Source organism: Ovis aries, chromosome 11 (genome assembly GCF_016772045.2).
Source record: "Ovis aries strain OAR_USU_Benz2616 breed Rambouillet chromosome 11, ARS-UI_Ramb_v3.0, whole genome shotgun sequence".
Lineage (NCBI taxonomy): Eukaryota > Metazoa > Chordata > Mammalia > Artiodactyla > Bovidae > Ovis > Ovis aries.
In genome coordinates, this window is record NC_056064.1 from 8,955,292 (window position 1) to 9,166,020 (window position 210,729).

The 210,729-nt window shown below is 47.5% G+C and overlaps 5 protein-coding genes and 1 long non-coding RNA gene across 36 annotated transcripts; 1 reads left to right on the plus strand and 5 right to left on the minus strand.

The window, feature by feature from the left end:
• Positions 1 to 9,896: 9,896 nt before the first annotated feature.
• TSPOAP1 (TSPO associated protein 1) lies at positions 9,897 to 39,991 on the minus strand. Of its 12 annotated transcripts, XM_042255285.2 has the most exons (33): positions 35,236 to 39,991; positions 34,345 to 34,452; positions 33,930 to 34,058; positions 33,172 to 33,351; positions 32,448 to 32,633; positions 31,239 to 31,316; positions 31,070 to 31,153; positions 30,729 to 30,818; positions 30,430 to 30,552; positions 30,093 to 30,197; positions 28,183 to 28,233; positions 27,841 to 27,861; positions 26,866 to 27,070; positions 26,124 to 26,299; positions 24,808 to 24,923; positions 24,454 to 24,563; positions 20,306 to 21,136; positions 19,986 to 20,137; positions 19,301 to 19,678; positions 18,969 to 19,202; positions 18,695 to 18,697; positions 18,452 to 18,637; positions 16,996 to 17,862; positions 16,240 to 16,339; positions 16,001 to 16,155; positions 15,225 to 15,393; positions 14,779 to 14,850; positions 14,232 to 14,264; positions 13,978 to 14,081; positions 13,822 to 13,893; positions 13,501 to 13,611; positions 12,825 to 12,886; positions 10,895 to 11,010 (listed from the first exon to the last, which is right to left on the minus strand). In XM_042255285.2, the coding sequence occupies exons 1-32, from the start codon at positions 35,563 to 35,565 to the stop codon at positions 12,857 to 12,859; spliced, it is 5,589 nt and encodes a 1,862-aa protein (XP_042111219.1). In that variant the 5' UTR covers positions 35,566 to 39,991; the 3' UTR covers positions 10,895 to 11,010; positions 12,825 to 12,856. The 12 variants fall into 12 exon arrangements, with proteins under 12 accessions (XP_042111214.1, XP_042111208.1, XP_042111211.1 ...); XM_042255280.2 differs by lacking the exons at positions 12,825 to 12,886; positions 14,232 to 14,264; positions 18,695 to 18,697 and having other exon boundaries at positions 9,897 to 11,010; positions 16,996 to 17,874; positions 18,488 to 18,637; XM_042255279.2 differs by lacking the exons at positions 14,232 to 14,264; positions 18,695 to 18,697 and having other exon boundaries at positions 16,996 to 17,874; positions 18,488 to 18,637; positions 19,986 to 21,136.
• Positions 21,092 to 21,796, plus strand: LOC132657322 (uncharacterized). Its single transcript, XR_009595310.1, has 2 exons — positions 21,092 to 21,206; positions 21,355 to 21,796. It is a non-coding gene; the product is annotated as an uncharacterized LOC132657322 (long non-coding RNA).
• Positions 39,992 to 52,952: 12,961 nt separating the features above from the next.
• SUPT4H1 (SPT4 homolog, DSIF elongation factor subunit) lies at positions 52,953 to 58,517 on the minus strand. 2 transcript variants are annotated; one of them, XM_027975360.2, is made up of 5 exons: positions 58,420 to 58,517; positions 57,893 to 57,999; positions 54,724 to 54,779; positions 54,391 to 54,444; positions 52,953 to 53,964 (listed from the first exon to the last, which is right to left on the minus strand). In XM_027975360.2, exons 1-5 carry the CDS (start codon positions 58,486 to 58,488, stop codon positions 53,897 to 53,899), a joined length of 354 nt encoding a protein of 117 aa, XP_027831161.1. In that variant the 5' UTR covers positions 58,489 to 58,517; the 3' UTR covers positions 52,953 to 53,896. The 2 variants fall into 2 exon arrangements, with proteins under 2 accessions (XP_027831161.1, XP_060251102.1); XM_060395119.1 differs by having other exon boundaries at positions 52,953 to 54,444.
• RNF43 (ring finger protein 43) lies at positions 52,953 to 129,257 on the minus strand. 8 transcript variants are annotated; one of them, XM_042255287.2, is made up of 12 exons: positions 128,698 to 129,257; positions 127,009 to 127,657; positions 105,761 to 105,847; positions 77,216 to 77,338; positions 70,673 to 70,747; positions 70,430 to 70,561; positions 69,735 to 69,839; positions 67,080 to 67,241; positions 66,222 to 66,324; positions 64,043 to 65,398; positions 58,792 to 61,421; positions 52,953 to 58,534 (listed from the first exon to the last, which is right to left on the minus strand). In XM_042255287.2, the coding sequence occupies exons 2-11, from the start codon at positions 127,258 to 127,260 to the stop codon at positions 61,378 to 61,380; spliced, it is 2,439 nt and encodes an 812-aa protein (XP_042111221.1). In that variant the 5' UTR covers positions 127,261 to 127,657; positions 128,698 to 129,257; the 3' UTR covers positions 52,953 to 58,534; positions 58,792 to 61,377. The 8 variants fall into 8 exon arrangements, with proteins under 8 accessions (XP_042111221.1, XP_042111222.1, XP_060251099.1 ...); XM_042255288.2 differs by having other exon boundaries at positions 127,009 to 127,441; positions 127,537 to 129,257; XM_060395116.1 differs by lacking the exon at positions 105,761 to 105,847 and having other exon boundaries at positions 127,009 to 127,441; positions 127,537 to 129,257.
• Positions 129,258 to 132,436: 3,179 nt separating this feature from the next.
• HSF5 (heat shock transcription factor 5) lies at positions 132,437 to 183,563 on the minus strand. The gene is made up of 6 exons (XM_004013175.4): positions 182,939 to 183,563; positions 176,040 to 176,414; positions 167,082 to 167,179; positions 163,825 to 164,346; positions 161,805 to 161,982; positions 132,437 to 134,703 (listed from the first exon to the last, which is right to left on the minus strand). Exons 1-6 carry the CDS (start codon positions 183,561 to 183,563, stop codon positions 134,633 to 134,635), a joined length of 1,869 nt encoding a protein of 622 aa, XP_004013224.3. The 3' UTR covers positions 132,437 to 134,632.
• Positions 183,564 to 184,528: 965 nt separating this feature from the next.
• Positions 184,529 to 210,516, minus strand: MTMR4 (myotubularin related protein 4). 12 transcript variants are annotated; one of them, XM_060395111.1, is made up of 20 exons: positions 210,468 to 210,516; positions 209,275 to 209,313; positions 205,513 to 205,602; positions 205,047 to 205,163; positions 204,456 to 204,538; positions 199,672 to 199,832; positions 199,483 to 199,579; positions 199,167 to 199,280; positions 198,152 to 198,348; positions 197,781 to 197,912; positions 197,173 to 197,284; positions 196,483 to 196,678; positions 196,063 to 196,248; positions 195,815 to 195,985; positions 195,511 to 195,665; positions 189,490 to 190,268; positions 188,867 to 189,369; positions 187,288 to 187,398; positions 187,006 to 187,094; positions 184,529 to 186,782 (listed from the first exon to the last, which is right to left on the minus strand). In XM_060395111.1, the coding sequence occupies exons 2-20, from the start codon at positions 209,275 to 209,277 to the stop codon at positions 186,605 to 186,607; spliced, it is 3,474 nt and encodes a 1,157-aa protein (XP_060251094.1). In that variant the 5' UTR covers positions 209,278 to 209,313; positions 210,468 to 210,516; the 3' UTR covers positions 184,529 to 186,604. The 12 variants fall into 12 exon arrangements, with proteins under 12 accessions (XP_060251094.1, XP_060251095.1, XP_060251097.1 ...); XM_060395112.1 differs by having other exon boundaries at positions 209,927 to 210,516; XM_060395114.1 differs by lacking the exon at positions 210,468 to 210,516 and adding an exon at positions 209,737 to 209,886.
• Between the last annotated feature and the right edge of the window lie 213 nt (positions 210,517 to 210,729).

The window sequence follows — 210,729 nt, forward strand, 5'->3', positions numbered from 1 at the left end:
TTACAGTGCGTGTGTGGCTGGAGTGAAGGAGGTTATGGAAGCTGGGGAGGGGGTAAGGACAGCAACCCCTCAAACACCCGAATTGCACCCAGTCCAAAGTCTTTGCTTTCTCTCTCCTTCAAGTTTTAAAAATTATATAGAAGTATGCTGAGCACTGAAGAATTGATGCTTTTGAACTGTGGTGTTGGAGAAGACTCTTGAGAGTCCCTTGGACTGCAAGGAGATCCAGCCAGTCCATTCTGAAGGAGATCAGCCCTGGGATTTCTTTGGAAGGAGTGATGCTAAAGGGGCCACCTCATGCGAAGAGTTGACTCATTGGAAAAGACTTTGATGCTGGGAGGGATTGGGGGCAGGAGGAGAAGGGGACGACCGAGGATGAGATGGCTGGATGGCATCACTGACTCGATGGATGTGAGTCTGACTGATCTCCAGGAGTTGGTGATAGACAGGGAGGCCTGGCATGCTGCGATTCATGGGGTCGCAAAGAGTCGGACACGACTGAGCAACTGAACTGAACTGACTGATGCAAGTAATTCATACCTGGATATGTTTTGAATAAAATTAAAATGTTGCAGGTCAGTTTCTGGATTAGATTATTGCATCATTTTCGATTATAGTCCCTTCCCCCCACTCTTGAGACATAAACACTGTTGTCATTTCTATGTTTGTCCTTCCAAATCTTTTTACCTTACATTCATTTATGCGGGTAGATCTGTGGGAAATATTCTTGTTTGTTTATTTTTCCATAAATGATATCACATTATACATACTGCCCAGCAGCATGCTTCTCTCACTCAACAATACCTCTTGCAGATCTGTAATCGTGTGTTACTTACAAAACTGTCTCACTTTAGACCTGAGAGACACAGGTTTGACCCCTGATTTAGGAAGATCCCCTGGAGTAGGAAATGGCAACCTGCCCCAGTATTCTTGCCTGGAAAATCCCATGCACAGAGGAGCCTGCCAGGCTACGGTCCATGGGGTTGCAGAATCAGATATTCCTGAGCGACTGAGCATGCACACACGGTATTCTTTAGATGATATACCACCACTAGGCAACTCTTCATTGTTGGAGGCTGACACTTTCTCATTTTTCACTATTAAGGAGAGTGTGGCAAGAGCCTCTTTGTGTGCACACATGAATTCTCCAGAGTAAAGACAGAAGTAGGGCATAGGTTTTATCATTTTAAACGTTTAATAGATATTTCCAAAAAAGTAAAATTCTTGTAGGCGAAGATTAGAATCACATTATTGGTTCAGGTTTTACTTCTTTGATTAACAGTTAGTTTCTGCATCATTTTAGTCATACTCAGTTCTGTAAATTTCCTGTTTTGTTTTCTCCATTTTCCTACTGATTATCACTTTTTTATTGAAGTGCAAAGTTATTATATGTTCTGGATAAACAGTAATCTGTCACCTGTCATGTGTGTGGCTAATATTTTTTTACAGTCTTGTCACTTTTCATTAATTTTTTGTAGGGTCTCAATTTTGAGGTGGTCTGATTTATCAATCTTTTCGTCTACGGATTTTTCTTTTCAGACTTCAGAGGATCTACCCTTTTTCAAAAATCATAAATTTATATATCCTCCTGTATATTTTTCTGAAAGCTTTGTCATTGTTGTTCAGTCTCTAAGTTGTGTCTGACTCTTCGTGACCCCGTGGACTGCAGCACTCCAGGCTTCCCTGTCCTTCACTATCTCCTGGAGTTTGCTCAAACTCATGTCCATTAAGTCGGTGATGCTATCCAATCATCGCATCCTCTGTCGCCCTCTTCTCCTCCTGCCCTCAATCTTTCCCAGCATCAGAGTCTTTTCCAATGAGTCAGTTTTCACATCAGGTGATGAAAATATTGGAGCTTGGATTGCTAAATCATCTGGAATTTTTGTGAGTGAATAGTGTAAGGGAGAGAGCTACCTTCATTTCTTTCCAAATGGAAAGCCACTTGTCCCAATGCCTTTAACTGAATAATCTGTTATTTCTCCACTGAACTGAGATGCTACGTTTATCATTTACCATAAATGTGTGTGTTTCTAATTATTCTGTTCTATTGCTCTACTAGTCTATTTATCTGTTTCTATGTCAATACCTAATCATTGCAGTTGCCATAACTTTCTAATATGTTTTGATTTCTTATAAGATAAATTCTCCTTTCTTACTCTTTTTCAAAAGAATCCTCAACATTCTTAACATTGTGGTCTCTTGTGAATTTTTGAGTGTCTAGTTCCATGAGAAAGACAATAGAATTTTATTAACATTGTATTCAATTTATGCATAAATTTGGTGACAGTTGGCATCTTATGATAGTAAATCTTTCCATCCATGCACATTCATCCATTTAACATGTATTTACTTAGCATGTCTGTGCCAGCCCTGTTCTTGGCGCTGGGGATATAGCAATTAACAAATTGCTTGCTCTCTTGGAGTGTACATTCTTGAGAAATATAGCATACCATTCTATTTAAGTCTAATTTTATGGTCTTCATTGAAGTGTTATTGTTTTACCCTCTTGTTAGGTTTATTCCTAAATGCTTTCTTTTTGAAAAATGTATATAAATTCGGTCATTGAGTTTCTGCACAGAACCTATAAAATCTATAATAATAAATATTCTCTTTCCCTTAAAAGCTTTCAGTGTAAGTATTTTTAAAGAAAAGAATTTAGCATACTTCTTTTGGTTTTCTTTAGACGGTAGACTCATAGAGTTGAAAAGCATTGAACATTTTTAACCCTCTAGTCTAGAAAGGTTGTACTTCCTACTTAACAAGATTAAAAATTTTTAAAGAGTGAGCATTCAGACTTTTGTTAGTTTCAAATAATGACTTTCAAATTTGTTTGGGATAGTATGGTAAAAGTAAAGACGGGTTAAGTTACATGACTACGTAAATATTTAATGGTTATTCAGTTAATTCCTTTTATGCTTGTGATTTTTGGTGGGAGGGGGGGAGGGCAGAGGGCTGGGATGGGTGGTAAGCTTCCATGAGACAAAGTTCTACAAAATGACACTAAAAATAAGAAGCACAAAATTCAAAGTAAAATAATTCAACAGCATCTTTATCAAAAATTTAAAAGGATGGATAAAGCCAGTGCCAGATAATGTGTGGAAAAATAAGCGTAGATTGGCTCTGTGCCATGGGATGGCCGTTTGGCACTATCAGTCAAAATCTAAAATGCACACTTGCTCTGACTCAACATTTCTACTTTGCTTTTCAGATGCATTCTTAGGAAAACAGAAAGATACCTGCACAAGAGTGTTCATTTCAGCCTCATTTGCAGCAACCAAGAAGACTATAAACAAGCCGAATGGCCTCAACAAATTTTTGCCGTAGTGTGGCACGTCTACATAATAGTGTTTTATGCAGCCTTTAAGCCTAACAAGGGAGGTCTACATGTAGCAATAAAGCTACGTTGGGACTTCCCTGGTGGTCCTGTGGTTGAGAATCCAGCTTACAGTTCAGAGGATGGGGGGTTGATCCCTGGTCCGGAAACTAAGGTCCCACTTGCCTCGAAGCAACTAAGCACCTGCTGTAACTACTGAAGACCTTGAGGTCTGGAGCCCACAGCACAACTAGAGACCCTGCGCACTGCAACGAAAGATCCAGTTTGCTGCTGCTAAGACGCAACACAGTCAAATAAATAATTTTTTTTTAAAGATAGTTTAAAAAAGAAAGAGATGTTGCTGAAAGGAAAGAACTAATTATAAAACATTGGTTGACTCGGTAAGTCATGTCCGACTCTTGCAACCCCATGGACTGTAGCCCACCAGGCTCTTCTGTCCATGGGATTCTCCAGGCAAGAATACTGGAGTGGGTTGCCATTTCCTCCTCCAGGGGATCTTCCCAAACCAGAAATCAAACCTGGGTCTCCTGCATTGTAGGCAGGTTCTTTACCAACTGAGCTACAAGGGAAGGCCTGTAAAACATTATATATAGCATAATGCAATTTATACAAAGCACACACACTCACATGCCATGTATAAGCACACACATATTTTAAATATGTGTAGAACATTCTAGAAGCAGACACAGAAGCCTATTAGCAGTGGTTACCTTTGGGAAATTAAACTGAAAAGGCTGAGGCAGTGGAGGCTTTACTTTAAAGTCAATACCCCCCTGGGAGTTTTACCAGGAAAAATATAATTTTACCACGAAAGATTAATAATCTCTCCCTCCTCCTCAACCTCCCGTCAAAGTAGCAAACTTTGATTTGTTGTACATAATCTGTGGTTTTGGATTACTTTTACTTTGATTTCTTAAAGTCAAATGTTATCAAACATTGAAATGATAACCTTAGCTCACATGGCATTTAGGATTAAAGGCCTCCCGTGTGGGAGACTTCAGTATCATAAATGATAATTTAAGTATAGCATTCAAGTCCAAATTTCCTTCTCTTCAATGCCTGGAAGATTTGTTATTATTGTTCAGTCAGTATGCTGTGCCCAGCTCTTTGCAATCCCATGGACTGCAGTACACCAATACTTGGAAGATATTGCTCTATTATCTTTATGTATCTAATATTCAGTCAAGTTCTCTGTCACAAGTAGACTTTCAGCTCCTGAAATTCTGCTAACCCTGATTTCAGACAAAGCAGAATTAACGTGGGTTACAGGATCTATCAGCCAAACTTGACCGTGGAGATATCATGGAAGTGAGACATGGAAATGAAATCGTTGTAGAGCAAGAAAATAACAAGAGCTGTGGGAAACCCCCCAAGAAGGCAGTGGCACCCCACTCCAGTACTCTTGCCTGGAGAATCCCAGGGATGGGGGAGCCTGGTGGACTGCAGTCCATGGGGTCGCTAAGAGTCGGACACGACTGAGGGTCTTCACTTTCACTTTTCACTTTCCTGCACTGGAAAAGGAAATGGCAACCCACTCCAGTGTTCTTGCCTGGAGAATCCCAGGGACGGGGGAGCCTGGTGGGCTGCCGTCTGTGGGGTCGCAGAGTCGGACACAACTGAAGCAACACAGCAGCAGCAGCAGCAGCAGCAGGGGGAAACCCCCAGGGACTCAGAAGGATCCTGGAACCTGGTGGGGAAGGCACAGAGTAGATCAGGCCAGGACCAGGCATCTCCAGCAGGGGATGGGGCTAAGGAGAACTTTCTAGTTACGCCCTCCTCTCTGTAGGGACTGCAGGCAGGAAAAAGCCTCTTGCGATCAACAGAAGTGTGTGAGAGAGGGCGTTACACAGAGGTGCTGGATCCTGGTCACATTCAGAAACAAGAGGTCCTTTCCTCTGCCCTGAGGACCAGAGTTCCATGACCCAAGGGGAGGGTCTTACCTTAACAGAGAATGGAGACTCCCTAATGGGTAAGGACCCGTGGCTGAGGGCAGGTAGGAAACGAATGGATGAGCCCAGATGTTAACCCCAGAATCTCTTTTGCACGTTAGTCTCCTACCATCGCCACTTCTCTGTACCCAGTACACACTCCTCAATTCAGCTTAAGGGGCGCAGCCTACAGAGTAGGCTTTCGTCCTCCTCCCAGCTCATAACCGTGTAGAATTTATCCCAGGAAAAGTACAGTTGGTTTAACACTCCAAAATCAATCAGATTCACCACAACTGAGAAAACTGGGGCGATCTCTCATTCAATGCCAAAAGAGCATCTGACAAAATCCAACATCCATTAGTGACTGTTCGAAAACAAAACTTCTCTGCAGCTGTGAGACAAGAGAACTGTCCTACACACTGCTGGGGAGTGGGAGGGAGGGCCAATGTAAGCTGGTGCCGCCACGATAGAAAACGGTATGGAGGTTCCTTGAGAAACTAAGATAAATAGGGAATTCCCTGGCCATCCAGCAGTTAGGACTCGGTGATTTCACTGTCTGGCCTGGTTCAGTCCCTGGTCGGGGAACTGAGTCCAGGAAGCTGCGTGGCCTGGCCAAAAGAAACCTAACATACAGTTGCCATATGATCTAGTAACACCTAGGCACATATCCAGAGAAAACTGTAATTCAAAAAGATGCATGCGGGACTTCCCTGGGGGTCCAGTGTTTAAGAATCTGCCTGCCAGTGGGGTTCAGTCCCTGGCCCAGGAAGATTCCACAGTCATGGATCAACTAAGTCCATGCACCACAATTACTGAAGCCCACACTCTCTAGCGCCTGTGCTCCACAGCAAGAGACGCCACGGCAATGAGAAGCCTGTGCTCTAAATTGAAGAGTAACCCCTTGCTCGCCACAGCTAGAGAAAGCCCATGTGCAGCAACAAAGACCCAGCGCGACCAAAAATAAATAAATAATTCTAAAAAAAGAAAAGTAGAATAATAACAAATTGGAAAAAATAAAATAAAAACTTTTTAAAAAGATATGTGCGCCCCAATGTTCATAGCAGCACTTATTACCATAGTGAAGACAAAGAGACAACCTAAATGTCCATAGGCAAGCGAATGGATAAAGAGATGATATGTATACACAATGGAATATTGTTCAGCCATTAAAAAAAAGAATGAAATAATGCCATTTGCAGCAACCTGGGTAGACCTAGAGATTATTATGCTAAGCTTGAAGGAAGTCAGAGACAGACGAATATATGATATCACTCGCACGTAGAATGTAAAATGTGATACAAATGAGTTTATTTGCAAAACAAACAGACTCACAGACATAGAAAACAAACTCATGGTTACTAGAGGGGAAATCTGAGGAGGGAAAAATTAGGGGTTTGGGATTAGCAAATGCAAGCTACTATATATAAACTAGATAAACAACAAGCTCTTACCGTATAGTACAGGGAACTGTATTCAATATCTTCTAACAACCCATTATGGAAAAGAACTTGAAAAAGAATATATATTTAAAAATAAAAATAAGACTGATTCTCCTAATTTTTAATTAATTAACTTTTTGAAGTATAGTTGATTTACAATGCTGTGTTAGTTTCTGGTGTACAGCAAAGTGATTCGGTTATATATCTTTTTTTCAGATTCTCTGCCCTTATAGGTTATTACAAAATATTGGGTGTAGTTTCCTTTGCTATACAGCAGGTCATTATTGGTTATCTATTTCATATGTAATAGTATGTATATGTTAATCCCAAACTCCTACTTTATGCCTCCCCTTGGGCTTCCCTCGTGTCTCAGTTCGTAAAGAAACTGCCTGCAATGCAGGAGACCCAGGTTCGATCCCTGGGTCGGGAAGATCCCCTGAAGAAGGAAATGACTACTCACTCTAGTATTCTTGCCCAGAGAATCCCATGGACAGAGGAGCCTCACAGGCTAAAGTCCATGGGGTCTCAAGCGTCAGACACAACTTAGTAACTAAACCACCACCACCGACCTCCCCTTTGGTGACCATAAATTATTTTTCTGTTTGAGTCTATTTCTATTTTGTAGGTAAGTTCATTTGTATCATTTTTTAAATTCCATATATAAGTGATTTAATATGTATTTGCCTTTTCCTGGCTGGCTTATTTCACTTAATATGATAATCTCTAAGTCCTATTGCAGCAATCTATGTTGCTGCGAATGGTATTATTTCATTCTTTTCTATGGCTGAATAATATTCCATTGTGTGTGTGTGTGTGTGTGTGTGTGTGTGTGTGTGTGTGTGTGCACGCGCGCCACATTTTCTTTATACTTTCCTCTGTCGACAGGCATTTAGGATGCTTCTATGTCTTGGATATTGTAAATAGTGCTAAAATGAACATTGGGGTGCATGTATCTTTTTGAATTATGGTTTTCTTTGGATCTATGCCCCAGGAGTGGGATTGCAGAATTATACAGTAACTCTATTTTAGTTTTTTAAATTAATTTGTTTATGTATGTTTATGGATGCACATTGTTGCACTGGGGCTTTCTCTGTTTATGGCGAGTGGGTCTACCCTTTGTTGCGGTGTGTGGCATCTCACTTCAGTGGCTTTCCTCGTGGTGGGGCCTGAGCTCTGCAGCATGCAGGCTTCAGGAGCTGTGGTGCATAGGCTTATTTACTCCATGTCGTGTGGAATCTTCCAGGGCCAAGGATCGAATCCGCGTCCCCTGCACAGGCAGGCGGAGTCTTAACCACTGGACCACCAGGGTAGTCCCATTTTTAGTTTTTTAAGGAACCTCCTCCGTACTGTTCTCCATAGTGACTGCACCAATTTACACTCCCACCAACAATGCAGGAGGGTTCCTTTTTCTCCATACCCTCTCCAGGATATGATCATTTGTAGATTTTTTGATGATGGCCATTCTGATGGGTGTGGAGGGATACTTCATTGCAGTTGTGATTTAATGTAGATTCTCTTTAAAATAAAACAAAACAAAAAAACACTTCTCTGCAAATGAGGGATAGAAGAGAACTTCCTCAAACCAGACAAAGGGCATCTACCAAAAAACCCTATCGCTAACATCATAATGGTAACAGACTGAAGGCTTTCTCTGTAAGACCAGAAACAAAGCAAGTGTGTCCTTTTCCTGTATTTCTATTAAGCGTTGGACTGGAAGTTCTATCAGTGCAGTGAGGCAAGCAAAAGAAATTAAATGCATCAAAATTTGAAAGGGAGACGTGAAACTGTCTTTGTTTACATACCGTATGATCACATGTGTAGAGGATTCAAAGGAATCTATAAAACAATTGCTAGAACCAATAAGTGGGTTTAGTAAGGTTGCAGCATGCAAGCCCAAAACACAAAAACCACTTGTGTTTCTGTTTTCTAACAACAAAGCATCAGAAACTGGAATTTAAAGTAATAGTACCATTTATAATTGTATCAAAAGTATCAAATAATCAAGGATAAATCTGATAAAGATGTACACAATCTATACTGAAAACTACAAAACATGGCTAAGAGACATTAACAGAGAGATAGGCTTTGCTCATAGGTTCATATAATTCAAATGTCAGTTCTTCCCAAATTGATCTGTGTGTTGTTTTGTCTCCTTGCCTTAGTAGTTGAGAGTCCCTGTAAAACATCTGGGTGGGTGGTGTTGCTGACTTGGAGGGTTTCAGTGAGAGAGGGAGGTGGGAACCCTGTGCTCACATTGGTGGCGTCTTCCCTGGGCAATGACGCTTCTGCTTCCTGCCAGGGTTCTGCCAGCCATTTACCATCTGGTCTCTGGTCCAAGCTGCCACTCCCACTGTTTGCATTAAAGGCAGCCATCCTCACCGTTGCCCCTTGGCCCATGGAGAGGAGAACGTGTGGCCGTCGGCCTGGAGGCTCCCCACGTGGAATCCCAACTAATCATGCCAGCACGGCCCCTGTGGTCCTTCCGCTGTTGGCGCCTCCGTAGGTGCAGAGCCGTACAGAAGTCTCCTGAGCTCTGCTTTGAAGTTTCTAAATGTGGTTTCTCATCTGTTTTCTTTTTTCCTTGTAAGATTGAGTGATTGATTTAGCTGTACCCAGTCTTAGTTGTGGCATTCGGGATCTTGTTCTCTGACCAGGGATCAAAGCCAGGCCCCCTGCTTTGGGAGCTTGGAGTCTTGGCCACTGGACAACCAGGGAAGCCTTCCCATCTATTTTCTGTCTTTTCTGAAATCCTGCTGTTTCTCATCTAGTGGGAGTCCCCCTTCTTCAAATGGAGCTATGTATGCTGTTCGTTTGGGTGTTTGGCTGGTTTTTATTACCTCTATTATTCCTATGAATTTGGTCCAGGGGAACCAAGATTGTGGCATGTATTCAGTTCAGTCCACCACCTTGAAACTGGCGCGTTCTCTCCTCCTGTCTCCGCACCCCCTTCCCAGGTCTCTTTCTTCCTCCAGGATCCTGACCCAACTGTCAACACCTGACCTGGTGATCAGGAAGTCAGAAAGCCCCCAAACCTTCTTGAGAAAACAGTTCCAGAGCTGCTTGATCTTCTTGGTGTTCATTAGTTTTACCCCTGGTCACCCTCAGATGTTAACTTCTGGATTCTAAAGTGGAGTCCAAAGCCCACCATTAGCCACCCCTCAGGGGTCCTTCATCCCAGGTAGAGCCCAGCATGGGTTTTGTGAAAATAGACTTTATTATAATAAAATGTCTTTTTAAACAAATGCCCCCACCATTCCACACCCCTGGAGACCAAGGTGGGGGTGGGAGTTCAAACAATCTCCCACCACAGCAACGGAAACATGCAGAGACACTCACCCAGCCAGGGTGTGAGGCAAAGGGTGCTAAGGGGAGGAGGGGGACAAACCCCCACCCCACTCTGAACAGGGAATGTATGAAAATAGTTGCATAAATCTGTCCTCCCCACCAGCCCCCAGACTCCAACAGGGGCCAGAGGAAAACGATGCAAAAGAGAGGTTGAATCCGATGAGCAAAATAAGGCAACCCAACTCCTGCTCTCTGCCCACAGGCCCCGGGTCTTGGGTCTCAGGTCTTGCAGGGGGGTGTGGAGGGGCGCTGTGGGGCAGTGTCAGGCCCGCTTTGGCTTGGCCTTTCTCCATCCCGGGCCTGTGCGGTGGAAGCGAGGGGGAGGAAGCTGGGCTGAGGCACTGAGTATGTACATCTATATACACAGCTCCGCCCCCCGGGGTGGGGGGCTCGGCAGAATCCAGTGCAAACTTTCCTTCAGGGAGGGAAGACTTGAAGAGGACGGCCAGCGCCGTCGGAGGGAACAGGATCTCCCCGAGCCAGGCGTGTGGAGGCTGAGAGGGGACAAGCATAGCGCAGCGGACAGCAGGCGCAGATGGGTGAACCAGGAGTGACAAGTCCATGTCCCCGGCCAGCTCCAGGACCAGGTGCTCAGCCCCTGGACTCGCTCCTGTGCCGGGGCTCAGGGTCCCCGCCTGTAAGAAGACGATGCCCATCCGGAGGACCAGCCGCTCCTCTAGCTCTGACCTTCACTGGGTCTGAGTCCTGTCCCAGCGCCACGGCACTCACTCGGGAGAACCAGAGTCCAGGGTCTTCCCCGCGCAGCTGGGGCCTCAGTCAGGCCACATCACTCCTTCCCCGAGCCCAGTTTCCTGAGGAGCTGCTTCCCCTTGGAGAGGAGAACCCACACCTTCCTGCTTGGGCCCTGTGGCAACCCCGGTTCAACCTTGGGGAAGCAGTGAGGGCCAGGAGCACAGGGCCAGCCTGGGGACACTGGGGGCCCCTGGGTTGAGCTGACCCAGTCCTAGAAAGTAAGAGAAAAGCGGCAAAGTCAAGGCCTGACCCCCACCCCACCCTGCCTCCTTTACCCCACGACCTCAGGAGCCCGCAGCCCCCAGGTCATCACAGAAGCACAGGCGTGAACCAGAACCCACGTCCGGCCGCTGCCCCATGCAGAGCACCAAGAGGGCACGATGATGGGGGGGCATGGAGCTGGCGATCAGAAGGGATAGATGAGGAGACTCAGTTCTGCTTCGGTTCTCTTGGACAGGGGCGAGCCCCTCCCCTCCTCTGGGTCTCTCCGCAGGATGCTGGGCTGATGGAGTTCAAGAGCCCTTGGACTTGACCCTTGGGATGGGTCATCCCCTCCTAGCCAAAGGGAGAGCAAGGACGGGGATGCTGGAAGGAGCCAGACACTCCAGGGAAGGTGGCTCCTGCACCACCGCACAGACGAGCAGGCCACACGGTGTCCGAGGGCCTTCACGGAGGGGAGGAGTGCCCACTCCACGGGGAGACTCTTCCTTGGATGGCCCCAGAGAGGGCTGCAGGGAGGCAGCGCCAGAGGCACTCATACTCACCACAAGCTCTCTCCAGAGAGAGCTACTCCCCGCCCGCCCCTCCCTGCCCTTAGCATGCCTCCTCTGCAGAATCTCCTTGTTCTATGAGCCGCCATGAGTGGCTCCCTCTGCCACACACCCACCCAGACTGTGCTGTAAGTGGCCTAAAAGCAGGGACTGGACAAAGAAGAGAGCCACGAGGAAGCCTCCCCCGACCCGCTGAATTACCACGCCCCCTCTGTGGCCTCCTGTGCCTGGTACAGCCCCGTCAGGTCCTGCCAGCCTGCATGTTCTCCACCCCCACCCCCTACTCCCTTCCTCAAACCCCCACTTCCACCAGGGCCTGGCAGTCTACTGGCAGAACCAATCACAGAGCCCAGGCGCCGGGTGCCCAGCCTGGGGCCCACCTCCACCTAAGGCCCTGGTGATCTGGCAGGGCTGCCTGCAAAGAGGTCTGCTGGCACCCAGAGGGGGCTTCCCAGGTGGCGCAAGTGGTAAAGAACCCACCTGCCAACACAGGAGATATAAGAGACATGGGCTCAACCCCTGGAGTCGGGAAGATCCCCTGGAGGAGGGTAGCACCCAAAGGTCAAAGAATCTCTTTCCAGCTAGCCAGGGCTGATGGCTGGCCGGGGTTGGGAGGAGATCGGAGGCCCTTACCACTCCCACCCAGGGCTCCCGGGAGGGAGGGCTTGCTGGGGAGACACACGGAGGGGCCCCAGAAATGAATGGTTTGAGGTTATCCATGGACTCCGACTGTTTAAACCTCCCCTTTTACACCCGCCCCACCTGCAAGAAGATGGAAAGTTGGACATAAAATCATGCCTCTGATGCCCCAAGAGGTCATGATTCAGAGGACAAGGGTGGGGAGATGGAGCCTATTATTACTGGTGGCGTTAGTATCATTCTTCTGTCACCAATAATAATCACAATATTATAATACCATAGTCATATAGTATCATAATACACTGATGAGCCACAATGTGGATGTCACACAACATTCTATGAGCCGCATGTGCTATAGAATATGAAGAGTCAGCTAACGTGGGCAGTACATCCTAGGATGACATGTGCTCCTAAGGCAGCTGGCACTGCCCTGAATAAGGAAAGGGGAGGGGCGATCTGAGTTCCAAAGTGGGCTCACGGCAAGGGCTCCCTCCCCTGTTCCTGGAAGAAGATGGACAAGCCCGTGGGGCTCCTGTGTCTGAGACAAGGAGCACTATCTGATCGTGTGAGATGAGGAACAGGGTGACATGGACCCAGGGGGTCAGTCCCCACTTACATGTCGCTCTCTCTACATATATCTATCTCCATCTAGCACTGGACTCTTCTCCTCCTCGTTCTCTGAAGAACAGGGAACAAAGAGAGGAGATGGGTTACTGGCAGACCGCGAGCTCTCCAACCAGTCTCTGGCACCCGGGCCATTAGGTCCTGCTTGCGCAGCCCCTGACTCTGGAACTGGCGCAGATGGAGGCCCAGGGCTTTCTGGTCGGGGCCCGGCCCCCTCACCCTCTTCGTGCCCTGGGAGCCTGTAAGTATACTCCACCCACCCAGGAACTGGGACCTTGCTGGGCGTCTGGCTTTAAAAAGCGCCTGGGAGCAGGGGAGCTGCAGCAGGGGATCAGGGAGGGTCCCTGTGATGGGGGCTGTGATGGCGAGAGGGGTGAGAGGCTCGCGGGTCCTTTTCCAGGGGGCCCTCCCCTGCACTGGCTGGGGCTGTGGACAGCCGGGTCAGATGAGATGGGCATCAAGGTCTAGGCTTCACCCCACCATGCAGAGGGGCACATGCTGGAGGGGGGGGAGGCGGGGGGAGCCACCCTGGCTGGGTTCCCTCTGGCCATGGGCACAACCCCCTCCTGGGCACTGTGGGCACCTGGACCGCTGCACGCAGCTGCACCCCTCCCACAACGCAGCAAAGAGACCCAACTGCTAAGCCTGGAGCCCAGGTCTTCACTGACCTGGCCCTCGGATGGCGCTGCCCCAGGCTCCCTGTCTGAGCCGCCTGCCTCAGGCCCAGGGCCCTCCAGGAAGTTGGATGGAACCAGGCCCCGCTGTCCATTCAGCTCCCCCTGGGGAGGAGAGGCAGGTGAGACAAGACCAGCAGGGGCCCCAACAGCACCCCCTGAACCCTGAAGCTCTGGGGGGACAGCCTGGGGTCGATGTCCCCATCGTGGGAGGCAACTAGCCTGTCTCTCTGGGTTTCCATCAGGAACCTGGCTCCCCCCAACCATGGCTCCAGGAGAGCCCCCTTGGGCACACCCCCACCCCCACGTCCTCACATAGTAGAAACCGTCATCGTCCATGGCCCCGAAAACAGTGATGACGTCCCCTGCCCGAAAGGGCAGCTCTGCCTATGGAGAGACCATGAGGCGGGAGTCAGGCCGGGGCAGGCCCAGTCAACCACCTGGCCTTGGCTGGGCTCTGAAGGGGCTCACCTCCACATCCATGTTGGGAGAGCTCTCCCGGGGGTTGTAGTCAAACGCGGCCACCATGGAATGGGGAGCTTTCAGGCTAGCAGAGGAGGCCAGTTGGGGGGGCTCTGGAGGGGGAGAAGAAGATGACTCGGGGCTCTTTCTAGGCACTCCCACACCTCTCCTGTCCTCGGTGCTGGAGACCTGCCGACTGGAGTCACCGCCTCCGCACCAGCTGTGGCTCCAGGGGAGGCTGGAGGTGCAAGGAAGCCCCTCACCTGCACGGGGCTGGGCGGGCCCTTCCCACTCAGCTGCCGAGAGAAGGGGCCTGTGAGCCCTGCTCCTCCGTCCCTCCCCTCTGGGGGCAGGGGAAGCCGGGGGGGGGCGGGTGCGGGGCAAGCAGGATGCTCAGCCTCACACAGGGAGAGATGCAGGAGAAGGACCATCAGCCCGAAAGCAGACCCGCCCTGCGGTCTTCACAGTGAACTAAGGGCCAGACAGGGTCAGTGACTTGCTCCAGGTTGCACAGAATGTATAGCCAGGTGCTTTCTGGAACGGGGCTTTCCAGGCGGCACTAGGGGTTAAGAGCCCGCTTGCCAATGCAGGAGACAGAAGAGACAAGGACGCTTTCTAGGACAGAGGTTCCGGCAAACCACTTCCCATCCCCATTAGAATGAAGTTCCCCAGGGGACGCATGGCTGTGGGTGAAGGTGGGGCCCACCTGTTCAAGACAGACCTTGTATGTGTTTCCCGAGAGCCAGGCAGTGCCCCCGGCCCTCCCTCCTCATCCTCAGGGGCCCTGGAGAAGAAAAGGATCACACCCACCTTTCTTGGAGCGGCGGGGCTTGGGAGGAGGCCCGGCAGTACGGGCTGTGGAGTAGACAAACAGGCCGTTCCCTGCTCCAGACAGGCAAGCAGACGTCAGAGGGAAACCGAGGTGAGGGAGCGAGGCGGACAGTGACTCTGGTCTCCTCTCAGGGCTGTGCTGGGGTTCCTGTGCTCAAGCCTCTAAGGCCACTCTTCCCTTCCCATCCCGACCTCCAGGATCCAAAATACACGGCCAGTCCCCCTGCAGCGGCCTCCATTCCACACGGCAAGCTCACTACTGCAGCCACGTGGGCCCAAGTCTCTGAGGGCCCCAGCGACTCTGCCAGTCTCTGGATCAACCAGATATCCTGGCCGCTCCCGACGTCCAAATTACTTGGGGCTGGGGGGTGTTGAGTCAGCACTGGGGTGGGGGGCGGTGGGCGAGGGGCAGGAGCAGGTCATACCTGAGCCCTCGGCGAGAGCCTCTGGGGACAGATGGCCCTGCTGGAGCAGCTGCTGTGTCCCCGCAGGGCTGTCCATGGCCACCTCAGCCACCATGTTGCAGGGAATGTAGCCCCACCGGCCCCCACCCTCACCCCGGTAGAAGCCATCTGCGTCCTTGTCTCCAAACACCTGGAAGCAGAAGAGACCAGCTGTGTCAGCAGGCCAGGTCCGCGTGCTCCCTGCACCCCGATCCCAAGCACCCCCCACTCAGGACTGCAGAAAAATGCTCTACCTTTCATGGGACTGGAAATAGGGGTAAATAGCCAAGAAGAAGGATCAGAGGGATGACAGAAAACAGCTCTATCCGTATGATCATCACTCACTATCTGCACGTCCATTCCCCCAGTCCACCCCAGACTGGATCTCCCTGACCTCAGAGTTTTAGCCCAAAGCCTTCAGGAACTCCTTGCAGGCTCAGAAGAGATCGTCATGCTAACAGTAGCAGTATCACATTGTGCCACGTGCCAGGCAGTTTCAGCACTCTGCGGGTACTGAACCCTCTAATCCTCAAACAAGCCTGTGAGGCAGACACTCACATGATCCTCACTTTACCCATGAGGCCCGAAGGAAAGAAACTACTCTGGGTTTCACAGCTCAAAGTGGCACTGTCGCAGCCCCACTCCACATCACCTGGTTCTAGAAGCTGCGTTCCCACCCCGGGGGGGGGGGGCTACGATCCCTCCGCGACAAGGCAGGAAAGGAGGGAGGAAGCAGGGCCAGACAGCGAGTCAGTCACCTTCAGGATCTGGCCTTCCCGGAACGGGAGCTCCTCTTCCCCAGCATCAGGGTTGGGGGACATTGACACGGGGTCATAGTCAAACAGAGCCACAAAGACCCTGACAGGGAGGTCCCGGAGGGCCAGGGATGCTTCTGGAGGGCTCCTCGGGGGAGCTGCGCGGGAGAAACGGCAATCAATTCCGGCCAAGGAGGCGGGAGAGGCCCCCTTGGCCTGGCCCAGCCCCCGCAGAGGCTCACCCAGCTCTGTGGAGCCTGGCCTAGGGGCCCAGCCCCTTCTCCGCTTGGAGCCGCTCTGCCCTGGGCTGTCCAGCCCTCTGGGCTCCCCAGACTCTGCTGACTGCAAAGAGAGGGCAACAGACATCAGGAGTGATGCACCACCCCTCTGATGGGCGCCTCATTAGGGGCAGGACCCCAGGAGCGCTCCCCCCAGCTCTGCCCCGTCGGCGGAAGCGGCACAGCAGAGCAGGGACACACATTCCTCTCCTGGAGCCGTGGCCCAAGCTCACTGGAGCCATCGGACACCCCCACGGAGGGAGGAAGGGCAGGAGGGGAGGCCCCGGCTCCGGCCACCTTAGCAGATGAGTGCAGTAGAGGGACTAAGGTTTAGATCTGAGAGCTGGCCGAGGCGCGTGTGAGAGGAGGGCCTCTTCTCGGTGTCAGGGTTGGGCGATGCTGGACATCGCAGGCTGGGTCCTGAAGCTGTCACTAGCTAAGCAGAGGAAAGGGTCACCTGCCCCAAAGGCAGGGGGCCTGCTGGCAGCAATGGGCGACTTATGGCCACAGAGCATCCGCGCGTCCCAGTTCCAATCGATTGGCAGAAGCAGCAAAGCAGTGGAATGTGGGTGGGAGGAGGCAGGTGAGGGAGCCCCGAGGCCCCACCCCACCTCTGCTGATGGAGGCGGCAGCGTGGAATGGGAGCGGCCGGTGGGCAGCAAGCAGGGCCACCGGGCGGCGGTAGGCAGGGGGCTGCCCGGGCAGGGAGAGGGCACGGACCCGGGGGGGCGGCTCCTTGGCTCTGCCGGTCGCACTGCGGCCTCTCCGCTCCGGCTCCCCCTTCTCCCAGGCCGGGGAGTACGGGTAGGAGTGGGGGCCTGAACCGGCCTTCGGAGGTGCCCTGGGCCTTCCCACGGGGGCTGCACCCCAGGCCTCCCCATCTCCGAGGCAGCCGGAGCTGGTGATGCTCATGTCCCCGCCGCCTGTCTCTTGCTCATCCTCAGAGTCATATTCGATGCTGATTTCCAAGCACTTGGGGGAGAGGCAGCTGGCCAGGCCCGGTTCCGGTTCCGGGGCCCGGCCCCGGGGGCACTTCCTCGAGGGGGCGGGCCGCGCCCTCCCGCCGGCGTCCGGCGGAGCCCTGGCGCCCTCGGCCGCAGCGGGGCCGCCCCTCTCGCGCGCAGGGCCCGGTGCTCGGCCGGGGGCTTGGGACCCGCCGCCGTTGCTGAGAAGCCGACTGCAGTGTTCCCGGGGATCCGGGGACCGCCTGCGGCCAGGGGGCTTTTCGGGGGAGCCACTTCCTTTTCTCCAGCTGCCGCCACTGACCAGTCCCAGCGGGTCCTCCAGGCGGTCCCCAGCCCTGCAGGGCTGGGGGGACGAAGCGCAGAGGCCGGGGCCGCGGGGCCGCGCGCCGTCGCAGCCCAGCCCCGGAGGCAGGGGTGCAGGCGGGCCGGGGTCTCTGGACGCGGAGCCTGCCCCTGGCCCCTTCTCCTCCTGCGCGGCCTCTCCGGCCTCCTCCTCCTCCTCCTCCTCCTCCTCGGGGATGCTAAACAGCTTCTTGCTGCGAAAGTGCTGGAGAGGCGGCTCCAGGATCTGTTCCAATATCTCCTCGTCGCTGTCGGTCTCACAGAAGGGGTCAGGCTGGGGCTGGGGCTGGGACTGGGGATCAGGGGGTGGGGCGGGCGCAGGGAAGAGAGGTCCGTGGGGAAAGGACAGAGCTGTGACCTTTGCCCTCAAAGGAGGGCAGGGGTTTCAGGTAACCCAAAGCTTCCCACCCCGCACCACGCAACCCCGGTCGCCTCCCTCCAAGAAGGAAGACCAGAGAGAGAGTCTGGCCCAGAGCCACACAGCGTGTCCAGGGCAGGGCCACAGGGAGCACTAAGGAGCCCGCCCAAGAATGGGGTGCGCAGAGGGGCTGAGTGTCGGGAACAGGCCAGGCCTAGATGGTGTGGGGCCTCCCAGCCCCTCCTCGGAAGCTCCCAGCTCCCACGAGGCTCTCAGAGGGCGCTGCATGAAGCAGGCTTGAGTGGGAGAAGTTACAGAACGGGGCGCCTCGGTCCCCCCCTTCCTTTTCAGGAGGGTCGAGGCTGGGCCTGAGCTACTTCCTAGCTGCCATGCAGCAGAGGGCCCAGGCCGCACACCAAGAATGCTGCTGGCACGGGGGAGCAGCCACTGACTCTGGGGGCGGAGGCCGCAGGAACCTGAGGGGCCCCCCAGCCCCTCCTCACCCCAATACCTTGGCCCCCTGCCCCCCAATGCTGTGGCCAGCCACCTGCTTCGGGAAGGAGCAGGTCCTGACACCCAGCTCTTCTTCCTCCTCCTCCTCCTCCTCCTCCTCTTCTTGAATGTCTGACAGATCCGAGTTGCGGCCCTGGTCCACAAGGGAGTTCCCCGGATGGACCCCCAGCTCGGCTGCATCCTCCTGCAAGAGGCCAGACGTGGGAGGACAGCGGGGAGGTGAGCAAGGGCACGTGGGGACCTTCTGACAGGGTCAGCCCCAGCCAGGATGAATGGGGGGTCCCCCTGCAGAAGGAGAGAGGGGCATGCCCCCAAATTGGAGCACAGGCACCACGCGGGGCGGGGAAAGAAACCTGGAAGACAAAGCGGCAAGCACAAATAGCCAGACACACAGCGCAGAGCAGAGCGAGAGTGGGGCAGAGAGCAGGCAGAGCGGGCAACCAGCTCTGGGCTGGCAGAGGCGGGGAGGAGGCCCTCAACTCCTCGTGGTGGCCCAGGGTGCCCCAGCCCCATACCTCAGCCCTGGGCCTCAGCCCGGACCCTGCGTCTCCTCCACGGCAGGCCTGGACACAGGGCAGCCTCTGGGCCAACGTTCCTTGGGTGGTGCCGGGTGCCAGGTGGGCCTCTCCTGTGGTCTGCTCAGCGTCCTCCTTGGCCATGGAGGAGGTGGCAGGGCCAGGAACACAGTCTCCCAAGGCGGGCTCGGTGGCCTTCATGTCCCCAGGGGCACCCAGCACAGCCGCCCCAGCCTGCTCCGGGAACGGCAGGCACTGAGGAAGGGGCCCCCACCCCGAGCCCAGACCCTCCTCCCAGCCTCTGCCAGCAACCCTCCTCCCCAGCCAGGTACCTGCGAGACAGGCGCTGGGGGCTCCTCTGAGGATCCTCCTGCCGTCTCTCTAGGAGGGCTGGCTGTGGGGGCGCCTGGGGCCTCTTGAGGCCCATGGGGGTCGGGGCACCGGAGAGGAGAGCTGGGATCCCCCAGCCCCGGGGAGGCTGGAGCAAGGGGCGGTCTGACCTCTGGGCCCGGTCGTGGGCAGGCGCAGGGGACCCTAGCCGGCCAGGAGGCCTCAGCCAGGGCGGGGGCAATAGGAGCTGGGAGGGAGTCCGCCGACTCGCCGTGGGGCGACATGGTGCGCACGGCCACTGCACAGCACGCCTGCAGCAGCTGCAGCTGCGCCAGCTCCACCAGCACGCTGCCCGCCGTGGGCGAGGCCACCTCCATGATCTGCAGGGGGGCACAGCACGGGAAAGGGGGGCTGCAGTGATGCCCCCACTGGCTCCTGGTGCTGTGCTGGGAACCGCACCCTCGGGGGCCTGGTCTCTTCTGAGCCTCCTGGCCACGGTGCCTCAGGGCTAGAGTCCTAGTCTGTGGGCGACCAAAGCCCGTGCTCTTAACCAGTCTGCTACTCAGTGCCCAGATGCCTGGGGCGGGCAGCTCCATGCCAGGCCGGGGAGATGAGGCCTCTCAGCACGGAGAGGGCCGAGACCCATGCCCCGCTCCCAGGATACAGGTGGGTACCCCCAGGCCATACCTTCTGCCCATCAGCATAAACAGCGTAGCCTGTGACCCGGACGCCGTTGGAGGTGCCGGCTGCATCTATCGTCACTGGGAGCCAGCTGATGATCAGGATCCCAGGGGAAGGCCCCGGCTCGACCTGCACATCCAGGGGTGCGTCAGGTGGGCCTAGGGGAAGGGGCACAAGACCCAGGATTGGAGCACTCCCGCCAGAGAGGACAGCCCACTCTGCCACTTCCCTAAAGATGCAAGTAGCAGCCAGTGTCCCCCTGGGGCCACCCTCCCGGGCCTGACCTCCCCGGGGCTTACACATACCAGGCGCCCACGCCCGCCTACCTGCTGGCAGTGTGGTGAACTGCAGGGTGGCAGCCCGCGGCTCTGGCCTCTCCCCGCCTGGTTCCCAGGACCCTCGAGGGGGAAGCTGAGCCTCCACTCGGGCCTGATAGAGGGTACCAGGCCGCAGGTGGCAGAAGGTGGCCCAGTAGGTGCTGGGGCGGGCAGGGGGGCATTCTTCCCCGTTGAGGTAGACAGCATGGGCCAAGCTGCTGTTGCTGGGCACCCAGGCGATCTCAGCAGACGTGGCGGTCAGCCGATGGACCCGCAGCTGGCTAGGAGCCACGCCAGCCTGGGCCCCCAGCAGCAAGCAGCAGCGCAGCGGGTCGGAGCCACCCCGGCTGGTCAAGGCCTGCACAGAGACCCACAGGGGGCCCGCCTGCAGGTCCAAGTTCTCCAGCACAGCTGTGGGGGGCGCCCTGGACCCCAGGGCCTGCCGCAGCTCCCCATTCACACAGACGTGGTAGCCACTTAGCTCCACACGCTCAGGAGGTGGCTCCCAGGCCAGCACCACACTGTGGGCCAGCTGCTTCAGGACGGCCAGGCGGCGGGGGTAAGGCACGGCAGGGGGCTCCCCCAGGCCCTCGGGTGGGGGGCTCGGGCTGGGTGCCTCCCCAGCCGCCTCGTCCTCTGGTCGGGGCTGGCTGCGTCCCCCGCTGCTCTGGCCCCCACTACTGCTGCCGCCTCCGCCGCTGCTCAGAAAACTGAGCTCGGGGCCTGAGCTGTGGGACAAGTCAGCCAGCTCCGGAGGCAGGGAGGCCAGCAAGTCGTCGTCGGACACGCGCTCAACAAAATTGGAAGGGACCAGGCCCCGCCGGCCATCCATGAGCTCCCCTGGGGAGGGGAAGACAAGAGAGGAGGCGGAGAAAAACACAGCCCGATCAATGCATTGTAGCAAGGCTTGGTGAGTGATCCGAAGCATGTGATTCACCTGTTGGCGCTTTTAAAAGAGCAGTCAAGATGTGGACTGGGAAATTATTGTTAATTTTCACTGGTGTGATAACAGTACTGTAGTTCTATAGGACAGGCGTCTTTTAAATTTTAATGTGCAGATGAATCACCTGGAGGTTTGTTAAAATACAGACTGTAACTCAGCTGGGTCTGAGCAGGGCTGAGATTCTGCACTTCGAACAAGCTCCCAGATGATGCTGCAGGATGAAGGATGTCCAGGTTTACAGAGCTACACACGGAAGTATGTCTAGGTAAGGTATCATGTGTCTGACTTCCCTGGTGGTACAGTGGTTAAGAATCTGCCTGCCAATGCAGGGATCATGGGTCCGATCCCTGGGCCAGAAAGATTCCACATGCCTCGGAACAACCAAGCCCGTGCGCCACAGCTGCTGACACCCAAATGCCTAGAGCCCATGCTCTGCAACAAGACAAGCGCTACCCTCTCGCCTCAACTAGAGAAAGCCCATGCGCTGCAACGGAGACCCAGTGCAGCCCAAATTAATCCAGTCATTTAAAAATAAATAAAATATCATCTGTCAACAACTTGCTTTTCAATCCTATTTTTAACCCACATGGGAAAAAGGCAATTACGACAAAATATTAATAATTGTTGAATCCAGGTGGTGAGTACCTAGGTGTTCATATTATGATTTAACTTTTCTGTCTGTTTGAAAACTGTCATATTACATGGGTCTGAGGAGTGAAGTCAAGGGCACCCCTCAACCTTCCTGTGTGGAAAGCAGACATCCTCAAAGGGAGAGGGAGGTCCCGTCTGGCTAGAAGAAAGGCAGGAATCTTTAGAGACAAAAGACATACATGCCAGAGGAAAGAGCCCCCTGTGGGTTCTAGAAGGCACTGAGATCCACAGCAGGCCTGCGTCTAGGAGCATGACCGGCAGTCAGTTCTTCTTTTAACATTTATCTGTCTGCGTTGGTCTTAGTTACGGCAGGCAGGGTATTCGTGTCACACAGACTCCCTGGCTATAGTGTGCAGTCTTAGTTGATCCCAAGCATGTGGGATCTTTAGTTCCCCAACCAGGGATCAAACCCGCTCCGCTGCACTGCAAGGCAGATTCTTAACCACTGGACCACCAGGGAGGTGCCTGTCAGTCAGTTCTGACAGCGCTTGCAGGAAATGGACCAGCTCCCCTGAACACTTGGTAACAGAACATTATAAAACATTTCTTACTGTTTGTTTGTGGGATGTCAAAGATCAAAGAACCTGGACAAACGGCCTATCATATCACAGCTAATTTGGGAAAAAGAAAAAGAGTCCCAGGGCACAGAGGAGCTGGCGGCTGTTGGGCCTTCTTGGGAAGAAAGGGGAACAAGGGCCAGGTTTAGGGCCGGGGTGAGTGTACGCGGTCCTGAGCGGCAGGAGGACGTGGAAGCTTCCCCAACATCATCTGTCTCTACTTAGGCTAGGAGCTGGGGCGGGGGGTGGGGAGTGAGAAAAGGAAGAGAAACAAGAGACTTTCAGTAAGTTAGGTAACAGAGTGTAAGTAGTGGGTTGAAAGGTGGCCTTCCCAAAATATGTCCACATCCTAAACCCTGAACCCTGTAAATACAGCAAAAGTGTCTTCGCAGACACAATTTTAAGGAGCTTGAGATAAAAGACCGTCCTGGATTATCTGGGTGGGCCCTAAACCCAGTGACAAGTGTCCTTATAAGAGGACATACAGGGAGAGGCGCTGAGATGCAGGGACCAGAGTTATGCGGCCACAAGCAGGGAACAACTGGACGCCCCAGAAACCACACGGGACAAGGAGCAGAATCTCCTCTAGGGCCTCCAGCGGCACGGTGGCCCTGCCAACACCTTGCTTTCAGGCTTCTGGCCTCCAGCACTGTGAAAGGACACACTTCTGTTGCTTTAAGCCACCACCAAACTTTTTACAGCAGCATTAAGAAATTCATCCAGGCACTAACACTGTGGGATGTGATGCTAACGGGAGGAACCATCACACTAAGCAGATCCGCAGCCCTGCAAGGCTGGTGCAGGAGCCGGGGCCACAGTCAGGCTCATGGTCTGGAAGCCCCTGTCGCTGAGAGCAGCGCAGCTGTGGAATCAGATACAGATGAAGCCACCAAAGTAAGATGAGGAATAGAGTGTCTGACTCCCCACTTGCCTGCATGCCTTTCCAGCTATCCTAGATTGCATAGTTCAAATTCTAGTAACTTGTGGTTAGTTAATATTTATGTTCTTGCTGGTGGTGATGGTGGTGGTTTAGTGGCTAAGTCGTGTTCGACTCTTATGACCCCATGGACTGTTTTCTGCCATGCCCCTCTGTCCATGGGATTGGACAGAGTTGGTGTTTAGATTTTTTTTTTTCTCATTAAAAAAGCCATTTTTCTGGGAGCTATTTAATCCTTCTCTCCATCGTCCATCCCTAGCGAGAGTTGAGTTGTTTTCCATCATTCCCAGCACCCGCTTAGATAACAGGCTTGGGGCCCCAGGAAGAGAGACTGAGCGGGCCCCACAGACCCAAAGCTTCCGGTGATACAGACCCAGACCAGAGCACTTTGCTGAATCCCCACACACCACTGCAACTCTTGCCTGCCCTGTCCACCCCTCATCCTGGTCTCCACACCACACTGTCCTCCATGCTGTGAAAGGTCACAGCCTGGCGCCTAGCCAGGGCACCCCGAAAAGTCTGCCATGCCCTGCCCGATTGCCCACTCAGTAATACCGTGTCTGCCTCGGTGACCTGATCACCCCACAGGCACCACAGAACTGCCCTGGGCACTGTAGAACCGCCCTGGAGCGCAGCCCTGCCTGGGCCCTGGAAACTGCCGACCACTTGCTGACACCCTCTCCTGGGCCCTGGACCCCAACCCCTCCTCCCCACACTCACTGGGTTCAGCATCAGATCTATACACCACGTGCCCAACCTCGAGGTCACTAGTGCTCAGTGCTGCCGTGCCCTGTCTGCCAGCAGAAAAGCGAATTTAGCTGAAATTCCCTGTGATGCTCTGTCCGCCCTCTGGACTGTGCTGGGCCCTGTCCTGTCCTGCACGGGGAAGACGTGGAGTCAGACCAGCTGCCCACAGAGCCCTTTCCCCACAGGCCACCGGGTCTCTCTATGCCTTTCTGCCGAGTCTGAGGAGTGACGGTGGGCTCAGAGGGTGCAGATGGGTAGAGGGCTTTGGGAAGAGGAGCTTGAAAGCAGACACAAGGATGGGACAGTCCCCGCTACCTCCTACCTTCAAAGAAGCCATCCTCATCCATGCTGCCATAGATGTAGACGTACTCGCCGGCGGTCAGCGGCAGCTCAGCCTCTGGGTTCTCGTTGGGGCCCTCGAAGGGGTTGTAGCTGCGGGGAGGCCCAGAGGAGGAGGGGGACGGTGACCACCATCCTGTCTCCTCCCCACCGCCCATCGCTTGGCCTTGGGGACACTTTGTCGTCCACCGTTAACCACAGGGAGCGCCCACTGCACCCACCCCAGCCCAAGGAGGCGAAGATGACTTCTGCCGTGACCCCCGCCACACCCCCTCCGTCCCGTTCCCCTCATGCACCCCAAATGCCAGAGGGCCGGGGTGCAGGGGTCAGGGCCCACCTGTAGCGAGCTAGGAAGACCTGGACCCTGGCTCCGCCCCGGTCGCCCTCTGCCACTGCCGGGAGCAGCGAGACGTTGTCCGCCTCCAGCTCCTCCACCTCACTGGCCGTGTCCACCTGGGGGCAAACAGAAAAGGGCCAGTCCTCTCCAGGACCCAGGGGCCGACCGCAAACCCGGCAGGGGAGGCCCCGCTGTCCTGAGACGAGAAACAGAGCAGATGCTGGACGAGGCCAGCGGCAGTGAGCTCTGCTGACACTTTCTAAACCAGAACGTCAGCCCTCGGGCACTGGTGGAGCCCAGAGGCCTTGGGTCAAGGGAGAGGGGTCAATGGTGACCCCTCCCCGAGCCCCAGCCTCTGGTGCACCAGCTCAGTAAATGAGACCACCATGCCCAGCAGAGAGGGGGCAGCCACTCTGGCGGTGGGGGACAAGGGGGCGCCCAATGACAGTCTGTGTCTTTAAGGTTAAAAAACTGCAATAAAGCGCTCTAGCTGGAAGCAAAGGGGCAGAAGGGGCTGAGAAGTCCCTGGGACAGAGGTACTGCCAGGGTAAGCGGGGGCACCCAAAGCCAGCACCTCCACTCGTGCCCACAAGGGGACAGTAGAGGCCGCAGCTGGGCTCTACCACTTCCTGCACCAGAGGCTGCAGGGCGGCTCCAGACGCCCCCATTCCCCCCCCCCCCCCCCGTGCACTTTCTCAGGTTTGGGAGGGAGAGAGAGAGACGGCTGCGGTTGTGAGTGATACCAAAGAACTTGGCAGTAATACCAGCTGCCATATGCTAAGCATCTACTGCGCGCCCCACACGGTGGGAGGTTCCGTCCTTGTTGTTTTCACATCATCCTCCCCACAACCTCACCGGGCAGGCTTGTTAGTTCAAAACTCAGATGACAGCGAAACCCAAGCCCAGAGAGGGTCAGTGACCTGCCTGAGACACAGCGAGGACCTCAATCCCAGAACCCGTGCCCCTTCTCACAGTGCCACCAGCTTCTGCCACAGACACGCTCACCACCAACCTCGTTGTGTGGGTCCTGGCCCCAAAGGGTCTCCCTTCCTGCAGCCCAAGACTCTAAGACCTCGCTGGGCCCCAGAGGGGCAGGCTGGGCAGCCCCTGAGTAGGGACGGCAGGCAGGACCAGCAGGCAGGGCAGGCCCCATCGGAGCTCCCCGCCTGCCGGGAGGAATCCACGGGCCTCTCTCCTCCAGGGCCTTGCCTGAGCCCCCACACAGGCCATCAGCCCCCCAGCTCCTGGGCCACACCTTCCCTCCACCTGCCCCCGCCAAGGCAGAGCTAGAGCCCAGGCCCCTCCCCAGCACTGACCTCGGGGGTCGGGCAGGACTTGGGGCTGTTGTGGATGGACTCAGAGCGAGAGGAGTTGGACAGAGACTCTGCCCTCTTGGCCGGCGTCCTTCGGGAGACCCCAGCAAGGGTGGCGGAGGCAGGCTCGGAAGACTTCGGGGTGCAGCGCCCCGGGGAGGCTGGTGGGAGGTCGAGGTCTACAGGAAAGATGACACGTGGTCTTGGGGGTTGGTGTCCCGAGGAGTGACCAGTGACCACGCGTCCTCTTGGAGCTAGCGATCAGGCCCTCCGTGGCCAAGTTCCCTTACAAGAAGGGAAATCCTGGGGGAGCTTACTGAGTGGAGGTGGAGGTGACTTACACGTATTATTTCACAGCTTCCTCAGAGCAACTCAATGAGGTGTAGTGGACGCCCCTGTCTCAGAGCCTAGGACACACAGCCCACAGAGCTTTAGCAGCATCACTCCCTGAGTGAGTGGAGCCGGGACCACCCGATCTGACCGATGCCCAGCTGGCTCTTCGCCAGCCTGACTCCTGGTGCCCACCTCCCAGCCAGGACCACAAAGGAGGGGGAGGAGCAGCTACCTGAGATTCTCTAATGGGCTCAGCTGTTTCCCTCTGCCCTACCCTCCACCAGGAGCCTGGGTCAAGCTAGAACGGGCTCTAACTTGCTGTGTGACTTTGGGTGAGCTGCTAGCCTTCTCTGACCCTGAACTCCGCTCAGGACAGAAGCACCAGGCTGACGGCGCTGGGGGTCTACCTCACCTTTGGGGCTGGACCCGCGGCAGGGCTGCGGGGTGGAGCAGCAGCAGGGGGGTGGCGGGCGGTCCCCCGGGGCACTGCAGCCCAGGGCGGAGGTGAGCAGGTCCAGGGGGCCAGGGTGCAGGCGGAAGGCCTGGAGCTCCCGCGCCAGCAGGCTGAAGCGCTCGGTCTGGCTGCGGCACTGCTCCTCCAGCTCCCGGACCCGGACCTGGGCCGAGATGCAAGATGAGCTGCCGGGCCGTGGAGCTGCCGGGGCCAACCCGTGCCGTCTCCACACAGCCCCGCTTCAGATCACACCCGTCCAGGCCCCGGGGCTGGGCACAAACCCTCAGCCTGGCCGCCCGGCTGCCCCGCTGCCCCGCTGCCCCAACATAGCGTGGCTGAGGGTCGAGACCGGGCACCGTGGGACACCGTCACTTCCAACCCCGCCTCCAGCTGAGCTTTGTGCCCCAGACGGTGGCATTTTCTGGGCCAAAAGGGGTTGCCCCACCCCATCACCATCATGGTATCACTTCAGGGGTTCTCTCTGCTCCGTGGCTTGTCACCCTCCCACAGCCAGTGACCCACATCCCTGCCCTCAGAGATGTCCCCAAAGACCCCAGAGCTCGAGACATCGTTAGGACAGGAGTGAGCCAACTCCCAGGAGTTTTTCTCAAGGATCAGGAGAGTCCCCATCAAGGAGGTCATGGGTCAGACTGGCTGGCTTTGGAACCTCCTCCTGGTCTCAGGGGCTGGGTTTCAGAGATGGGCAGGGCCTATATGTGCCAGGCACAGTGGCAGGTCTGGGGCCGGGGCAGTGAGAATCCCAGCCCATCTATGGAGTCTCAGCCTGTGACCAGTCACACCCCTGTCATTGGACAGGAGGGCTGGAACCGCTTGAGCCTGGGGGAGGAGACTCAGCTCAGCCAGCCTGGAGAGGTGTTGGGGAGAGCCCCCCGCCCCCACTCCCCAGGGAGGTGGGGGATCAGGAGGCTGTACCTGCATGGAATCCAGGGTAGACTGTGGCAGGAAAGGAAAGCCCAGAGGAGAGGTTAGAACTCTTACCCAGGGGGCATTACCCACAGAGGGAGAGAGGGGCCCAAGTGGACACGTCTCAGTGAGCTCTCTGGACCGACTAAGCAAGTGCTAACTGGAAAGATATTTCAGGGCCAAAGGTGGAGGGGATCGCCCCAGCCCCTAGAGCATTTAGGAGCCCTTCCTGCAAGCCCACACCCCCACCCACACACTCACCCACACCCTGGCAACCCCCTGCAACACTCTCTGAACCGCCCCAGCCTTCCCCCTAGCTGGAAGCACGGCGGCCACCTCCAGGGACCCTACCTCCAGCAGCTGCACAGCGCCTTCATGCTCCCTCTGGGCTTCTGCCTGGGCCTACAAGTGAAAGTGAAAGTGAAGTTGCTCAGTCGTGTCCGACTCTTTGCGACCCCATGGACTGCAGCCTACCAGGCTTCTCCATCCATGGGATTCTCCATCCATGGGATTCTCCATCCATGGGATTCTCCAGGCAAGAATACTGGAGTGGGTTGCCTTTTCCTTCTCCAAGGGATCCTCCCGACCCAGGGATCGAACCCAGGTCTCCCACATTGCAGGCAGACGCTTTAACCTCTGAGCCGTCAGGGAAGCCCTGGGCCTACAGGTGGGAGGAGGCAAATGCTGGAGGAGAGGGGTGAGGACTGGGGTGGGATCGAAGGAGGTGGGCAGGCAGGACAAAGGAGGAGAGAGAAGGAAGGGGGCTGGGAAGGGGCTATGGGTGCCTCCCTCCGGTTCCCACTCTGAACCGCACCTCAAGTCCGAAGGCGAAGGGGCCGAGAAGAGGGGCCTGGGACTGCTTCCTGCTTCCCAGACCCTCCCCCTTGGGGTTTTTTCTCCTTCTGTCTCTCTTGATGCTCTCTGCCTGCTCGTCTTTTGCCCCTTCTGAGTGTCAGGGCCCCACAGGGCACAGTGCTGGGCCCGCGGTCACTCTCTCTCTAGACTCCCATCTAGTCACAGGACCAGATGCACTGAAGACTCCGAAACCTGTCTCCAAGACCAACTTCCCCAGGACCCAAGACTCACAAGCCCAGCTGTCTATGGGGCTCTCCACTCGAGTGGTTAACACACAGCCCAAACTTGGCCAAAACGGAACTCAGAACTCAGGATGCCCGACCTCGCAAACCTGCTGCCCGTCATCCCTCACTCCTGGCAGGTGAAAGGCCCAACCATCCATGTAGTCAGCACTTGAGTGAAGGCACAGGGCACTCGATCGGAAGCCCGCAGTGAGTCCTGTCAATTCTCTGTCCACAATGTACTTCGGATCTGCCCACTTGTTCCCCACCGTGGATTATACTCTCACCCAGGCAGACATCATCTCCCACCTGGACCCCTGTGTCCACCCAACACCCGAATGCCTTGCTTCTTCGCCCACGCCCCTGTCCGTCATCTGGAGTGCTGCCGAAGTGACCCTCTAAATGACGAATCAGACCATGCCAATCCCCTGCTTGGGACCTTTGAACGGCTTCAAACGACTCAGAAAGCAGAATACCCAAACTTCTCCCCTGACTTTGAAGGTCTGATGCGATCTGGCTCTTGCCTACTCCTGCCGTTCCGTCCATCCCACCACATGCTAGCCACACTGGTCTGTACCCCTCAAGCTTCTCCCCACCACAGGGCATCGGCATGAGTATACCCCCTTCCCAGAGTGCTCATCAGCTGGCTGCTTCTGACCCTTGAGGTACAAGAGGCCTCCCTTGCCAAGCTCCCTGAAGAGGCCCCTCACCCCATCCCCGCCACCCTGTGTTGCATCACCCCAGTAACTTTCCCCACTGTACTTGTCAATGCCTGCGATCAGTTCACGCATGAACCTGTCTAAGTTCTGCTCGGTCAGGGACATGGCCTTTGCCCCTCACAGTCCCTCCAGGGCCTGGCACAGTGCCTGGCACATAGTGTGTTAGTTAGATAGTGTTAGTTGCCAGTCGAGTCGGACTCTTTGTGATTCCACTGACTGTAGCCCCCTAGGCTCTTCTGCCCATGGGATTCTCCAGGCAAGGATACTGGAGAGGGTTGCCATGCCCTCCTCCAGGGGATCTTCCCCACCCAGGGATGGAATCTGGGTCTCTGCATTGCAGGTGGATTCTTGACCGTCTGAGTCACCAGGGGTTCTCTGTAAATACCCACACAGGATGAGGGTCCAGAAGCTACAGCTGGGGTCTGGCAGCCCCCCGCCCTTCTGCCGCCCCCGACGCCGCCCCCACCTGCTGCAGCCTCCGGACCTCCTCCCGCTTCTCCTGCAGGCTGAGCCGAGCCTGCTCATGTTCCACCTCCAGCTGCTGCCGCCGCTGGGCCACCTCCCGCATGTGCTGAAACGCAAGAGCCTGCGTCAAGGCCCGAGCCCTGCTCTACTGTCTCTACGGAAGATCTAAGATGAGGGCGCCTCAGACACCATGTGTTCCAGACACTCTGTTAAAAAGGAAACTGCGGCTAGAGAAGGAAAGGGCCATGGGCGCCAGGACTCAGCCTACACCCCCGCGTCCCACGCAGGGCACATGCTTCGCCAGCCCTCTTTCTCCCCGTGCCGCCCGGTGTCCTCACCTTCAGCACCTGCTCCAGGCTCTCCAGCTTGCTCTGCAGACCTTGGCTCTTGAGAAGGGCCGAGTCCCTCTCCTGTGTCACCCCCAGGAGCTGGCCCCTCAGTTCTGCATTCTCCCACTCCACCTGGACAGGGTGGGGGGGAAGGGGGGTGCAGGGAGTTGAAAGCATGAGCCTTGCCCCCCAGCACCGCCACCCCCAGGGGCCACAAGGTGTTCCGTGCTCTCCCCAGCTAGGGAGCTGGCAGAGGCAGCGCCTTGCCTGGGGATGGGACCCTGGCAGGACCTGGGCAGAGCCGCTACCTGCTCCTTCTCTGTGGCTCTCCCACTGAGCCGAGAGTTCTCCTCCACGAGGCGGGCATTCTCGTTCTGGGCTGCCCTGAGCTGCAGTTCCTGCGAGACCAGAGGGGAGCTCCAGGGAGGCTCCCAGCACCCACCTCCTCCTCTCCCAACACAGGCACACGTGGGACCCTGCCGGCCCCCTCCTGGGACCTGCATCAGCCGGGAAAGGGAAGCCCTGCCAAGCAGGAAGGAAAGCATGCTTTCGGGGCAGGAGAGAAGGAACTGGCGTTCTGGGGGGGTCCTCCACCTGGTGGGCCTGATGGACCCAAGGAGCTGGCCTTCCACGGCCCCACAGAGCTCACCAGCTCCTCACATCGCCTCTGCTTTTTCCGGGCTTCCTGCTCTAGGCTCTCACATTTCTTCCTCTTCTTGCTGAGCTCCGATTCCTGCGGGATCAGAAAGGAGCTCCTCACACAGGATGGCAGATCCACCTGTAAAGGGTCTCCTCCAGGGCCTTAACCCGGGTCTTACCAGTTGCTGCACCCGCTGCTGTTTCTCTGGCTCCCCTAGGACCACAGCTGGGTTTCCCACATCCTCCTGAGGTGTGGCCTGAAAATGGCCAGAGGCAGTGGGCTGGCACCTGAGGGCAAGGCCTCAGGGCAGCCTGCCCCCGGCCCAGCCTGTCCAAGGGGGGTTCCCACCCCACCTCACAGTCAGCAAAGAGATCCCTGCTCAGGAAGGACAAGGGGTACTGTCTGCCCCCTCCCCGCCATCTCCAGTTGATCCTGAGTGTTTTGAGATCCAGAGACCCATGATTGCCCTGGGAGATGGGTCCTCTATCCAGGCCAAAGCTTTCCCTTTTTAGCTTGCAGCCCTGCTCTGCACTCAATAACTGTCCTGGGTGTCCTTCAGTGACTGGCAGGGAACCAGGAGGCTGCCTGGGCCCCCAGGGAGGTGATGTCCCCAGACCTAGGGGTTATGGATGCATAGCCTTGGCCTAGAGCCTACAGACCTGTTCAGACCCTCCTCCCAGCTTCCCCAAACCCACCCTACGAACACACCGCGGTTATCCATCCGTGCAAACTCTGGAGGACAGGTCTTGATGAGTGATGCTACCTCCCTGGACCAGACAGAGGGGCCAAATCCCTTCTCCCTACCCTCTTCCTGGAAGGAGGGGGACCCAGGTGCCGCCCAGGACAGAGGATGGAGAGGAGCCAGACCTCTAAGTTACGGAGGTCCGGAGCGGGGTCCCCAGCTCTTGGGCCGGGGGACTCCTAAGCCCGACGCCCGGTGAGGGTCGCCCGTACCTGGAGCCGGGGAGGACACCTCGCCGCCCCCGGGGAGCCGGGCCGGGTCTGACGGACCGGGCAGGCGCTGAAGGGGGCGTCCCCGCGCTGCGGCTGCGGCAGGAGGCAGCGGCGCGGGCTGGGCCCCGGGCGGCTGCCAGGGCAACCGGGGATTTGCGGCCGGGCCGTACCACTGGCGGCGCGGCAGGGGCGGCAGGGCGGGCCGCCGGCCTCAGGCCTGCGGGGGGGGGAGGGGGGGGCCAGCCCCCGGGGACGCGCTCGGCGCAGGTACGAGCCCTGAGAGGCCGGGCCGAGGACCGGGCCCGGGCCACGCGCGCGCGGCCGCCGCCTCGTCGGGGCTCCGAGCGCGGTGCACGGGGATGGGGGCGATCCCGGAGCCGCTCCCACCCCATTCTCCGCACACCTACACACCTGCCCTGGCGTCGGCGCTCACCTCTCCCGGGGCCCCCGGGGCGGGCGCCCCTGCTCTGGCCGAGACAGAGGGGCCCGGGGGCCGGGGCGGCGAGGGCGGCTCCCGCTGGTTGCGCAGGGCGATCTGCCTCTGCAGCCGCAGCACCTCCCGCTGGGACTCGCGCAGCAGCCGGTCGAAGTCCCGCACGTGGAGCCACTGGGGGCCCTCCTGGAGTCGGGGGACCGGGAGCCGAGTCGAGCCTAACCCCGACCCGACCTGCGCCGTCCCCAGCTGAGCCCGCCCTCCGCCGGACTGCAGGGGCCCTCGGCGCGGGCAGGTGCGCACCTTTCCCATGCATCTATGCCCGGTCGCAGATGCATGCCTACACAGCCCCATGCAAACACTCCCGGGAGCTCGTTTACTGGACACTCGCGGTGTCCTCGGCAGTGTGCTCAATGCCTTGCGAACATCTCTGCACCCCAGTGTGAGGTTATGCGTGAGTTCATACAGCCAAGCCCACTGGCTTGCAGCCCGAAACCTGGAGCCCAGAAATTCCCAGGTCTGGGACTCACGGCTCCACCCCCTTCGGTTCAGGCGCCCGGTCCCTGCTCCCACCTGGGCCGTTGCCAGGGGAACCTACTCCCAGCAGCCTCCACCTGCTCGCTTCATTTGCATCTCATTACCATCTCAGTCTGCATCCCACACCGCCAGGCCGGCAGTCCTAGGTAGGGCTGAGCCGGAAGGGGTGACCAGGGCCTCCTCGCACCTTGCCCGCCAGGGTGAGTCTGGCCTGCAGCTCCCTGCACTCCCGCTGCAAGGCAGCAATCTGCTTGTCCTTCGCCAACAGGGCGCTGGCTGTCTCACTGAGGTCCCGGGCTCGTTGGCGCGCCAGGGCCTTGCGGCACAACTCCAAGCTGGCCCCTGGACTGGGCATGGGAGCACTCACCTGGCCAGGGGAGGGGTAAGGCCAATGGTCATCTGAGGGCTGGGGCATTTCTCCCTCTTCTCAGCTCCTCCCAAAGGAGGGGTTAGGGTGAACACCTTTGAAACGTGGCCTTCGTCTGCTTCCACCCTGAGTCCGGATCTACCCTGGGCTGACCCTCAGCCTCGCTTGACCCTTCCCTGCAATCCTCAAGCGGGGGTGAAAGGGTTAACTCCACCTTCTAGCTCAGGCCCAAAGGTTGCTGCTAATTGAGGGCTGCCAGTGTGATGGGTCTTGTCCCTGCCCCCACCAGCTCTGCACCCAGAGATGAGCGCAGCAGGAGGCGGCCGCTAGCCCCAGCACTGGCAATCCAGAATTCTGCCCTCCCTGCCCGGGACCCCCCCCTGCCCAGCCCTTCTCTCCCTCCTGTGATTCCAGAAGCCCCCAGCCCCATAGCCTGGCTGGCACTGGCCCTTCCTACACCTCAGCCGCTGGGTTCCTGCGTCCCTGGGCACTAAGAATCCACGATGCCCAAGCCCCACTGCCCTGGCACCCCTCTGCCCTGGTCGCCCAGCCTCCATCCAGTGGCCTCCCATCCTCACCACCCTCAGGTTAGTCTCCTGCAGCTTTCGGGCCCTCTCCTCCAGGCGCTTGGCAATGACCGCCAGCTCGGCATTCTTCCGCTTCAGCCTCCGCACCTTCTCCTCCGTCTCTGGGAAGCTGCTCTTCCTCTGACAAGGGGTCAGCCAGAATTGGGGCATGTGGGGAGAAGCCCGGACCCCGCCCCAGACCCAATCGTAACAGCCTGGGCCTCGCGCTAGACTCTTGGGCTCCCAGGGGGGCTCCTTGGCAACTCTAGGTAGGGGTTCACCCTCTCTGGGTCTTGGGGTCATGTCAGCTCCATGTAGCTCCTGCTTGGAGGGATGTTCATGGGATGAGAAGGATGCTGAAGCAAAGAGCTGGGGTGTCTGAGTCTGCCTCCCCACCAGGACCCAGGACTTGCTTTCCAAGCCTCACCAGCATCTGGTTCTCCTCCTTAAGGATGGCACAGCGCTGCTGCAGCTCCCCCACGGCCCTCAGCAGCTCCAGATTGGGCCTGTCCCCGAAGCCCATTTTCAGCTTGCCCTGGCATGGGAAAGGATGGGGTGCAGCCCCTCAGGAATCACCCTACCTAAGGAAATCAGAGCCCTCTGTATGGACGCATTCCCCTTCCACAGTCCAAGGAGATATGGAAACAAGAAGGTTCTCCCCCATGCCCCAGGCCTTCAGAGAGGAGTACAGGAGGGGCTGCCCAGTACACCAGCATCTCCCAGCCCTGGGACCCTCTCTGCTAGTCCTCAGTTCTCCCCACCTCTGCCCAGCGTCCCCTTTCGGGAAAGGCCAGCCTCAACTCCCACCCCCACTCCTCCAGGCTCCCCCAGGTCCTGAGTCCCCCAAAGTCCAGGTCCCTCCATCATCTACAGGAGACGGCTCACACCCACCCCAAGCCTTATCCTCCCTGGCTTGGCCCAGCACTGAGCCCCCCTCCACTGAGTCACTTCCTCCAGACTCTGATTCCATCACACACACCCTCACACACTCCCCCAGTATCCCCTAGCCCCCAAAGACAGAGAGATGCAGAGAAGAGAGACAGACACAGACAGTCAGAGAGAGACTCACAGAGGGAGGGGGAAGGGGAGGGTTCAAGGCAGACAGACAGGCCAAGTCAGAAGGACAGACAGATGGTGAAAAATGGAACCACTGAGATTTCTGCCCAAAGAGGGGGGACAGACGGTCACTGAGATGGACCCCCAGACAGAGATAGGCCCGGAGAAGACAGAGGGCAGTGAAGTCCCCGACCATGCCCAGGCCGGCAGGCAGGGAGAGAGCCCCAGCCTCACAGACCCCGGCCAACCTCAGCTCCCTTACCTTAGAGAAAGCCTCTGCCTCCGGGTCCTCCAGCCTCTGACAGCCGGGTCCGGAGCTCAAGGCTCCCTGCGCAGGGCTGAGCAGCCCAGTTCCTGTTCTTCCAGGCTCCGTGCCCCCCACAGGCCCCAGGCTTCGGGCTCCCTCAGGCTCGGAACTCTCCTCAGGCCTCAGTTCTCCAACACGCAGATCTGTGGGGGTACCAGCCATGCTTGGTGATGCACCTCCAGCATCACCCCCCCGGTCTGGAGTCCAGCTCTGCCAGGCGGGCAGTGCCCACGGCTCCATGTTTCCGGGGTCCCCCAGCGATGGAAGAGATGTCAGTTGCTCCATGGTTCTGCCAAGGGTCCCTAGGACCCAGGCCGGGGGACATCACCCAGCCAGCTGGAGGGGCCGATGAGGGTCATGCCAGGCCAGACCCTCTCCTCTCTGAGCTCTTGGCTTCACTGAAATTCCATCCAAGGTTAGCCGAGTGCTTCCTGCCCCGCAAAGGAGGCTGTGGGAGCCGGGGCTGCCGGAGAAGCTGGAGCCAGGGGTGTGCGAGCTGTGTTTGCTTGTGGCTGTGTGCACGAGCCTGTGGAGCAGCAAGGGTGTCCCCGCAGGGGTGGGGAGAGTGTGCTGAGGCCACCGACAGCAGCTCCAGCTGAGGGTGTGCGCGTGTCTGCAGGTCGGCCTGTGCCGGTCAGCACGGCTCTGTGTGTGTGTGTGTGTGTGCGTGCGTGTGTGTGTGGGGGGGGGGAGGATGGGTGCTCCTACTTGTGTGTGCTGGGGGCTGTGGTTTTGTGTGCCACTGCCTGAGCCTGTCTCAGAGTTGCCAGTTGTTCCTGCGTGTGGGTGTCTACTGCAGGGCTGTGGCGGTGTGTGATGCTGCCACTGGTTGTATCTGAGCGTCTCAGTGCTGTGCTGCTGTGTGCATGGCTGTCATTGTGTGTCCGTTTCGGCATCTGTGAGTCTGACCATCCATCACGATCCCTTAGCCTGGCTAGGGTCCACAGGAGCTGCTGGGGGTGATCCCCAAAGGTCTGCTGGAGTCCTTTATCTCCCGCTCCTCTCTCCGCCGCTGCTGGCCAGCTTTCTGGGTGGTTGGGCTGGTCCTAAGGAGGCCTGGGTCGGTGGGCTGCTTGCCTCATAGTCTCTCTCCCTGCTGGCCTCAGCTCTGGGGACTGAAGGGGTTCCCTGTAGTCCCAGAGCCCCGAGATGGTGGGCGCGGAGGACGGCCGAGCCTCAGAACCAGGGGGGTGAGCGAGGGAGAGCCAGCCCTTCCCTCCCCCTCCCCCTCCCTTCCCGCCCACCAATAGGAAGTCGGCTGCTGGTTTCCATGGGGATGGCGCTGGACTGGTGGGCTGGACCAGCAGGCAGGGTTGGGACAGAGGGAAGAACAGGTTCCTTAGGATGTCGACCCAGTGCCCCCCGTGTGAGCGCCCACCCTTCCCACACACACACCCAAGTCTTCCGGGGTACGGAGACAGGGGGGCTGCAGACAGGGGTGCTGTCTCCACAGCTGTCCCAGTCCAAGCCGGTTAGAGACAGAGACAGGGGGTTGGCACGACAGAGATCCAGCCACAGAGAATGGCAGGAATAGAAAAGATGGAATTTAAGATGAAACAAAGAGAGACAGGGAAATCAAGATAATGAAAACAAGAAGAGAGAAACAAGGAGACAGAGGTGGAAATAGGCTGAGATAGTTGCTTTTGCTTCCTCCTGGCTGCTGCATTTTGGGGGCAACCTGGCCATCTCGGGCTTGTTAGGCTGGCTTAGCCCCAAACTGTCAGGAAGCTCACCTTCTGTCTCGTCCTAAGCCTTTTTGTTATGGTAAAATGGCATTTTGGGGACAAGGATGTGGAACTCCTCCACCCTTAAACCAGCCTCTGTGTGGCGGCAGAGACCTAGATGGAGTCCCCAGGGACACAGATGTTGGGAAGGACCTCAGAGAGGCCTCTGGACCGGAGACTCAGTCCCTCCAAACTGAGGCTCAAGCCAGTCTCTCCTAAGGGAGGGGGCCCCCGTGTGGCAGCCCCAGGGGATAGCACCAGCAGTGCTAAGCCACAGAGTCCCTGAGAGTGGGCTCTACCTAGGCCAAGAGCCGAGGGAACTGTTGGTGGTGGGGGAGCATGAAGAAGACGCGTCATCCTCACTTCCCTAAATCAGTACACAGATCCATACGTGCAGGGTGTGTGCACATGCCATTATGTGCGTGCGTATGTGCAGTGCACGTATGTAGGACATGTTTGTCTCTGTGTGTGTGGGCAGGCATTGTGTTGCTTCATATACATATGTGCGTGCATGTATGTATGCGTGTACGCTAGCATGTGTCTATGGGCCTCCCTGGGCATACAAGCATGCACGCTTCTGCGTAGGTGCCATCGCATATATGCTTGTCTCATCATCCACATGCCGTGATGTGTATGTGAAGCTATGTTGTGTGAGTGTATAAATTAGAACATGTAAGTCATCTTAAATGTATATGGATGACTACACCATATAGCACACGCTCATACAGTCATGGATCTGTAACGACATACGATGACACGGTTTTATTTATATCTGTATATGTAGTTATATACGTCACCATGTCTCTCCTGTATATTCATTGTGTATGAGCGTGTCACTATATGTGTGTGCGTACAGAAGCAATGTGTTCACGTGACTGTCATCATATGTGTATTTGTATGCTCTTCTGTGACACATATTATATGTATTTATATCATTGCATGCGTGTATACTAGTGAATATATTTGTGTCCTGAGTGTGGGTATATCCCTGTGTGTCATTGTGTGACATGCTGCCATGTATATGGACCATTGCAATTTTTTTTTCTTTTGGCTGCACCATACAACTTGTAGGATCTTGGTTTCCCAACCAGGGATCAAACCCTGCCCCACCCCCACAGGGGAAGCTCAGAGTCCTAACCACCAGAGAAACCCCTATACAGTTTGTACTGATAGCTTATGTATGTGGGGCCCTGTGTGTGACTGCACTCGTGTGCTGGTGTGTGCTTTGTATATTAGCATCTGTGCCCTTCTCTTATGTATAAGATGCTTTTTGTGTGTGAGCCACAGTGAGTTTGTTCCCAACTCTTAGACTACCAAGGAGCCCCTAGACTTTCTGAGATTACAGCTTAAAGTAGGCAGCCTTCGTCTGCGGGTGTGAAAAGCAGGTGGAGGGCAGCAAAAGGCAGGAGCTCCGGCGAAGGGCAGGAGGTCCCCAGAGCCCTGCCCTTGATGTCCTGCCCACTTTCGTCCTTTGCAGGGAGGTCTTTCCCCGGGGATGGCCCTCCGCAGGCCACCAGCCGACCGGGCCCAGAGCTCCCTTCTGGTCTCTTAGGCAGAGCCAAACCCATTTCTCCCAGGAGAGAGTGACTTTCCCTCCGACCATTCTGCGCATCCATGTGCCTGCTAAGCCCATTCGCCCCACCGCACCCAGCAAGAGAGTCTCAGACAAGAGAGAAGAGGAGTCCACTCTTTATTAGTGTCGGGTCCCGGGCACCGCTCCCGCCTCCATGGCGTCTCCTCCCCTTTCCCGCCTCTTGCTCATCCGGCATCCGTCCGCCGACGGCCGGGCCGCCTCTGCGGCTGCATTGGGTCCAGACGTCCACCTGCCGGCCCTTGGGGCAGCCGAGGAGCCCAGGCCGCGTTTCCGCGCGGGCCACGGCGGGCAGGGCCGGCCGTTCGGGGGCGCGGGCGGCGTGCGGGGGGCGCCCGCGGGGCTCACCTGTCGCACGCGGTCCTGATGGCGGGGGATGCGGCGGCGGCGGCGGCGTGGTCTCCGAAGCCCACAGTACACTCATCCATAAAGTAGGAAACACTACACCCTCCAGTGCTGTTAGTAGTGCTTTCTACTTTATGGGTGACTGCACTGTCTGTCTGTCCGTCTGCAGAGCTCTTCAGGCCGCCGGCTCTTCCTCCAGGCTCCGGCCCGTCGACCCCCGGGGCCTCCCCCTGCGCCCCAGGCCCCGACCCCCTGCCCTCCGGCCGGCACCCTGCCCGCCCGGGGCCCTGTGGGCGGTGACTCAGCATGGCGCCAGACCCGGCCTCCCTCCCCCACTTCCTCTTTGGTTCCCTCTTCCCTTCCCCCCCACCCGGCTCCACCCCGTCGCCCCCACGTTTGGGGGCACTCAGGTGGAGACCGTGGCCGCTCAGGAGGCCTCACTCTAGTCCCCGGTTCTGACCCCTGGCCTGATGCCCTCCAGAGCCAGACCAGAGGCCTGGGACCCCAGCCTCCTCTCCAGCGCAAGGCCAGAATCCCTCACCACCCGCCGCTGTGGCTCCCATGTAGGAGCCCAAGGCCGTCTTGACAGGGATGGTGGCCATGTTGGGTGGAGAGAGAGAGACCCTGAGCACCTCTCCGCGACACCGAGTCCCCCTTTCCAGCCTCCCCTTACCCTCTGCCATCCCCACCCTGTTCTCCCAGCCTCGTCCCTTGAAGCCTTGGACCCCTCTTTCTTCACTGAGGGCCGGGAGCCATTTTCACCCCCTTGTCTAGAGAGAAGTCAAGGATTCTGAGGTGCTGGCCTAACACAGAAGCTGTAGACCTGAGGGGTCTTGCTTCTCTTCGCCCAGCGCTTGGCTTGGAAGCCTTGGCACCAGAGCCTCCCAAGCCCCTCCCCAGCACCTCCACCCAAGGCCTGCGGCCCAAGCCCCTCATCGCCCCTTGAGGCCCAAAGTCCAGGAGCCCCAGTCGGGGCTGAAGTGAAGGTTCAGATCCTTACCTAATGCTGCAGGGCTGAAGGGCGCAAGCCCTGTGCTCCAGACTCCCAAGTGGGGTTCCCTTCAGGGCGGGCAGGGCTTATAACCCCGAGGCCACGTGGGTCAGATCTCAGGGCGCCCAACGGTCTTCGAGCCCGCCCCCACACTGCGGTGCCGATTAGCTGCCCCTCCCCTCCCTGGGGAGGACAGACTGACAGGAAACCAGAGACAAGCCTGGGTATTGGCGGGAGGGGGCTGAAGAGACCATGGCACACACCCTGGCAGGTGGCTTCCGGGACCCCAGGCCTGCCCTTCCCCCGCCACCAGCCGCGGGGGCTAGTTCAGAAGTCCAGGGGCTGCCATGGGAGTGACCCCAGGACGTAAGGGCTGCCTCTCAGGGCCTAAATTCTAGCACAAGAGAAGAACCTTTTCTCTGAGCTCCACCCCCACCGACCCCAGCCCAGAAAACTCCCCTCCCTTTGGGACGGCAGTGGCTCTCAGACCGGGCCATGGCTCCTGTCATGGCTCCTGTACTTGCTGCCCAAGGAGGCCACCGAGGAACAGGTGTCTGACCGGGGGTCTAGGGCAGCAGGTCACGATACCCTCCAGGTTGCCCCCAGCACCCCACAAAGCACCCCTCCCCCTGCACCGCCTGTGGGAGACCAGACCCCCTCAGCACGCTGTGGGGGTCGCACCGGGCCTGTTGGCCCTAGACTTGGTATCCCCATGCCCCTCAGGGCCTGTCAGGATAAGAGGGCAGGGCAGGGCGGTGATGAGGTCTGGGGTCTCAGGCAGGTCCTGGGCATCACTGGGTTTGGAGGGCTGGAGGGAGAGAGGCTTGGAGAGCAGAGGTTCTAAGCTGCTACCGGATGTGGGCACGGGGCCCGCCCACCTGCATGCCACCCCCGCTTTCCCCATGGGGAAGGCAGGAAGCTGCCCATCCCAGGGCCCCTGGCTGGGGGTGGGGGGAGAGGGAAACGGGGTGTGGGGCTGGGTGGGGGGCTAGGGTGAGTGATTCTTCAAGCCTTTCAGTGGGCTTGGCTCTGGCATCAAGAGGGGTGGATTGGGCCAGGGCCAAGGAGGTGAGGGAGCAGGTAGGATGGACGACAATCACCCAGGGACTCCTTCCCATGGGCATCTTCTCTGGGTCCCCCATTCCGGGCCAGGCATGCAGAGACTGCGGGAACTCTAGGGTTCAAAGGCCCAGAAGAGGACTGGCCTGCCAGGGAGGCAGCAGGGGAGAAAACTGTCCTGCATCTTTTCCTTCAGGCTTGGCAACCCTCAACCTGGAAAATCGTTACCCATCTCCAGGCCCGTAAATAGGACAGAGAAAGGCAAACTCGGTCCTTCACCTGCAGGCCTGAAGGGACAGTGGTGAGGAGGATGAGCTGGCCAGAAATGGGACAGTGCTCCTTTAACAGACCACCGCAGCAGACCCTGGGTGGAGGGGAAGTGGCTGCCCCGGGCGATAAGAGGATAAGAATATCAGAGTCGTGCAGTAACCTGGGTTCCTGGACTCCCACCCTTCAGGGTTCCTCCTCCATGAGCATCTTGCCGCCCCCCTTCTAGAGTCATCGCTAGAGTCATCGCCTTGGAGGTGTTTCGTCCTAGCAAACGAGTCACAGGCTGGAGGCCAGGGGGCCTGGCTTCGGGGCCGAGCTCTGCCGCAGGCTCCCTCAGCGTGTGACCTGCGGCAAGTCAGACCTGAGCTTCCTTCTGAGGGACACGCTTGTCCCTCAACAGTCCCCAGCCCCAGCCTGGCCTCTCTCCTGACCAGAGCTGGGTGGGGGGCACCCCTGATGCCTGCCCCTCTGTGACAACAGAGGCTGTTTTCCCTGTCTGTCCTCAAGGCTCTAGGCCAAGGACCGCTGATTTTTTTTTTAAGGAGAGAGCTGGAGGCTCAGCCTCTCCAATCACAGAGCTTCTAGGGCTCAGGCAGTTTCTGGACAGGTTGGGCCTTTCCCTAATTCCATCCCGAGGCTGGGGTTGAGGACGCATGGAACTGGTGCGGGGGTGGTCGGGACCTCCATACCCTGGACTTCTCCCCCAGCCCTGCTGGGCCTCAAAGGAAGAGAACGTGGACACCAGAGACAAAGTCAAAGACAAGGAAGGGTCAGGGTCTGAGATAAGGACACTGAGGCAGTAAGAACCACCCAGGTGAGTCGAACAAGAGTGCTGGGCTGGGAGCCCTGCTCCGTGCTACACAGCCCGTAGGTGTGGCCTGAGTGAATGAATGAGCACCAAGAGCCTCAGCGCAGGCCTGCACACACGCAAGTACACACGTGCACATGTACACGCACGGATAGACACGTACACACACACATATACAAACACACGTGTGCGCACACACACACATACACACACATATACAAACACATGCATGCACACATACACATACAAACACACACATATACACATACATTACAAACACACACATACACACATACACATACAAACACACACATATACACACACATATACAAACACACATATACACATACATATACAAACACACACATATACACATACAAATACAAACACACATACACACATACATATACAAACACACACATATACACATACATATACAAACACACACACATACACATACACATACAAACACACACATATACACATACATATACAAACACATGCATGCACACATACACATACAAACACACACATATACACACACATATACAAACACACATGCACGCACACACATACACATACAAACACACGCATGCGCATATACACATACATATACAAACACACACACGCATGCACATATACACATACATATACAAATATACACACAGGGCCTGGAGAGTCCAGAAGGCTCACAGTCCCCAGTCTAGAGAGGCACAGCAAGCCCAGACCCATACAGACACCTTGCAAGTGACACCCCAGCTCAGGCCTACACTCTGAGGAAGGCCCCCTCCACACTCCTGGACATAACCTGCTCCTCCCTAGAAAAACCTGGGGAGGCTTACTCGGGAATCTGAGGCCTGTGCTTGGGAGGGTGACTGGGCGGAGGTGGGGGGTAGCTTCAGGACACTGGTGGCCTTAAGAGAGGAGCAACTCCCACTCCTGCCTCCAGAGCTCCCCGGGATGAGAGAAAACAGCCTTGCTGATGGCCAGTGGCTGACTGAGGATGTGGCTGAAACAGGAGGCCTCTCTGTGAAGGAGAGAGGAGTTTGAGTCGATTCTTCCAACCACCCAGTGGTGGCTGGCGGGTCTGGGCTCAGCCAGGCACTCAGTGGGCAGCCTGGGCTCACTGAGACTCTGCTAAAGAGTGTCCTCCATGGTCCTTCCCAGTTCTGACACTCCTGGAACTCGCTTAGAGGCAGCAAGAGGGGAAAAGGAGTCGGGACCAAGCTAAGAAGAATTCGGCATGGGGCTGCTGACATCAGAAACAAAGTGGGACCAACCTTTCCACCAGGGCAGGGCCCTGAGGCTGTTGGGTCTGGGACCGGCTTCCTGGAGGGCACCAGGCTCACAATCTCCAGCCCCACCTGACCTCGCTGACCTAGGGGACAGCCTGTATTGTGTGCCAGGCTGAGGCTGCGGGCAGGTAAAGGTGACCCCAAGGCGAAAAGGACACAGCCCTGTCTTCAGGACTCCCTAGTCTGAGAGCCAGGACGCATCCACATGCAGGGTGTGGGAGCTTCGCATGTCAGTGTGAGCGAGCGGCTTGTGCCTGAAGCAGGCGTAAGGCTTCAGGCCTAATGGGGACACAGGACTCTTGCTTGAGCAGGCGCTGAATCTGCGGAGTGAGGGGGGACACACCATGTGCCTTCACACACGCCAACATCTTATAAAACGGCAGCAACAAGGCCCTGTCAGTTCTGAGTGGGGCTGAGGGGCCCATGGGGCTGGACTGACAGATGCTTAAGTGGCCAGGGCCCATCAGAGAAGGCTTCCTGGAGGAAGCGAGCATGGATGAAAGAGGATTGGAAGGGGAGGAGACAGAGAAGGGAGCAGTTGACTGGGCAAGGAGAAACAGGGAGCAAACGGCCTTTTGAAGGCGTAACACCTGCAAGGGAAAATGGACCCCCAAGGGTGGGAGAAATTCAAGGGTCTTGTCTGCACAGGAAGGTAGAGAAGAAAACCAAGCCTCCCCTCCAGCTGCACGGGCCCAGGGCCCTCACTCAGCAGGCAGGCAAAGATGGCAGCCCAGATAACCTGCCTGGTGCGGAGACAAGAGAGAAGCCACGGCCCACTGCACAAACAGGAAGTCAGGGGAGAGCAGCCCATCCTCCCTCGGGTGAGGCTGGGGGACGGGCCTGGCCACAAAGGAGGGAGATTGAGCCCCTGGCACTGCACAGTGGGGCTAAGGGCGATTGGAGTCGGTAGCCCCAAATGTTAGGATGTCACTCTCCCTGAGGCGGGGGTGGGGGGGGCTGCCAAGGGAAGCAGGGGCTGAAAGAAGAAAGCCCTTCGACAGGCCAGGTCCCCAAGGATGCTGCAGCACCTAAAAAGGCTGGTGTCTCAGCCCAGAGCCTGGGGGGACAGGGGAAGGGGCATCAGGAGTGCTGAGTGGCCTCCAGACAAGGAGGGTGGGCACCCTCTGCCCTTGGCCTTGCCTGCACAGCCCAGACATCCTCCAAGTTAAACCTCATGCTCTCCTGTGCTGTTCTGTGAGAGGCAGCTGCGGGAACCCTGGGAAGCCAGCTCCGCTCCCGGATGAGGTCAGGATCAGGCAGCAAACTGACCTGAGTGAGGAAATGGAGCTGCAAGACCAGAGACAGGCCAAAGGCGGCCTGAGGTCACAAAGCAACATAGGGCCAGGTTCAGGGTTTTGTCCGCATCATCCAGGAAGAGGCAGAGTGGGCTGGGTAGGAAAGAGGTGTGGGTGTCAGAAAGAAGACCACCCTGACCACTGCCGTGGCAGTGCCCATGGAACCAGACACATCCTCCACCAGGATCTCCTAGGGACCCAGGAAGGACAGGGGTGAAAACACCTTCCCGGCTCCCTCTACCCAAAGGTACGAAGGTGCCTGCTTTCACTGCAGATCTGCACCTGCTCCAGTTTTAACTGCTACAAATAAACTCTGTGTGTGTGTGTGTGTCCCCCAAGAGTGGAGCTGGGCAGCTCATCCCTGCCTGGAACCCACTATGGTCTTTCATCAGGCTAACTACCTACCCCCAGCATCAGGACCACCACGAAAGTGAGGGTAACCCTAGGAGGCGGGGGACCAGGAGTCTGGTCCCCACCCCGGGGCTGTTCACAGTGCAACTTTGGACCCGTCCCTGAATCTGGCCCCCAACCCCCACCCTTTGTTTCTTCATCTATAAAATTGAAGAAGAGGTTGACCCAAGGACCTGTGTGTACTCTAGGAAGTCCCCAGGAGCAAGGGGCCCCAAAGCCCTTGGAGGAAGAAACAGCGGGCCTATGTTCCAGGACCTGCCCGTGGATTTCCCCACTGAGTTCACAGGCAGACCTCCCATAGCTCAGAGACGGCCATGGCTGGGAAGGGAGCTCGAGCTGAATCCACCCCTCCTAGTAGCTGAGAACAGGGGCAGGGGGCTGAGGGTCTCCTCCACCTATTTGTTCCCTCCTGTGCGCATCCTGCCCTCTGCAGCCGACCTCACATCCCAGGGGCAGCTAGAGAAGCAAAAGGTGAGGGGGTGGAAAGAGCAGAGAGCTTTTTGAGGACTGCTCTGTGAACTGCTCTGGGCTGTTTCTTCATTCACCTCCACGATGTGCACACTGAGCTGCGGGGCAGGGGGCGGGGGGGAAGGACAGCAGCCAAGAACTTTATAAAACCTCATTTGATCATCATACTGACCCAGTGATGTAAATGATAGTATCCTCATCTCAAAGATGAGGAACCGGAAACAGCGAGGTTAAGTTTCACCTTCCTGAAAATCAGCCAACAGCCGGCAACCCATTTCTGTTTCCCTAAGGAACTCCGTTCAAGTGTCGCCCAGGGGACCAGGAGGACTTCAGCGTGGACACTCAACAGGACAGTGAGAGGCAGCCTGCCTCCCTCCTCACCAGCCCAGTCGGAGAAGAGGGCTGGAAAAAAAGCAGGGAGAGGAACCCAGGGCAGACTTCCCGGGCCCCAGCCTCGGGAGTGGGAGGAACAGAGGGGTCTAAGTGGGTCCCCAAGTGGTCAACAGTGAGGGGCCACCCCAGCGTCTTCCCTCAGAACCCGTTAAAGGAGTTGGGTGGGGGGCGGTGGCCACCAGGGCTGGGAGCTGTTTCTGCAGCCAGCGCTGCGGCAGCTCATGGCCCTGGAGCCGTTAAAAAAGTGACTCAACCAGAAAGTGCGTTTGAAGCGACGCCTGCCAGGGCCCCAGAGCCAAACCTCAAAAAGACGAAGTGAGAGAGACGGCCGGCGGGGGCTGGGCTGGGGGTGGAGGCCGCCTGGAGCAGCCTGGCCAAATAAGGGCAAATGCTCCCAGGCCGGCCAATGGGGCGCAGGCCGCTGTGTCCTGGGGTTGCGGCTGCAGGGAGGGGGAAGGGGTGCTGCGGAGAGTCCTGGGGCCAAACAGGGAGTGGGGACAGGGCTGGGGGCCCAGGCCCTCCAGGAGGGGTCCACAGGCCAGTGAGCCCGGGAGTGAAGCGGACACCTCGTCCCCAAAGACCTTGGTGCTGCAGTCGGCAGACCCGCACCTGCAGATTGGGGCTCAAGGGGGCAAAAGGAAGAACTAGCCCTCACCCCTACCCCAGTTTTGTGCCCGAGTCCCCATCTGCCACGGAGGAACCGAAGAGACGCCATAAGGACAGCTGGGCTGAAAACCACCCCCACCCCCCACCCCCCGTACAGCCTTGCCTGGCCACGGACCTTGGGCAAGCCATATTCCCTGAAACTCAGTTTTCCCATGTGTGAAAGGGAGGTAATGCCTCACGGGATGGTACTGAGGAGCAAATGCGATCATGCAGGTGGCCAAGTTTTTGGACCAAGTAATTGTCATCCTGACAGGACAAATTATGACTGTGGAAGCTCTAGCCTGAGGGCTGCTTCTCCCTTCCACTCTGCCTCCCAGTGGCTGTGAAGATCCCTGGGCTAGAACACCACGTGGTTCCCAGTTCCGGCCTCTGGTAGGGGGAGGAGAGGTGCGGAGGCCGGGCGGCAGGGTGGGGGTTCTTCCAGTCTGAGTTTAGGCCCCCCCCACTGCTGCAGGGTGGGGGTGTCTTCCAGCCTGAGCATAGGCCCCCACTGCTGCAGGGTGGGGGGGGGTCTTCCAGTCTGACCTTAGGGCCCCTGCTGCAGGGTGGGGGGTCTTCCAGTCTGAGCTTAGGCCCCCTGCTGCAGGGTGGGGGGTCTTCCAGTCTGAGCATAGGCCCCCGCTGCTGCAGGGTGGGGGGTCTTCCAGTCTGAGCTTAGGCCCCTGCTGCTGCAGGGTGGGGGGTCTTCCAGTCTGAGCTTAGGCCCCCTGCTGCAGGGTGGGGGGTCTTCCAGTCTGAGCTTAGGGCCCCTGCTGCAGGGTGGGGGGTCTTCCAGTCTGAGCTTAGGGCCCCTGCTGCAGGGTGGGGGGTCTTCCAGTCTGAGCTTAGGGCCCCTGCTGCAGGGTGGGGGGTCTTCCAGTCTGAGCTTAGGGCCCCTGCTGCAGGGTGGGGGGTCTTCCAGTCTGAGCTTAGGGCCCCTGCTGCAGGGTGGGGGGTCTTCCAGTCTGAGCTTAGGCCCCCTGCTGCAGACGCAGTAGGCGCTCTCCCAGGTTGTCCGCAGGCGTGTCAGTGCCCACCTGGACCCCCTCCAGCTCCTCACCGCCTGCCTGGCTCTAGGAGCTCCAGACCCCTACCCTCTCCCTCTGCTCCCCCGGGGTGCAGGGCTGAGGAAGTGAGTCTACTCAGATGCCCAGAGAAAGTGCCTGTCCAGGGTGGGCGGAGGCAGCTGCTGGCTTCTCCAGGGCCTGTGATCAGGCCTCAGGCCCTGCAGGGGGACCACTCGCCCACGAGGAAGGCTGGGCCTCGGCAGCCAGCCTCAACCTCCCTGTGGACTTCTTCTCTCTCCCAAGCATAGATTTGCATTTTCCCCTCTGCCCTCTGCCACTCAAGCCCCCCCAGGGACCAGGTGACAGTTAAACCCCCTCTTCTGGCTAGTGGCCCAGAGCACCCACTTCCTTTCAGGTATTTTCTGGGCTCGGGGGAGGGGTTGAAAGGGCGGCAGCAGCTGGATTTGGAGAAGAAGGGATGGGGACTCCATTTTGGAGAGGAGCTGGGGTCTCCACCCTGGTGTCAAAAGCTGTTCCTTATCTGCCCCCACCCAGTTCTCTCTGCAGCACTAGACTCAGTGCAGAGGAGGGAGAGGAAGCAAGCCAGGGAGCCGCACAAGGGCTCCAAGCGGCCTTCTAGCCCCCTGACTTCTAACAGGCCTCCCTCTGCTATGGGACGACCCCCCAAGGAAAGCCTGGGCTTCAAGTCCTGTGTCCACGCCCCTGTAAGGCCCGCCCTCCACTCAGGGGTGAGCAGTGCTGAGACTAGGAACGCCCAGGTCTGCAGGGGAGATGGTTTCTATCGTATGCTCAGAGGTTCTGGCATCGAGATGCCAGCAGCCCAGGGCAGCGTTTTCTCTGCACTCACTTCCTGCTTCCTGAAATCTTAAAGCAAAGAAAAACACCAGTATCTATAGGTGAAAGGTGCTGAATCGGGCAGTGGAGGACACATAAAGTTGCAGTGACCCCTCTTGAGGGCAGGCTGAGCCCTGACTCCGGGGCTCAGTCTCTGTGCCCATACAGTGAGGCCTGGCATGACTCTCCCAGCCCACGCATTCTCTGCGCGGCCTGCCTTCACTCTTTCCCGTGCCCCAACGCCCTGGACCTCCACCTCCCAGTGGTGAAAGCCTCTGAGCCCCAAGGGCCATGTGCTTTCTTCCTCAGTCCAAGTCTTACTGGCTCACACAGCAGCAATTTTTATCAGCGAGGCTATCTGTTCTCCTAGTTCAAACAAGACTGCGGACTTCCCGAGTGATCTGGTGGTTAAGAATCCACCTCCAATGCAGGAGACATGGGTTCAATCCCTGGTCCAGGAGGATCCTACGTGCCCTGGAGCAACTAAGCCCAAGCACCACAAGTATTGAGCCCGCGCTGTAGAGCCCTTGCTCCAGAAAAGATGCCACCGCAATGAGAAGCCTGCGCCCCTCAGCCAAGAGGAGCCTCTGCTTGCTGCAACTAGACAAAGCCCGCACACAGAAATGAAGCTCCAGAGCAGCCAATAAATAAATAATAATTTTTAAAAAACTGAAGGGGCCAGCCACTCATGAGCAGCAAAAGTTACATCTGACAGGCTGGCATGAATCCAAGAGGTAGAAAACTAATTAGTCCCAGAATCATTTCACCGCATGATACAAAAATGGAGGTCTTATAACAAATGATCAAAGCCAAGTAGAGGTTAAATGACATTCACAATCTCAGAGCCAAATAGAAAGGAAGCACATATTTGAAAAAAATTCAAAGTAGGTCATAAAAATTGAAAGAACAAAGAGATTAAGATAAAAAGCCATGGTGCTTGAAGGAAAATGTTGCAGTTTTGATATATTTGTGAATGATAGATACACTTGAAGATCTATTGCCCCAGAAGGTTAGAGTGATGACTTTCTTACTTAGAGCTTATCTAGAGGGGGACGACTTTACATGGAAGTCCCATGTATAGGCTTAGTAGTTCACAGCTCTCAAATTGCTCTTACTTGAATGCTTATATTTGATTCTCAAAACTATCCTAAGAATTGTCGATTCATCTTTCAGTATTTCGATTATAACTTACAAACAGAAAAGTGAGCAAACGGTGAGTACATAACTCGGGAAACTTCCAGAAAGCGAATCGACCCGTGTAACTAGCATCTAGATCAAAACACGGACCACAACCAGCACCTCAGGGGCCCCTGTGCCCTCCTCCAACCCCGCCTTTCACAAGGAACCACTGTCCTGTCACCTAACACCAGGGTTTTGTCAACTGTGTTTTATAAAGAGGAAACTTACTTTTGGAGAAGTCAAGTGACTTAGAAAGGTCAAGGCTAGTGGGCGGTGGAGGCAGCAGGGCTGGGAGGCAGCGACATTGCCCCAGTGGAGGATGAAGCTGCCATAACCCAGCGCAGATGCAGGGTGGCAGCCAGCAGAAAAAAGGCAGGGGAGGCTGGAGAGAGTCTGGCAGAGGGCAGCAGATACCTGAGAGCTGATGGACAGAGCAGAGGACGCGGCCAGGCGGGAGCTGGAGGCCTGGACCAGTTTCCCAGTGCTCCACACGGGGATCCTTCTGTAAACCCCAGGCATCTCCTCCCCCAGCCATTCTCCCCATACTTCCTCCCCCTCCCTGGCCAATTTTAGACGTGAAGACTGGAGATGTAGGTAGTGAGAGTAGGGTGGTTGCGGCGGCTCCACGTGCGGGGACATGTAACTTGCTGGTTCTGTGGAAAAATCACAAAGGGAGCAAAGCTGCTGTGTTTGGGGAGAACCGTGTCAGAACGCAGCCCTAAACTGGGTGTAGGCAGTGCATTTCCTGAGCTAAGGCTCCACCGCTTAATCGTGGCCCAGTCAGTTTACTTCTTAGAGCCTCAGTCTCTTCATCATTCCCTCAGGATGTTAACCATGACACGGGGCTTTGTTGGGGATTAAATAAGATAATGGATGTGAAAGCCCTTTTGTCAACTTGGAAAATGCCCTTTTTTTGTTTTGGGGGGTATTTGGGGAGGACTGGGTACCTTTTTTTTTTTTTTTTTTTTGGCTGTTCTTGGTCTTCGTTGCCGTGTGCAAGCTTGCTCTAGTGGTGGTGAGCGGGGGCTACTCTTCGTTGAGGCGCTCAGGCTTCTCACTGTGGTGGCTTCTCTCGTTCCAGGTGCACGGCCTCAGCGGTCCTGGTACACGTGCTTAGTTGCCCCAAGGCCGGTGGGATTTTCTTGGACCAGGGATCAAACCCATGTGCCCTACACTGGCAGGTGAATTCTTAAGCACTGCCCCAGCAGGGAAGTCCCTAAAAGGCTGTTTAAATGAAAGACTTTACTGATTCTAAATATGAACCTGAGTGCCAGACAGTGTGAGATGTTAAGCTGTTCTTAAACATTTTCTACCTGGCTCTTTTACACACACACACACACACACACACACACACACACACACACACACACACACACACCAGGTGTCATGGAAGGGACTTGAGGACCGAATGGCAGGTCACGGACAGGCTGGGAATATGAAGGCAATGACCAGGCCAGAGGAGTGAGGCCTCGGTGCCCAAACCTGAAGAGAACGGTTTGAATTTAGGCCCTCACCAGTCCACCCCACTACTCTTAGCGTAACTGCTCCCTCCAAGACCAGAGTCTTCTGACCCTTGTTCTCTCAACTACTTGTCCCTGCTTTGGGCTGGAAGATGCATGCACCATCAGTCAACCCCTCCATTTTGGGGAGACCCACTCTTTGCTACCCCATGAACTGTAGCCCGCCAGGCCCCTCTGTCCATGGAATTCTCCAAACAAGAATACTGGAGTGGGTAGCCATTCCCTTCTCCAGGGGGTCTTCCCAATCCAGAGATCAAACCCAGGTCTCCTGCACTGCAGGCGGAGTCTTTACCGTCTGAGCCCACAGGGAAGCCTAAATCGCCCGCAGTGCAGGAGACCCAGGTTCCATCCTTGGGTCAGGATTCCAGCTTTGTTAGGTTCCTGACAGGGGATGGGCCTCCAGCACCTTCTCGCCTGTCTGGGCTGCTGAGTGGGTTCCAGGACCAGAGAAAGCCAGAAGGTGGATTCAGAGGCAGCTCCCAGGAAGAGGCTGCCGGCACCCCAGTCTGTGAAATCCGGTCACCGTGACGGGCCGGCCCTCCCCCACAACCGCCAGCGCCTGTGTCTCTGGCTTCCTGCGGAGCTGACGGTTAGGGCCCCTCTGGTGTGGGGCTGAGGCAGCGTGAGTGCGGTTATTTGTGCACAGCTCGCCTCACCGCCCCCCCCCAACAACTGTTTCCATTCTCACAGAGCAGCTACGTCCGGATCAGACACACAGGACGGCGGCCGGGGGATTTCCAAGGGACTTTCTGAGAACGCCAGTGAAAGTGGGGCGTTGGCTGCACGGCCGGGCACTCTTGGTAAAACCCACTTCTTCCCTGCAGGACGAGTCAGCCCTGGCCTGGTGGGGCTGCTTCCCAAGGCCCCTTTCAGACTGAAACTGAAGAACAGAAACCACTACCCCGGAGCTCGGTCAGCTTGCTGGGCTGGGGAAGTCCATGAAAAACTCAGTTGGGATTGGAGTTAAATGGAACATTCCCTGAGCTTGAAGGCATGAGAAAATGGTTCCAGTTTGAAGAGGACCTGGGAGGGATGACGTGAGCAGCCGGGAGGCGCCCAGCTTCCTTCCCTGGGCCTGTGAGAGCCCAAGGGATGCGGAGGGTCACTGGTGAGGCAGCATCTCCCCGCCTTCCCACATTCCAGGTCACAGGTAAGACACTGACTCACTAGCAACACCAGGTGGCTGAGAGACACACAGCCCCAGTGCAGGCCCCTCAGCTCCTGAGTCAGAGCTCCGCCTGCGTGCCAGTCCTCCCGCAGCACTTCCCCACTATTTTGGTTGACTGTATACAGCTCAGATGGTCAAGGATCTGCCTGCAATGCAGACCTGGGTTCGATCCCTGGGTTGGGAAGATCCGCTGGAGAAGGGAAAGGCTACCCATTCCAGTATTCTTGCCCAGAGAATTCCGTGGACATAGGATCCTGGCAGGCTACAGTCCATGGGGTTGCAGAGTGGACACAACTGAGTGACTTTCACACATGTTGTATATATATTTAAGAGTGGCTAATAAAAGAGTGAATGTTTTACCTTTTATAAAACTGGGAAGTTACAGAATTTTCACACCACTTTATTTTCAGAATCACAAAAATCCTGACGTAAATGAAATGTAATCACTTTCGTTCTGAACAGATGGGGAGCAAGAAACTTAGGGAAATAAAAATGAGGACCCTGGGACTTCCCTGGTGGTCCTGTGGCTACGACTTCATGTTCTCAATGCAGCGGGCCTGGGTTCAAACCCAGGTCAGGGAACTAGATCCCACACGTCACAACTAAGACCTGGAGAAGCCAAATAAATGACAACAGTAACAACAAAAATGGGGACACTAACAGGCTTTATTACAGAAATTTAAATAGAAGAGAATTTATGATAAATATTTAATTCTAAAACAAATAATTCACCCTGGCCAGTAGCATGAAGTGACTCAAGAACCCCTACTAGGCCAGAGACAAAAGGAGAGGCCCACCTCCTGGGGAGGCCCGAACTAACCAGAGCAGGACCCAACAGTAACCTGAGGGTCTCTGGTTAGGGGGACGTAGGGAAGGTGGGCAGGGGGAGGTCAAAGGTGCCACTGGTGGGCCTGAAGTATAGGAAGAACTGAACAAAGAAGAGAAAAAAGGTATTAAACATGGTCAAGGGCAAATACTACTTGCACAAGTAGTATTTGCCCTCAGAATTTTAAGGGATACCTGCTGTGCCAGGTCTAGAGGGCAGAAGGCGGCAACCACAGACACCAGGACTACGAGGCTGAGATGGTTGCCTAGACTCAGGACGGCAGACCTTCCGAGACCCAAGGAAGCGCATTCGAAAGGCTACAACCCTAGAGGCTGAGATGGATCATGAAGAGCAGAAGGGCTCTGCTGCTCTGGGAAGATGCCTACTGGGCAGTGCGTTCTTATTGCACCCAGCTAAGGGAAAGAGGAAGGGAAGGCTTCTGCTGTGGGCTTAAGAACATTTCTAGGGGTTCATGTTCATTGCCATCTGACCCAGAGTCCTGCCTATGAGCAAGGGCGCAGCCCTGGGCTGTAGGTAGGAAAACTAGCATCCTACTCCCCACTGAATTCAGTCTCTACCCACCCCCCACAGTAGTCCAAAGAGGGTAAAAATGGCCCAAGGACACACTGGGCTGATCAGTTGACAGTCGGCTGAGTCTTAGCATCGGAGGGCAGGATGTGTTTGAAGTCCTGCCCATTTAGCTCCACGACAGAGAACAAGCAGCGGCAGAGACGAGGAGGCAAGATGCTGGCAGCCGTGCGCCTTCCTAGGTCTTTATGGCTGTGTCTCTGGACTTGTAGGCCACGCCTCGACTCTTCAGCTCCCGTACGATTCCTGCAGTGGGAAGAGAAACAGCTCTGTGAGGGGAGAAGAGTCAGAAGACAAGAAGGATCCCCTGGCTCCCACGTGGTGAGGGGAGGGGGTGGTTCGCTCTAGGCAAACTGGAATTTCTGGACTGCTCATCAGAACTGCGTGGCTGGAGTGTCACCCCCTGGAGAACCCAGGCATGTGCTTGTCAATGACTTCAAGAACAGGAAGACAACGGCGGGAGACACACTGTAGCTGTCAAAAGCAAGGGTTCTGGATGCCTGGGTGGAAATTCTGGCTCCTTACTAACTGCGTGACCTTGAACAAGTTATTTAACCTCTGAGGCTCTGGTTCCCTCACAGAGTCGTCCTGAGCACCGGCATTAATTCACAAGAGAAACTTCCATAGAGCCTGGCACAATAAATGAACAAAGGCTGTTACTATAATTATTACCTTGGGGCAGGCGACCAGTGACGGACACTGCATACACGCCTGGCTTAAAGTTACCTGAAAGAGAAGAAAAGAGACTGCGGTTAAGAGTGAGTTACGACAAAAGACCACACACAACCTTAAGCTAAAAATGAAAGAAATGCTGCGACTCTAAGAGAAGAGCAATTGCTTCTTTTGGCTACAAGTTTTAAGTGACAGGGCACAGGACACTTTTCATGGCTTCCCTCTGACCTCATCTTCCTCACTCTGGGGCCACTGACCCGTTGACTGAAGACTCTACCCACCCAGCCCAGACAACACATCTAGGCCAGGATAAAAACAAAGGGAGGCACTTACTGACTCGCTGCCACTTGGAGACCCAGCTGTCCTCTGGACTCATCATCGCGATGATTCTAGGAAAGGGAAAGAAACAGAGTCAGCCTGAGCCGCCTCCACTGGAGAAAGTGAGATTGAGGGCACTGCCCAGCCCACCCCGGGCCCCATGCCCACCTTCACCCTGTTCCCAGATAGCACAGCAGTTCCGGGAGAAACCTCAGGAAAAGACAAGAATTGAGCTTCTACTAGGAAGCAAGGAAAGCTCTGCACAGAGTTCTAGTGCTGGGAAGGGACTGACTCATAGCTAGTACTGAGAGTCCTTGGGCTTACGTCCCTGGCCCCCAGTCACAGGTCAGTCATGACTCGCCCCCCAGAAAGACTGATGCCCCAGGGAGCGGGACAGCTTTCGAGGTAGATGGCTGATTACAACCAGCACGACTACTGAAGGCTGGGGCCCAGGGCAAAGGGGAGGCTGAGTCTAAACAGTGGGTCCCCTTAGTAGAAACAAGTTAGATTTAATCAAGCTCTGCCTCTAATGAGCTGTCCAGCTTGACTCGCATATGAAGAGCTCCCTCAGTACTTCAGATGAAATTAAAAGGGTGAGCTAATACATGAAAGAGCCCTAGCACAGAGTTGATGCTAAATAAACATTAGCTCTCCTTACTATCCTAATCATTCCTCCCAGGGTAGCTGTAAACCCAGAGCACAGGCCACAGAAAGGGCCAGAAGCCTGCTACTGAGCATGACAGGTAAGCTTCAGGTGCTTTCAGAAGCTACAGAGGTCATTTCTGTCACCCCCCCCCCACCCCGCAATTCAATCAGATATTTACTGACCGCCTCCTGTGACAGACCTGCACTGATGTTTGTTGACTGCCTCCTCAGTATCCACTCCTCCTTCTCTTGCTAACAATCTTGGATTCTTACTTAGGAAGCCTCCCTCCCCATCTAAATCCTATATTCACAGTCATATGCTTCGAGTGGAACTGACCTCACCTCTAGAGGTGCCCAGTAGGGTAAGGCCCACTCTGGCCTGGCAGACCAATCTGGGGTAGGCATGTACACAGGCTGTTCTCATGACCAAATGTGTATTTTCCTGTCCTTCTGTCCTTCAAAATCTATCCTTCCAGCCTCACAGTGCCTGTCAATCCAATCAGATGATTTAATCTAATCAGAATCCCCACCACTCTCCAAACATACCCTGCTTTACCCACTCCATTCTTTTGTTCAAATCAATCCCTTTGTTTACAACACTTTTTCTTCCTTTTTCTCATCTTGGCCTCCTCAAAAATCCTATACTTCTTTCCTTTATTAAGAGCCTGATTCATATGCTATCTCCTCCACTTCTGGCTGACTTCATCAAGCCCTCCTCTAATCTTCTTTAGCCTTGGATATACTTACTCTTCAAATCTTAATATGCACCAAAATACATAAATAACTCCTATAACTCAATAACAAAAGACCAAAACCCTGATACAAAAATGGGCAAAAAACCTGAAGAGACATTTTACCAAAGAAGATATACAAACAGCCAATAAAGATATGAAAAGATGCTCAACGTCACCAATCATTAAGGAAATGCAAATCAAAACCACAATAAGATAACCACATCACACCCAATAGGATACCTATTACCAAAAACAAAAAAAACAAAGCAACAAGTGCTGACAAAGATGTGGAGAAACTGGAACCCTTGTACTCTGCTGGTGGCGATGTAAAACCGTGCTGCTACAGAAAACAGCATGGCAGCTTCTCAAAATGTTAAACATAGAATAATCCAGCAATTCTACTTCTGGATATAGATCCCCAAAGAAGTGGAAGGAAGCAGGGACTCAAACAGGTATTTGTAAATCCATATTCATGGCAGCATTATTCCTAACAGCCAAAAGGTAGAAGCAATCTAGGTGTCCATCAATAGATGCACAGATAATTACAATTTAGTATATACATAAAAAGGGATAGCATTACACTTTAAAAGGAAATTCTGACACATGCTACAGCATGGATAAACCTTGAAGACATCATGCTACGTAAAACAAGTGAATCACAAAAGGACAAACGTTGTATGATTCCACTTATATGAGGTACTAGAGTAATCAAATTCACAGGAGAGGTAAATGGTGGTTGCCAGGGGCTGGGAGGAGGGGAATGAGATGTGCTAATCTGAGCACGTACATGCATGTCTACACATGTACAAAGTAAAGGTTCCATGGAACATCTTTTCTGCCCAATCCTTTACTCTCCCTTAAAGGAAAACAAAAAAGAATGAAGTGGGCCCACCTTGAAGTAGTTTTAGCAAGCACTGGTTTGGGCCCAGTTCATGTATAAACCCTTCACTGGCCTAGAGCCCAGAAGAAACTTAACAGTACCTCCTTAACCCCCAAACAATACTGCCTCTTGGCTCCTCCCTTGGGGAAAGAAAACTAAGACCCATCCAACTTTAAGTTTCTCTCATTCCCCTGCCCTCACTGGATAATCTCACTAAGTGAAAACTTTTCTCATAGGGTCCTCTTAGACGTATCTAAAAGTATCAGCTTTGGGGCCAAAATTTACCCTTCAAGAAAGATCCTCCTGCATTCAATAAACATGTATTAAGGCCCTATGCCAGGTTAACGGTGCATGAGACAAATACAATCCCTACCAGAAATTCCCTAATAGTCTAGTGAAGAACTGTCCAGTGGAAATATAATGAAAACCACACAATTCGTTTTCAAAGTTTCTATAGCCATGTTAAAGGAGTAACAACAAAAAGTAAATTAACTTCAGTAATGCTGCTGCTGCTGCTAAGTCACTTCAGTCGTGTCCGACTCTGTGCGACCCCATAGACGGCAGCCCACTAGGCTCCCCCGTCCCTGGGATTCTCCATGCACTTCCTTCTCCAATGCATGAAAGTGAAAAGTGAAAGTGAAGTTGCTCAGTCCTGTCCGACCCTCAAGGACCCCATGGACTGCAGCCTTCCAGGCTCCTCCGTCCATGGGATTTTCCAGGCAAGAGTACTGGAGTGGGGTGCCATTGACTTCAGTAATACAGTTCCTTTAACCCAGTATGTTCAAAATGTACTGGACAGCACAGCACTAGTGTGTCTCAAAATAACTGAGACCAACTCATATTAAGAGTCTCAACAGTCTGTCCAAATTTACTTTGTGGGGTAGCGGTAATATAAAGAATGAATGTAGCAATCCAAAGGGCTTACCCATCAAAAGAAGAGCTGGTGCAGTCATATACCATCTCTCGGTTACCCTTCATCTGAAGGTACGCATCACAATTGTCACAGCCATCATATTCAAACTGGTCTATAGTCTTGGGAGAGGAAAAAAAAAAAAAAAAGGAGAAAGCTGAGCCAAAAGAAAAAACACTTTCCCATACTTCTGCCTGCTGAAGCACAAAGCTCCCTATGTAGGCCGTCTCATCATGCCCCCCACCCACCATTCTTACAGCCCCGTGCCTAAGTTCCACTCTCACACCCCTTTTCTTGTTATAGTTATGCCTCTGCTGAAAGCTGAAGTTGCAAAGGCATGTGAGAGGCCCCTGCCCACAGCTGCACAACCTAGCAGTGTCCCTGCTGAAGTAAACGATGGCCTCCTGCTCCTTCCCACACTCTGCCACCCACCCAGATCCTGGATCCGACTTTCTTTTTCACTGTTCCCCCACATCTATTCCGGCCTCTTTCCCCCAGCTTGGTCTCCCGTCAGCCCGTACAACCAGGTCCCCGACAGACACCTTGACCAGCGAACACAGCAGACACGCCCGCAGATGCCGCAGATCCTTCGGCACCGTCTCCAGAGCCATCCTCTCGCAACGAAGATCAGCGAAGGAATGAGCCACAATAGCCTCTCTGCGGATAAATAGTAAAAATTACCCAGAATGCCTGCACTTCCTCTGCCTCAGACTTCCCCTTCCGGCGCGGCGGCCCCGCCCCGCCCCCCGCCTTTGATATGGTTTCTCCCGCCAGGAGGCGGGGCCGGCCGAGAGGCACCTGGGCCGGCGCGGGGCCGAGACTGCGCAGCCGTCGAGCGTGTGGGCGGGGCCCGAGGGGCGGGGCGGCACGGTTGGCGCCTGAAGGGGAGCAAGCCGCGGGCCGGAAGGTCTGACCTGGACCGCTGGTCCCCTGGAGCGTCCCGGCTGACAGCAGAGGGATTTTTTTGTCTTCCTGTCTTAAGAGTGGAGGGCCAGAGAGTCCACTGTCTCCCTCTGGATTATCTCAGCGGAGATAAGAAGTCCAGGGACCGCCCCCCTCCTTCCTACCAGCGAGAGCGTGATTGGGTTTCCTACCGGCGAGTGATTGGGTTTCCTAAAGGCCAGAGCGTGATTGGGTCTCCTACCTGCGAGTGATCGAGTTTCCTAACAGCAAGTGATCAGGTTTCCTGCCAGCGAGTGATTGGGTTTCCCTTTGCGTCCACAGGAATGCTGGTTTGTGAGCCGACTTCCGAAAAATAAATGCGTATTGTTATTTCTAAGAACTCTTTATGTAAGTTTCCTCGTTCCGACTGATAATTTACGCCTCCAGTTCCTCTACTTCAGATCGTGTCCTTTTTATTTTGCACCCTATAGGAAGATTTACAAATGCCTTGCTGTCTGGTTCAAAACTGGCACCAGACAATCCCCACCTCTACCAAACCCTTCCCGAAGAAGCACGCTTTTTGTGAGAAGAGGATAAGCCCCTGCAGGCTCTATGGAATTCTCCATACCCACGTAGTACCAGCTCCCTTGAGCTTCGCGGTAGTCCCACGAGTAGGCAGAGGACGTTCGTCTGTGTTTATCTAGACTGGAACTGTGGGATATAGATGGTTTCAGGCCCCGCTGTTGTATCTTCCCAACCAGGCCTCCTGAATTGAAACGGAGCTTCTTCAAGGCCGGTCTGTGCTTGGGGCCCGTCCCATGTTGTGTTCAGATGGGCGCTGGGACTGGGGTTAGGACGTTCTTTATCACTGCATACTCTCTAGTTTGAAACACACTTCACCCTGTTGTCCCAGGGGAGCTCTCCAACTCTGAAGTGGGCCCATTTCATGGGTGGAAAAATGAGGCAACAGTGTTTTGCAGGGTCACAAAGTCCGTGAAGCATTATAGAGTGTGAAGTAATAGTACAAATGACACACAGAACCACAAGGAGGATCCAGTCACACTTTCTCTGTCCCTGATCTCCCTAATCTCCCTAAATAATGCTTTTAGGGGCTTACCAGCCAGTTCTTGTTGCCGAGCCCACCATGCTACTCTGTCCTTTCATAAATTAGAGCCTAGCCTCTGATATTAGGAATGTTTTTGCCCATGTAGAAGATGAAGTTGTTACCCCGAGTGACAGTGACGACAGAAGAAAACCACGAGACCAGATCAAGTTTATGGATAAATATATTAGCAAATAAATACATTTCTCATCATAGTGCCTGATTCAAGCGTCTTTCTGCCTGTTCAGATATAAATACCCACGTGGGTGCCTAGGTGCTAGTTCCCCACTGACTCAGAGGGAAAAGAATCCCCAGGTGGGTGCTGTGCCCACTCTGTTCCCGCATTCACATTCCAAATGGGATAACGCCTGAGGGGGCCAGCGATGGTCCAGCTGCCCTAGGGCGAACGTCACCCCGAGGAGGCCCCTCAGCTCTTGCCCACTTTGGACCAGCTGCCCCAGGCCAGACTTCCTTCTCTGACCCGACTCCGCACTGTGTGTATCTGACCTGCGTGGCTTATACTGGGAAGCTGGGCCTCTGGGCCATCTAATCTCAAGGGCCCCAAACTGCTTCTCCTTTGTTCTCCCCTGTTCCCTCTCCCTGCTCCGAGAGGAAGTGCCCAGAGAAAAATTCCTTGTTCAGCTGTAATTCAGCCTTTTCTACCTTCATCCCTTCCTCCCTCTTCCTAAATAAAGTCCAGCAGAAATCCTCTTCTTCCACGTCCTTTGGGATTTTCAGCTAAGCGATCTCCAAGGAAGAGTGAGCCCCTTCCCACTACCCCCACTACTCTCCCCCAGAGGGACTGGGGCTGCTGGAATGACAAGAGAGCCTGAAGATCAGAGGCTTCAACCCAGGTTCTTCAGGATGCTGCACCACCTCAGGGACTGTACACCCTGGCTTCTCCTCTGAATATAGAGGAGATGACAAGTATGGACAAGGAGGGAAAACTCCTTCTTGTGCACCAGGGCAGGCCCTGCCTGGTGAAGCTGCAAAGCCCATCATCTTTTTGCAAAGAAGGAAAACGGTAAGAACCAGGGTTGCCGTTGCAGCAGCCTTACTGAGGGGAAGCCAAAGCTGGTATGCAAGACTGTCTTCAGGAAGGAGGTGAGCAGGGTTCATTCATTTGGCTGAACCCATTTGCTGGTATGAACATGAGGCCTGGGATGAAGAAGTGCTCAGGCTGGGGAAGGAGCACCACCTTTATCACACCTGTCTACCCATGCCTAGCTTCCTGCTCTTAGAAAAGCGCAGCCTGCAAGGGAGCCCACCCACACCAGTGGTAGCTGGTTGCCTGGCTGGACACAGATGGTTCTGCCAAGAAGGTCTGGAGCTGGGAGCAGGAGAGGACACCTGCCACCCACCATAACCACCCTCTGCCAGTGGCTCCAGGAATATGGCCCCCAAAACAGGGGGCTGTTTTCTGAAGTCCTTTCTTTTCTGAGGAGCAGGACTCTGTGCCAGGTAGGGCCCGAAGTCATCCAGCAAGCTCTCTTGGTTGGAGCCAGGACTGAATATCTCACACGGCCTGTTCACACAGCTCCTCCAGCTCCTCTTCTGTGCCTGCATTTAGAGAGGGGAGGAGAGAGGTCACTGAGGGTCAGGCCAGCCTCTTGCTTGTTCTACCTGTAAGAGAGAGGCAAGAGCAGGGAATGGGTCCAGAAGGGCTGATTAGATTGAAAGCTGAGAGGGACTCCCGTTGGGACACAGGGGAGAGAAAAACAAACCCAGAGTAAGATACATATATAGCAACCAGTGTGTTACCAACACTTACTATTAATTCATTCATCTAATGAATATGTATTAATCACTAGTGGATCTGGCCTGCAACCTTGTGCCAAATAGAAGACAAAAAGACTAAGCAGGGCCCTGGCAACCTTGTAGGAGAGGTGTGCATTCAGTAAGCTGCAATTATGCCAGTAGGGCCAGACTGGGCTTATAAAAGATGAATCAAGGGAGGAGAGAGACCATGTCTTAAGTGGAGCATCAGGAAGGGCTTCCTGAAAGTGGAGATACATGAGCTGGTCCTGCAGGAATAGAGAAGAATTCCATCTATGGGACTAGGAAGGCAGCAGAATATTCTGGGCTGCAGAAACTGCAGGAAGTGTTTACCTAGTTTGGCTAAAAGCTTGGAGCAGGGGAAGGAAAGGTGAAGAGTGGAAAATAAGGTTGGGAAGGCAGATGGGAGCTAGGTGGTACTGGAGCCTTGAAGGTCAAACCAGGTTGGATTTTTCTTTACCCTGAGCAAAACAGAGCACTTGAAGATTTCTGGACAGTTTATTTGAGGAGGACGCTGGCCTCAGAAGAGAGGGGAGATGAGCAGGATCACTGTACTGCACGGCTCGACAGGACAGGACACTGATGCTCCGTGGCTATTCTCCATGGCCCTGTGAGAGGGAAGGAAGGACCCCAGAGGTTCCCACCTCGATCTTTAGGCTGTACCTAAGACATGGGCAGGGACCAGCAGTACTGGAAAAGAATATGGTAAAGCTGGCAGAGACACAGTTAACAGACCCTGGGGGTGGATTGGATCTGAAGGGCAGGGGAAAGAGAGGCACTGAAACCAGTTTTGAGTTTGGGAGAGAGAGGAGGTGGTGGGTCTGGCAGTGGCAGCAGCGAAAGTATACGTGTGACAGGATCCACATTGGAGCCATCAAACCCATGGTCAAAGTCTACGTCACATGGCCCTATGCGAACAATTCTTTTCTACATGATAACAGTTTGCACGCCCATCTCTCCACAGTCTCCTGGGTCTCCTGGTTGACAAGCTCCATGTCCTGAGAGTCTGGGACCTAGCACACAGCATGCGTATAATGCAGAAAGGAAAATGGGGGGAGAAATGAAAGAATGGACGACGGCAGCTCCCAGGTCCTGCCTGTGGGATTCCCAGACCCTGAGGTCTTACAGTTCAGGACTTTCGGGGCCCCTTTAGGGGCGGAGGCCTCCTCCTAGCGATGGCAAAGAATACTGTCACCCACACAACAGGAAACGATGGAGAAGAACTGGAGTCGGGGACCAGGAAGAGGGAGGGGAGGACTTGAGCAAATAGACACCAAGTTAAAGTTGAGGATCTACATTCTCACCTTTGGCTACAATACAGTAACAGGGATGCATGGAGTCCCCGAGAGAATAATGTTGGTCTTATCAACAAAGGTACACAGAAGGGAAGCCCTAGTGCCTTTAGTTCCTTTAACCCAGGAGAAAGGAAAAAATCACAGGACTGCTGGGAACCACCTGTGATCTCTCTCCACTTTCCCCTCCCCCCATCATTCACATAACTCTTCTCATATAGCCCAGAGATATGGCGGGGGTGGGTGTGTGTTAGTCACTCAGTCGTGTCTGACTAGCCCAACAGCCTCCTCTGTCTATGGAATTCTCCAGGCAAGGGTACTAGAGTGGGTTGTCCTTCCCTTCTCCGGGGGATCTTCCCAACCCAGGAATCGTATCCAGGCCTCCCATAATGCAGGCAGATTCTTTACCATCTGAGCCACCAGGGAAGCCCAGAAATATGGTTATCTCTAGTTATGTCTCCTATAAGATCTCATATGGCCTGGAATTATGTTTTTCAGTAACTATTTGTCCAGACTCTTCTTGGCTTCCTTGGTATTTACAACTAATATTGAGCTGTATGCATTGGTATAGCTGTACCAATTTTTAAAATATTGAAACACTTGTGTTGGATTTCCCTCGTGGACTAGCGGTTTAGAACATGGGTTCAGTCCCTGGTCTGGGAATATCCCACATGCCACGGGGCAGCTAAACCGGTGCTCCACAATGAGAGCAGCCTGCACGGCAATGAAGAGCAGCCCCTGCTTGCAGCAAGTTGAGAGAGCCCACATGCAGCAACGGAGTCCCAGGGCAGCCAAAACAGATAAATTATTAAAACAAACGAGCAAAAAGAAACACTTGTGTTTGAGTTGCTGCCACAAACCACCCCAAGAGCTTTCCGGTGTCTCAGCCACACTCGGACCTCACTTAGACCTCCCTACAATCTGGCAACTGAAGGATTAACACCTGGCAGAGCTAGACCGTTCAAGCCAGCATCCCACCCTATGCCAGTATTTGTCCAGTATTTGAAATGTCACCCCGTGGGGCCCTCCTCAGCTTCCATCAGCCCCTTGGATAACTCCATATCCAACTCTAGTCTCCTCTCCCCACCAGACCCACTTCCCCTGAGAACTCACCAGGCTGGGCTGGTAGCACCTGGCAGTGTGGATAAGGGCATGGCCTGCCCTCCAGGGTGCCAGAACTCCATGCGGAAGGCCCCTCCCCAGATGGGTGCGGTCCAAGGGGCTGGCGTGGAGTCAGACACAACCACACTGGCTGGGAACTCGGGTATGTAAGGCCTGGGGCTTCTGGTAGCAGCCTCCTCTCCAGGCCTGGATGTCCGAAGATCAGTGGGTGGGCCTCTGGGGACCAAGGGTGTGCCAGGCTTGGGCCATAATGGGGGAAAACCTGGCAAGCTGGGTGGGCAGTCAAGTCCTGGGATCGAGGGGCTGGGGTGGGCTCCAGGGGTCCCCCTCGCCGTCTCCTCTGTGGGTGTCGGACAGAGAGGCTGGATTTCTGCAAGTGGAAGAGGCTGCTGGCTGCCGGGCTGGGGCTGGAGGCATCGGGTGGCCCGGGGGCTGGCTCCGTGAGGGCCCGGGGCCGCTGTGGGGCGGGGGGCTGCCCTGAGAGGGCTGCTGGGCTGCACCTGGTCGCCTGCAGATCGGCCGAAGGCAGCTCTGACTGGAGCTGTGTCCGAGGAGCGGCAGGCCTGGATGGGGGGACTCCAGTTTTGGGGTCAGCCTTCCTGCCGTGCCACTGGAAGCGTCTTCTGTAGTGGTGGTGCCGGTGGCGGTGGTAGTGGACGTGGCTGGAAACCTGCGTTTCCCCCGCGGGCACCACTGAGTCCAGAGACCGCGGCCGGGAGGCCATGCCAGGCTGAGCCGCCTTCCCCGCGGGCTCCCCTTCGGGGCTGCAGTAGACCAGGGGGTCGAAGTCACTGCTCAGGGAGCTGCGAAAGGTGGAGCTGCTGCCGTGGACGCCCTGCAGGCTGACGTCCGTGCAGTTGACCACCGAGTCGCTCGAAGAGCCGTGACAGGGCCCCGAACTGGAGTCGCTGGCTGGCCCATCCGCCAGGTAGCCGCTGCGTTCTGTGCGGTAGCTCTCTCCAGATCCGCTGCTGTCGTGGGGCCTGGCCCGGCGCGGGGGCGCGGGGCAGGTGGCAGGGTGCTGGGAGGTGCAGCGGAGGTGGCTCAGCCCCCAGCCCGGCGCGTAGGGGCGCGGGGCCGCTGCCAAGCGCTGGGGCTCGCCCGGAGCCCGGGGATGTGCGGTTCTGGGTTGGCGGTGGTACCGCGCGCCCACGACTGGCTCCTGGGAGGGGAGGAAGGGGCCGGGCCGGCTGGGCCGAGCCACCGCGCTCCGGGAAGGGCCCAACAGGTAGGCGGCGGGCAAGTGGTAGTGCGCGTGGCCGGGGTGCTGGCGAATGAGGTGGAGCCTCCGGCCCGGTTCCTGGTAGGCTCGAGAGGGTCCCAGGGACTGCGAAAGCGAATCTCCCTCTGGAAGAAAGAACCAAGAGCATAGGTGTTTGACTCCACCGGCTGAAGGAGGGTGCATTCAGGAAAGTGGGGCTATTGCATACCTTTGGGCTGCAGTCGCCCACAAGCTCCATCAGAGTCTGCAGCACCCAGGATGCTCCTAACCTGCCTGCGCCCCTGGACGCCCTTGCCCCTTCCCATCAGCTGTGCCCTGGGGGATTCTGCTGAGCATGGCTCCTCCCATCAATGGTCCTTTCGGGACTTTCACCCAGGGCTACTGCGAGCCCACATTGCACTTTTGGGTGAATTAGAAAAAGGCTCTCTTTCCTCCAGATACTTCCCTTTCATCTTTTAGAATATGGTCATAATATCCTGGTTTTGTTAGAATAGGATACTTTATTGCCCGAGAAGTGGAGTAGTAAATATACCCACTGGCCTGATTTAGAATCAACAAAGCTATCATGAAAACACACAGAAAAGCCCGGCTCAGGGGAGGTACCCTGAACTGGTGCACAACTTCTTTTTTTTTTTTTAAATTTTATTAACTGCTGTTGTTCTTTTGGCTGCACTGGATCTTCATTGCAGTGCTTGGGTTTATGTTTCTTAGTTGCCCTGAAGTGTGTAGGATCTTAGTTCCCTGACCACGGATCAAACCCACATCCCCTGCATTACAAGGCAGATTTTTAACTACTGGACCACGATGGAAGTCCCAGGGGCACAGCTTAGAGAACGACTGAGGCAGTCCTGCCTTCTGCTCCACTTCAAGGCAAGACATTTGTCCAGAGGGAAGCCCCTTCTCTACCCATCTGCCTGCACACAGGGAAGGCCTTGGCCCACCTCCTACCTACGATGTTGAACATGCAGAGGGGGCAAGTGCGATGCTGATGCAGCCAGGGGTCCACACAGGTACGATGGAACTCATGGAGGCAGGAAATGACCCGGAGCTCCTGGAGAAAACAAAGGGTCAGAGCCAAAGTGGACGGCAGCTACAGCAGTGGCTAGGAAGTACAGGGCATCCCTGACTCCCTCGGCCCTCCCCTTTTTAAAATTCATTTGTTTATTTTGGGCTGCACTGGGTCTTCGCTGCTGCTTTCGGGCTTTCTCTAGTCGTGGTGAGCAGGGGCTACTCCCGTTGCGGTGCACAGGCTTCTTGCAGTGGCTTCTCTTGTTGCAGAGCACGGGCCCTTAGGGCACACGAGCTTTAGAAGCTGTGGAGTGGGCTTCGTTGAACCCGTGGCATGTGGAATCTTCCCAGACTAGGGACTGAACCCATGTCCCCTGCATTGGCAGGAGGTTTCTTAGCCACTGGACCACCAGAAAAGTTCTTGGCCTCTCCTTTATTGCCAACACCTGCTTTCAAAGACCTCCTAGCACAACAGAAAAAGTATGGGCTTTGGTATCAAGAGAATCTAGACGTTTGCCACTGCATATGACCTTGGGCAAGTTTCTGAACAGTTTTCTGCTGTAAAATGAGGCTAAAAAACTAATCCACCCCCACCCCTCACTGTCAAGAGGGTGACAGATGCCTCTAGAGCACCCACTGCAGAGCTTGGCATGTGGTACACACTCAACAAACAGAAGTTCTCTTTCCCTGGAAAACCAGGAAAATGACCAGGGTTGTCCATGCAGGATACAAAGGACCCAGATGCAGACCGGACGCCCACACCAACTTCACCCACCTCCCTCTCCAGCCTGGCCTCACCTGGCCCTCGGAGAACTCTTCCAGGCAGATGGCGCACACCGGGGCGGAGCTGCAGCTGCTCCCGGAGTCTGGCCACTCATTCCGGGCGCCCCGGCAGCCGGCCCGGTAACTCCTGGTGGCCAGCTGGCTGATGGCCCAGGCTGTTCGCTGCTGAAGGGGGTCCTGGGGAGAACGGTGGGCCAGGATGGGGCTAAGGCTCCTCCCCCAACATCCCTGGACCCTGGCCTGTGCTCAGGTCCCCGTCACGCAGTTAGATCACATGACCATCAGACCACCCGGGGAGTCTGTACCCTTGGAGTCCTTCCATGGCCCTGCCAGCATTTCATCCCGTTCCCCCATGCATACTATTACCTCTCCTTCCCTTGATGACCCAGGAGAGGAGCTTTTCTCCCAACTGCCCCGCCTTGACATGGCATCTTGAATATCTAATAGGCATATCCAACTTCACAAACCCCACACCCCTAATCCCATGAATCACCTCAGCCACACACTTGTCCTTCCCCAGTCCTCCTCCCCTCAGTAAATGGCAATTCTGTTCTTTTAACCGCTCAGGCCAAAACTATCAGTGTCATTCTTAACTATTCTTAACTGATCCCTCCATGATCAATCCATTAGAAGACCTGTTGGCCCTGAGGTTCTATAGAAGTGATGGTTCCAGCAGTTAACCTTTTCTCCTAATAATATTTTGCCCATTTAGAACTTTACTGGTAGAGTGGAAGAAAATCCCTATGGAGGAAGATCCATTCATACCGTGGAGTAAGGATGCTTTGGGCATGGGTAATAGCTGGTGGTAAGACTGTGATGGTTTTGATCACTTGTTAAGGAATCCTAACGGGGATCTGGATTAATTGGAATGCTGCCATCTGATGGGCACTTGGGATCTTGTGTTTTTGAAGAGAGTGACTGTGGGTGTGGTGGACCCGTTTTATGGAAATCTATAGAAGGGAAGCCTATGTTGTACAATGTTATGATCCATTAGGGTGGGTGGAGTCTCTTCCTAATACTGGCACCAAATACACTGAGTTAATCTAAAAAGATTAACTCAAATAGATTCATTAACTACAGTAAGAGTCTCCAATTCTTGAATGGGTTATCAGTTCAGTTCAGTTGCTCAGTCGTGTCCGACTCTTTGCAGCCCCATGAATAGCAGCACACTAGGCCTCCCTGTCCATCACCAACTCCCAGAGTTTACCCAAATTCATGTCCATTGAGTCGGTGATGCCATCCAGCCATCTCATCCTCTGTCGTCCCCTTCTGCTCCTGCCCCCAACCCCTCCCAGCATCAGGGTCTTTTCCAATGAGTCAACTCTTTGCATGAGGTGGCCAAAGTATTGCTGTTTCAGCTTCAGTACCAGTCCTTCTAGTGAACACCCAGGACTGATCTCCTTCAGAATGGACTGGTTGGATCTCCTTGCAGTCCAAGGGACTCTCAAAAGTCTTCTCCAACACCACAGTTCAAAAGCATCAATTCTTTGGCGCTCAGCTTTCTTCACAGTCCAACTCTCACATCTATACATGCCCACTGGAAAAACCATAGCCTTGACTAGACGGACCTTTGTTGGCAAAGTAATGCCTCTGCTTTTTAATATGCTATCTAGGTTGGTCATAACTTTCCTTCCAAGGTTATAGGTTTTGCATTTTCCCTTTTAGTTTACTAAAGTAGTACTACTAATTCTCTTATTTCAAAGAAAGAAAGAAAAAGAAAACCTGTTGGCTTTGCCTTTGAAGTATAGGGAAAATCTAATTCTCACCGCTTTGACTCCTCCTGAGCCAAGCTATGGCTACTGCCTCCTGGAATCCGGTAACAGCCTCTGTGCTGGTCGCTCTGTCTCCAGCCTTGCTGCCCTGTAATCTGGTCTCACCTCAGTGGCATCAGTGATCGTGTTAAAAGTTAAGTCAGATCATGGCTCTAGTTCTGCTCAAAACCATCCCATGGTTCCCATTTCATCCAGAGTGAGAAAAAAGAAAACCTCCTGACAACAGCCTAGACAGTCCAACACCACTGGGCCCCCATGAACTCTCCTCCTGCTCTGCCCTCTAACCCACTGGATTCCACCACCTGCCTTCTTGCTGATCCTCAGACACACCAGGCACACTTCTGCCTCAAGGGCTTGCAGTGTCCTGATTCCTCACCTCAATCACTTTCTCTCCAGGCATCTGCACGCATCACCCCCTCACCCACTGAGGGTCTTTCCTATAATGTCATCCTCTCAATGAAGCTTTCCTTAGCCTTGCTTTTAAAAATTAACCCTGCTCCCTTTGCATTCCTTCCCCTTTTTTATTTTTCTCCCTGGACTTACCACCATCTGAAGTATTCTATATTTTACTTATTTTGTTGTCTATTTCCACTAGAATGAAAGTTCCCCGAATGGAGAGAGCTTTTGTCTTTTGCTCACTGCAAGAGCTCCACCACCTGGAACAAGCCTGACACATAACAGAAGCTATTTGTTGAATGTTTTGTTGAATGAATGAATAACCCAGGAAATTAACGAAGTCATTTGCAAACGGGGAGCAGGGGAGGGGACAGAAGTGGGGTTGGTGTAAACTCTTTCATGGGCAAAAGGGCACCTTCTTTCCTTACTTTTCCCTTCCTGCTCCCCACCCTCCCCAACACATGCGCTCGCCCACTTCCACCAGGAAGCCCACCCTGCTCACCGGCCTGCTGTGGCGGGGGCGGCACCGGATACGCAGCACCAAGGCCAGGATGACCACAAAGATGATGCCCACCACCGTCAGGAGGATCCATACATCGTAATCTGGCTGGGGGAGTGAGCAGAGAGAGAAAGGGTCACACCTGTGGAAGGAGCGAGGCCAACTCGGGAGAAACACAGGAGACACACGGAGAACAGGGGGGCCCTTGAGTCTCCAAGAGGGAGTGAGGTTGCAGGTGGGCTTAGGTGGTCCCTTTCTGCCCACAGACACTCACTGGGGAGGCTCCTCCAGACGCCAGTTTTGAGAGGTACAATCTCAAGGTCTGTGTGCTTGGGGAAAAGGGGACAGTGACCCCTCTGCAAGGTAGGAGCTTCCCAGTGGGTGGAGAAATACCTGCCAGGTGTCACGGGGCCCAGGGCCCAGGGGTTCATTCTGGCTCTGCTACTGTGTTCCATGAAACCAAGATGCTGAAAAACCACTTCAGAACTGAGCTGGCCCAATCTGTTCATCCTGCAGATGCGGCCCAGAGTGGGGAAGAAACTTGCCCAGAGGAGCGCAGCTGGGGGACAGAGTTGGCCTGGGGGCTTCTAAGGTCTCTTGCACTCCAGGAGTCTGAGGGCTTTCGGTGACAGTCGCACAGGGAAAGGTGGGGGTGACTGCAGGTGCTGGGGCCGAGGCTGGAGACTTGGCCCGCTTACCCACGTCGGGGGCTCCTTCAGCTCAATCCTCACATGGGCCTTTCGGTTCTTGTACACAAACTCCATCAGCTTCTCGGCATCGTGACCCCAGATCAACACCACGGGCCACGTCAGCCCCAAGGGCTGCTGCAGCTGCAGGAGAGGAAGTGCCCATGAGAGTGGCTGTGTCCTGGCTTCTGCTCCCGCAGCACCTCTCTCTTCCTCCCTCCAGCCCCCTCCTCAAGCACCCCTCATCCAGGGTACCTGCTCAGCAGCAGCGCGGTCCTCCGTGATGTCAAAGAGGACGGCGCTGGCGCCCCGCTCCCCCGCCATCCGGGCCTGCAGAGACCAAAAGCAGAGGTCCGGCGGGGGTCAGACACAGCCCATCCACACCCCAGCCTCACCCCCTCACACATCCACCCCTGCCTAAGGCGCACCCCACACCTCTGCATGCTCACACCTCTAACACATGCAAGGGGTCAGTGGGATTAGGGTCACCCTGCCCCGCCGTGAGCTCACCCAGGGCCACTGCCTTCAAGGACCACATTCAGTCCTCCCTTTTGTAACGGAGCAAACCCTTAACAGGGATCAGTAGGTGCCAGCGGGCGGACTAGGCTCCAGGCCTGGGGACAAGCAAGATGGCCCTGCCATGGAGGTACCTCTAGTCCACCTTCACTAGGAAGGGTGAGAACCGAGAGCAGGGAGTGACCACAGTCCCCCAGCCTGGGGCGTTGGAGAGTGGACTGTCCCCTGTTCAGAAAGGCGGAGAGCTCCTTCAGAACAGAACTGGGCTTTCCAGGGTCCAGCCTTGCCCGAGAAGAGGAGGGTGCAGGGCATCCCCTCGCCTCCGCCTCCTCCGCAGGCCGATCCTGGAGCCCGGGACGCTGCTCTCCCCCGGCGTCAAGGGCAGCCCCGGGCTCAGCCCATCTCTGTCCCCTCCCCGCCGCTGTCCAGTTGGCCAGCTCCTCCTCGGCTCCAGTTCAGGGCCTTACTGGGGGCCCCCGGCCGGTGCTTTCTGCCCTTCACGCCTCCCTGAGGGGGGCGACAGAGCCTGGGCTGGGGAGGCACCCAAGGGGCTGTTCCCACAAGGACGCCGCACGCGCTCGCCAAGCTCCCAGCGTCGAGCCAAGCGGGCGAGCAGACGGCAGAGCCAGAGAGAGAACCAGAAGCGGGAGTCGAAGGGCTCTGGGGAGCGGGAAGACGCGGGAGCCGAGCGCTGAGGGTGCGGTGGGGGCGCGCGGGCAGGGGACGGGCAGACGGAGCGCTCCGCGGCCTCCCTCGGGTGCACACGCCCTCCAGGCCGCCGGCCTGGGGCCTCGGGGGCCCGGGGCCTGCTGGGGGCCTGCCTGGGGCCTGGGGCCCTCCTGCAGGCGCTGAAGGAGTTAACCGCTCCGCACGCGGTGAGGCAGGAAGCGGAGCCCGCGCCGGGCTTACTCACTCGCTCACACCCCCAGCGCTTTGATCTCGGCTTCCCTTCCCGGGAGAGCCTGTCGGGGCAGGTCTCCGAGCAGCTCTCCCGCCGGGCCGGCCGCGGGGCGCGGCTGCTGCTCCCGCCTCCCTGCTCCCCACTCCCCGGGCAGCCGCAGGGGCCCCTCCGAACAGGCAGGGGCGCCCCGGGAGGCTGGTGGAGACACTCAAGCGGGGCTTTTTGGTCAGGAGGGCAGCTTCCCCTTCCCTTCCTCCGGCCCTGTGGAGCTGAGCCGGGCCCTCCACCAGCGCCCAGGCCCAGGCTCGCCAGCTGTCCCTGTGCGACTGCCGAAGAGGCGGAGAGCTCACAGCTTTCATCCTTCTCTAGCCTGCTTCTGCGCTGCAAGTGTCCCCTAGGAGACCCCCTAGGCCATCTAAGTGACCCCAGGAAAAAGAAAAAAAAGTGGTCCAGGGACTTCCCTTGTGGTCCAGTGGTTAAGACTCTGCTCTTTTAGTGCAAGGGGCGTGGATTCCATCCCTGGTCAAGGGACTAAGATCCCACATGCTGTGAAGGTGGCCAACCAAATTGAAAAAAAAAAATTGTTGTCCAATCTTCAGAGGCCTCCAAACCAGAGCATGGGAGCTACCCCCAATCTCCTAGTCCATAAACTGGCCAAGAGGTGGGGCTGGGGGCACCTTAGTAGTCACAGAACTGAGACTCCTGGATCCTCAGTGCCACCAAGGCCTTCTGCTTCTCATCCCCAGGGTGAGGCCTTGAACCCAGCCCCGCCAGGAAGAGCAGGAGGGAAGGGCACAGACTTCCTCCTCTGGAGATGTTCTGACTTCTCCACCCCTCTCTCTTTGAAGGGTTGGGGTAGGAACAGTGGAAAGTAATTACCCTGACGTTCAAACACCCTAGCCGAATACAGCCCATAATTACAAAGTTGTAAAAGTGATCAAAGAGAGAGGGTTGGCCAACAGGGAAAACAAACAGGACTTTCAGGCAGTCGGTGTCCATGTCCAGAGTTCTAGGAATCAAAAAGCAAGATTTAGGGCCAGATGGCTGCCCCCTCGGGGGACTACCCATGCTGCCCTCCTGCACCCGAGCAAGAGGGAGGGAGGAAGAGAAGCATTTCTTCAGAGACGAGAACCTGGAAGAGAGAGGATGGGCAGGCCCTCAAGATAGAAAGATAAACTTTAGAAAGACATCCCAGAGGCCTCTCTGGAGCTGCAGAGGCAGCCGGCCTTCTATGAGCGGCAAGCAGGCTGCCCACTGCCTAGAGCAGGGAGGCCAGTGTGTCCCAGGACTCGGGCACCTCTACGCTCCGCACTGCCCCACGCCTTAAATCTTCCTCTTCAGACACGTCACTGTGGATCTCCCCCTCATCGCTGGCTAACTGAGCACCCACTGTGTCCAGGACACCAAGCCGGGGAAGGCCAAGCCCTCCAGAACAACTCATAATCTAGCTGCGGAGACAAGGCATATGTGTAAAATTATAATGCTGATAGCAACACTCTAGAGTACAAATAAATGAAACAGACCAGTCATTTCCAAACCTTTTTTCACTGCAGAAAACCCTTTCCTCCATCTTCCCCCTCATCTCACACACACACATACGCAAGCACGCACGCACACACACATGCACACACACACGCACACACACGCACACACTGACAAATCTTCAACACAAAAGAGAAGTGAGTTGAGGTTGAGGGTGGGACTGGGGGTAAGAAGGACGCTTGGCTTCCCTGCTCCCACCCCAGCCCCTGACAAGGCCCTTCATGAAGCCTGGTTGTGTAAAGCATGCCCAGAGACCCTGCAGCACGCCTGGAGGTAAGGGCTTCTGCCCTCAGTGGCCCAGCTGGGCTGGGTCAGCCAGGACAGATTCAGCAGAAGAGGTGGGCTTCATCTCGGCTTGAAAGTGAGGGTAGGAGGAGGTAGAAGGGATAACACCTTTATTGAGACCCACTCTGCCCAGACTGAATCTGCTATCGGTTATTAGCTGTGAAACTTTGGGCAAGTCATTTAACTGCTCTGTGCCACAGTTTTCCTTTCTATAAACTAGGGGTAATAATTGAACCTACTTCATAGGGTTGTTTTGAGGGCTATATAATTTAATCCATGTAAAGCCTTATAATAAGTGCCTGGCACAGAGTAAGTGTTCCGTAAGTGTTAGTTATTATCATATTAGCTATTATCATGTGCTTTGCGTGAGTGATTTCATTTGCTCCTCACAACAACTCTATAAGACAGTCATCAGCCCCACTTCTGAATTGAGGAAACTGAGGTGCGGAGAGACAGAACAACTTGTCCAGGGTCACACAGCTGATAAGCAGTGGAAGCAGAATTCCCACCCAGGATTTCAGCCTTCTGAGTACCTGGTTACCAGGGGGTGGTCTCTATGGTAATAGAAGCAGGGCTTATATCCATCTTTTTGCCTCCAGAGCCAGCTCCTTCCACCAGGCAAAAGGCCACTGTTCCAGTCCAGGCACAGGGTGGTAAGGGCCTGAGGAATCACAAGGGTGCTAACAGAGAAACAGAGACGGGGACGTCCCTCGTGGTCAGGTAGTTAAGACCCCACACTTCCAGTGCAGGGGGCTCCGAACTGATCCCTGGCTGGGGAACTAAGATCACACATGCTGTGAGTCACGGCCAAAAAAATATCAAATAATAATAAAAAAGAAACCAATCTGGGTGACTGGGCGGGAGGAGGAAGGTGGTGGTGCTGACAAGAATGAAAGAGTCCAGAAGAACTAGTGAGGGTTTCAGAGATGGGGAAAGGACAGTGAGAGAGAAAGAGCACCCTTGTTAACTATGGAAGCACAGGATAAAGGTACCGCTGACCAGGGCCATGGTGACCGCTGCTATCATTTGTTGGCTGATCGCTGTGTGCTAGGCACAGGGCAAGAGCTTCCATCTGCACTGTCTCTTCCACCCCTCCTAACTACTACATGATGGCAGCCCCATCATTATTCCCCTTTTACAGACGGGGAAACGGAGGCTCCAAGAGCTGAAATGTTCAAGTCACACTGAGGGCAGTGGAGATGCTGGGCTCTGGGCACGGGGCTGCCTGGCTCCCGAGCCCCAGTTCTGGGGATCGTGACGGCACCTCTGACACTAACTGATACGCCAGTGCAGAGCGGATGGAGGTCAGTGGTTTTCAAATTTCCTCACCAAAGAGCCACCTTTCCTCTATTTCTCCCATGACCCTATTTTTAAATATGTTTACCCAAGATACGAAGAAGGCAATGGCAACCCTCTCCAGTACTCTTGCCTGGAAAATTCTGTGGATGGGGGAGCCTGGTGGGCTGCAGTCCATGGGGTCGCTAAGAGTCAGACATGACTGAGAGACTTCACTTTCACTTTTCATTTTCATGCCCTGGAGAAGAAAATGGCAACCCACTCCAGTGTTCTTGCCTGGAGAATCCCAGGGACAGGGGAGCCTGGTGGGCGGCCGTCTATGGGGTCGCACACTGCATTTCTTAAGCACAATTCATTTTCCTATGAGAAAACTTGTATTAACACATGGAACTGATAGAATTCCAACCAAAAGCAAAAAAAAAAACAACAAACAACAACCCACACTGAAGAGTTTAGTGAAGCCTGTGGGATGTCTAAAATATTGGGAGGTCAAGGTGCTTCTCCTGTTGGTTTTGCGTTTGATTTAGTGTAGGCGCTACTTGGCACTTGGCAGACATTATTTTCAACCTCACCTTGGTCACCGGGGTAGGAAATCAAAGTCCCATTTTATGGGAGTGGAAACAAAGGCCCAACCCGGTCACTTAAGTACCTCAGAGAGCACTAACCGATGTCCCTCGTGACCCAGCGTCTCTGCACGTGGCTCACGTCTCCTACAGAAACCTATTCCTCTAGGGGCGACAAGAAGTCTCCTGTCTTACGTGGGTGCATCCTGACGGGTTGCTGAGCGTCCACGTGCATGTGAAGTCACTCTCTGCTTCAGAGGGACAGCAGGGCTTCTCAGAACCCGTCCTCCCCATCCATCCATCCCTCTCCCCAACAACCCGCTCACACTCCCCTGCCTGACAGCAGGCAGTCATTTACCAAATGAACAATGCGTGACATTTGCCATACTTTGTCAAGCAATGGAAATGAACTAGCCAGGAGCAGGGCGGCTTCAGCCTAACAAAACGCTGCTGCGAGCAAGGCCCCACACCATCCTGCAGACACACCACACTCTCCAGCGCCGCCGGTGGGCCCTGGCCCCCATCTCCCCCTCCCTGGGAGCCCCTTCGGCATCAGCATAACCAGAGGATATCCTCACCCATCCGTGGGCACCACACTCTGCCCACTGATTCCCCTGGGGAATCAGCGAAGAACCCAGGCTCTTCCCTTGAGACTCCTGGCCCAGGAAACAGCCCTCAGGAGGACCACGAAACCCCCGGGAGGGCTTGGGCCTGAGCACAAGGAGCAGGCCCACAGGGTGGGGCTGTCACCCGCCTCTCTCAGCCCTCCTCGGGAGCAGGACCCCCCCCCCGAAGTCTGCCTGACCGAGCCCCCCACAACCTAGCTACACTCTGACTTGTGTCAGCATGAGGATCACACCACAGAGGTTCCGTTTTCCCATCCAGAACAGGAGGCAACAGGGCACAGGGATTAAAAGCTCGGGGCTGAGAACTGGACAAGGCTCGGTTCAAATCTCCGCTCCGCCCCTTGCTCCTCTGGCAAGTTACTCAAGTTTTCTGACCCTCACTTGTCTTCTACGTCAAATAGAGGATAACAATGTCTAGTTTTCCTGATCATTGTGGAACATAAATGAGAATTAATATGCAAGAAGTATCTACGCTGGGTTCCACCCTCATATCAGCACAAAGGAAACAGTAACTGATGTGAAAGCAGGGGTCGTGACTGCAGATGTGTGCGGGTCCGTGAGGTGGCAGGCCGGTGGGCAGCGTGCCAGCCAGAGAGCCCATGACAGTGGACAGGTGGCAGTGGCTGCCAGCTCCAGCCAGGGGCGCCCCGTGGAAGTGCAGCCCGCCACTCTGCAGTCTCAGAGGAACAGTATTCTATTTTAAGGGGCACTGGCTTCTGTTTCTGCTCTCTTTGCGTGGTGCTCAGTGAGTATATCTGAAAGATGGAAAAGCCCTCTGGCTGACCCCTTCTTTGCGCTGATGCGGGGCAGGGGGCGGGGTGTTGGAATGTCCACGTGCCAGGGAGGAGGCAGGATGGGGTCCAAACCCTAGGTGACATCAGGAGGTTCTGCTGCTACATGGTTGGTGGGAAAAGGATGGGGACCTGCATTTCCATGTCTCTCAGACCGTCATGGGCTATAAAACCCCAGCCGAGCACATCACTCTCGAGAAACGAGCAGACAATGAGCACAGGGCCTCTCACAGCCCAGAGCTGGGTGGAGAGCGTGCTGGAGTCAAGGGTGACTCTACCTTGCTGGCCAGTGACAGGCAGGGCCGGGGGGCCCGCTGGGGACTCTCCAGCTTGACGATGCTGATGAACCCAGGCTCCAGATTGTCATCATCGCTGGCGTTGCACAGGTATAGGGGGTGAGACTGCAGAGAGAAGGCGAGAGACGGGTTAGGAGGCTCTAGGGAGCAGGAGGCACAGCTGGGAGAGCCGGGCACTTCCTCACTGTTCTCACAGGGGCCTGGCAGGCCTCCTGGTGCCACAATAGAAGAGGCTTCCCATCAGATGGTCTCATAGCAAGCTAGGAGCCCCCGGACCAAGGATGCACGGAGGTGGGGGCACACAGGAGTGAGGGCTGTCCAAAACGGGCACCTAAGTGAAGAGCCTGTTGCAAAGCCACTCCAGCAACCCTCAAGTCTTGCTTTTCCAAACTGGTCAGCTGCAAAGGGCTCTCCTGGCCCAGCCTCTCCCACCTCCTAATTCTGCTCCAAGACCCCAGGTGCAGAGCCTCTCTCAGTGCACTCAGAATCTTGCCTTCCTCCCTTGCTCTCCAAGGGCAGTGCTGAGCACTGCTGGTGCCTCCTGTCCCCACAGCAGCTGTTGCCATGGAGATGCCCATCATTCCTGCGGCTTGGGTTTTCTCACTGGATGCTGTCTTATTCCCTTCAACATCCCCCTTCGCCTGTCCTGGGAGTAAGCAGGTTACTGATAGGGAGGAGAACTGTTTGGGGATAAGGTTTGGCTAAGAGTTAAGTCTCTTAGCCAAATTCCTAGTAGCACAATTCCTAGGAGCTCATCCTGTGCCCTGGAAGGGTGGGTAGGAGGATGCAGCCTGATCTGCCCACCTGTTCTGAGGGTATGGCAGGTCCAGCCAAGACCTGGGGCCTCCGGCCTGGCTGGTGCGGAGCAGTGACTCAGGGGAAACAGGCCAACAGGCCGAACAGAGACTGCAGGTCCCCGCGCCAAAGGGATGAGACTGCCCTTCTGCACACTCTCTTCTTCTTCAGGGTGACTTTTATTTTTTTTGGCCACACCTCACGGCCTGCAGGGCTTTTCCGGTGGCTCAGCCGCCTGCAATGCAGGAGACGCAGGAGACACAGGAGAATCTCACGGACAGAGGAACCCCGCGGGCTACAGTCCATGGGGTCGCAAAGAGTCGGACACGACTGAAGCACTTGAGCACACACACAAGGCATGCTCATTGGATCTTAGTTCCTCAGCCAGTGATTGAACCTGCTACCTCTGCCTTGGAAGCGTGAGTCTTAACCAAACTTCCCGGACTGGCAGGGAAGTCCCTCCTTCAGGGTGATTCAGGGTGATTCTAATACCCACTCAAACCTAATTTTCCTAGAGTACTGTGAGAGCAAAGCATAATTCTCTGGGCCAGGGATTCCCACATGGTAGAAACCCACCGTATGTTGTCAAGAATGGGACTCCCTACTAGGGAGTTGCCCACGATTCCCTGGCTCCTGCTGCTGAAGTCTAAAGGACTTCCAGGAAGAACCAGAGAGGATTTGGTCACAGGAACCAGAGACAATTTTGAATTTATGAAGATGTTTATGAGCATAATGCCAATGCTGGATTTAAAAGCACAATCACTTTTTGAAAGCACTTTTGGGCTATTTCCTCAAACTGTGTCACTGCGGCCTCTTGAACATAGCAGGTTCTCACTAGCTCTCACTATGCACTAGCTCCCTTTGAATTATATTCCTGTGAATAAAAATCTCTGAGCAGGGGGTGTTGAGAGAGGAGTGAGTTCCATTCTTGCTGCTAGAAATTAAGGACTATCAGGCCGGTGGTGATCAAGATTTAGTGTGAGAGAAAGTTTTTATATCCCCCAGCCCCCAGAAATGGTGTGGGGCATAAAGTTGGGGGCTGTGGTGAAGTTTTAGCCCCATCTCAACAAGCTCCACTAATCTGTCCATCTGCTCATGCATCTCTTCATTTTACCAACACCAAAGGCCCTCCTGGTGCCAGGCACTTGTTCAATGATGCAGGAGTCAACAATGAATACGGTAGGCTCTTTGCCTCAGAAAAGCTCAGAATACAAGAGTACTGTGCTCTAGTGATGCAGGCCTGGGGATGGGGACCTAAAATCCCACGGGGGAGGGCAGAGTGACTTGTGCTCCTTTGGGGACTTAAATGATGTGTGCTCACCCAGTGGAACCACAACAAGAGGGAGGGTGGCTTCGTGGCGGAGGAAGTAGCCTGTGCTGAGGGTTGGGAGGGACTGCAAACAAGAAACCATGGACTGAGGAGCCTGGCAGGCTGCAGTCCATGGGGTCGCGAAGGGTTGGACACGACTGAAGCGACTGAGCAAGCACGCAGGGCATGCACGTAGGATCTTACCTACTACGTAGGTGGCACGTATAGTCCAACTTTCTCAAGATAACTCCAAGATGCTTCTCCCTGACCAGAGGGTCAAGGGGGCAGGAGAAAGTCACTTTGGGGAGGAGCAGTCTTTGGAGAAGGATTTGCGAAAATGTAACCACCACACTGCCCCCAGGTCTTCTTGCAGGGGTGGGAACCAACATGCCCTCGCCTACAGTGCTCAACAGAAGGTGCTGAGATGGAGCCGAAATGTGGTGCATTGTCACCAGACTTCCCTGGTCCTGAACTAACAGCTACAGAAGGAGGAGATGGAGGGAATCAACCGTTAGTAAACGCTGTTGGCTTGCCAGAGCCTGCAGATGTTATCTCACTACCAGGTAGGTGTGCTCACCCCCACTTAGAGGAAGAAGCTTGAGGCGCAGAGAAATCAAGGTCACACAAGATTAGAACCCAGCTCTGCCTGACTCCACCCTGGAGTCCCGTAACTCCAAATGAGACACGTAGTTGGGACTTCTGGCTGGTCCAGGCATTAAGAATCCAGGGGACACGGCTTCTATCCCTAGTCCTGGAAGATTCTACATGCCACAGGGCAACTCAGCCCGTGCGCCACAACTCCTGAGTCTGTGCTCTGCAACAAGAGAAGCCACAGCAATGAGAAGCCGGCGCACCAGAAGGCTACTACAGAGTAGGCCTGCTTGCCGCAACTAGAGAACGCCGGCCCGCAGCAATGAAGACCCAGCAGAGCCGTAAACAAAGTAAAAAAAAAAAAAAAAGGAAACATATGGTGACTCTGCCATTGTCCATCCAATGATGAGGATGACGATGAGCGTTCACATGTACTGAGCAAGCACGGTGGACCAGTGTCCTAACCACTTGTGTGTATTCTTTTTATCCTGCTGCTGCTGCTGCTGCTGCTAAGTCTCTCAGTCGTGTCTGACTCTCCGCGACCCCATGGACTACAGCCCACCAGGCTCCTCCGCCCATGGGATTTTCCAGGCAAGAGTACTGGAGTGGGGTGCCATTGCCTTCTCCATTTTATCCTCCTAACAACCCTAAAATCATCTCCATTTTAAAAATGAGGAAACGGAAGCACAGAACAGTTAAGGAACATGCCCAGGATTACACAGCTGAGAGCAGACCATTAGAGAGATAGAAAGAAGTAAGATGAAGTTAAAAACAAAAAGAAGAATCTTCGTTTGACTTTGAAAACATGGTACCTTCCCCTAATTCATAACCAAGAAAATCTGCCTTCCTAATTATACATTCCTAAAGCATACGACCCAAACACAAGTCCTTGAAATACTGGTGGTGACTTCCAGGAATATTCCAGGCTCTCTTTTAGTGAAGAGTGCTCCATGGTGTCCCAGGGTGACCCCAGCCAAACCGTTGACTTTGATTTCCACATGAGGTGGTTAATTACGTAAGAGTGCAGCCCAGACCTCTCTTTAAGTTCCAGACCCTCATGAGGGGCCTGGACATTTCTGCCTGAAGAACCTTAAATGAGACACCTCAAACTCAGCATTTCACCATTAAACTAATAATTTTATGCCTCAAAACTACCCCTCCAGTGTTCCCTATTTGAGGGACTGGAACCACCATCCACCTATTACTCAAGTTAGATGACTTCCTAGTCTCCTCTGAGCTCCTTCATCTCCCACCACCTCCAACACCCGATCAGCAAATTCTTTTCTTAATACTGACTTATTTGGCTGTGTCTGGACTTAGCTGCAGTGCATTGTCTCTTCACTGGGGCACACGGGCTCCAGAGCTGCTCTGAGGCATGAGGATCTTAGTTCCTGGACCAGGGACTGAAGCTGTGCCCTGCATTGCAAGGCAGATTCTTAACCTCTGGACCACCAAGGAAGTCCCCAATCATCGAATTCCAGCAATTCTATCTCCTAAACATTTCTATTCTTTGTCCTCTTTCTGCCATTCCCATACTAACTCTAACACAAGCCACCATCCAATTCACTGAAATAACCACTTAACTGCGGTCAACGCACCCCGCTCAGTTCCCTATACTGAAGCCAAAGTGGTCTAATGTGGGCATCTCTCTTCCTCTCTGGGCTTCCCTGACACCTCAGTTGGTAAAGAACCCACCTGCAATGCAGAAGACCCTGGTTTGATTCCTGGATCAGGAAGATTCGCTGGAGAAGGATAGGCTACCCACTCCGGTATTCTTGTGCTTCGTTTGTGGCTGGTAAAGAATCTGCCTGCAATGCGGGAGACCTGGGTTCAATCCCTGGGTTGGGAAGATCCCCTGGAGAAGGGAAAGGCTATCCACTCCAGTATTCTTGCCTGGAGAATACCATGGACTGTATAGCCCATGGGGTTGCAAAGAGTCAGACATGACTGAGCGACTTTCACTTTCACTCACTCTTTCTCTCTAGGAGCTAAAAAGGCTCCTCACAGCTCTTTGGATAAAGTCTGCATTTTTAAACACAGCTTAAAAGGCTCTGCCCACTCCAGCTAGCCTTCATGCCTCCTCATAGCTTACCACCCCTCCAACACCTCTCCCTACTGGCAGCCCATGCTCCAGAAAGAACTTGTTTCATGTCTTCAAAACCTTTGGTGTTGCTGCTTTGTCAAGGTAGGTTGGAGACCCTTCTCAGGGCCCTTGTGTGTGTGCTAAGTCACTTCAGTGGTGTCCAACTCTTTGCGATCCTACGGACTGCAGCCTGCTAGGCTCCTCTGTCCATAGGCCCCTAAGAGTACTGTAATTCCCCAGGCCTAGACTTACCCTGGCCTGCCAACGCAGGAGACGTGGGTTCTATCCCAGGGTGGGGATGATCCCTTGCAGGAGAGCATGGCAACCCACTCCAGTATTCTTGTCTGGAGAATCCCATGGACAGAGGAGCCTGGCGGGCTACAGTCCATGGGGTCACAGAGAGTCAGACACGACTGAGTAACTAAGCACACACACAGAGACTTACCCCAGGGTATTTTAGTTACCTACTTACTTCCCTCCCTCCCTCCTGCAGCCTGTGACAGACCTCCATTGCCCCTCCAGTGCCTGCTACATAGGTTTTATTTATTTCTTTTCAAAAAGTATTTATTTGGCTGCGCCGGGTCTTAGTTTCGGCATTCAGGATCTTTTGATTATGGCATGTGGGATCTAGTTCCCTGACCAGGGATCAAACCCAGGTCCCCTGTATTGGGAGTTCAGAGTCTTAGCCACTGGACCAGCAGGGAAGTTCCTGCTTCATAGGTTTTAAAATTAAATATTAACGCATGTAAGAATTAAAGATTTTAAATTTTAAAAAATAAAAAACTAAAAATAAATAAATAAATAAATAAATAAATAAATAAATAAAATTAAATATTGAATGCCTACAACCAGATAACTGACAGTTACTTATGAAGACAGCACGATGTACCAAAATCCTGATAATTATGGCTTTGGGAGAGGAATTAGAGAGGAGATGGAGAAGAGATTTTGGTGTTTTGCTCTGAGTACTTCAATCATAGGACAATGTGCAAAAGATATTAATTAGAGTTTTATTTTGTGTTGTTGTGGAAGAATAAAAAAGAATGAGAGCTATTTATATACTGTTCCTGTCTTTCCCCTCCTCTCAGTCCAATAAGAGAGCCTTGTGTTCTATTTCCTTGCCTTGGGGGACATTTACCAAAAGCAAAAGTTGCTAAAGGTCTCTTGTCCTGACTTTGGAGAAAGACTGAAGTCACTGAGAACAAGGGAGTGTCCTGAGGGCAGAAAGGAGTCTGTCTGCGGAGCTGGGTTGGGGTAGCGGGCAGTCGGAGTCCCCAGAATCTGGAGGATGGGGAGGGGCCTGGAGAGTGCCACGTGGTGGAAATCTACAGCCTATGCCTGAGAAGGAGGGACCCCCGAGGCTGGACCCTGGCAGAGATGCTGTGCCCACCTGGACTCCAAGGGAACACTGCGCTCGGACAGTGGTCACATTGGTGGCGACCGGCGTGGACAGGTAAAAAGTATTAGTTATCTCAGTTTTGGCTGCTCTGTGAGGGGGATGCTCAGTCGCTTCAGTCGTGTCCGACTCTTTTCGACTACATGGACTGAGCCCCCCAAGCTCCTCTGTCCATGGGATTTTCCAGGCAAGGATGCTGGGGAGGGTTGACATACCCATCTCCAGGGGATCTTCCCAACCCAGGGATTGAACCTGGGTCTCCTGCAAAGTGGGATAGGACCTTTAGGTCAGGAATTCCATTTGAGAAAAATAAAGGACCATGGTATTTCTTGCAGAGTCATATCTGCAGCATGAAAATCACGCTGACTGTGCTTATGTATGGAGTCTTTTACAATGAGAGTTTCTCAAGTACACATTCTCAGTTTAAAAACAAAAGCCAAGAAAAGGTCATTCAACTCCCTAGCAAGGCAGGGTTGGTCTTACACCCGGAGTGTAACACCAGGGCTGTTTTTACCCCCTCCTCCAGGGAATTTTCAGCTGGGAAGAGGGTGCCTGAGAAGAAAGCAGATCTAACTGCATCCACCAACTTAATGTCTCCTAAAAATGCAGATGTAAACACAGTTTCCACATTGCCCCCCACCCCGGCCCCGTCTTGTCAGTGATATCAGGAGAGGACCAAGAGAAACGGGCTTGCAGGACCTGGGGACGGTGTGGCTGGGGAGGGCTCCTAGAAACCAAGCCAGCTTAAAGTCTACTTGCATCTTGCTGAAAGGCCAGGAGACCCAATGCCCAATTCTAGACACTGCTACAAGGAGAGGAGCAAATTACAAGGACTTCTTCCACAGGGTCCAGGCCACTCTGGCTGAGGACTCAACTCTGCACACACACTTTAAGCACCGAGGTAAGGGCGTAGGTCTTTGCTGGTGTGCGCTGTATTTCCTGCTCTGGTCTGTATATTTCTGTCCTCCTCCTTCACCTTATCTGGTCTGGTTTATCCATTCTCTTCCCAGCCTTTAGGTTCATTTTCTGACTCCATCATTTAGCTGTGTGACCTGGGAGAGGTTGTCTCTTAGCTTTCTTAAACTTCCCATTCTTCACGCTCAGAATGGAATAAAAACTGCCTCCTGATTATCATGAAGTCTGGAGACAATGGCTCTAAGTGCCTAGCATGGAGCCTCCCGACACTCACTAAGTGCTCATTACTATTTTTTAAAAATATTTATTTGTATGTATTTATTTATTTGGCTGCACCACGTCTTATTTGCAGCCTGTGGGATCTACAGTTGAAGTATACGAACTCTTAGTTGTGGCATGCGGGGTTTAGTTCCCCTGCATTGCAACTACCAAGTCTTAGCCCCTAGATCATCAGGCTTGTCCCAATAAGTGCTCATTAAATGGTTGTTATTTTTATTGACACCGTTGCATCTGTACTAGTAAAATGCCTTCTTATTCTCGGAAGGGACAAAGCCCGTCCTGACAGCTTCTCCCTTGCCGGTCATCACAGCAGCTCTGAATGCCAGTGTTCCCCTCAGCCTGGTCTGGGACAGCTCGTTATCCACGGTCACTTCCCTCCTGGGCTCAGCCCTCCAACCCCACTGAACAAGCTCTTCCAGTTCTCAGCCCGCCTCCTTCCCATGTGATCTCATTACCTCCTCACAAAGGGCATTCCAGGGCTCAAGTGAGCCCCGAACTTGACGCGGGTCTTATTTAATCCACGGCATCTCCTCCTCTCGGGGTGTGTGCTCTTGCGAGCAATTCTCTGCTGTCTCCTGTTCCCCAGCCGCCCTCGTCCCCGCCCAGCTCAGCCGCAATCATCTCTTATTCTCTGAGTCCACTCACAGACCTTCACCCAGGCCTTGGACGGGTAACTTTACTGCCTGCTACAATTTTGCCTTTGTAATCAGGAACATTGGCTGGGCATCAAAGGCACCTTCTCCGCATTTCCTCTTTTCAGATTTTATAATCATCCTCTCCCGTGCAACCTCCATTACCTGAACTTGGAACTACCTGACTTTTATCTCTGGCGACAGGACCCAGGAGCGTCGTAAAGTCACGCCCCTGGAGCTGGGTGTTGGGACAAGCAGACTGGCCTGGAGTTGCTGCTGCTGCTGCTGTAGTCTCTGAGGGCCAGTGTGGGCATCTTGCCCGTTATTTAAAGAGGCCGATGCTCGCCACTACAGGGTAGATCCTAATGGCAACTGTTTAGGATTTGGAAACTTCTAGACTGCATTTCCATCCATCCTTAGACTGCATCTCTGCCTCTTTGGGGTGGCTGAGTTTCCTAATCAGTTAACTTGGGAGGCTGGAGGATTGTCAAGAGACGTTTCCTTTTATCTATTTGTTAAAATGCTTTTACAAGGAAAATGTATTCCTGCTTGATTGTGTGATTTTTTTTTTTTTTAAGGTACGAAAGAAAATAATGTTGGTGGGAGGAGAGAAACAGAAGCATACCCTTGATGGAAAGGGACTAGCAGAGACAGGGGGGATGATAGAGGTCTCCAGTATCTCTTGCTTGATCCAGAGAAAACTTCCTGGGGGCAGGGGTGCTGGTGAGTAAGAGGGCTGATAAGAGAAGAAAGGAAAGGACCTGCCAGCTTCCAGTAGAAGGCGGGGGCAATCTGAGGTGAGGAGCTGAGCTCGCCGAGGGTCCAGTCTGGGGCTATGCATCTGGTAGCTCTTGGTGGGCTTCCCTGGGGGCTCAGATGGTAAAGAATCCACCTGCAATGCAGGAGACTCGGGTTTGATCCCTGGGTCAGGAAGATCCGCCGAAGAAGAGAATGGCTACCCACTCTAGTATTCTTGCCTGGAGAATTCCATGGACAGAGGAGCCTGGCGGGCACCGAATGAATGGACAAGAGTTTGAACAAACTCCGGGAGATAGTGAAGGACACAGGGGCCTGCAGTCCATGCAAGAGTCGGACATGACTTAGCAACTGAACAGCAAGAAAAACAGGTCCTTCATATTTGGCAAAAGAATGAACAAAACTCAACTGGAATCCAGTTGCCATACAGTTTACGAAAGAGATGTGAATTGCTAACAGTTGAGCCTAGTTCAGACCTGTACGGTGCCTTTAAAACTTGCTTTACACAGACAAGGAATGTGAGCCTCATGCTCCAGACGGCCCATGGTTACATAAGGGAGTTAAAGGAGGCTGAAGTCTCCTAAATTCAGCCCCACTTCCCTGAATATTACACCATTCCGCCTCCAGGTCTATGTGTTGGGAAGTATTCTGTGTGGTATAATAAACATCAACTGAGTACTAGAATGCCTGGATGGAAGGCTTCAGGATCTACATTTCTAGAATTTTCCAACTTGAATCATTCTTAACAACAAGACAGGAGCTGTCTGCTCCTTTTCCCTCTGGGCCCAGGCTCTCTCTGCCCAGCAGTCTCAGCTTTTCTTCTTCCCCTCTAGGGCTTATCTCATCTCTCCTAGCCACAACAAGGCAGTCAGACCCAGACGCTGCTCAGAGATACTTTCCCAATGAATCGTCCATGTTTGTCTAGGATGAGAAAGGTGTGTCCTGAAATTAGAGGTCACACAAGCTCAGACCCAGATAATGGACATTCAGGCAGACTGCCACCTCTCTCACTGTCTCCTCCCACATTACAGTCTTCATTCAAGTAAAAAAATTACCTCCCCTTGTCTCAGATCGTGTCCACGCTCCATGATGTGACTGGACTCCTTTACCCTACAACGGTCCTATGGTGGGCCTCTCCCGACCCCACTCTCTGCCTGGCATCCTCGTGGTGCACAGGGTCACGCATGCTCATGCTCACTCGCTCAGTCGTGTCCCACTCTTGCAGCCCCATGGACGGCAGCCCACCAGGCTCCTCTGTCCATGGAATTTTCCAGGCAAGAACACTGGAGTGGATAGCCATTCCCTTCTCCACGTGATCTCCCCAACCCAGGGCTCAAACCTGCATCTCTTGCATGAGCAGGCAGATTCTTTACCACAGCATCACCTGAAAAGCCAAGGCCATCACCATCTGTCTGTAATTTCTTTTAATAAAATACATACAAGGAGGAAGTATAGTATTAAATATTACTTTATCTTTCTGGTTTGCCTTGGAAATGAACAGAGATCATTCTGTCGTTTTTGAGATTGCATCCAAGTACGGCATTTCAGACTCTTTTGTTGACCATGATGGCTACTCCATTTCTTCTGAGGGATTCCTGCCCACAGTAGTAGATATAATGGTCATCTGAGTTAAATTCACCCATTCCAGTCCATTTTAGTTCGCTGATTCCTAGAATGTTGACGTTCACTCTTGCCATCTCTTGTTTGACCACTTCCAATTTGCCTTGATTCATGGACCAGACATTCCAGGTTCCTATGCAATATTGCTCTTTACAGCATCGGACCTTGCTTCTATCACTAGTCACATCCACAGCTGGGTATTGTTTTTGCTTTGGCTCCATCCCTTCATTCTTTTTGGAGTTATCTCTCCACTGACCTCCAGTAGCGTGTTGGGCACCTACTGATGTGGGGAGTTCCTCTTTCACTGTCCTATCATTTTGCCTTTTCATACTGTTCATGGGGTTCTCAATCTCAAAAATGACAAAATGATCTCTGTTCATTTCCAAGGCAAACCATTCAATATCACAGTAATCCAAGTCTATGCCCCAACCAGTAACGCTGAAGAAGCTGAAGTTGAACGGTTCTATGAAGACCTACAAGACCTTTTAGAACTAACACCCAAAAAGATGTCCTTTTCATTATAGGGGACTGGAATGCAAAAGTAGGAAGTCAAGAAACACCTGAAGTAACAGGCAAATTTGGCCTTGAAATACGGAATGAAGCAGGGCAAAGACTAATAGAGTTTTGCCAAGAAAATGCACTGGTCATAGCAAACACCCTCTTCCAACAACACAAGAGAAGACTCTACACATGGACATCACCAGATGGTCAACACCGAAATCAGATTGATTATATTCTTTGCAGCCAAACATGGAGAAGCTCTATAGTCAACAAAAACAAGACCAGGAGCTGACTGTGGCTCAGATCATGAACTCCTTATTACCAAATTCAGACTTAAATTGAAGAAAGTATGGAAAACCGCTAGACCATTCAGGTATGACCTAAATCAAATCCCTTATGATTATAGAGTGGAAGTGAGAAATAGATTTAAGGGCCTAGATCTGATAGATAGAGTGCCTGATGAACTATGGAATGAGGTTCGTGACACTGTACAGCAGACAGGGATCAAGACCATCCCCATGGAAAAGAAATGCAAAAAAGCAAAATGGCTGTCTTGTGAGGCCTTACAAATAGCTGCGAAAAGAAGAGAGGTGAAAACCAAAGGAAAAAAGGAAATATATAAGCATCTGAATGCAGAGTTCCAAAGAATAGCAAGAAGAGATAAGAAAGCCTTCTTCAGCGATCAATGCAAAGAAATAGAGGAAAAGAACAGAATGGGAAAGACGAGAGATCTCTTCAAGAAAATTAGAGATACCAAGGGAACATTTCATGCAAAGATGGGCTCGATTAAAAAAAAAAAAAGATGGGCTCGATAAAGGACAGAAATGGTCTGGACCTAACAGAAGCAGAAGATATTAAGAAGAGGTCGCAACAATACACAGAAGAACTGTACAAAAAAGAGCTTCATGACCCAGATAATTACGATGGTGTGATCACTCGTCTAGAGCCAGACATCTTGGAATGTGAAGTCAAGTGGGCCTTAGAAAGCATCACTACGAACAAAGCTAGTGGAGGTGATGGAATTCCAGTTGAGCTATTTCAAATCCTGAAAGATGATGCTGTGAAAGTGCTGCACTCAATATGCCAGCAAATTTGGAAAACTCAGCAGTGGCCACAGGACTGGAAAAGGTCCGTTTTCATTCCAATCCTTAAGAAAGGCTATGCCAAAGAATGCTCAAACTACTGCACAATTGCACTCATCTCACATGCTAGTAAAGTAATGCTCAAAATTCTCCAAGCCAGGCTTCAGCAATACGTGAACCGTGAACTTCCTGATGTTCAAGCTGGTTTTAGAAAAGGCAGAGGAACCAGAGATCAAATTGCCAATATCCGCTGGATCATGGAAAAGCAAGAGAGTTCCAGAAAAGCATCTATTTCTGCTTTCTTGACTATGCCAAAGCCTTTGACTGTGTGGATCACAATAAACTGTGGAAAATTTTGAAAGAGATGGGAATACAGACCACCTGACCTGCCTCTTGAGAAATCTGTATGCAGGTCAGGAAGCAACAGTTAGAACTGGACATGGAACAACAGACTGGTTCCAAATAGGAAAAGGAGTACGTCAAGGATGTATATTGTCACCCTGATTACTTAACTTATATGCAGTGTACGTCATGAGAAATGCTGGGCTGGAAGAAACACAAGCTGGAATCAAGATTGCTGGGAGAAATATCGATAACCTCAGATATGCAGATGACACCACCCTTATGGCAGAAAGTGAAGAGGAACTCAAAAGCCTCTTGATAAAAGTGAAAGAGGAGAGTGAAAAAGTTGGCTTAAAGCTCAACATTCAGAAAACGAAGATCATGGCATCTGGTCCCATCATTTCATGGGAAATAGATGGGGAAACAGTGGAAACAGTGTCAGACTTTATTTTGGGGGGCTCCAAAATCACTGCAGATGGTGACTGCAGCCATGAAATTAAAAGACGCTTATTCCTTGGAAGAAAAGTTATGACCAACCTAGATAGTATATTCAAAAGCAGAGACATTACTTTGCCGACTAAGGTCCGTCTAGTCAAGGCTATGGTTTTTCCTGTGGTCATGTATGGATGTGAGAGTTGGACTGTGAAGAAGGCTGAGTGCCGAAGAATTGATGCTTTTGAACTGTGGTGTTGGAGAAGACTCTTGAGAGTCCCTTGGACTACAAGGACATCCAACCAGTCCATTCTGAAGGAGATCAGCCCTGGGATTTCTTTGGAAGGAATGATGCTAAAGCTGAAACTCCAGTACTTTGGCAACCTCATGGGAAGAGTTGACTCATTGGAAAAGACTCTGATGCTGGGAGGGATTGGGGGCAAGAGGAGAAGGGAACAACAGAGGATGAGATGGCTGGATGGCATCACCGACTCGATGGACGTGAGTCTGAGTGAACTCCGGGAGTTGGTGATGGACAGGGAGGCCTGGCGTGCTGCGATTCATGGGGTTGCAAAGAGTCAGACATGACTGAGCGACTGAACTGAACTATCTTTCTGGAATTTTAAAATGACACGTGCACACATTTTAAAAAGTTACACATATTAAATAGATACCAACTGTAATTTCTTTTTTTTTTAATCTATTTATTTATTTTGACTGCACCAAGTCTTAGTTGTGGCATGTGGCACCTAGTTTCCTGATCAGGGATCGAACCCAGGTCCCCTAAATTGGGAGTGCACAGTCTTAGCCACTGGACCACCAGGGAACTCCCCAAAGTGTAATTTCTAAAATATATCTTACAAATTAAGAAAGGAAGGGAGAAGAAAGGGTGGAGAAAGGAGAAAGAATTGACTGTCTGAGTTGATTTTGAAATCAGCTGATATCAGAGAAGAAATCTTATTTAGTGGAAATCAGAAAGGAGAAAAATTGCAACCACCATAAGGTAGAGGTTTTTTAAAATTTTTGGCTGCACCCCATGACGTGTGGGGCTTAGTTCCCTGACCAGGGATCAAACCCATGCCCCCTGCACCGGAAGGTGGAGTCCTAAGCCCTGGACCAGCAGGGAAGGCCCTCAAGAGGCAGAGTGTTTGTCCATTATATTCCCATAGAGAAACAGGGTTTGTCCTGACTCAGTCCAGAAGGACCTCTAGTTACAGGGGCACCAAGAAGCTAAGCATGATGTTAGGAGCAAAGGAGAGGGAGGAGGCCATCAAATATCATTTTAGTCACATCGGTGTGTTTTGGAAGGAAGGCTCGGAAATAGAATACTAAGGCTCTGAGGCCCACGAATGTCAAGACCTTAGAAGACACCTCAGTCATGTGGTTTGGAGTCTCTCCCTCCACCAGGGGACGAATTTACCTGGCCTCAAATGCTAACAATCCTACCAAGAGATCTCACATGTCAGCTGCATTTTGCTGCTCAGCTAGTGACCGCTGTCATGGGGGATTTTGATGGCCGCACTGACCTCCATCCTGTTGGAGACACCGAGACCCTCATTTAGCCAGGTCTTGTTCAGAGTCCCCTGCAGGAAGGCTGAGGTCTGGACACGGTGGCAGCATCACAAGGGTTTAATACCTGCTCCGCATACTTCCAGGATAAGGGTCTAAAGAGGCTTTGGACAGGGCCCTTTCCAGGCCCGGCCTTCACTCTTCCCACATGTGAAAGTTCACTGAATTCTCACACTTAACCCAATGTGCTGTCTGCAAACAGCCTTGACACAGTCTGCTTTATTATTTTGCTTTTCTGTTCTAGCCAAATGCATGCCAGAGATGGTAGGAATTTAGAAACCTGCTGGAAGCAGGCAGTGTTTGTTTTTAAGTAATTATTTAGATTCAGATTTTAATGCTGCAAAGGCCAAAAACTAAAAGCAAATAGTCCCTGTGGGGGGAAAAAAGACCAAAGACATGAAACTCGAGGAAGTCAGGTTATTCACTTAAATATGCCATCGGCGTATCCGGAACATCAGCAGGGCTACTCCAGCAGTGCTAAGTTCAGTGACTTCAGTGCAAGTGTGTGAAATGGCTACATAAATCTGGCCGTGCTTTTCTGCTCAGAGGTTGTAGGCATTTCCAGCTGCCCTGCAAACTCTGCTTCACACTGCTGTCTTCCATGACTGGCTTGGAGGCCCTCTGAGGGTGGATATTGTATTCAGTACTATATTGTTCCAATACTTTGGCTACCTGATATAAAGAGCTGACTCGTTGGAAAATGTCCTGATTCTGGGAAAGATTGAGGGCAGGAGGAGAAGGGGACAACAGAGGATGAAATGGTTGGATGGCATCACCACCTCAACAGATACGAGTTTGAGCAAACCCCGGGAGATAGTGAAGGACAGGGAGGCCTGGTGTGCTGCAGTCCGTGGGGTGGCAAAGAGTCAGACACGACTGACTGACTCAACAATAAATTGTATTCAAGTGGGCAGGTCAACCAAATCTATGCCCAGGTTGTTTTGTTGTTGTTGTTTTAAGTGTTTATTGAATCTGTCACAATACTGCTTCTGTTTAATGTTTCCGTTTTTTGGCCAAGAGGCAGGGGGGATCCTAGCTCTCGGACCAGGGACTGAACAACCCCTTGCATTGGAAGGCAATGGGCCACCAGCGAAGTCCCTCTGCCCAGGTTTTAATGGTCATACTGTGAGTGGGGATGAGGTGAAGCTAGGGAGTATGCTTCGCTGATCCCAATCCCCAGATCCTGGGCAGTCACAGCCTGTTCCATTTACACTGCAAAGTGGAAAAAAATATGGATCATGGGCCCTGTGCTTCAGTAAAGAGACAGCAGAGGAAATACAGGGGTAGCTGCCTTGAGAAATTACATCAGGAAGAGGAGGAAGACACAATGGTTCAGGCCACAGCCAACACAGATGCCCAGAGTCTCTCCTCGAAAGCCACTGGGGTTTGAGATCAGGCCAAAGCGGCTTCTGTTCAGAAGAGGCAGCAGCCAGGGGAAGCTTGTGTTGGAGACAGCCCGAGCGCTCCAGCCTGCCTGCTGACCGTCCTTTGGCCACAGCTCTGAAGCCCCGTCCACGGGGTGGCCCTGGGGAAGAGGCCTGCTCTGGGGGCACTGTTTAATGATTTGCCAGCAAAGAACAAGGCAAACAGACTGCTGGCAGCTGCCTGGATGCAATGGGAGAGTTCATTTTTATTCCCACCCACAGAGCAGCCTTCTAGGCAGGGGATAAAAGAAAAAGTGAGAGAGGGTATCATGAGAGCCTAGGAGAGACTACCATTTGGGGCTCGTCATTTCACTGGGTCTCTATGGATGGAGCCTGAACATCTTGGCATTGGTGCCAGTTGCTATTTCCATCCTCTGAATACTTAATTCCTAATAGCATCTCTTGAGCTCCTAGGAACTATAAAGATAGCGAAATGACTTCTTGTGGCAGAGTTCTAGACATGAAAGAGAATGAGACCAGAAAAACACTGTCTTTGCTTTAAGAAATCTTTTACAGGAAGAGTATAATATGGGAAAGTAGTTTGGGTCACTAATAAATTCCTTTTACTTTCTCTTCCCGTGAACCTTTCCCCTATCTCCTTGGCTCTACAAAAAAACCAAGTGGCGCCTCCTATTCTCCTGTGAGCCAGAGGCTCCGAGATCTAAGTCCTACAGCTCCCCACCCTTTTTATCTTTGACCTCACAGCCCAGCCCAACTGGGCCCTTCTCTAATGCTCACACCAGCCTTCAGTCCCCCCAGTTACTTTCTCCTGTAGAGTCTCCTGGGCTTCCCTGGCGGCTCAGATAGTAAAGAATCTGCCTGCAATGAGGGAGGCCTCGGTTGGGAAGATCCCCTGGAGAAGGGCCTTGCTACCCACTCCAGTGTTCTTGCCTGGAGAGTTCCATGGACAGAGGAGCCTGGTGGGCCATTCAGGGGGTCACAAAGAGCGGGATGTGACTGAGCGACTAACACATATGTGGAGTGTCCTGAAGTGATATATTCAAAATTCTTAAATGGCACTTACCCCTTACAATTAGTTGTATCAGTGTTCCCCTGTGACCCACCCTCTCTCCCATTTCCTCCAGAACACCTGGTCCTTAAGAGATGTTCGACAAAACTACTTCACTTCCTGTAAAGTCGACCCTGAGCTCCTTCAAGAAGGACTTGTACATGCTAGATGTTAAGGAAAATGCATGTTGAATTATCTGTTCTAATTACCATATTTGAGATAAATAAGTTTGGTCGTTGCCTTGTCATTTGATCAGGATATGATTATTTTCATATTTCTGCTTTGTTTAGAAACCTTCTGTATATTCCCTGTAAGTTTACATTTTAAAGCCAGTTTTATTGTATTTTGACCTCTAAGCAGGGGAGAGTTCTCTTCTTTCCCTTTTATATGATGCTTAATCTCTAGAACCCTGAACAAAATCACTTATTTTAGGAAGAACTTTCTGCTAATAACCCATCCCCAGGTACTCTTATTTATTGTCTTTCTTCAGTATCAATGTGCAGAAATGAGCATAGCCCTTAATGCATTGCCTCACCCCAAAAAAGGGACTAGATCCTGCTCTCAAAAGACTAAAATCCGACAGTAGATCTGTAGCCATGTATACATCCACTTACGTACAAGAATCCCAAGGCCATCTGTGAAACTACACAGGGAAAGGAAATTCACAGAGCACGGCACATGCATGCGGGGAGGCCGTGAAATGAGCGCGGAGACTCACTCTCTCTCACTATGTCACCCTAGGTGATCCCCTGTCACTCTGGGTCCTTTGGTCTGTGCCCTAGATCTGATCAGAAGCTCTTCCAGGGCAGGAGCCGTTTAGAGACTATGAAAAACAATTCTATTATTTATCACCCCTACAGAAATGACTCAAAGTTTTGTCTCCCATTGGCTTTAGCCCACAGTGTTGGCTGAGTATCTCTGGTGGCTTTAGTCTCTGCTAAGATTTTATAAGAACTTGGACCAGTGATTTGCATGGAAAATTCAGAGTTGACTTACTCTCAACAGTATTCCATGTTTTTTCTGAGTGGTTTCTTTTATCTTACCTTTAGTGGAATGAGGGATGAATTATATTTCTTTTCTCTATTTTTTTAAAGATTTTTTTAATGCAGACCATTTTTAAAGTGTTTATTGAATTTGTCACAATACTGCTACTGTTCTATGTTTTTAGTTTTTTGGTCACAAAGCGTGTGGGATCTGAGCTCCCAGACCAGGGACTGAACCTGTGCCATCTGCTTTGGAAGGCGAAGTCGTAACCACTGGACCACCAGGGAAGTCCCTCTTTTCTTTATACCCTAAAAAGTTGATGTATCTGAAGCCCAAAACGTAAAGACTTTAGTTGAGGGGCCATTTGCTTTCACCCCCCCTTGCCTTTGTTTCACGTTCCCGGCCCTGAAGACACGGCATGACGCTGCCTCATGCAAATGTGACTGTGTTTAAATATTCCAACATCCCCTAACTTGCTCTTTGCGAACTCTAAGTTCTTTGTTACCTCATAATTGCCCAAACCTCTGTATTTTTCTTGCTAAGTGCAAATGATAAGAGATACCAAAAGATAATCAAAGTGCTGATAAACGGAAGAGGAACCCTCTCAGTTATCAAGTTAGCTCTGCTGAACACAAGTTCCTGTTTGCATTTGTCAGGAGACTCGGGGAGGTACCACCATCAGACGGAGAGGGTGAGGGAAGTACTTAGTTAGGGAGGTGAGCCAAATTCCTGGGTTGAGAGTTCATAGGGCAGTAAGGATCAATAGGAGCACTTCTGATTTGTACACTGATTATCAAGGTACAAAGCAACACTACCCTTTGCCCTTTTTAGTTTTACTCTGCTAATCGAACCTTTCAACCTAAATTAAGACTATTATTCAGCTTTGATGTTGCATTTTATATTAGCAAAGTGTTTTATAATCCTTCATTAGCTATTTTATTCTCCTTTATTACTACCACCTATTTCAATAAATTAGGTTGAAGACACAATGCAATGCATGTTGGCCTTGCAACCAGGAATCCTGAATTTCAGGTGTGAATTTCATATATAATGAAAGGAGACTGGATTGACCACAGGAAGAATCACAGAGTAAAAGAACAGAAGCACCAAAATTATAAGAACTTTCTTAGAAGCTAAACCTCCAACGATTTAGGGCAAGAGTTGAATTTTTTTACTTTATTTTGGTAGCACGAAAACTGAGAGCTTTCACTAGTGTCAATCAAAACTGTAACTAGCAAACACGTCTTTAACAGACAATTCTCTTGACTGAATGTGGGGTGGCGGGCGCGGACGTGTCTGAGCCAGTGGCGCCAGTTGGTTCCTAAGGAAAGGGACTGAGGCTAGAGGAAGACAGATATCTCTAAATTCCTTCTCATTTGTTGGATACCCATTCTTGGCACCCTCTTCACTTGCTGTTCGTGACATAACACTACTCCTGGGGCCCCTCATTTGTTGCCTCTTTTTCTTCTCTTCTGCTTGTTTAAATATAAGGATATATTCTCTGACTTCTATTACAGCTCTATAGCATTCTTATCATTCCAATATCTTCGATGATAATTCCCAAATTTGCTTCCAAAGTCAAATTCTCGTGCACTTCCAAAGGCCTGTTTGACATTATTTCTTAATCATCTTACTGGTACCCTCTACTCCACCCTAAACCAGTAAGCCCTCTTAACTTACCCATTTTTGTTAACGGCACCATTATTTTCCTAGAGATCCAGCCTGAGCACTTCAGAGTCACTGTATCCAATCACTCAAACTCATAGTCGGAAACCTACCTTCTCTATGTCTCTGGGGTCTAAACAGTTACAATAAACTTCTCACTCATCTCCAATGTCTCCCTATTCTAAATCACTATACAATCTCCTAAAGATAGCCCTGATCATATCACTGTCCTGTTCAAATACCATAATGACTCTTCTCTGCCTTCTGAATTAAACTCAAACTCAGCCTACTAAATCAGGGCTCTACACTGGCTTTGGAATCAGACAACTTGATTTCAGATCTCAACTCTGTCACACACAAGATGTGTGTGACTTTGAAGGGTGGCCTAATCTCTGGAGTCTTGGTTTCCTTGTGGGTGAAAAAAATGTGGGTACCACCACCTACCCAAGGTCATTGCAGAGATTAAATGAAATGAATGTAATTGAAGTACCAACCATTTCTGCACACAGCAGGTACTCAAAAAGTACTAAGTCCTTCCTCTTCGCCTCTTCCTTTTCAGCTTGATCTCCACTCCCCTTCTAAACACACTATGCCACTTGTCCAAACCAAATTGTGCTACTCAGTCATCTCTTGCACCCTCTTGGAATGCTTCTTACTTCTATCCTGTCACTTTCAGACATCCTAATTATCCTTCAAGGACAAGTTTACATGCCACTCTTTCATGAAGACTCTCTTCTTCATCTGAAATGTCCCAATCGACTTGTTTGTTATTTATTGAGGCACTTTACATCTTCAGCAACATTTATTTTCTCATCTACCACATTGAGGTCAGGGGTTTCTTTATATCCCCGTATATAACACAGTGCCCTAAGAGGCAATCAATAAATGTGTGCTGAATTAAAACTGAAAGCTTGAGCCTTTGGTCTCCCGAGACTCCATTCATTTGTGATTCATACTTCACACTGAGAACTCTTTAGAAACAATCTCTGGCGGGATATCAGAATTTCAAACAACTATAACAGAGAAGCTGAGTCAGTCTAGGATTAAGTTCAGTCCTAGTTCAGCCAACAGGAATTGTCTGGACCCTGTTCCTGCTTGAGATATCATAATCTGGCAACTTGTGTGAGCCATGGGGGCTCATTTGAATGCATTTATTTATTTTTAATTTTTTGGCCATGCGGCACGTGGGATCTTAGTTCCCCAACCACGGATTGAATCTGCACCTCCTGCATTGGAAGCACAGAATCTTAACCACTGAATCACCAGGGAAATCCCTCATTTGAATATATTTACATGAGAACATGTGTGTACTTAGTAGCTCAGTCATGTCCAACTCTTTGTGACTCCACGAACTGTGTAGCCCACCAGGCTCCTCTGTCCATGGGATTCTCCAGGCAAGAATACTGGAGTGGGTTGCCATGCCCTCCTCCAGGGGATCTTCCCAACCCAGGACTCCTCCATTGTAGGCGGATTGTTTACCATCTGAGCCACCAGGGAAGCCCATGAACACTGGAGTGGGTAGCCTATCCCTTCTTCAGAGGATCTTCCCAACCCTGGAATCGAACCAGGGTCTCCTACATTGCAGGCAGATTATTCACCAGCTGAGCTACCAGGGAAGCCCCAAATGTGAACATATATTTATCTTCAGAGGCAAGCAAAAATGCACAATACCTCTAAAAATCAGCCATTATTAGGTTGACAGTGACAATCGCTTCACTGGTACAGAAAGGAGTCCTGAAAAGCCATCCAGCTTCATAGGTTCCGAGTGTGGCTCAGCTAAGAGGTAACTATGCCTCACTCTGGCTTTCAGCCAGTCCATTTCCTCTTGGCTTGGTTACAAATGGGTAATTATACGACATCAGCCACCATGGGGTGGCGGGAACATAAGGTGGCTTCATGGTGCCATATAATGTGGCACCAAGTTTCTGAATCATCAACCACAGGTGCATCGGCGGCTCTTCCCCCCCACCACACCTCCCCCCATAAAAAAAGCACCTTATCTGATATCGCTGTTGACTCAGTGACTATACTGAGATCTTAAGCACTTTCCTTAGCTTCTTCTTAGTGTTTGTTCGGGTGGGTACCTCTGTGCGGATGCCTATAAATGAGTTCTCACGGTGCAGGAGTCATCAGGCACCCAGGCACCAGCCATGCTTTTGCCTTTAGGTAGGCGTACCTCAGAAAGTGGTAGCATATCTCATTGCTAAGCCCACACCTACCCAAGATGCTTCAGAGGCTGAACTTCCTTCCTAGCCAAATTCTTAACTCGCAGAGTTGCTGTCACTAAATTTATCCTTAGCCTGGACTTTACCTAGCCTGCTTCTGGAGCCATCTTTCTCCCTAAAATAGCAACTGCTATAATTTCCCCCCAAACCATTTATAACAGGGAAGATAAACAGCTCCCCAGTGTTCCTTGTCAAGATACAGAGTCACATGATGTTACTATTGAGTAGGATGCTAAACCGGGATGTGTGGAGATTCTCCTCATGGATACTTCAGACAGGGGCTATAATATGGCCTCTTAGTTGGCAAGTATCTCCCTCTTAAAATTGTGTGAGGTCCTTCCCAGGAGTTACAGTTATATCAGGAGATAACACACAAACTAAATGGTGGTACAAATGATTTATTATCAAGTGACACATGGTATGGTGAGTAAGTGTTGGTCGCCCAATCATGCCTGACTCTGCGACCCCATGGATTGTAGCCTGCCAGGCTCCTCTGTCCATGGAATTCTCTGGGCAAGAACATTGGAGTGGGTTGCCATTTCCTTCTCCAGGGGATCTTCCCAACCCAGGGATTGAACTCAGGTGCATTGCAGACACGGCACAGTACAGCCAGTAAGTCCTATGAGCTTTATGGAGGAGACAGACCTTAAGCTAACTCTTATGGTTGAGAGGATTTAAATAGGAGAGGAATAACCGTGTGAGTAAAACAAGTGGCACCTGGCCCACAGGCCTCTGTCAGGGGCCTCCCTGCAATCCAGTGGTGAAGACTCTGTGTTTTCACTGCAGGGAGCATGGGTTCAATCCCTGGTTGGGGAACTGAGACCCTGCAAGCTGCATGGCCAAAAGCAAAGACACACCAACAACAAAAAAGACACTTCTATAGGCATCTGTCAAATGGATTTGGGAAATTTCCCATTTATGACCTTGAGAGAAAAACACGGCCCAAGTGAGAGGAAGAGTAGGGTTCTTGACCAGTTTTTCTCAGGTCTTCAAGGTACATGATGTGATGACTTGAAACAAAAAGAGGTCTGCAGAGACCGTTTGGATAGCTCGCAAAGGCCACGACTGACAAGGCAAGAATTAGACTCTGCTGGCCATCTGTGAAAAAGGAATCATGCTCAATCCTAAAGCAAGGGGAGCTCATGATCAAAAGAACACCCTATGCAGAACAATTTAGTATCAGAGTGAAAACGGCAGCGGAATGAAAAGAAAACCAGTGGTGGGAAAACCACTAAGACCTGTTCCAGTAACCTATTATTGGCATGGTGAGAGCCTGAACTCTGGTGATAATGGTTAAAAGGCAAAGGGATGAATCACAGAAATTATGACCGAAGTGCTGAAAGCACTTGCTGACAGATTGAACTATAGAGGCGAAGGAGCCCAGAGAACTGGGGCAAAATGTTGCATCAACCGAAAGAGGCATGCTGGGGAAATAAGTTAATTTTGAGCAGGGAAAACTTAATTTGGTCTTGTGAATGACAAATTTGAGATGAACATTCAAATCCTATAGCACTTTGAAATAAAAACTGGAGTCTGAGTGAAAAGACAGGCCCGGAGCTATTAATACAAACTTGCCAAACACTGTTTGTACCTTCAGATATAGTAGTATTGATGTAACATATTAAATGTTAAATTTAATGCATGAAAACACTTAAGGTGAAAATGACTGCATAAATGAATCCTATTAAAAGTAGAGCTTGTGGCTGTTGGTTCCCTTAAGCAGGTCTACCTACAAAAAATCCAGAAGGGCAGATGCTGTGTAGGCTGCTATGCTACAGTGAAAGCTGAATGGATTTTAGCTTCTAAAATGATTGAATGTTGAACCTGAGAGGTTCTGTAGATCAGGGAAGTGGAAAGAAGAAAAACGAGAGTTCCAAAAGGCAAGGCAACCTTGGAATCTTTTCATTGAGGATGACAAAGAAACTAATCAAAAGCATTGGTTTTAACCTACTGTATTAGCACATGAAACTCTGCTCAATGTTATGTGCCAGCCTGGATGGGAGGGGAGCTGGGGGAGAATGGATACATGTATACATATGGCTGAGTCCCTTCACTGTTCATCTGAAACTATCATGACACTGTTCATCAGCTATACCCCAATATAAAATTAAAAGTTATAAAAAATTAAAAAGTGTTATAAAATCCATGGACCTAAAGAAAAGCATAGGTTTTATTCCCCTTATGTCATATTATTAGCTCTGTAGTTCAGCTAGTAGATTTTCCAAAAGCACACTCTCCCCGCTGGTATCAGCAACCTGCTGCTTAGAAGAGTTGGTAAGCCATCTGCCTGGTGGTGCCTGCAGGTAAGTGACCCAGCCTTCAGGCCACTCTTAATCTCTGCAAGTAGGACAAAATCTCTCATGACTAAGTGTTCACTTTCAGAGAGTAAAGCCTCAGTCACTTCAACACAAGTTGGATGTTCTGGCCCTGTGAAGATGGTCAATCTCTGTTACAGTCATCATGGTTATAATAGGCAGTAAACCTGCTCCAGTGTTCTTGCCTGGAGAATCCCAGGGGCGGCGGACTCTGGTGGGCTGCCGTCTCTGGGGTCGCACAGAGTCGGACACAACTGAAGCAACTGAGCAGCAGCAGCAGCAGGAGCAACCTCAGCACACTAGATCTCAAAATGCAGTCCCTAAGACCTAGCAACATCAATATCAGCTGGGAATTTGCTCAAAAAGTGCAAATTTTCAGGGCTCACCTCCGACATACTGTATGAGAAACTCAAGGATAGGGCCCGGCCATCTGAGTTTTAGGAAGCTCTCTAAAACTGATTCTGCTACGTATTAAATTTTGTGAACCACTGACCTCAAGGGGCCAAATAACTTGAGGAAGTTTCTTTACTAACAGGTCCAAAGAAAGGAAGGAGGCTGGGGAGTCAGAATTTAAGATCATTTCCCAAAAAACAGGCTCTAGTCAGGTGGAAAGAGCAGGGGCTTCCCATTATTCTCCATCATATTAAACCTGTAAATGACCTCAGGATTCACCAAGGCATGGAACTGAGTGGATCAGACAGTGTGCCTTAACGCTTCCTCACAGAAGTACCTTATACATTTTGTATTTCTACAATTCTACTGCACAATGTGATTTAACACACCCTTTCAAATAACCACTGTTTACCATGAACAAATAACAATGCCGAGCAAATGGTAAAGAAACTGGATTTTGTTTGCTCTAGTGCCTTTTTTCTTCTAAAGGATTTAATTTCTTTAAGACTGAGCTTCTTTGAAAATACTGTCGACCTAGGTAAAAGAAAGGATTTACTGGAATTCGTCCTCAGCAGGCTGGTGAATCAGAAGCTGAGCCCAGGATGGAGTACAAGCGTGTACATCCTCAAGGCATGCCTTCTCTTTTCTTTCATCCATGGTCTTCTAAAGCTGCATTCAGAATCAAAAACTTGGGTGGTAGGACAGAGGCAAACCCCAAGTCCAAAACATGAAAAGGGGATAAGAAGGTGACCCAGAAAGCTGAGCAAAATGGAAAACGAAACAAAGCAAGTAGGAAGCATGAGATCAGAACTTTTTAACTAACAAATCATGAGGACCCCAGTCAAGTTAATTATATAAGGCCACCCCCTCCACCCCTGAATACCCCTTTTTCTCTGGAAGAATATCTTGGGCTCTATCACGTTCCTTTAGCTGAAGTTAAGCAGGGCAAGTGTTAAGACATTGCTTTGTAGAGGAGAAGAATACAGCTGCTTTATAGTTGGGATTCTGGTGTGAGGGGCATAACCTGGGGCCTTGACGCTCACCCGTGATTACGAGGAGTATAGGGTTTGTTTCACATGTTTACTTAACATCTGTGGCCTAATCTAAGTTTTGCTCCTATGCTTTGTGGAACATGGGCTTCCCAGGTGGCATTAGTGGTAAAGAACCTGCATGCCAGTGCTGGAGACGTAAGAGACTCGGGCTCCATCCCTGGGTCGGGAAGATCCCCTGGAGGAGGGCATGGCAACCCACTCCAGTATTCTTGCCTGGAGAACCCTATGGACAGAGGAGCCTGGCTGCCTATAGGCCACGGGGTCGCAAAGAGTCGGACAGGACTGGAGCAACTGAGCGAGCGCATTCTTGATTCGTATCTAGAAAGAGAACTGCTAGGCTGGAGAGGATGCACACGTGTGGAACAAACTGCTTCAGCAACAGCAACCTCACAACTAATCTGGAAAACTTAAAAAACACTCGTCAAGAAAGGTGCCTCTGTAATTAAGATGCTTAGAATACGCTGTGGTTGGTTTCCGGTTTCCGGTTTTCTTCTAGTACCAGAATGCTCAAGAGGAAGACAAGTCCGTATTTTCACCTCTGTCAAACTCTACTTATCAGAACAATTCTAAAAGAGGCTTGGCGATTTCATTCACTAAACACCTAGACCACTCAGTGTGTGCCTAGCATAAATCTGGAATGTAATGAAAACGGCAAAAAAAGTCAATGGATGAGAAGATGAAGGAAAAGAGGCCAGTTTTGTTTTTTTTTTTTTAAGCACTGAAAACAGTTTTCTCCCAGAATTGGAAAGGAGTTTCCTGGATCGGCCTTGTACGCACTGCTATGAACACCAGTAGAGACTCGATGTACACCACGCTCGGCACTGATAAATACTCACGGTGGTATTTACCTCTAGTATATGTCTGTTATCATCTTAAAGTCTCAGTCAGTAAGCACCTTGAGGGCAGGAATGCTTGTGATTTTCATGCTCCTTTGGGCTCAGCACTGTGGCTTGCACTTGGGATCTAGTCACACTGAATAACTTTAAAACTTCACTGGAGGCATGAGGTACATGAGGACCAAACTGAAAGTCTGTCTGGAGAGACTTCCTTGGTGGCCCAGTGGCTAAGACTCCACACTCCCAGTGCAGGGGGCCCAGGTTCAGTCCCTGGTCAGGGAGATCCTGCAAGCTTCAACTAAGACCCAGTGCAGCTAAATAGGTAAATATATCTTTTTGAAAAAATCAGTTTGGACTAAAGGGGTAATAAAAAGGTCAATGGTTAGTTATAAAGCTTTCAAAACATGAATGTGGGTAAAAAAACTGAGCTGAAAAATAAATTTCCGATCCCAGATAATATAATTCCTTCCTCACTGTTTTATTCCTGGTGAAGGGTTTTCTGGGGGTTTTTTCCGCCTCTTTTCTTCTTTTGTCCTTCCAGCATCATTCAGGTACAGAACAAAAGGAAATGAAGGGTTTCGTTGCTGCTCTAGTGATGAAAGCTTGAAAGGCGGTCCCTGGAGCAGCCTCCAGTGTCCATCCCCGGGGGCTTCGGCCTCGGTGGCTGTGCAGAGAGTTCAGGGCTCCAGTGGCCACCGTAGGGCCAACACTGGACGCCTGGCTTCTAAGCAAGAGAAATGAAAGGCTTCTTCTAATATAATAACTGACGGCCTCTCGGTGCCGTTTGAACTGTTTACAGACTGAGTTAACGATTACAGGCAATGTGTATCTTGGCCAGGCGCCCGAATTTGTTACCCACCCATCAGATAGTATCAAAAGAGCCCTTGCATGCCTGACTGGAGTCCTTGCAAATCACCTCACAGGGATGCCGGCACAAAAGGAGGAGTGTTCAGAATGTGCTCTCTCTCTCTCGGGGCCGGAGTAAGAAAATCAGAGTACCGAGCATGAAGCAGGCACTGAGGGGCCGAGCTTCAGGATGGTGCGGGGCTGGGGAAGGGTCAAGGTCAGCTCTGGGGTCAGAAGAACCAGATTGTTTTCGAAGCAGTTCAGGTGTAGGCAGGAGTCTTCACGGCTGACAGCTAGAGGATGATGGGGGTGGGCCAACTAGACTTTGAGCTGAAGCAGAAATCTGCACTGCCACATGTACAGAAACCTGGAGGACGGCAGACCTGCAAGGCTGGGTTTATTATTGCAGGGTAGCAGACGCAGGAGGAGGGACAGTATACTGTTTTCTGTTTTCTTTTTTCTGAGAGCAATGTACAAGTTGAAAAAGAATATCACCTTGAGAATAAGATAGGATGAGAGACTTCAAAAATGATAGTAGATAAACTTAGGGGAAGTTAAGGGTGACCCTCTTCATTAGGGTAACTCCTAAGAGACTGCCATCTATTTGAACACTGTCAAAATGCTTTTTACACAAACATGTGTGAGTTTCAGTATGAGTATTAATCATGACTTGCAATGGGAAACCAGCTAGCTTATGATGGGAAAACAGACCTAGCACCAATAATGCCAGAAACGCTTTCTGGGGTCAGCAAATAGTAAAAGAGCACTCAAGCCAGGGAACATTGAGTCTAATTGTCTTTGATTGTACGCTGACTGACAGACTTCAAAGGACGATAGTAGAAACTTTGACTACTCCTTTATTAGGTACCTATTGGCCTCTGAATACATTTGAAAGCAGAGGAAACGGAGACTAAGACCTATAAGTTTGAATATAAGCCAATATGTAAGACAGTTGCATATTTACTCCAAAATTATTATTATTACAACTCTCTCAAAGGGGAATACCTATCTTCAAACTCTAAGGAGTGGTTAGATTTATGGCTTTTTGATTTCCATACATGGTCTGATGTCGAGGGAACAGAGATTAATATCACAAAATGCTCTCACAAGAAAATCAGGGGACAGTGGACGCAATTCATGCTCTTCTATCCATGTGCGTACGATAATAATGTGTGAGATCATTGTTACATGGTGCTTCCTTGAATTCCTTTGCTCCTTCCACTGGCCGTGGTTGTTTTCTTCTCCTGTCCTAACTTGCTGGTGATGCTGCTATTACGGAACAGTGAGTGACCCACACTGTGTAGTGGGAGATGGCCCTTCATGTTCAAAGACAATTCTTCAGACTATCTACTTTGAGGTGGAGATGAACTTGACATTACTATTTTGCTTACAGTGTAGGTCAGGAAACTGACTGATTTTTGAGATTCAGTCTAATGTTTTATATTTTCTGCAACAGAAACGAGCATTTACTCACACCGTGCCTTGAGCAGAAACGCAAGTGGGTGTTGTTGGAGTGTTTCCAGCATTCTCTGGGCTCCTACCTAGTGAGGGCACCCTTTGCTCCTAGGGAAAGATTAGAGTTCATGTTAAGTTTTAAAGCACAAATTTTAATCTTGGTTGCACTGAAACTGTAGGGAGAAAATGAGTCAGAAGGTAAGTTTGAGAAGTAAAACTACAAAAATAAAACCTCCCCATTGATGGTGAATTTTATGAAGAAATTCCAGACAATCCCAAAGAATCTAGCCCCAAACCCTTTGAGAAAAACAGCCTCAAAGAGGAACAGAACGCGTCTCCGATCTTTCCCTATACTGGTGGTGAAAAATAACTTGACATCAGTTAGAATGAAAAAGAGTAATGCACTGGATATTATACAAATGGAGAGAAATCATTCGAAAATTATTAGGGAAACAGAAGAAATCAAGTGAGAAAGAACTTTTCTTTCGCAGTTTTTAAACGCAGAAGACGAGAGTTGGACAACCCTCCTCACACAGCGTGGCTGAGAGTACCTAGAGTGCTTACTATCCCCGGCTTAGGGCACTTACTTTGTACGGGAGATTAATGCACAAGAACTGCAAAGCAGGGCTGCAGAAGGATGGAAGAACTTGAGGAAGTGACTCACGGGGAAGGGCAAGGGCCACCTAGATGAACACCTTCGAGGATAACAGCGGAAGACCACGGCGCGACAGGTGCCGTTCCAGTGACTGGGCCGCTGCTGACACACTGGCTCCACAATGCCAGCTGCATCTTTGAACTTCAGGGCTCTTTACGGAAATGGCACCCGTTCATCTTCCAAATCCTCCCACCTCCAGGGTTTCGAAAAATCTATGGAGGCTCCATGGTTCAGCTCTTTTACAGATATTCTGCCTTATCTAGAGAGCTGAAACTCTGCCATAGGGTTCTCCAAAGTGGGGCATGGTGCTGAGTAGGCAAGTATATCAAGAGGAAAACAATGTTCCTTATCAGGTTTCCATATAGCAGGTTTGTTTGGACAGATTGACAATATATGGAAAATAGATAAGAAATACTGATTTCCTTCTTCATGAGAATATTACTACAAGCTCTTTGCCTTGGTACCTAGTAAAACTGGCAAACATTAAACAGGATGTTATGGTAAGTTCCCTAACTTTAAATATACACATGAGTCAATTATTCCAGAGATCTGGACCCATGGCAAGATGCATCCAAACCTACCATCTTAGCAATAGCTATGAAATTATTCCTTATTTTGAGGGACAGTTTATCGCCGTGTACCCTTGAACTCGTATAGTCACAGCTCCCTGATAAGCAAATCAACCATGGCAATGAAATTAGAAAGCCATAAAACATAAAAATCTGAGAAACATTCTTTTGCAAGGAAGATCATGTAACTTAAGTCTTTCACCATAAAGATCAAGTGTTAAACTTAAAAAAAAAAATAGACTGGTTTTGCAGCTTGAGAAAGAAAAGAAATGTGGTTTCTCTAGCTAAAAGTTTTCTAGATGATGTTGGAACTTCTGCTTAGAAATTACTTTCTAAACAACTGCAAAGGGATGACTATAAACATTTCCTCAACCGATTATAATAAAATCCTCCAGGAAGCTGCCTTACCAGTAAGGATAGAGAACACCACAGATGCTGTGATTTCAGTTCTTTTCTCTCATTTTCTGTATTTTGTAATTTTCTCTAAAATCTAAGCTTTCATTCGATAGGGAGGGGAAAAGGGTCCTTTTCTGATGGGAAGGCACAGCTGTCAGCATGCAATCTGGCATGCAGTCACCTGTTAATGCAGCCTACAGAGAGCAGTCTCCAGGTGAACCACGGCAGCAGCACACTGATGTGTTCAACACAGTGGTGGGTGTTTGATGACATCCACCGAATACACACAGTGAACCTGCAACACACGACATGGAAGGGAGTGGACCGGCTCATCGGAACGCCAACTGAGAAAGACCAACGTAAGACAGAGGATACAGAAGTGACAACTTTCCACAGTGAGAAGAGACACTGGATCTGCCAGCGGGCACAGATCTTCTTTTAGTGGCTATGAGATGCAAATGAGAGAAAGGAAACAGAAGTACCATCATGTAGGTTAAAATTCTTAAGGAGCGAGACAGCCAGTGCAACCTGGGTGAGAAGAGGGAGCAAGACTTAAGAAACTTAGCTCCCACACACTGAATCTGAGACAAGGCTGAAACAGACAGAAAGACATCAGTTTGTGGAGAGATTAGACCTGACTGTTTGCTGCTAAGTGATATTAACTAAAATCATAAGTGGAAGAAGGGATTTCAGGAAAGAGAACTAGGGTGGGGTGGGGAGAGTGTACTAAATTTATCCATTCAGATGTGACCATCTTCCCAATAGGCAAAATTTCTCAAAGGCCAGGTGCTTGATTTGGCTGCAGGGTCTCCAAAGGCAGCTGTTCTCAGACACTGATCCTAGGTTTGCTTAAAGGAAGGAGTTTTCCCTAAAGGACTGAAAATACACAGTCATTTTCAGTCCTTTGCATGTGAATCATACAAACACGTCTATTAGCATAGTAGATTCAGGGTGGTTGTTTTTACGTAAAGCTAAAGATGATGTTAATTTCAAATAATGTTCTATTAGTGGTTAACAAACACCATTCTCATCTTCAATTTCTGTTGCGTTCCTTTGGCTCTGATGGATATCTCAATTCTTTTTCCGTCTTTACATTTATTTGGTGACACCTAAGCTTAGAAATTAAAAAAAAAAAAACAAACCTGTCTATGCAGAGATGCTGAAATTAGGGTGGGGACTAAAAAAGAAAAAAACAACTCAACTGCAAAACTAGAGGGGAGAAAACATATGTGTGTATAAGCAAACTTGACTGTAGAATAAGTATTTAAAAAATTATTCATTAACTAATTAACTAGAGTTATGAAGATTGTGTCCACTTTTTTACAAAACATACAACCCCCACAAACCCCCCAAAATAAAAAAGGACTAGCAGCATTTAAAAAAAAGAAAGGGATAATAATTGATAATTCTACTCAGTTCTCAGAAAGAACTGTCAGTCAGGGAACAGGATATTCTGACTAGCACAAGTTCTTTTTCTTTTTCTTTTTTTTAGCACAAAGTTCTTGAAGATAGAACGCACAAAATAAAAGTTTGTGATTTATTCAACCCTCCAAAGACCTGAAGGAAGTCCTTTTAAATTCAATTCATACTAATGAATCCCTTTCATGTTTTTTTTTTTATTTAAATTTTTACAAAATGTATTTCTTTGGGCTGTGCTGGGTCTCGGTTGCTGCACAGGTTTTTCTCCGGCCGCTGCGAGCAGGGGCTGCTCTCCAGCTGTGGTGTGGGCTTCGCCCGCAGCGGAGCTCAGGTTCTAGAGCGCGGGGCTCGGTGCCGCAGTTCCCGGGCCCTAGGTGTGAGCGCAGGAGCTGTGGTGCACAGGCTTCCCTGCTCCACGGCATGTGGGTATCTTCCCAGACCAGGGATCGAACCTGTCTCCTGCATTGGCAGGTGGATTCGTTACCGCTTGAGCCACCAGAGAGATCGTGAAACCTTTCCTAAAATGTGTGGGTACTGGGGCTTCCCTGGCAGGGCCCAGGTTCAATCCCTGGTTGGGGAACTAAGATCCTTAAGCCATGGTGCAGCCTAAACAAATAAATGAAATGAAATGTACTTTCCCATTTAAGTACATTATACTGAGCATAATTTAGCCTTTATTTAGTATCTTTGATATCTTGTAACACTAGAGAGATATGATTATAGTCATTTTTAGCATGAAATAATTTATATTCTGATGTACAGGAAATAGGAATGTACAGGATCCCTAGAAAGTATTTATATTATTTCCAGAAGTTCTTATAGTATTTGTTTTTTAGATCTTTTATATCTGCTTCATTCTTTTATCTCTAATTCATAAGCAAAGAATAGAAAAAAAAAAACCCTGGTTAATTTGGTATTTATTCTATTTAATGAAAAATTTCCTTTAAAACTCTGGTTCCAAGGTAAAGAATAGAATTGGAAATTAAAAAAAAAAAAACAATCAAAGTATGAGGTATTAAGTTTGCTACCAAGATTGGCAAACTTGAATAACAGGTGTCCAAAATAGAGATCTCTATTGTTCATTTTAAACACATTTTAAAAAACGGAGGCTAGCAGTTCATTCATTCTTAACACACCATATTGCTTAGGATCTCAAGACTTTGTCCAACAGCCTCAATAAATGTATAAAGATATCAAGAGGTAAAGGTCAAAAAAGGAACTAAGAACATCAAACAAGACCGCTGGAACTGACCCAAATCATCACATGCTGGGCTCTCCTTTTTAATGATAATAACAGTGATACTGAGTGTTTATCCATGACTTTATTTCAAAGAGCTTCAAACACTTTGCAGACATCTCTCACTAATCTTTACTAGGCCTTGAGAAGAAAAGTTTTCCCCAAGAAGTACCTTCAGAAAAGGATACTTCCCAAAACCAATAGAAGAGAAAACATTTGCCTCTTTCCATCATCCCCCAAACACACTAGCCTCCGGACTCCCACTAGGTCACACTGCCATTGAAAGGGACTATAATACCATGCAAGTGTTGAAAGGATAATAATGGTAAGTGAGTTTGTTTCTAAAAGAGTTAGAAGCTACGTGTGTTTAATCACAGCAGCGAACAGGTAAGTAGAAAAGATGAGAAAACCCATAATTACGTTTATCCCATTATTTACCTATTTCTGGGGGAGGTTTCAAATTGGTAAAGTTACAGGATAGAATACAGATTTTCCATACTGCATAATATTAGTCCCTGAGATGGCTCAGTGATTATCTTTACCTGAAAATGATTTCTAGACCACAAATACTTGATAGGTGCTATGTCTGAAACTGCTTACTCTCATTTTGATCTAATACTTCTCAGATGGGGGGCTGGGAGTCACAGGGACTTGTGGGATAATTTCCAAGCAGGCTATAGAACCTCATCTGCTGAGCTTCAAAGACCTACATGTTGGGACCAGCACAGTGCACGTATAAAGAACTGGGTGAATTGGTTCCCTCGATAATCCTGAACTCTCTTTGTTTCCAGCCCTTGGAAAAAGCTGCAAAGCTGGACAGCTGAACCTTCAGCAATCTGAGCAGCTGTTCCAGGGCAGCAGTCATTAAAACAATACTCTAAAAACTTCAAAAATGAAAATGTGAAAGTGATGTATAATACAGTTCTAGGATCCTCTGAGAAGCGAAAACTTAGACAGTAGCTGTTTTACGCTGTGTCAGTGACTATTACCTCACTGACCACGGAAGGAAGGTAATGAATGGGCTTACCAGTGTGCAAAGGTCCAGGAAGGGCACGTGATTCACCACGGCACAAGGAAGGCAGTTACAGAACTTAGGTTCCCACCCTAGAACCTCCACACTACTAGTCACTCTCTAAGTCACCATGGCTATCTGTTACTATATTATGGTTAATTTAATCAGCTCTTTGGCCCACAAAATTTTTAATCGAAAGCTTAATCTTCTTCGATGCATAAAAAACACAAATGGTCGTCCTTAGTTATTTCGGGATAATGCCAATTGAATTCAAACAGGTCAACTGAGCCCAAATCAATAACCCTCAAACTTAATATTTCTTACAGTAATTAGGTGAATAAGACACAGTTCACGTCAAATTACTATTAATAATAGTACCTTACATTTGCAATTTTCAAAGACAATTCTCATATATTATTTGACTTCAAGTAGGCAGGCTATTTATTACTATTATCCCCATTTTACTCATGAGGACACAGACTCAAAGAGGTTAAGCAAGCTTTCTTAAGGTCACAAAGCTAAGAAGGACCAGAGCTGAGACTGAACACAGGATTACTGAGAGCTCTTCTCACTGTAGGATGCTGCCACGGGTTTTAGAATGTACTTTATGCCTTATTATCACATTATATCATCATATGTGGATACTGTGGCAAAGGGCACTATTTGGTGGGCATAATTATCTTCAATTACCTGATTGGTGATAGAAATTATGCACTTGAGGCCAGAAGGTCTCCAGTTATACATAAAGTTAGAAGATAATGAAGTAACTCTACCCTAAGGGAACCCAAGAAATGCTCTGATAATTCAAAAGGAGAAAAGTCCTCATCAAGGGACTTCGATTGCTTCCACAACAACTGCCTAATCAGAGAGCATTCAACAGGTGGCCCACAGGGTAATTTACATTTCTGGGAAAAGGAAAAAGCAGCAGGGCCAATGGCAACTCCTCACTCCTGGAAATGCTGCCTGGCGTTCTGACTTCAGAGACACGCTCCTGATGTCTTTCGGCTAGATCATACCTTCCGTCATGCTTACTAGGTGTATAACTGCACAAGAAGACTTCCAAATAATAAATTACCAAGTGATTCATCATCATTCATCAACCCTCACAAAAATCTTGAAAACCAAGTGGACCAGTGGACCTCCTCCATTTGATAAACAGTAATCACTGGATGCTGTGCAAAGACTACCTTAGAAGTCAATGGGAGAACTAGCATTAGTCTTCCTGAACTGGAACATCCAAGTTCCAACTTGGGGTGCATACACCCACTGTTCGGGTGTCAGCTACTGTAGTCTCTGGGTAGAGGTTGGCAACAGGAGAAAATCAGAACTTCTGGCAGCATTTACAAGGCAGGTGCAGTCATAAAGAACTTGACTTTTGATTCCATTGTCTCTGCCAGGACAGGTGGTTTGGTAGAAGTACGGAATCCTGCCAGACAGGCTCCAATTCAAACATCCCTTTAGAAAACAAAACAATAAAAATGGAAACAAAACGCCAAATCCTGTTCCATACCTTGAAGACTGATACTGCCTGAAAAACGGCATTTTCTATAATAACATTAATTTGGTTCAGTCATACATCAACTCAGGAGGAAATGACATGACGAAAATGAAAGGCCTACTGCAGGTTGGGTGTTTCCCTTACATTTCGAGTTATTCCTGTATACAAGCTAAAGGGACACACATTTCAGTGAATTTTCTCCATATATTCTTAGTGTTTAAAAAACCTCAAACCAAGTGTGAACCCTATATAAACTATGGACTGCAGGTGACACTGATGTGTGGGTTCATCGGCTGTGAGAAACGTGCCGCTCTCATGGAGGATACTGATGATGGAGGAGGCGCTGGTGCATGGAAAGGGGGGGGGGTATATGGTTGATTGCTGTACCTTCCTCTCAGTTTTGCTGTGAACCTAAAACTCCTGGGCTGTGCCATGCCATGCTTAGTTGCTCAGTCATGTCTGACTCTTTGCAACCCCAGGGACTGTAGCCCACCAGGCTCTTCTGGAATCATGGAGTGGGTTGTCATGCCCTCCTCCAGGGGATCTTCCCAACCCAGTGACTGAACCCAGGTCTCCTGCATTGTAGATGGATTCTTTACTGTCTGGGCCACCAGAGAAGACCAAACCTAAAACTCCTAATAAAATAAATAAAGTCTTGGGACCTCCCGGGTAGTCCAGTAGCTGGGACCCCACGCTCCCCGTGTGGCAGGTGCCAGAGTTCAATCCCTGGTCGTTCACATACTGCAACTCAAGATCCCATGTGCCGCAGCCAAATACGTAAGCATTTAAAAAATAAAGTCATAAAACAATCAAAAATAAGTAAATGAAATAAAACCCCTCAAAATTACAATCTAATATCTGCATAGGAGTAACACAGGCAAGTTAGCACCACTGAGTAGAATAAAAACCTTTGCTAAATCCTGCTTACCCCACCCATTCTGACTGAGTTTCCTAGTACTATAAACTAGTGTACTTAAAATTTTGTGAAAATGGTCAGTTAATGAGTCCATCAAAGAGGCTGTATTTCTCTCTTAAAAAAAAAAAACTATAGCATGTTAGTTCAGAACAGAGTAAAATATAAAGAATTGTTTCTGATGGCAAGGACAGATAACTGACATTTTTAGCAGGTCTGTCTTCAGGGCAAGCCTTTGTGATTGATGATGTAGGCTCCTAACCACAAGGAGGCCACAAGAAGGCCCCGAAGAGGAATGCCCAGAGAACCCTGTGGGGGCACTGTAGCTGCCACTGCTGAAATTGTGAGCATTTTTGGTGTTCCTGGAATTCTATTTCCAACCACTGCTTTGTGGTTGCAATGAAGGGATAGAAAGAGATTGGAAATCTTCTAGAGAAATACTCTTTTCTGTTCATATTCACAGAGCCAAGAGTAAAATAACAAGACTGTACTTTACCCAGGGCATAATTCTGCCTAAATCTGCTTGATCCATCGCTTTATTTTTCCTAATTCTTGTTTTTGTTGTTGTTAGAAGTTAGATAATCTGCAAATGGGTTCCAGAAAAACTGGAAGAAATTTGTGGATTCGAGAGAAGGATATTTAAGGACCCATAATCTGAGAACAATGCCCTGTAAATGTCCCTAAGCGCAAGAACCAAAATATCAAGTGAATCATTATCCTTACCCAGAAAATAATTTCTTAAAGTTACAGGCTTAATTTTCCCTAAATGATAAATTCTCCCTAGTCAGGCCCCAGAGATGAGACTGTGAAGCTGGTGCTTAACATGGTCGTGCCTTTTTACGCCTGACTCAACCCAACAGTTTAAGTTCCTCCTTCATTTACCTGCCAAGACCTGAGTTCAGGCCCTGGGGTGCTGAGGGTTTCCTTTGTGGGAGAAAATGACATCATCAACACCTCAGAGGCAGTGGGGGAATGCAGGGAATGTGGCTCCCTACACTGGTGATATCATCAACCGTCCTGGGAGAAGTTAAGAGTTGAAGTACTGAAGGTTAAAAAAGAGGGGGTTTTGTTTCGAGTTTATCAATAGATTTTGATGTTCCCTAATATTAGATTTTAAAAGGGTAGGTGGAATTTCCCTTTGCTAAGAACGTCAAGAACTAAACATACAGGAGTTAAGTCCTGACAGAGCTGCTCAGCTCATTTGTATCTTACTGGGGTACCTCACATCCAACCAAGGAAAAACAGAGCCTGGGTTATATTAGGCTCTCTCCCAGTCCTTAAATGAGTATATTCTTTGGGAGACTTGCTAATGTTGCAAGTTTGCATTCAAAATAAACTCTAGGCACTCACATAATCCCCCAGTCTCCTCCAAACTTTCTTTGATGTCCAACAACTAAGGACAAGAATCTTTGATTAGAAAACAATTTCTTTGGTTGGAAGAAAATTCTTTGCAGGGCGTGAACAGCAGGAGAAAGAAAAGATTTTTCTGAAGTGCAAACTAGTTGGAAACCCCCTGGGGAAAGAATCTGATTCCCAGTCTTTGAGAGGAACGGGCCTGCCTGTACAAGCCGCCTCCGCTGCAGGCCTCTGAGAAGGCGCTTTTGTGTCTACTGTAGGGCCCTCAGCAACAGCACGGCAGCCCTTCTCTTTATTTTTGCCAGCGGAAGTTTTCCAACTCTGGGGACACACAATGCAGAAAGTCACGGTTTAATAACAAGGCACAGTTACTAATCAGACGGCCCCACTTCCACTCCTTCCAAATGCCTCCATATGCTCACATACTAAAGCTCTAACCCCCAACTCCACACAGGAACACTCATCAGCTATTCTGAAATTTCATTTCTAGTCTAATATTCAGCTTACTTATAACGATTCAACTTTACAAATTATTTTAGGAGCAGGTTCATAATCTTCCTTTTACTACAATGGTTCTGGGCTATCTCTGGCTTTTACAAGCCTTTCCAAAGGTTTGGTCAGATTCACTTAGACATAAGCTCGTCATTGATGTCAGTGTGGTTTGATACACTGGGACAGCCTTGATGAAGGATTTAGAATAAGGGTCCTCAATCTACTACACGTATTTTAAAATATAAAACTCCTCCAAAAAAGTCTTTTCTATGTGTGTTAACTGAATGTAAACACAGTAGAGGACCAAAGGACTAAAGTGCAACTGAGCCTAGAGCTTAGTTTGGCTACTAATTTGTTATGTGACTTTAAGGAATTTGATCAGAATTTTTTGTGACCAAAAAAATCTGTGACCACCTACCAAATAAATTTTATCTCAAGGGGAAAAAATAAGCAAATTATATGTCCTTTTGTTTAATAAGTCTATGTCTGAAATAAATATAACCTCCACATGTCTAGAGCTGGAAAGAAACTTAAAGATTATTTACTTATTCCACCAACCCTAACCCAGCAGATGAAAGGTTAAATGACTTGCCTTTATCTTTTAAATGCTCACAAGGTACCTGTGAACTTTTCGTATGTCCAAAGGGAAACAACTAAATTTCAAATAATCTCTGACAACAATAAAAATATATGATGTATACAATACAGTTTACTAAGGTCACAGTAGGTAATAACCTAGTGTTTTTGTCATAGCGGACAGGTAAATTATACTAAAACCAAGAGAATGAGAATAACAGTTAATATTGACTAAAGTCAATGATAATAATAAAAGCCTTGGTATTGAAGGCTTTTTCTTTCTAAATTTTCTAAATATAGATGATATTCAAATATTTTTCCTCCAATTAAATAAATTAATTTTTAAAATACATTTAACCTTCTATATAGTCCTAGTGTTTAATTTTTCTTTTATGCAGTTTATGAAGATTTAAAGTGAGCCAATGAGATTATCGATTCAAACAGAACTCCCAATGTGTTGAACTCTGTTTAACGGTAAAATTTTTTAATTTTACTACAATTTAACAGGAACTTCTCATTTTAGAAAGCCAGTTTGCAATCTGAAAAGAAAGCCATTGTGTTTAGTTATTTGGACCTCTAAAGAAAATGCTACTGATGAGTATTATACATGCAGGAATATTTATACAGGCAATATTATAACCTATACTTAACTGATAAAAGTGAAAATTAGAAGGTATGACTGTTTGGGCTGTAACTGTCCTCTAGATTTCAACTACTTGAAGTTGCCTGGGTTAAAATTTTACATTTTTTGTTTATTTTTTCTTCAATCATAGAGGACCTCGAGACAGAATCACCAGTCATTTGAGTGACTCCTGAGAACATGGAAACTGGCACTGTGATGCACTTACGCCTGCACTTTTTGTTTGGCGTTCATCACGTACTGCTTTCCACTGGTAAAGCTGTATCTCCTCAGTTGGTCTAGGCAAGGGGACTGTCCTTTGTATTCCCATAGGACCTGCCACAGAGTTTGGAAGTGAAGACCCCACAGTAGAAGACCCCAAGTGTAAGACATGGAGAGACTCCAGAGCAGCCCCCACTCTCAGTTAGGATCTTGGCCTAGAGTTCATAAAGAGCCTCTGTTGCTTTGAAAACGCAATCCAGGACAAAGGCCACCTGGTGCTGTGACTCCACGGCATGACTTACTGTATGCACAGGCACCGGGTTAAGTAATGCTAAGTTGCAGCAAGGTATTTTTCTGTCTGTTCACTTGCTTTTAAGCAAGCCTTCTAGTTGACTAGGGATCAAAGACAAAAGAGACCCTACGGCACTCCATAATATCTTCTTAATGGAATGTTCAGGGAGAAAATCTCTGCCAACATCTGCTTTTTAATCTTCCCACAATGACCCAAAGAAGTTTAAAATACATAAATAAGGTTTGCTAAAAATGCTGGCCAGTAAGATATGGCAGTAGATTGGCAGTTCTTGTGACTGGCAAAGCACTAATGTGAGTTTATTTCTTCCTCTGTAAAATGAAATGATTGGATTGGGTTTTTTTCTAACTTGAAATCTGATGGTTATATTTTACAAATGGGGGCTATTCCTCTGCCCTCCCACCCAAAACTGTATTTTACCCCAGGTAAGGAAAACTGAATAGGACCTAATTCCAGTAAAAGGCCAATAAAGTCCTTCACAAAATTTAAAAAGAAATTTGGCCACAAGATTTTTAAACTTAGATTAGCCAATATGATTCTAAGTAGAAGATATAACAGTGAAAGAACACAAAACTGGAAGCATGTGAAAGATTTTTCTTTTAAGAATGGATAATTTGTAATACTGTAGAAAGCAGGAGAAAAAAGAATGGAAATCTATGGTCATTTTTTAGGAAACAGCAAGATTAGTAGGCATAAAACATAAGGTCTTCAGTCTTATCCAAATTATTCTACAGAAATAACAGCAACAGTGTTTCTCAATTATCATAGTTAGTTATGCACAATAGTACCCTTTTGATATATTAGCATGCACAAAATTGATAGATAATGATAACTGACTATGCTATTTAAAATTACAGTAATATATGGTTGATTTCCATCTTAATAGAAGTGCTCTAAATTTTTAAAAAACAAACAGGGGTCTTAAAGATAGTTATATTGCCATACTGAAGAAAGATCACTGCTTCAGATTCAGGATTGAAATATCTAAATTAAATAATTTCCTAAAAAAATTGAGACTTTGTGTTTACAATTTTAAAAACCCTAATTTAAATCACTTTGATTATTTTGGTGTTTCTGAATTTGAAATTAAATACAAACTCTAATATATTAAAAAATATCGAGAGAAAATGAACTGTAATGTTTAGAACCCAGATAAAAAGAAGAGTATGTAAAGTAGCTTATCTGTTATTTAGAAACAAACACGCAAGAAATAATGAATGTTTTTTAAAGAGATTCAAAGTTTTCTGTTATAGCAAACAGAAACTGAAGGGTCCAAGGCCTCCTACCTTAGGAAAAGCAATGGGGCTTAAAGGACAGAAGACAAACAGATGTGGAAAAGTCTAGCCTCTGTTCTCTGACTTCAGGGACCAAACAGGCACACAGGGCCACAACTGTTCTGCTTATATCAAAACAAATTAGTAAAATGTCTTTTATCCTTATGTGTCTTTGAGTGAAACCACCATGATGAAGGACTGTAAGGAAATGGCACCCCACTCCAGTATTCCTGCCTGGGAAATCCCATGGACGGGGGTGGGGCGGAGAGCCTGGCGGGCTACAGTCCATGGGATCGCAAAGAGTCGGACATGAATGAAGGGACTTAACGCACCTGCACACACAGGCACCTCTTGATGCAGTTTCACTTAATATTGGGAGAGCACAATTCCTTAACTACACATAAGCAGTCTTTGTCAGATACCCATTTTTGTATCTAAGGTCATCTTAGGTCAGGCCAACCTTCTTATAACTGCACTGTTAATACTGTTGTCTGTCTGACTTCTACTAACGTATACAAAGACTTTTCAAATTAAGTAAACTCAAGGTAAGTTAGTTTTGAGAATCTGGTTTCATTTCTGAAATAACTGGGATTATTCTAGGATAAGAGCTCTTAATCTAGAATCTTTGCATTCTTACATGTGTCTCAGAGATTCTCTCCACTGGGATTTTATGCAAAATTGTACATTAAGTACATACGGTCAATAACTTCCATCACATTTTCAAAGGGGCCAGTGACCCCCTCTCCAGAAAAAAAGATCGAAAGCCACTGTGTCAGGGTATCTCAGGATAAGAATTGGGATTCACAAGCCCCAAGGACTAAGAAGGTAAATTCCTTTGGATGCATGCTAATATCTTATAACCGGGTTTCCCAGGTGGTTCAGTGGTAAAGAATCTGCCTGCTAATGCAGAAGACATGGATTCAAGATCCCTGGGTTGGGAAGATGCCCTGGAGGAGGAAATGACAGCCCACTCCAGTATTCTTCTTGCCTGGAAAATTCCATGGACAGAGGAGCCTGGTTGGCTACACCCCAGGGGGGTCGCAAAGAATCAGACCTGACTGAGCACAGCACACGTGCACATACCATCTAATCATCACAGATTTTACACCAGTACCCCAAGACATTTTTCTTGGAAAATGAGAATTTCCTAAAAAGCAGGGATTGGGCTAGTTATTAAAACTAAGTAAGTGCTGTGTAAAGGATATTGATTACACCAAACAAATCATTTATAGCCATGTTCACAGTTTGAAAATGACCATCAAGGAGACAGTATAGTGTCAGTGATAAGTCAGAGAGAGAACAGAGTGCAGCATGCTCTATCAAGCCCAAAGCGTTCCCAAGAATTGACTTCAAAAAATGTACTTAAAAAATGTGATGAGATAAATAAGTCTGTTTCATCCTAGAGTGATCTCTGACCAACCACAGCCACTCAGCACCACCATAATGCTCCTTATATTCCTTCAATAAATATCTATTGAGTACCGCCTATGGGAAGAGCACCAAGTACACTAACACCCTGTTCCCCAAAACACAGCTCTGAACTGGAGAGATGAAAGCCCTGCTTTCACAGAGCTCACAGCCTCCTGAGGGGAGACAGCATAAGTGTGTCACACTGCACGAAGTTTCTAAAGCCAAGCCAAGCCAGGCGGAGAACAGGAGCCCTGGGGGAACAGGAAGAGCCCCTCAGAACAGGCCCAGGAAGGCCTCACTGAGAAGGCGTATTTCACACTTGGGGCTGACATCTGAGGGACTAAGAGAAGAAAGTGCCTGGGATATAAGTGGGATGAGGAAGTGGAAAGGCCCTGAGGTGGGAGCAGGCCTGGCTTAGCTGAAGGACAACAAGGTCACAGCGACTGGAGCAGAGTGAGGGGTGAGGAGGCAAGGGGTGCAGGTGCCAGGCCAGATCCTGCAGGCCCTCAGCAGCTCATTGTGAAAACTCTGGCTCCAACTCCAACAATTCTCAACAAAACAATGAATGCAGGTCACAGAGTCAGCTCAGAGGGCTTTTGAGACATAAAGTTGGCACCCTGCTTCATCAATAGCTGAATTACCAAATTGAGCAACATAGGTCCCAATAGAGGATATTGGGACCACATCCCATATCTCAGCCATTGACAGTATTTTAGCTTTCGAGGATTTCCCTGAGAAAAGCACATCCTTGGATAACTTAAAAAGTGGACTATTCATCTATCTCCTGCAAAGTACACAGGGTCCATTTATTTCTGAGTGACTTTGTTCTAAGATAATTAACTTGCTTTCTCTCTCATTAAGTTTCCTTTTCTATAAAATGGAGTATCACCCGTATTTGGTTTGCAAGTATTTGTGAATCATTTTAAGCTCCTTGGAAGAAAATCACTACAGAAATTTGATGGAACATCATCATACACTTCTCTAACAACAATACCCTGCTATCAATTCTGGTTCCTGACAGAATATTTATAATAGCACATTGCTCATTTATAACATCTTTTCCTCTAGTGTACTTAGTAATTTGAAAGGAGTAAGGGAAGGGGGGAAGCACATAAAATTAAAGACTTCTCAGTGGATAAAATGTAAAGGCTTTTTTTTTTAATTGAAAACAAAACCAAACCTTGAGCCTCAGGGATATCTTAAAAACTGTATAAAAAAGTTAACTATGACTAATTTGTAGATAAAGAAAATTACAACACACACACACAGTTTACCACAAAAAACCAAGGAAATGCCTACCCCTGGAATCAGCTCAAAGGACACTAAATAGCCTGATAGGGGCAATAACCAAGGGCACAGCTCATTCATTACTTCCTACAACCAGAGAGATTTATGAATTTGAACTTACAGCAATTCTGCTGGATTTCCACATGAAGTACAGAATGATTATATATACAAATCTGTCTGATGGGTACTTTTACATAAGTGAGATACCTCCTTAACCTGAAAAATTATCAATAAAAATATCTGCAGCTTCCTTCTCTCTTCTGGGTGCCACGCTTCGAACAACAAAGCCAAGTCAAGCTGGGATCCCAGGAGGCAAGCACCTCAGCCTGCTTGTGTGCACAGAGGATTTACATCCGATAGTATACTTCTGACTACATTCCAAAGTCAATTATAAATTAACTGAATTTTCTGCACCCCCACTAACATAAATAACTGAGAGTTGACTGTACTTCAAATAGGTATACTTCTTTTAAAGGCTGGCCTCAAAGCAAAATTACAAAATCTTTGAAATCTCTGCTTCCAAGAAGCTCTGACTTGAGCAATGACAGTTAGATGCATGCGACTTCAAAGTTTATTATCTCATGTTCCTACGTTAAACAACTTACTGTTATAAAAGGAAGAGAAAGGTAATGATAATTGTTACACTAAAACAGATATACCAAGTAAATAACATTCTGATTTACAAATATCTTTGTGAATGAAGCACAAATGAAGAGAAATGGAAGAAATATATATAGTTTGGATTAACTGCAGAGAACAATACTCATCATTTGCATTCTCTTCTCTTCTGGAAATAAGTTCGTCATTTATATAAGGCCTACCCTGGTGTCCATCTGCAGCATTTTTGATGCACAAAATTCTAGAGTGAGAACAGCAGGAGCTCTGGGGTTCAAGCTCCAGCCGTGCCACTTACTTTTAGACTTTGGCAAATAGCTTTGAGACTCACTTTGAGCCTCCATTTCTTTACCTATAATATGTGAAAATAAAAGTACTGTATGTCTACTGTATGATATCACTTATATGTGGAATCTAAAAAATACAACAACTAGTGAATATAACAGCAACAAAAAAGCAAGCAGACTCACAGAGAACAAACTAGTGGCTCTCCCAGCAGGGGCAGGGAGGAGGAGCGGCAATACAGGGCTGGAAGGGCAGCAGGCACCAATATTACGTATTAAATAAGCTACAAGGATATACTGTTCAACACAGGGAATATAGGCAATACTTCATAACTATAAATGGAGTTATACCTTCAATAACTGTGAATCACTGTATTGTCTGTTTGTAACATATGCTGTCCTGTGTGTATTTAGTCGTGTCTGACTCTTGTGACCCCATAGACTGTAGCCTGCCAGGCTCCTCTGTTCGTGGGATTCTCCAGGCCAGAATACTGGGCTGGGTTGCCATTTCCTTCTCTAGGGCATCTTCCCGACCCAGGAATCGAACCCGGGTCTCCTGCATTGCAGGTAGACTCTTTACCGACTGAGCTATGAGGGAAGCCCTGTGACTTATATAATCTTGTACATTAACTCTACTTCAGTTAAAAACACAATTAAAAAACATCTGCCCTAATCTTAAAAAAATTAAAAAATTTAAAAAGGACTGTCTTTCTCTCTTGAAGGTATAATGGAGATTCAGTGAGCTAATGCATGAAAAGTGCGTGGCACAGTTCAGTTATACAGATGCAAACCTAAAGCCTAGAAAGGTAGAAACTATCTTGTCACCCAACTACTCAGCGGCAGGGTTGGAGCTAAAAGTCAGGTCCCTTTAGTTACAGTTTAATCACTTTGTCAACTGCACTTTGCTATACAGCATTGTCTCTCTGGCTTTGGCCAAAACTGAAACTATGAAGTTTTCTCTTCCTCCCCAAAACGTTCACTTCAGGCCCTGACTACAAATAAAGTGAGAATGCAAAGATAGGATAACTATGTGTTGACTAATAGGTAAACGAAGGGGCAAGCAGAGACACCGAGCAAGGGGGAATTTGTCCAGGAGGTGTTCACTGCTGCTGGCCAAATGCTGCACTACCACAGCTTCCATTGTAGGTCTGAAGCCTCAGGGCAGCACATTCTAATCTTGATCATAACTTTAACCTGGAGTCTAAGAAAATCCAGGACAACCAGCTAAGCAGGAAGAATGTGATGGTTAAAGAATCAGTGACCTCTCCTGCGCTACACTAAGATCCTCTTGGGCTTCTGCTTTGAGGAGAAGGAAAATGAATTTTGGGCTGTCCCTCTAAGTCACGTTTATTAATAAAGAGCAAGAATTGAGAAAGAAAACAGGACTGTAATCATTTTTAGAAGTGGTAGCAACAATATCACTAAGAAATAATATAAACAAACATTGATAAGAGGTTAACAAACCAGAAAGCTGGACAGTGAGACAGTGCATAAGCCCCAGCTCATTTTCCTTCTACAGTTGTATAAACCAGGAGAAAGAAAAAAAAGAGTATATTCGAAAGAATGGTCAAAACAATAATAGTGTAATCGCTACCAGTGTCTTTATCACACTGCCAAGTAATTAGTTTCCTTGGCATGAATTTGTGTGTGTGTGTGTCCCCCCCGCATTCTGCTTTTTCTTTGAGATATAATTGATATATAACACTGTATTATTTTTAGGTGTATAATATGATTTGACATACATATATATTGTGAAATGATCACCACAATAAGTTTAGTTTATATCCATCATTACTCATAATTATAAAAATAAATTTTTTTTGGATCTGGATTTTTGATGGCCAGTTAGGGAAATACTGAGAGAGAAGACTGGTAGAAAGTTATCCTAAATATAAACATTAAATGGGAAACAGATTTAAAAAGGAGCAGGAAATCAGAAAAGAGGGAGAGACAGGATTCTGGCAAATGTAGAGGAAACCTAAGAAGTAGACACTTTAAAGACAATGGCAAACCCGCACAGGGATTTGAAATAATACGGTTGTGCAGAGAAGCGGCTCTTGGGCCAAATAGGAAGGAAAACAATATAATTTGGTCAAGACTAAGATGGGGAGTTTTGAAACGGAAAAGAGACGATTTGAGAAATGAAAGAAATATGGCCAAGGCAACACTTCCTCTTTTATTTTGACTTTCTTATAGTACTTTAAAGAGAATATTATAATTCAAGACTCTGAACATATACTGTACAATAGATATAACTCTTGGTAAAGAGAAAACTGAGGAATAAGAATCAGGACAAAAATTCACCAAGACCTGGTCTTGTACATATAGTCATCAGATGAAGCTGAGACAAACAAAATTATTTTAGGAGAAAGTTCTATGGTTTATTTTATTATTAAACAGAATAACAATACTTGGGGCACACTGTCACAGGATGTTTCTCTCTGTTTAAGGAAAATCCAAATTGCAATACAAATGAAAATCCAGTTAATTTGGTCCTTATGAAATAGTACATACACTGAAATAACTGAACAAAATGTAAAGACATGTCAGATTTTATGAAACTTCTGGAAATTACAGAAACCACAATAACGCAGTCATCATTATTTTTTTTAAATCATTGTCCTCATAACTTCACATTTCCCAATGCATTGCATGCCCAATTTTACAAAGACTTAACTGCATCTTTGAAGATAATCAAGCTTAACAGGCCGCTAGAATAATTCATAGGTAGAAGGATATATAGAATTATCCAAAATTCTGCAACGCCAACAGAGAAAACTGTCTTTGGATTTGTGACACCAGGGGACAGATATCCACCAAGAAAGCTGAAGTGTAGCAAAGCACAGCTCTAGGACATTCAAACAGAACTTGAGCCGAGTGGAAGGCTTGGTTAACCACAGTTGAGTAAACCTGTGTTGCAGTGTAATCTGATAAGGAACCAACAGCATGGATTCTAGAAGTGTACACCATGTGTCCCTAACACGCTAGACTTCTTTGAAAGAGTTAATCAAACAGTGGATAAAAAAGAACTGATGCATCTCATTCAAAAGTTTTTTTTTTAAGTCTCTCATAAGAGATTAAGAAAATTTAGTAATTATTGTGGATTAAAACTTGATTAATAGACAATAAACCAGGACCAATACTGAAAATCTCCAGAGATTAATACTAAGCTAGTATACAAATTTATTACTGACCCTGACATAGAAGAAGCTTGCACGGAGAGAAAAGGTGAAGAAAAGACTGGAAATTGCCAATGACGCAAACTAGCTACTGGAAAGCCTGGAAAGGTCCTGCTGAATAACAGTGAGATGTGCTCTTCACAAAGTGAAGAAGCAATACTTAAAGGACAGTGATAGACTCAAAGTTAATAGGTGGGAAAAAAAGGATTAAGCAACACTTACCAGCATGAGAAAAAGGGCAAAATAGGAGAAGACATGATACAGACTGACTAAGTAATAAATCGCAAAGAGAATGCCAGCTAATATCTCTTACATACCTTTTCCTTTATGAATATACAGAAACTGTACGTAGAGATGTATTATAATAGAAGACTAAAAAATTAAAATAAAAGAGGACACTATTTAATGCAGCATATAATTAACCCGTTGAACATGCTGCCACAGGATATTAATAAGGCACAACGCTTAGTACAGCTTCCAAGGCCTCAGAGCTACCAGAATGCGGGTCCATCCTGAAATTACTCAGGGCAAGAAATGAAAATGGAGTACATACCTCACTCATGCTTCAGAGTATTAACCAGGTAAAGGCAGAAAGGAAGTTTCCTTCCTAACTGTTGTATTCAAAATGATTTATGGTTTCAACTTTTAGATATTCCTAAGTCTGTCCTAAAGTTCAAATTAAATAGACCCTTTTCCAAAACTTCTTACACTGTTTTTTCCAGATATATTCTTTTTGCCTGTCTATTTTTCTAAATAGCAGAGCCTTCCTTTTCACCCAATTCTTCTTCCACTTCACTTATCCCAGCTTCAAAATATTGCCTACGAAATGATTGTGAACAGCCACTAAGATATACATAAAACTGTGTTGGGCAAAAAGAGTTCTATAATTTGTTAAATTTTCTCAGCTTTTTCCTTTGAGTGGACCAAAATTTAAATTAATACAATATTTTGGTTCTGTTCATATCACGCAATAAAAATCTGAGCTTGGATGCTAAGATGAATCATATTTAACAACATTTTCACCTGTGACTGAGAGCTACAGCAAGAAATGTTCTTTGATAAAATGAATTTTAATCAATAAGTAATATAATTTTATAGAGTAAGATACTAGAATGCCACATTAAAAAGAGGGCTCTACCTTTGTAGGCTGGGGGTGGGGGGGTATGAGCAATTCATCTATGAAATGCGATGGCCTCAGTCAGTTCATAAATTAAACACATACAGAGTAGGCTATGAATGAGTTATAGGCAAATTTCACAACTGCAAAGCCTAAGAAACTGTCTGAAAAACTCTGTGGGTCAATAAAACACAGATGTTACATTTAAAAGTTTTGAAAATAATAAAATTAAGTGTAGACGAGACCAAAGTGATCAGGAGGCAGGTTTACAACTTGTGTCCATTTTGTAATCCAATCCTCTCCATTTTGGGCTTAGCAATAAGGTGCCCCACATGGTATAAAGCCAACCGTAGCATTCAAGCTTGACTGAATTTTAAAAGTGACACAGTGATCAAATATGCTCCAAAGGCATTCTAGAACGTCAGGGTGCTGCTGACCATCAAAATCAACCGTAGTGCTCACCTCAAATCTAAAACAGGATATAAGTACACTCTTTGAGTTAATTAAATACAAGCCCATCTATTTCATCTATTTAAAAAAAAAAAGTGTCCAGAATATATCACTTGCAAAGAAAGGTCTTATTATGTAATGTAGTGTAATACCAGAGTTAAAAATAAGCAGATGATCTTACAAAATACAGCATTTATGTTTCTTCTCGAGTATAAACTCAGAATTTGCTTTAGAATGTCAATAAGTAACATGTTTAACAAGATGAAACAAATAGAAAGCCAGGCAGCAGAGCCCTTCTGTGGAATTCGATTTGGGAGACAAAAGAAGGAAGGTATATTTCAAACAGATGGAAAGTGAAAAATAATAAAGTCATCCTTACCTGCATTAATTTTCCTTCTGCTGGAGTTATTTCAGCAACACCAGCAAACACGCCTTCCAAAGTGAGATTCAGTTTTCCTGTGGGGTCCATTTTCAAGGGGATCACTCTGATAATAGCCTTCTGCTCAGCTGATCTTTCAGACTCCACCGCTGCTGCCAGTACCAGTCCCGTGCGTCCAAAGCCTGCCTGCAGGGTAGCCATCAGCAGCCAGGGCCAGAGGGCAGCCAGCTGTAGCTGGTGGCCACCACTCATGCTACCAGCTGCAGCGATGCACTTCGGCCATACATACCGCTTCCAGTAGCTAAGACCAAACGCAGGTTCTCAAATCCAGACAAACGGCGGAAAAGAAATTTCTGCGTCAGTTTCAGAAAGCCGAGGTGTAGTTTTGGCCCTTCCTTTCTCTAAAGTATATTCCCAAGGACAGGTGGTATTCCTGCTCAAGCAGGGAAGAAGGTTATTGTCAGCCTACTTCTGCTTCAGGTATGTCATTTTCTCCCATCTTCACTATGATTAGTAAAGATATCGCACCTCTCTTGGGAATTCTCAGTGCTGCTTGAGGTTGAATGTCACATCCCGAATCTTTATTATGTCAGATCACCTGGTGCTGGTCTTCCATATGCAACAAGTCCTCGAGCCACTAAACCCAATGCTAATGAACAAAACAAGGCAAAGTAAACGACTAAGGCCATGCATCAAAGGTGAGAGTGGAAAGCTCCAGCTCGGAAAATGAAGAGGTGGCCCTTTTAAGTTGCAAAACTTGTCAATGGTAAAAAACTAAAGATCACAGAGCTTCTTTTTCAAGGGGAAGGAGAGGGAACAATATTTCAGACCACACCTGAGAGACAGCCAAAGATGCTACATGTATTCATAAAAGTTTCAACATTAAACCGTACTTCAGCGTAGCCAAAGTTCCAGGCCCATTGAACCTATAACACTTTCCATGAACTTAAATATACTGAGTTTTAAATTTTCCACCTAGATTTGCTAGTAAGTTAGGTGCTGATTTATATGTCTTCACATATTCACAGGATAAATCTGAGCATCACAATCTTTTCCAATTTTCATAATTAGAAGAATATTTGAAAAGGTTGGCTTTCCAATTATCTTTTCCAGTTGAAATTCCTATTTCTATCTTTATCTTCCTTTCTATCTTAGGGATTCCTCCTTTTATTCTCCTACTTGAGAATGCCAAGCACTGTGATTTCCCATGAGATGCTTTTGGAAACTACTTTATTATCCAGATCTTATAATCTGTAATTTTCTGGGTTCATATTAAAACAAAGGACTATTCCTAACACGTTTTCAAATTCCTTGAGGAGGTGGGGAATAAAAGACAGTGGGAGTAAGGAGGTGATTAGTCTACAAGCTCTAAGTAGAATGCCCTGAAAAAGTAAAAATAATCCTGAGTAGAGTAGATCTGTGCTATTTCTAGGCACACTTGAGAATTTGGGTCTTTGTACAAACAAAATCTTACTCTAAGATTTCAAAATGTGCACCCTTAAGTAAATATAAATGCACTTCAACCACAAAGCCCACTGTGTTCAGAGGTCAAGTTAAAAAATCTTATTAAGTCTTCAGAATAAGTGCTGAAAAGCCAAGCAATTGAATATGAACCTGTTATATAGATTCTTTTCTTTCGCTGAGGCAGAAGGAGGGAAAAAAAAAGAATTTCAAAAGAAATCTGCAAACCTGTTGTGCTGTCGGGCCCACTGGAATCCACGGGGGTGAAACAAATTCAATTATGCTTTTATAGATCCTGCTCAAGAAAAGGTTTCAACTGCTTAACCAAGTACAGTTCATTCTTCCACCTTCTTACTCTGCAACCAAACCAAGTGCCCCACACTGCAGGTAGGAGCCGAGAAATTCCGCAGCCTGAAAAAATAATCCATGCAGGTCAAAGGCAGAAACTTACTCCAAGGTTAGAGCTACTGTCCCCAAGAACTCTAAAACCACTGAGAGAGGATCCAAAACCATTTCTGAAATCTCCTTTCTAACAAAAGTCCTTTTTCTCCCCAAACAGCATATAAAAATGGTGAGATCTTGAAAGAGCAAAGAAGCAAATACATCAGCAACAATTCACTACCAGGAACACAGACAATCCCAAAGGGAGAAGGCAAGGTCTCTGAATCATGGATAGACTTGGAAAGTTCGGAAGGATTCAAGTGCTTCCCTTCCAGAAAGACAATTCTGGATCAGCTCCCTAGAGGAGGAAGCCTGTGGTTTGTAACTGGTGTTCTAGCTCGGACTCCCTCCCCTGGGACTGCAATCACGCTCTCTACCTGCTGACACAGTGAGGGTGGAGCGGCCAGAGGCAGCCGCCCCGTCCCGCCCCCTCCTCCTGGCTGCCTGGGGCACGGTGCGCGCACACTTCACCAGACACGTTCCTGAGCTCGCTCTTCTCTCGGCTCCCCGACTCCCTCTACTGAGCCACGGCCACACTGCACCCAGTTCAGTCCTCAATACCTTCCTCTGAGTAAGCAAGCTCCCGCACGTAAATCAAGGCCACGTGAACAGATAGGTAAGCAGATTCTGCAACCCAAGAGACAGACGGCGGGATGAGGAAATAAAGACCAAAAAAAAAAAGAAACCCATAAGATAAAATAATGGACACAACGTTTTGCAAATGTAAGTTCAAAGGGATATCTGCTCTTCTGGGTTTTAGTGTCTATAAAGGCCACAAAGCCAGAATAATGTGATCCTGTGCAGTAGTTCTCACTCACTGATTTATTGTCTTAAGTCAGCTACCCTGGCAAGAATTCTGCCCTTTTTATGCAGTTTTTCTTCAGCTTCTGCAAATTTAAATTCAGTAGCTCTTTTCTAAACTGCCTGTACCAAGCTTTTACATTAGGTGATGTCAGAGGGCTGGAATCTGTTATTTTCTTCTTACATCCCTGGGATGTGAAATAATACTATGGATCAGACCTGGGCCTTCAATGTGAAACTGAAAGTAAGTCTATATCATAAATACAAGTAAAGGGGTAAATATATATGCTTAATAAGAGTGTAGGTAAAAAGAACACTGATTTTTGGTTAATTACATTTGTGAAAAATATTCCTTCTAGTAACTTTTACCACATTTGTGAACAATAACCCTTCTAGTAACATTTTCTTTAGAAAGAATGCAAACATTTCTGACGTATGTTTCTAAAATTTGAATTTTCAAAATGACCAGATTGTATTTCACTGTGGCCAGACATCTTATTTTTAATCTGATGCCAATAATCTTTCCAAACTGTACAAATGAACAATGATGTGAATATGATTAACATTACACTTAAAAAAGGTTAAGATTTATGCTACATGCTTATTGTGGTAAAAAGCACATTTTAAGTTGTGGCAAGAAGCACATAAAATTTCAAACAATTTCTAACGTGGACAAAAGAATTGTGAAAACTGACTACCTGTAAAATGTGGAGAATAATAACTGCATTGTAGGTTTGCTGTAAAGATTAAATGACATAATGCCTCTGAAGGCAAAAGGTATGAGTGACCTGGTCGCCTTGAGAATTTTATCCCTAAAGAGGGTTTACAGTCTAATTTGAAGATACATTTACCCCAATGTTCACAGCAACACCACTTACAATAGCCAAGACATGGAAGCAACCTAAATGTCCATCAACAGATAAATGGATAAAGAAGATGTGGTACATTCATACAATGGAATATTACTAAGCCAATAAAAAAGAATGAAATAATGCCATTTGCAGCAGCATGGATGGACCTAGAGACGATCATACTGAGTGAAGCAAGCCGAAGACAAATGTCATATGCGATCACTTACGTGTGCAATCTACAATATGACACAATTAACTTATTTGCAAAGCAGAAAGAGACTCACAGACATGGAAAACAAACTTATGATTACCAAAGGGGAAAGTGGTGGAGGGGAGTAAATTAGGAGTTTGGGCTTAGCAGATACAAACTACTATATATAAAGTAAACAACAGAGACCTATTGTATAGTACAGGGAACTATATTCAGTATCTTGGAATAAACTATAATAGAAGAGAATCTGAAAAAATATGTGTGTGTGTGTATATATGTATCTGAGTCACTTTCTTGCACACTGAAACTAACACATTGTAATTCAATTATATTTCACTTAAAAATTTAGTAAGTTTTTCAAGAGAGTTTATGGGGACAGTTTTGGCATTTTAGGCCTAATAACACCTAGAGCGGAGAGATAAATTCTAAAGTAAATTCTTAATTTAGCACTTTTTATTTATTGGTTGACCATAAGAACATAATACAAATATAGACCTTTTATAGCTCCTTTCCTAAAGAACAGAAATAGATCTAATTCTTCTGGAGAGAATTTTTTAGAAGTGTGCTATGGTTTTATGTTTTTATGTATTCTATATAAAAGTATAACAAAAAGATTTAAATATACATTATTACATATCTGATATATGCAAAAACATCTTTAAACTTTAAACAAACAGTAACCTACTACAATGGCAACCCACTCCAGTACCCTTGCCTGGAAAATCCCATGGACGGAGGATCCTGGTAGGTTGCAGTCCATGGGGTCGAGAAGAGTCAGACATGACTGAGCAACTTCACTTTCACTTTTCACTTTCACGCATTGGAGAAGGCAATGACAACCCACTCCATAACTCTTGCCTGGAGAGTCCCAGGGATGGCAGCCTGGTGGGCTGCCGTCTATGGGGTCGCACAGAGTCAGACACGACTGAAGTGACTTAGTAGCAGTAGCAGCAACCTACTGATTGATTTTGCCTCGCCTATTCCTGCTTGAAACTTGCAAAGGAATTAAGATACCCAACCTAAGAGGCTTAATACGGATACTTAGTTGAAAGGAAAAAAAATACAGATGTGGTTGCTCTCTCTTGAGGAAACCCTGAATGACGATAATAGGTATCACGAAGCTGGGTACCTCGAGTTACTCACGATCCAACCAAACAGCTCTATAGGGCTTAGTTCACTGATATATTGTGCTTATTTACACAGTATTGACACGAAAAGTCAGCAGAATCGATAAGCAAGAGAAATTATTCTCTGGCTTCAAGTTTTGGAGTCATCCCTGAGCAATTTTAACTTCCATAACGATGGCATCACTGCGGCAATGAAGTGCCCACACTGACACCTACTGCCAACCTCCCACAGAAAACAGATCACCCTTCAGGACCTATCTCCACATCTGCACTGACTAAAGTTACCAGACTTCGGTTCTTTCCCCAAACCTAGGTTTCTAAAAGCATGTCTAAGAACTGTCCTTACTCTCAACGGCATTTTAACTATTCAATCTCTATTCAAGTGTAAATGAAGAAAACTCAGGACTTTTTAAGTCGGATTCTTTGAAAAACAGAGCACACTTCCTTTTGAACTTTACTAATGTGATTATTAGTCATAATGAATGAGGTTTCTATTGATCACCAATTCAACAGTAAAAACCAAGCAAGACAACAAGTCTAGTTGAAACACTCACTTTATTGTTGACTGATTGAAATTTTTTGTTTAAGGTGCTGAAATACTGAGGTGCTAGTCAGGAACCTTATTAGCATGTATCAGACCCTACTGACTAATTTACACAAAGATTTTATGTTACCTTTTGCCACTTTTCCAAGACAGTAATGATAGCTTTAGGTGATGGGTAGCAGGCATGTGAGTATAGCAGGAGATCCAGCTCCCCGATCTGTTGTATCAATATATAAAAAAAGTTTGGAAAGCTGATAAAGGCATTTCATTAATTAAGCCTTAAAACAACTGAAACCAAATCCATGTCAAGGTTCCTGCTTGACACATGTTCCTCAAAAGATATTATCTCTTTCAACATATATGAAGCCAAGAAAGGCACAGTTAAGGGAAGGAATATCACTTACTTAGTGATATTTTATTTATCAGCTTTTTCAACATGACAGAGAAAAGGCAAAGTTCCTTCATTTAGAAACTCGGTCTCCTATTCACATACTCTACCAAAATACAGAATCTGACCAAAAGATGTAGGAGTCTCGATAATCCATTCATCTTTTAAACCTTGCTGATAAAGATGAATAAATGTTCATCACATAGACATGGACTAGTCTAATCAGATAGACCAAAGAGGTCACTTTTCAGGACCTATTTTCATATCTAAACTGAGTCACTGCAGACCAAAACAGAGCTCAACCTTTTCTAAAATACTACTATCTCTGTAACACTTCCAGGGTTTGACATCACTGGGAAGGCACAACGCAATTTAAAAAATGTATTGTTACACCCACCATGGCTGAAAGAGTATTTACGTCACATATCACTATGTGCCTTTCCTTTCTCATTCGTTTCATATTCCTAGGCTTCCCTTTTGTTTCTGCAGTGCTTATAAGGAAAACTGAGGCAGAATCCAGTAAGAAAGTTCTAGTCAACTGGAAACTTTAAAATCAGAAAGCTTCTTACTGTCACTGGATGAGCAAGTGAGGGATCAACTACAGAAACTGGATATCCAAGATACCTCTCCTAAAAACCAGTTCCACAATTGTACTATTCGAATTTAGGATCCTAAAGAGGGGATGAGATAAAAATGTTAAGTCTATCCCACTATCCAAACTTCTCTCAGAAGCTTAAACCATACATAAACTGTTAAAGGTATAGCTTCTGTTAGGTAACTACTAATCAGTTAGTCCCAGAATTTGCACACAGTATCTTTTACAGCTGAGAATTTATATTTACTGAATGTAAGTATAAACACTGTGTTAAATCTCTTAATGGTTTTGCTCACACATTGTACATTTCCCTTTAAAAATAAAAATATTACACAGGCATCCTTTATCCTTCTACCCACAATATTAATAAAAATATAAAGCTTTAAAACTTTAAATCTACCAGCATTTATAAATACAATTAAACAAGTTAAAATACTTTTCTTTAGAAGATATATTAAACAAGTGATACATTAACAAAACCTTACCATTTATGATACTGTATTATTAAAATTAAAGAAAGATATGAAAATAGAAGAATGTTCCCATTAATAGAAAAGAATAAGGGGCTGTTAAGTGTGATGGATGGTCCAAGCCCAGATGCCTTGCTCTTGAAACAGAACGCTGGGTGAGGAAGTCAGAGCATTTCCTGGTTAATCATTTAGAAAATTAACTCTTCCCCAGAGTTTTTCTTCCCTGGAATTCCTGACCCATTTAGACCTGTGATCTTGGTGACCTCACATGCCTTTGCTTCTCACAATCTTCTCTAAAAGGATCACATTGCGATTTGAAACAGATAGACTGAACTCCCCAGTGGAGCTGCACTGACTACTGTTTGAAAGTGGCAAGACGACAGATCAGCACACCCACACACAGAGTCTTCTCCGGGACCATACACGCAGCTGTTTTTAGATGCTTCTTGACTGTAACAGAAGGCCAGGACTTTTCATGTGAAAGGGATCTGGGCAGCAAACAAACAAAGACTGCTAGATGTTTTGTAGTTGGTCAAGGTAAACAATCTGAACTGAACAGCTGTAGGAAATATCACATTCCAATTCTCAATTAACAAAATTCTCAATTAACAAAACAAAAATACGTTTTTTTTTTCTCCTTAACAGAACTGAAAAAATCCCAACAGTGTGCCACGTGCAAGGCTAGTCTGCCTCCAGCTACAGCTAGTGCACAATGTCGCATCTGTCATCCAATCCTCACTCTTTTAGTTCTTCCTCCTTTGGAAAGTGTTCCTGCTTGCAGGCAACATCCACCAGCAGATGAAGATCTAGAAAGAAAAATAAGGTTTGTTTACACTGTTTCTCAAACTGTAGAGTTCGACAGGCAAGTCTTTCAACAAGAAGAACAAGCTGCTATGTTTCACCTGTAGAATGGGCTCTAAAATTACATTATCTCATCAGGCTCTCAATTTTTAGGGCATTTCTGTACCTCTAAAGCACAGATGCAGCTCAGGCATTAACCCAAAGAGACTAACAAAGTTTAAAACATCTCTCCTTTTAGTGATGTCACTAAGCCTTTTTTCATTTCAACTGACTTTTACTGTAAGTATAAAATTAAGAAACAGTGTCAAAAAGATCAAAGTACAATAAACACACATATGAAAATTCATTTCTTCAATGTTATAAAAATAGGTTCCAGGATTATGAAGCAATGCCTTACAAAAAACAATGTTAAATTAAGTAAACACTACCTTTCCAAAGTTGATTGCCTCCATAAAATTTCTACCTATTGACTAATGTAGCTGATTCGCTTATAAAAGTGTCCATCTGAACTGTCTATAAAAAAAAATTAAGTATACCCTTCGAGGAGGTCAAGAGACAGAAAGAATGGGAAGAAGTTAAAAAGTGAGCTCTCAGCTCAGGTACTAGGTTCTATAACAAAAAAAAGCTAAGGCCATGTATAGCAACAGAGTTAACTAATGTGGCTTCCGGGCTTCCCAGGCGGCTCAGTGGTAAAAAAGCCGCCTGCCAATGCAGGAGCAGCAGGAGACATAGGTTCCATCCCTGGGTCAGAAGATCCCTTGAAAAAACGAATAGCAACCCACTCCAGTATTCGTGCCTGGAGAATCCCATGGACAGAGGAGAAACAGTTGGACACAACTAAGCAACTGAACAAACGCGGGTTCTAGATTCAATCTAATTAGTTTACAACTTCTAGAATAGCATGGCTTCCCTTGTGGCTCAGCTGGTAAAGAATCCACCTGCAATGCGGGAAACTTGGGTTTGATCCCTGGGTTGGGAAGATCCCCAGGAAAAAGGAAAGGCTACCCACTCCAGTATTCTGATGTGGAGAATTTCATGGACTGTAGTCCATGGAGTTGCAAAAAGTCAGACACAACTAAGTGACTTTCACTCACTCATTCACTCAGAACAACATGACCTGGGAGCCTTTTTAAGGTTGATTTTTAAGCTTACAATCTTGTCCTAGTAGCATTTTGGAGTTAAACTAAACTACACAGAATGAATCCTTAATTTCCTACTAGACATACAGAGACTTCTGTTACGCTATTTGTAAAACATAACTTCTGTGGGACTGATCAACAGCCTGAGCAGGAGAGACGAGAAACAATAATTCTACCACCACCTTTGAGAAAATCTAGAGGGCATTTGGAACAGTACTTAATTTTTGCCCTCTTCTATAAAAGGAAGATCAATTACTAAAGAAAAGTACTAGCTCATCTGGTGAACAGGAGTACAACCTATCCATGAAGAACAAGCAATTTTGAAATTCACTGGCAATCTGGTGGTTAAGAGCTCCACGCTTCCACTGCAGGGGGCAGCGGTTCCATCCCTGGTTTGGGGAACTAAGATCCTGCATGCTGTGCCTTGAAGCCAAAAAAAAAAAAAAAAAACTAGTTAAAAAAAGAAAGTGTAAGTACAAGTCGTTTGGTTGTGTCCGACTCTTTGCAACCCCATGGACTTTACATTCCATGGAATTCTCCAGGCCAGGATACTGGAGTGGGTAGCCTTTCCTTTCTCCAGGGGATTTTTCCAACCCAGGGATCGAACCCAGGTCTCCTGCATTAAGAACAAGCAATTTATCCAGATAAGCATCTTGCAGAAGAACAGACATCAATTTATCACTTAAAACGGGCTTCTTGCATATCTCTGATCATGGCAGCATTCTTTACAATAGCCAAAAGGTGAAAGTAATCCAGGAGTCCATCCATGGATGAATGGGAAAACATATACTGGAGTATTATTTAGCCTTAAAAAGGAAGCAAATTATGACACATGCTACATGAATGAGTCTTCAACATGAATGATCTACAACATGAAATAGTCACAAAAGAACAAATAGTGTACAGTTCTACTCATATGAAGTAGTCAAATTCATAGAAATAAAAGTAGAATGGTGGTTGCCAGGGGCTGCAGGGAAGGATGTAATGGATATGGAGTGTCAGTCTGGGAAGACGAGAAAAGTTCTGGAGATGGGCGGTGGTGGTGGTAGTACATAATGTGAATGTCCTTAATGCCCCTGAATTGCACACTTAAAAACAGGCAAACAGGTAAATTTTATGTTATACATATTTTACCACAAAAATGGCTTCTTTACAGTCTAAATAACAGGGATAATGATTACAGTTCGATCTTAATTTATAGAACATCTTTTTTTCAAGTAACTGAAATGCAGTTATATGGTCATCTAATTAATCCTGAGTAATAAAGAGATGACTCAAGGAACCTCTACACTAGATGATTACTAAAGCCAGTGGTTTCTAGATCATGCTGCACCCTGGAATTACCTGGGGATCTTAAAAAAAAAATTGAGATCCAGGGCTTCTACCCCCATATATTCTGATTTAATTGGTACAAAGTGCTATCTAGGCATCAGCTGATCAAAGGATACAGAATGAGTAATATGTAAGTGTGATCATTCTCTAAACACTTCAACTCCACATCGGAATAAGGAGGACAGGCCATGTAGTAATAGAAAATACTAAAACATGACTTTGGAATATGAACAGACCTAACTGCAGCCCTCTTTTGAAAGCAGAGTAGGAATTCTTGATAATGACAAAGGCTGTTGTTCAGGTGCCAAGTTGTGTCCAACTCTTTGCGACGCCATGGACTGCAGCAGGCCAGGCCTCCCTCTCCCTCACCATCTCCTGGAGTTTGCCCAAGTTCATGTCCACTGAATCGGTGACAAAGGGAAAGACTATAAACAAGGCCTAAGACTATAAAACAACTACAGACCTCTTATGGGGAAGTAGACTGAAGAATAGCAACAAATCCTCTTTTTTCAGTGGACAACTCATTTATTAAAATCTTTATCCTACTGATAGGTTCAAATAATGGACAGGAGCACATCACAGATAGGCATGTTTAAAGTAACAACAGCTCAGTGGATAACCAACGAGGTCCTACTGTGTAGCCCAGGGAACTGCACTCAGTGTTATATGTCAGCCTAGATGGGAGGGGAGTTTGGGGGAGAACGGATACATGTATAGGTATAGGTATGGCCGAGTCCCTTCGTCACCTACCTGAAACTATCACAACATTGTTAATTGGTGATATCCCAAAATAAGTTTTTAAAAAATAAAGTAACAACAGCCGGTATGGCTCTATAATAGCCTCAGAATGGGTTGTGTAGTGTGAGCAACAAACCCTCTTAGCCTTAATGACTGGGATTTGTTGTTCAGTTGCTCAGTCATGTCTGACTCTGCGACCCCATGGACTGCAGCACGCCAGGCTTCCCTGTCCTTCACCACCTCCCAGAGCTTGCTCAAACTCACGTCCCTTGAGTCAGTGTTGCCATCCAACCATCTCATCCTCTGTTATCCCCTTCTTCTGCCTTCAATCTTTCCCAGCATCAGGGTCTTTTCTAATGAGTCAGCTCTTTGCATCAGGTGGCCGAAGTATTGGAGCTTCAGCTTGAGCATCAGTCCTTCCAATGAATATTCAGGATTGAATTCCTTTAGGATTGACCAGTTTGATCTCCTTGCAGTCCAAGGGACTCTCAAGAGTTTTCTCCAACACCATAGTTCAAAAGTATCAATTCTTCAATGCTCAGCCTTCTTTATGGTCCAACTCTCACATCCATACATGACCACAGCTTTGACTAGACAGACCTTTGTTGTCAAAGAAAGGTCTCTGCTTTTTAATATGCTGTCTAGGTCTGTCATAGCTTTTCCTCCAAGGAGCAAGTATCTTTTAATTTCATGAATGCATCACCATCTGCAGTGATTTTGAAGCTCAAAAGAATAAAGTCTCTCACTGTTTCATTTCCCCATCTTTTTGCCATGAAGTGATGGGACTGGATGCCATGATCTTCGCTTTCTGAATGTTGAGTTTTAAGCCAGTTTTTCACTCTCTCACCTTCACCAAGGGCTCTTTAGTTCTTCTTTGCTTTCTGCCGTAAGAGTGGTGTTATCTGCATCCCTGAGGTTATTGATACTTCTCCTGGCAATCTTGATTCCAGCTCTGCTTCATCCAGCCCAGCACTGAGCATGATGTATTCTGCATATAATAAGCAGGGTGACAATATACAGCCTTGATGTACTCCCTTCCCAGTTTGGAACCAGTCCATTGTTCCATGTCCAGTTCTAACTGTTGCTTCTTGACCTGCATGCAGGTTTTTCAGGAGGCAGGTAATGTGCTCTGGTATTCCCATCTCTTCAAGAATTTTCCATTGTGGTTGTGACCCACACAGTCGAAAGCTTTAGTGTAGTCAATGAAGCAAATGTTTTTCTGGAATTCTCTTGCTTTTTCCATGATCCAGTGGATGTTGGCAATTTGATCTCTGGTTCCTCTGCTTTTTCTAAATCCAGCTTGAACATCTGAAAGTTTTCAGTCACATACTAAGGAAGCCTAGCTTGGAGAATTTTGAGCATTACTTTGCTAGCATGTGAAATTAGCACAATTGTGCAGTAGTCTGAACATTCTTTGGCCTTGCCTTTCTTTGGGATTGGAATGAAAACTGACCTTTTCCAGTTCTGTGGCCACTGCAGAGTTTTTCAAATTTGCTGGCACACAGTCCCCAATTTGGGGCTACCAAAGTCCCCAATTTGGCACATAGCTTCTAATAACAAGTATCTAAACCTGATAATTTTATTATTAAAGTGAGCTTCCTTCATTAACAAAGCTGCCAATCAAGGAATTAAGAGCATAGAGACCAATAAAAATGCAAAAAGACAGAAATTAGTCTGATGCTACTAGAGGTTTCTAGGACTTTATTCAGGAACCTTCTATACGCATCAGAGAAGTAAATATTTGAGAATCAAAGGAGCTGAGTTGATCCGAGAGCTAAAAGGCCTCCAGGGACAGGAGTATTGCATCTACTCATTTGGCAATTCTTTTTGACTGCACCTCACAGGATTTTAGTTCCCCCATCAGGGATGGTACCCAGGCTCTCAGCAATGGAAGAACAGAGTCCTAACCACTGGACTGCCAGGGAATTCCCTGGAAATGCAAATTCCTACTAAGAGCACTCTCTAGGGTTGGGGGCTATTACCTTAATGAAATCTCATCCAGAATCCTGCAATAGCTGCAGGAAAATGAGAAGTCCTTTCTTCAGGAATGGACTGAACTTTGCTCTTAAACATTCAATTTCCCTTAACTATGAAGTAACCTATCAAAACACAAGAGAGTGTAGTTTCTACAACAAGACTAATATCTGGGTGCATTTGGTTTAGGGTAATTTCATTGTTGAAGAAGGAAATGGCACCCCACTCCAGTACTCATGCCTGGAAAATCCCATGGATGGAGGAGTCTGGAAGGCTGCAGTCCATGGGGTCTCGAAGAGTCTGACAGGACTGAGCGACTTCACTTTCATGCACTGGAGAAGGAAATGGCAACCCACTCCAGTGTTCTTGCCTGGAGAATCCCAAGGACGGGGGAGCCTGGTGGGCTGCCATCTATGGGGTCACACAGAGTCATTGTAGAAACTGGAAGAGAATGATTGAGTCTAAGCTTCTGTACTTGATTTTTTTTTTTTAATCTGAATGGTATTTTCTTAAGCCAACACGTGTTCAAAAGGCCTACACAAAGCATGGCAATGACTGTCGTTAACAGCCTCCTCCTAACAAAAGGCACATCTACTGAAATCGGTATGATGGGTACCTCATCAACTTGAAGTCTGTTACTTGAAAAAAAGAGTCAAAGAAAACTTAAAGTGTGAGAAGATAAATTTTCAAAACAGTTCAGTTACAGAAGGGTCTCAGATTCAGTCTCAGTTCAGTCTCAGATTAAGTTCTGAGATACAGGACACCACAGTTCAGTGGGCTATTGAGCATAACGACATCCTAACAGTTAATGTTGGCATCACAGAGCTTCAGAATTCGGGGCCAAACAAGTCTTTAGAGATGATTTTAATAAACTCTCTTATTTTTACCTTAAATAATGTGAGAGCTGGAACTTCACTGAGGGAAGATACTCTTAATGATACCGACAGTTGAAATTTAAGTGATACTTTAGAAATTTTACATTTAGTTCCTATCAAAAATACTTTGGAATTTAATATCTATTGAAATAAAAAATACTTAGTCATCTATGAGAACTAAATTGAACACTATAGTTCATTTTGAATGATCCCCACAAGTATCTACCGACTCTTTTTTTTTTTTTGGAGGACGCTGAAACCCAGGAACAAACCAAGGACCCCTCTTGATTCTTAAGGGCTTCTCTGGCCATCAGTGATCAGGGCTGTGAAAAAATTAGAAGCTAAGAATTAGGACTTTCTAATGCAGGGTACAATAGACTGAATGTTTGTATCTCCTCAAAATTCTTGTATTGACATTAAAACCTAACCCCCAATGTGATGGTGTTAGAAAGCAGGACTTTGGGGAGGTGATTAAGTTCTGATGGTGGTGCTCTTATGAATGAGATTAGAGTCCTTTATAGAAGACCCAGAGCTCCTCTGCCCCTTCTGCCACGTGAGGACACAGCAAGAAGGCAGTCTATGAGCCAGGAAGCAGACTCTCAGCAGACACTGAATCTGTTGGCACCCTGATCTTGGACTTCCCAGCCTCTGAGACTGTGAGGACACACACACACACACACACACACACACACACACACACACACACACACACACTGTTATTTATAAGCCACCTGGTGTGTGTGTGCTCAGTCGTGTCCAACTCTTTGCAACCCCATGGCCTGTAGCCCGCCAGGTTCTTCTGTTCATGGGACTTTCCTGGCAAGAATTCTGGACTCGGCTGCCTTTTCCTACTCCAGGGGGATCTTCCCAATCCATGGATTGAACGTGCGTCTCCTGCATCAACAGGTAGATTCTTTTCCACTGAGCCACCTGGGAATCCCTTATAAGCCATCTAGTCTATGGTATTTTTATTATAGCAGCAGAATGGAGTAAGACACGGAGTAGGCTACATGCTTAGCTTGCAGGCCATATAAAAACAAGTAGTGAGCTAGATTTGGTCCACAGGCTAGTTTACTGACTACTGCCCTAACAGCACACACTAGGGCTTTAATCCAGAGAACTTTAACCAAAACAGGAGAATATTTCATTGAATGGAGTATTATTATTCAGTGTCAAAAATATCTTTTTCTCCAAAGAAGATCTACAAATGGCCAACAAGCACATGAAAAGATGCTTATCATCATCAATCATGAGGGAAATGGAATTAAAACTACAATAAGATAGATACCATTCCACATCTACTTAGGATGACTATAGTGATAATGAAAAATAACAAGTGTTAGGGAGGATGTGGAGAAATGAGGACTCTGGTACATTGCTACTGGGGATGTAAAATGGTTCAGCCATATGGAAAATAGTTTGGCAATTCCTCAATAATTAAACATAGAAATACCATCAATTCAGTTCAGTTCAGTCGCTTAGCTGTGTCCGACTTTGTGCCCCCATGGACTGCAACACACCAGGCTTCCCTGTCTATCATCAACTCCCAGAGTTTACTCAAACTCATGTCCATCGAGTTGGAGATGGCATCCAACCATCTCATTCCTCTGTCGTCCCCTTCTCCTCCTGCCTTCAATCTTTCCCAGCATCAGGGTCTTTACCAATGAGTCAGCTCTTCGCGTCAGGTGGCCAAAGTACTGGAGTTTCAGTTTCAGCATCAGTCCTTCCAATGTATATTCAGGATTGATTTCCTGTAGGATTGACTGGTTTGATCTCCTTGCAGACCATGGGACTCTCAAGAGTCTTCTCCAACACCACAGTTCAAAAGCATCAATTTTTTGGCACTCAGCTTTCCTTATGGTCCAATTCTCACATCCATACACGACTACTGGAAAAATCATAGCTTTGACTAGACGGACCTTTGTTGGCAAATTAAGATCTCTGCTTTTTAATATGCTGTCTGGGTTGGTCATAGCTTTTCTTACAAGGAGCAAGCGTCTTTTAATTTCATGGCTGCAGTCACCATCTGCAGTGATTTTGGAGCCCAAGAAAATAAAGTCTGTCACCGCTTCCATTGTTTCCCCATCTATTTGCCAAGAAGTGATGGGACCAGATGCCATGATCTTCATTTTTTGAATGTTGAGTTTTAAGCCAGCTCTTTTACTCTCCTCTTTCACTTTCATCAAGAGGCTCTTTGCTTCTTCTTTGTTTTCTGCCATAAGGGTGCTGTCATCTGCATATCTGAGGTTACTGATATTTCTCCCGGCAATCCTGATTCCATATGATCATAGAAATACCATATGATCCAGCAATTTCACTCCTAGGTATATCCCCAAAAGGATTGAAAGAAGATGCTCAAATATAGGTACAATGTTTATAGCAGCACTATTCACAATAAGCAAAAAGTAGAAAAAGCCCAAATGCCCATCAGGAGATGAATGGATAAAAAACTGTCATATATACACATATAATATATTAATAATATTGTTTAGCCATAAGAAGGAATGAAGTTCTGATACACGTTACCTTGTTGATGAACTTTGAAAACATCATGCTAAGTAAAATAAACTATTAGGTTGGTGCAAAAATAATTGTCGTTTTGCACGGCTGAACTTTGTCTTTTGATATTGGGATACATTCTTAAATAAATGTGGTTATATTACACATCATTTTAATGCACATTTCTCACTTTATGTTTTTTTGCTAATGACATTGCTTGCTGTTTATTTTATATTCATTTTAGATTAGAGAAATGATGTTAGACAAAAAGCAAATTTGAGCAATCTTTTTGTTTGAATCTAAAATGGGTAGTAAAGCAGCAGAGACAACCTGCAATCTCAACAATGCATTTGGCTCAGGAACTGCTAACACACATACAGTGCAGTGGTGGTTCGAGAAATTCTGCAGAGGAGATGAGTGCCTCGAAGTTGGGGAGCATAGTGGACAAGCCATTGGAAGCTGACAACGACCAACTGAGAGCCTTCATCAAAGCAGATGCTCTTACAATTATATGAGAAGTTGCCAAAGAAATCAGTGTCGACCATTCTACAGTCATCTGGCGTTTGAAGCAAACTGGAAAGGTGAAAAAGTTCACTAAGTAGGTGCCTCATAAGCTAACCAAAAATCAAAAATACGGTCATTTTGAAGTGTCGTCTTTTATTCTACCCAACAACAGTGAACCATTTTTCAATTGGATTATGACGTGTGATGCAAAGTGGATTTTATATGACAACTAGCAATGATCTGCTCAATGTCTGGACCAAGAAGAAGCTCCAAAGCACTTCCCAAAGCCAAGCTAGCACCAAAAAACGGGTCATAGTCACTGTTTGGTGGTCTGCTGCTGCTCTGCTCCACTACAGCTTCCTGAATCCCAGTGAAATCATTACATCTGAGAAGTATGCTCAGCAAATCAATGAGATGCACTGAAAACTGCAACGCCTGCAGCTGGCATTGGTCAACAGAAAGGGCCCAATTATTCTCGCCGACAATGCCCAACCACACGTTGCACCACCAACACTTCCAAAGTTAAATTAATGGGGCTACAAAGTTTTGCCTCATCCACCATATTCACCTGACCTCTTGCCAGCCAACTACCACTTCAAGCATCTCAACAACATTTCCAGGGATAACGCTTCCACAACCAGCAGGAGGTAGAAAATATTTTCCAACAGTTCGTCGAATCCTGAAGCATGGATTTTTACACTCCAGGAATAAACAGTTTTATTCTTCAATGGCCAAAATGTGTTGATTATAATGGCTCCTGTTTTGATCAACAAAGATGTGTCTGAGCCTAGCTATAATGATTTAAAATTCGTAGTCCAAAACCATAATAACTTTTGTACCAACCTATCAGACACAAAAGGTCACATATCCTATGATTTCACTTACAGAAAATATTCAGAATAGGTAAATCCATAGAGACAGAACACAGACTGGCGGCTGCCCAGGGCTTCGGAGAGGAGGGGACGGAGCGCGGCTGCTTGACACCTGGGGTGTTCTTTTGGAGTGATGCAAAGTCTCAGATCCAGACAGACAGTGCACCAACACTGTGGATGTCCCAAATGACACAGAACTTTTCACTTTAAAGTGGTTATTTTATGTTATGTGAATTTCCCCTAAAAATGTATACTTTCCAATCAGTTTGAAATGATGGGACAAAAAGAGGAAAGCAGGAAATGGCTATAAAAAATAACTCATAACCAAACATATCTCAGTTTTCACTGTCAGAGCACAATAACGAGATGCAGAATGTTTACCTTTAGTAAAGACACGTGCAGTTCTTAGTTCCCACAGAATAGAACTGCAGAGGACACTACCTTCGTATCCCTAGAGTCCCTAGCACTGTACTGACCCTAGGGAAGTTATTAAAAAGCACTCATTAAAAGCAACCTATGGGGTGACTGACTCCTCAGATGTTCAAAACTTATCTTTCGGTGGCTAATTAAAGACTTCATAGAGACAGAAAGTAAGATAGGTTTTCCAGGTGCTAGCGAGTGAGAAGAAAAACAAGAGTTGTTTAATAAGCAGAGTTTCGGTTTTACAAAATGAAGAGTTCTGGAGATGGATGGTGGAGATGATGCAGAACAGTATGAATGGACTGAACTATATACTTAAAAAATAGTTAAGATGTTGAACTTTGTTTTGTGTATTTTACCAGAATTTTTTTAAAGATCATTTGAATATGATATAAGCATATGAACAAGATCTAATGGTGCATTAACATTGAGTACCACAGGCAATCCTGCAGGGGCTGGAGATGAACACAACAAAATTCTTGTCCTCATGGAACTTACCTTCAGGGAGAGAAAAATAATATAAAATGTCAAGTAGTGATGAGCACTATAGAAGAAAAACGAAGATAAATAAACAACAGGGACTGAGGGAGGGCAGGATATGGGGAATAGGGTGCCTATTACAGACAGGATAGTCAAGAAGGTTCCTAAGATGAGCTGCCATTTGAGTAGAGACCTGAATGTAATGAAAAAGCCATGTGAATACCTGGGTAAAGAAAAATTTCGGGCAGAGAGAAGACCAAATGGGAAGGCAGGACCATGCTTGGTGTGTTCAGAGAATAGGGAAGAGACTGCTGTGGCTGGAACAGATGAGGGAGATAGAAGGTGGTAGGAGATAAAGTCAGAGCAGTTGCCAAAATCATAGTAAGAATTTTTAGATTTTCCTCTAAATGTGATAGAAAACCACCGGAAAAATTAAAGCAGGGAAATAATTTTAAGAGGATTACTCTGAATGCTGTGTGGAGAAAAAAAACAACAACAACAACAACAACAAAAAACAAAAAACTGTAGGAGCACACAGTGGAAGAAGATTGATTAGGCGAGAGATGCAGCGGCTTGGACCACGGCGACAGCATGTAAAGGTAGTGAGTGGTCAGATTCTGGATCTACACTGAGACAGAGCTGACAGAATTTGCTGATGCATGGGATGTGAGCAAAGAGAGTCAAGGAAGACTTCAAGACTTTTGGTTGACTAGAGGTAGCTAGAAGTACTATTTCTTGAAATACGTAAAACTGGGGAAAGGAGTTACAATGTATTTGGGACAGTACTGGCCATACAAATGAAGAGACAGCATGGGAAAAAAAGGTATGCACCTTTGGAGTTCAGAGAAGACTGAGACTTGAGATATAAATCTAGGAGTCAGCACTATGAAGACAATAAAAGCAATGAGACTTGTTGATATAACCTAGGAATTGACTAGAGAGAGAAGAAAAGAGGTCCAAGAATTGAGCTCTGGGAGTCATCAATATTTAGAAGTGAGGGCAAACAAAGAAGATTTACTAAAATAAACCTCAGAGTGGCCAGTGAAGCTGAAGAAAATCCAGGAAGGGGTGATCTTCCAGAAGCCAACTGAAGGTTGAGGTTGTCGGTTCAATGCTGCCGAGGTGCAGGGGACTGAGAACAGACCACTGCATTTGGCAACACGGCAGTAATAGAAAACTTTGATAAGAGCAGTTTCAGCTGAGTAGCAGGAATGAAAACCCGATTAGAAAATCTGGTTGAGATAAGGATATGCTTTCAAGGAGCTTCTCTCTAGGGGGAAGAGGAAAAAATGTAGTAGCTGGATGAAAATATGAATGAAGGGAAAGGGACAGGAATTACTTTTAACACAGAACCTATGTGATGGCATGGTTGTATGCTAATGGGAATTATCTAATATAAAAGGTGAAACGTGATTACTGAAGAGTAAGGGGAGGAGAACTGTTCAGGGCTAAGTCTGTGAGTACACGAAAGGGGATTCTGCACACAAATGGAAGGATTGGCCTTTTCCCATTATAAAGGAAGAAAGGCACAGTGCAGAGTTACACAAGTGCTAGACTGATAGATTTGTTGGTGGAGAGACACGAAAGCTCTCTTCTAGCTGCTTGTATTTTCCCAGTAAAATAAGAAACAAGGTCAAAGCCGAGAATGAAAAGAGAGGAGCTGTGTTGGAAGTTGGAGCAGAGATGATATGATAGAGTGGCTTTGGAAAATGGGGAGTGTACTGACTAGGGAAATATTCCAGGGCTGCCAGGGACACTAAGAGCTCTCATGAATTTAAAATGAGACCATTCATTTTGAAAAATATTTGACAGTAATAAACATCAAAATAATAAGTATTATGAAAATAACAATTTTGCTAAAATTCTATTGCTTACCATGTATTTTCTATATATCAGGCACCATACTAAGCCAGGTATATGTTTTATATAAACATATGTCTTATTATCCTCATTTTACAGATGAAACTGAGACTCAGTAAACAAAATCTGGATTTTAATTTAGTTTTTACCAATACCAGAAGCTTTCTTCCTGTTGACTGTATTGTACAGCCTCTGCTGCTGCTGCTGCTAAGTCACTTCAGTCGTGTCCGACTCTGCGTGACCCCATAGAGGGCAGCCCACCAGGCTCCCCCATCCCTGGAATTCTCCAGGCAAGAACACTGGAGTGGGTTGCCATTTCCTTCTCCAATGCATGAAAGTGAAAAGTGAAAGGGAAGTCGTTCAGTTGTGTCCAACTCTTCGAGACCCCATGGACTGCAGCCCACCAGGCTCCTCTGTCCATGGGATTTGCCAGGCAAGAGTACTGGAGTGGGGTGCCATAGCCTTCTCCGTGTACAGCCTCTAACAGTATGTAAATCTTACACTGAATGTGGTTAAAATCTTTTAATGCCATAGGACCTTATATGTACCAATGTTCTTATAGCCCAATTGTTTGTTAGACTAAGTTCTATCAAGGAAGAATACTTTGCAACTATTTCTCCTTACATTTGCATTACAAAAGCTAATTCCTGCGAACTTCCCTGGTGGTCCAGCGGCTAAGACTCCGTGTTACCAAGGCAGGGGGCCTGTGTTTCACCCCTGGTCAGGGAACTAGGTCCCACGTGCTGCAACTAAAGATCTCACGTGACACAATGAAGACTGAGGGTCCTGCTGGTGGCAACTAAGACCCAACAGCCAATAAAGACATTTTAAAAATAATTATTTTTTTAAAAAGTCAACATTTTAGCATGGATGTTCTAGTTTAAGCATAAGTCATTTGCTCCCTGCCCCTAATAACATGAAGGTGTGATTAGATGTTATAATAATGTCAACATTTCACAACTCCTCTGTTTCATGGCAGGAAGCCAAGGTCAATTAAGACTTACCTATCAACACCACTGACCAAAGAATTGGGCTTTACTGGGGAATGGAGGCAGGGTGGGGGTGGAGTTGGGGGTGAGGGGTGGGGATGTAAGAGTTTAAAAAAATAATATGCTAACTACCTTATCAGTTACACTTACAACAATAGTATGGAGGGAAAGAGAGGAAATTATTATTTTAACAGCAGGCACCAGAGTCTCTCTTGGGGAGGTAACTGTCTGTTGAAGAATGTATCTTGACAATATATCCTATTTTTGCTGGGCAAGATGAGGTCTCAAGGCCTCATTAGGAAACAGACACCTAACCTTCTCCGCCTATGACACAGAATTAAGGGCCTACTGACCTCACACACTGGTAAAGTAATGCTCAAAATTCTCCAAGCCAGGCTTCAGCAATATGCGAACCGTGAACTTCCAGATGTTCAAGCTGGTTTTAGAAAAGGCAGAGGATCCAGAGACCAAATTGCCAACATCCGCTGGATCATGGAAAAAGCAAGAGAGTTCCAGAAAAACATCTATTTCTGCTTTACTGACTATGCCAAAGCCTTTGACTGTGTGGATCACAATCAACTCTGGAAAATTCTGAAACAGATGGGAATACAGACCACCTGACCTGCCTCTTGAGAAATCTGTATGCAGGTCAGGAAGCAATAGTTAGAACTGGACATGGAACAACAGACTGGTTCCAAATAGGAAAAGGAGTACGTCAAGGCTGTATATTGTCACCCTGCTTATTTAACTTATATGCAGAATACATCATGAGAAACGCTGGGCTGGAAGAAGCACAAGCTGTAATCAAGATTGCCGGGAGAAATATCAATAACCTCAGATATGCAGATGACACCACCCTTATGGCAGAAAGTGAAGAGGAACTCAAAAGCCTCTTGATGAAAGTGAAAGAGGAGAGTGAAAAAGTTGGCTTAAAGCTCAACATTCAAAAAACGAAGATCATGGCATCTGGTCCCATCATTTCATGGGAAATAGATGGGGAAACAGTGGAAACAGTGTCAGACTTTATTTTTGGGGGCTCCAAAATCACTGCAGATGGTGATTGCAGCCATGCAATTAAAAGACGCTTATTCCTTGGAAGGAAAAGTTATGACCAACCTAGACAGCACATTCAAAAGCAGAGACATTACTTTGCCAACAAAGGTCCATCTAGTCAAGGCTATGGTTTTTCCTGTGGTCGTGTATGGATGTGAAAGTTGGACTGTGAAGAAGACTGAGCACCGAAGAATTGATGCTTTTGAACTATGGTGTTGGAGAAGACTCTTGAGAGTCCCTTGGACTGCAAGGAGATCCAACCAGTCTATTCTAAAGGAGATCAGCCCTGGGTGTCCTTTGGAAGGACTGATGCTAAAGCTGAAACTCCAATACTTAGGCCACCTCATGCGAAGAGTTGACTCATTGGAAAAGACTCTGATACTGGGAGGGATTGGGGGCAGGAGGAGAAGCAGACGACAGAGGATGAGATGTCTGGATGGCATCACCGACTTGATGGACATGAGTCTGAGTGAACTCTGGGAGTTGGTGATGGACAGGGAGGCCTGGCGTGCTGCGATTCATAGGGTCACAGAGTCAAACATGACTGAGCGACTGAACTGAACTGAACTGACAGAACAGGGGAAAAAAAAAAAAAAGGATATCAGAGAAGAGAAGCTATGGTGCCAGTACAAGGAAAGAGGATAACATGGCAGGAGTCCACATCGACTAGTGACAAGCAAAGATGAAAGACTGGTAAAGTAACTGAAGGTCTTTTAAAGAGAATAGTTAGCATTCCATTTTAATTATTTGCAATATTTTAAATGCAAACCTTTTCTACTCCACCAAATCGCAAAAGTGTTCGACACATATGAATACCTTATGTAACTGCTGGGGGTTGTGGGCAGAGCAGTGGTGGGTGGGGTAGGGGGTGGAGCCGGCAATCAAAGCTAGGGGGCTGACTTCACACGTGGTCTGGCAAGGAGCAAGCGGTGAGAAACTGATGAACTGAGAATTAAGCAAAAGTAGAAACTCAAAACTAAAAGCCATTGTAAGCCCTAGAAGTTCTCAGAAATCCTGAAAAAGAATTTTTGGTGCGGGATTTGACTCACTGAAAAAGACTCTGATGCTGGGAGGGATTGGGGGCAGAAGAAGGGGACGACAGAGGATGAGATGGCTCGATGACATCACCAACTCGATGGACATGGGTTTGAGTGAACTCTGGGAGTTGGTGATGGACAGGGAGGCCTGGCGTGCTGCAATTCATGGGGTCGCAAAGAGTCGGACACAACTGAGCGACTGAACTGAACCGAACTGAGGGTTAGTTTGAGTGAATCATATCTAAATCTCAAAAGTCACATTAATATTTGGCATATAAAATTTTTTTTGCAGAACACTTTTTAAATTGGTCACTTGTATAATTTTGAGGCTTTTATATTCATACTATAAAGTATAAAGAAACTCTTTACAGTATTTAAACTATATTAACTTTTTTTCAATTTTAAAAAACTAGAAAAATACAAAAAGAGAGATTTCCCATAATCCCACCATTATGTATACTCATACACAAATTAAAAAGTAAAAAATACCTTTATACACCTCTAATTTTACTTCCTCAGAGGTAACCATTGTTACATATATCAGTTTTATTCATTTTCAGACTTTTTAATAAAATTTTACAGTATATATATTTCTTTTTCCCTTTCTAGAAAGCAGGTTGTACTAGACATGTTGTAGTGTAACTTGCTTCATTCACTTAACATACTGTGAACACTGTCTTTCCAAGTAAAAACATATCAACCTACTTTATTTTGCTAAATGACTACATAGTATTTCATTACATGAATTTATCACAGTTTGTCTAGCTCTCCATTGTCAGGCATTTATGCTTTTTTCCAAATGTTTGTTACTATAAATAATACACTGTACTGAACTTTGTAAGAAAGATTCCTAGAAGTAAAATCTCTAAGTCAAAGCATATGATCATTTTAGTTATTTACAGACCATGCCAAACTGCCCTCCAAAAGGCTCTACAAATTTACATTCCAATTATCAAACAGTGTATCCTACATCTTTGTCAAACCTGGATATTATCAATAGTTCAAGTTTTGTTCATCAGATTGGAAAAAAAAATGTTTTTGGTTGATTTCTCTCATTACTGATTTTGCTGAATTGGTTCAACATCCTTCTATACACTTACTGGTCATTTGTATCTCTTCAACTCAATTACACATTAATGTAACTTTATTTCTTTTTATTGGATTGCATTCTTCTATTTGTAGAAGCTTTTATGTATTATGAATACAATGTTTTCTATTTTGTGTTGTAAATATTTTCTCAAAGTCCATGAAACAGAGACTTCTGGTTGTCTCCTAATATTTATTCTTCTTTTAAAAAGGCAAATGACCCCCAGCTAAAGATCATATTTCCAAGCTCCCTTGCAGCCTGTTCAACCAGGTAACCAAGTTCTAGTCAAACTGATGTGGCATAGCCATGATTATGCTCATAAAAGAAAGGGATGTTTACAGCAATCTGCTGGCTGATGAGGGCAAAGTGATGAGCCATCTTTAACCATGTAACACCTGAGGGCCAGCAGAGAAGTGAAGCTGCCACATCACCTCTGGACAGCTTACTCTCAAGACTGTAACACGAGGAAGAAAATCAACTTCTGAATTGTTTAAGACACTGGTATTTTGCTTTTTACAGTAGCCTAATTCATATGTGGACTAACACAGAATTCGGAATCTGTAAGTGAGGTGCTGCTTATAATTCAAATAAAAATATATGATTCTAGCTCAGCAGTCAGACGGCAGGCGGTTGAGACACAGTGGGCTAGAATGTTGGTGATCTCTGTAACCCATGTCAAAACGTTTGGTAAAATCATTGCCTGTGACACCCTGGGAAGCAGACCACATGCCAATGGGCATGTAAGCAGAAGGGGAAAGGCTGAAAAAATTCACAATGTGTTGGCTGTTTCCTGACACATTCAGCAAAGCCCGGAAAGATAAACTCTAGCTAGAGGTAGCTGGCATGCAAGTAGAGATGCAAGAAAATATTCCTCTGCCTGTGGTTGGTCACCAATTGACTAGAGTTCAGTAACTTGAGGTGTGCTTTAATATCCCAACTTGAAACAGTAGTAAGAGGTACCTCTAAGCTTTTCTCAAGTACTTCTGACTATGACAAAAATCAGATTAAGAGTGTTATCTTTCCAATCAAACCCATCTTTTCAGATATCTCAATATAAAGTGCCATTAGGTTGAGGGAAGAGGATGGGCAAAGTGCAAACAGTAAATCAAATACCAGACTTTCAGGCTTAAAAACTACCTAGATGAGATGTCTAACACACATTTGGAACGACCGAAGAGAAACAAAAGTCTTCCAAGTTCTTTTGAAAAAATTAAAATGCCAGAGAAATAAAAAGCCTGGCCTGTTAAAATGTGTGATTGTTCAGCCTCTGAAGTAATCCTCAGACCCTTTAGGTCCACTCTAGCACAAACAGGCAACAAAAACTGGATTGCTTCAAAGACATGCATATTCCCCAGCACCACTTCAACATAATGACTTGTGTGTATCAATAATGTGTTCCTTTTGAGTGCTGAAAAGTATTCTATAGCATGCATATACTATAATTTGTCTATCTGGTCACTTTTTAATGGACATTTGTAGTAGTTTCTAGGGCTCTCTGTGTATGTGTGCTTAGTTGTTCAGGCCTGTCTGACTCTGCAACTCTATGGACTGTAGTCCGCCAGGCTCCTCTGTCCATGGAATTCTCCAGGCAAGAACAGTGCAGTGGGTTGCCACTTCCTTCTCCAGGGGATCCCCAACCCAGGGATTAAACCCAGGTCTCCTGCACTGCAGGCGAATTCTTTACCATCTGAGCCACCAGGGAAGTCCAAGGCTATTTAACTATTACAAATAAGTCATCATGTTTATTTGTATAATAGTCTTTCTCCATCCATCATGGCTGGGTTGGGTGGCAGAACTATGTTTAACTTAATTTTTAAGAAACTGCCAAGCTATTTCTAAAAGTGGTACACTATTTTAAATTCCCAGTTCCAGATGCCTCATCAATACCTGGTATGGTCATGTTTTTTAAAAAATATTAGCTGTTCTAACTGGTGTGCTGTGGTATCTCACTGTAGTTTGTTTTTTTCTTTTTGTAATATTTATTTGACTGTGCCGGGTCTTAGTTGCGGCAAAATGGATCTTCACTTTTCACTGCGGCATGCTGGATCTTTAGGGGTGGCATTCAAACTCTTAGTTGTGATATATGAGATCTAGTTCCTTGACCAGGGATCAAACCTGGGCCCCCTGCAGTAGGAGCTTGGAGTCTTAGTCATTAGACTACCAGGGAAGTCTCTCTCATTGTTTTAATCTGACTTCTCTGATGATTAAACATCTATTCATGTGCTTACTGGTCATTTGTGTATCTTCTTTCGAAAAAACATCTCCTCCTGTTGTCGCCTCACCTTAAGAGATCTTTTCACATTCAAGATACTATCTTTGTTTTGATATATGTGTTGTCAATATTTTCTGCTAGTCTTTGGCCTGCCTTTTCATTTTCTGAAAGACATCTTTCAAACAGCAAAAGTTTTAAATCAATTTTTTCTTTATTGATCATATATTTTGTGTCCTAAGAAATTTTTGCCCAAAGGAGCAAAGCTTGTCTTTCTTTTTTCCCAAGAAGTTTTATAGCTGTTGGTTTTAAATTTAGGCCTGTAAAGCATGTTTCCTTTTTTGTTTTTGTTTTTTTAGTTAATTTTTGTGTGAGGTGTGAGGTATGTGTCAATGTTAATTTTGTTGGAAACACTTTCCTTTCTCCATTGCATTGCCTTAGCACCTTTGTTGAAAGTCAATTGACCACATAGGTGTGGATCTATTTCTGGACTTTCTACTTTGTTTCATTCATCTGATTGCCTCCCTTTTCACCAATACCAAACTATTTTGATTATTCTAGCTTTATGGTAAGTCCTCAGTTCAGTTCAGTTCAATCACTCAGTTGTGTCCGACCCTTTGCGACCCCATGGACTGCAACACACCAGGTTTCCCTGTCCATCACCAACTCCCAGAGCTTGCCCAAACTCATGTCCATCGAGTCAGAGATGTCATCCGACCATCTCATCCTCTACTGTCCCCTTCTCCTCCTGCCTTCAATCTTTCCCAGCATCAGGGTCTTTTCTAATGAGTCAATTCTTTGCATCAGGTGGCCAAAGTATTGGAGTTTCAGCTTCAACATCAGTCCTACCAATGAACACCCAGGACTGATCTCCTTTAGGATGGACTGGTTGGATCTCCTTGCAGTCCAAGGGACTCTCAAGAGTCTTCTCCAACAACACAGTTCAAAAGCATCAACTCTTTGGCACTCAGCTTTATAATCCAACTCTCACATCCATACCTGACTACTGGAAAAACCATAGCTTTGACTAGATGGACCTTTGTCGGCAAAGTAATGTCTCTGCTTTTTAACACGCTGTCTAGGTTGGCCATAGCTTTTCTTCCAAGGAGTGTCTTTTAATTTCATGGCTGCAGTCAAAATCTGCAGTGATTTTGGAGTTCAAAAGAATAAAGTCTCTCACTGTTTCGCCATCTACTTGCCATGAAGTGATGGGACCAGATGCCATAATCTTAGTTTTCTGAATGTTGAGTTTTAAGCCAATGTTTTCACTCTCCTCTTTCACTTTCATCAAGAGGCTCTTTAGTTCTTCTTCACTTTCTGCCATAAGTGTGGTGTCATTTGCATATCTGAAGTTATTGTTATTTCTTCCGGCAATCTTGATTCCAGCTTGTGCTTCATCCAGCCAGGCATCTCACATGACATACTCTGCATATAAGTTAAATAATCAGGGTGACAATATACAGCCTAGATGTACTATTTGGAACCCGTCTGTTCTGTGTCCAGTTCTAACTGTTGCTTCTTGACCTGCATACAGATTTCTCATGAGGCAGGTAAGGTGGGCTGGTATTCCCATCTCTTTTAAGAATTTTCCACAGTTTGATGTGATCCACATAGTCAAAGGCTTTGGCATAGTCAATAAAGCAGAAGTAGATGTTTTTCCGGAACTCTCATGCTTTTTTGATCATCTTGATGGTAAGTCTGGTAAAGCCTCCTCCAACTTTCTATTTTTAAAACTTGCTTTGGTTAATCTGTGTCCTTAGAATTTTCTTTTAAATTTTAGAATCAGCTTGTCATTAAAGAAAAAATGTCTACTAGAATACTGATTAGGATTGCATTGAGTTTATAGATCAGTTTGGGGAGAACTGTCACTTTAACAATACTGGGTATTCTTGAAGTCATGAAGATGGCACATCTTTCTATTTATTAATTTTTATTAATTCCTTTCAGCAAAATTTGTAGCTTCTAGTGTTGAGGTCTTAGACATCTTTTGTTCAGTTTATACCTAGGTATCTTTTGATTTTGGTCCTATTATAATGGTTTGATTTTTTTTTTAAATTTCATTTTCCAATTGTGTGCTAATTCATAAAGAAGGAATTGTATCTGCATATTAACTATATGTCCTGCTAAGCAAGACATACCCTTGCTAATTCATTTATTTGTTCTAGTAGTTTTGCTACATTCCCCAGATTGTTAACATAAGTAACCATATCATCTGCAAATACGGTTCTGCTTCTCTCTCTCCCATCTTTACATCTTTCACTTCTTTTTATTGCCTATTGCAATGGCTGGGTCTACAGGTACAATACTGGACACAGGTGGTAAAAGTGGGCATCCTTGCCTTGTTCCCAATCTCAGAGGTGAACAGCTCAGTCTTTCACTATTGATCGTGATCCTCTCTATACATATTTTATAGATGTTTCTCTATCTATCAGTTTGAAAAAGTTTCCGCTATCCCTATGTTGTTGAGAGATTTACTAAAGTGTGCTGAAGTCTGTCAAGTGCTTTCCTTGCATCTACTGAAACTTTCATAGTTTTTCTCCTTTATTCTGTTAATATGATAACACTGTTTAACATTTGAAATACAATCAAGTCTTGCATTCTTGAGACAAATTCTATTTGGTTTGTCCATCATTATTTTTACACATTGTTGGAGTCAATTTACTAATTTTGTTAATTATTTTTGCACACATACTCATGCGGATTATTAGTCTGTAATTTCTTCTTGTGAGGAAAATATTTGGTAACCAACTTCTTTAAAAGATGTAGGGCTATTCATTGGGTCTTCTTGTGTGAATTCTGGCAAGTTGTATTTTCTAAGAAATATGTCTATTCCATTTATGTAGCTGTGTTCATTGGCATAAGACTGTCCGTGGTATTCTCTTATTATCCTTCTACCATTCATAGATGGTGAGCTATCAGTCTCTTTTTCATTCTCAACAGTTATGGTTTGTGTTGCTTGTAATCTCAGGGGATCAGTCTAGCTGGGAGTTTGTCAAAACTGTCGATCTTTTCAAACAGCTAGTTTTACATTTGTTAGTCTTCTCAACTGTCTGTCTTCTGTATCACTGACTTCTACTTTTATTTATTTACTTTTGGCTGTGTTGTGTGGCTTGTGGGATCTTACTTCTAGGGATCCTGGACTAGGGATCTAACCCACACCCTTGGAGGTAGAAAGCCCAAAGTTCTGAGCACTAACCACTGGACCACCAGGGAATTCCCGCTGCTTTTATTTTTAACATTTACTTTGGTTTATTTTCCTCTTCTTTTTCTAGTTTCATATGGTAAAACCTCAGGTCATTGATTTTAGGTCTTACTTATTTTCTATTAGCCTTTAAAGCTGTATGTTTCATTCTGACACTGCTTTAGCTGTATCCCACAAACTCAGATATTGTATTTTGATTGTCACTCAGTTAAAAATGTTTTCTAATTTTTCTTGTGATTTTGTCTTTGACTCACAAATTATTTAGAAGTACGCTATTTTATTTCCAGATATTTGATCTTTTCCTAATTTGTTATTGATTTCTAATTTAATCTGTTGTATTCAGAAAATACACTTTGTATGACTTCAATTCTTTTAAATGTATTGAGACTTGTTTCATGGCCCAGTGAGTGACTTATCTGGTAAATGTACTATATGCACTTGAAGACAATGTATATATTCTGCAAGCACTGGATGCTCAGTGTTCCAAACATGCCAATTAGATCAAGGTGGTTACGTTGTTCGTATCTTCTGTCTTTAACTGATATTTTGTCTGGTTATTCTACCAACTGCTCATATAAAAGTATTAAAATATCCTAGTACATTGAGGAATTGTCTGTTTCTTTAAGTTTTGTTATTTTGTTTCATGTATTTTGAAGCTCTGTTATTACACAAAACACATTTATAATTGATGTGCTGTTGTTTTTCAGTCACTTAGTTGAGTCCAACTCTTTGTGACCCCATGGACTGCAGCACACCAGGCTTCTCTGTCCTTCACTATCTCCTAGAGTCTGCTCAAACTCATGTCCATTGAGTCGACGATGCCATCCAACCATCTCATCCTCTGTCATCCCCTTGTCCTCATGCCCTCAATCTTTTCCAGCAGCAGGGTCTTTTCCACTGAGTTGGCTCTTTGCATCAAAGTGTAGGAGTAAGGAGCATCAGTCCTTCCAGTGAATACTCAGGGTTCATTTCCTTTAGGATCAACTGGTTTGATCTCCTTGCAGTCCAAGGGACCCTCAAGAGTCTTCTCCGGCACCACAGTTTGAAAACATGAATTCTTCAGCAATCATCTCTATATGACTACTGGAAAAACTATAGCTTTGACAATACGGACATTTGTCGGCAAAGTGATGCCTCTGCTTTTTAATATACCGTCTAGTTTGTAATAGCTTTTCTTTCAAGGAGCAAGCGTCTTTTAATTTCATGGCTGCAGTCACTGTCCACAGTGATTTTGGAGCCCAAGAAAAGTCTGTCACTGTCTCCATTTTTTCCCCATCTATTTGACATGAGGTGATGGGACCAGATGCCATGATCTTAGTTTTTTGAATGTTGAGTTTTAAGCCAGCTTTTTCACTCTCCTCTTTCACCTTCATCAAGAGGCTCTTTATTTCCTCTTCACTTTCTGCTATTAGGTATCATGTGCATATCTAAGGCTACTGATATTTCTCCCAGCAATCTTAATTACAGCTTGGGATGCATCCAGGCTGGCATTTCGCATGATGTACTCTGCATGTAAGTTAAAAACCCAGGGTGACAACATACAGCCTTGATTTACTTCTTTCCCAATTTGGAACCAATCCATTGTTCCAAGTCCAGTTCTAACTACTGCTTCTTGACCTGCATACAGGTTTCTCAGGAGGCAGGTAAGGTGGTCTGATATTCCCATCTCTTTAAGTATTTTCCACAGTTGGTTGTGATCCACATAGTTGAAGGCTTTAGCATAGTCAATGAAGCAGAAGATGTTTTTCTGGAATTCTCTTGCTTTTTCTACGATCCAGCGATGTTGGCAATTTGATCTCTCGTTCCTCTGCCTTTTCTAAATCCAGCTTGAACATCTGGAATTTCTTTGTTCATGTACTATTGAAGCCTTGGCTTGAAGGATTCAGACCATTACCTTGCTAGCATGTGAAATGAGTGCAAGAATGTGGTAGTTTGAACATTCTTTGTCATACCTCCCTGATAAACTGTTCATCATTATGAAGTGGCCCTCTTTTTAACACTCTAGGTCTCAAGGTCTGTTTTATCTGATATTTAAGAATAATCATACCAGCCACCTCATACTTTCTCTTTGCATGTTCTTTTTCTATCCACTTACTTTCAATACATGTCTCCTGTAGTCAGCTTACAGTAGGAGTTTCCCCTTTACTCTAGCAACTCTGCCTTTGACATTTTAAGACCATTTACGTATATAATAGTCGTTTTTGGTTGAATCTGGGTCAACCACTTTATTACTTGTTTTCTCTTTTCCTTATTTTTCATTTCTTTCTTCCTCCTTTCCTGCCTTTTTTTTTTTTTTTTGGATTATTTTATTATGTTGGTGATTATCCCGGAAACTATAATATGTCTCCTTGTTTTCTTCTTCCTGAAGAACACCCTGCAGAACTTTCTTTAATGTTTATCTGCTGTGGTGCGTGCTCTCGATTTTGTGTTTATCTGAAAATGTCTTCGTTTTTGCCGTCATCACTGAAGAATGTTTTTCCTGGGTAGAGATTTCCAGGACTCCAGATTTCTTTTAGTATATTGAAAATATGATTCTACTCCTTTCTGGCTTCCATTGCTATTGTTCAGAAATAAGCTGTTAGTCTAACTCAGGGCTTGGCAAATTACAACCTCTAGGTCAAACTGGGCCCAGCACCTGGTTTTTGTAAACAAAGTTTTACTGAAATATAGCCACAAGCATTCACTTATGTATTATCTATGACTGCTTTAGTGCTACAACAGCAGAACTGAATAGTTAAACAGAGATCATATGGTACTGGCATAAATACTGAAAAACAGACCAACGGACTGGAATAGAGACCTGAAATAAATCCTCACACGTATGGTCAATCACCTTGAACAAGGATGCCAAAAACACGCAATGGGGAAAGGTCTCTGCAACAAATGCGCTGGGAAAACTGGATGTCCATATGCAAGAGAACCAAGGTGGAACCTTATCTTACATCGTCTACAAATACTAACTCAAAATGGATTAAAGACCTAAATATAAGACCTGAAACTATAAAACATCTGAAAGAAAACACAGTGGAAAAACTGTATGATACTGGGCTTGGCAGTGGTTTCTTGGATACGACACCAAAAGCACAGGCAACGAAAGCAAAAACAGACACATGGGACAACGTCAAACTTAAAAATTTCTGTGCATCGAAGGACACAGTCAACAGAAGGACTGTGAGCAGAATATTAGCTAAATTAATGTGATCTTGAACAAGTTCCTTATCCTCTCCAAGCTTAAGTTTCCTGATCTTTAAGTAGACGACAATACCGCTTTCATCAAGTCTGTAGTATGGCATAAAAATGAGTATGCAGTGAATATTCACTACTGCCCTTTTCTAAATTGCCTTTAAAGTCTATGCCATCTTCAGTGGTAAGAAATCATCATCCCTGATTACAGACTGGATCATATACTCAACTAAAAGCAACTGTGTAAGCTAAGTTTACCAAATAAAATGAGTGGTCCAGATAGTTTTTGGTCAGTAGGAAAAGAGCAAATAAGCCAAGATGGTGGTGGTCAGGCTCTCTCTCCTCATGCTCTCTCTCTCTCTCTCACCCCACGTTTTGTAAATAATGACTGCGTAACAACTGAGATCATTTATAGGGCTTCTCTTGTGGCTCAGATGGTAAAGAATCAGCCTGCAATGTGAGAGACCTGGGTTCGATCCCTGGGTTGGGAAGATCCCCTGGAGAAGGGAAAGGCTACCCACTCCAGCACTCTGGCCTGGAGAATTCCGTGGACTGTACAGTCCATGGGGTCGCAGAGAGTTGGATAACACTGAGCGTGTGTGTCGTGAGGTACTTGCTTGGCCATGGGCTCCTTTTGTTCTGTAAGCATATGTAAGTTCCACCTGGAAAGCCCTTGAGCGAGGCTGTTATGTCTGCTGCTATGGCTGCTGTACCAGCCAGGAGAGAAGAAACAGCTGCAGTTCCTACAGCTCCTTCAGTTTTCATCCAACCTCTTAGCTCACACCTTGCCTACCCTGCATTCAGCAAACGGTGCATACAGTATGAACAGGGAGACATGGTCTAAATGGCACTTTGCAGAAAGAACCCTGTGAGTCTAAACAATACCTCGATCATATTATTATTAGCTTACTTTTGGGGAAAATTCTCCAGAAGTTCCCAAGATTCTTCCGATTTTTATAGGTTAAAATGACTGACCTGATTGCTTAATTCACTGAATTGCACACCTCTGACATGCATATAATTTAATAATATTCACACTGTCTACTGAAGACTTTGATGACTTGGTTTTGGATCATATCATATAAGAAACATGTTTTATTAGATGTCACTATTTTCTTAAAAAAGATTCTGTCCATACCTCTAGAAAGAGTAACACCAACTGTACTAAAACAATCACCAACTCTGGGCTCCTACAAACCACAAGAAAAATCCCACTGATAGAGAGTCATACTTTATAATATGCTCAGGGTAATATCTTTAATGTCCATCTAATTTTTTCTTGCCACAATTTAAGAACATGCCATTTTGTACTATACTTTGCTAATAAAAGAACAAGTACTTCTGTAATTACAAAGTCTTTGGCATCTGAAACAGTTATTAAATTGTCTTTCATCCTTGCATTCTCCTAGTTAAGTAATCCAAATTCTTTTGCTTTTACTTATTATGTTCTCTTTTCAAAAGCTCATATTTTTACATGCAATACTGAAATATAATTTGTACTTAACTTTACAGGGATAATTAAGAAACAGTTAAAATTACAGTTATATTAAACAGCAATGTGATAAGTATAATTATGAATAATGAATGAAGACCATTCAGAAATTAATTCCACACTATGATTCTACTGTGAGCATTCCAGGGCACAATCCTTACCAGGGGACTTTCCTTGCTGTGAGTTGCTTCTTCGCTCTCTGTATCTGGCTGGAGTGGATAAACTCATGTCTTTACTAGGCTTGCTAGCAGGCCCCATTTCTGAAATAAGGAATCCCATTTGTTCTGAAGGCAAGATATTCTCAGGTGGACTGGTCTGGCATTTTATACTGGCATCCACCTAAAATATTAAACCCACTCATTATTCCAAATTTCCCCCAAATAGCTACTTAAAGTTAAGATACTTTATCAGAGGAGTTCTATTATAGAAAAATGATCCAACAAACATGATCTTTTTAATCCTTATGAATGACACTATCCAATTTTGCTAAGCTAATCTGAATCTTTGTTAGTAAGATGTATATTTCCCCATATAGAAACCACTGAAATGTCTATGGAGCTAAAATATTTACTTATGACCAGAGGAAGATTCACCATGAAGCTTCATTTTTTAAATGAAATTCACACATACAATTTATAACTAGTTAATACCACTATCTTTTCCCATTCTAACATCTCTTCCATCAGATTTCCCTTCTTGGTGATACTGGAATGGCCGTAGGTATGATCCTGTTGGATGATGTCAGAGGGGCTGTGAATACTTTATTCTACTAATTTTGTGGGGGGTTTTTGTCTTAATAAAGCTCTCAAAATTGTATAAGCTTCAGCCCGTATAAAATCTTGATCTGCCTTGCTTATGATACATAGATTTCTTTCTTGGAGTTCCTATGTTTTCTTCAGAATACCTAATCCCTTTGTCAAGTTGACCAATTTCAGAAATATTCTATTTATTAATGAATTTATTTTAAAATAAAACTATATAATAAAGTAGGGCTAGAAGATCAAAATACAGCTTTCAAGAGCTGTGATATCCAAATTTTTTTTAAGAAACTGTGTGAATGCAATTTTAAAATATGAAATCTGATATTTTGGATGTGACTATGAAGGAATAAAGACACATTTCATGGTCTTTTCACAGGCATATTTGAAACACAAAGGGCCTATCTTTGGTATACTGAATGTATATTATTATTTTAATACATAGTACTCTGGGTCTCAATGTTTGGGCTCAAAAAGGACAATGAGTTGATAGAAATCTGAAGACATTTGACCCTTAAGTTAGCCAGAAAAGAATGCATTAAAAAAAACTGCCCAGGGGACTTCACTCACTGTCCAGAGGTTAAGATTCCATGCTCGCACTCCTGAGGGCCCAGGTTCAGTCCCTGGTTAGGGAACTAAAATCCCATGAGCCACATGGTGTGACCAAAATACACACACAACTGCCAAAAAATTATCTTGTGAACTTCTAAAAATGAAGACATATTCAACTCCATTAAAGAAAAAAATCCAAAATGAAAGACGAAAAATAAAAACTTAATCACAAAAGTGATTTTAATTTGGATATACTTTTATTTTTTAGAATGCAAGTTTATTCATTTTCTGGTCATAAGCTAGCAGTGATCAAGGATTAGTCTCTACCTTCAGAATATATCTCTCAAACCAGAGTCAGAATTCTGCTTAAGGAATGAGAATATTAGCAAGGAAATTCACACACAGTATGCTCTCAAGTCAAATTACAATTCAATAATGTTGTAAGAAAGTATGAAAATATTTCCAACCATCTCCTTACCTCCATGCTACAAATGGCCAGGAAAGTCCTGATGTTATCTATGAGATAAACCATCCATCTGAGAAGTGGAATTTAACCAGGCAGGCACACCTAGTCCATTCAAATTCAATTTGGAAGCGAAACTCAAAGGATGTTTTTAACATGAAAATATTGATAAGTCTTATACCACAGTGCTCATTCAAACCATAACATAGTGAGAGCACGCCTGACAGTTAAGGTTACTTCTTTCTGAAATGCTTTGTGCAGAACCACTGGGACATGATCCTTCTGGAAAGCATAATGAACTCGTATTGAACCCAAATAGAACCAGGACAAAGTCCCCACTACAACAGTCCTTAGCAAGAAGCACCAGGTACCTCTGAACATTACTAGGAATTTTTCTTCGCCTCTTACCTGGTGTGTGCTGAATGGTAGCCCTTCCTGAACAAATACTACTGAAGATGGAGATGGATTATGACTTAGCTGTTCCTTCAGTTTGATGTGAGCTTGCTGGTTGATCGCAGACTCTTGCATTGTAGCATTTTCAACAGGCTGAGCTGGGTGGATGGTATAGATGTACTCAGGTGACTGCGGTAGAGAGCTGGTAATTGCCTGTTCTGTTCCGACCACAAAAGACGTAATATCTGAGCCTACAGGAGTAAGTGGCTCCAGCTGGCTAGCCTGGCTTATGGAAGATGGGTTGCTGTTGTTTGAATTAGCTAGGATATGTTGGCCTCTATTAGACTGGGATGTTGAGCACTGATTCTCAACTGGCTCCACCTTGACCATCTCCAATTTAGGGGAGGAATGCAACTCATCTACTATCTGAAAAACAGCCTCTAGGTTTACTTCTGTCTTTTTATTTTCATCAGTAGCACTGCAAGGCCAATTAGAAGGCAGAAATTCAACTGGATAGGAAGACTGCATTGGAGGATTCTGGGAAAAGAGAAAACAGAATTCTTTGGATAGAAAATCAAATATGAGATTAAGGAAGAAAGCAAAAACATTTATGCTGATGAATGCTAAACATAAATTTAACTTGAAGTTCATTAAGAAAACCTGAATGCCAGTCAAGTTTTCGGCAGTGGTTCCTTTAACTCTACTTACTGTTAGCATTAGCACACGAACTATTGTACATCAACCGCTATGCTAAGTTTTAATATTGGAATGGACCAATAATTCTCAGGGTTAAAGCACACAAAATCAAAAAAAAAGCTACAGTATCCAAATACTTATTTGCTGATAAAATGTCTATGTAAAAAGTCTTTCGGAAAGGCTGACAGACAAAAACATACACTGTTTTAGGAATGTAGTAAGGAAGTAAACACAGGCTGCTCTCAAGTCCACCAACGCTTCAACAGATTCAGAGGGAGATACTGATATTCCGTTCCAAATAATCTGGGGGAAAAATGGATGGAATATCAAATGTCCCTTGTTGAGATTATTTTAATACTAAAACAACTGATTAAAATAGCTGTCACTTTTAGACTGATATCTTTAAGATGCATTCTCTTATACACAGTACTATGCACAATTACATCTGATGAAAAACCACCTCAAGCTATGAACACAGAATTCTGAAGTAACGATTAAACAAAACATGTAATGAGTTGTTGCCAAATGCAGAGCTTTGCATAGAGTAGGTATTCAATAATTGTTTGTTGACTATATCAGGTTATAAACATAAGATACGGAAGAGTTACAATTGAATAAAATAGGTAGTGAGTCAACTTCGAAGGCCACTAATGCCAAAATGTAAATTTAAATGGCTTAAATATCAAGCTATTATACTATAGCTATACACCATTTATTGAGTTCTTACTATGTGCTAGGCATACACAAAGTGCTTTCTCTACATTATTTCATTTAATCCTCATAAGAGGTCAATGAAATGTGATAATGTCCATTTCCAAATAGTGGAACTGAAGTTCAGAGAAACTTCATAATTTATTCAAAGTCACAATGAAATAACTAACAGAGCCAGATTTCAAACCTAGGTTTGCCTAACTCCAGAATTCTTGCTCTTAACCATTACAATATATGGACCATTCATGCACAGTCACCACATCTACAGTCCAGCAAAACTTAACTGCAGTTATTTCCAGAATGGCATCTGAAACACTTCCCTTTTTTCCATTTAAAAATTTTATGTCAGACTTCCCTGGTGATGCAGTAGGTAAGAATCCACCTGCCAATGCAGGGGGCACGGGCTCTATCCCTGGTCCAGGAAGACTCCACACGTTGCAGGGCAACTAGAGCCCGAATGGCATGACTACAGAGCCCGGGCGCTGCAAGTCCTGAAGGCCAGGAGCGCGGAGCCTGTCGTCTGCAACAGGACAGAGCAGAGCGATGGGCAGCCCTAAGCCATAAGGAAGAGAAGCCCCCGCTCATCACCGTAGAGGAAGTCAGCGCAAAGCAAGCAGTGAGGATGCGGCACACCCGAAATAAACAAACACATAATTTAAGAAAGCTTTTTAAATTAAAAGTTTTATGTCTACTTACCTCTGTTTTCCTACAATCAACATGTATTGCCTTTGCAGTAAGAAAACGTCTTTAAAGATGTTTTAAATGACTTTTTAAAACATAAAATATAATCAAAAAACACCAACACAGTATCTCTAGTATGACCCAGGGTAGAGAATCCCTGAATCTCCAGATAAGATCATCTAATTTGTGAGACAGACATGTCTTTCCAGTGGAAATGAAACAGCTTGACTAACATGCTTGATGGTATCTGTCATTAAATATGTCCATCTAAGTCCCCTTGATTGGATTCTGTACTCTCCAAACAACAATCTCATTATAATTTTATTTCCAATGTATATTTTCTAAATTAAAAAAAGGAAAAAAGGAATGCTCTTTTGAGTACTGGAATGCCACTAATAAGGTATTTTCTTAAGAGTGGAAACTATCATGATTACATGATATCAAAGGAAAACAATTCCAATCTCCAAGCAACTGCAACATAAAAATACAAACAGGATTTAATTTTATCCTAAAACTGGTAGTCTACAACATTTAGATCAAAGAAATTGCTTCCTAATAAATAATGAGAAAATGATTGAAGTGTGGTATTGACAACACAGGGGCTTTCTCATTTTTTACATCATTTTCCCTTTCTCCTTAAAAAAAAAAGTAATTATCTGTGCTATCTTGGAAAGATCTGTCATTTGGTGATTTATATACTTTTAGAGCTTACCTGGAAAAATGAATTATTTTACCACGGTAGTCAGTTTTACCACTGCTGACAGTTAGTTGAACAACACTGTTTCAACTAACTGTCAGCAATGATGAAAATGTTCTGTGTGCTATAAAATTCAGTAGCCCCTAGCCATACAAAACTATTAAGCATCTGAAATGTGGCTAGTGACTGAGGAATGATTTTTAAATTTTATTTAACTTTAATTAATTTCAGTTTAAATATCCTACATGTGGCTAGGTGCCTAAGAGGAGGCCCAGAAGAGACAGTGTAGGCCTGGAAGAATCCTCAGACATTACTTACGTCAACTCTTTTTTTTTTTTCCTTAGAATTGAGAAAAACTGAGGCCATAATCCACAGCTTACCTCCGGCTACTCATTAAGATAAAATTACAGGCTGAAACTGTGTGTGGTCAACTGGGTAACTGTACTGTCCCTGATGCAGAGACTGTCCTCAGCGCCCAGCCTCTTACCTGAAAGTAGCTGCAGTGTGCGTAGGAGGCGGCAGGGGGGGCGACACAGCTACTGAGCGCGTCCACGCGGGTGGGAGGCGAGCAGCACTGCAGCACAGCTGCAACAAAGCCAGACAGAGAGCTGTCAACCCACGTACGCCCCCGCGGCCTTCAAGGCGCGCCTCTCTTTCAACCTGGAGCAAAATCTCCCCCAGGCTTTCCTTTGTGGGTGCAATACATTTAGTCCAATGACGTGCCATTATTTGTTGAAAACAAACAGGAATAAAGCAACACTAAAAGTCACTTAAAAGGGTCATTTCTACTTTTATAAATGAATCCTTTAGCATCTAAGTATTTTGCTACATTTCTAATCAAACGTTTATTCTTAATGAAAGTAGTAATTTCCTTTTATTGAAAATATCAGAACATATTCAAAATTCTAAAATAATTATTTCAATCATTTTAATAGTAACAAACATTTGGAGGAAGGTGTGTTTTTAAGTATAAAACAAGTATAAAAACTCTCCAAACACTCCTACTGAATGTACAATGCATCCAGTTAAATCTATGGAAAAAACTGTTTTATTCATTTAGCCAAGTGGTTAGGAATTCAGACCTAGAGCTAGACTGTCTGCCTTTGGAGCCTAGCTATATAAACCTGAGGCTTCCCTGATGACTTCCCTGGTAAAGAACCTGCCTACCAACGCAGGAGATGCAGGTTCAGTCCATGGGTCAAGAAGACACCCTGGAGAAAGAAACAGCAACCCACTCCAGTATTCTTGCCTGGGAAATCCCAAGGACAGCGGAGCCTGGCAGGCTACAGTCCACAGGGTTGAAAAAGAGTCAGACACAACTTAGTGACTAAAGAACAAGAACATAAACTGGAATAAGGTTAATCCCTTTGGGCTTCCATTTCTGTATCCTATTATTAACAGAACAGGAATAATAACAGTACCTACTAAGAACAACACTGGCATACAGTAAGCAATCAGTATACAAAGAGCTAATGATTTTAGCTAAGGAAATACATTTTCCAAACTTCCTCTTTATATAGTTAGGATACCATGAAAAGACTGAATTCTTTGTACTGGTATAGTCTTACTTACAGTGAAGTTAAAGTCTCTCAGCCGTGTCCGACTCTTTGTGACCCCATGGAATAGTCCACAGAATTCTCCAGGCCAGAATTCTGGAGTGGGTAGCCATTCCCTTCTCCAGGAGACCTTCAGGGATCTTCCCAACTCAGGGATCAAACCCAAGTCTCCCACACTCCAGGAGGATTCTTTACCAGCTGCGCCACCAGGGAAGCCCAAGAATACTGGAGTGGGTAGCATATCCCTTCTCCAGCAGATCTTCCCAAGTCAGGAATCAAACTGGGGTCTCCTGCATTGCAGGCAACCCCTTTACCAGCTCAGCTACCAGGGAAGTCCCCATACTTACAGATGCAGCCTTAATAATTGGTTGAGTCTCCTCTCTTCCAGAGAGAGAATCTCCAGAACGAATGAGAATCAGTTTTAACATCACACCTTTGGATTAAAGAGAGTATGACATTTACTGAGCACCTAACATATTCCAGGTACAGTCCAAGGTCCTTTACATGTATTGCCTCATTTAATCCAAACAACTGAATGAGATATGAACATTACTTTACAAAAATCAGGAAATTAAAGCTCAGGGATGTTAAACAATGTGCTGAAAGTTCACAAAGCTGATAGTGACAGAGGCAATCATCAAACTGCAAAGTACATGCTCTTTAATGTATCATGATATTTCCCTAATCTTTCTTCCTAAAATTTAATACTTTAATTTTACTAGAACTCCACTTGTGGAATATTTTTAAGGTGTCTTATTTACAGGTGGCAACATTTTTGGTCCACATTTCTCATATTCTGAATATGCTAGTAAAATTACTAAATAATCTCATTCTGTAATCTTTGAGGTAAATTAATCTAACAATTGCAAAAATTCATCAAAATGGTTCCCTTTTTATCCATTACTGACTATGGATTTTTAAAATGTCAGAAGTTTATAAAGGTATAAGAGAAATATTTTATTATATCATGTGCATTTTAAGGCATTAAATTTTACACATGGAAATAAAAAATTAAAATAATGGGTAGAATTCTAGTTCAAATAAGAATATAAGGGTTGATGTTTTCTGAATTACATAATTTTAACAATTCCAGTGGTTAAAAAAGCCAGATATTACTAGGATGGCTACATAAAAGTCAAGCAGCTGTCACTTCCCATATCCTTGGAGATTATTCAAATACACAATTAAAATTTTTCGTATTGGAATTTTGTTTCCCAGAATATTTAAAAGCATAAATACCCTGGGAAATAAGTTAAATCCAAAAAGCTACGGAGGGGCCTACGGGGTTTGCTGAAACTGAAAACAACTGGGATCTTTTTCCAGTTTTAACAGCTAAAGAAAACAGCCCCCTAGTGGCAGAAAGGACTCAGTCAGGGGCTGTAGATTTTCACCCATCGCGCACGTGCGTGTGCTCAGTCATGTTGGACTCTTTGTGAACCCATGGACTGCAGATCCTCAGGCTCCTCTGTCCATGGAATTTTCCAGGCAAGAATGCTGGAGTGAGTTGCCATTTCCTCCTCCAAGGGATCTTTCACCCATCAGGGCACCATAAAAGTGTTTTGTTACAAATAAATCAATGAAAGGTATTAGCTTTATTTTTCTGATAGTGCTATAAACAATCTGATGCCACTGTTCACACATTTTGAATAGCTGTTACAGTGTACCTTAAAATAAATTTCTTGAAAAAATAACATAGAATATACAACGATAAAATATAACATGCTAAGTCGCTTCAGTCATGTCCAACTCTGTGCGAACCCATAGACGGCAGCCCACCAGGCTCTGCTGTCCCTGGGATCCTCCAGGCAAGAGTGCTGGAGTGGATTGCCATTGCCTTCTCCAATGCATGAAAGTGAAAAAAGAAAGTGAAGTCACTCAGTCGTGCCCTACTCTTAGTGACCCCATGGACCGCAGCCTACCAGGCTCCTCCGTGCATGGGATTTTCCAGGCAAGAGTACTGGAGTGGGGTGCCATTGCCTTCTCCGAAAATATAACATATAAGTGACTATATTAATAAATAGTTGATAGCTGATTTGGTATCTAAGGAAACAGCAAAATAGTGACTGTCCTTTCAAGTGTCCAGTTACAAATGGAAAGTAGAAAGGTGCCTGCGTGAAGAAAGGGAGGTGAATAGGTAATCCAAAAAGACTCCTCAATGGCTAGTTCCTTACCAGTGCAGTCCTACTTCATACAGTCAACAAAACAGAACAAAGCAAAGTATTAATGAGTTCACTGGATATGAAAATCTAGTATAAAAATACAACTGTGTGCTCCATACATGACAAACTAATCTAGTGTGTATTAGGAAAGCACTGTGAAAGTACTAACACTTCTAAAACTGAGTTTATCACTATGAAGACACGCTCATCTCCATAAAGATCTTCAGTGTCTTTCTGAAGGCAGTGTTCATTTAAGGCACTGAATCGCATGTAGAATAAAAAGCTGGAAATGGTGAAAAATTTCTATTTCATATTTAAGAGTTGATGACATCTTTTATGGTAAAAATAAATTACTGAAAATTTATCTAAAGGTAAAAATTTTCACATCCACTATAGGTTAGGAAAACAAGTTCATATACTTTATCCAATGTAGGTAATTCATGGTTACCTATTTATTATTCATGGTTACCAATTTATTCAATGTAGGTAATTAAAATGGTTTGGACTTCAAGCTACTCTGAAATAGTACAGTATCAACAGTGAAGAAATACTCAAAAGGAAAAATATCTTAATAGTAAAGTTAATTTCAAGGTAAGTTACTACAGCAACTAGAACCCCAACATCTCCTCATCTACAGTGAGGTAAAGAAATGGTATTCGAGTCTACAACCAAAAGAAGTGAAAGCAGAACACATAACTGTAGAACCAAGTTCAGAGCACCAATAGCCAAAAGGTGGAAGCAACCCAGGGTCTATCAACGGGTGAACTGACAAATAAAATGTGGTCCATATACATGGAAATTTCAGAAAATTATTCAGCATTTAAAAAGGAGATTTTGACTCATGCCACAATATCAATGACTCGGAATAAGTGAAAGATGCCAATCACAAAAGGACAAATACACGACTGCCTTCATATGAGGTTCCTAGAATTATCAGATTCTTTAAGACAGAAAGTAGGATGGCAGTCGCCACAAGATGGCGAGAGGGGAACGTGAAGTTAGTGTTTACTGGGTACAGAGTTTCAGCTGGGGAAAGACGAAAAAGTTCTAGAAAAGGATGGTGGTGACGCTAGCACAACAATGCGAACGTATTTAATGCCACAGAGCTGTACACTTAAAAATGGCTAAAACGGTCAATCCTATATGTATTTTACCTCAATGAAAAGAAAATAAAATTGTGCTTTTGCTTAAAAATCCTCCTAGTGTATCTACGTCAAGTCCCTCTCTCCATAAGAACGAAATCAGACCTTTTCAGAGAAACTGACAATACAGGCTCCTAGAGCATCAGAAAGTTCTTATAACTTCATATTCTATGCTTATTTATGTACATTATATAGAATGAAAAGCCTAAAGATCAAATGTTTAAAATTTAATGTACTTCAAAACAGTAATAATCAACCTTCTTTGCCCAAGAGTCCGTTCAGAAAATTTTTAAAATAATAAAACACATGCACCTTCATGAGAGCGGCATATTCTTCTAAATCACTTCAGTCAGCCTTTAAAGTGTTAGTCGCTAGGCTCATTTGAAATACGGCTTTTAAAATATGTTATCCTTCATATGTAAATATAAAGTTTTTAAGTGTTTTAAATTTTGAAGTCTATTCAAATTCTAGACATTAATTCATTTAATCCCAGACCCAAACTATTACTGCCACTTTTTGGAAAGGGAAATTGAAACCGAGTGACATGAAATAATCCACAGAAGGTCACAATGTCCATCAGATGACTAACTGCAAAGCTGAGGCTAGAATTACTTCATTTACTCAATAAATATTTACTGAGAGCCCATTATGGCCAAGCACTACACCAGGTGCAGGGGGATACAGAAATGAATTAGACACAGCTGCAGACTGAATGTCCCACTCTAGCAGCTGGATGGAGTCTGTCTCTCTGCTCAAGCAGAGAGAGTCAACAGCCCAGGGTCAGGGCCCTGCCATAGGTAGAACAGAAGGCGAGGTCCCCCTGACCAGCATCTGTCACCTACCCTATCTGGAAGGGACTAACTCTGGGGAAGAGGTATATCAGGAAAGAGTCTCTCAGAAGAAAAGCAAAACAAACAAAATGTCCTCTCTGTATTACAAGCAGGCCAGCGGCAGCAAGCAGAGCATAATGGCTGAAAGAATGAACTCGAAAGAATCTGCCTAGATTTGTTTCCTAGCCCTGCCTGTGCTGAGCTGTGCTTCGGCTTCTAATCTATGAAACGGGGATAACTACATTCCCTATCTTATAAAGTTGTTTTGAGGATTAAATGAATTCATATTTGGAAAGCACTCAGTATAGTACCTGGTCACAGTGACTGCTACACAAATATTTGCTAAATAAAATACAAGACAAAGGGCAGCTACAAATCACCAATCACTGCTTTGAGCTTAAAACTTAACTTGGGAAAAAAGTCAAAGTTAACTTTGACTTTTACAACATGAGTCAAAGGAAAACAATTCCTCAATACAGGATTCCGTCTATAAATATGAATATACTAATATTCTTATGTATGTTCAAATACAGAATGAGCAAAACAAAAAGGTCTAAAATAACAGTTTTTTTATAAAAAAAAAAAAGGGGAAATTAAATTATAGTAGCACCCTGAAAACAGCATTAGAGAAGAAAACTGAATTCAAGATAGGGCAAGACTAGAAAGAGCCCTCTAATGCTGGATCTATAACATTTTGTCTTTGAAGAAGCGGTTAAGAGTGGAAAAAATGTAAATAAGCTGGGCAAAGAAAACAGATGCTTCAAGAGAGGAAGGGCAAATGTAATAACTGAGGTGAGTCCATTTATGAGTCAGTCTTGAGAGCAGTTTTTTATAGTTTCCAAGTTTGGCTTTACTAGAGAAATAATTTATGAAATATTACAAAATACAAATTTTACTGGTTATACCCCATGAAGACCAGATCCAGGTTTATTTTCAATATAACTAATTTTTAAATGAAGTTGAATATTGTTTTTTTTACTAAAATTTGATCCAAATCTCAAGTCATATAATTCACTTTGAAAGGATTAAAGTATGATCATTATTCCAAAATTAGTTACTTTATTATTAGGATTTGGAAAGCTGGATTGAGAGTGATTATTATCCTGCCTCTGAGAGTAGTATTTTACTTAACTTTGGTAGTCATTTGTAAAGCCCTTCACAAACAAGAATTCACTAAATATTGGTTAAACTGCTCACTACGTTTTGCGTCCTTCACCTAAGATTTGGAGGAATTAAGTACTTGTACAGTTATTTCTTTGGTATTTTCTTTCCGTTCCATAGCAGGTCTTTTGTATTGAACAATACAACTTTTTATTTCTATAGTACTTCAGAATGTTCAAAGCAATTTTGCCTACATTATATCATAGAACTACTCTATATATTAGAATTCATCATGAAATCATGAGATTTCTTTTTCTTATAACCTCAGAACCTTCACGGTAATTTCAATCATCCATATCAAAGAAGACAAAACAAAAATTCAGATAATACAAGATTCTATTTCATATGCACTCTATACTATCAAAACGTCAGCAGCACTTGTTCTTTTAATGTGCCTCTTTTCTAGTCCTTATCTTGGACTCCTGGAGACAATTTTCAATGTAATTATCAAATTAATAAATTTATTTATAAATTTAAATCCAAGCTAACACAAAATATTTTTTAAATGACATAGATCCTAAATTGTAATAATTTAACAAATAGTACTTCTATAATGAATGAATAATATTAACTATTTATAGTATTTTCTAATAAGATACAACTAGTTCTTATAAAATTTAGAACTAGGAGTTTCTAAGAGGATTGTTTGGAATTTGGAATACATTTTCCTGTAGAAACATCATCATACAGGCTAGTTTGGCTCCTAAGCCGAACTATAACCATCCGTACCTTAATGGCAGCACTAATAGTAGTATGGAACCTAACCACCGTATCTAATACGTACATAGGAAAATTTCTCCAAAATCCCAAGTTAGAAGGCCAAGCACATTTCTCTTCCTGTTGTAGTCCTCCTAAATTTCAACTCCCCAGAAGTTTTTAGTAGTGTAAAGGAGGGGCATTTAAGGGAGATTAGGAAAAGAAAGAGAGACATTCATTGCTAAAAGGAAGAGAGACAGGGGTGTTGTCCAGTTGATGGGCTATAGAATGTAAAGCAAGTATAAGAAAAACACAGACGGTCTCTCTCTCATATATATCTATTCTATGCATTTATGGATTGCAGCCAAATTATAATTTAGATAGAAATGCCTAATTTATCAAAATATTGATTAAAAATCCCTCAGGAAACTCTGACACTATTTGTTGCTATACATAAGATATATAACACCAATGTCATCTTCTAGCTTTCAAGATCACCCAGATATTTTTGTTCTTCAAAGAATTGGCTGAAAGTCTGAAAAAAAGAGACTTAGACCTCCACTTTTTTTATATATAAGGTTAAAAGATTTTTAAAATTTCTAATAGGCAAATAATTAAGTGCTATATCATCTTACTCCATATAATTTCTTCCCCTTATCCTTCTCCATCCACCAAAACAGTAGCAGCTCCAAAAATCTATAAAACTCAATCTAATTTAACCTCTGGTTTTATTATTTTAATATTATTGAACTTAAGTACTTTGAGAAAATAAAGCAATCCCTTTTACTGTCTGTATTTAGGTAGAATGCAATGAGCCAATCAATAATAAACAAACATGGTTGCATATTACCAGCATTATTATAAATGGAACAGTTTCCAAATTTACAGCTTTTAAAAGACAACCAATCATTTAACCTCCTTATCTAATTTACACGCCTCCCACTTATTTTAGTTTTTCATTTCGTCCTGCTTGGGAAAAGCGGTCTAACAAAAATACCTCTGGAGACTGCTTCCAGCTGTACTTCATTAATATGCCTACATTCTTAATTCAAAAGGCAAAGGACTGCCCCCTTTTTTCTCTTCCTGGTCTTTTCTGAAAGCCTTGACCCTTGACTTTTTTCTATTGCCCCATTTCATCACTCTGTGTAAACAATAATGAAAATATATATCACCTCTATGGTGCTTCTGCAAAACAATAAATTGTTTTTAATTAAATGGTAACATTATCATTCTGCAAAAATGTATCCCTAAATGGATGGTCACTATCACATGGGTTCCCAATGAGTGGCCTGAGCTCTACTGGCAGGTCTTCCATGCCCTTGGCTGAGCTCTAGGTCAGCTGTCATTGTCAGCCTCTTCTCTCGGCTACTCCCAGCTGTCCGCTGGCTGAGATTAACCCTGCAGGGATTGCACTGCCAAACCACACCATTACATTTTTATTAAAAGAATATAGTTTAGTCTTAAGAGATGGTGAGTAGGCTCTTTTATTAAACTTCATTACTGAGATACTAAGATGATTTCATTATGAGGCAGTCTCACATATATAACTAAAAAATAAATAATATGTAATATAAGTATTTTTTTCTAAAAGAAAAAAACCCACAAAAAACTACTACACCAAGAACAGTGTTATACCAAGATCTGGTGTACTAAGTCTTACCAGAACATATTTTGAGGATACCAAAGTTTCACTAAAAACATACACAACAATTTTCACAGCCTTTAAGAACATAATGAAATTTCACATATTGCTAAAAAAATGAGTACTCATGAGAAATCTTTGACATTTCCTAGGTGCACATTCCTAGTTTTGTTCAGGCATACAAAAATACATTTTAAAAAATGTAAGTTCTCATTATCAAGCACCTTAAAAGAAACCATTGAATTTGAATTTCTCATACCTGTTGGATAGTAGGCTTGGGAGTACTGCGCTGAGGGTGTGTAGTTACTATATTTTTGGGAGGAGCTGACCATTGTTTGAGGACCTTGCTGAACGTGTACAGATGTGGCACTGGGCTGCAGGGTATACGTAACCTCAGTTGGAAACCTCTGTAGTACAGGAAATGGAACCCCTTTATCTGAAAAAGTGGGAGACGTTTCCACTTGTCCTGGGTGCATTCCAAGAGAGTTCTGCCATGTTCTAGGAGGGATCGGGGTCCGATCTAAACCTTTCAGAGGAAAAGTACTGTGGTTGTGGGATGAAGTTGATACGTAGGAGTAAGGAGACAAACTATCTCGCCGGAACGACCGGTGAAACTGTCCTACGGCCACTGGTCCTGCATAAAAGAGGAAGAGCACATTTACTAATTTTATATTACACCACCAGACACAGTAAACCAAAAGTCACAAAACATACATTACTCTTCACTTGTGAATATGCTGAGTTTCCAGCCATTCTCAACACAACAGAAATTTACTGGTAAAAACAAGTTCAGAACACACAATATGAAATTACAAATATAATGCTGAAAAAATAATCATACAAATTTTGTTTGGTTGTCAATATGATTGTGATAAGAGACAAAGTGGCCAAACTCTAACATTAAATCAAAGGTTAAACGTCATCTTACCTTTCACTTCAACTGACTGACCCAGATTTTCCCAATCTGTAAACTACCAGTACTTCCTAGAAGTTTTAGAAATTCCATGTGGTCTTCTAAATCATTTAGGAATCTTAATAATAGGTACAAAAATAAGCACTCAACCATATTCACGAAAGATGTTAAGTATGGGAAAAATAAAAATTATCACACAAAAAGAAATTTCATGTTCTTTGCTCCCTTTCAATTTTTAAACAAATTTTAATAACAATCTTTGCAGAAAAGTCAAGCTTAGAAACTCTGACTTGTTCATTCCTGAATCAAAAATTTTCCATGGTCTCTTTTTCTTCAGAGTATCTCTAGTCCCTTCCTAGATATCAATGGCTCTCAAACATTGATTTACATTTGAATCACCTCGAGAGTCTGTTAAAAATCCACACACTCAGGACAAGAGATTCCTATATTTGCTTTCTCTTGTCTTGCAAGGTAGAAAGGAATTAATCAGTGGAGATGAGGAAGAGAGAGAAAGAGCAATACTACAGAATGAAGAAAAGGAAAATATAAAAGTTGCAAGCTGAACTTATTTTAAAGACTGCAGTTCTTGACGATAAAGCTAGTCTAATTTATTCCTAGAAAGGATTTTACCCATTAAATTATGTGGTTCACAAAGCCTTTTCAATTTGTTTTTGTTGTATTAAGCTATATCTATATAAATAAAATATATATAAAAAATATACCTATAATCTATAAAACAGAGGGAAAGTCTAATTTACGTGCTACTCATCTGCTAAAGATGGCACTTACATACCTACTTTTCCAAATATTTAAATATGTTATACATCTTTTGTTCTAGTATTCCTCTAATGTTTGATTTCTTCTAAAGAATGAAGCATTAGGAAGTGCTCATAACCACTTCTGTTTTGGCGCTGCCTGATTCAAATTGATTTTGCTCAAATAAACTCTTAAAATTTAAAAAGAATAAATCATTAATGCCAAACATAAGCAAATATAGGAGTTCGGGGCAGACATGTACACACAAAATGGATAACCAACAAGGACCTATCCTGTAGCACAGGGAACTCTTCAATGTTATGTGGCAATCTGGATGTAAAGGGAGTTTAGAGGCGAGTGGATACATGTATCCATGGACGACTGAGTCTCTTTGCTGTTCACCTGAAACTGTCACAACATTGGTAATTGGCTATACTCCAGTATAAAGTAAAAAGTTTAAAATAAGAAACAAAAAACAAACAAAAAAGTCAAGAGCTAATGGAGAAAAAAATCTAATGGACCAAAAAAGTCTCCTTCAGAAGATTAAATGTATTTAAATGATACACCTCTTAAAAACTACTTTTAAAATATAAAATAGTTTTTATGCTGATTAGCAAACACTTTGAACTACCACTGACAATTCTTTGCTTTAAGACTTAAAGAAACATTTTTTGTTTGTGAGGTCCCAAACTGCCCATCACTTGTTGTTTTTTTTTTTTTCTTGGATGCTAAAACTTTATATTGCTAGAGTGTGGAATAGCTCACTAACCCTTCTTTACCCTCTTTAAGTTGTTGATGAATTTTCAGATTGTCAATAACAATAGATCATTAAAGAATACTCTACCCTGATTTCTCAAATTCTAATTTAGATCTGAATTAAAATACAATTCTACTTCTACTATGATAAATTCTGAGTGATGCCCAAATATTTACATATTTTATTTACTGCTAATATAAGGACATAGGACACAAATTAGAAGGACATTTGTTTTTTGTTTTTAATTAAGAACTAACACATGTTCAGCTCTTATTCTTCTGTTAGAGGTTACTTCGCAGGGTTCTAGTCTACCAACTTTATAGAACATCACCTACATGTCTCCAGGACATCTAAGATATATATTTGGCAAAGTTTAAATCCAGGACCCTAAAAATGTAAGGTAGGCTGAATTTCTGTTGTTCTTTCTATTCCATCTGTAAAAGTGAATCTGAACTAATCAGTCCCCAGGAGAGAACTTGCCTCTTTCCCAAAACTTGGTTCTTGAGAGTTAGTTTAGAAAGCTTTAACAAATATTATGAAATAAACTGCCAATAAAAACAAGATAACAATAGTGGAAAAACACGTGACCCTCACATTTCTTATCAACTACAGAGGGGTGGCAGAGGATAAGACGGTTGGATGGCATCACCGACTCAATGGACATGAGTTTGAGCAAACTCCGGGAGACAGTGAAGGAGGGAAGTCTGGCATGTTGCAGTCCATAGAGTCACAAAGAGTCAGACACGCCTTACCGACTGAACAACATTCTCAGAAGGTGAACAGGACAACTGGCTCAATGGACCTAGGTGAAAGAACCAGGTCCTAACACAGAGGATTCTACTGCAAAAGAGAAGTATTTAAATCAGAAGCTGCAGTAGAACACAGAATACAAAAAGGAAATGAAGGGGCAGTACAGTCAGGCATATAATCAAGAATTAAGCACAATAAAAATTAGTGAGCCAAAAGAGAGGAACCAAGGACCTAGAACATGGAAACAGAGCAAAAACAAAGTTGGACCTGTATTCTTAAACTTAGAATTACATTCCACCCAAATCAGTAACACAATTTCCTAGTGAACCAAGTCTATGTGGTGGACAATCCACACCTGACATATTTTCTATACATACCAACAGGCAGAATGTATGAAACGTATGAAAACTAAGATAATGGAGGTATATATGAACTGACGTATTAATATACCAAAAAAGTATGAATTAAATTTATGTTTTTCAACAGATAATCTTTAAAATGCTGGCCAACCGAACTATAAGTGAGGAAAATCAGATTCTACATAGCCCCTGAGCTTCTTCAACTGAAATGAACTCTATACTTAAACTACAACTGGATAGGGCAGGGGAAAAAGAAACCAGAGAAGAGGAAAAAGTGAGCAAGAATTGGTCTCTATGTATGCTGTGTGTTTCTTTCTTTGAAGTAGTCATCCTGTTTTTCCCAAGAACACATTTTCAGTCTTTTCTCCTTATGCCCACCAGATACACAATCTGAAAAAACAAGTATCTAAATGAATGCCAAGGTATTGTACCCACTGTCTTTCTCCATTTGATTCCCCACCAAAATCAGTGGACATCACATGGAAGTGGCTTAATATTCCTTTAGAATTCCTTTAGAACATTCCTATGCCACTGCTACTTTTCCAACTAGTTCCTAGAACTCTAACCTAATCCCTTATCTTCTAAACTCCACAGATACACAACCTAATCCATCTTCTAAATTCCAAATGAAGATTGCTCATTCCTAACCCTGGGCTTACATTAAACTGAACACAGTGTTACTTTTATTTGTATATTTAACATTTTCCCATAACCGAAAAGTAAGCCAGACACTTTTATGTTAAATCTCTGTTAACACCGATGAAAATGTCTCTATTACTCTCCTGGTTGAAGGTAAAGAATGAATTCTCATGATTATATCCTGTTGCTCTCTTGGTATGCTGCTGCACATCACCTACTCTTTGAACAAGGAGAGGAAATATTGCCACCCTCACCTTCCTGGAAGAAGGGGGAGGGTATTAGAAATCAAGTTGAAAATAATTTTAAAAGTCAAAGTAATTTTCTATCACAGAGAGTTTTTAAAGTTTGAGTAAACATAGACCTGCATGCAAAGATGGGCATAATAAAAGACAGAAATGGTATGGACCTAAGAGAGCAGAAGATATTAAGAAGAAGTGACAAACACACACAGAAGAACTATACAAAAAAGATCTTAATGATACAGATAACCACAATGGTATGATCACTCACCTAGAGCCAGACATCCTGGAGTCAAGTGGGCCTTAGGAAGCATCACTACAAACAAAGCTAGTGGAGGTGATGAAATTCCAGTCGAGCTGTTTCAAATCCTAAAAGATGATGCTGTGAAAGTGCTGCACTCAATATGCCAGCAAATTTGGAAAACTCAGCAGTGGCCACAGGACCAGAAAAGGTGTTTTCATTCCAATCCCTAAGAAAGGCAGTGCCAGAGAATGTACAAACTACCACACAGTTGTACTCATCTCACATGCCAGCAAAGTAATGCTCAAAATTCTCCAAGCTAGGCTTCAACACAATACGTGAACTGAGAACTTCTAGATGTTCAAGCTGGTTTTAGAAAAGGCAGAGGAACCAAAGATCAAATTGCCAACAACTGCTAGATCATAGAAAAAGCAAGGGAATTTCAGAAAAACATCTACTTCTGTTTCACTGACTATGCTACAGCCTTCGACTGTGTGGATCACAACAAACTGTGGGAAATTCTTCAAGAGATGGGAATACCAGACCACCTGACCTGCCTCCTGAGAAACCTGTATGCAGATCAAGAAGCAAGTTAGAACTGGACATGGAACAAATTGAGACTGGTTCCAAACTGGGAAAAGGGGTATGTCAAGGCTGTATATTGTCACCCTGCTTATTTAACTTCTATGCAGAGTACATCATGTGAAATGCTGGGATGGATGAAGCACAAGCTGGAATCAAGACTGCTGGGAGAAATATCAATAATTTCAGATATGCAGATGACACCATACTTACCGCAGAAAGCGAAGAGGAACTAAAGGGCCTCTTAATGAAAGTGAAAGAAAAGAATGAAAAAGCTGGCTTAAAATTCAACATTCAGAAAACTAAGATCATGGCATCTGGTCCCATCACTTCCCCGCAAGTAGAGAAGGAAACAATGAAAACAGTGACAGACTTTATTTTCTTGAGCTCCAAAATCACTGCAAATGGTGACTGCAGCCATGAAATTGAGACGCTTGCTCCTTGGAAGAAAAGCTATGACCAACCTAAACAGCATATTAAAAAGCAGACATTACTTTGCCAACAAAGATCCGTCTAGTCAAAGCTATGGTTTTTCTAGTTGTAATGTATCGATGTGAGAGTGGTCCATAAAGAAGGCTGAATATTGAAGAATTGATGCTTTTGAACTATGGTGTTGGAGAAGACTCTTGAGAGTCCTTTGGAATGCAAGAAGATAAAACCAGTCAGTCCTACAGGAAATCAATCCTGAATATTTACTGGAGGACTGATGCTGAATGAAGCTCCAATACTTTGGGCCACCTGATGCAAAGAGCTGACTCATTAGAAAACACTGATGCTGGGAAAGACTGAAAGCAGGAGAAGAGGATGACAGAGGACAAGATGGCTGGATGGCATCACCGACTCAATGAGCTTGAGCAAGCTCTGGGAGATGGTGAAGAACAGAGAAGCCTGGCAGTCCATAGGGTCGCGAAGAGCCGCACATGACTGAGCAACTAAACAGCAACAAAATACAGACTTTCAAGTAGAAACTTTTTCAAAACTGAAAGACTAAAGCCAACAGTGAAAAATTCCAAGGTTGTAAACATGAGCTTTCTAAAATCATTTTTAACTAAAATTGGACAGTTGTACACACACACACACACACGTTTGGTTTTACCTGTGTCTAACCATAACACCTTAAATAAGGATTGGGTCTAACCAGCTACTATGAAAGAACTGTTTAGCCAATTCATTCTACCTATGAGCAATACCTGGTAAAAACAGGAAAATATATTACTATATTTTTGCTTTCAAGTTATATAAACAACGCCTATGGTTCTACACATTACTCCGGAACCTACAATATGATCACTGTGAGAACACTTCTTCCAAGATTTCTTAGATGGGTTAATGGGTGGAAGACAGCGTGGCTCGTCAAGGACACCCACACACCCACTCAAGGTACCTTGATCACCACTTTCCCTGGGCTGGCATAACTGTTCTACGTTCTCTCGGCTGTGACTGTTCCTTCCCACCTTGACCTTTGCCATATCCTCACCCTGTATAGGAACTCTGTTCTGCTTCCTATCAGAACGCAGGAGCCAGTTCTATTTCTTCCAGACCCAGGGCTTCAACAAAGACCTACTTATTTTTAGGTGTTCGCTGTGAAAAGACCGGGTCTCGAAAAGATATATGGCGATAGAGGTTTGGAGCCCACGAGGGTTCCGAGAAGACTCAAGAAAGCCAGCCTAACGCGGAGGTCCCCGTGACCGCCAGTGGACACAGAAGGGCCTCATCGTCCATGGGCCCCGTCCAGGAGAGGTGCTGGCGGGAAGAGGGGCGACGCCGGTGCCGTGCCGACTTCTCGGCAAGCACGGCCGACAGCGGCTCCCGGGCGCTTCCCTGACACCGCCGAGGAAATGCCCGCGGGCGCGGCGGTTGCCCCCTCGACGGCCGAGCGCCCTGCCGCTGGCCAAGGGCAGAGGAGGAAGGGCAGGACTCACCCTGCGGCTCCGGCCGGGGCCCCGAGGGCGGCGGCGGCGGCTCCTGGTGCTGCAGCGGGGAGGTGGAGGCCGAGGCCGAGGCCGACGTGATGAGGAGCCTCTGGAAGCGGTTGGGCGGGCGGCAGGGCACCTCCAGGCCGGCCGCCAGCTTGGCCTTGTTGGCGCTGGTGAGCCTCTTGAGGTGCACAAGCAGCTGCGGCTGGTCGCGGCGGAAGTGCGGGCTGTGGAAGTGGTGGAGCGGCCCGTCGCCCGCCGGCCCGCCGCCCCCCGGCGCCGGCCCGGGCCCCGCCGCGCCCGGCCCGCCCAGCACCACCTTGCGGAAGCCGTAGAGGTTGAGCTGGCGGATGAAGCTGGTGAAGTTGGTGGTTTTGAAGAGCTCGGGCTCGGCCCCGGCGCCCCCGACGCCGCCGCCCCCGCCGCCGCCGGCGCCCCCGGCCCCACCGCCCCCGGCCCCCGCCCCGGGCGGGCTGAGCAGCTCGGCCTCGAAGAGCGGCTGGTCGATGAGCAGCCCCTCACCGCGACCGTCCCAGCGGATCGAGCGGTACCGGGGGCTGTTCACCAGCCGCCACAGCTTGGCGGGGAAGTTGTTGGGGTTGATGGGGGTGGAGAGCAGCGCCTCCTCCATCACCCCGCCCGGGCCCTGGGCCTCGCCCCGCCGAGCCTGGCTCTCTCACCCCGTTCTCGATCTCCCCCCCACCCTTCGGCGGCCTTCGCTCCGCCCTGCCCCCTCCAACCAGCGCTCCGCCGCCGCCGACCCGGGGACCGTTGGTGCACGAGCCCTCTGCGGCGCCCGCCGGGGCGGCCAATGGGGCCTCGAGTTGCCGCTGCGCGGCCGCACTTGGCGCGAGCCGACCCGCCCCTTGAGCCCGGGCCACGTGCACCACAGAGAAGGCGCGCTCGCTGGGCGGCCTCCTGAGGGAGCCGGAGGCGCTGGGGCCCGGGGCCCGCGGGCCGGTGTCGCGTCCTGCAGAGAGATCCACCGGGGGTATCCGCGGCGGAATGCGGAGACCCGTGTACTTCACAGGCAGCGGGGCTGTGTGGCTTTAGAATTCAGGAAGTGCGAAGTGGGTGTTAACAAATCCAGCCATTCTCAAAAACACATTCTATGCTCTTATTAGTCCTAACAGTTGAATTGCTTGTCTCTCCAAATAAAAATGGCGATGGTGGTATAGTACCCTGAGTGCACAAATTGAAAAGACTGGCATTTTATCTGTTCTGAAAAATACTCTCTTCAGCCAATGCTTTGCTCAAGACCATTTACCCAAGGTGGAATGAAAACAGGAGCCTATGAGGAGGGAACTGGGCAAAGATAAGTATAATCCTGTGTGCCTGATCAACCAGCTGGTGAACTTTTAGACAAAGAGAAATAAAGTTCACATCAGATGGGACCAAATTCAATGGGATCCATAAGGATAACGGCCTGTCTGATCAATAAATGACAATACAGCTGATAAAAAAGAGAGGGCCATTTTAAACATGGAAATAGCTGGGAGACAGAGGAGCAATGTTTCAGTTCTCTCTCAGGGTCAAAAGAAAAAATGAGTGTTTTCTTAGAAGTTAAAAATGAAGAAAAAGACCCAACAAAGCAGCACTAATATAGAGATTTTATTTAAATTGAATTGAGTTTTTACAGCACATTGCATGTTTGTCACAACGCAACTGCACAGTTTGGATTTTTGGCCACATCATGTCACTTACACCCACAAGAGCTCTGAAAGGAGTATTTGATGAATACATCTGAGCCAAGAGCCCAGAGTCTCTCTCCAAGGCCATGCAGTATGTTCATTGATGGGACAGTCCCTCAAAACAGCCATTCAAAGCAGACAGATACAGTCTCCTCAAATGTCACCAATCGAAGTGCAATGAAAGTCGAGTTAATTAAAAAGCCACTCACAACTGGCAGTAAATTGTAATGACTGAGAAAATGCTCATTTTACGTATTGGAGACAAGGAATAGTTTGTTACTTTTTCAATGAATTCAGGAATTTCCCAGACACAAAATCTCCATTATTCAACTCCATTTAAACGAAAAAAAGTTCTGCTAGACTGACCTAGATACACCAAAACTTTTTAGGTTACATCCATGGCAAGCATAAAAAGTACAGATGCTTCTCTGTAGGGCTGAAGAAAAGGTCAGGGCAAATAACAGTTCTTGTTCTAAATGCAGATCCTAGGTATTTTCAACGGAAAAAATTTTTTTCCAGGAAGCAACATGAACAAGTAGCAGTTAGACAGCTACCATAGTTTTAAAACAGGCTGAGCCTAAGTATAATTTACCTTTTCTACACCAGTGAATCAAGGAAAACGTAAAAGGAAATCCTAGTGGTTTCATTGTAAGTCAAGGAGACTGTATCTGTCCTAAGCACTGTACATGGCTAATATCACTGTATCTTTTGGTTAAGTGCCACTGGTACATATTAAGATGAAAACAAACAAACAAAAACAATGTTTGGTCCAAATGGACACGTTTTCTCTCCCAATTTTGGTATCAAGGCTTTATTCTCTTCTTCTGTTTGGGTTCCATTGTTAAGTGCACAGAAATAGACAGCAGCATTTGTACTGAAACCCTCACATACCAAACAGCGTATTCTAGGAGGTAAAAACCAAACGCTAAATTCTACCCTCAACGTGTCAAGTGTTCAGGATAAGAAGCAGTGTGACCCAGAGGAGGCAGCAGCCAAGGGAAAGACAACATGTGGGAAGTGGGCAATGGAACAAAGACCCCCCCGAAAAAAACCATTGTTTTATTTTCATGCCAGGAGAGGATCAAGGTGTAGCTCCTGTGTTAGCACCAGGACAACTAGGAAAAGTCAGGCGCAAAGGGTAGGGCACAATCAGCAAATATTTCACAAGGATAATTTCTGCTTTTCCCTTCTCATTCTTCACAGTGCTTACCTCCAGAGCTGCCAATGAGTAACAAAGACTACTGCCTTCACAGCTCCAAATAACTGATGTCTGCCAGGACTGAACATAGCAGAGTTTTCCTCTGCTCCGGAAAAGGTCTGTCTCACTCCCTAAAACTGTCCCCCTAAACTGAATGTTCACTGAAGGTGGCTGATGAGCCAAGTGAAAAATACAGCAAAACCTCCACTAGCTGGACCAGTCTTTAAAACCAAACTCCACAGAAAGACAGAACTAATGCAACTAGAGGGAGTGCCTCTAAAGACTGAGCCTTCATGCACAGACACAGAGCACAGAGGTACAGGGTATAGTTCATTTCAAATAGGATAGGAATTCCTATCTTATATACTATAATCTGCTTTTTTCAAGGTGGAGGAGAGATGGATCTGGTTATCACTTGGAGTTTGGTTATACATATGCCTCTCTATTGCTGTTTAGGGCACACATCACCAGGCAGTATCTATGAAATCATCATCTTGTGACCCCAGGAGAAAGAAACTGGAGTCACCAACTCAACGTTAAGCTTCCAGATTCTGGGTCTGGATCAGGACCATTACCCCCAAGGTGAGGGTCTCACTAGGAGAGGACTCCCGCCAGACTGGAATTCCTCTGCCCCAGTCTCATGGTACCAAGGAGGATTTCTCAAGACTGTATCTTTGAGCTCTGTGATTTCATGAGCCACACCAAGGAACCTTCAAAAACTACACCTGAAGCATATCCTCCCTTCAAACCTGCTAAAACTGGACAGGTCTTCTCCTCTGGCATTCAACTGGAAGCTGTAGCAATGGGTTTCTTCAGATGTTGGCTCATGAGTTCCCTGGCCCGAGATACTTGGATATGTTCGTAACATGAGTTACAGACGAGAACTGGGTCATAGAGTTGTTGATCAGGAATGGGCAACTTCAGGTGACAGCAGCCAGCACAAAATACATTTCCACAATTTCTGCCAAAGCACAAAGAAGGAAGAGTTCATCAGAGACGCCCACACACTGAGAATGAATGATACTCTAAAAGGCCTTATGTGAGTAAATGAAAAGAAAAGTTGGGAAAAAACAAAACTAGTTCCTATAAAGGTATCTCCGTTATCAGATTAACTCAATTTAGTTCATATCTATGTCCCTTTCTATGGCTTTACAAGCCCTACTGAATCACACAAAACATGTTACCTGCAATGGTGTCTGCGTTTGGCCAACCAGAATTCACAGTCACAATTATAGCAATGTGATGCCATGTGGTCTGGAACCCAGCGAGTCACCTAACAGAGGGCAAAAGGAAAAATTCCAGCAACACTGCAGCAAGGAAAGCATCCTGGAAGAAAAGGACAAGGTCTAGGTGGCTACTACTTGCCTATAGAGAGTCAACTCGGGGAGAACATGTCACTCGTCTCTGAAAATTATAAGAACTCCCTATCTTGCAGAAGGACCCACCACGTATTTGCCTGGACATACCTCAGTCTCTTTCTTATCAACAGGTTCCCAGCTTGCTTCTGAAAGGCAGTCGTCACTGTGATCAGAGCCAAAATCTTCTGTATCACTGCCATCTGACTCCTTCAAACACGTCTAAAGAAAAAGCCAAGGCATTACCACCATCGCCTTCATCATCTCTAACATTTATTGTTCACTATGTGTCTGTCAGGCACTAAGTACATCATATGCAGGAACTTATTTAATTCCTGACAATCTTATAAATGTATGCTATTATTATCCCCACTTTTACAAATAAGGAAATTAAGCCACAGAGAGAATTAAGAGCTGATAGCTAGTAAATGTGGGATTTGGACCTAGCATTCTGGCTTCAGACCCATGCTCTTAACCAACATGCTGCATCACAGTATAGAAAGAATATTTCTCCTGTTACATTCTAAACCAGGAGTTCGCAAGCTCTGGCCCACAGGCCAAACTGGCCCACTGCCTGCTTCTGTAAGTCAGGTTTCTCTGGAAGACAGCCACACTCAGTTTATTAACACATTGTCATTATGGCTGCTTCTGCACTTTGACAGAAGAGCCTAGTAGCTGTAAAGAGACAATAGTCTCTCAGGGCCTAAATTATTTACAATCTGGCCCTTTACCTAACAAATCTGCTGACTCCTGTTCTAAACCATCACTCTAAACGGTGAAAAAGAAGTTGCTAGCCCTGACCATCCCACCAGCAGAGAACTGCACAGCAGGCAATTGGGAATGTTCTAGAGCTTCTTCCAAGAAGCTCCCTGAGGATTGCTGTGCCTCGTCGTCTCTCACCTGGCTTATTCCAAGAGGTCCTAACCAGCCTCCCTGGTTTTCAACTGCTTCATCCACTGGACACACTGGTGCTAGGGTAGTACTCTTTTTAGCACTCTGATTTTTTATTTTTGGAGGGGGGCAAGCCATGCCCTTAGTTTCCTGACCAGGGATGGAATCCAGGCCCCCTGCACTGGGAACTCAGAATCATAACCACTGGACCGCCAGGGAAGTCCCTCTGGGGCAGTACTCTGATCCTATGATTCACTAGCCAAAACTTTTACTCCCCTGAAGGTAGAATCCACACAAAATGAGCTCTCAAGCTGAGCTTTCTAATCCCTTCCCACTTCCCAATCTCACCTCCCACAATACCAACTCCCTCCCTCACAGTCAAGGCACAAGTGTGCACGCATGCACGCACATGTGCAAACACACACACCTCTTTATTCAAGCCACACCCGTAGAATACCTCCATGCTTCTGCAAATGGGATTCCTTTTTCACTGTCTGTGTAGCTAAAAGTAACCCATCCTTTAGCACTCGGCTCAAGCACTATCTTCTTAGGAGAGCCTTCCCTGACCTTTGACTCCCCTAGGGCCCCGGATACCTGACGCTTCCGACTATCATGTCACTTAAGAACAGCATTCTAATGGTGGGCTTGACTCTCCCAATAGACTGTGAGCTCCCTGAGAGCAGAGCAAGGTCTCTCATCCTACAGCCCACCCCTCTAACTCAGTGGCACACAGCAAGTACCCAGTGAACAGCTATGTGGCGGGTGAAAGGCTGGATGCGGGCAGGCCATGAGTACTTACAAAATCGTCCTCATAGTCCATGGGGGGCTCCGCTGGAGGGGCGCAGCAGTGGCGGATATCCAGCCTCATCTGAAGCTCACGCACCTGTCGACGGAGCTGCTCCACTTCCTGCTTGTACCCCGCTTCGATCTGCCGTAACCTGTGCTGGATCACATCCGTGGGGAAGGGGAGTCCGTCGTCGTCCAGGTAGAGAGGAGGCACTGGAGAAGGGCAGCTCAGGGGCACAGGCTTCATGCTGGGGACCTGCTTTGGGTGACCGGACAGCCACATCCGGTTGTTTTTTCCACCTGGACCAGTACAGTGTCCACTGGAATGACTAGAACAGACCGGCGACTTCACCCCTTCTCTCTGAGCCCACTGGCCCCCAAAGCAGGGCCCCGGTGCCCGCGTCTGCTTACTGCTCGCTTTCTTGCTACAACAGCCATAGGAAAGCAGCCGTCGAGGGGTGGTCTCCCCACTGGGGAGTGAAGTCACCATCCCGTGGAAGCTGTCCCAGTTGGACCCTAAGAAAGAGAACTCACTAATCTGGCTCTGAGAAATTGGCTTTCGGGCCAATTCCAATGGCACTTTTCCCAAGCGGGGGTTCTCCAACAACTGCCCGTTCCTATGATTCCCCCTCTTGCCTGTGTCTTCCTCCCCGTGAATCGTATCTAGCACAGAACTAGGCGGTTCCTGGTGGGCGACACTTGCTGCAGACCCCGGGGGTTCCTGGTTGAGAACGTCACCGCTGGGGTCTGGAGGAGTTTGGCAGGTAGCACTCAGTGGGTGGCAGAGGGTGCCCAGACCATGATCTGGGGCACGTCTGGAGGGCATGCCCAGCACAGAGTCCAGCTGGGCCTGCTGGAGGGCACCTGGGAGGGGGTTCTGGGAGGACTCAGGAAAGTCACCGGTTCCTTCACGTTTGTCCGAGATGACTTTAGAGAGCACGTGGATAGCTGCTTTTTCAGGACAGTGTTCAGGTGGCTCCTCTGTGCCATCCAAAGTCCTATCCAGCTCGTCCTGGGCAGGAGGGCCTGGAGCTGGGGCCTGAGTCTCTGCGAGGGCTTTGATCTCAGGCTCAGAAGTGCTGCTCTTCGTTTCCTGGGGCACTGTGGCACTGAGCAGTTTGTAACCTGGAGAACCGTTTCTGTGACTCTTAAAAGGTTTATTGCTCAAGTAGTCTTTCTGGCTGCTGGGCAGCGAGGGAGGACCCGCCACCTCCCCTATAGCCTGCTGGGGACCTCCGGCCCCAGACTCCACGAAGGCAGTCTGCGATGCCTCGGGATTGCCATGCCAGGGCTCCAGGCCTGCTCTGGCCTCCTGACAGTGGTTATTCAGGTTGGGGTCACTGGATGTGCGTGTCAAGGGGCTGCTTGTGTCACAGGCAGAAAGAAGATCATCCATAGATCTCGTTTTAGGTAATCTGCAAAGACAACATACCACCTCCAGGTCAGGAACTGAAAGCTACCTCCAACAGACAGAATTGGGTCATCAAAACACTCAAAGCCAGAGTTCACAAGAAATAACAGTTAAGATTACAAATAACCAATGTTCAAGTTTCCTTGGCAGTCCGGTGGTTAAGAATCTGCCTGTCAAGACGGGTCACAGGTTCGATCTCTCATCCAGGAAGAGCCCACATGCAGCGGGCAACTAAAGCCCGTGCACCACAACTACTGAGCCCGTCTGCCCAAAGCCTGTGCTCTGCAGCAAGACAAGCCCCCTGCAGCAGTAAGAAGCCCCTCCGCAGCCGGAAAAGTAAAATACATAGATAGATCTTTAAAAAAAGATACAAACAGCCAATGCTCACTGCAAAACTCTGTTCTGGGGCTTCCCTGGCAGTGGTTAAGATGCTACACTTCCACTGCCGGAGGTGCAGGTTCGATCCTTGGTCTGGGAACTAAGATTCTGCATGCCACACAGCATGGCCACAAAAAAGTAAAGAGTCTGCTCTGCAAAAAGTGTAGGACTTGAACCCCCTCCTCAGGAACCCAACCCAGGGTCTGTCCTCAGTTTTCGTCAGTCTTTGCTCAGTCTCCCTTGAATACTCAACCACTCCCATAACCTCAGCTGCCTTATAAGCTAATGCCTTCCAATCTACCCTTCCAGCCAGGAATACGACTCAGCCTCAAACCTTACATGCGACCGCCCCTATTACACACAGCAAGACAGAAAGATGGTAGGTCCTGGAGTTGGATGATACCGGTTCCGACACTGATTAGATACATGACTACAAGTGAGCTATTTAACCTCGCAGACACTTGGTTTCTCTTCTCTATAAAATGACGATAAATTACCTTGCCGAGATGCTATGAGGATTCAAAGTATAGGCAACCAACCACAAACTTATTAAGGCTTCACTCATGACCTCATTTTTATAACCTTCCTTATTATAAATTATCCCTCCATCACAGCAGGGACCAGCATGGCTTTTTACAACCATTTAGCGGCAGCATACTCCTCTGAGGCCCAAGTCACCATGGAAACTTCCCCAGTATACAGTTCTAGAGACATTTGTGTACACCAAATGGGCAACCAACATTTTCAAGAATAACTGCCCTCAGCCTGGATGGGAGGGGAGTTTGCAGGAGAATGTGTATGTATGGCTGGGTCCCTATGCTGTCCACCCGAAACTATCACAACAGTGTCAATCAGCTATACTCCAATAGAAAATAAAACACTGAAGAAAAAAAAAAAGAATGACCACCCTAATTTTTAATACAATTCGATAAAGTGTTCAGAGCAACAAAACTGAGGAAAATTTGCCAAGAAACTGGAGAATTTGCTGGACTTTCTTTTTCAGAGGCCTCACTCAGCCAAGCCCACACTGAAAAATCCTTCAAACATAGTTACGATAGAGCTGATTTTTTTTTTAAGTGTTTTTTTTTTTTTAATTATTAGTACTTCTATAAAAGTACTCTTGTGTTTGATTTTACTCTGTGATTGATTTTGATTGCTGTGTGTCGGTGTGGTTAACAGATTCCAAGAAGGCAATAACAACATTATGATGATAGCCTCTGGAGTCCCATAGTCCAAGCTTGAATCTCAGCTTAGCAACTTTTTAGCTTTTTTCTGTATTTTTTATTATGAAACTTTCAAACACACAAAAGAAGAAAGTATGAAGAATTCCAATGTACTCTTTAGCCAGACTCGACAACAGCAACAGCCTGCTGTCCTCCACAGCTGAGTCCTGTGTGCACCAAAGGTCTAATTAACAATGAGGGGAGCAAGAACGACATCTGAGGAGTTTGGAACCACGAGAGAACGTATCCAGCGAATGTGGTCAGGGACAGCTAAGTAGAGAGGACAGAATCTGATCTGGGGATGGAAGAATGTGTTGGACTTTAATGGAAGAAGAGGAAAGAGAGCAGGATGTTTTTGATCTAGGGAAAGGTAGAACCGAAGGTGAGTCAGGTCAGCTGTGAGAGAAACCATTTCCTTTAAAACCTTTATCCATGAAATCCAACTCCACCTTGAACTGCCTACAGCACACCTCCTCTTTGTTGTCAAGATATTTCAGTCCCAACCTGCATGTATCTCTTCCATCTCTCCGCACTGACTCATCTTCTCAACTTTACAGTGTCTACCTGCAGGCGTGCTCAGTCACTCAGCTGTGTCCGACTCTGTGATCCCATGACTGTAACTCGCCAGGCCCCTCTGTTCATGGAATTTTCCAGGCAAAAATACTGGAGTGGGTTGTCATTTCCATCTCCAGAGGATCTTCCTGACCCAGGGATCAAACCTGCATCTCCTGCGTTGCAGGCAGAGTCTTTACCACTGAGCCACCTGGGAAACCCCTCAGTTTCTACAGATGGTACTAATATCCTCCTGGTTTCTAAGCTCAGAGACTTGGGACCTGACTTTGGTCTCTTAACTCTTCACTTCCACTTTCCAACATTCAGTCAACACCACAGACTGCCAATGACTTCTCAACAACATCTGAATTTAATTCTTTCTTTTCCCTTCATATCTGAATTACAACAGTCCTGGCTGGCCTCCGTGCTTCCAACTACCCTGCTCACTGGCTAATTCTTGAAAAATCCCTTTTTCACCAGGTCACAATGACTTACTACTGGCACCTGAATCAAAATAAATTCCTCAGTATAAAAGCCCTCAAGGAACTATCCTGTTTATTTCTTTCTATTCTTCAAAATACCCCTTCCCAGGGATTCTCTGCTGGTCCAGTGGTTCAGAATCCACCTTCCAGTGCAGTAGACTCTGGTTCGATCCCTGCTCAGGAAACTAAGATAAGATCGCACATGCCTCGGGGCAACTAAGCTGTGCACTGCAACTACTGAGCCCACACCTCCACGAAGACCCTCCATGCTGAAACTAAGACCCAACACAGCCAAAGGCAAAGAAATAAGTATTTTTTTTTTAAATGCCGCTTTCCAATCCCTGCCAGCTCCAGCTCCAAAGAGGTGGTGCTTCTTTTTAAAAGAAATTCTCTCATGTATCCTATTCTTTTGGACCCCTCTCCACTAACCTTGTTACCAAGCTTATAACTCCCTTTATTCCATTCACTTGTTCATTTAAGCATTTACTAAAGCACCTACTACGTTCCAGGCCCTGAGCCAGGTACAAGAGACACTAAAAAGCCATGGTTCCTGGGACTTCCCTGGTGGTCCAGGGTCTAAGTACTGCCAATGCTGGGGCCCTGGGTTCAAATCTGGTCAGGAAACTAGATCCCACATGCTGCAACTAAGACCAGGTGTAGGCAAATAAATAAATATAAAAATAAATAAGAAAATAAACTTAAACCAAAAAAAAGCCATGGTTCCTGCTTGGTCTTCCACAAAAACCTCGGCATCAACAGTCACCAAATGACCCGTTTCTTACTTCCCATTTCTCTAATGGCTTTGAACAAGACACATTCTATTTATTCACTTAGATGCTAACTTAGAATTGTCCTCCAGCTGTCCTACGCCTTATCTCACAGTTTTTAAAAAGTATCTTAAATAGATCAATATCTTCTATGTCTTTTGTACAGCCTGTAAAACAGTAGGCAGCTTGTAGGTATTTAAGAAACATTTATTGATTTGAAAAATTAGATACTGATTTAAGGCAATGGTTGTTAAATGGGTCACAGAACGTGCTGAGAATCTGATAAAAAGTTATGGCCCCTCTCCTGGAAAAGGAAACTTATGAACTGGTACCCAATTCTGCATAGTTCACGGAATAAGAATATCACAGAATTCCTGAAGCCTATCCATAAGCCCTTGACAACTGACTCAGTTCCAAAGATCTAAAATTTATAGCTTAGGAGGTTGGGGGTTTTGTTTTCCTTTATAATATTCAACCAATTATGTTAAATTATATTTTAAAAACTTTCCACCAATAAACAAAGATCAAAATTTGAAATGCACATATCCTTTGAACCCAGTATTTTCATTCCTAAGTATTTATCTGGCAGAAACACTAGCATAAATGCAAGGTATACGGTAACACTACTATTTAAAAAAATGGTTTAGATGGTAAATATTGTGTGTGTGTGTGTGTGTGTGTGTGTGCGCACATGTGCTCAATCATATCTGATTCTGTGACCCCATGGACTGTGGCCCACCAGGCTCCTCTGTCCATAGAATTTTCCAGGCAAGAATACTGGAGTGGGTTGCCATCTCCTTTTCCAAGGGATCTTCCCCACCCAGGGATCGAACCCACATCTCTTGCATCTCCTGCACTGGCAGGCAGGTTCTTTACTAGCTGAGCCATGGGGGAAGCAAATATTGTATGTATTGTACCAAAAAACTTTTTAAAGATATGTTAAGTAAAACACCCCCTATAATGATTAAAAAATGGAAATCACTTAAATGACCAATTGAAAATTGGTTATATAAATTTCCATACACTCTACTTTTCGACTTATGCAGCCACTAAAAAAATAAAGCAGCTTTATATGTGCTATCATGGGTTGACATCCTGATGCACAGTGGAGAAAACAATTTTCAGAACAATGTGAAAAATATGGTCATTGTATTTTTAAAAATGTTTTTATATGAAAGTGTGGATATGTCTGTGTACAGATAAACATCTGGGAGGCACCAAAGTGGCAACAGTGAACACCTGTGGGGACAAGGAGCAGGGAGGGAGGACTGTCATTTTTGACTTTTATATTGTTTGGCTTAAAAAAAAACACACATATTACTCATAATTTAACCAATCTCCATTCTACTTCCCCCGATAGTCAGCCAGAATGTAACTTTAATTTTTACGTCTCCCTTTAAATTCTGAGGGAGTGATGTGAAGGCCGTTCCCCCTCAGCAGACCCATGTCCCTGAGAGCCAGATGCTGCTGGGAGCTGTGGACACAGCAAAGGTTATTACTGAGATAGCACGCTCCGCAGCTCTTCTATCAGTTAATATAAATCAGGACCATTCCCACAAACCTTCCTGAAACAGTCCTTTCAGTTCTGTTCTCCTCTCCCCTGGGTGTGTCACAAAGGATGATGGCAGCATGGAAAAAAGGTAACCACTCTTATCTTAAGAAAGGGTCTTGAGAACACACAGAGTGCCCTCCAAGCTAGCTACCAGCCCTGAGCCAAGTTTTGCCTTCAAATGACTCGAGAAGTTATTTTAAAGTATTTCATAAAAGGAAGAAAACAGCATGTAGGCAAGGCACAAAGCAGCCAATGCCTTCGTAGAGGAGAGAGGAAAAGGAGCCCCTCTTACCTGTCCAGAGAGCGGCCGGAGAACTCCTGGCTCTGAGCCACCGGGGAGAGGTAGAGGTCCATGCTCTCCTCCCCAAGTGTGCACGGAGATGACGCCGGCAGATACACAGCTGTCCAGAGGTGCAGCGCCCGGACGTGACACACGGGATGCAGGACCTAGGAAAGCAGCTCCGTACTCAGGTTCTGTGAGATGTCTCGGGTCCCCCTTCCTTCCCAAGCCTCTGGGTCCTTGTTCTTCCCGCTGCCTCGGGACAGCACCCCCCAGGCCCCCAAGATGCACCTGGGGGATAAGGGTCGGGACTCACCATTTCTGAGCCAGGCGTGTAGAGGAAGTTGTGGAAGTTCTTGTTGCCGGCTCGCAGGAGGGCCCACACGGAGCAGGTCCGCTTGTAGATGTTACGCTTCTCCCGCTCACAGGGGTTGTTGGCCAGGAAGGTGCCGTAGAGGCAGGAGTACGTGTGCTGTACCAGCTTCACCTAGACAGCGGGACAGTTGGCACCAGGCCAGGCTGCCTGCCGCCAGCCCCTGCCCCAGCCTTGGACGCGCCACTTACCAGGAAGGCCTCATTAAACTCGAACAGGCAGGGAAACTGCTTGAGCAGCTGGTGGACGGAGTCGAGCCACTGCAGGAACACGGGGCACTGCTCATTCTGGTCCTCTGCGTTCTCCTGGTGGCCACAGCGGTCTCCAAACTTGTGCCCAAAATCCAGCCAGTCAGATTCCACCAACACCTGGAAACCCTGCAACCAAGACGAGGTTCGAGCGGAGGGCCTCTCTGGGAAGGCCATGGTGCTCCCTGCCAGGGATGCCCAAAGCAAGGGGGCTGGCAGCTTCAGAGAACAACAGGCCCAAACCTGGAAGAGGACTCTGAGCTACCCATGTCCTCCGGGGAGAGATCCCCAGGCAGACCCAGGGGGCTCAGTACCTCCCCAAACTCCCCTCCTCCAGCTCTTTCCCACCCAACCCCTTAGTACCTCCAGTGTCCTGTAATAGGGGTCCAGGAGAATCTTGGCCAGCGCAACGATCTGCGGCGTGCGATCCCAGCCGTCCGAGCAGTGCACCAGAACGGGCCGGCCCTCCCGGTCCACGGTGTTCGCCACGAGCACCGCTGCCTTCAGCATCACCGACAGGTGCTGCAGCCACTTGGTGCTCTCCAGAGCTGACAACCAGCTACGCGAGGGCAGAGGTCACATCTGTCACTAAGGGGGCCGAAGCTGCAGCAGTCTCTCTGTCGGCCCTGGGCCCTACACCTTAACAAAGTCCCCTGCGAGAGCTGATGCCAAGAGGTCTAGCCCAGGGCCCTCCTGCCAAGAGACATCTAGCGAGATGGTGGGGAAGACAGAACCTATGGCCAGCGAGACACCCTGCCGATCAACAGAGGATCTGGGAAGCATCACATGTGCTTCCAGCCACTCTGCCTCCCAGTTCTCTGTGTTCTTGGAGGACAACGAATTCAGACAAAAGGAACCCAGTGTCCTGTAGCCCCGCCAAAGCATTGGCTGCGAAACGGAAGAAGCATTCTTGGAACTGGCCCATTGCCCCCAGGCCCCGGAGTTTCTGGTACCTCACAACTCCCATCTCCCCACCGGATCTTCCCAGCATGAGAAGCACCGGGTAAGGGATGAAGCTAGAGGTTGGATAGAATCAGAGCTGGGAACACCTACTTGCTGGGATCCGGCATCTGGCTACACACAGCACGGAGGTACTGGAAGCTATTCCGGATGGCATGGATGTTGGCCATTCCCATGAACACGACCTCACAGTTGGGGTAGTACTCTGCACACACACACAAGGAAAGCAAGAGAGTGAGGACATCCTGGAAACAGGCCTCCAGGACAGGAGCAGTCCCAGCAGGTGAAGCTCCCGTCAGGGCAGGCCGCTCCAGGCTGGAGCTCAGTGTAGCCTGGAAATCTAAATACCCTTTTTTCTCTCAAGTGCCATATACTAATAGTGGGAACACCACCACAAATGACAATGATGCCTAAGTACGACTCCTAATGACAAGGGACAGTAAATCCTCAACAAACAGCAGCTGCTCTGTGCCAGGAACTTTATATGTGCAACCTCTAATCGTCCAACAACTTTGTGAGGGATGTTCCATCCCCATTTTGCACATGGAAAAGAAAACTCAGAGATTAAGCAATTTCAGCACAGTCACAGCCAGTGAGCAGAGTCCTGATCCCAAGCCGGGTTTGTTTGGCTCCTTCCATGCACAGGCTGCCCCCGAGGCCCCACACCCAGGCTGGCTGCAGACGCTGGGTAACGGCAATACCTTCGCACTCACAACCGCCACCCTTGGCCCTGTTGGCCACCGCCGCCGTGTAGGATCGGGCATCCAGGATCAGCAGCTTCTGGGGGGCAGCCGTGCTGCTCTCTACTCCAGAGCACGCCGTCAGGGAAGAGTCTGCATACACACAGGGCAAGGGGAAGATCCTGGGTTGGTCAGCGCCCAGGAGCACCCTGCCCGGGCCACTGCCTTTCACAAGACCCCTCACACCACCACCCCTGCCTCCCAAAAGGCAGGAACCCAGGTGCCCTGTATGTTGTCTGCTTCTTCTCCCTCTTGCCCTGGGGTTTCCCTGGGAGCTCAGGAGGCCAAGGTGGGGGCCTGCTCCCCAGGGGGCGGCACCAGTCACACCTTACCGAAGTCAGTGTCACAGGCCTCGCTGGCCTCACTATTCCCGGTGCTGAGGGAGCCCCCACTGGTCCTTGGCCCTGGGTCCAGGGCACAGGCTTTAGCGATGGATGTGACCAAGTACTCGTCGTCAGCATTGCGCCAGCCCCACCAGCTGATCTCGGGCTGGCTGCAGCGGGCAATGGCAGCCCCGTTGCGTAGGTGTCTGACAAAACAGAGGAAATGATCACGCCCTCGGCGTTCACAGCCCCCAGAGGCCTGCCGCTGAGAGCCCAGGGGGCCAAGCTGAGATCTCCAAAGCCAGCGGGGACCACCCGATCATCCAGGCCACAAGAAGAGGAACCAAAAGCCCTTAACATCTCTTGAGGGCTTTACAGTGTACAAAGCATGGTCACATACATTTCTCGGATGTGCCGTGTATTCCCACGGTGACACTGACTCATCACGTCTACACAGCCCCTGCTCCAGGTAGAAACCCCAGCAGGAGAACAAGCCTGAGCCCAGAGCATGAGCAGCTCCAAACCTCCTGGCTGCAACCTGCCTCGCAAATGTTTTCTGGTATAGAACCAGGCAATAAAGTTTCAGTTTTGGGAGTCATAGCCAGTCTCTGTCGCGTATTCTTATGTTTTCTTTTTTAAAATAAAATTTTAAATTTTAAGATAAAAATGTAAAAATCATTCATAGCTCACAGACTAAACATATAATAGGCTACAGGCCGGTTTGGTTCACAGGCCATGGTTTACCAACCCGTTTTAATGCAATATTTCTCTTTCTCTCACACACACACGCGTGCACGTGCGTCCTCAAAAAAAAGCAAAGAAAAAAGACACGTGAATAAATTTCCCAAAAGCCTCATCCTAAGGAGAAAACAACAACTAACCAGTTTTTCTTATAAAATTATTTCACAGCCACTTCCTGAAGAGTGTCAATTCCCAGTTAACCACACTACCGCAGACCTCCACCTCTGACTCTCCTCACTGCACCAAGAACGTCTCACTGATGCCTCAGTGCCCACTGCCTCACCTATACACAACCACAGGGATCCGCTTCCAGGAGCGGAAGGAAGCCACGTTCTCCAGCTCTTTATCTGTGATCCATACGGGAACCAGCAGCTTCTGAGGATAACTGGGACACAACCTGTGGAAAGACCAGAGGGGGTCATGGAGCTTGATTAGAGACCTGTAATCACAAGGTCCCCCGGGACGGCTCTGTGGGGAGAGGGACCAGGAGCTCCCCGCCCTCAGGGAGCCAGGAGCTATGCCCACCCTGCTCTACCCACCCAGGGAGGAGGTCTGGGTCCAGAATGGGGTTTGGGTTCCCCACCCCGCAGCCCTCTCACTTGTAGTTGCTGTTGATGTGTGAGACCCTCCAGACATTCTGCAGGTCAAAACCCATCCTCGCCAGCTCGGCCTCCTGCCGACATCGTACGTGCTCACCTGCAACACAGCCCCGTGCCTATCAGCATCGAGGGCCCGGGGCCGAGAGGGAGGAGGAGCAGGAGGTAAGGAGTGAGTGCCGCTGGCCTCACCTGGCTGACACAGGTGGGTGTGCTGGTCCTCCTCAGTCAGCCCCAGGCACCAGGCATGGTAGGCAAAGGCAAAGAGGTCCTCGGGCTTGGCAGGTCTCGCTGTGGCCCGGCTTAGCCGCGACAGCCACTCTTGGCACTGCTTGAACGTGGAGAAGTGGCATCTGCCAGGCAAGAAGCCATGAAGTGAGGCAAGAGGCGAGCGTGTGCAAGGGCCAGGAGGGCCAAAGACCCAGCCCCGGGAAGGTGTGGGGAGAGGAGACTGCAAAGCGGAAGCTAAGGCCTGAGGACCCTGGGGAGGACCAGGGACACTGGCCAACACCCAAGGGACGCTGTCATAGGGTGATAATTCTCTTCCCAAGAACTCCTGTTTCTGAGACATAAGAATCCCCTCTAGTGGAGCCTGAAGTGAAGTGAAGTCACTCAGTCATGTCTGACTCTTTGCGACCCGTGGACTGAAGCCCACCAAGCTCCTCCGTCCATGGGATTCTCCAGGCAAGAATACTGGAGTGGGTTGCCATTTCCCTGTTTCTCATATCAAATCCAAATGCTATGAAATCTGGCCCTGGGGGACTTCCCTGCCATCCAATGTAGGAGGTGTGGGTTCGATCCCTGGTCAGAGAGCGAAGATCCCACATGCTTCATGGCCCAAATGCAAAACATAAAAATGAAACCATGTTGTAACAAAAATCAGCAAAGACTTTAAAAATAAAAAAAGTTTTAAAACTCTGACCCTGGATGTCTGCTACCCCTTGTATTATCACCCACAACTCCCCAACACAAGCCTTCTGTCTCAGGGAGGAAGTCCTGTCTCCCGGTGTTTTCACTCTGCTTAGTGGTCTCCTCTCAGCCTAGCCATGTCCTCCAGATACCCTGAAGACAGCTGCAGGCCCACCTCTTCCTTGAGCCCTTCCCAGCCTAATCCATTCCACAGAGCCCTTCCTCTATTATTCTTAATGTGCTGGGAGTATTAAACAATAAGTTTTCCCAGAGCCTACTTGAGCTGGAGGGTTTTGCACAAAGGAGTGACATGGTCTGATTATAGAATCACTCTGGCTACTGTATACTGTAGTGAGAGTAGATGGAAGACCCTCTCCCACAGATTGTCTTCCTTCCACAACTAGACTTTAATCTCCCTGAAGGGAAGGGCAATGCGAATTTCTGTTCTGAATGCCAACAGTCCTAAGCACACAGCAGGCTCTAAACTGGGCGTCCTTTTCTTAAAAAATTAATTTTTACTAGCGTATAATTGACTTACAATGCTGTGTTAGTTTCAGGTGTACAGGAAAGTGAATCAGTTATACACATACCCACTCTTTTTTAGATTCTATTCTCATATAGGTCACTACAGAGTATTTACTAGAGTTCCCTGTGCTGGAGAGTAGGTTCTTATCAGTCTTATTATCCTTTTAATAATCCTTGGAGTCATCCCTCTTTCTCTCATATCCAATCTGTCAGCAAATCCTGTCATCTCTACCTTCAAAATCTGACCACTTCTCACCATTTTGTTTGCTACCAACCTGGACCAGCCATCCTGACCGCCCATCTGGAGTAACTACAACAGATTCTTAATTAGTCTCCCAGCTTACGCCCTAGCTTTTGCCCCCATCCTGCTTCCATCTCCTGTCAATACAGTAGCCAGAGTGATTCCATAATCAGACCACATCATTCCTTTGTGCAAAACCCTCCAGTGGTTTCTCCACTGCCCTCAAGTAAAAGCCAATCATTATGACAGCCTGACACTCTCCCAACCTCTCTGATCTTGTATCCCCCATCCTAACCCACGTGCACTCCACTCCAGCCATGCTAGCCTCCTTGCCATTGTGCCAGGTTCCCGCCCGCTGTGTCAGGGCTTTTGCACGCACTGGTCTTTCTGTCTGGCACACACTTCTCCCAAATACCAACAGGTCACTTTCTTCAGGTCTCAAACATCACCTTTTCATTGCATCCATTCTCTGATCATTTTGTTTAAAGCTACGACCTTCACCCCAAACAGTTCAGTTCAGTCGCTCAGTCGTGTCCGACTCTTTGTGACCCCATGAATCGCAGCACGCCAGGCCTCCCTGTCCATCACCATCTCCCGGAGTTCACTCAGACTCACGTCCATCGTGTCAGTGATCCCATCCAGCCCTCTCATCCTCGGTCGTCCCCTTCTCCTCCTGCCCCAATCCCTCCCAGCATCACAGTCTTTTCCAATGAGTCAACTCTTCACATGAGGTGGCCAAAGTACTGGAGCTTCAGCTTTAGCATCATTCTTTCCAAAGAAATCCCAGGGTTAATCTCCTTCAGAATGGACTGGTTGGATCTCCCTGCAGTCCAAGGGACTCTCAAGAGTCTTCTCCAACACCACAGTTCAAAAGCATCAATTCTTTGGCGCTCTGCCTTCTTCACAGTCCAACTCTCACATCCATACATGACCACAGGAAAAACCATAGCCTTGACTAGAGAGACCTTAGTCAGCAAAGTAACGTCTCTGCTTTTGAATATACTATCTAGGTTGGTCAAAACTTTCCTTCCAAGGAGTAAGCGTCTTTTAATTGCATGGCTGCAATCACCATCTGCAGTGATTTTGGAGCCCCCAAAAATAAAGTCTGACACTGTTTCCACTGTTTCCCCATCTATTTCCCATGAAGTGATGGGACCAGATGCCATGATCTTCGTTTTCTGAATGTTGAGCTTTAAGCCAACTTTTTCACTCTCCTCTTTCACTTTCATCAAGAGGCTTTTGAGTTCCTCTTCACTTTCTGCCATAAGGGTGGTGTCATCTGCATATCTGAGGTTATTGATATTTCTCCCGGCCATCTTGATTCCGGCTTGTGTTTCTTCCAGTCCAGCGTTTCTCATGATGTACTCTGCATAGAAGTTAAATAAGCAGGGTCACAATATACAGCCTTGACGTACTCCTTTTCCTATTTGGAACCAGTCTGTTGTTCCATGTCCAGTTCTAACTGTTGCTTCCTGACCTGCATACAGATTTCTCAAGAGGCAGGTCAGGTGGTCTGTATTCCCATCTCTTTCAGAATTTTCCACAGTTTATTGTGATCCACACAAAGTCTTTGGCATAGGCAATAAAGCAGAAATAGATGTTTTTCTGGAACTCTCTTGCTTTTTCCATGATCCAGCGATGTTGGCAATTTGATCTCTGGTTCCTCTGCTTTTTCTAAAACCAGCTTGAACATCAGGGAGTTCATGGTTCACATATTGCTGAAGCCTGGCTTGGAGAATTTTGAGCATTACTTTACTAGCATGTGAGATGAGTGCAATTGTGTGGTAGTTTGAGCATTCTTTGGCATTGCCTTTCTTTAGGATTGGAATGAAAACTGACCTTTTCCAGTCCTGTGGCCACTGCTGAGTTTTCCAAATTTGCTGGCATATTGAGTGCAGCACTTTCACAGCATCATCTTTCAGGATTTGAAATAGCTCAACTGGAATTCCATCACCTCCACTAGCTTTGTTCGTAGTGATGCTTTCTAAGGCCCACTTGACTTCACATTCCAGGATGTCTGGCTCTAGATGAGTATCACATCATCATGATTATCTGGGTCGTGAAGATCATTTTTTGTAGTTCTTCCGTGTATTCTTGCCACCTCTTAATATCTTTTGCTTCTGTTAGGTCCAGACCATTTCTGTCCTTTATGGAGCCCATCTTTGCATGAAATGTTCCCTTGGTATCTCTAATTTTCTTAAAGAGATCTCTAGTCTTTCCCATTCTGTTGTTTTCCTCTATTTCTTCGCATTGATTGCTGAAGAAGGCTTTCTTATCTCTTCTTGCTATTCTTTGGAACTCTGCATTCAGATGCTTCTATCTTTCCTTTTCTCCTTCAGTTTTTCCCTCTCTTCTTTTCACAGCTGTTTGTAAGGCTTCCCCAGACAGCCATTTTGGTTTTGGAGAATTCCATGGACTGTACAGTTCATGGAGTTGCAAAGAGTCAGACACAACTGACTGGCTTTCACTACCATTCAATATATTCTGCCGCTGCTGCTGTTTAGTCGCTAAGTTGTGTCCAACTCTTTTGCGACTCCGTGGACTGCAGCCTAACAGCTTCCTCTGTCCATGGCATTTCCCAGGCAAGAATACTGGAGTGGGTTGCCATTTCCTTCTCCAGGGGATCTTCCCGACCCAGAGATAGAACCCACGTCTCCTTCTTGGCAGGTGGATTCTTTACCACTGAGCCACTTGGGAAGGCAATGTATTTTACTTACTTAATATTTACTGCTCATATCTCCCCATTGGAATACAAGCTCTATGAGGGCAGAAAATTATGTCTATTTGTCCCCTGCTATATCCCTAGAGCTTAGAACAGCCTGGCATAAAGTGCTTAATAAATTCATAAATAAATGAGTCGAGAACAATATGAGTGCTTTTTTTCTTTTTAAAAATTATTTATTTGGTCATGCTAGGTCTTAGTTGTGGCATCTGGGATCTAGTTCCCAGACCAAGGATCAAACCCAGGCTTCCTGCATGGAGAGCTCAGAGTCTTAACCACTGGACCACTAGGAAAATCCCAACATGAGAACTCTGTGCCAGGTTAACACCCTAGGTACTCTCGGGTGCGTCATCTCATTTAACCCTTATGAAAACCCTGGCGGCATTATCCCCATTTCTTTAGTCAAGACACTGTGGGTCAGAAAATTGATTCTGCCAACTGAGACAGGGTTTTCACTGTTTCTTCCAAATGGGAAAGGGGAGGCAGTATTTTTCCCTTCTTGCTCCAGAGAAACCCTGTAGCAGGCGGTCTCAACAAGACTAAGGTAAGAGGACCTGAGCGAGACCCCGCCATTCTCACCTCACCACTTTGGAGTCCTTGCAGGCAATGTGCAACTGGAACATATCCCGGCTCTCCACGCTGTCAATCATCCGGAGCGGGACCTGCAGAGGCAGGGCAGACTGGTGCTCAGGTCCCCCTGCTCCATGTCACTCCTCACCCACCTGTGCCCAGAGGCTGATGTGGCAACAGAAGGAAGGAAACCGACATTTACAGACGGCCTGCTAAGGGCCTGGTAACTGTGCTGGGTCCTCCACATGTGACTCCAATTAAAAATCACCAGAAACCTCAAGGCAGGTGTTTGCACACCATATTATTAAGGAGGAAACTGCACCTCAGCTGAGTGATTGATCAAGGTCACATAGTTGGTAAGTGGCACTCTTCCAATCAAGTCACTGTGCCCCTAGAAGGGCCAGCAACAGAATCAAGGAAAGAGAGAAGAGGGGGAGGAGAGTGAAAGAGGTAGACAGACAGACTTTCCACTAGGAGACAGTAAGAAAAAGAAGGGAACCCCAGCTCTTGGGAGATACGACCAAATGGAGCACTGACAGTCCCACCCTGAATTTCACAGGGATTGTGGCTTGGGTGTGGGAGAACAAGACAGGAACTCACGTTGATGACAGAGTCCTTGAACTTGATATGCAGCCGGTAGTTGGAGATGGCAATGAGGGCATCAGCTGCGCGGCCCAGGAACTCCACTCCCTCGCCCTGCAGCACTGTGAAGGGCACCTGCCAGGGGGCAGTGGGACCTCAGTCCAGAAATGAGTCACCCCTTCACTTCCCTCTCCAACCCTTGATTTGTAGGACCCCCTCTGGAAAAGCTGGGCCAAGGCAGGACAAGAGTCTTCTCCATGGTAACAGCACCAGGCAACAGCCATACAGGAAAGCTCTTGCCTTCCCTGGGGCCCAAGGCTCCACAACAGACTCACTCCCCTCCCTCCAGAGACCCAGGAGCAGGAAGCCAGAGCTCCCATACCAGATCCCCTTGGAGATATTTGGAGGTTGGGGAGGAAAGGAAGGGTGTTTCCTGAACCCGGCAGGGAGCTCTACCCACCTCGGGCCCCCAGCTCTTCCTTACCTGCAGATTCTCCTCCTCTTTCACTAGTTCCTTGGGGGGGAACAGATCCTTGGCTTGGATGTACTCCAGGCTGGGGGGCCCCTCCTCACCCTGTGGGGAAGGCCTCAACCCTAAGTCATCAGGCTCCACCTGGCCCATCAGGCCTCATTCTGCTCCCCTCCCCACAATAACCCCACATACACCCCTTAAAAAGGTTCTGGTCTCCAGAGGAGGGAAGAGAGGCCCGGCTTGCTGTGTGAGGAGTGAAGTGGAGGGGGAACTCAAGCCTCTTAAGCCTAAGAGAAGAGCAAGGTCCACAGAGTCACTGGGAATCTGTGCTCCCCAAAGAGGGAATCTCCTGTAGAGCCCAAACTGCCCAAATGAAGGAGAGGAAATGAAGCAAAAGAAGGGCGAATTGGAAAGGTAGGACAGAAGTGGGAAATGGGAAGTGCTGCCCTGAGGAGTAGGAACCAGGTGTGCAAGCTGGTCACAAAGACAGGAGGGGATGCAGGCTGCCCAGGCCACTCCACTGAGGCTTCAAACTGGTGGGTGAAGGAGACAAAGAGGAGGGAAGCGCGGGATTCAGGCCCATGCCTCTAGAGGGCCTTCACGGATGCTTTCAAAAGGAGGATGTGTTTTGTAGTGGAGCTTCCTTTCCAGTTAGGCCCTCACTGCTAATAAGCACCCCCACCTGCCAAGCAACCTGCCCTGGCTGACGATCTGAAGGGAATTCCTGAGGAATCCCAGAGCAAGCAGAAGTAACTCCTTTCCCAGCCACCAGGGAGGGCAGGGAGAGGAGGGGATCAGGCGCCTGGGAGGAACCAGGAGACCCAAGGACAGAGAGAAGAAACCTGGCAATCATGGGGGAGGGGATGTGGGGGGGGAACGGTGAGGAGGGGAGGGGTGGGAACATCTGAGCGGACAGATGGGAGAAGCTGGGAAGGAGCATTAAGCCAAAGGGGGAGGAGGGGAGGGCGGGGAATGATGCAGAGGTACGGAGGCCCGCAGAGGCAGAGTGGCAGGGAAGATGGAGAAGAGAGGCTGTCTGGGGGACAGTCAAGGAGAAAAGACTGGCGCGTCAGGTGAGGGGTGGAATGGTGGAAGGGGGAGGAGACGGGAGCCAGGGAGACAGCTCAAACATCCTGTGCTCCCTGACCAGCCCCCAAACATCCCAGAAGGCCTACTGGCCACATCCCACACCTCCAAGCAAGGATGCGGCGGACGGGACCAAGACCGAGAGGCGGAGGTAAAGGAGGTACTCGCGCAGGGCGGGGCCTCAAGCTCTGCAGTCAAGGGCAGCGGCTTCGGGGCCAGGATGGGTCACTGAATTCCCATCCCCGGCCTTCGGCAATTCTCGGCACCCAAAGATGAAAGCAAGTCCCGTAAAGAAAAGGGGTAACATCCCCTCTCCCTGCCAGGCAGGGCCCTTGGGAAGGAGGATGGGCTGAAATTCGGAATCTCGAGGGCCGGCCCTGGGCGGGGCTGCGGGTGCAGCCGGCGTCGGGGTCCGGGCCCCCCCCCCCCGCCCACCGCGCCCCGCAGGCGGAGCAGGCACTTACGAAGCAGCTGAGCATGGAGCAGGAAACGCGGGCGGTCAGGCTCATGGTCGCGGGCGGTCTGGGCCAGCGCACATGTCCCCGGAGCCGCTGCGCTGCCCGCCGGTCCCGGGCGCCCGCCGCATCCCGGCTGCGGAGCCGGCCAGGTGCAGCCGCAGCGGCCAGGAGGCGAGCGCGGGCGGCGGGGTTCGGCGCGGCTCCCGCGCGCCTCTCCCCTCGGCTCCACAATGGAGCGAGCCCAGCTCCGCCCTCGCTCACGAGCGCGGAAGGGAGGGGAACCCGGCGAGGGGAGCGCCCCGACCGCGCGGGGCGGAGGGCGGGGGCGGGACGCCCCGGGCCCCGCCCACAGCCCGGGCTCCTCCCTCCCCACCGCCCCTCCGCGGCCTAGGAGCGCGTCCTGGGGTGGGTAGGGGGCCGCTTCTGGGGTCCCTCAGGACCCGGGGCTGAGCGAGTGCGCCCCCAGCTCCCAAGCGGCGTGGAAGGGGACGGCGAGACCGCCTACATCTTTTCATTCCTCTTCTTCCCAAGTGAGCCACCCCACACCCCTCTTCCACACGTCCGTCCCCAAGCCCTCCCAGTCCCCCCAAATCCTGCTGTGAGTCCCAAGATGGATCTCACCTCCCTCCATCGCGGGCCCTTTCCAGTTTCTAGGCTTCCTTCCTTTCCCTCCAAAACCACCACTCACCATTCCCCTGTCCATCGGTGTCTTCCAATCCCTGGACCTCACTAATCCCACTCCCCTTTTGCCCCTTAGAATGGACACAGGTCTAATGACAGTTGGGTCACTGCACACTCCTGAAAGGGAAATTCTCGGGGTTTTTTATTCTAAGGCCCCTGCCCAGCTCTAGTCCTTAAGCTCCACCTCTCCCCTTGTTTCACATCCTCTGTCTTAAGGGTAAGAAAGTCCTAAGAAATTTCTTCGGCTAGAAAAGAGAGGAGCTGAAACTATGAACCACAGAAACTATGCAAACACAAAACTCAAAACCTAAGGGTAGGGGAATGGAGGGAGTTGCGTAGAGGGCCAGAGAATAAGGGCAGTGATAAGACACTTGAAATGTCACCGAGAGTCACAGGAGGAACTGTTTGAAACCCTACACTCCCAGTGCCTGGTAGCTTTCAGAAACCAGGGCTTTTGTTTGGGTTTTGGTCTTGGGGGAAGGGAGAATAGGAGAAACCTGACACTTTATTAAGCATCTACTATGAGCCAGACATGTTTCAAACATTATCTGGCTAAAACCATTCAACTCTGAAAGAATTTCATGAGATTTGAGGCTTACAGAGAAAGTCAGTTCACCTGAAGTATTTAAGTGGTGGTGCTAGGATTCAAAATTAGATCAGACTGACTCCTTTCATGGTATCACAGAGAGAAAAAGGACAAGGGCTATCAGTGGGTGGGGGCCAGGACCAGCAGGCTTTCTGAGAAGAGACCAGAACAATACTATACACACCACACACCCACATGTCTATGGAAGGAAAAGAGCAAGTCTTCTCATCACCTGAATGCTTTGACCTGTCCTTAAGCACTGGGGACACGTGAAACAACTAAAGAGATACAGCCAGAATCAGGGCCTGATCTGAACCCAGGCCTGCAGCTGTCCACTCCCTTCTCATCTCACTACTTCCTCCTCCTCCCCCCAGCTCTCAGGAATTCAGAGGTTCCTTGTATTTGAGGTGAAAAAATGGCAGTTACTGTTAGTAGAAAACGTATGGGATCATTATAACACACACACAGCCCCCAGTGAAATTCTGGGTACCTTGAGGGTGCTTCAGTGAGCTAGAGCAGCACTCTGGAGCTAGAGAAGCCCCACAGTTTTAGAGGGGTCACTCCTGATCTAGCACCCACAATACTTCAGGGACTCAGTAGGAACTACAAGGGTCTTGATATAAAGGAAGTCTAACTTTTCAGACCAAAGCAGAGAGCTTCACCCAAGGACCAGGAGGAGCAAGACAAGGGCCAATATGAAGAACTAAGGGAGACAGTGGTGGTGTGGGGAAAGCATGTCAGAGTACGTGCAGAAAAAGATTTCCAGAGGCCTCCGCTCCCAGTGCTGTGTATCAGCTGATGTTTTGCAACCTAAGAAGCCCTAATTTATCTCCAGGGCAGATGAACCTGTTTAGTTGCTGAACAGAGTTGCCTGGAGCTCAAGGTCCAGGAGGGGCGGGCAGCTTCATGGAGAAAGACACCAGGATTACAGAAAACACCGCAGTCTGAGCAAAGAGTACTCACCATTCTATCGTGGTGAGGGTCCTGGCTGCCTGCTTCTCACTGTAAGGAGACAGAGAAACATATGAGTCAAGAGCACGGAGCATCACCACAGTATCAACAAATGCCACAGAACTACTCCCGAACTTCCCCACAACTCTTATCTGCCTCCCTCACAGAGAACCCAGCCTCTCCACAAGTCAGTATGCCAGACAGAGGCAATGGGAGCTACATGCAGAGAAAGCAACAAGTGACTCTGCAGGGCATGAAGGCAGCCACAAAGTCCTGCAGCAGGACTCGAGTCCTGATTCCCAATCCCAGGAAGAGAATTAAAATGCTCCGAACCCCGTTCTTTGTGGGAAAGCAAAAGATCTGCCAGCTCTGTAGAGATAGAGGATGCCCAACCAGGGCTCACTTCTGGTCCTGGTGGAAACATGAATCCACAAGAGCACTCTGCCAGCCTCTGAGTCTGGGAGCAGCACCCACCTGACCTGTTTACTGGGGGCAGAGTCCAGAGCAGAGGCCAAGAGGGAGGGGACCACAACCTGTGATCAGAAGGCAGCAGGGCTGGACGTGTCCCTCTGAGGGCACTTGACACCAAATGAGGAGCAGGTTAGTGGGAGGAGGCCACACAACAGGGACAGAATCAGGCAAGTGCAGGCCTCAGAGTCAGTACCTGTCAAGTGGGCCCAAGCAACGGGAATGTCAGGATGGGCCTCCCTGGCCCACCTAGGGAGCCACTGAGGTAACCAGGCCCAGGTTTCACTGACAGTTTTCTTCATGCCTGCTATGCGAGCTCAGGGGGCAGTCCAGCAGTACCCCGAAGAAGGCTGTGTGGATATGTCTCCATCCGTGGCCCTCCCCGCCTCCATGGTCACAGCCCACCCTTCCTCATGGAGGCGGCAAGTCCGGGGTTGCTGCCTCACCGCCCACTGGCAAGCAGCCTCAGAGAAAGCGAGGGAGAGCGAGAAAAGGACAGGCCTGGGAGGCCCACGGTGTCCGGACCTCGGGAATCTGGTCACGGGGTGGGGGGGCGGGTCAGGCTGACAGGGGAGCCCAGGTGCCCAGGTTTTAGGGGCGGGGCCTAAAGATTCGGAGGCGGAGCCCCGAATGACAGAAGGCGGGGCTCACGAAAGCCGGTGGGGCCGGGGCGGGGCCGGGCAAGACGCGGTGGTTGCGGTTCGCAGACCGGCAGTGCACGGGGCACGGTGACTCACCCAGCCGGCGTCCGCCCGACCCTCCGGAGGCCGCGCTCTCGCCACTTCCGTCTCCCGCAGCCGCGGAGGCCACGCAGCTCCGACCCACCGCGGCGCCCCGCGGCCCAACCAATCCTACCTCCGGCCCGTGCCCGCCCTGGCCAATAGCCACGCCGAGTCCCGCCCTGCCCCCACCACGCAGCCGCCGCCCTCTCTCTTCGCGCCGCTCGTTGGTCCAGTGGGGCAGACGCCCTCCCAGCTTTTAGCCTATCGGCTTCCGGGA

What these genes read in the sequence shown, in the direction of transcription:
- TSPOAP1 (XM_042255274.2), bottom strand. Translation starts at nt 35,565, where the DNA reads ATGGAGCAACTGACATCTCTTCCATCGCTGGGGGACCCCGGAAACATG. An exon ending in GGGAAGGCCAGATCCTGAAG is followed by an intron (nt 15,394 to 16,000) that starts GTGACTGACTCG and finishes TTCTGCTTCCAG; the next exon opens with GTGTTTGGAGACAAGGACGC. An exon ending in CAGCGCCATCCGAGGGCCAG is followed by an intron (nt 11,011 to 13,500) that starts GTCAGTGAAGAC and finishes CTTACTTTCTAG; the next exon opens with GACTGGGTCAGCTCAACCCA.
- SUPT4H1 (XM_060395119.1), bottom strand. Translation starts at nt 58,488, where the DNA reads ATGGCTCTGGAGACGGTGCCGAAGGATCTGCGGCATCTGCGGGCGTGT. An exon ending in ACCAGCTCTTCTTTTGATGG is followed by an intron (nt 54,780 to 57,892) that starts GTAAGCCCTTTG and finishes TCCCTTTCCTAG; the next exon opens with AATCATCGCGATGATGAGTC. An exon ending in CTCCAAGTGGCAGCGAGTCA is followed by an intron (nt 54,445 to 54,723) that starts GTAAGTGCCTCC and finishes CTTCTCTTTCAG; the next exon opens with GTAACTTTAAGCCAGGCGTG.
- RNF43 (XM_042255287.2), bottom strand. Translation starts at nt 127,260, where the DNA reads ATGAGTGGTGGCCACCAGCTACAGCTGGCTGCCCTCTGGCCCTGGCTG. An exon ending in GCCTGTCACTGGCCAGCAAG is followed by an intron (nt 70,748 to 77,215) that starts GTAGAGTCACCC and finishes TGGTCTCTGCAG; the next exon opens with GCCCGGATGGCGGGGGAGCG. An exon ending in CTGCATGTTCAACATCGTAG is followed by an intron (nt 65,399 to 66,221) that starts GTAGGAGGTGGG and finishes TCTTTCTTCCAG; the next exon opens with AGGGAGATTCGCTTTCGCAG.
- HSF5 (XM_004013175.4), bottom strand. Translation starts at nt 183,563, where the DNA reads ATGGAGGAGGCGCTGCTCTCCACCCCCATCAACCCCAACAACTTCCCC. An exon ending in CACACTGCAGCTACTTTCAG is followed by an intron (nt 164,347 to 167,081) that starts GTAAGAGGCTGG and finishes CTCTTTTCCCAG; the next exon opens with AATCCTCCAATGCAGTCTTC. An exon ending in TACCATTCAGCACACACCAG is followed by an intron (nt 161,983 to 163,824) that starts GTAAGAGGCGAA and finishes TTAATATTTTAG; the next exon opens with GTGGATGCCAGTATAAAATG.
- MTMR4 (XM_027975355.2), bottom strand. Translation starts at nt 207,095, where the DNA reads ATGAGCCTGACCGCCCGCGTTTCCTGCTCCATGCTCAGCTGCTTC. An exon ending in AAGGACTCCAAAGTGGTGAG is followed by an intron (nt 199,833 to 204,455) that starts GTGAGAATGGCG and finishes CTTGCCTGGCAG; the next exon opens with ATGCCACTTCTCCACGTTCA. An exon ending in CACCCACCTGTGTCAGCCAG is followed by an intron (nt 199,580 to 199,671) that starts GTGAGGCCAGCG and finishes GCTGTGTTGCAG; the next exon opens with GTGAGCACGTACGATGTCGG.